At 38.4% G+C, this 288,358-nt stretch overlaps 3 protein-coding genes and 1 long non-coding RNA gene across 4 annotated transcripts; 2 read left to right on the plus strand and 2 right to left on the minus strand.

Moving 5' to 3' along the window:
* Positions 1-1,271: 1,271 nt before the first annotated feature.
* Positions 1,272-14,728, minus strand: fkbp2 (FKBP prolyl isomerase 2). Its single transcript, XM_028802387.2, has 6 exons — positions 14,601-14,728; positions 12,708-12,868; positions 10,492-10,604; positions 7,495-7,541; positions 3,722-3,757; positions 1,272-1,659 (listed from the first exon to the last, which is right to left on the minus strand). Exons 2-6 carry the CDS (start codon positions 12,861-12,863, stop codon positions 1,598-1,600), a joined length of 414 nt encoding a protein of 137 aa, XP_028658220.2. The 5' UTR covers positions 12,864-12,868; positions 14,601-14,728; the 3' UTR covers positions 1,272-1,597.
* A 6,853-nt stretch (positions 14,729-21,581) lies between these two features.
* On the plus strand, positions 21,582-116,386 carry LOC114652164 (breast cancer metastasis-suppressor 1 homolog). Its single transcript, XM_028802398.2, has 11 exons — positions 21,582-21,691; positions 33,149-33,303; positions 37,111-37,201; positions 37,406-37,533; positions 50,107-50,186; positions 50,959-51,055; positions 54,275-54,367; positions 57,171-57,235; positions 80,695-80,734; positions 113,608-113,734; positions 115,089-116,386. The coding sequence occupies exons 2-11, from the start codon at positions 33,156-33,158 to the stop codon at positions 115,204-115,206; spliced, it is 987 nt and encodes a 328-aa protein (XP_028658231.2). The 5' UTR covers positions 21,582-21,691; positions 33,149-33,155; the 3' UTR covers positions 115,207-116,386.
* A 3,201-nt stretch (positions 116,387-119,587) lies between these two features.
* Positions 119,588-124,745, plus strand: LOC114652179 (uncharacterized). The gene is made up of 2 exons (XR_003716308.2): positions 119,588-121,970; positions 122,074-124,745. It is a non-coding gene; the product is annotated as an uncharacterized LOC114652179 (long non-coding RNA).
* A 60,052-nt stretch (positions 124,746-184,797) lies between these two features.
* On the minus strand, positions 184,798-268,231 carry LOC114645830 (tigger transposable element-derived protein 1-like). Its single transcript, XM_028793730.2, has 6 exons — positions 266,707-268,231; positions 197,950-198,023; positions 188,496-188,552; positions 187,141-187,278; positions 185,305-185,370; positions 184,798-184,806 (listed from the first exon to the last, which is right to left on the minus strand). Exons 1-6 carry the CDS (start codon positions 268,229-268,231, stop codon positions 184,798-184,800), a joined length of 1,869 nt encoding a protein of 622 aa, XP_028649563.2.
* Positions 268,232-288,358: the final 20,127 nt, after the last annotated feature.

Raw genomic sequence — 288,358 nt, forward strand, 5'->3', positions numbered from 1 at the left:
TAGACCAGAGATCCTCAATTACAGTCCTGGAGGTTCAGAGTGGCTGCAGGTTTTCACATCAGCCAATTTCTAAATTAGAACCCATTTATTTAATACTAAAGCAATATGTTTCTTGGGCTTAAGTTTAGGTATTTTGCCTGTTACAATTCAGAACCCTTATTTGATTCTTAGTTTTTAGCAGCTGCATTTATGTATTAACTGTTATCGGTTTTCTTAACCAGACATTAGTTAATAATGAAATGCCAATAATTAATCAATAAACCAGCAGCTCTCCAGCTAACATGCTTCCTTTTAAACCTATGCATACGCACCATGAAGTACCTCTACTAAAAAAAAAAATTAAAAAAAAAAAATGGTGGAAACAAAACACACAGATAATGTTCTTGGAGAAGGAAACAGTTCAATTAAAATTTCTCTTGGATGAATGAAAGCACTAAGCCAAACAGTTTTTTTTTTACCTCCTCTATGCTCGATCAGCTGGCTTGCTGCTGCTGCTGCTTGTGCCGTGCTGCGTGATCTGCATGTTGCGCAACGCTTCGAACATTTAAAAGTCTGTACAGCAACTGTCCTCCTTGTCTCACGGGATGTTAAAGTGTCTCCGAGAAAATTACATCTCGACCCGAGAGAGAGATATATAAAAAACAACAGCTTAGATCAACTTGTGTAAACACTTCAAGCATGTCACCTCTTAATCTCTACTCGCTTAAAAGTGAAAAGGTTCAGCACCTCCAGACTTATCTTATAGCTCATATCTTGCGGTTCCTGCACCAGCCTTGAACATTTTGATGTCTGTAGGTCAATAAACAATATACAGAATTGTTTGAATGTGCAGCATTACTGTCAAAACTAAAGGGAAAAAACACATCACTTGTTTGGGCAGGCAGATATTGAAACAGAAGAAGTCTTCTTTATGGTCACATCAAATTTAGAAAACCGAAAGCCCACTCTATTGAACAAGTAGTTTTAAAAGAAACAGTGTTATATAAAATTAACGACCATGTTATATTTTTCAAAGCATTTCTTAAAAATACATTTGTGATAACATCATTCAACATATTGAAAGAAGCAAAAAATTGTTGGCTAAACATCAGACTGTATCTTCAAGCTATGAACACCTTCTACTAAATGGCAAAATAAATGCTGCCTAGACATGTAGCAAAAAAAAAAAAAAAAGCAATTGAAAAACAGCTGATTTTGCCATCCAGTGGCCAATCAGGGTACAACATAAAAAAAATGAAAATTGACACTGAAAAGAAATACAGCTCACCATGTTTTTATCCCAAATTTTTTTAATAAAACAAAAAAGTTTGGGCGTAATTACATTGTTAAAAATGTTTTTTTTTCCCCACCATGATCAACAAGTGGCAACATTTAATCTTTTTCACATTATATTTGTGTATAAGTGCATTAATGCTATAAATATGCACATACAAAACTTCCATGTCCGTTGAAACATACGCCACATTACTAAATCATGGTGATAAATCAGCTCAGAATCAGCTGTGCCCCAGTTTTCCAACCCCAAATTCATTGTACAACATGGAGCCCACATTGCAGCCAAAATTACCATTCCAGTGACACGCAAAACAGCAAAACTCTAAAGTTCCGATCGACGTTCAATCTTCAACAGTTCAACTTCAAAAATCAGAGTTGCACCACCTTCAAGGAAAGAAATGACAAACTTGTAACAGTGTTGGTCTTTTAAAAACAATACAATAAGAAATACAATATCAATCATTCATCCTATACTAAAAATACATTGACTTAAGAGAATGGATGTGTATATCAACAAACCTTTACTTCAGTGCTTATATAATGGAGTAGCCACTTCTCAAGCACAAAAAAACTAGAATCTAGCAACTTCCCAATATGACCTCAGAGCAATTCCAAATTTGTAAGTACACTGATTCAATGAGTTGCTGAAAGTGCGACATATGCATGCAGACTCCTGCTAGCTCCAGTGTGTTCCACAATTTTTGCAGCTAGCTCATTTTAATCTCATCACACAGATTCTCAACAAGACTAAGACCTGGATTCAATTCACTTTCAAGTACTTGAAAACATTCCAAGATTCTCCTGGAGTGTTGTAATATTAAATATTATTCTGCTGAACAGAAGCAATTATAGGATGAAGGCCCATAACTGTTATAAATGGATGCACTTGATCATAGGTTCATTGGGTCAATATTGGATCAACGGTGATGTTGTTATTCTGTGTTTTTCAGACATTGTTATATTGAAATCAAAAGACCCAACTCAGAAGATGCACCCATAATATTATGTTATACACCAATAACAAGGGTGGACTCAAACTGGGTCATCTGCTGACATATGCGTTCTGTGACAATGACTGGACATTCTTTAAATGTTTTGTTCTATACCACTTTTGTACTCGCAGGTTAATTGACTGACTATCACTCTGTATTAGTCAATTCAGAACCTTTGGGCCACCTATTTCAATACACTTTCCAACTATATGACAAGAACAGACTAGATCTTTTGGAGTAGTATGATTGATCTATTGTCAATACACATTTGACACTATCACAGATGAAAAAGACAACAAGGTTGCTGTAGAAAGTATACAAATGCGGGGGTGTTTTGCATTCAAAGTAAATACATTTACTATTTGACTGGTTCCCATGAATTGAATGCACATACTGTATATCTGGTGGATAGTACACTAGCTGCTATAAACAGCATAATCACTGACTGAGTAGTCAATTATACAAGTACTGGTAGGCGAACTGTACATTAAAAGTGGTCACATGATATAATTAGCACAATTTTTGAGGATTCATGGAATTTTATATTTATTTAACATGACTCAGACATTCACTATAGCTATAGTATTTACTGCCCAAATCATTAATGAATACCTCAGAAAAAACAGAATTAAGTGAGATGGCCATTTCTTCATTAGTAGGATATGTTATACACACCATCTCTGCATACTTAATAAAAACACTAGAAATACTCGGACCTATGTTCTTCAAAGAAGAACCTATCATAAAACACAGCACCCCGGATAACTCCTCTGAGGTTACTGTGATGTTCTTTGCTGCAAGAACATTGTGTATAACGATCTGTTTTTATTGGAGTGCATGACTTGTGTTTAAGATGCTTGTGTCTTGTGGTTGGCCTCTCGTTTTGGTATGCCTTTGTTTTGCCATGGGAGAGTACGACTTTTGGTTATCAGTCAGCCCGTGCAATGCACTCGGTTGTCAGTGATGCAAGCAGGTATAGCGGTTGTTGAAGTGCAAATAATCAACTCGCCTCTGCAACACGTGTCACTTAAAGTGTATGTGCAGCCATCGTCTTCCCATCACCTAGGCCACATGCCTGCACCACTGCCGTTGTTTCCCATTAGGCACACCATGCTTGTGCCTGCCATGAGAAGGACCCCGCAAGACCAATTCATGGGTTGCGTTATGCATATTACAGCCTAACCTCTTCATTCAGACCAAGACAAAGCTGCAAGGCTCAGTGGTTCGCAAGTTTCTGCATAAGAGACAGACAACTCTTATATATTTATATAGGCAATATTGAATTAGAAAAAAAAAAATTGCACTTGTGTAACTTGGTCATGACTAAATTGGAAGCACACATCTTTCATCAAGGACTGGTATTTAGCATTTGTAGTTATTTATACTTAAATTCAGTTCGTCCCATTTCACTTCAAAAGCAGAGAACAATAAATCACAAAATACAAGTACCTTACCTGGGATTTTTGGGGGAGCTCCTCGATCTCCGTATCCTAAGGAGAAATTAAATGAACAATAACAATGTTATGACTGCCGATTACATTTTAATCACTGCCATATCCACCTATATAAAAATTCACTAAGGTCCAAAACAAAAAAGTACTTGACAATGTAAAGACAAAAAAAACAGAACAAACATAGGTAATTAGAAAATAGTGTCATGTCATCCCCTTTAAACAGATAAAACAATTGGTCTACGGTAATCAGTCTGTTCAATTTGGGCTGCCTAGGCAGCAAATGAACCTTATAAAAATAGTAAAAATGGCCATGCTTATTTTACAAAATAAGCTAGGTACATTTCATTGATTTTGTTGTGAAGTGCACCAAATACAAAGCAGCAGGCATAGATAAAACTGTACTAGAAATTGTAAATAAGCCAAATATTGTTGGTTTGACTCGGAGCTGGAGATGGCACCCTTGGATTACTACAATAGGGTAATGGTAAGTGGGAATGGTCGGTTTACAAATGGACCACACTCTTCATCACCAATGGAAAAGTCTATGCCAGGTACTAGAGAAGAGATCATTGCCAATAATCAAATATAAAATTTAGCAGAAGTTGGGTAGAGAGCACATCGCCATGTAAATGCAGACTAGCTCTGTCCAGACACTGATATTTATGAGGCTGTGGTGTGGTTTGCTAATCATGTCTACAAATGATGAGGACAAAAAAAAAAAAAAAAAACTGATGTCTATGCAACTCCTTGTATTTTGTTTAATTTAATGACAGAATACTTGGCTTCATGGTATTCCATTTGATTTATATATTTGAGGGGCATGTGTTGTGTGTCTGTTTTCTAGCATCAGGTTAAATCCGATTATTTCAGGTGCTGGCATCTACAAAGAGAGCCTCATCTCTTCTTGATAATTTTGACTGACAGAACAGCATGGCACAGCATGAATATGGCAGTATTTTGAATCAGTTATAGGTGCAGTACCTCAATAATTCGGGGGGGGGGGGGGAACAAAAACAAAAAACACACCACACACACATACAAACAGATCACCTACTATTTTTTGATTTTATCAATTTTAGAAAAAACATACAACATTCCATACAAATAAATCAATTTCAACAAACATAAGATCTAAAACAAATCAATGCTGAGTCCACCTAAGAATTTACCATGAGAAGTAACTGGGCACAATGCATTGGAGGTAGACTTAAGGCGCTTTTGAGAGAGTGTCTCCCTCGGCCTGGCTGACAAGCACCTGAACATTTCTCAAGAGAAGTTAAGGTATTTTATTTATTTATTTATTTTTATATATAAAGACTGGGGATTCAGGGTTCAGTAACATAACAATGAACAACCTGCCCTCAAAGTGTTAACTTTACATTTATTCCATCTTGGGAGTGGTATTAAGAAATCAGTGCTTCATACAGCTTAGGACGATTGAAAGATGTCCATTATATGTCACAGCTACAATTTACTTACTGTGGTGGATTATCCACTCATCACTATCAGAAACTGAAGGGATAATGCATTTGAATCAAGAGTCAAACAACAAAATGTGCCATGGGTGTCCTAAACTTGCAGTTTCCTATTATCATTTATTTGGATAACTGTGGCTAAAAGATTTTGTTACACATCTTTGTTAATCAACTATACCTTCCTGACTTTAACTGAACAAGAAATTCTTTCATAGGGTATTTTGTCTCTTTTCATACTGCAATTAACAATACACAACTGTCTATGATTTTACCTCTTTAAGATCTTCCTCTCTTAACATAAGTTTGTAATACATATTAAAGAGTTGTGCAAAGTATTAAAAGTTCACATTGTCAATATAAAATACAACCAGGGGTGAAGGGGTCAGCAGGTCAATGGACAAACGGTTGTGCATTACAAATAATTACCTGCTCTACTCATGTACTGTTCACAGCATCTACACATTGCGGAGGTTTTGGTTATATTTTCCTTGGAGTCCAATAAAAAAATAAACCACACATATTTTGTCCTTTCTTATCATGCATGCAAATAACATGCCACACAAAAAAAAAATTAAAAAAACCCCATTATGTTAGTGACAAGATGCATTAACATGAGGATCAGTCCACCCACAGTATGAGCTGGTACTACATAATGTAACTGATCAGCTTCAGAGCACCTCAACACCAAAAATATACCTGCGATCTTCCCATTCAAACTTTGTTGTGCAATGTGCCAATCAGACTGCCTCTTCTCAGTCGCAAGACACAACTGTTGCTTGAAGCGAAGTGAAGTCCTTTTGTTGGTAAAAGTGCTTATATTATTAAAAAAAAATCCAAAAATCCAACATCTGTCTGTCTACTTTTCACGAGGGAATTATTTAGATCTGTTTTTTTTTCTATAATTTGCTTGAACATTCCAGCTGATTTTGCGACTTCTTTCATCGTGCTAAGAATCATACTTCGCTTGCGGAGCCAACTTATTTGGCGAATACAAGATTGGAAGTGGGCCGTGGTACAACAAATGGTGCTGTAGCCAACGCCTGCTCAGAACTAACTGTGGTCATCACTGCTCTTGTGAAAAGAATGGAGATAAATGCAATCAACTCAGAGTGGGACAGGCAAGTTCGTTGTACCACGTGAACATCACGGACAGAATAAAACTGAATAATAAAAAAACAAGCACTAACTTTTACAAGTAGCAAAAGTTTACACCGGGTATTACACACTCAAAACTCAAATTTTATTATATTATAGTACTAATAATAGCAGCAGCTCAATACACGGAGCACTGAAACTCAGTACCTTTGGGTTATAAGGCAGCAGTTCATACCTCTGCACCATTCAAGAATACACATCAACATCCTGTCAGTTGACATTTGAGCTTGGATTTTTAACTCATTGACAGCAACATTTAAATCGAATGATTTTTTTTTTCCCCTTTGGTTGTATTCTTGAATAAAAGTGCATGTGTTTATTTGATATTTGGACTAAAGTCTTCACACATTATACACTTCATGTCATTATTAGTATAACATTGAAAAAGTTTTTGCTTTAGGTATGTGTTCAGCAATTCTTGCCTTGCATGTGTTCCAAATAATGATATACTGTATTAATTACCCTATACAACTCCAGACACCTCACAAGCAGATAAGAGCCTTGAGTTGGGAGAACTTTTTGCTCGAGTTGAGCTCTGTAAAGGGGGTTTGGTTTGGGTTGGGAGATGGGACAGGCAGGCTACTTGCTACTTGTGCTAATCGACACATTTACAAAACAAAAGATGCTGATGGAAAGGTGCAAAGGAATTTAAGGTGGGCCAGGATTACGAGTTTTTTCGTAGGCTTCAGGGATTCTAGTGTTAATCAAAACAAGGTCAAGAAAACAAATTAATCCCTTTACATAAATAACATGCAGAAATATTTAGGAGATTTCTTTGTACAAACATTGGTGAATGCTTCTAGATGGATACACATAGAGGTAGAAAATATGCAGGTCTAAACGGTGAAAAAAGAATAATCAATTTAACAACAAAACTGGTACTCTGATTAGAAAATTGCTCTCAGTGGAAACTTAAGAGAGTTGGTTAAAATGTGTTTTTCAGTTTAAAACATATAAAATTAATCAGGTGTATGGTCACCATCAAATACTACAAATAAAAATGTTAAACTTTCTACTGTATAATGCAAGCAATGCATTTGGGGGGAGGGGAAAAAAAACACCACATACACACAAACACTGCAGTGAGTGGTGCTGGACTATGTACCACAGGGAATAGTTTTTACTAAAGTGAATGTCACTTACCAAGTTCAGAAGGAATGACCAATTTTCTCTTCTCTCCTTCACACATCCTAGAACATAAGCATTCAACATGCCATTGATTATGGAAAAGTTATTGTTAGGAGTTATCCATTTTGATAACTGTTTTGAAAATGTAGCATTTTCATTTCACATACTAGTAATCACCAGGAAAACTCAAAATATATACAAATTTTTATACTATGACAAGCATTACTAGCAACTGAATCAAGTTCTTACAAAACGAACAACACAACATCATATGACATTTCTAGCCAAGCCAACTTACCTAACTAAAACAGACTCAGCTATTATGTTTAAAATTGTTTTAAGCATTTAATAAACCTTACATCTTTAAACTTCTTGTAACCTGGTAAAAGTGAAAAATGTTAAAAGATTTTTAGCAAATTTCCACAAGTTACTAAATAAGTGAAGTCAAAGCAAATTTGTACAAGATTATTAGATTGAAATAGTTGGTTCCACCAGTAAGCTTTTTCTAACTTTACAATAAGTGCAGCAGCTACTAGCAACTAGATATTATACTATATATGCTCTGTAACTACATTTTTGCTCTAATTCTGTATTACTGAAGATTTGTCATGATGGGACTAAAAGCTAAATATGCTAAACTTACACCACACTATAAATTTTTAATTTATTCTTTAAGGACCGCTCATTTTTCAAAATAGCGGATTGCCTCTTTTACATAGGACTACCTTAGGATACCAAAGTTTGCATGTAAATATGTAAAAGCATATTATAACTTTACAAAACACAGTTTCTTTCCACAGTCATGTTAAATTGTACTTTAGAACTGATAAGTCATCAACCTACCATTTATTTAAAATTGGATTTAAATTAAAAAGCTCAAAACCACAAAACATGAGGATTTGAATCAAAGTCATCAAAATGTGTAAAAATTCCAAACAGCAGTTTAATGCGAGATTTTTTTAATTCACTGTTAAACTAAATTATTGTACTGCAATAAAAGACAAATACTTTCTGAGTCCCTCCCAAATCCCAAACACATGCATGTTAGTTTGCTGGATATGCTAACCTGGCCCATTAGGAGTTTGTAAGATTATATAACCAACTGTACTTTGCAATAGGCTGGCACATTATTGGTCACTATCTTTTGCTCAAAGCAGCCAAGGTTGGTTTCAGTCCCCAAAACCGTATGTTGGAAAAAGGTAATTTGGAAGAAGAAATAAATGAGTATTGTCCACATGTAAGGTAAACCAAAACACACACATACACAGTGAAGAAAGTATGCAGTAATGGAGTACATGCCAAGTAGATACACCAAGTAATCAACAAAATAAACGTCAGATTTTTTTAACTGCCCAAGTTCAAACATTTAAATTAAAAAATTACTTTAAAACTTAAATATAATGGTGTCTTTTACAATAATACACACAGAGGAAAATAAATATTGTTCTTAATTTTACATACTATAACAACATGTGCCATGCTTGCAAAGTAATGCTAACATGATAAAACCCTTTGGCTGAAATTGTATTCATTTGAATCTAAATCAAGTGTTCCAGTATTTCAAAACATAGAAAAAAAATCCACGACTTCAAGAGTATACAACACATTTGAAACAAAGCATTAGTAGGCAGATTTTTTTAATGACAAAGGGAAAGTTTGACTTGATAAATTGTAGAGGTCAACTCCAAATATGTTTTTTTTTTAGCATCAAAGCCTGAGAAACTGGTTCAAGAACAGTTTTTTTATCCCCAAATGATAGGGGTCATAACAGCAGTCTTTCAAAAATATTTTTTACATTTATATTTTGCATCGATATTGAAAAACAACAAAATGTGAATGAAAATTCAACTGTGCTGAAAACATTTGGCCAAGTCATACACCATCTCTCTTATCAGTGGTAGTTCCTTCTTTGAGCCTACACAAGATAAGAAAGACTATCTGTCCTTGACTCTGAATTGGATCAAAGTGGATCAGGGAAAAGAAGAAGGAACAGCTTTTATTTATTTATTTTTTAAATACCAAAGTACTATGATGGTGAACTGATTAACACTGTTGCTTCATAAATGCTAAGAATTTAAATTCTTGACATTTCTAAGTGCACGATAGATGGCAATGCCGTGATCTGAAGCTGTCACATTAAAATTGTTTCACACTCCCCTCCTTTTTTCTCCCCTTCATTTATCACATACTAGCTGGGTATTCTGTTCTTCACAGGAGCTTCATATTAAGAAAAAACATATGCATTTTTTCTATTTCTGATTTACAAAACATATTTAATTAATGTGTGTGTGTTTTTTTTTTTTTTGTAGAGGCTAAAAAGAGGACATAAAATATGTAACATGACCAAGAAATTAAAATACCCTTAATAAAAGTAAGATGTTGTGTTTGATTATTTGGACTTGAAACATGATCAACATAATACATGAGACAAATCAATTGACAAAGTAACTTCAATCTATTACTTTGTGGGAATTGAGTAATTGAGTAATTGAGGGAAGGACACTCATGACTAAAAAAAAATGTTCTTTTCAGTCAATTGTAAACTACAACTTACAAGAAAGTTTTGAAATAAATACCAGAGTAACCCCTGGGTAAAACAGCTACTTAGTAAAAAACTGAACTAGTAAAGGACAATGTTAGTAAACATATTTGATGTATTCACTGACTGAAATAAAAGGTTTTGTTTTTAAAATGTGAAGTTAAAAAAAAAAAACAAAACTTTGCAATATTTCATTTTTGATATAGCTCTCTGTAGGCATTGTCTTTGTTTTAGTCATACTGTATTGTGTTCAAACCCTATTTAAGGAGAAGTTTGTATTCATTTGAATTAGCCGGGAAACATTAGCACAGCTTCATATACTATTGTCTATTATGTAGTCTATGAAAAGGATGTGGCCCACATTATAGAAGAATATGTATACCAAGATTATAATCGTACTACATAAATTAAAAAAGTAAAATAGGGAGTTAAACTGGAAGTCAAGATAAACTGTGTACTTCTTTTAATCTTACCCCAGTAATCCTTGGTCCCAACCCTTGATCACCTGTCCTGTTCCAAGAGTGAATGTAAAAGGCTGATTGCGTGGAATGCTGCTATCAAATTCAGTTCCATCTTCCAACTTTCCCTAAAATTGAGCAACATCCTTTGATTATCACAAAATAAGATAATTCAAAATTACACATATTTGCATTAGTAACTTGGCAAACACAATTTTTAAGAGCAAGGTCATTTTTTGATATATGAGCTAAATCTGACACTTGTCAGAGTCTGTACCTTAAACTGGTGTTTGGATTAAAAGGAAAAAAAAAATGTTCCATCCAAAACATTTAGCAAAATAATCATAAATGCATGCTAATTCACATTCAATTCATATACTGTTTGTTAATACTGTAATAGTGTCAAAAGTACATTTCTAAGAAATGCTTAAAAATTATTCTTATTTTCACAATCTACACAATCCCTGCTTTTCAGTTTGATAGCAATGTCATTAACTCGCTCTTCATATTAGCTTTTTCTGCTGAGCTGAAAAAAAATTCAGCTTACTCAGATTTAATTTTTTCTTTGCACAACTTTTTTTAGTTTTTATCCTGCAGATTTGCTTGGTCTGTATAACTCCTTCATGATACTTCTACTATTAATCATTTTGTTTCCAGTTTTGTAACTTTTACACCATGACTATCTTGGATTGCCTTATATAAAGCTCATCTTTAAAAATTATATTATTATTATTATTATTAAACTTATATTGCACTTTTCTCACTACTCAAAGTGTTCTCCATGCCGGGAGGACCCGGGAAGTGAACCCACAATCTCCTTACAGCAAAGCAGCAGCGCTACCACTGCACAACCTCCATTTAAATTTGGAGGAATAAGCTTATCTAAATATTTATGCTACAGTTTAACTAACATCAATAACCAAAAATACATACACTAATGCAGTTACTTTACCCTAGCTATGAGTTTATAAGCAGTATTATCCTCAGGACCAAAAGTAGAAGGAAGTAATCAGTCTTAGTTGTTGTCTGGTTCTATCATCTCAAAGGCTGAAAGTGACGCTTTACTATGTTCATTGGCCACAAGGGGTGACAGTATGATTTGTATTACATTGTCTAGGTTTCTTGAATCTCATCGTACCTTGCAGTTTTTGCTGCAGTTACATTCTTTTAGATTTCACCCAGTGGTCCTCTCTTGTTAGCTTAAAATACGTCTTAATTAATTCATTCTCGTTTCCATCAATGAGATGAATACCTTGTATTCAGTCCCTCTTTTATACAGTCCCTCTTGCTTGTGAACCATTCTCTCCTTTAGTGAGGTTAGAAAAAAAGGCAGTACCCACTCCCAAATACATTACAGGTTGTCTTCACCTGGTAAAGTTCAAGGTTGATTTTCCTTGGGGAGGGAAAAAAAAAAAAAAAAAAAAAAGTTGGCCTGCTTCAGACATCAGAAGCTGAAACCAAGCTTACTTCATTCAGGGAAGGCACAGGGCTAGTGCGGTCACTAGATTATTACAAAGGAATGATTGGTCATTTTGCCATTGGTGTCTTGGGTGCACAAAAGTCCAACACTAAGTTGGGAACTGATGCAAAAGTCGGCACAGGGGAGTAATGTTTATTCTTCTAGCTGTACAAGTGATGAAACAACATAAGACTAGTTGCCCAAGCATCAGGGATCTACTAGCATTGCCTTATCAGATATAAAAGGGAGAAGCCCAGTCTAGCAGTTCCATTAACCAAAAAAAAAAAAATCATCCTTTAATTTTCTAAGGGATTTCATGTTGGCTGAGATGAGTGTTTGATGTTAAGTGTGCAGTCAAAGATTGCAACTCAGATTGGAGAGCAGCGGGGAAAGGCTCATGTGCTATGCCAAAGACAACGAAAAGAATGTCACTTTTGTCATACCCTGTATACTTTTTAAGCTTAATATTGTAAGTGCCTTGTGATGGAGCATGCTGTTAATGGCACTATATAAAGCAGAGACTAGTGGATTGACTGGATTAATGGATACAACTATATAAATACAACAGAACCATTAGTCAGAAAAGAAAAGAAACTCTGAAAGCTATTTAATATTATAATACAAGCAGTGTTGCATGTCTCAACTCAACCCATATTATCAAACAATAAAGAATAACTTTCTGAAGACCTGGTATTAACATAATCAAGGAACCCCATTAAAGAAGACTACATTTTACATACCGATAGATTAAACTCGAAAGAGTGACATATACCGTATAGTGCATGTGCAAGACATCTCCTTTGCGTGATTTTATCTGGCAGTTATCCACCCGCTTTTTGACTCCAATCTGCAATTTCTTTTTGCCTTCACTGCAGCTGCAGACTGAGATGGCCAACAGAAGTAAAGCAGCTGTAAAACTGATTTTCATGATAACTGAAAGAAAAATTAACAATGTATGACATCAACAAACAGGCCACAAGTTTATAATGTTTTACATTCTTTTAATTATTATCAAACAATCTACTTACTAAGTATTCAAAATTCAGGTTAAAAAAAGCCACAGATAAGCTTAAATGGTATAGCAAATTGGGATGAGATTATGTGGCACTAACCCATGTGTATTGTTTCTAAAGAAAATGTGGCTTTGTTGATATATTCTAGCATATACATATATTAAAAATCAATTTAAAAAAATAAAAATTCATTAATAGTAGTATTCAGACTCCAGCTTTTTGACTCCTGCTCTAACGAATCTGAACTGGAAAAAACAGACTACAGAAGGCATAATGCGACTTAGTGTAGCTTAATTTAACCAGAGCTTTACTTTTTGGAAGTACTGCACAATTTTTTTGATTTACTAGTATACTTGTAATTTCTAATTAATTTTTTTAATACAGTGTCCCCTTTCAAATTGCATGATATTTACTTAAAATTAAAAAAAAAAAAAAAAACTGGGGGAATTTAATTAAAGGCATAACGAACTTTCATTTAAGACACTGGTTAGAATGAAAACCAGTAGCAAAACTACTGCCTGGACCACAACAGCGAGACACAGTATAAAATTAGCAGTTGTTGCACATTGGAGAAGATATATTTTTCCCACATTGCAGACTACCATGCTATAACTACTACACAGCTTCTTTAAATTCATTAACACTTCAAATATAACTGCGGAGAAATAATGCAAGCACTTTTGTAGCGTGAAAGAGTACAAACCAGAAAGCTAGAGTTCCTCTTTATTAATCACCACATAGAGCATAATCATACAGTACGGTTACACTTAGCCTACTGCTTGTACTTCTTTAATACGGAAATGTCTATGAGCCTATAGAGAGATTGTGGACAGTTATTTCAAATGCACAAACTGTGCACTTCATTTTAACCTAATTCGGAGGTATCAAATTTTAAGGTCTATGTATAAATTTTGAATTTTTTGGTTAAGTATTGCATGTGGTTTTCATGAGTTTTTCATGGCATTTTGTGGGTCTTGCCTTGGACTTCTACCCTGCGCCTGATAGTGCTGAAATGGGCTGTGTGGAATACGAGACATTCGAATGAATTAGCTGGATTGAATAGTGTAAGTATTTATCCATAGTTCATTTTAAACATGACGATATAAGCAGCGCGTACAATACAGTTCCGCTTTTTTTCCCCCATGGGATTCATAAAGTTTTTCACATTTGATGTACTCTAACGCTATATGTTGTCGTTTTTTTCTCTGTCTATGGCCGGGTCTAGGCATTTGAACAAATACTTAGGACACGTCACGATTTGTGCCGAAGCGGCCAAGGACTCTCCTGTTTCGAACGACAAAATCCGTTTCATGCGTATAGCATTTCTGAGTAAAATATGCAAATTACAAACATTACACGTGCACGTTCCAAGGTATATTCGATACTGTATTTCTAAAGCAGTATATTCACAGAAATCCTGTAATAACAAGGCATCGCTCCGAAAAGCTGTCTTGACTAATACCAGGCAGGATTACAGATGAACTTGGCTAATATTTCCAATGACTACAGAATGAATTTGCAAACTCCCCTCAAAAATAGTACACTAGAAGTAAGCGACACCAAGCATCAAAATCTTCAGCGAAAAACAAACGTTATATATCTGTACAGTATTAACTGCTACTCAAATTGTTTACAAAAAAAAAAAACATTACCTTTATGCTTTTGGCTTCACAAATCCGACTCCCATAAACTTGACAGCCGTTACTACTACTGCTACTACTCTCTTCCTCTTCTTTTGGAAATCGAGACAGGAAGTATTTTTCTGACAGTTGAAGCAAATACATCCGGGTTGAATCGTTGCCACTCATAGCCAATCATTGAAAGAGTTGGATTTGGAAGTTTAGCGCTCTTGCTTAAACGAGTTTGATGGAGTATTTGATTATCGAATACATTTGCCAATATTGATAATAAGCGGTGGTTTAGATTGTTACATTATAATCTAATAAATAAATTTTCATTTGTTTGTACATAAATATCATCTCTGTTACTAACACGTCTGTGAATTAGCATAAAGTAACGCCCCCTGTGAAGAGTCGATTGTGTGTTGCGTGCTTCCAGGTAACAGCAGGCAACATAAAACAGGACAATCTTGTTGCCATCCTTTACCATTATCTTTAGCTAATAGTTGTACAAAAACAGTTGTTCATTTTTATATAATGTAGTGCCTTCACTAGTCATGCATTAATAGCTTTGCAAGTACTTAATAATAATTAAGTAGCGACTTAAAGTTCAGTACAAGTTCAACATCAATATTAACATCAGTATTCCTCCGGAAGGACAAAGAGGAGTTGGTGACACGGTTAACATTCAGTGTAAGTTATTTACTACCAAAATTGTTTTGAGTTGGAGACAGAACATTAAAAGACACATGCAAATAAGAACTTCACCATACTGTGTACAAGTGACAGTACTGATCTTATAACCCTAACCCTATATAAACGATTAACTTCAATCATGAAATTTGATTAATTTAGGAGGAAATAGAGCTATTGTTAATATAGAGAGACAAAACCAAGGCCATGAATGAAATGTAAAACAAAGTGAATGCCAGAGAGTGGGAGATATTAAAGTGATCATGTTTATTATATGATGTGAATCAAACTTCAACAGTGATTAAAAGGGTTACATAGAAGTTATATACAAGTCTGTAAAGAGGAAATACCTGGACTGATCATTCTGTTTGAGTAACAGCATATTTTGAGTGTTGTGGAAAGCAATGTTTGGCCAGCTATTCACCACTTGCATAAAGAAATTGTAATCTAAGTGCATTATTACACTGGGCTTTAGCTACACTAATGCAAGTGCCTTACAACTGAAAGAAAAACACACTATTATTATTAGGCTGACATCCTTCCTGAAGGCAATTTAAAAAATTTAAGAGATGCTATTGGTTATTTTTTTCCAATTGGAGCAGGTGAATTATTTTGCTAATGATTACACAGTATCAGTAGCAGGATTTGAACCCACTACCTTAGGATATGAAGTCCAGAGCTTAAAGCAGTACACCACACTGGTGCCAATATGCAATATTAAACATGTGCTAAGTAATCAAGTGGACTATACATAAAGCACCATGTTTCATTTGCATAAAGAAAAGATAAACTGAGGGTTTTACAAAAGGAGGATAACATGCCAAATATTAGCCAGCTTTTCAATTTTCAGTACATCATATCAGAGAAAAGAGCCACAGTTAAAGAACACTAAAAACAAAAAAAAAAGGTTGGATTTATTTAACTGCATTGTGGACATTGATTCCACATGAATTGTTAGCATTTATGTTGTCCTATACTTCTGTATTGTATCAACACATACACTAATTAGCCACAAAATTTGAACCATCTGCCTAATAATGTGTAGGGCACCTTTGTGCTGCCAAAAGAGCTCTGATCCATCAAATAATGGATTCTGCAAGATCTCAGAATTTGTCCCGTGGTATCTGGCACCAAGACATTAGCAGCAGCTCCTTTATGTCCTATAAGTTGTAAGGTGATGCCTCCATGAAGTAGACTTGTTTTTCCACCATATCCCATAGATGCTCAGTTGGCTTGAGGTTTGGGGAATTTGGAGGCCAAGTCCAGACCTTGAACCCTTTGTCATGTTCCTCAAACCATTCTTGAACAATTTTTGCAGTGTGGCAGAGCACATTATCCTGCTGAAAGGGGCCACTGCCATCAGGGTATGCCACTACCGTGAAGGGGTGTATATGGTCTGCAGTAGTCTTTATGTAGGTGGTACATGACAATGTAACACTCACATGAATGCCAGGATTCAAGGTCTCCCAGCAGAATATTTCTCAGAGCATCGGAATGCCTTTGCTGGCTAGCCTTATTCTAATAGTGTTGCCATCCCGTGACCTGTTGTCATCTCTTCCCCAGGTAAAGGATGTTCACTGCCATCCATATGATCTAAAAAAATGTTTTTTATCAGACCAGCCTACCTTGTTCAATGATTCAGATATTTTGGCGGTGGACAGGGTCAGCATGAGCACTCTGACCTGTCTATTGCTATACAGCCCATTACATAGCAAGCTACAATGCACTGTGTTTTTTGACACCTTTTACTCATGGCAAGCAAATTTTTTTTCAATAATTTGTGCTGCACTAGCTCTTCGGTGGAATTGGAGCAGATGAGCTTGCCTTCACTCCCCACACACATCAGTGTGACTTGGGCAACCATGTCACTGTTGCTAGTTGACTGGATGTCCTAACTTGGACCACTTTTGGTAGGTACTAAACACTGCATCTCAGAAATACCCAACAAGACCTGCCATTTTGGAGAAGCTCTGACCCAGTCATGTAGCCATCACAATTTAGCCCTTATCAAAGTCACTCAGTTTCTTACGCTTGCCCATTCTTCCTGCTTCCAACATCCTATATTGTGTAATCTGATTATCCTTTATTTGCATAAAGATCCACCTCTTTTGCTGCATTGTGGTTCAAGGCATCCTGACATTTTTATACAGTAGAAAAAGAGTTAAAACACTTTAGTAAATTCTTTTCATTCCAAATGCCATGGGTTTTCAGTGGTTTTGGAAGCTAATTTACTATGCTTTTTTGATGCACTGGCAAATTTGTTGCACACCCTATGTCAGAAAAGCATATTTTTCTTTGCTTCCTATACAACAGAGTCATTAATTTTAAAATTACACAAAAAGTAAAATCACCTGAAAAAAAAGAGCAAATTATTTAATATGGTTGTACTTGCACTAGTTTAATTACAGGGTAATTCAAATAATCTTCTATATAATAAAACATTAATTTCTGTGTGTGTGTGTGTGTGTTTGTGTGTGTGTGTGTCCAGTCTCTCTTAGCAATCTGATTGGTCCGTTTGGCTTTGGTGATGTGGTTGAAAGAGGAAATGTAAGTGTGAGCCATTCAAGGAGACGTTAAAGCATAGGTGGTATGTCGATATCAGATATAGTAAATCTTGCAGCGACAGGCATGCTAAGAGTCTCCTTCAAAGACAGGACGAATAAAAGTGGACAGGAAGTGAGGAAGGTGTATCAAAATGACAGAGTTTGAGAAGCAGGCTTTATGGGAATTGCGCTCAATAGTGGGAGTGCCAGTCAAGAGAGGTGCAGATACCAAGGAAAGTTGCTGATACTCCACGTAGGGCAAGAGGTATAAAATAGTTTTTAATTTATTCTATTACCTGTCTTTGACAGGTCATGTGGCTAGCCATATAGAAAATGATAACAACAAGATCTACTTTCATATAATTACATGCTTAGGCTATCAAAATATGTCAATTTTGATCAATGAAAGCCATAAACACTATATAACACTATAACACAGTATGTTTGCATTTATTTCTGTCAACAGTTGTACTTTATTTTGGCATAAAGTCGTCTATATATGTAAATCAACACTATTTGAATGGAAATGCGTGGCATATTTGAAATAAATTCATTCAATGATTTACTTTTTTGAGTGTGGTTAAGGTATTTCAGCTATGTTTTCTTAAGGACACGAAAAAGTTACTTGTGTAGGGTACTGTACATTGTATGACACGTTTGCCAATTTACTGCAAACACCCCACCATAAATCAGTTTCCACAGTCATACAAAACAAACAAACAAATTAGCCACCCATCCTATATCGATATTGGGTCACAAGAGAACCAAGCCTATCCAGGCATTATTGGGCACATGGTAAAAATAAACTTTGGACAGGTCACCATTTTATTACAGTGTACACTCACCCATTCCAGGCCAACTTAGAGCTGCTAAATATTCTTGCATCCACATCTTTGTGAAGAAACTAGAGTAACCAAAAGAAACCTACACAACCATGGGTAGAACATGTAAATTTTATATTGATAGTGACTGGGCCAGGATTCAGTCATAGTCTCATGCAAACGCAAGGTAGCAATTCTAAACACTGCTCCAACTTAAAAAAGGAAGAATTACTAAAATCTCTCAGTAAATAAAACAAAGAAGACATTGTCACATGTGAGTGCATGAGAGAAAGCATAAGGGCTTTTGTGATAATAATTAGCTGCCGGACCAGGGGTCAATGCTGTGTACTACTGCCTTCTCTTCTCCTTCCTCTGCAGAACAGAAGATTGACAGCCACTCCATCTCTGACTTCAGTTCCATGTCTGTTCACCTGGATCCTCCCCTTCCTGTCACGTAAACTCATAACCTGGTGTTGGAGGAGAGCAGGCGTCCCAGCTGAGTAGGAGGACAGTTTCTTACCTGGATGGGTGGACAGAACAGAAGGACAGACAGCTTGTCTAGCTGGACAAGGAAATTAATTTGTGCTCAGCCGGACAAATATGTGGCTTAGATCAATGGAAGCTGGGACTTGAAAGTACTTCCATCCCCATACAGCTAGGTTGCAGTGGTCCTTGTGTGGCAGCCAAGTCACAACATCCATAGGGGTGCTTGGGATTTGGGAATTGGAAGTGCAATCTTGCTGGTAGAGGGCCCTGTTGTAGGAGGACCTCCCTACTTTTTATATGGCCCAAAAGTACATTCTGGAAAAAATGGTGTCGCACCAGAAGCATTCCCAGGTTCAGCTTGAAATGAAGCCTGATGCCTCACATCAGAACTGGGAGACAGTAGGCAACATTCACAGGAGGATGAAAAGAGGAAGAACTTGGTTGATTTGTTTTGTATTGTGGTTTGGGGCTCAGTGACGCCCCTTGGTGGTTACACCGGAGATCGGCCATCTTGTTTTAGTTCAATTGAGAACTCCAGTCTGAAAAGACTACTCTACATTTATTGCACATTTTCTTTGTTTATTTTTCATCTGATTATACCAGGTCACCAAGATGGTGCCTCAATTCTTTGTTTGTGTCCTATTTTACAACATATAGTTTGTAGAGTGTTTGTGGCCATCTGAACAATAACAAATAAAACAAATAAAATAATTATATTTAAAGAGCATATATACACACACATATATACTGTTTTTATATATACATACTGTATACTGTATATAGTGGTCATGCAAGGAATGACACAAGATACAGAATGACACGAAAATACAGAGCTAGGATGTCTGGAGAAAAGTTCTGTTCCAGGCTGATGATCTCATTCAAATGAGATGCCACCTTCTGGGAATGCCTCAAGTATGCAGCCCTCCAACATGAAGGGGCGGAGTCAGTTGCCATCACTGGACTCATGCTCTGTGCTGAGGGTACAGAAAGAGACAATACTGTTAATGACAGTGCCCCCTATCATCCCGGGGTGGTATTGCTTATCAAGTATGAGCCAGGAAGGTGATCCTCAGATATGAATATGTGACAATACTGTATATGCACTATATTATAATGGTACTGACGAGTTGCATCAGCCGGGGATGACTAACCCATAGCATGAGTTGGCATTCCACCATATAAACGAGCAGCTTCACAGTTAGTGACAGGAGCACCTATAAAAATGGTAAGCCTTCCAAAGTTCCAAATGTATTTCAATGAGTGCAACAATGACAAGCAGTACATTTGTGGATAGGGAGCCACTTAAAAGAGCCATGTGAAGAACAGGGAATCCATTCTAGCTCTCGGTATAATATATACAGTATACAGTTATCTATACGTACTTTCACATATTTATTAACATAAGAGCTAACACAAAATGTAAACTGCAATATCAGCAAGGGGAATAATATGTGCTAAAAAATTAAACGATTCAATAAATAAAACTGTACTGTCAATGACTACATCAGATGCTGCTCCAGTACTGGGCAGAACCAGACTTACTTGTTTGAGGAATGGATTCAACAAGGTGCTGGAAACAGTTGTTAGGGATTCTGGTCCTTGCTGACTTAACAGCATCATGTAGATAAATTGCCCACTGAGTGTACTCGTACGAGCGCTGAGAATACGTATCACTCATATATCTCGGTAAATAAAACAAGGAAAATACATTTACAACGAAAGATGAAATATTTTTGGGGAATAATATTTTGTTAAAAAAAGGACTAAATATTTTAATAAAAGACGCGCATTTGTGAATAATCGTGTAATTGGATAGAAAAATAATCCGTATATACTGGTAAATGAGGAAATGATTTGTGAAAATAAAACAATGAAATCAACCAGAAAAGAAAATAAGTACATACAATGCCTACATAAATATAGTTTGTTCCCAAATAAAAAAAGTTTGATCGCTTTTTTAAGTTCCAAAATCTGTCTGCCTTTCCGTACTTTTTTAAATACTCTTTTGAGTAATGGTATTGATGCGTTTGTATGAAAAACTAACGTGTGATTAATAGATGAATGATTTCAAAGCTAAATAATGCACAGTCAGTCGCGTCCTATACAAATGTACACTTGCAAATCAAAATTGTATTCCTTCAGAATGAATGAGCCGATTTATTTGAGTGAAGTTCAACTATTAGATTTCGAATGCAGATAAGCTTAACAGTGTAACATCAGTCCACACTTGTTGAATCACTATAACTCTTTTGCTCAAGGCGCTCGGAAATAAAATAATCGCTGTTTGAGTACTTTCGCTTCAGTCTCCGCTAATTGGCTGAAAATAAGTAGACTCTTTCTGGATTGGCGAAACGAAACTGCCTTCTGTCAGTCGCCATTGGCAAATTGTCCCAAAGCCCGGGTTCGTTCTGACGTTTATCATTTTGATTGGTGGGGACGAAGATCTTTATATATTTAATTATTTATTTTTTTGTTCTGAAGTTTCTTACTTAAAAGAGGAAGTACTATAGCACCATATAATATTACTGTACATGTATTTTTAATAAACCTCTGCATAATCCGTGGTGTTGGTTCAGTCAAGGTAAGGCTGCTTTTGCTACTTTTTCGTAGGCTTATCGAAATCGCGAGTCCAGTTTAATATTCATGAATGAGCGTGCATAATCTTTTCCTTACAGCTGCGTAATGTATCTACAGTATTTGAGTTGCTGTCTCTTTCTACGCGAAGTACAGTTCATTTGACATCATGATTGCGTTTCGGTTGGTTAATGAAAATTCTCACTCCGCCTTTGTACAAGAATTGCGTTTTTGGTGCCAGCCGGATTGCATACCAGTGGCGAGTACTGTGCATTAAACTGTAGTAGCTACGTTATCTTTCGTTTGACAGATTATAAAGGTTTTACTATAGAAGTGGAATCAACACCGAGAAACTGCACCATCACTATCTCACTTAAGTCGCTCATATTCAAGGGTTGTGGTGTTTGCGCCAAAGAATCAGTGTTTTACACGAATTTGTTAATTTAAGTTCAGATAAAGTTTAAGCCTATTTTAACGCAACGCCGTGTACCAGAATGGCAGATATAAATTGGGTTTCGTGTAATCAACTGCAGAGCAATTTTCTGTAGTGTATTTGGATCAAATGGATACTTGATATAATACTTAAAAAAGAACAAGTGTGCTGCTGGTTGAGGCCTGGGCCAATCTCTCTAATGTGCGCGTGTGTGTGTATGTGTGTGTGTGTGTGTCCAGCCTTTAAGTTATCACCTGTTAGCCGTCAGATCTGGAAGATCAGTACTTAATTTTATATACAGTAAAAATCTTTTCTAAGGAGGTGCAGATACTATATGTTGTGAAATATTACATATACCTTTGCAATCGGACCAGTGTAAGTGTGCCAGCAGTGGGATTTGCATCTCTAGACCTTAGCATGTAGGCCATATTACCTGCTACACTGGTGTGAGTGTGCATGTACAGCAGGGATTGAAATGTTGCCAGACCTCGCAGAAGGCAGCCTTCATCTAATCTGCTTATTCTGTGAACTGATTAATGGCAGTCAGGATGCTTACTGAGCAAGGGCAGCGAAATGTGAATCTTTAAAAAAATGACAAAATTAAACACAATAAAGTATGCTGGAAAAAGTACACACATTATTCTTTTTTTCTTTTTCCTCAGATATTCAATTCTCATTTTATTTATCTGGGGTGGCGTAGTAGTGCAGTGGTTAGTACAGCTTGCTCAGCCTCCAGGGATTGACTTCTAAGGCGTTTCTGAGACATTTGTATAACATAAACACACACACACACACACACCCCATCCATATCGGTTTTTACTTCAGGCACTCTAGGTGTTCTCATGCATCTCCAAGCTGTGCTGGTTTGGTAAATTACTGATACAAAAATGGCAGTGTCGCCTATAATGGACAAGCTTTCTGCGAGTCTGCTGGGTTGTATCTGATTGTTATGGTATGGTTCTAGTCCCTCTCAACTCCAAAATGAAATTAGGCAGGATTATACAATGGAAAAACAGATGGACATTCATTCTGACAAGTGAGTGTTCCAACTAGAAGCACTTTGAGGTCAAGAAGTGTGGCTGGTGACAAAAACATTGAGAAGTTTGATTTCCATCTCCATCTTTCTGTGTAAGCCCAAGCAAGTCACTTAACCTGTACTCTAGTTGTTTAGAAGAAGTATATAAGCAGTTGTACTATATTGTAAACTGACCTGGGTAAAATCATTGGCAGTTTATCCAATAAATATAAGTGACCACTCAAAAAAAGCCCCCAGATAAGGCAGCTCAAATTGCAACTGTTTCCAGCAGGTGCGTGTCCAGCTGTGTTAAACTCCAGCCATGGCTCCCTTAAGGTAAAAATTTCTTCCATTTCGCACTTTAACTTACTTCTGTTATGTTAAGAAGAGAAAAGAAAATTTATTTCCAGGTGATACTTCTTCCCTTCATCAGATCTATTTGCACTGTTTATTACTGTAGTTTATTATTCCACCATTTATTAAAAAACATGGGGGAAACAGATAAATCAGCCTGAATATGTGTTTTCGTATTACTGGTACAGTAAACATAGGATTTACTTGTACTAAAGCTATGGGTGATCATTTAGCTGACCCTCCTTTGCTTGTACATCAGGAAACTCACATTATACATCCCCAGACTACTGCAGATCCCCTAATGCTTTAAGTTGAAACACAGGGTGAAGCAGTACAAACAGTATACAAATGTTTAAGCCATGCACGGCATACTACTAACATGTGAGTTCACATACAGTAAATATTTGTTGTTAGATTAGTCAGTCCCCAGAGTACTACTGTTTACCATACTACTTGGTAACTTATTTCTGTGATTCTCTGTGTGAAGAAAAACTTTCTATCTGTGTCCCTGTTTTCTTACTCACTTCAGAGGAACAACTGTTATCCACTATACTAATTCCCTTCATAATTGTGAACATGTCTGTCATGTCAAATTTTAATCGCAGTTTGCTGAAACTGATAAGATTTAGGTCCTTCAATCTTTCCTCTTTGTTCTTCTCTAGACTTTGTCTAGTGTTTCTATGATTTTTTCTATTATTGTAATAAGACGCGTAAGCTGCACAGTGTTTCAGAAGAGACTTAAAAATCCCTTCTATAGTTTAAGCATAACTTCCATTGGCTTGTATTGTACACATCATGCAATTTAGCTTAACATCCTATTAGCCTTTTTAATCACTCCTGTACACTTCCTGGGTGTAAACAGTGAAGAGTTCTTCTCATAAAGATCATGAGGCGTACTTTCAAGTTTCAGTTCCCCCCATTGTGTATTCTAATCTAATATTTATATTTACCATGTAATACTTATATATTTACATTCAATTTTACCTGCCACACGTCTGCCCATGTCTGTATTCTGTTTAGGTCCATCTTTAATGATTTCGCTGATACAATGTCGTCTGCCATTCCACCTAGTTTAGTATTATCTGCAAATGTAATCAGCTTGTTATTGAATGAAAAATGTACCAGGAGATGAAAAGCAGGCAAACATCATGTTACAAAATCAGTAGTCAGAAGCAGAGGTTGAGAACCAGGAGTGATCAGAAGCAATCACTAATCTAAATGAAATTTGAAGCATGCAGGCCATCTTGAATAAACAGGGACAAGGTGCATATGATTTCTCTGTCATGTTACAAGCAACAAGCATAGCACCCACAGTCAAGATGGCTGGCTAAATAAATGGACTGCTCATTGACTGTCTCCTTATTTAAACATTTGCCCCAGTTTGTCTTCTTAAGACTTTGCCCAATCTGGTAGAAATTCATCAAGCTAAAGTCAAAACTAATAGTTGTGTTATATTGCTAGTGGTTCAGTCACTTCTAAACTTTGAAATCCTTCCTGATTATTACATAAAAATAAAATAAATCTAGACAGGCTTCTCCTTTCATTAGTGCTTTTGCACACTGATTTAAGAAACAGTCACGGTTTAAGTGTTTTTTCTGCTCAGCTGTTTGTAAGGTTATCAAGTTACTAGTTAATATTTGGGAAAATAAGATTCCCCATTGCTGTTATTGCTATAATATCATAATTATCTGTAGTTACATATAACTCTAAATCATTAATTTTTATTCTGGTTACTTCCAGCATTAATGAAAAGAGTTTTTAATTTTTATTAAATATTTATTTTTATTAAATGCTACAGTCCATAAGATAATTAAATAAGATGAAATAATTAAATAAGTTTAGATTAGCTAAACATTTTTAATCCCATGGGGAATTTTGGATGCTTAAAGCAGCAGAAGTATAAAAAACAAAGATACAGACTCACAGGGCAAATAATACAATCAATATAATTATTTAGTCTGTTACATCGGGAGGAAACATTGAATTGCCTGCCGGAGCAGGCAGAAATTATCCCCAAGAGGCGTTTATTAATACACCATGGTGGAGTGAGCCTGTGGAAAAAAGTACTCCAAGAGAGCGCCTCCTGAAGGGGATGTAGGGAATTTTTCATTATGGCATCTATTTTTACCACCATTCTCTTTTCTACAACAGTTTCCAGTGTATCTAGAGCAGTGATTCTTCGTCTTTTTTGAAGAAGAATCTGATGAAAGCTATGGACCCTCTTCCCCAGAAATATTCACATAAACACAGCTTTGCATGCAATGAATGTAATGTACTTTATTTATCAAGATTTGATTTTCTCATATATATGTGACATACACAAAGTATTATTAAACTTTAAAGTAAACAATCCTTTTTTATGCAAAAAGTAATGGTCACTCATTATAATTATGAATTGCAATCCTCTTGTGCAAATTAAAACAGATCTACTACTACTATGTTTTCTACTACCATTACTACTACTACTACTACTACTATTACTACTACATTTACTCTAAATCAACTGTACTGTGCTGTATAGTGAATATAAATGTTAATTTTTATCTGACTCTCACAGACCCCCTGAAACCCATCCAAGGACCCCATAGGGGTTAACGGACATCTGGTTAAGAGCTCCTGATCTAGAGTTAGCCCTGAGATGGAGCAGACTTTCTTGATAAGTTTGTTCTGGCATTGTGTGTCATTTGAACTCAAGTTGTTTCTGCTGGAGACCACAGCATAGAACAGTACACTGACTATTAAAGACTGGTAGAACATTTCCATCAGCTTGCCACATACATCAAAAGACCTGAGTCTTCTCAGGAAGTACAGTCTGCTCTGGCCCTTGTTGTATTGTCTGATGTCTAGTTTGCTGTTTATGTGATCCATCAGTTACTTATAGCTGTGAACTGTGACTGATCCCAGGGGCTCTTTGGCATGCTGGAATTTCACCACCAACCTTTTTGCCCTGCTGATGTGGAGCTACAGGTGGTTCTTCCTGCAGCACAAGATTAACTCCTCTATAAGAGTCCTGTACTCCAACTTGTCTGCATTATTAATGCAGCCTATGATGGAGGAGTCATCTAAGAATTTCTGTAGATGGCAAATTCTGGTGTTATACTGGAAGTTCATCCTGTAGGTAGTAAACCGGAAAGCAAATGGGTTCCTTGTGGTGCTCCAATTATTTCTGACACAAAGTCCCTGAGCCTCACAAACTGTAGGCCATTCGTACACTCGATGCCCCCATTCTCTAGATTAAACAGTCCTTAACTAATACACTCATATGCCTCACCAATATGCTGGTGTCATTCCGGTTTAAATTTAACCTCTCACAGCATTATACATTCTCTCTTTTCCAAAAGACATCCCCATGTCTCATAAGCTGTATCCTACACAAAGGTTTAGATGCAAATTAAGCATTCTAATCTCCTCAGGCTTGCCTGGACTGGTGTTTGTAAAGGTAGATCACCTAGTCAGTTCTGCCCCTCATCTTTGCATCTTAGTTTTTAAATATGTCCTTCAGAACTGGCAGCCTGCCTTTATTTACATCATTTGTCCCAAATTGGACATTGATAAATGGATCCACCAATCACTCTGGCCAGGAGCTTATCCAACTGTCCTGAAAGACATCACACCATACAAGACTGTTTATCTAGACCAAATCTGAATCTCATTTCCACCTAATAAATGAATTCCCCATTACCACTAATGACCCCTCTCTGGATATTAATTTTGAGGAATCCTGTTAGGGGTTCTCATACATGCCTGCCACCTCAGAGTTATTGCAGTTGCTGTCCATGTCCACAAGGTCTTGAACACCACCAAGTCTCCAACCATAACACACATGTATTTGCCTTTCTTGTCCTGAGTCTTCTCCTAAGACACTGAATATAGGTACAGAACACTAACACCTATTTAAAACTATAATATGAAATGGTAATTTTCTAATAGACATGCCATATATATGCACAAAGAGACTAAATAATTATTAAATAAAAAATGTGTTTCTTCCTAGGATGCTGCTGTTTCCTCCTGATAATAGTTGACAAAACAATTTTGATTAACTGCCCTTTGGGTGGGGGTTGAATGCCGAGTTTCATGAATTGCCTTCAGAAAATGCTATTGTATGTTTTATGTTACTTTTATTTGACCAGGCTGTGTTTTATGATTACGCTTTGCTTCTTAGATGCATATATCTTCAGTTGACAATGGAGTACATTTTCATCAAGTACTGGAAGCTTAAGTTTCTTCCTGCATCCTTGAACCTTAGAAGCTCTTGAGAGAGCTAATCTAATCACTTATTACAGTGTATATTTACAGTTTTAATTATAAACACATGATCTATAAGGAATGAAATGGATCACATTGATTTGCATTGTAAAAACAGACATAAATTATTGTACAGCTTATCATTTAAAATGTTTCTTCCTCAGCCTCATGTAATAGTATGTCAGAATGATGCAAAAATATTGATTTGCCTTTGCTACAAAAAGCAGAATTTGTACTTCTTCATAAAAGCATGCAACAATAAATAAAAGATAAAAAAAGAATGCATAAGGAAAATAATGATACCATACAGCACACTGACAAATATTTACAACAAAAAAATATAATTATATACAATAATAAATAAAATGCATAATTATTGAGTAGTCATTTACTGTTGACATGGATGTCATCAGAGTGCATTATACATACTGTGCACACATGAAATTAAATTTTAACTTGAATTTATTTGAACAACCACATCAAAAAATTTGCTTTGATCACACTTAGATACAGGGTCAGTAATGACAAGTGGATCTTCAAAAATATGTGTACTTTTTACTACAATACTCAATAGTTTTAAGAAAAGATAAACTATATACAAGATTTTTAAAAATCTTAATATGTAGTTGAATGGTTTTCTAATGTAATGTGATGTAAACACAGTCAATACTTTTATCATATCAAAACTGTAACATTATCTGTGTGTCTCAGAAGCTGAAGTTCTTTGCAAATGGCTGCATTGCTTATGTAGAAGAACTGAGGTGACATGTTATTTGTTTGTATGTTAAGAGCACTTGATGGTCAATTGGCATGAAACTTTAAGGTTTTTCCTTTATGTAATACCAATGCACAAGTTTTTTATTTGTCAGGATTTTTAAATTCCTATTCCTTTTTTGACACTAAGACTCTAGCATCTCTGTTCATCCATCACCGAACCTGATTTATCCACTTCGGTGTCATGTGCTCAGGCACAATGAAGCAAGCAGCTTTAGATGGGACAAAATCCATAACAGAACACCCATGCTACTCACTCTTGTAACAGAAAACATAAGTGGGATTCCCAGAAATCATTTAGCAAAATCCAGCTCATGCACGTTTTTACTTTTTTTGCAGAGCCAGTTGTGAATATAGAAGGGAAAGAAAAGTACCCAGATTAAAAAATGATTGAGAATGCATACTCCACACCAGACCAAGTATAAGATTCAAATCAAGTAGACTGGATCTGTGAAACTGCAGAGCATCTGCTGCATTCTTACATTTTTAAAAATTGCTTCACTAAATTCAGGATAGGTTTATGCCTTATACCTGATGCTGGTGGGATAGCCTGTGGTCTCTGAACTGGATTATACATTAATCATTAAGCAAAGAATGAATGGACGCATTAAATTCTTACATTTTGAATTGTTTATGGTGCATGTTCAGTCTAATATTTTTCACTAGTAGTGCTTTGGAAACAATGTGCTCCATCATTGATAAGATTGGGCTGGTATGTAATAGGGTTTTAATTCTGATAACATCAGTACTCATCTGTAATCCGCTTTTCTTTTTGATTGGCAGAGCCTGTCTCCATACTAACATAAAAGCTGTCATGAGTGCAATGAAATACTTAATGTAAACTGAAAGCAAAAGGATATTACATCCATGTAGACATAGTAAACATGTTTGTAGGATAGATTCTTAATTGCAGGAAACTTTTTGATTTTCTCTGTGTTAATGTAAAAGGAATGGGGTACATTTTTAGGCTTGAAGATGTAATTTGCTCATGCAAGCATACATTCTTTCATGATTTTTTGCCATAAACTACACTGAATTTATGGTGCATGAAAGATAATATATAGTGCCTTTTACAATGAAATTAAAGCTGAAGTTGCTCCCAGTTGCTACTTAGAAAAATAAACTGATGAAGCTCCTGAATGCAGGAAAAGGCAGTTTTAAATTGTCATACTGCCTACAAACAAAAGTGAATGTAAAAAGGCTAGTCTGCAAATGAACAGTGGTTACTAAGTAAAAGCAGTCCTGGAATTAACCAATGTCTAACCTGCACTTAGCATTAGTTCCCTTACAGTAGATTCTGCTCTGATATTCATGGATTGGTGCCCTGCACTTTGGCAATGAAGATGTTTTAAATGAAACTTTGAGAAAAGTCACAGGGGATATTCCTTTTAAAAACAAAATTTGATGCATGTAATTTTAATAACAGTGCCTAAACTAGACTGATACAGAAGCTATATGGAAAATACATAAACAGTAATTAAATTATTGCCATAATAACACCAAGAACACTGATAGGAACAGGGTGGCAGGTTAGCAGCTACTGTTTCACAGATCCAGTGTCCTTAGTTGAATTCTGCAACTATTTGCTATTTGCATGTTCTTGCTGAGTGTTCTTGGGTTTTCCTTTTGGTTCCTCCCATTTTCCTCTCATATCCCTAAAGATGTGCATGTGATTAGCTGGCAACTATTAACTGGCCTTGTGTATATGAGAGTGAGCAGACTGCTTTTGCGTTTGTGTGAAAAGAACCTGTAATGGACCAGTGCCCCATGTGGGACTGCCTCCTGCTTTTTGGTCAAAGTTGCCAGCTTAGGCTCTGTCTACCACAACCCACTGTTTGATATTGCAAGGGTTGAAAGTGTTATATATGTTATGATATGGCCATGAATAAAACAACAGGACATGTATGTCATCAGAATGTTCAGCCATACTCAGTGTGAAAATACAACTTTTTCTTTTAGATATTATCTATTTTCCAGTTTCACATTTCTGTTACATTTGTTTTTTATTTTATTTTTTTCTGTTCCAATTGCTGTTTTCTCAGGTCTTTTTTCTCTTCTGATATTCTCAAATTCACTCTCTCCTCATTATTTTGGGTCTCTATGGGTTATTGTCTTCATTGTGTTTAAAATGCTGGGTATTTATATGCCATCCCCACTTCACTTAGCATGTTGCATTCCTGTTTCATCAAATGTTTTTTCCCCTATTTGTATGAATAAAGTCTAAGCGAAGAAAGGTGTCATTGTAATTCTTTGCAGCACCATCTTAGCTTGTTTTTCTTTTATTCTACCGACTCACAAAAGCTTTAATTTCCTTAAAAACTATATTTGCATACCAGACTTATTAAAGAAATTTGATTAGTCAAGGCTCAGATTCTTAGATTCTTATATCTCCAAAAAATAATGTGATAGCATATCTACTTGTCCATCTTCCTCTCTTCTGTTAATTCAAATTTCATTTCAGTTGTCCTGCTCATAAAGTTCTTAGATGGGATTCTTCCATTCAAGAAAATCTGACACTGTTAATCCAGTGCATGTGTTTGGAGTAATTGGAACAAGGCAAGAATGATTCCTGCATGAGGCAATAGTTATATGTAGGGCATACTCATGAATATATCCACTCTTACACTGAGCAAATCTGATTTCCTAATAATAATAATAACCTAACAATGTAAATTTCAGATTGTAAATACAAAAACATCAGGATTAATTTCTATATTATATTACATTAACCCCATTTACAATATTGTATCTCTCATTTAATCAGTAGAACAAAATGGTATTCTCCAGAAAAGAGTAGCGAGTTACATCTCTGTTTTGAAAAAAGTCCTTATTTGATCAAGTTAATAAATAAGTCTTTTAACTCTTGAAAACAGAAAATAATGCAAAGGACTGAATCTTGGTTTACAAAGTTAAAGTTAACAAATTTAATTCAGCTTCAGAGTACTTTATGTACTTCAGCTATATGTACTCTATTTACTTTTATGTAAATAGTTTAATATAGGCCCAGAACATTGGTTTGAGCATATTCATGTTTGATGGAAAACATGAAGTATTTTATTACACACTGACTGGTGGGAGAGTGGAACAAATTGCACAATACAACAATTAAAGAACCATTGTGTGTTATATTATAGATTACTGCTTGGTTCTCCCTTTAATTTATAAATTGGCCAGCAAGAAGCATCAGGTAGTGGTTCATTGACGTTCTTAGAGTGAATGTAATTGTAAACACTGATATTTATGGTTCTGGATTATTTTGCTTCTGTTCTTGGGTTTTAATTATTAGATTGTGTATTGGGACTAGTTTGCTGTGAATTGCCTTTGAAGGGAAACTCATACTGCCATATTTCTCTATTTTTCTGCTTTTTTCATTCTTTGTGAGATTTTCAGAATAAATCTGTACATTTATAAAGATAACCTTGAGGCCTTCTCCTTCCTAGCCAAAGGTTTTAAACTTTGAAACTTTGAAAGCCAGTTTCTCATTTTGGACGTGAGTAGACCAAAGCCTCCCCTATGAAGTTAGGAGATCAGATTACCTGTGGCGAGGCCTATTCTAGATAGATAGATAGATAGATAGATAGATGGATGGATGGATGGATGGATGGATGGATGGATGGATGGATGGATGGATAGATAGATAGATAGATAGATAGATAGATAGATAGATAGATAGATAGATAGATAGATAGATAGATAGATAGATAGATAGATAGATAGATAGATAGATAGATAGATAGGCATTCTGGAAAGCCCCAATCTGCCTTTGTTACAACTGAAGTGCACTCTGTGTCATAAAAGTGTGTTTTAAGATTCAATTGAAATAAATCATTGTTCAAATAATAAATGTAACCCTAGCTTGGCTGCTCAAATCTTACTACATGTTTTTATTAGTTTTCAATGAGACATTTACAAGTTCAACTATAGCTGCAAAAATTTAGACTAATATGTATTTATAGACATTCTTGCATATCTCACAGAGTATTGTGAAATGACTTAATTAATGCTATTACTGTGCACTGTGGCTATGTACCACAACACATTTGAAAACAGCACAAAGAAATTCATTGTGGACTGAGACCACTGTCTAAAGCAACATTTTTCAACCTTTTTGTAAGTATTTGCGACCCGAGTTTTCATAACAGTTTTAATCGCGCCCCCCTAATGTTTTTTTGAAATGAGCCCACTAATACCAACTTGTTATTTTTTAATTAACGATATATCATAGATGCATATTTTATTATACCTACTTAACTTTTATCAACATTTATCTAACTCTATATTTATTGTTCTTGTATCAGAATGTAGTTTAAGTTAATTTGTTTTGGTTTCAATAGATGTATTTTTCATATTTTAGTTTCTTGTTTTCTTTTTTTCACATCTTTGCACCCCACCCCCCTTTTTATTACTTCACGCCCCCTAGGGGGGCCCGCCCCACAGTTTTAGAACCATTGGTCTAAAGTAACACATACCAAGTACAGTAAATGAATTGTGTGAAGTAAATATTCATACACCATCTAGTGATAAAAGTAAAGATTTCTGGAGGAGAATCCGAGAAAAGACTACAGTAGCAACATAAATATGGTATGCTGTATATGTTCTACAATAAGATGTATAGTTCAGTTTGTGTTTGTCTTATCTAGAGGATTCATGCCAGTGCAACCTGTCCCTACAGACGGAGAAGAGATGGAGGCAGAAGGTGATTCAGCCATTGATGCAAATGAAGAGGAAGAGGATGAAACTGGGGAAGACCCAAGCGACAGTGGATCTGAAACAGAACCTGGTGAAGAGAGTTCAGGTTAGAATTTTTTGGATTTTTTTTATCACAATTTGTTCCATGTGTTTTTACCTTTAAAAGTATTTCTTTTGTTTTGATTTTTTTAAGATAGTACTACAAAAAAGATTGTTAATCACCTTATTTTTCAGCCTGTCAATTTCTGTGTGCCCAGTTTATCGTTCATATTCTTTTCTGATGCCAGCAATGTTTGTTTGGTTCAACACAACTCATAACTATTGGTCACTGTTCATTTTAAATGTTAATTTTTGAAGGGTGTGATTAATGAAGCTTCTCTCCCCTACACATATTTGTGATGTGTGGAGTGTGCTCTTATCACTTGGTCTGTGTAGTTAGTATTCTTTTGTAAAATCAATTTTTAAGCTGAACACTTGACTAAGATAGTTATAAACTCTGTTGCAGTGCTAGTGCGAAAGTGCTTTAAGTTTCCATCGGTTTATCCAATTTTATTTAACATAATATTTTTCAATGGGAATGTGTTTTATAAGTCACTAAAGCTGTAATTGTTATAGGTTGGCTTGCCTCAACTTAATGCCTAAAGCAATTTCTTTCAGCGTAGACAGAGAGAAGAAAATGCTGTATTGATACTAGGTGTTGAATGGTGCAACAGTGATATTAGGCATCTTAATGAATGCAATTCTTCTTTTTTGTTGAAAATTTTATCCACCTTAAATTTAACTGGCATCTTCTTAGTAAACTTGTATTCAGTCTGGGACTTCAGGAGCAAACAGTTACCCCTTTTCTTTCACTTACAGTATGCAATAGAATCTTATTAAATGCCCTTCCTGTTATGAGCCTCTTGTGCTATACAGTAATTAAATAATATAGAATAAATAAAAGTATAAACATAAAATATAAGGTTGAAACATAAATAGAGGAACTTCTAACGATGCTCATTATACAAAAGTATACATACTTTATACAGTATATACAATGCAAGCTCATATTGTGTATTTATGTATATCATGAAACTGCAGATTCATGTTTGTGTTGTTGATTGTAATTTTACCAAACTAGTATCTGATTTTACAGCTTCTCTCCTGTGTTCTAGACTAAACAGGTAAAAATATTATAGTTACAAATAAATTGATTCTGTCTGCTTTTACAATTGTAATATGCACTGTGGAGTTTATGATAATGCTCTTTAACTTTCTAAATCTCTGAAATGCAAAGAGAATGTATTTTTTAAATCTACATAGAATTCTGATTATCTTTTGTTGTACATTGTAAGCTTTCAGCTAGGCCTGCAGTAGTCTTAGTATAGTAAAAAAAGTCTTTTCAGTGATGATAATTATCTAGTTGCGTTGGTATCTGAGTAGAGAATACAAATGAAATGAAGGAGATAATATCACAACAGGAGCCTGTCATAATGTTGTTTGCAGATTCAAGACCGAAATTGCTGCCAACAATTTCTCTCCTGGAAAAATTCTAGCATGAATGCACCGCTCTTTGTGCAAAATTTAAACATATTTTTTTTCATCCATCCATTATCCAACCCGCTATATCCTAACTACAGGGTCACGGGTATCTGCTGGAGCCAATCCCAGGCAAAACACAGGGTGCAAGGCAGGAAACAAACCCCGGGCAGGGCGCCAGCCCACTGCAGGGCACACACATACACACATCCACACACCAAGCACAGACTAGGGACAATTTAGGATCGCCAATGCACCTAACCTGCATGTCTTTGGACTGTGGTAGGAAACCGGAGCAACCGGAGGAAACCCATGCAGACACGGGGAGAACATGCAAACTCCACGCAGGGAGGAGCCAGGAAGCAAACCCAGGTCTCCTCACTGCGAGGCAGCATCGCTACCACTGTATTTTTTTTCATTACAGAACAAATAAATATAATTTTTAGCGAACACTGTCTCAGAAAATCACAGCAAAATGCTTTCTTGTAATTTCTTTGAAATATCCACTTTGATTTTACAAGTAATATAAAGACTTCCTTAAAACTGAGTGCAGCCTGAGAAACAGTCATAGAATGTTTTTGCTTGCATCTGAATGATTTGGGGTCACTGTCTTTTCTTGAGCTAATTAATTTGTTGTTTTGTACAGTCTTAGATTTCACACTTAGTTTTTATCTCTACACTTTAGATTTCAAAGAACAGCCGTAATTGTGCTGTACAGTGGTGCCTCTGGTCACGACCGTAATTCGTTCCAAAACTCTGGACGCGACCCAATTTGGTCGCGACCCGAATGTAATTTCCCCATAAGATTGTATGTAAATAAAATTAATCCGTTCCAGACTGTACGAACTGTATGTAAATATATATTTTTTAAGCACAAAAATAGTTATTTATACCATTTAATGCACAGTGTAATAGTAAACTAAATGTAAAAACATTGAATAACACTGAGAAAACCTTGAACAGCAGAGAAAACTAACATTGTAAGAGTTTACTGCTCACTGTAAACACTTTTTTTTATGAGATTTAAGCACAGGGAAAAAAAAAATTAAATGCCACTTATCTTGCAAAACGTTTCAAACCATCCTCTACTGGCTTTAAATTCCTCACCTTCGCCACTCGAAGAAGGATTTTTTTTCAGCAAATTGCCATGAATCTTCCTGGCTTTCTTGCATATGATCGCCTCGCTTACGCTATCCCCTGCAAGTTGCTTCTCGTTCAACCACACTAGCAACAGTTTTTCCACCTCTTCCAGCACTTGAGGCCTCTGCTTGGTTAACATTGTAACTCCTTTTGCAACATCAGCTGCTTTGTTAGGCCCTGTATACGCAAACAAAAGAAAATGGGAAATGGAGAATGGGAAATCACTGGCGCATACGAACGCGCGTAGGGAAACTGGCCACCAGTGTTTTTGTTCACCACCAGAGCATGTGGTCATGAACAGATGCAAAATTTTTTGATCGTAACCCGATTTGTACATGTTCAGAGACGTTCGTGACCAGAGGTTCTACTGTACTGTCAAGTTATCTTTCTAGATCCATTGGTCATGAAGGTCTTGACAAAGAACTGAAAGATCCCGATTCTATAGTCTATAGAATTTTTTATTCTATATCCCGGGCTATAATGAAAATATAAATCCTTGTGCCTTGTGAAATTCTTCACATGCCAACAGTGGTACGCATACCACAGGTTGAGAACTACTTTTCTTGAGGCCCTGTCTTCAACACCATTCAAAACTATGTGAATATCCACCTGTACTCTTTAGCTTTTTAATTCCTGTCCCTTTATCTCACAGTTTTTAGCCCCCACAATTAAATGTGATTTTACTCTCACTGCTTCACTGTAAATATTTCCTTGACCTTCTACTTTTGAAAATTGAACTGGAAAATGCAATGTTCTTCACTATATAGTATGACATTGGTAATTTAATCTAGAAAGAAATATGTTACTGTATAGCTATACTGTAGACTTTCTGTATGTATTAAGTCTGCTAGGTACACATCCAAAATAGTCTATAGTTACTAACAGTAATTCTGCTCCATGCATGCTAATTTTTAATATTGTATTATTCAATTTTTAAAATTTTATAGTTCACTGTAATTTTGCTACATAAAATGTCTTGTGACTGGGCATGATGTTGATTAGATTAGATTAGATAAACTTTATTAATCAAATGGGGAAATTTATATTGATTTATAGGAAATTACTATTGACTGAAACATACAATATATTTTTGATTTTCGAAATACAATGTTTATTGCTTTGTTTCATATTCAAAATGGAATGCTTATTAGAGTGTGTATTGCTTTCTTTCTGTTTAATTAAAATAACAACTTCAGAATTATTTAAATGAGAAATTACCAGTGTTATTGGTTAACATGTGATTTTGTGAATACAGAAATGGATGATGAAGACTGTGAAAGACGAAGGTTGGAGTGCCTTGATGAGATGTCTGACTTGGAAAAGCATTTCTTGGATTTAAAAGACAAGTAACTCTTCTTTCATACATTTACAGTATGCTGAGGATTTCAGTAATTTTATGTCCATGCTATTTAGTTTCTGTGGAATTGTTGGAATAATTAAAGTTAGGGTGTGTTTTTGAAGTGAAATCTGAATCTCATGGTTGTATGACAGTTATAATTATATTCCCAAATGGAGCAACAATTTTTAAATTTGTTTTTATGTTCTTAAAGACTGTTCAAGGAAAAACTAAACCAAGTCAGAACCAAGCTGGAAGAGGTGATTGCAGAAAAAGCAATTGAATACATTGAACCCTTGGCTGCACTGCAGAAAAACATGAAGATTCGGACAGAGGTTGCTGGTAATCAGTTGCTACTTTTTGTCTACTGTACATACTGTACATGATACAACTTTGAACTTTAAAGTGTAATTCATTGTCTAAAGTTTATTTCTTTGCAATATCGGTAAATAGCCCCATGTTGCTGTTTTTTTTTCCAACAGCTTTTTGTTTTTCTAGTTTGAAGCGTGTGATTTCCATAAATAGTTTTAAGTAATTTTCCAAATTGATTAATTGAATTATTTTTCCATCTCACTTATTCTAATTTGGGATTAGTGGTGGGACTCCTTTTTGCTCTCTGCGGGAGTAGCTCTGCTCTTCCCCGGAAGAGTCGAAACCTTTGGAGAGCCAATAGAGTCAGGTCTGTTGGGGATCGGAACTGGTGTGGTGCTGAGGTGTCGCCCGGGTCCCAATTTGAAGCGGCCCATACGGGTGGGCACATGGAACGTCTTGTCTCTCCGGCAAGATGATCATCTTACTCTGCTGTCGGAGGAGCTGCATAAACTACGCATTTCAGTGGCGGCACTCTCTGAAGTGCGCAGACCGGGGACTGGCCAGATCTCTGTTGGTGGATACACCTTTTATTGGTCTGGTCGGTCTGATGGCTGTCATACTCAGGGAGTAGCTGTTGCTGTAGCGGATTGGCTTCTTCCGATGGTGTCTGATGTCACTCCTTTCAACAAGCGTATTATGAGACTCCGATTACCGCACTCCCTGGGTGCCTTGTCTGTTGTCTCAGTGTATGCTCTGACTGTGGTGAGTGATGTCTCGGCGAGGGAGACATTTTATTCACAGCTTTGCTCGGTGGTTGATGGGTGCCCATGAGGAGATACTCCTCTGTTCATGGGAGACTTCAATGCAGTCACTGGCACTGACAGGGCTGGCTATGAGGATTGTCTCGGTCCCCATGGGTCTGGTGACCGTGGTGAAGTTGGCTCCATGTTCCTTGACTTTGGAAAAGGTCAGGGGCAGCAAATCGCTGGATCCTGGTTTCAGTGCCCTGAACCGCACCGATGGACTTGGTACTCCAATATTGGCGGTGCAGTGAAGGAGATCGATCACATCCTTGTGGGCAGACGCTGAAGGCTCTTGCAAAACTGCAGGGTTTACAGAAGTGCCCAGTTTGTGAATTCTGACCACAGACTTGTTGTTGCTACTCTTAGGATCCAGCTTAGATCCAGTAGGTTACCACCTACTATGAAAATGAGCCTGGACTTGGAGTTTGCACGCAGTTTGTGTGAGGAACTTTCAGATTTGGGTATAACTGCTGATCCTAATGTGATGTGGGAGACCTTCCGTGACAAGACCCTGAAGGTTGCTGAGGGTTGTGTTGGTGTTACCAGTGTTCCCAGAAGGAAGTGTTTCATCTTGCAGGGCACCCTGGATATCATCGAGAGGAGTCACAGCTCACGACTCAATGGCAACTCTGGTCTGTACCGGGAACTGAGAAGGACGGCTGCAAAGGCTCTGAGGGCAGATAAAGAGGCGTTTGTTAGAGGAATCTGTGAGCAAGTGACACACCATCTGTGGTCCTGCATACAGAGGAATCGAAGCATTACGCACATCTGAATCTGTTCCTTGGAGAGTCACAGTCAGGGCAGCTGATGGAACGGTCCTTATGGATGACACTGCAGTTGTGACCCGCTGGGCTGGCTACTTTGAGCAGTTGTTCAGAGTTGATCCTCCAGCTAGGACGTTGGATATGTCTGGGTCCACAGTTCTTGAGGCTTATCCTCCAATTAGCTGTGAACCACCCAATCTCACTGAGATTGCACAGGTGGTAAACCAGCTGTGGGGGGGAAAGGTTGCAGGGATCTGTGGTATCTGGGGTGAACTTCTCCAGGCTGGTGGTAAGGCTGTCTTCCTGGCATTGCAAGCAATTTTTGCTTCCATTTGGGAGACTGGCATCATCCCAACTGACTGAAAAACGGGACTTGTCGTCCCTATCTCGAAAGGGAAGCGTGATTGCCTGGATTGCAGCAACTACAGGGGGATAACATTGCTCTCTGTGCCGGGTAAGGTCCTTGCTAGGGTCGTCCTCAATAGGATCCGTGGTCACTTGCGCACCTACCAGCGACCGGAACAGTCTGGTTTTACGCCTAAGAAGTCTACCATCGACCGCATCCTGGCACAGAGGTTTCTCATGGAGTGCAAACACGAATATTGGCAGAGTTTTTTTGCAGCCTTTGTCGATTTTCGCAAAGCATTCGACTCAGTTGATCGTGCTGCCCTGTGGGACATCCTGTACACTGGTACTGTGAGTGCTGTGCAAAGTGGAGGCAGGACCTCTGCGTTTTTCCCAGTTGATTCTGGGGTTAGTCAGGGGTGTGTTCTTGCTCAATGCTTGTATGGACTGGGTGTTGGGCAAGATCGTGGGGTCCAGCGGCTGTGGGGCATCTGTTGGTGAAGAAAGATTCACGGATCTTGACTTTGCTGACGATTCTGTGATCTTTGCGGAGGCAATGGAGGCTCTGATCGGGGCTCTCGAGAGACTGAGTGAGAAGTCTGAGTGTCTGGGCTTGCAAGTGTCCTGGATAAAAACAAAGATCCAGGCCTTTAATGACCTCTTGGGCACAGTCATGAGCAGTGTGTCTGTTCGCGGAGAGAGCGTTGACCTTGTTGAGAGGTTTACTTACCTTGGCAGTGACATTCATGTCTCTGGTGACTCTTCCTATGAAGTCAGTAGACGGATTGGGAGAGCATGGGGGTCATGAGGTCACTGGAAAGGGGTGTATGGAGCTCCCGATATCTATGCAAAAGGACGAAGGTCCAAGTCCTTAGAGTCCTGGTGCTTCCTGTCTTGCTGCATGGTTGCGAGACAAGGGGTCGCCCATGTAACACCTGGCTGCGGCAGATAGAGGGTCATTCCTGGAGGGTGGGACTGGACCGCGTGTCTGCCTGGGGGGCTGCAAACTGGGATCCCGAGTTGTTTCGTCATGTAGTGGGTGCAGCAACACACTGTACCGGTGCATGCTCCCCAACTTGACTTGACTTGGTGGCACGGAAAAGCTTCAATCCAGTCTCAATTAATGTTTGGCATGAGGCTGGAACAAACAGTGAAAAATAGATAATCTGTGGCAGGGCACTCATAGGGCGGCACGGTGGCGCAGTGGGTAGTGCTGCTGCCTCGCAGTTGGGAGACCTGGGTTCGCTTCCCGGGTCCTCCCTGCTTGGAGTTTGCATGTTCTCCCGTGTCTGCGTGGGTTTCCTCCGGGCACTCCGGTTTCCTCCCACAGTCCAAAGACATGCAGGTTAGGTGGATTGGTGATTCTAAATTGGCCCTAGTGTGTGCTTGGTGTGTGGCTGTGTTTGTGTGTGTCCTGCGGTGGGTTGGCACCCTGCCCGGGATTGGTTCCTGCCTTGTGCCCTGTGTTGGCTGGGATTTGCTCCAGCAGACCCCCGTGACCCTGTGTTCGGATTCAGCGGGTTGGAAAATGGATGGATGGATGGATGGATGGAGGGCACTCATATTTGTGTACTGCCAATCACCTGCATTGGGGCAATGAAGATTAGACAATCAGCACAATTTGCATTCAGTGGAAATTTAAGTACAGCACTGCAGCTTGGTCAGAGCCCATCCCAAAAGTATTTGGTGCAATATGTGGATGTGGTATAATTCTATCAAAGGGAAAGTTACTTCCTGGAGCAAAAAAAATGCAAATATTTTGAATAATAGATCATATACATACACAACAGTTCAGCACAGCACAGTAATAATTCATTGTTAATTTAATTTTAATTTATCATTTTAAATAAATCTCCTTAACATCAGCTGAGAAAAAGTATGAATTGGCTTCAGAATTTTCTGTGCCTGTATTAGACATGACGTGATCTAATTTTCAATATCTTATATTAGATAAAGAGAATTTGATTAAACACACAGAAGATACTTTAAAACTAAAAAAGAAATGTTAAAATGTACCTTTAAGCCAATATGTAGTCAGTAATCAGTAAGTGGAGTATGCATTTGGATAAAATTAATGCTGATACAGAAGATGCCACAAGTTGCTAAACCTAAAGGTTTACATGCTACCTTCAACAAAACTTTTAATAACTGATATGTTTATTAAGACCATTAAAGTCCCCTTTTTTATTTGTTTATCAGAACATAGAAGAAGATCTGTAATATGTTTAGTTAAACTATTATAGGAAAACTGTAAAGGATTCACCAATGTGTTCTTGCCATTGTAACCCAGTTAGATTTTTGGTCCATTTTCAGATTTGTGACTAAGTATACTATTGTACTGCACTTTTTCAGATCTGATACTAGCACACCACAATATCAACGACTGCCTTTTAAGTTATTCGATTTAAAGTACAAGTTTAAGCCTCATTTCTACATGTGATTTTAATAGGCAGAATATCAAAGTGAACCTGAGGCTAGAAGAATATCCTATTGTGGGACTTTCATCCCTGATGTTTGTAGATAATGACATGCAATTGTTTCTATCTGACTGAATTCTCTAGCTTGAACTGGACTGGTTTGCAGGCAGGTTTGTCATGGCTAGGATGACATTTGCCAAGGCCTTGGTTCTCCCTCTGTCTGTTTCTCTTATTCACTGTCTCTGTAGAAAAAGAGTCACTTGTTTTGAGTAGGTGAAAGGACTGCAACAGCATTTAGTACTCAATTCTAAACACACTGGTGTGTTATTCATGACCCAAAGATTGATGTTTTAGAAGCAGAATTTTGTTAACATACAGTGTTGCTAAAGAAGAAGAAAAATTCTGTCTTAGTGGCAGTGGACAGTGCTTTAATAGTCTGTCCCAACTGTCCTCAACTATGGTCAAGGGCTGGGAGTGCTGACTGGAATAATGAGACCACTGGAGAATGTTACATTATAGAGTTCCCCATACATGATAAATTTTGGAGCTTAAAGCTCTATTACAATTTCTGATAAGAGATGTCACTGCTGCAGACATTAACTTCATTTATCACTTTTGTTTAACTGCCATGAGAGAGAGAGTGTGACATTTTAGGAAAGATCCTTAATTGCCTTATGTTTCACAGTGGGGTGGTGGCATCCAGTGATATTAGAAGCAGCAAAAAAGAAACACTCTGCTTTTTTATGTCATTTCAATTATTGGAAATTACAAAGCAAGCAACTGCACTAGTCATCTAAAGCTGCACTGTGATATAACTTATATATCCAGGCAATTGACCCTGACTCTGCTGTACTGAATTCTATATTTAGTGTAATAGTATTTTCTTACATTTGGTTTTCTGTTTGATTTAGTGTCCAGTATACATTTGTTTTAATAAACACTTTGAATCATATTACTTTGAAATTTATTATAACTTATTAACCTAGGAACTAGTTTCTCTCAGTAACTCTAAGAATGAAGCCAGAGGCCAGTAGTCTTCTAGCAGTCAGGTTACTTTTTTCTCTTGAAATTGTGCTGTAGACTAATTTTGTCTGAATTCTGTGACCTGCAGTCACAGGTTTTAAACTTTTATTTCCATATTTCTCAGATGTTATTTTTTCCTAAGCTGGTGTATCCTCCCCATCTATATCTCCTTTGTTTCTACACTTTAGTTTCTTACATCTGGTAAGATTTTAATGGGCTTTCTAACAAAGTAGATCTGATATTAAATGGTGATAAGATGCAGTGGCATTTTAGCAATAGAATTAACATCTTACACACATTTAGAGTCATTTATTATTAAGTCAATTCATATGCAAATGTTTTTCTGAATGGCTGACTGAACATGACATTATCAACATAGCACAATTTAAACCTTGGTCTCAAAGCTAAACAGTTTCTTCATGTAAATGCTGATAATTATCAGCATTAAGCCCTCCGGTTTCAGTTAATTCACTCTATTTCCCTTCTTGGTGGTAGATTTTTAAATAAGCAAAGTGTTTTGTTACTTTTGGCCTGACAGTGCAATTTTTAATTAACAAGTAAAGTCTTTTAATTTTCACACAGTTTTTTGCTTTTCAATAGTGGCAAAAACGAACAATTCACTAACATTCCATCTGTCAGATTATGGAAAAAGGTCTATGTTCCTTCTGAAAGCAATCAAACTCTTTTGATATTTTTTTATTATTTTTTAAAGTGATAAAATAAATTAAATATTCAACTCAAAGACATTTTTGTGAAAATTGTTTGTAATTAGAGAAGGGACTGATTAGTAGCTATGGGAGACATTAGGTTGCAGTCTGCTTATTGAATTATAATGTTCGCTTATCTTTTGTACATGAGCTAATTCTTAATCTAACTAGTCACTTCAAGTAAAAATGCATTTTCTTTGTGAGTGCTATCTCCTACACTTAGAAAAGTAGGGATTTGTTTGAATAAACAAGAATTTAATAGATGAATGTAACATTTATAGAACTTGCCTAAATGCTTGTCTCCTTACACTAAATCATTTTACAATATTGCCATTGTGCTGTCAGGACAAATAAAAAATCTGTTTTGTTGAGTTAAATCTAACTTGTTCCCCTGAACTTGTCTGGTTGTTGTCCTTCAAGCTCAGCATTATTGTATTAACATTATTCAACTTGTATCAATATATATTTTAGAATAACTTGGTCTGTAGACTAATGGAGGTGTTTCTTATTTCCTCAATAAAAATATCTGACCTGTTAGAGACAATATCATTATCCACTATGCCCCACAAAATAATATGACACCCCAAAAGCGCACTGCAAGCTTAGTGAACTGTTCAAAAGTATAATTGGTATTATGCAGTGGAATTAATCAGGCACGCCAAGAGTGGAAAGCTTGTTGGTGAGCTTAGCTGGTATCACAGTATTAAAAGCCCTGCTATAATCAATAAACAGCAATCCAGCGCAGCAGTCCTTGTTATCTAGGTGAATAAGAACAGTATGCAATGTTGTGCTAACTGCGTCCTCTGTTGACCTGTTTGGTCTATTTGCAAACTTTAGGGGGTCCATTGTGTGAGGTATGAATGTCTGAATGTGGCTCATAATGATTCTCTCGAAGCATTTCATCACTGTAGGTGTCAATGCAATGGGCCGGTTGTCATTCAGACAGCTAGCTTTACCCTTTTTTGGCAGTGGAATAAGGGTCGGTTGTTTTGTAGCAGGTGGAGATTGTGGTTTGTATAAGGGAGAGGTTAAATATGTTCACTAGAACATCAGCAAGGGTGGAAACCCAAGTTTTGAGTGCATGTCCAGCAATGTTATCTGGGCTGGCTGCCTTCCGGGGGTTTATCCTCCTCAGAGATTTTTCCACATATTGTGAACAAGGGTGATGAGGCCTCACTAGCTCCCTCTTTGCCAACTGACTTAGTGTTGTGGGACTCGAAGCTGGCATAGAATTCGTTGAACTCATCCAGAGAGAAATGGCTGTCAGTGGTTAGCTCTGTACTTCTGTCTCTGTAGTCTGTGATGTTTCCCAATCCCTGCTACATACTGTACTCCTGAGTATCAGCAGTAGTGTTGGGACTTTCCAGTTTAAGTCTGTATTTTGTTCTGGCTTCTCTAGTAGCTCTGTGCAGATCATATCTGGATTTTTTTGTATTCAATGGCATTGCCTGAGGCATATACCTTGGAGCGAGCATGAAGCGTGGAGCAGACCTTTGAATTAATCCAGTTAATTGTTTGAATATGACCAGATGTGTTTGAAAAGCACAGTAACATCAGTGCAAATGGTTATGTAACTGGAACTTACTAAACTATATTCCTCCAAGTTAAGAGTGTTGTCCTCATTCATAGCAGTTGTCTTAAGAACATTCCACTGAGTACACTGAAAGCAGTCCTGAAACTCCTCCTGCTCAGTTTTCCTTACAGTAAGAATTAGGGTTAGGCTTAGGCTTAGGTTAGGGTTATTGGAGGAAGACAGTCTGCGAAGACAGAGGCACTGGCACACTCCTCCCAAAAAAAATATTTAAATTAAAATACATACCACCCTACTGTTAAAACCACCCCCAATATCAATAAATAAATGTTCCCCATTAAAATTATCCCTATATTTAAACAATATGTCTTAAAAGGTAAGTATAAAGGTCTAAAAACAGTTTGTATACAATATTTAAAATACCCACCCCTTAAAATTAACCTAATCATACACCTATATATTCTTTTAAAAAAAAAAAAACTTAAAAATGTTTTTAAAAATAGGAATAAGTAAAAGGGATGAATCATTATTTGAAACCAGTATTTCTATAATATCTATTTTCTAAAATAAATAATAATGAAACCAGTCCAAATATATGTACACATCCCTACAGGGTATAGTTTTGACATGAGGGACTGAATTTATTAACATTAGGGTTAAAATCAAAGCTAAAATAGAAAAAATTTAACATTAGGGCTACTAATGTGAATGTTAAGGTTTGGAATCATTTTAACATTAGAGCCCCTGTCACCTAGGGTTAAGATAAGGTTTGGGGTAGGGGTAGACCATCTAAACTAAAATCAAAGTGTATATTAAGATTAGGGCCTCTAATCTAAATTTTAAGATTAGGCATAAACAATAAAACTATTAAGATTAGAGCTCAAAACACTAAAATTAAGTTTAGAAGCGGAGTAGGGTAGAACATGTGACAGTGACATAAAAACAACATTTTAAGATTAAGGCTAAAAAAATAACATTTTTTAGATTTTGCATTAAAATACAAGATTTAACATTACAGCCCAGGGGCCTCATGCATATTGCCACGCGTAGAATTCACACAACAACATGGCATACGGACAAAACCGGAAATGTCCATACACACAAAAAATCCAGATGCATAAATCTGTGTACATCAACTTCCACGTTCTTCTGCTACACAAATCCCGGTCAGCGTGAAAAGTAATGCACGTGCACGCACCTGCCACCATTCCCCAACTCCTCCCAGAATTACACCTCTTTGAATATGCAAATCAATATAAATAGCCCCTTAAGGTCAGCATTCTGTGAAAATGGCAAAAGCATGGGGGAAATAGAAGAATTTCAGTGAATACCAAGTGGAGGCAAAAAAAAGTACTATTTGTTGGTTTAAGCAGTGATATAAACAATAAAAGGAAGTTAATCGAGTAACAGAGTGGCGGAGAAACTCGAAAGTTCAGAAAGTCGCAAAGTGTCCAAAATAAATAAGAAGTGGTCAGATATCAAAGTCACCATGAAAAGGTGAGTCGTAGCATGTATTAGACATGGGAACACGGTGGCACAGTGATAGCGGTGAACTGGCACCCCATCCAGAGATTATTCCTGCCTCCCGCAAGATGCTAACTGTGCCGTGTGCTACCTTCGATGAAATAATTTATTGCAGCATTACTGTCTCTCAAATGTACTAGCCTCCAATTCCAAGAAACCAATCGCCACACAATCAGCTCCATAATAGAAGCCAAGCCATCTGTAAGCTTAGAATGCCAATTCTTCAAAAAGTTTATGAAACACTGAAATATCTTCGTAGTACATGTTTAATTATTCCATCCATCTATCCATCCAGGGTCACGCCAATCCCAGAAAGCATACAGTGCGAGGCAGGAACAATCCCTGAACGGTGCGCCAGCTCATCGCTAGTGCTGTGCCACCGTGCCCTCACATGTTTAATTATTAACAATATACATTATTTTATAATTTTAGTTTAAAACTTATCTGTATAATGTAATAAACATGCTTTACTGTATTTCATCTTAAAAATGTTTTAAAAAGAGCTCCAAGAAGATAGCGCTTGGAAATCTAAATCGACTTAGAAGCCAGTCATGTAAATACACACTTTATAAAGTGACTCAGGTTGTGCAATATTATTACTGTAGTGCAAGTTTACAGTGAGATGATTGTACTTATAAGTACAAACAGATCTACCAGGAGCAACTGATGGACTGATTGAGTGCGTTTAGAGCACTTACAATGAAAGTGTTTCTGAACCACGAGGTCCCTACAGGAAAGGCTCTGAAGCGTTTGCCGTATGGGAAAAGTTCAAATAGATTGCGCACATGGCTGAGACAGCATGTGCAAGATGCTGCATACCAATAATCCGATCAGCTGCTATACAGCTGTGATTCCACACTCAGATACAGTGGGCTAAATACTCAGTGGTGCACTGGGAATAACAAAACTAAAGCAGTGATGGTATTTAGAATAGTTTGGCCATTTGGTGCACCATTATACTGTATGGTTACAAGTTGATTACAATGAGATGCCTTAAACTAATAAACGATATGTGGTTAATTTCAGTGCATTTGATAAATCCGTGTCATGGATGTGAATCTAAAAAGTAAATGGAACCACACAGAAACAGTAGCACTGCTTTGACGCTGGGTGCCACTAGTATGCAAAACCGAGCGGAGAACTTGCGTACGCCAAGGATTTAGCTAGCGTGAAAATGTGCGTGGCTTTACGCCAAGTTTAGTTTTTATACATTGCGATGTGAACGTGGAAACAGGCATATGCAACATTTTTGTGCGTACGCACCACTTATACATGAGGCCCCAGGTCATTGAAGGATTAGGGTTAGGTTTAGGCTTAGGCTTAGGCTTAGGGTTAGAGGAACTGTCTATATGCCAGATAGAGGAATACAGAAATATGACCAGACTGTCCAATTTGAGGGCAAGGTACAGCCTTATATGCCCCTTCACATTAGTATACGCGAGATCTGTTATGTTTTTCTCCTGTTTAGTCACGTGTTGTTGGTATGCTGGCATCACAGTCGGTAAATTACAGTGGTTAAAGTCGCTAGCCACTATAAACTCTGCATTGAGGTGCTTGTTTTCTTCTGCATTTATAAACTTTTGCAAATCCAAAAAAACAATAACTACATTATATGAATAAACTATAAAAATAGTCATTAAATATTAAACTATAGACCCTTTTTCAATACGTTCGTTTTTCTAGTTAAATTCATGCAGCCTTTCCTGGAAAAACTCATTAAAATGTAGCATTAAAATGGTCATTATAATGTAAATTGTGTTACTGTTTGATATTGTAAGCAATTTTAAGATGCATTTTCTTACTCCAAATGCCATAGAAAGTGCCTGAGAAGGTTTTGAAATGCTTTTTAACAGTGCATTTTTGTACTATAACCACAAGATGGCAGGAGAAGCATTATTATACTTACTGACCATGATTTTATTTGGTATTATTTTCATTCCTTTATCAATTAGTCCCAAAATGAAAATGATTATTCATTTTTAAAAATGAATAAATACATAAAATTGTGAGTTAGAAATGGCTTTTTTGGTTTAAGCTAGTGTGATATATCGCTGTTTTATGTACATCCTTATAAGCTCAAGTTTGGAAAAGGATTGAAAAATCAGGTGTGTTAATTGCAGTAATTGTGTGCTAATTTAACTGAATAGGAACCCTTATACTCATACAAGATAAATTTTCTCAAATTTGAGAAAACCATACAGTACCTTTAATGTATTATTTGTCTATTATACCTAACAAAAACATGAGCAAAAAGGTATGTGTTGCAATTCAAGACTTAGCTCTGAGGCAAAATCCAAATTTAGCACAGATACAAGACCTTTATTTTATTGTTTAATTTTCTTGAATGGTTGTCTGTAACTACAAAAGCTAATGCAGTGATAGTTAATAAAATGGACAAATAAAAGAAGAGGCAGAATCCAGTTAGGTATGTTACCTAAGTCCGTCACAGTGCATGTGCACCATTCAGTTAGCTTTTACCTTTTATGTAGAGGTAAACCACAGAAAACTGAATATTAGGGAGGATGTACTATATATGATGGATGCTTTAGTAGTCAGACTAATAATGATAGCACTAATGCCTTGCATTTCTAAGTAGGGATTTCAAAAGTATAGATATTTCAGTACTAATTCAAAACCAAAGTTCTGAAAACTTAATAGTACCTCAATTTTTTACAGTATCAGAGTGCAGAGAAAGTTGACACTATAGTCATGCGTGACTACAAGTAGACAAATTACTTTGAAAATACATGATAAAAGTATGAGTAAAAACGTATATAAAATGGCTCACTGTGGGATGAAACAGCACCGCATCAACACATGTCAACAGAAAAACAGAAGTCTTGTTTGGAAATGTATGAATTGAATGAATTGTTTTTGAATAGGAGAATCTCTGTTCTCTGATGTAATGAGCACTTCTACAGATGTCCACTAGTCCAAGATGTATGTAAATGATTAACATGATAAAACAAGTAGGTAGTCATGCATTTTGGTTATTGCTGGTTTCCAGTTCCAGGAACTTAAGCCTGAATCTTGCCCTGGTCGTCCTCTGTGTAGATTTGCAAGTCACCTAATTATGTATAGGTTTTCACTGAATTATGATGTCTTGTGATAGCCAAGTGTCTGTCCCTGGGTTAAGTCTTGCTGTATATAAAATTATGCTGAGAATTCAGTTGCTGTGATACTGATGATTAAAAAAAGTATGTCTTATTGTAATTTTGTTTTTTATCTGATTAAGTGAGTTATTGATTTATTTCTAACTTGTTGGTGGTTTTATCTTTTAACATAAATGAAGTAATAATGTACTTTTAAATGTCCTTTAAAGTAGTTTTATTTATTGATATGGTAACAAACTTAGATTACTACTAAACAATTCTTCATATTTACTGTACAATTACTGTATTAAAGTGGTTTAAGATATCTGATCTGCATATGTGCATACATACTTTTTATTTTTGTTTAATACAGAGGATTTGTCTTTTTCAATTGCAGGAGTCTACAGGAAGCTGTGTTTAGAAGTGATTAAAAATAAATATGAGTGTGAAATGCAAGGTGCAATGCAGCACTTGAAGGTGAAGAATTCTAAGTGAACTAACAGTCCAATTTCAGCAATCAGACTTTTTAGATTAGTTTTACTTTTTTAAAAATTTTAAATAATTTTCATGACTAAAATGTGTGGAATTTATTAATTGTTCAGCTAACAAGACTTATGTGATCTACACAGCATACAAATACTGCTTCTTACCTTCTTTGCCTTCTGTATAATAAGATAACATTTCAGAGAGACTGTCTCATTTCAAACAATTAACAATGTTTGACTTGAAGTTTGGTAATTTCAGACTGGAAAATACAGATTACATGATATCTGATACTCTGAGCACCTCTCTCTCCCTATTCTAATGGTATAATATTATAAGTGTCTGTGTCATATATGTACCATTCATTCAGTTAAGAAATGACAATTCTGTGAAAATGTGCATGTTGTTTACTTGAGTAAACTGTAAAGTCCCCAGTTTTGGTTAGAATTATATAAGGTCAGGTATTTTATTTTTCCCAAAGCAAGAGTAAAAAGCCTTAAAATGAACTTAGAACAACATGTTACAAAAGATGGATAAAGTTTCCCAAATAAAAATCTACCGGTAATTTCTTCCATAATAAGATCATTTGGGTTTAGTCTAGAGTACATGTATAGCATCTGTACTAGTAAATCCTGATTTCATTTGACACAGCTGTTAAATATTTCAATCAAGAAAATATCTAGAACATGAATAATAGCTAAAGTGTGTCTTTTCTGAAGTTCATTTATTTATTTTTTTTTTTTTTTAAATTTATTTTGGGTGGAAGAGTGAGAAGATACTGTTATATGACAACATGCATAATGAACTTTTGGAAAAGATCCAGAGACTGGAGGAAGCTCGACAAAGTATTGACCTCACTTCAGGTCAGTAAGCTGCAGTACGCAGCAGAATGCTTAAATTCAACACCTTTGTAAGTGAAACATGTTATTTATAAGCAACAGCTGCATTGGGATGTCTGTCCATTGCTCTTCAAAATTGTTGTCTTGTGGAGGGTTAGACTCAATGGAAACTCAAAAGTAAATACTGAATGTTATTTACATAATATCTCCCAGTTGAGCTAAATTGAATTTAGTTCCATTTATTTTTGTATAGTAAACTCCCTTTACAGACCCGGAGCACTCGCTACATTTACAAATTTACAAGGTAATATAATGAAAATAAAGCACAAAGTATCTTGCCAGTTACACATATACACACATTAAGAATCATAAAAAATGCAATGGAGGGCAAAGTTTTTAAATATGAAATTTCATTAAATAAAACAAAACATTAGAGAACTTCTGGGCGGCACGGTGGCGCAGTGGGTAGCGCTGCCGCCTCGCAGTTAGGAGACCCGGGTTCGCTTCCCCGGTCCTCCCTGCGTGGAGTTTGCCTGTTCTCCCTGTGTCTGCGTGGGTTTCCTCTGGGCGCTCCAGTTTCCTCCCACAGTCCAAAGACATGCAGTTTAGGTGCATTGGCGATTCTAAATTTGCCCTAGTGTGTGCTTGGTGTGTTTGTGTGTGTCCTGCGGTGGGTTGGCACCCTGCCCGGGATTGGTTCCTGCCTTGTGCCCTGTGTTGGCTGGGATTGGCTCCAGCAGACCCCCGTGACCCTGTGTTTGGATTCAGCGGGTTGGAAAATGGATGGATGGATAGAGAACTTCTTTGGGCCTTTCTTAATAGCTTCTGAACCCTGATTATTAACATTGTTAGCTGCCCACTTGCCAAACAATGCAAAGTCACATCCTTCAGTAATCTACCATCTCTCTCTCTCTCTGTGGCTCTGAGACTAGGGATTTGTGCCAGCAATCGGAAGGTTGCCGGTTTGAATCCTGCAAATGCCAGAAGTGACTCTACTTCGTTGGGCCCTTGAGCAAGGCCCTTAACTTACAATTGCTTTGTCCTGTGTATGACGTGAATCTGCATTCAGCCCTGCAAGCAGTTCCTCCAACTTACAGGGAAAACCTGGGGGTTGGTGGCAGGATTGGCACTCCAGCCACCGTAATAATTTTCCCACTATTCTAATGTGGTACTGAGGTGTCACCCTCTGTACTTGGGTCCCAGTCCAGGTGGTTTGTCGGCTGGTGGGTGTGGCAAAGTGCTATCAGCACATGCTCCCAATCTCTTTCTCTCTCTCTCTCTTACTCTGTTCATGTCTCTATCCTCACCTCTTTCTGCCAGATGAGTACTTGTCCACAGTCCTCTCGCATGGGAACGGTGGAATAGCTTCTAGCCCCATCCTGATATCATTTACAGTTGAACCATAATACCACCTTCAGAGATTAGGGACAGGGATTTAGGGATTGGGATCAGAGTCAGAGTCAGCTCCAAGAAAAACAAAAGACTAACAGGTCACACCACCCTCTGATACTCCCTCTCGGTAGTGCAGCCAAGTCTTTCAAAGCTTTTAAAGGACTGGATCTCTTATGGTAGTATTTATGAACCACTGGGGCACAACCCAAAAATAGCTGCTGCTGGAGGGTTGCAAGTTGCTATTGTTTATAATGGTAGTGGTTTGCGAGTGGGTCTTGACGAATCACATCTCAGATTTCATCAACTAGTAGGAGAACCTGGCCCTGATGATCATACTTGATTCACCAATAGGAGTTGCAGAGGGGGGATCCCAACCCCCATTGTTGAGTCCCAAAGACAATTACATGGGAAAAAGTGGGTTGCAACACCAGAAAAGATGAGAAACACTTTCTTAGGGAACTTATTGAAGGTACATCATGACTCCAATTGTTCTAGCGTGGGACTGTATGGCCTCTAGCAGCTAGAGATGTTGGCAGCTTTGCTATTTTCCCACACTTGTTGGTGCTACCTCCTATATCACTTCCAGGGCACCTAACAGAACTGCAGAATATACTGCATACTGACAGTGTCCTTTCTCATGGCATGAAATTTGACAATATATGTCTATAGGCTATTGCCTTTTTGTCCCTTAATGTCAAGGCATTTGTTGGCACTGCCTTTATTCTTTTGTACACCTTCCTGCCTGCAATTACAGGTTCCAATGAGGTCAACTTGTACAACAGACATCTATAGATTATTTTAATATAAGTTCTTAAAGTTACTTAACAATAATAAATAAGTGAAAATGAACTTAGTATTTTAATGTGGTTCCAGCAAACAAATGAGAAGAGAAAATCTACATTTTTATCATGGCAGATGTCATATGATCTGTGGCCACTGGCCCACATTCCAAGATGTATTAAAATGCCGCATTTGCTGATGATTATGACCAAAAATAAAATAAAGCTCTTGAACTGAGTATGCAACTAGCAATGACACATCTATCATAAGGCACTGTTTCCAGATCAGTAATTGAGTACCTCCACTAGCAGGTATAGCTTCATTGTTACTGATAGGTCTACAGGGTATGATCAAAAGAGTGAACTTTGTGTACAGTGCCACAAAATGACAACCTTTTCATAGATACATTTCAGCTTCTTTACCAAATGGTTGCTTGTGTATCAGCCACCAAAGAATCATGCATCATTTAGAAGAACTTTGTCACTGTGCCATTGGCTCACAATTTGCAAGAATGTTAACAGATGACAAAACAGGAACAATATTAACATCCACTGTATATCCCCTGCATTAGTAATTGCTTCTGATTAACAATTATCTGGCAAAACATGACATGACTATATACTTGCATATTCTCGTTACACTCGTGATTTTGTACCACATATATGAATAGTACTTTATTCCATTTTGCTTGATTTTCCTTACTTGTTTCAAAGAACTTCATCAATCTTTCATTTTTTGGGTGGAGGTGGAAGATTGTAAAATTGTAGATTGTAAAAGAATACAAATTCCATGATTATTGTTCTTCTGTTTGCTTGTCTATTATCTTCCTTTTAAAACATTATATTCATGATCTGACAGTTTGTTTTCTATCGCCAGTTGTCATTAGAGTTTGAATGCACAGTAAGGTATACATTAACCTAAGAAATTTTGATATTATAATGAGTGATATTTTAAGTACTGGACAGATAAGTTACACAGTTAATTTCAACTCTATGATATGGTTTTAAAGATCTCATAAACTGAGCTTCTTTTTAAGCAATAAGTGAAAAATTATTTTTTTTTATTTTAAAGAATGGTGGATTGATGAGTTTCAATCAAAGAGGAATAAAAGGAAGTGGGACCCCACAAAGCCAGAGAAGAAGAAGAAACCAACTCTAGTGACTGGTATCCTTTTGTTTTCCCAGATAACTGTTTAAAAAATAAATTAAATTGAGGAATCTTTGTATTCAATGTATGACTGACATTTTGGGATTACTGTTGCATGCCAAAATAAACAAGACATTTCAGATGTTCATTGTAATACAAGCTGTTGCTGTATTTTGCAGGAGCACACTTTCTCTGAAAAGTAAGTTCTTATGATGTAGTCTAATGCTAGCACACGCCCACACACACCTGAAAACAGGCAGCAGGGACGGAACACATGAACAATATAGAATAAAAACAGCACTTAGCTTTCAAAACTTGAAACATACATGAAACTTCAGAAGTAAAAGAGTATATCATCATCCTCACTGTATGAAACAAGAGTCTGTGGTACAACAGGAATTCTGACAAACGTCTTGTCTGTCACTGAGTTTTTTGGTTTTTAAGCTTTGTACAGGTGATTAGACTAGGAGAAAGATCTCGGATGCTAAACACTGTAGCAAACAGCAGCAGCAGAATGCTGCACCTGTTCTTTTTATTAACTTATGGAAATATTGTTTACATTTGCCCAATAACTCAATATACACTTCTTCTCGTATTGTGTCTCATGTTATCAATACAAAATAAAATATTTCTATATTGATGTATAAAGTTATATCTATGTGTAAACATACTTTATACTATATAAACATACAAAAAATCAGATATATGTCTACATAACCATTTAAAGCAAAAATTAAAGTGACATCCTATTCATTACATTTCCTCCACATTATAACTGTATAGAATACAAAAACACTATTTCCTATTTAGCTAAAAAGCTGAAATTTGGCAGGATTGTATATCTAGGGCAGTAGATATCCACTAAGAAAATACTTTTTGATATATCAATATTTAGGGTTACAAAAAACACAATTTAAAAACTAAATACCCCAAAATTTTAAAAAATGCCATTATAGATTTTATTGAAATTTAGTGATGCTGTAAAAAAAACAAAATTAGCCGATGTGTTTTTTTTATTTGTTGATATTTACTATTAATAATGCAGTAGTGAGAACAACATTCTAATCTAATGCATAACTGCGCCGATAGAGATCTTTCAGAGAAATGGGGTGTGTTGGTTTATCCAAATGAATCCCACCTGCATAAACAAAGTTAAGCAAGGTTTGGTGAAGCTGAAAGAAAACGCATTTAGCAAGTGTTTTGTGGACATTGTGGCTCTAAGCATAGTCAATTTCACACAACTGATCCAGTAAGAACGATATTTAGTATATATTTAGTATATATTACCCCCACCTCCTTCTGCAAATAAGCTGAACCCCTTAGACAGTACACTGCTCCAGACAAGTTCATCAGTGTTCACAAAGTTTACATAATGGCAATAACAAAAGGTTAAAGGTAGCAACTGCTGTGTTTTTTTTTTCCTCAGCCACTATGGATTAACAATTTAATTGTCTTGCTGGATTGTAGCGTTTACCTTAGAGTTGTGTTTCTCAACGTTTGTAGCCATAGGACCCAGTTTTATCTTTTTAAATTCATTGATGACCCACAGGCAGCATTTGAAGAGAGGGGGAGTTTCCCCCTTCGTGAGTTGATCATGATTAGAAAAGCTTTAAGGCAGCTTGGTGTCCATTTTTTATCAATGCATAGCTTTGTGGTTTTAAGAAAGCCAACACTGTTGTCTACTTGCACATTGTCAATAAGTTAGCAATAATAATCAACAATCAGCATTAAGTGCTTTTTGAAGTAAGAAAAAGAAATAAAAAAATGCAAATTAACCTATGCAGACAAGCACTGATTTAACAGAATGAATGTTTTTTTCTATAGCTGACAGAGATGCTATTTTTCAGAATGTGAAAAGAAGAGCAAGGATGGTGATTTTGAGAGAGTATAGACATTTAGTAACTTTTGTTTTTGGTTGATATATATTTATTCAAATCCACTGTATACTGAGACAGCACTAAGTTTAGGATTTGAGGCTGATACAGAGTTGAGATTTTTAGTAGTTTTTAGCTTTGAATGAATCAGTTTCTATCACGTTTGTAACATTACTGAATATGGTGTTCTGCTGCAATCTTTTCATGCCAACACCACCAAGGTCTGTATGTATCATGTTCAACAGTAGGCAGCCTAAGTGAACTTATAAAATTAGCCCCTTGTACAAAAAAATACAAATATTGTACAGAGAAAAGTAATTAATTACATATGATAACTAATATGTAACTAATAAATTGGCACTATAACTGAGTACCATTAAATTGATTATTCTTAAGCAAAGAGGAAGAAGCCACCTAAGTAATACACATAAAACTACAAAATGATTTTGGGACATCACGAAAGCTAGAAATACAATTGTGCAAATACTGTTACAGTATTATATTCCCAGTTAAAAAGAAATTATGGGAATAATTTCTTCAATTATACAATAAAGTCTATTAGTCTACTTAGTTGCCATTTCATATATAATTAGATAATTTCACAAAATCAGCTTTTTAGGGGCTGTTGTCAGTGAAGAACAAGTTCACGTATTTGATAGTGTTTACCAAGAATCCCCCTGTGGGTTTTGTTCTGAATCAATATTCTTCTGCAAACCACTAATTTTAGAACACAAAATTGTGAGGCTGAAAAATAAGCTTATTTTATTGATCACAAATTCAGAAAATTAGTGGTTAACTGGATCACAGTCTTCATACAATAGTAAATTTCAGAACTTAAATTCTTTTCATTGTTCAACATTAATATTACATACACCTGTGCAACCTGCTTGCTTGGTGGTGCATGCTGTGTACTTTAAAGCCCTTCAGGTTTCTTAACTATGATGTAGGACCATATATTGTCTACATGCTGAGAGATATTGATATATTGGAAGACTGGACTGCAATAAAGAAAGTAAGTCACTGAAAGTAAATATTCATGTTATGTGTACCATAAGCAATGTTGCTTTGCTTTCCAGAATTTTATTTGTTAAATTCATTGATTTGTGAAAAAGGTATATCATTGGTGTGTGTATTTTTTAGTTAATAACTGCAATAAAACAATATAGGTCAGCAAATTGTCATGGTGCTTAGCACTGCTGCCTCATCAATATAGCATCATGAGTTTGAATTTTGCATCCACTTGTCTGTGAAGAGTTTTCTTGTTCTTCCCATATCTGAATGAGACTTCTGTGTGTTAGGTTAATTCTAAATAGACCCTGTGTGAGTGTGGGTCTGTTAATGGTTGCCGAGGGACTGGCACTCTGTCCATGGCTGGTTCCTGCCTTTCACCTGATTCTGCTAGTATAGGCTTCAGGCCTAACTGATTGTTAATAAGTATTGTACATAAAATAGGTTTGAACACTTTATGTTCTTAAAAGGTTCATATGAGCACTAAGTGTTTGATAGTAGGTTTAGTTTTTAATTTTTTCCAATTATTTCTAGGAGGTGTGATTAAATGTAATTGAAAAGTTGTATTGTAGATTATTTCATGCTAACTTTGATGCCTCATTTTTCATTATTATAGGTTCTTTATTTAAAATTTTAAAAAGGATAGACCTATAAAATATTTACTTTATCGCCTCATTTAACTTAATACAAATGTAAGGGGGCAAACATTTAGAATTATTTACAAACTAGCAAAATACCCGCGCTTCGCAGCGGAGAAGTACTGTGTTAAAGAGGTTATGTAAACATATATATACATAAACATACTGTATATACATAAATATATACATATACACATCCACATATATATACATATATCAACATATATATACACATACATATATATATATATATATATATATACACACACATGCAGACACATATACATATATATACATATACATATTTGTATATCTACATATATATACACATATATACATATATACATATACATATTTGTATATCTACATATATATAAACATATATACATATATATACATATTTGTATATCTACATACATACACATATATCTATCTATATATATATATATATATATATATATATATATATATATATATATATATATATATATATATATATATACACACATATATATATACACATACATATATATATATATATATATATATATATATATATATATATATATATAGCTGATTAGCCAGTGGATTCGCTCAGTGAGTGCAAGAGAAAAAAATAAAATGTATGTATAAAATAAGTTAAATTGCCAAATTTATTTTTCCACAAATAAAGAGCACTTACAATAACATAGAAATCAATATAAACAACATTAACATCATTATCATTTGAGAATATGAAGTAATATATAAGAAGCACATTGCATATAAATATAAATTATTAAACATTAAAATGTTCTTCTATAAAACAGTACCATGGCTATTAGTTTGTCTGTCCAGGATTTTAAATGAGCTGTAGCTCGCAAACCGTTTCACCTATTGACTTGAAATTTGGTACACAGATACTACGTCACATCTACTATTCGCTTTCCCACACATATGAACACATATATATATATATATATATATACACACATACATATACAGACACATACACATATATACATATACATACATAGTGCGTTGCAACACGGGCTGTGATTGTTACATGGGAGGGAGACGACAAATCACAGCTTCCCGCTTTGTAATCGGGCTTGTGATTGCTGCTTTGACGGATGTCCAGATCCCACAGTATTTCCCCTTAGGAGAGGCGTTAGGCAAGTGTAATTGAATAGCGGTGGTGCAAGTTATTACTCTTTTTATGTTTATTTTATTTTATTGTAGAATCAACTCACAGCTGCGCGCACCAGTGCGTGCGTGGCGGATGCGTACGGCTGACGTTTTCATTGTCTACCACCTTCGCTAATCATTTTTGAGGCTGATTGAAGACTTAAGTGCCAGCTTAACTGAAAAATTAAAGAAAACATACTAAGTTTTAAAAGAAATCAGTTTTAACGGGAAAAGATGCCGACGAAAGAAGAGAAGCAGCGGGACGCTAGGGTCAAGAGCTGCTCATTAAGCAGCAAGCGCATCAACCTCTGAGCAAACGAATGGTAAACGTACAGAGAAAGAGGATAAATACTATGAATGGTCATGTCAAGTGTATTCACTCCACGTTATCGTGGAGTGCGGTTACTGGTATTTTGATAAAAGAATCTGAATAACGTATAAGAATCGTATAAATTATTAAACAGTAAAACATTAACATTTAAGAAGTAAAGATACATTGAGTACTACTGTAGTGCTTTCGGGTATAGTACATTTTTTGTTTGCCCATTACATGCATAAATGTATAAATTTTTTGGTGTACCTACCCAAGAACACGCGACATGACCCGGCAGTTAAAAATTTATCGCTCCAGCAATTTTAACTCTGTTACAAAGTCATCTAATATGGTATTTCAAAAGGCAGCGGGAGCGTTTCTATAAACTCAATTTAAACTTACTGTTTACACCATGCTTTGAAGATGCATAGTATGCGACACGTGTTTCGCCGTAATTGTGTGCTCATCAGGAGTACAGAGTTACTGCACTCCCTTACGGGAATCGATCCTCGGACGTAGAGGCGAAGCCCCTAACGTTGTGCCACGGCGTGAGGTTCGTTCATTTGACAGCATGTAGATCGGGGTAATTACATTGCAGGCATTCGTAGTCTGATTCACAATCTGATTGTATGGGTGGTTACCTACCAGGTAACGCTTGTGGTTGGTGAGCAAGTCGGCTAACTTCTGCCACGGTGCCCTCTTTCAGTTGCGAGAAGCAGATCATACAATGGTTGAAATAGTTTAATATATATAGCAAAATCACCGCGCTTCGCAGGGGCGAATATGGTATTGCAAACGGCAGCGTTTCTATAAACTTATAAAGTTACGGTTTATACCGTGCCTTGTTTCATATTCTTTTCCTACCTTATCAATTGTGTAATGTGTTTTTTGAACAGGTTTGATTAATGCAAGTGATCACTCCTGCTGCGTTCAGTCACTTCACGTGAGCCACTCTCTTGTGTGATGTTGCGATGTCCACGGGTTTATTTAATGTTAGCTAAGACCCGGCAGTTAAAAGTTTCTCGCTACAGCAATTTTAACTCTGTTACAAAGTGATGCAAACTGTCGTTTATACCTCGTGTCTTCTCATTAAACTTTTATCTCGCGAATATGTTATTGCAATCCGCAGCGGGAGCGTTTCTATAAACTTAATTTAAACTTACGTTTTACACCGTGCTTTGTTTCCCTTATGAACATGCTTGTATGCTTAACTCGCTCCGTTCTCAATTGTTTAATTAATTTTTTGCTCTTCGCTGTTTGCGGCTGTTCCTCCATTTCCCCCTACTTCGTTCTTTTATCTCGCGAATATGTTATTGCAATCCTTAACGGGAGCGTTTTAATAAACTGATTGAAAATAGTTTTGCATTTACCTTTTTAGTAAAAGGTGAGCTTTTAAGCCTGAGAAATCACCCCGTAAATGCACACGTTTAATTGGACATGTGTTAAAAGGTATGGTTACACAGTATTAAAAGACAGTGAACAACGTCAGTTACCTTTCTTCCCGCGTTTGATAAAAGGTGAGGTTTTAAGCCTGAGAAATCACCCCGTAAATGCACACGTTTAATTGCACATGTGTTAATATGTATGCTTACACAGTATTAAAAGACAGTCAAAAATTAACGTCATTTACCTTCGTTCCCGCGTGTGACTCGTGCTGTAAATGTCTTCCTTGTTTTTAGTTCACGTGATTACGTAGGAGGCGTGATGACGCGATACGTGACTCCGCCTCCTCCATTACAGTGTATGGACAAAAAATATGTTCCAGTTATGACCATTACGCTTTGAATTTCGAAATGAAACCTGCCTAACTTTTGTAAGTAAGCTGTAAGGAATGAGCCTGCCAAATTTCAGCCTTCCACCTACACGGGAAGTTGGAGAATTAGTGATGAGTGAGTCAGTGAGTCAGTCAGTCAGTCAGTGAGGGCTTTGCCTTTTATTATTATAGATACACCCTAAAACTTGTGTCCATATCTAACATTCATTAATTGTAATATATGAAAATTAAAATGAAGAGCATACCATTTTGGACTTTTTTTAAACAATGCATGCTCTAACATTAATACTTGCCTTAAATAAAGTGTAACTTACAACAAATCATACATAAATTAAAGTAGATATTTGCTATATATTTTTAAAGATATGTATCACTTTACCTGCAGAATTACAAGTTTCATTTTTTGTGTTTATATAAAATGGTGAGAACAAATTATGATGCCTATACATAATTGAAAGCAGGAATCATGAACAGGAAACTGATAATCTTAGAGTCCTTCCTTATTTTTAGCATTACAGTTTAAAAGACTGTGCTGTATCATTAAACCTTGGTGAATTATTTTTATGCTGACTGTCTTTGTTTTGAGAGGCACTATTTTGTCTAAAGTGTGCTTTACATATGAATTATGTTTATTTATAAGCTGATCTATACCAGTCTTATCACTATGGTTTGCATCTATACTAATAAAAGGCAAAGCCCTCACTGACTTACTCATCACTAATTCTCCAACTTCCCGTGTAGGTAGAAGGCTGAAGTTTGGCAGGCTCATTCCTTACAGCTTACTTACAAAAGTTAAGCAGGTTTCATTTTAAAATTCTAAGCATAACGGTCATAACGGTCGACAACGTCCGTCATGTTAAACTTTTTTATTTATGGCCCCATCTTCACGAAATTTGGTAGGCGGCTTCCCTGCGCTAACCGAAACCGATGTACGTACTTATTTTGGTGGTATGACGCCACTGTCGGCCGCCATATTGAACGTTCCAACGGTCTTTGTTAGTTATGGGCCCATCTACAAGAAATTTGGTACGCGGGTTCCCAACGCTAACTGAATCCTACTTACATACATATATACGTCCATAGCCTGCAGCTCGGTTGCCGTGTGAGGCGGCGTTGGGTCCCCCATCCTCACGCCTCCCACGTAATTGTCTGCCTGCCTATATAAGGCCATCCGTCGCTCCAGTCTCTTCATTCCCTTCCTTGCTTTGCCACGGTATTCACGTCTCCCTGCTGATAACTGCAGCCTTTTTATTTAATCCACGGCTTCTCCGCTGTTTTATAGTTCATTTATTACGATTATAGTTATTGTGTAGTATTTTAGACTTAGTTTACATTGTTCAGTTACCCATTTCCTTTATCGTTCCAACCGTACCCCCATTAACATGTCTATCGAGGTGATCGGGTTCCCCATCCCCACGCCTCCCACGTAGTTGGCTGCTTGCCTATATAAGGCCGTCCGTCACTCCGGTCTCTTCATTCCCTTCCTTGCTTCGCCACGGTATTCACGTCTCCATGCTGATAACTGCAGCCTTTTTATTTAATCCACGGCTTCTCTGCTGTTTTATTGTTCGTTTATTACGATTATAGTTATTGTGTAGGTATTTTAGACTTAGTTTACATTGCTCAGGTACCCATTTCCTTTATCGTTCCAACCGTACCCTCATTAACATGTCTATCGAGGTGATCACCATTAATCAAACAACTGTCACTTACCGAGAGATGGTGACTGCCTTTTCCATTCTCTGTGTTACATATTGCACGGCCATATCAGGCTCACTCTTGATATCCAGAGGAACATTTTGTCTTATGTATTGAATGACTGGGACAGGTTCAAGGTGTGGACTGATGACGGTACAGGAGATAATTATACTACACAGGAGCACTATAAGAGTGAAATGCTTAAGCCCTTAACCTATGGTTCTGCATGTGAGTTGATGGCTGCCGCTGAATCGTTCGGTTGTCGCTTTCAAGTGTACCGAATTGGCCAAATATTTTACACCTTTGGACAACCGCCAATGCCTCTTAAACATCTTAGATTCACAGGTGACGATTTGAGTAGTGGACACTTTGATTTTTATGAATGTTTAAACTCTCAGAAGCTGGATGCAAAGTTATCGATGAAACCCATTTCAATTCAAACGCCTCCAATTTCCAGTAAGGCTGTGCTTCGCAATGACAATTAATAAGTCTCAGGGACAGACCCTACAAAAGGTTGGCATTGATTTGGGGCAAGATTGCTTTTCACATGGCCAAATATACGTTGCATGCTCAAGAGTAAGCTCAGTGCACAGCTTGGTCATATTACAACCGGAGGGCCGAACTGACAACATGCTATACAAAGAGATCCTTAACAAATAATTATTGGTATATTTTCCCTCAGTTTAAAAAGGTTTACTTTTCTTCTTAATAAAAATTTTAAAAAAGCGCGAGTATTTTGCTAGTTAGTCATAATATTAATAATCTTGATATGCATTTTATGTGCTTGGCTTCTAAAAAACATGAGCATACTGTCTTAGTTACATAAAAAATGTTCTAATGAAAATGGGTAACTCAGCTCAGCATACCCTGTTGTTTTACATTTAACTAATATTTCCAAACTATTGGGTAGGAATTTGGAGACTTCTAACTTGGCACTTTCAGTTACACAATTTAAAGAGAAAACAACTTTGTACGTGAAATTTACCATTGAAAAGTTACCATTTTTGCACACATATTCAGGTTAAAAAATTATTTAACAATATCGGCTGTCATTTTTTGGTCTTCCTTTGTTTGTAATTTTAAACAGTTTTGCCATGTCTCCTCTTACTCTCTGTTATTTAAGATGACATTATTTAAGTCCTTTAGTCTTCCTTCATAACTTATGCCCTGCCATCTTAGAACTGGTCAAGTAGCTCTTCCATTGTAATACACCTATACTGAATATCTGTTTGTCTATCATGTAACTTATAATTGCTTCCATTATTTTGTTGACAGTGCACACTAGAAGAGGTGATTTATAGTTTTCAGAGTCAATCTAGTGATTTTTTTAAAATAAAGTATATTAAAACATTTGTCAGCTTCCCTTGGTATGCCCTGATTTCTGAAAAAACATGGTAAGAGTATACATTTATAATGACTAGCTTCTTTGAACTGTCTTGGTTAAATGAGCAATTTTATGTGCATTTGCCTTTTTAATCCAAGTAGCAATGTGCTCTTATCAGTATTCATGTTGTTAGTTAAACTCACAGTTCAGAGTTGCAGGGAGCAAGAGTCTATATCCTTGCTACATGAGGCACAAGGCAGGAATCATCTCCACTTACTGTATGATGCTGATATATTACAATCACAACAGCAGTTATACAGTTTTTTTTTATATTACCCAGTGCTACTTGTATGTTGCTGACCTCCTGATGAAAACATAAGAAAAATACAAATTTCTTCTCATTGGTGTTATAGCTTGATTTGGGAATTATATTTGCTTATGCCTTGATTCTAAATGAGTGTTTTCAATGCTATCTCATTTTTGTGTAACATTTATTCTGCAGCAGCATTTTATTATTTGAAAGTTCTGTTGGAATTCCTTGGGAGTTTTTAGCTGGTATTAATAGGTCTCTCAAATGCTGCTGCGATACAGGACAGTAGCAACACAAATAGTCTTTATAGATTCAAAGCTGTTTGCTGCTGTTTGCTGTTCTCTGGTGTTGTGGGCAAATATGGCATAGGCATATTAAAGATCCATGAATTCAGTCTTAGTCACTTTTGTCTTATCCTTAAGGCAGTGTAGGTTTCCTTAAAATGGTATACTATCACGATGCAGCAGGTAGAGTGGCTGGAGATTAGGACCAGAATAATGTAGGGATATTTGGTAAAAAAAAGGTCATTGTGGTAACACATTTCTGTTTGTTACCTGTTCACTTGTTTCAGTGGTGAACAACGGTGAAGAGGTCAGTTTCTTGGTCATGTTGCAGTTTCAGGATAATGATAAATGTGGTGGCTTAAACTAAACAGAAGAATACAAGCATGGTTACTCTTTTGTAGTGAAGTTTGAAAAATTGAGTTTTTTTTAGTTTACTAACTAAGAATATTTAAATTGTGTGTTTTATTTTAGACTAGACAAAGAGCCCATTTCGACAACGTAAGATGAAACGGGCACGAGTTTGTGTCAGCAGTGTATGAAGAACAAATTATAAGTAACGAAGAAGTTGTTTTGTAATGATTGTAGTCCGCTTGTACTGTTAGTTGATGAATTTTCCAGGCCTATAGTATAATATTGAATGATGAATGTTCCAGTACAATATGGAATAGTAATAAGTATAAGCACCACAAACCTGATATAGGTGTATTGAATGAATGCGTAATTGAATCAGAATGCGTAATTAGGCCTCGAGCTGTAGTCGAATTTGCCTTTCAGGCCTCTAGAGCTTTAATCGAAGTCGCCTTTCTCTTTGAATTTTTGCGGCCGTAAATCCGCGCCTGCCGCGATGTTGGGGTTGGATGTCGGTCTCGTAAGGTTTTTCGGGCAGCTGCACAGAAGGCGACTGCGCATTTGGCTTCGGACGTGCACAGAAGGCGACTGCACATTCGGCTTCGGACAGACGTGAATGAGTGAGTGAGGAGGCAGGCGAATTATGTATTAAGATAAGATATAGCCTTTAAGGGAATATACCGTGTGACCAAATCTATAGCTATACTGCAGGGCTTATGAGGGAAAGCTAGCATTGCTTTTAATTGTGTGTTGTTTAACCAATAGCTGAAGACAAGTATTTGAGAGGCTAGTGAGAAAGGTAAAACTTTCTGAAGACAGTTGGAGCCGAGTATGAAAAATTTAGAAACGGGATCCATTAAATCTGTTTATCTTTTGAACCATCATCTAAATAAATTGAAGGAAATAAAAATGTATTTTAACACGGCATTGAATTCTTCAATGCAAATAGACATGCTGAAGATAGAACTCTGGGAGAAATACACATATGTACAGCAAATTTTATAAAGAACTGTTTCTGTTATGTTTAAGCTCAGATAAGCTAACCAGTGTGTATATGCCTGTAAGGAAATGTGAAATGAGGGCTTTTGGGTACATTGTTGTTTACCTTGTACCTCATAATTAGCTTAAAGTGACAGAAGAGCAAGACCAAGGGTAAATTCTCAAGCATCAAATTTTTGGCTAATGTTAGTTACTAAAATGGCCATCAAGCCACTGTATAAATCAGAGCAACTATTGGTGTGGCACAGATATATTTTCAACTCCAAAAAGAGATGGACAGACAACATGCCTGTTTTCAAAATGAAGCAATAGCACAGGTTTTTATTATGAGAATACTGTGCGTGCTATGAAAAACAAGTCACAAAGATAAACTGAAAACAACATGCTGTCTAAGGACAAAATATACAGTGCCAGCTACAAAAGGAAAATACAATTGCACCATGCCTTCTTCTTGATGGTGCATCTTTTTAAGGAATGCTAGGAAGAATGGCCTCTTTAAATTACATGGATATCGCTGTCCTTGTAATACTGAGGTAAAGCTTGCTGTTCTGGACACTGATTTGAATCATTCAGGTTGTATCTTTTCTTTGACGTTTGACTTCTAGTATTTAATGCCTGGTTTCTCTGCAAATAAAGTAAAGTAATGATTAAATTAAAGTTTGAATATTTCCTCACTGTGATTAGTAATTTGTTTAGCTCTTTCAAAGACCTTGTTGGACTTTTTCTTCTATGTTGGTTCAAATGCAAGGGTGTTAACAATGAAGTAGCCATCTTCTAACCTCAGCCTCAATTGCTCTGTTTGATTTCTGTGACCCTTGTAAAGGTGTTTTTGCTTGCTTTGTTTTGAAGGTAAGGTAACCAGCCTTGGCCATATTGCTTGGTTTGATTTGTGTGCTTGAGATATGAGTGATGAGATGATGTCAAGGGTGTACATGTAAATCAAGGCTAATAATTTAGGTATTTCAAGTATTAACTTGTCCACCAGTATAAAAAGAAGGTTAGAGTTTAAAGTGCCTTTCCTGTACACATAACACATCTTTTCTTAACTGGCATCAAAATAATTATCAATCTGCATGATATTTACAGAACAAGAGAGTCTTTAAACATACACCTAGTAAAACATTTTGTTTCAGGTTTAGCTGGTGTCAGTGTACTACTGGATGCCCAATTACAGATGGCCAAAGTCCGTTAGTAATGCCAGAGTGACATCTTGTGCCCCTCCACATACGGTATCTCCAATAGCAATAATAATAACAGTCCTGTGCATAACATATCCTAACCCCCCTAAGGTGATCAGATGCATAGAGTTTGATAGGATGTCCCTGAGGTCACAATTGAGCACCTGCTTTTCTGTGTTCGCTGATTTTATCTTTTACATTATATTTTGGAATACCCTGATGGCTTTGTCTGGCTGGACTTTCTTGGATATCTGAGAAGTTAATATCTTGTGCAGCCTGACACGATATGCATTATAACACACATTTTTGATGTTGTTATTAGTCAGCTATTTAAGGGAATTATAAGACTTTTACAGTTTATTTATAAAAGAGGAAACACAATTGCTTGAATGATTTGCTTTGCCCTGGACCAGGTTTTGGTTATGTGATAATCAGCCTTATTTAACTTAAGTCTCTTTTTAGTATGTTTGTATTCTCTTGGTTAAGTTTGATGTTTCTTTTATTTTTCTATTTTTTGTTTTATTTATATACATTTTTAAACATTTATTTCCATGTGTCTTTATTTTGAATACAAGGCTTTCTCTCAGGGCCTGCCTGCTGGCTTTGTTTTGAGTGAAAGGTTTTATCCTTTCCTACAATTTTTTGCATCCATATTATCAAAGTACTTTTCTTGTTGATGTAATTACAATTGCAATTAAAATTACAATATGGAAGAAAGATTTGTGAAAGTAAATATAAATTTATTTTGTTAAACGAGCCACATTAGCACTATTCCACACCTGCTTGTCTTCATGTCATGATGTACGGCTGCTTACATTACCAACAATAAATCATTTCTTTGCTCTAGTTTCAGAATATTTTTTTTTCATGGTGCAGCCACTTGAGTGTATATTAAACTCATATTTTGATTAAAGTAATTTAAGCAAAATTTTTGGCATCTGCCTAAGAACAGTATGATTTATACCTTTCGTGGATCATTTAATCAGTAAAGTAACTGTACAAGATAAATGGCATAAAATCAATTGCTGGCAAAGCACACATGCAGCCTAAAAGCATAAATTTTGGCTTTACGTGAAGCTATTTAGGGAGTATGTAAACTCAAGAAAGAAAACATTCTGGTCAAATTTAGTCATCACTGTTAAATCCTGATCAAGTGGTTATTTTTCTGTAATCATATGCATATTTAGCTTAATTAATAAGTTCAATATTTTTAACATAAAAGTTATTTCTTCAAAATCAGGGTATATGGTAGTTTGCCGCATGAAATAAGTTTCTAAGGTGAAGCATATTTTAAAAATTTTAAAAAACAACTACTTTGCTCCTGTGTTCTATAATCTTATGTATAACTGAGTCCCATTATAAAAAACCTTAAAACTTACTAAATATATCCGTTTTTCAATCCAAAAATGTTACTGACTTTTGATCCTCATCCATAGGGTACATTGTTTTGTTGTTATGTTGTTTAAAGAAGGTTAAAAAACAAAAAGAAAACCATTGTTGAGAGATTCAGACATTTTAAAAGGAGACCCAGCTGTGTGCTTCACAATCCTAACTACCTCGCTAGTCCCCTGCACTACCCTTTCAGCCCCTAAGTTGTGGATTCACCTGAGAAAGTCATCACCCAGCGCCGTTTTTGGCAATACTGAATTTTGATGACCCAGATGTGAATTGCTGATTGTGTTCTGTGGACAAATCGACAATAATAACTGAAAATGGCGCACTTAATTGTTTATACTCTTTCACCATTTGACAGCTTTTTTTTTTGCAAAGATACTGCCTGCTGCATCTGGATTGATAATGCGCTTGTGTGCTTCAGTGATAGAGCGTATGCATGTAGCATGCAATCAGGTGACAGGAATTAAACAGACATTATAGCTATTCATTCATCCACCTTCCTAACCCACATATCCAGGGCAGGGTTGTGTGGCATCTGGAGCCCCAGTTTCTACAGTCTGCTTCAGTGCAAGACAGCAAAAGTGCTGTCCAGTATTAATATTATTATAATTATTAATTGCAGTCCTCAATATCTTCCATTCATTAATCTATTCTAATATTTTTCTTCAGTACAGATGCAATAATAATCCATCCATCCATCCATCTTCTTAACACACTTATCCAGAGCAGGGTTCCGGAACAGACGGAGCATGTGCTAACAAGCATCAAGAACAAGGCAGGAATGACACCTGGATACAGACACACTAGGGCCACTTTAGCAAATCTAGTTCACCTAAGCTTAATCAGGTTGAAGTTTAGTAAGTTGAATACAGATCTTTTAACATAGAGTGGTAGTGCAGAGCTGTCACTCCAGCCTGACAGCACCTGGTTCTATAATAAATCTGTATGTTCTCCCTTTTCATTTACAGAGTGATTGGTATCAGTGAGTGTCAGTGAATTTACTCACTGTAAAAAAATTGTGCTCAGGTCTTTTATTTCCATATCCTCAAAAATTGTGACTCATAATACGTTAAAATATTCAAAAATTGGTTTGTTACACTTCAATCTGCTGTATCACACTTCCTTTTTCATTTTCCGAGTTTTTTTATTGTGTGTACACAAGATATGCTACAGAAAAGGTGACTTTGCTCTTTCAAAAATCTAAATTTCTGCACTTTAATCAGTTCAGTTCAGATTTATTGTTAAGTGTACAAAGTTCAATGTGTGCTTTTCACTACGCTGTCACTCAGCATGTTTCTGGCTTTGTAGGCTGTGTAAAATATAAATGTAAATGGCTGGGGGAATGGCGGGTTCGTGATGGGTTGTGATAGCTCCAGTCACAATGCAAGCAACAAAACAAAAACAAAACAAGCAAGAAGTGTATCCTTGAGAAAATATTACCAAGAATCTGTAATAAAATAATTATTTCTAGTTTCCTTTTGTAATTATAAGGATGCCTAATAAACACAGAAGGCAATTTTTTAAATTTCATTGATTTTATTGAAATCACACAAAATTCCATACAAATAGATCAATTTTTACAAAAATAGGATCGAAAACAAATCAACACCCACCCCTGAGAAAGAGAGCATGGCCAGCAGAGTAAAACTTAAAGCTAGTAAAAATAAGTAGATAGATGAATTAATAAGTGAATAAAGATAAATATGGTGAAGAAAAAGAAAAGGGGAGAGAATCTGCTTCCTCATTGCTTTAAAAGCTTATTCTAAAATGTTATTGATTAGATCCTGCCAGGTTTTGAAAAAGTTCTGCACAGATCTGTTAAGTGAGAATTTGATTTTTTCAAATTTCAAATAGTATATTACATCAGTTACCCACTGACTTAAAAGAGGAGAGTTAGGATTCTTCCAGTTGAGCAAGATAAGTCTATGTACCAATAGTGTAGCCCATCTGGGAGTAAACCAAACACAGCTCTGAATGGGTTAGGAGGGATTGTGACACCAAGGCTGTCTGATAGGCATTTAAAAATTGTGGTCCAGAATGATGTTAATTTGGTGCAGGCCCAAAACATGTGACCCAGTGAGTCTGGAACTTGATTACAGCATTCTCAGGTTGGATCATGCCCTGGAAACATTTTGGACAATTTTAAACGAGGCAGATGTGCTCAATATATAATTTTGAGTTAAATAATTGTATGCTTTGCACATGGAGCTCGAGTGAATTCTCTGCATTGCTACCTTCCATCCTTTTCTGAGATATTGAGTGAGAGATCCTTTTCCCACTATCCTCTTGGATCTTTGAAAGGGAGGGAAGAAGGCACCCTATTTATAGCCCTTTTTTAAAATGCATGGACAGACAAGGTGTAGCAAAATTCAAAATACATTAAGAAAATAAATTGTGCTTGGTTGCCTTTTTTGTACCTTTCTGTTTAATACAGTTACCCTGTTTGTCTCAAAAGGGCTGCATACTTTACCTAGTTCTACTGTATAAATAGCAATGCATCATTTCTCTTCAATGTGCTTTCTCTTTATTTATCTCTTGTTGTTGGTTTGCTCTGCAGCATGATGTATTCTTACCTATTCTTACCTGTCTGTTATACTCCATTTATATAACAGGAATTATCCATTGTGTAGTATTATTAAGGTATGGTATGTAGTAAACCACAAGGTTGGTAGTTTAGTACACATCGCTGACAGACTCTCGACTTTGAACAAGAAATGTAACTCACAAGTACTCAAGTCAATTCAAGTTGAAGAGCATGCACTGGTACAATGCGTTGCCACACCCACCACACAATGAAACAGCTCGGTATCCCGGTTGGCAACCCCCCTAGGCAGACACGTGGCCCAGTCCCACCCTTCTATCTGCCGCAGCCAGGTGTTACGTGGGTGACCCCTTGGCCTGATCCAGCCCCTCGGATCCCCAACAATGAGGATCGTACGAGCTGGATCATCCTCGGGGAATCGTGCCACATGCCCGTAGTGCTGTAGCTGATGCTCCCTCACAATGCAGGTAATGTGCCTCATTCGGGACTCCGTGAGCAACTGCTTATTCGACACAAAGTCAAACCAACGATACCCAAGGATTTTCCAGAGAGACACAGTACCAAAATAGTCCAGTCTTCATCTCAGGTCACTGGATAACGTCCATATCTTGCAACCATATAGCAAGACAAGAAGCACCAGGACTCTAAAGATTTGGACCTTTGTCCTTTTACATAGATATCAGGAGCGCCACACGCCCCTTTCCAGTGACCTTATGACCCCCCATGCTCTCCCAGTCCGTCTACTGACTTCATAGGAAGAGTCACCAGAGACATGAATAAGTAATCCTCTCGACAAGGTTGACAGTCTCACCGCAGACAGACACACTGCTGATGGCTGTACCAAAGAGATCATTAAAGGCCTGGATCTTGGTTTTTATCCAGGACACTTGCAAGCCTAGACACTCAGACTCCTCGTTCAAATGCCCCACAGCTGCTGGACCCCACGACCTTGCCCTACACCCAGTCCATTCAAGCATTGAACGGAGTAGGAGCAAGAACACACCCCTGATGAACCCCAGAATCAACTGGGAAAAACACAGAGGTTCTGCCCCCACTCTGCACAGCACTCACAGTACCAGTGTACAGGCTGCTCATGATATCCAGCAACCTCGAGGGGATCTCACAAACCCTCAGTATGTCCCATAGGGCAGCTCGATCAACTCAGTTAAACGCTTTACGAAAAATGACAAAGGCTGCAAAGAAACTCTGCCGATATTCGTGTTTGCACTCCATGAGAACCCTCAGTGCCAGGATGCGGTCGATGGTAGATTTCTTAGGTGTAAAACCAGACTGTTCCGGTCGCTGGTAGGTGAGCAAGTGATCATGGATGCTATTGAGGACGATCCTAGCAAGGACCTTATCCGGCACCGAGAGCAGTGTTTTACCCCCCTGTAGTTGCCACAATCCTGGCGATCACCCTTCCTTTTCTAGATAGGGACAACAAGTCCCGTTTTCCAGTCAGTTGGGATGATGCCAGTCTCCCAAGTTGAAGCAAAGATTGCTTACAAAGCCAGGAGGACAGTCTTACCTCCAGCCTGGAGACGTTCACACCGGATACCACAGATCCCTACAGCCTTGTCTCCCTTCAGCTGGTTCACCACCTGTGCAATCTCAGTGAGATTGGGTGGTTCACAGCTAATTGGAGGATCAGCCTCAAGAATCGTGGACCCAGACATATCCAACGTCCTAGCCGGAGGATCAGCTTTGAACAGCTGCTCAAAGTAGCCAGTCCAGCCGGTCACAACTACAGTGTCATCGGTAAGGACCGTTCTATCAGCCGCCCTGACTGCGACTATCCGAGGAACAGATCTGGATGTGCGTAATGTTTTGATTCCTCTGTATGCAGGACGTGGGTCGCTAGACCACAGATGGTGTGTCACTTGCTCACAGCTTCCTCTAACAAACACCTCTTTATCTTCCCTCAGAGCCCTCGCAGCCGTCCTTCTTAGATTCCGGTACAGACCAGAGTTGCCATTGAGCTGTGCACTGCCACTCCTCTCGATGATATCCAGGGTGCCCTGCGAGATGTAACCCCAACACAACCCTCGGCAACCTTCAGGGTCTTGTCATGGAAGGTCTCCCACATCACATTAGGATCAGCAGTCGCACCCAAATCCGCAAGTTCCTTACACAAACTGCATGCAAACTCATTAGAAACAGCCTGGTCTTGGAGTCTGGCCAAGTCCAGGCTCATTTTCCTAGTAGGTGGTAACCTAATGGACCTAAGCTGGATCTGTGCACCTCAGAGAGTGCCACCACTGAAATGCGGAATTTATGCAGCTCCTCCGACAGCAGAGGAAGATGATTATCATGCCAGAGAGACAAGATGTTCCAAGCGCCTACCCAGATGGGCCACCTCAAATTGGGACCCGAGTGCTGCCGTGCAGCAGGCGACGCCTCAGCACCATACCAGTTCTAATGCCCAACAGACCTGACCCCATTGGCTTTCCAACGGTTTCTACTCTTCCGGGGATGGGGCTCCTGAGGGCTTTCCCCCATCCCCTTCATGATGCGAGCAGCCTTCCTATGGGCGGCTGCAGCAGAGCCACTCCCACGGAGCGCAAAAAGGAGTCCTTTCTGTCATCTCGGAGCTGTGTGAAGTTTTTTTTATGCCAATCCTGCCACCAACCCCCATGATTTCCCTCCAAGTTGGAGGACCGCTTGCAGGGCTGGATGCAGTTTAACGTCATACCCAGGACTCGAATACTCCAAAAAATATGTGTTGTGGTGGAACTGGGCACCAGTAAGTCTCAAATCCCAAACATAAAAACACACAGAGTCCAGGTTCAATTAAAGGGTGTTTATTAACCATAATACCTCGTTGACATAAGCACAGGTTCTCTCTCTCTCTCCAGAATACCTCAGAATTCCTCTCACTACCGCACTACCCTCCTCTAGTCGAGTGTTGCTTTCTGTCCTGCCAGCTCTGACTTGCCTGGATAAGGGAGTGTAGGCCCTTTTATTGCGGACCCGGGAGTACTTCCACTGCCAGGGCTACTGCCTGTTGGAATTACTTCCTGGTCATATGGAAGTCCAACATAATGGGGAGTGCATCTCCCTGCAACACCCTCTTGTGGCACCCACGGACCCCAGCAGGGCTGTTCTGCTGGACTACATCTCCCAGCATGACCTACTGGTTCCTTACTGAGTACCGATATCTTGGGCTGCTGCCATTGAGCACCCTTGGGGAATAAAGAGTCCCCAGCGACATCTCCTTCCAGGGGGCTGTCCGTCCATCCCCTCTGGCCATCACTTCCAGGTGTGGAACCTTTCTCTCCCCTGGCCAGAATGCTTGCCTTCCTGCTTTTAGCCTGCTGTCTGGGCAAGGAACCATCCCTTCTTCTGGTCGGGATGCCCGTCCAACCCATGTGGTATTTACAGTGTATAATTCCATCATTGTGATCTGCAAAAGACCAAAGTGTGAGCTATTTAATTTATCTTAGTGTAGCTGTATAGGGTGGTCCAGATCTAACTATGCAACTTTTAATGCAAGGTAATGCAATAATTGCATAATTAGATCTGGACCACCCTGTATTTGTTGAGGGTTTCAGAATAGTTTAAAACAGTTCAAAATGCAGCTACCAGAAAGGCATTCCAGCAGCTAGTAAAACTTGTATAAAAAACTCAGTCCCAGTGTCCTCATTTTAAAAGTGTTATTGAAATTTAAAGCAAACTGTTCATCCAAAAAATAAAGTTAATAATTATACACACAAAAGATGAAGACATTTCTTGTCTGTGATGTTCTGTTTAAGGCTTAAGTGTTTTAAGTTATATTACTTAAAGTTTCTTTATGTTGTCCTACTCAGTAGGACCATACGAGAACAGTAACATTAACGTAATGCAACGGTTAGAAAACTATATGCCCTTAGTGCTTATCTGTTTAACAGTTTGTGTTTCTTTCTGACTGTCTAACTACAATCTGGTATACTTCTGTTGAATAAATACAGAAATATAGCAGAGGATTTAGAACTTTCTATTTAATTATTAGCTTATTAAACAGAATATTCCATTATCTATGTTAAGGGTACATTCTTTTCAAATTAAGCAAAACTTTACGAAAATTTACTATCAATATTAACTTAAAATTTTTTGATTTTACACTTAGCTAATAATAATAATAATAATAAAACATTGTATTTATATAGAGCCTTTCTCATGCCCAAAGTGCTAAACTACTACATCTCTGATACTAGCTATGTTATAGGAATCATTCAGGAGTTTTTTTCCCAGGAATCCTGTTAAATAGAAGTTAGTTTTTTTTTTAATTTCCTGCATTGTCAACTAAGCCTTTGTCATCTGAGCCTGGAAATTTTATTTTATAGCACAGCTTACTTAATATTTAATAATTGAGATTAACTTCTGTTTTACTATTTGTTAACCTTGATGTGTCTGTTTATATATACTATGTTATATATATTAGTGGTTTTACACATCAAATTTTGCAAAGTCCAAACATTTATCATCTCTAAAGTTTCCATTTTGAGTTTCTGACCTACAAAAAAAGAATAAGAATGAATGTGTGCATATATAGTATGTGATATATATATATATTATATGTAATATATATTATACATAACAGTCATACACAGCTATATACACCGAGCTGTGTCCACCGAGTGATGCTTCAACTCCCCAACACCCCATACAGACAGGCTTGGACACAAGTATAAAATAAACAAGAGGATTTATTGTGGGAAACTTCACTGGTAAGCATTCCCCTCCACAGCCACAGTACAAAGCACAGTATGCAGCACTCAGCACTACTTTGTCTTCTGTTCTCTGTCTCTGTCTCTCACTGTCTCCTCCACTCCTCCACGCCAGCTTTGTCCTCCTTCCACATGAAGTAGACCTCCCCAGACCTGCAGCACCCCCTACTGGCATCCATGGAACCCAACAGGGCTGAACCAACAAACGCCAAGTCCCATGATGCCCTGTGGAAATCCATGGCACTGCTGGAGCCTAGGGGGGACTGCCATCTAGTGTTTTATTGAGACATTGCCCTATGCATGCTCTCTCCCTCGTCCTTCCTGATGGTGTCCCAGCCATGCCAGGTTTCTGGCCATCCCTCACACTATATATATTGTAAGATAAGCACAGGACAAGTAAGGTGTTTTGGGACACCTTGCGGCCAATCCTGTATAACTAATCAATTGAAAACAAGCGTGTGGGAAAACTCAAAACGAGTCGTTCTGAAAGTTGAATCAGGTAGAATGATCAAAATGGTGGCTCTTCTGTATACCTGGTACTCTGGGAGGAAGAGGTGGGTCCTGGTGGTCAGACCCTGGAAGTGATATCATGAATGGAATGGTGTCAGTTCCTTTGTGGAGAGAATTGTTATTAGACAATGCCACCACATGTCTCGGTGGAAGATTACAATCACTCAAGCCCTTAAGCTGTTCCACATGCACACACATGTGACAATACATATAAACCATATATACTACACATTCCTGAAAAGTATAAGCAAATTCTAATATTCTTGTTCATCACAAAATTGCATAATTACATTTTTGACTAACATTAAGTTTATTAAATAAATTATATCTGTATTTTTATGCCTCACATATCATCTGATTTTGTAGTATTACCAGCTTAATAAAAGCTTCTTGCAGTTTTTGTTATTTAACATTTGTGCAATTTCATTTTTTCCATGTATAAGGGGGATGGTGTAGATCTTAGAATTATAGTAAATCAGGCACCTGCACCTTAATTACTCTCTTTTCAGTTCTGTATTTAATAATCTGATGTGACATGACTGGAATCTATGAGTGAAATTGCTTCTTGGCTTATTTTATTTCAAAAGCTTTTATTAGAATTTCAAATAAATGACTAGAAAATTGCTTTTTCAATCTGAAATTCGCAGGAAGGACAGTAGAATAAGAATATAGAAAAGAAAAGAAAAAAACAAAACATTAGACACATGTAAATCAAAGAAATGACTGATTTTCCAGTTACAGTTGCTGTATTCTAAAATGAAATCTTATTTGAATCTTAAGCCAGGTTTATTATCTTCACTTATCAGTTCCATATGTTCTGACTTCCCCCTTTCTATGATATTCAGCATTTACAAATCTATCTCAGTCATTACTAGAATGTACATATTCCATGTCTGGTGGCCGCATATTTGCTGCTTGCTCTTCGGTCAACAAAGTATCTAATTTCCTTCATAATATATAATGTTGTGCTTGGGAAAAGAAATGAAACATTTCAGCACTTAAATGCTAGAGTGACATATTATGGTAATGCGCAGAACACTTCAAGCACAATTTTCAATCATTTCAAAATAAAACATGAAATACTAACACACAATGGGAAAGTGTAAGTAAAACTTTATTTGTTTATACTTTACTTTTTTCTTATTTGATGTTTCAACATAAAACAAATAGGCAATCTGAATACTGTAAAAAAATACCTGATATATTCGATGTCTCCAGACAAGCTGACCACTCAGTGTGGTTCTACATTAAGTTTAGTTATGGAGAGAACTACAGTCATTTTTTTTTCAAAGATTCAATTTATGGCTATTGAAAAGTAATTGAAAAAAACTTCTGTTTTATTTCCAGTTAAGATTTTAATTGCAGTTAAACTCTTAATAAATGGCTGATTAATGTCTTTATAACAAGTCAGTTTTATATGTGTGTTTTATTTCTGCAAATTTTCATTGAGCCTGCTGTGTGAAGATTGATAAATATCAGTACATGCATCAATGGTGTGCCTCCATACACAGGAGTGCCTGTATTATATTTTGGTGATGCTTCTAGACAGATTTTGTAAAGTATGCAAATTGTAATATACCAGCTCAGATGTAAATGATAAAAATAGAGCTGCTCATTCAAAGGAAGGTTAGGTTTATCCCCTGTCTCTTCTCATGAAAACTGTAAAACCATTTAAGAATTCTTCAGGCATAAACAGAGATACCAACAGAAATCAGAAAATGTCTTGAGCACTGATTGTATTTAATGCATTCATCAAAAACAAAACTCAGAATATGGGGTAAGTATAGTAGAAATATACAATTAAATGTATTATAGTAAATGTAACTTATACATTTTTGTAATCAAAATGTGGATCTTAATGCTGCAATAAAATAAAATAATTTAAGGTACTGAAATAGGTTTGGAACAGTGTGATGGCCTAGTGGTTAAGACTTCTGCCTAACAAAATTCAATTATCTGGTATCAGTATAATTGAGGTCTTGGGTTTGTGCTACTTCTTGTGCTATAACCAAGATCTTGTGCTACAACCGAAATAGGCACTAACTTTCTGTGAGACTTAATTGTAAAGAGTATCCTGAAAATTAATGTATGAATATATGCATTAAACATATATCTGTTGGGTTGTTTAAAAAAATCTTCTTGCATTCATAGCTTTTTTGTGCTTCTCTATCCCAGTCTGTGTAAAACATGGTCGGCAGACTAGAAATCAGTGAGAAAAACTGAATGTGATCAGAAAACTAGTAATCAGTCTCACCCTATGTGTTACAATTCCCATTCTATCAAGACACTATATAAAAGCGGTCGGGATTGTCCTTCCGTCCCGTGAGTGCAAAATGTAGCGGTATTCTGCTTATCACAGACTTACTACTTGCGGCTTGTGGTACGAAGCGACGCGATGTGAGCGGAGTTCTGGTGCTCCCATCGTTCCCTTGCTTTTGTGTGCGTTCTAGGAGATTAGGTAGGCTATTTTTAGATTTGTATACAAAGACATTTTGTCCTGCCTTACTTCTTCTAACTTGGTCACTTCATTAGCAGTCATTCATTGACTTTTGCGACACGATGAAAGGCAAAGCCCTCACTGACTCACTCATCACTAATTCTCCAACTTCACGTGTTAGGCAGAAGGCTGAAATTTGGCACGTTCATTCCTTACAGCTTACTTACAAAAGTTAAGCAGATTTCATTTCAAAATTCTACGCGTAACGGTCAAAACTGAATCCTACTTACGTACATACTGTATATACGTCCATAGCCTGCAGCTCGGTCACCGTGTGAGGCGGGGTTACGTCCTGCGTCCCCCAGCCTCCCACGTATTTGGCTGCCTGCCTATATTGCATCCCCCATCCCCACGCCTCCCATGTAGTTGGCTGCGTGCCTATTTTACACGTTTGGAGAACCGCCAATGCCTCTTAAACATCTTAGATTCACAGGTGACGGTTTGAGTAGTGGACACTTTGATGTTTATGAATGTTTCAACTCTCAAAAGCTGGATGCGAAGTTATCGATGAAACCGGTTGTATGCTTACAACGCTTGACAGATGCCGAATGTCACTTCAACACAACAAGTCCTGCAAATACTAACGTAATTGAAACAAACCATGAAACTCAAACCGATTATGACAGCAGCAATCCAAGGTGTGAGACAGTAAAAAGGAGGCATGTCAGACGTCGTGGTACATTTTCTGATGCAGCTAGGTGGAAACAACTTCGTGACGCTGCCGCCAAACACTCGCAGAAAAATCCACAAGTTAATAGACACGCTGTCGCTAAACACTAGCAGGCAGATCCACAAGTTCATAGACACACTGTCGCTAAATACTTGCAGGCAAATCCACAAGTTAATAGAGACACTGCCGCTAAATATTCGCACACAAATCCACAAGTTAATAGAGCTTCTGTTTCTAGGTACGATCCCAATAATAAAAAGCGGCTCATACAAAAACAACAGGTTTGGCTCAAAAAACTCGATTGTGGATTTGTGTACAGCCACTGAAACTTTGTAATGGCACGAGACTTCAGGTCATGTGTCTGCAAAAGAACCTAATTGAGGCAACTATTTTTACTGGCAGTGGCTCAGGGGACAGCTTTTTATTCCTTGCATCCCCGTTATACCCTCTGATCTCCCATTTCAATTCAAACGCCTCCAATTTCCAGTAAGGCTCTGCTTTGCAATGACAATTAAGTCTCAGGGACAAACCCTACAAAAGGTTGGCATTGATTTGAGGCAAGATTGCTTTTCACATGGCCAACTGTACGTTGCATGCTCAAGAGTAAGCTCAGTGCACAGCTTGGTCATATTACAACCGGAGGGCCGAACTGACAACGTGGTATACAAAGAGATCCTTAACAAATAATTATTTGTATATTTTCCCTCAGTTTAAAAATGTTTACTTTTCTTCTTAATAACAATTTTAAGGCAGTATTTCGCCACTGAGAAGCACGGGTATTTTGCTAGTATAACAAAAGAGTGGATAATGATTAAAAATACAAAATAATGTGATAATGTCTTTACATAAATATCAAGATTATTCACCCTATTATAATCTCAGATATGATAACAGAGGTTCTACTACATTTCCAACTAATCAGAAGAATCATTCAGTGTTGATTTAAGCATTAGCATATCTTAAAAGTGTAACTCCAGATTTTGAATTCTACCATCTTTAGAATTATCCAATATCATCTTAGTTTAGTGGAAAATAGAAAACCCACTTTATAGCTCATTCAGATTGTTGACAGATAATGTACTAATAAAAGCTTTTCTTACTTTTTTGCAGGCCAAAGCAGCTGTACCTCCTGTCAAAAAAAAAATGGAAGGTAAGCTTTTAAACTTTCATAGATTTGAACTATAAGTTGTGCCTAATTTAATATTGTCTTAGCACTGTTGTTGAACAGAAAATGTAAGTGATATTTATGCATTCATGCAGTAATCAAAATTACTTTACAGTAGAGTGTTAAAATTTATGTTACTCTTCTTAGTGAAAATTTGTTTCAGGTGGTTCAAACAAATTTTCTTAATATTTGTTCTTTGACTGATAGCATTAAATAATACCATTTACACAAAAACAAGTGTATAGAATTTTACATTCTTGTCATAGTTCTTTAAAAAATTGTATATACTGTCATCACCTTGTAGGAGGTGCTAACATCCTGTTCGTGTAGTACCAATTTTCACTTAGGCCAGCGGCACATTATATAACTTCAAGTGTCAGTCTTAATGACGGGATTTACTGGATCTCATTGGCCTTGAGGATATCAGATTACACAACTAGGAATCACAGGGGATGACAGATTATACTACTACATCAAGACTTCACAATGTACTACGTGACTGTACTGGTGGAGCTCAGATATTTTCCAGGTATGGTGAGTTCAGACATAGTATTTGCCTATGTACAATGTGACAAACACAAGACATTGGAGAGACAAGCTTTTCTATTTTTGCAGACTAAAACATATTCTTTTCTTTCCTTGTGTATCATTGTAATTCCAGCTGACTGGTCACTGTTTATCAACTCTCATCCACTTCTATGACTTGACTTTTTGATTTTGTCGGCGTGAGTTTAAAACTTGTCTGGCTGAGTTGCTGGAGAAATCAAACTACATATCTGGCAGTCATTTGAACGCATTGCAACTGCTCCATGACTCACTAATATTGTAAATGTGAAGCCTTCATGTAATGCTATGGGAATTTTACACTATGAACTCAGATAAGCCTTTAATTCTAAATGCTCCATGAGCCACTAATGAAATTACACAGTTTCCTTGAATCCAGGTGGTTCATCATGTGGTGGGTGCAGTGACGCGCTATCAGTGCATGTTCCTAACCAACCTTGACACCTGCAATATGTATAGAACCAGTGCTGATGGAAATGTTTTCAAGTGAGACTATTGTGACATCATGATGACTTCTTAGTTTTAATCTGCAGTATCAGGTAGACAGCAAGACTGAAAACCATTGCAGTTTTCACTCTTGAGAGCAATAATACCTTAACTGTAAGTGCAGGCTCTTACTGAACATGGACTGAACACAGTATTCATTGTGACTTAGAAACTTATAATGTGTAAAAGTGAGTATCAGTTTGTATAATGTGTAGAAGTGAGTATCAGTTTGAGAAGCTTGAGAAATCAAACATCCAGTGCAGCATTAAACAATGCTGTAAAATTTAAATGTGAGTATAAAAATTGGGAGTGGTCTCCCCTAGACTTTCTCGTATACTCAGATATGGGGATGGATATTTGAGGAGTAAACCGCAAGATAATGATTATATTTTTATATTACTAGGGGGCTCTGCACCCTGCTGGCTTCGCTCGCCCACCCACCCCCGGGTTTGGTTTACCGGATATACAATTTAAAGAGATTGTTATTTTCATAGGAATTGTTACATATGCATTATTTCCACTTTTACTTTAAAACTTTTGTTAAAACAATATTTGGAATTAACTTTTCTTCAAGATCGCATTGAATTTTGATTCCGTGTTTGTACTTACATCGTGACAATGCAACGTATATCTGCCTGTGAGTGAATATCGTTTCTTTCTCTCTAATAAATAAAATGATTTTCTCGAATGTTTGTCCGTGCTCTTTCTTCTTCGCTTTGTCGTTGACGTGTCATCTGCTGTAGAACGTATAAAGTTATTGTCCTGATAAAATTTCTAAGATCTGAGAGCGCAGGAAGTGTGTCTGACAAAAGCATTCACACGACTGAGGTTAGATGACAGTGGTCTTGTTTGAAAATAGTTGTAAGTAGGGTGTGACTTGAAAGAATCTCATGTTAAAAGTCTCCGTATCAAGGGACTTCATACCGCAACAACGTTTTTGGAATCTTTTAAATCTCGCTGGCAAAAACGAATTAGACGATCTACAAGTCTCTGACTTAAAGTTTAAATCTGAGCAATATATTCGATCTCTTTTCGCTGTTCCGTTATTTCACCGAATAATAATTTCCGTTTGTTTGCGCTAATATGATCTTTCCTATCCTTTTTTTGAAACTTTGGAATTTTCGTACTTCCATTATCTCTAACCTGCTGTGCATGTGTACCACACCAACATTTTTTAATTCTTTACGACGTTCTACTTTGTCATCTACTCTTTGTCCTTTATTTCCGGCCCTGGGCGTGGTTAAATCTCTTTCTTGTGGGATGTATAATGCTGCTCACGTTGTGGAGGGGTGGGGGGCTGAACACACGCTAAGGAGATGCGGTCGGATAGGCTGCTGTCTTGCTACTGCTGCTGGTGAGCTGTGTATTCTGCTTGTCGCACTGTGCGTCGATCATTAAAAAGCCTGTGCAGCAGCTGTCCTTTTGTCTCACTGCCTTGTCTCGCATGACGTCAAAGTGTCTTCCGAGAAGATCACATCTCGTCTCCCTCCAAAGATTTTTTTTTATAATAGAGAGATGTACATTAAAACACCATCAGCAACAAATCAAATCAAATTAATAATATATTGAACAATTATTGTAAAAGTAAAGTTGAATAAATCGGACTCTGCAGCTGCATGAATAAAAGGTAAAGTACCACCTTTAACGGAAATAGCTAAAAGTTGATAGAAATGTACATTTTGTATCTAATACTTATATGCAAAATTTGGTTGACCTAAGTGAAAGTGTACTCAGGTTATTGTGTTTACATACACACACTGTAATAAGGCGCTACATATGCGCCCGACCCGACACAGACTAACAATGGAGGCACGTTAAAATAAACCAAAATAATTTATTTTCCTTCTTCAGCTGGGGGCCCATCTTCCCTGTGTCTGTCAGCCACAACACAGTCCCACAAAACCTCAAGTCACAAGCACAAATAAACTCTTCAAGTCCTCCACTCCTCCTTGGCAGCTTTGTCTCCCTCCTCCCGACACTGGCTCCTGGAGTGGTGGCTGGTGGCTCCTTTTATAGCTCAGAAGTGCTTCAGGTGCTTGACCACTTGCTTCCGATTGTACCTCCAGGTGTGGCTGAACTACGGCCCAGATGGTGTGACAATGCAGGTTCTGCTCCATGCTCCCATCTTCTGTTCGGGAGCCCTTGAACCCAACACCGTCGATAGTTATAACCAAGATGAGCTAGACAGTGAGGCAATAACAATGGAGCAAGGGGATAATGTATAAAAGTGCAAAGTGCTTTATTCAACAAAACGAAAACAAAGTGCAACAGTGCAGTGTCCAAAGTTCAATAAATAATCCATAAAAGAAATGTGGAGGTTTAAAATAATTACAAAAACAATCCTTTAAAAATCAAGGTTAAAATAATGCTGGAAGCAGTCCTTTAAAACAATTAAAAGCCCCAGTGCTTCTTTTATACTAGCGTCCCACCTGCTTCTCTCGTTAGGGCCCTGCAGCAGGTGAGACGCTCTCTCTGCAGCTGACCTTTCTCTCAATCACTCTGGTCTGGAGGCCTCCCGATCCTAGCTTCGGTCTCGCTCTCATCCCAGACCGGGACTTAGCTTCTCTCCAACAGCCAGTACTCCCACGCTGGAGATTATAAGCCTAAGTCTTTCCCGACTCCCGCTGTCTTCCACGGCGAGTCACTGTCCTCACTAGTCACTACCGCTCTTCTACAAATGCTCAGCGGGAGCGACTATAATCAACTGCCCTAGGTGTTAGCTAAACACCACGCTAGGGCGCACAGTCCAGCTGCACTTGAGCATGCTCTTGCTCATTTGTTTGCCTTTGCGCTCTCTCTCTCTCTCTCATCGGCTTTCTCCTCCCTTCCTTCCAGCAACCTCCGTCTCTCTTTCCATTCATCTTTCTTTTTTTTATCCCCTAGCCTACTCGCGCTTCTATATATGCCGAGACATAGCATAGCTGCAGCACATTAGCAGCCCCAGGAACAATCACGGATGTGGGCAGTCTCTCACCTGTGCACTTAGGTGAGAAACACCCACACCACAGATCGTCCTGAGACCCGCTTTAGCTACAACTACCACGCCCCCTCGCTAAGCCGCAAGCGCGGTGATTATTTAAAAACTGGCCTTTGCTGAGAGAGCTGTGGACCCACAACAACACAGACTGGCCCCGGAACCCCTGCAGCGCCTCATGGTGGCCACCCCGGATTCCAACAGGGCTGTGGAGAACTCCATCTCCCATGGAGCCCTGCGGGTATCTGAGGCACCATAGTCACCCAGGGGGGATGCCACCAAGTGGTCTGGGGAAGGTACTGTGCAGCCCATGCTTGCTCCCTTGGAAAATATATAGAAGGGATGTCCTGGCCGGGCATGGGCACCCGCTGTCCATCACAACACATACAGACAAACACACAGACATAATTCCAAAAATGACATTTTCTGACTCAGGGAAGTCTAAAATGTCGAGAATTATCGAAATCTCAAAATGGAATTTTTGGAGGATTCCAATACTTTCCCTATACTTCGTATACGAGAAAGTGAGGGATGTCTAAAACGTCAAGATTCTTCAAAATCTCAACATCAAATCTTTGGACGATTACAATACTTTCCCTATACTTCGTATACGAGAAAGTAAAAAGCAGAAAGCATCATACCCAGTAGCTTTCCAGTTTCCAAAAATCTTACATATGGGTATACAGTAATCCCTCCTCCATCGCGGGGGTTGCGTTCCAGAGCCACCCGCGAAATAAGAAAATCCGCGAAGTAGAAACCATATGTTTATATGGTTATTTTTATATTGTCATGCTTGGGTCACAGATTTGCGCAGAAACACAGGAGGTTGTAGAGAGACAGGAACGTTATTCAAACACTGCAAACAAACATTTGTCTCTTTTTCAAAAGTTTAAACTGTGCTCCATGACAAGACAGAGATGACAGTTCAGTCTCACAATTAAAAGAATGCAAACATATCTTCCTTTTCAAAGGAGTGCACGTCAGGAGAGAGAGAACAAAGCAAGCAGTCAAAAAAAAATCAATAGGGCTTTTTGCCTTTTAAGTATGCGAAGCACCGCCGGTACAAAGCTGTTGAAGGCGGCAGCTCACACCCCCTCCGTCAGGAGCAGGGAGAGAGAGAGAGCCACAGAAAAACAGTCAAAAATCAATACGTGCCCTTTGAGCTTTTAAGTATGCGAAGCACCATGCAGCATGTCCTTCAGGAAGCAGCTGCACACAGCCCCCCTGCTCACACCCCCCTACGTCAGCGCAAGAGAGAGAGAGAGAAAGTAAGCCGGGTAGCTTCTCAGCCATCTGCCAATAGCGTCCCTTGTATGAAATCAACTGGGCAAACCAACTGAGGAAGCATGTACCAGAAATTAAAAGACCCATTGTCCGCAGAAACCCGCGAAGCAGCGAAAAATCCGCGATATATATTTAAATATGCTTACATATAAAATCCGCGATGGAGTGAAGCCGCGAAAGGCAAAGCGCGATATAGCGAGGGATCACTGTAAATGCATATTTCTATTTGTTAAATTTGATGTTGTCAGTTTACAAGAAGAGTCTTTACCTTTTGTGCTTGTAATGAAAAAAAAAAACATTTGGAACCAGGCCATCAGTCTGATTCTGACTCTGTTGGCAGAAGAGTAGCAAAACCTGCTTATATAATCTACCCTAGGTTGAGAACACATTTTATTTGAATGCCACCCCATTTCATTAATGAGTGTGCAGTTCTTTCTTTAGCGAGTTGAATTAATTATATTCTAGCTGATTTTAGTGTTTATGATATTTATTATTATTTACAAAACAGAAAAAATTCTTTTCACATGCAAGGCTTTTCCTATTGTAGGATAAGGTGATGATGCTTGTTTATTTGTGCTTAGAATAATAGTCTATATGTCCACAATATGGTCTTGCTCTAATTTTTATATTTATTTCTTAATATACATTACTTTTTACAATGTAAAAATCTTTCCAGGTTTAGATTATAATTTTCAGAATATAGAATCAGACATTTACTTGGCATGGGGTAGGGTACAAGCCAGCTTCAGCACAAACAAAATGGCATATGAGGAATTATAAGCAGATATATTTGTCACCTCCCTGTACTTGTGAAAATGGCTTCCAAAAATAGGTGCAATGTTACTTACTGGTGTTGAATGATTAGTCTGTTTAACTCTTATGATGACCTCTGTTACTAAAACAAAGAAAACTGTAAAACAAACTAAAAGAGGTAGCACATTTATTATGAAATAAATAATGGCTGATCTTGTTCAGAGTGGGTGTTAGAATACAGAGTATGAATTTATAACACCAAAGTTAACCCCTTATGCCCTATTACATAGTGTAGGAAGCCAGCCCCTGGACACAGACAGACAGACACCAGAATGTCCAAAATACACACATTTTATTATCAAATAGCACCACAATGCCTGAGTCACCAACAGACTCATCTCTTTCTCTCTCTCTCTTTCTTTCTTTGTCTTTGTCGCCTCTACTCCCCTCCTCACAAGTTCCGTCTCCTTCCTCCCAACTTCGGCTTGTCTACTGGAGGGAGGTGGCCCCTTTCATAATAATCGGGATGGGCTCTAGGTGCTCTGTCCAATGGCACTTCCTGGTGTGGCGGAAGTGTCAGATGAGCACCCAGAAGCACTCTGGGTGCCCCTAGGATTTCTTCCGGCAGCACTTCCTGGTGTGGCGGAAGTGCTGCCATCCAGGGTTTCATGACCGTCTGGGCGCCCCCTGGCGGTGGCCACATCCTCCCACAGGGATGAGCTTCCCAGCTCTGTTCCGGTTGTCCCCAAGCAGACCAGGGTGGCTGCCCTCTCGTGGACCATCCAGGTGTCCCGGCTGGGTAGGGTCCCCAGCCGTCAGCCACAAATGACAATTATACAACGGCTATTATTTAGCTTATGTAGTAAAGGAACAGCATCTGAGGTAGAGCAGTTCTGAAGAATAGTGAGCATAATACTAAAAGAAAGTCTTTATATGAATAAAACTTTTTGTTTCATAACAATATCAACTGAAAACACAAAAAAAGCAGGCATTTTAGGAATTTCTTTTGAAAAAATGGATTTTACAGTACACAACAAAGACATTTTATGCTAAGCATCACTGGAATCAATCAGCTATCATTGTACCAAGTTTAGATTTTAAATACCATAGCACTGCAAATTATATGTTTGGCACAAGGCATCCCATTTAGGAAACATTTAGTCTTTTACAACTAAACAGTCTCTCGAAACATTTATTAAAGTTCCAGTTATATTTTTATTTTTTAGAAAAAGTACATATAATTATGTACTCATCCAAACCTTTACTTTCCAAATTATTTTTCTTGCCAGTCCTTGAAACAATTTCTGCTTACCCTGGATGCAATAGATTAGGGTTTTAGTGCTGCAGTTCACCCATTTTCTCCTGCCTTCTGTTGCACCTACACCACAAAGGTTTAGTGTTAGTTTTTTTTTGCATTTGTAATAAACTAAGTAAATACACACATTTTCATACCAGCTTCTTCCAGTTCTTGGTCTTGGGTGAAAACAATGTCTTTCCTGGACACAGTGCTGGAAATAGCCTTGTAAAGGGCACAAACATACAGCTAAACCATTCACACTGGGGCCAATATGGAGTGTCCAATCAAACTAAACTTCACATTTCTGGCATGCCAATCGAAAACTGCCATGCTCCAAAAAATGGAGTGGTACAATTACATTTGATTGACTGGGGAAAAATGGGGAGTCCACAAGTGAAACTGTGAGCACTAGTGGCGTTGTGTGGTAGAAGTACATTCAATCAAAGAGCAGTACCTGTCAAAGTTCGCATTTAGTGATTCAGTGACATTCGATTGAAGGAAGGAGCGGACCCACTTGAAACTGTGAGAACCATGGTCCAATACAAGCACATTCTAGAAAAGAGCAGTACCCTCTGAAATTTTGTGCAACACGCATCCACAACATTTAAATAGGTGTGGTGGGTGAGCAGGTATGTTGCCGACAGTCTTAAGGTGAAAATGGAAGAGCACTGCTCAGAAAACTAACATAGGGAGAATAAGCAGTACACAGCCTCTATGTATAGTAATTGATCACATGAGGCTGGAACTGTAAAACTACACACTGCAATACTTCAAAGTTCTGCTAAAAGCAGTACTTACAAATCAAGCATAGTGTAATGGCCAATAGTTAGTAAGGTTATGTTAAATTAATAGAAGTATTTTCTTACTTATGTTAAAATGTTTGCCTGACTGGTCAGTATTTCTTCTGAAATAGAAATAGGTGGGAGGTGAGGAAAATTGGTCAGGTTCCTTTTAGGAAAGTTTCTGATTTGAAAGTAGTGGAAAAATTGTGTTGATAGGAAGTTAAATTAGAAGCGTAATTGTTCATAAGATGCAAAGACATTATCTATATACAATTCTCTTAAGTAATCCTGGACATTTTCCTAACATTAAATACTGTGTAGGTTTGAGGGGATATCATGAAGAGGTGCAACAGATAAACGCTTCTCTGTCTTAAAGTGCTTCTGCATTCATTCCATATTCTGAGTGATTAATGGACAATTGGATTATTAGTTTATTGACAATAATTTGTATTTACTGGGGCACAAAGCAGGGCATAAAAAGAAGTATAGAAAGATTTTATTTTTATTGTACACCAGGCTTGTGTATATTCATCAATTTGTGTCAATTTCCAGGTCATTATAGCTTGTATATTTGCCACCCAGTAATAAAATTGAAAGTTAGGTAGTGCCATGCCACCTTCTGCCTATTAGGTTGTTACAGAGTCACCCTTTGGATGCGTGTATGTTTTGAATTCCAAATAAATAAAGTTATAATTGAGTCTAATTTCTTAAAGAATGCTTTTATACATGTTTCTAATAATAGTGTAACTAACTAAAATGTTTTATAAAATTCCACTAGTTAGCCATCAGAACTTGTTGCTTTCCCATTTTCGAGTGAGTTTATAGCATCCAGTAATTCTGAGAGTATCAGCTGTTTGTCCAGTTCCTCTGCAGTAAGAGTATTTAGCTGTGGTAATTGTAATGCATCAAGAAACTCTTTAGATTGTGTTTTATTTTCTTTAAACTGAGTAGAATATAAGGACTTATAGTACTCTCTGAACATGTGGGTTATATTTTTATGGTCAATGATTTTATCACTGTCTGTGTTGGTAATTTCTGTTATTCCATTGCTAACTTCCTGCTTGTGGATTTGTTGAGCTAAGATCTTAGCCTTCTGTCTGCATTCATAGTAATGATATAACAATTTAAAGATGAGCTGTTCTATTTCTTTTGTTCCCAAGAGTTTAAATTTGGATTGTAAGTCCTGTCTTTTACTATAGAGTGCTTCATGTGGATTCTTGATCTATTCTGGTAATTTTGCTGATTAACTAATGCCTTCTTGGCTTCCAATTTATTTTTATGGAAAGATATGAAATAATCTGTCCTCTTAAAAAAGCTGTCAGAGTTTCCCAGAGTATTCCTGCAGAAACCCCTGAGGATACATTTGTCTCTATAAAATAATTAATTTGCTTAGATATGAATTCTGTACAGTTCTGATCAGCTAAAGACAGGGGGTTAAAACGCCAGCTATGACATAGGTGTGTAGGGCATAGAATTTTAAGCTCCGTTATCAGAGGGGCATGGTCAGAGATAATAATAGAATCATACTAGCAAACTCTCATCTGCATTAGGTGTGTAGATATTTATCAAAACTGGCAATGTCTGGTTTCTTCTTGCTAGCATCATTAGCAGCTAGACATTCAAACTTTTTTTTTTAAATGGCACCCTTTGGTACTGTAATCAGTATTATTGGACTGCTCTGGGGGTTCTGGTTGGGCATCCCCCTCAGTGTCTGGAGCATGTGCCACTTGAGTTACATAAAATATGCACCTCATCTCTCTCTGCCTCCATGTGTTTTTTTGTCAGTCACCCTCTTTTCTTTTTGTTATATCTGGCAAATGTTTTACCTAAAAAGTTCAAGGAAATGAAGGTTACATTTATAGATAAGAGTTGTTGGATGTATACATTTACAATCACAAAATTCAAAGACATTTAAATGCAACTTTTTTAAAAAAAAAAAGATTATGGTGTGCAGGTGTTCATTGGGTAAAATCTCTGAATTTATGAAACCCAATGAAAAATGGTCAAATAGCATAAACAAGAGGCATTTTGCCAATGGGCAAGCCAAAAATTAATCTTCAATTTGATCAATGTGCTCAGCAAATTGAAACCATATATCGAGAAACATGGAAATAATCAACAGAGTCAAATTTGATTGACATTTATGCTGTCCTAGATATGCCCACAATGCCTACAGTCTGAAGTAACTCTTCCCAAGTTCGGCTCCGTTGCAAGAATATGCAACTATTGAAAAAATCAAGTGACATAAATGTGCAGTCTAATTGGATGTTCAGCGGCCCTCCAGTATCGTGATTTTTGGGCCGAGTACAGAAGAAATATGTGTGGTTTGCTGCTTTTTTATAAAAAACTAGCAAAATACCCGCGCTTCGCAGCGGAGAAGTAATGTGTTAAAGAGGTTATGAAAAAAAAAGGAAACATTTTAAAAATAACGTAACATGATTGTCAATGTAATTGTGTTGTCATTGTTATGAGTGTTGCTGTCTTTTATATATATAATATGCACACACACACACATAAACATATATATACATAAACATATATATATACATATCTACATATACACATATCTACATATACATACGTATATACACATCCACATAAACATATATATACATATACAAATTTACATATCTACATATATATATATATAGACATAGATATATACATACATACATTCACATATATATATATATATATATATATATATTAGTGAAGAAAGAAAAAAAAAATTAAACAGCCAAATCGGGCTATGCATATGAACTTAAAAGGTTTAAATAAAACAGAAATATATATTTTATTTTTACTTGGTTAACTTGTGGAGGGTGTATCCTGTAGCAAAGCCCTAACTGTTTTCGTGAAAGCCCGTTTCAGTCAATAAGTCTTATGTGTGTGTTTATGTATGTGTGTATATATATGTAGATATGTGTATATGTAGATATGTATATATATGTATATGTATATAAATGTTTATGTGTGTGTGTATATTATATATATAATATATATATATATATATAAAAGACAGCAACACTTATAACAATGACAACACAATTACATTGACAATCATGTTACGTTATTTTTAAAATGTTTCCTTTTTTTTTCATAACCTCTTTAACACACTACTTCTCTGCTGCGAAGCGCGGGTATTTTGCTAGTATATATATATATATATATATATATATATATATATATATATATATATATACATACATATACACACATACATGCAGTTTCAATAACATAGAAATCAATATAAATATTAACATCATTATCATATGAGAATATGAAGTAATATATAAGAAGCACATTTTATATAAATATAAATTATGAAACAGTAAAATCTTCTTCTGTAATTTGCTACCGTGGCAATTTGTGTGTGTGTCCAGGATTGTAAATCACCTGTAGCTCGCAAACCGTTTCACGTATTGACTTGAAATCTGGTACACATATAGTACGTCACGTCTACTATCCGCTTTATGGGTGATGATCATATTACTCTTTTTATGTTTATTTTATTTTATTGTAGAATCAACTCCTATCTGCGCACACCAGGGCGGCCGTGGGCGGATGCGTATGGTGTATTCACTCCATGTTATCGTGCATTGCGCTGTCACTGGTATTTTGATAAAAGAATTTGAACAACATATAAGAAGCGTATAAATTATTAAACAGTAAAACATTAACATTTAAGAAGTAAAGTTAGATTAAGTACTACTGCAGTGCCCTCGGGTATACCTCATTTTTTGTTTGTCCATTACATGCTTAAATGTATACATTTTTTGGTGTACCTACCCGAGAACATGCGACATATAACCGAGCGTGGGAGAAGCATGGATTTTAAACACGCGTTGAGTTCATCTGCTGGTCTCCCTCGTGGAATAACTGGTAATGTTTGAATAAAATCTACAGCGAGTAAAACGACATTACCTCCTATTTTTTTTTTTACGATCTCTGAGATGTTGCTTTTTTCGGTTCAAGGCTTCATAAGCTCTTTTATGTTGTATGGTGTACTTATCCGAAACCATCATCTTTGAATGCTGCAAGACTTTCGCCTTGTATGTAGATCGGGGTAATTACATTCATTGCATTCCTAGTCTGAATCACAATCTGATTGTATGGGTGGTTACCTGGCACTGTAGGGTTGCCACCCGTCCTTTAAAATACGGAATCGTGCCGCATTTGAGAATGAAATTGCGCGTCCCGTTTTGAATCAATAGTGGACGGGATTTGTCCCGTATTTTTTTTATCATTTTTTTTAAAGCAGCGTCTCATGCAAATCATCCCACACGCATTTTATGAAGATGCCTCCTTTCCTACTTTTGATTGGGTAATACTTGATGTCATCGTTAGTTTGATTGGTCTTTGTAACTGTCCAGTGAGGAGCGCGTGTCTTTTAAATAGAGTGTGGAAAGTGTTGGCACTGAGATGTGGCGTCAGCACCAGAGTTGAAGCCCCTAATGTTGCGGTCAGCAAGTCGGCTAACATCCGCCATGTGCCGTCTTTCAGTTGCGAGAAGCAGATCATAGAATGGTTGAAACTGTTGCCCCTAACGTTGCGCCACGGCGTGTGGTTCGTTTATACCTCGTGTCTTCTCATTAAACTTTTATCTGGCGAATATGTTATTGCAATCCGCAGGGAGAGCGTTTCTATAAACTTAATTTAAAGTTACGTTTTACACCGTGCTTTGTTTCCCTTATGAACATGCTTGAATGCTTCACTCGCTCCGTTCTCAATTGTTTAATTAATTTTTTGCTCTTCGCTGTTTGCGGCTGTTCCTCCATTTCCCCCTACTTCGTTCTTTTATCTCGCGAATATGTTATTGCAATCCTTAACGGGAGCGTTTCATTAAACTGATTGAAAATAGTTTAGCATTTACCTTTTTAGTAAAAGGCGAGCTTTTAAGCCTGAGAAATCACCCCGTAAATGCACACGTTTAATTGCACATGTGTTAATGTGTATGGTTACACAGTATTAAAAGACAGTGAACAACGTCAGTTACCTTTGTTCCCGCGTTTGATAAAAGGCGAGCTTTTAAGCCTGAGAAATCACCCCGTAAATGCACACGTTTAATTGCACATGTGTTAATATGTATGCTTACACAGTATTAAAAGACAGTCAAAAATTAACGTCATTTACCTTCGTTCCCGCGTTTGACTCGTGCTGTAAATCTCTTCCTTGTTTTTAGTTCACGTCATTACGTAGGAGGCGTGATGACGCGATACGTGACTCCGCCTCCTCCATTACAGTGTATGGACAAAAAATATGTTCCAGTTATGACCATTACGCGTATAATTTCGAAATGAAACCTGCCTAACTTTTGTAAGTAAGCTGTAAGGAATGAGCCTGCCAAATTTCAGCCTTCCACCTACACGGGAAGTTGTAGAATTAGTGATGAGTGAGTCAGTCAGTCAGTGAGTGAGTCAGTCAGTCAGTCAGTCAGTCAGTGAGGGCTTTGCCTTTTATTATTATAGATTACTTTGTTATAATGAATTTTGCAGATAAAATGGACTTCACTGTAATGAGTTTTTGAATATTGGCAGTATGACTGGTAAGGCGAGAGAGATAGCAGATTTGATGGAGAGAAGGAAGGTTGATATATTGTGCGTGCAAGAGACTAAATGGAAGGGGAGTAAGGCCAGGTGGATTGGAGGTGGATTCAAATTGTTCTATCATGGTGTGGATGGGAGGAGAAATGGGGTAGGAGTTATTCTGAAGGAATAGTATGTCAAGAGTGTTTTGGAGGTGAAAAGAGTGTCAGGCAGAGTAATGATTATGAAGCTGGAAATTGGAGGTGTAATGATGAATGTTGTTAGTGCATATGCACCGCAAGTTGGGTGTGCAATGGGTGAGAAAGAAGATTTTTGGAGTGAGTTGGATGAAGTCATGAACAGTGTACCCAAGGGACAGAAAGTGGTGATTGGAGCGGATTTCAGTGGGCATGTTGGTGAAGGGAACAGAGGAGACGAGGAGGTGATGGGTAGGTATGGTGTCAAGGAGAGGAATGAAGAAGGTCAGAGGATAGTGGATTTTGCCAAAAGGATGGACATGGCTGTGGTGAATATGTATTTTAAGAAGAGGGAGGAACATAGGGTTACGTGCAAGAGTGGAGGAAGATGCACACAGGTAGATTACATCCTATGCAGAAGAGTTGATCTGAAGGAGATTGAAGACTGCAAAGTGCTGGCAGGGGAAAGTGTAGTTAAGCAGCATAGGATGGTGGTCTGTATGATGACATTGCAGATCAAGAAGAAGAAGAGAGTGAGGGCAGAGCCAAGGATCAAATGGTGGAAGTTGAAAAAGGAAGACTGCAAGGTTGACTTTAGGGAGGAGGTGAGACAGGCACTGGGTGGCAGTGAAGAGTTACCAGACAGCTGGGAAACTACAGCAGATGTAGTAAGGGTGACAGCAAGAAGGGTGCTTGGCGTGACATCTGGAAAGAGGAAGGAAGAAAAGGAAACCTGGTGATGGAATGAGGAAATACAGGAGAGTATACAGAGGAAGAGGATAGCAAAGAAGTGAGATAGTCAGAGAGATGCAGAAAGTAGACAAGAGTACAAGGAGATAAAGCGCAAGGTGAAGAGAGAGGTGGCGAAGCTTAAAGAAAAGGCGTATGATGAGTTGTATGAGAGGTTGGACACTAAGAAGGGTGAAAAGGACCTGTACCGATTGGCTAGACAAAGGGAGCGAGCTGGAAAAGATGTGCAGCAGGTTATGGTGATAAAGGATAAAGATGGAAACGTACTCAAAAGTGAGGAGAGTGTGCTGCGCAGATGGAAAGAGTACTTTGAGAGGCTGATAAATGAAGAGAACGAGAGAGAGAAGACGTTGGATGATGTGGAGATAATGAATCAGGAAGTGCAACGGATTAGCAAGGAGGAAGTAAGGACAGCCATGAAGAGGATGAAAAATGGAAAGGCCGTTGGTCCAGATGACATACCTATGGAAGCATGGAGGTGTTTAGGAGAGATGGCAGTGGAGTTTTTAACCAGATTGTTTAATGGAATCTTGGAAAGTGAGAGGATGCCTGAGGAGTGGAGAAGAAGTGTAATGGTGCCGATATTTAAGAATAAGGGGGATGTGCAGGACTGCAGTAACTACAGGGGAATAAAATTGATGAGCCACAGCATGAAGTTATGGGAAAGAGTAGTGGAAGCTAGGTTAAGAAGCGAGGACATGATTAGTGAACAGCAGTATGGTTTCATGCCAAGAAAGAGCACCACAGATGCAATGTTTGCTCAGAGGATGTTGATGGAGAAGTTTAGAGAAGGCCAGAAGGAGTTGCATTGCGTCTTTGTGGACCTGGAGAAAGCATATGACAGGGTGCCTCGAGAGGAGCTGTGGTATTGTATGAGGAAGTCGGGAGTGGCAGAGAAGTACGTAAGAGTTGTATAGGATATGTACGAGGAAAGTGTGACAGTGGTGAGGTCTGCGGTAGGAGTGACGGATGCATTCAAGTTGGAGGTGGGATTACATCAGGAATCGGCTCTGAGCCCTTTCTTATTTGCAGTGGTGATGGACAGGTTGACAGATGAGATTAGACAGGAGTCCCCGTGGACTATGATGTTTGCTGATGACATTGTGATCTGTAGCGATAGTAGGGAGCAGGTTGAGGAGACCGTGGAGAAGTGGAGATATGCTCTAGAGAGGAAAGGTGTGAAGATCAGTAGAAACAAGACAGAATACATGTGTGTAAATAAGAGGGAGGTCAGTGGAATGGTGAGGATGCAGGGAGTAGAGATGGTGAAGGTAGATGAGTTTAAATACTTGGGATCAACAGTACAGAGTAATGGGGATTTTGGAAGAGAGGTGAAAAAGAGAGTGCAGGCAGGGTGGAATGGGTGGAGAAGAATGTCAGGAGTAATTTGTGACAGACGGGTATCAGCAAGAGTGAAAGGGAAGGTCTACAGGATGGTAGTGAGACCAGCTATGTTATATGGGTTGGAGACGGTTGCACTGACCAGAAAGCAGGAGACAGAGCTGGAGGTAGCAGAGTTAAAGATGCTAAGATTCTCACTGGGTGTGACGAGGATGGATAGGATTTGAAATGAATACATTAGAGGGTCAGCTCAAATTGGACGGTTGGGAGACAAAGTCAGAGAGGCGAGATTGCGTTGGTTTGGACATGTGCAGAGGAGAGATCCTGGGTATATTGGGAGAAGGATGCTAAGGATAGAGCTGCCAGGGAAGAGGAAAAGAGGAAGGTCTAAGCGAAGGTTTATGGATGTGGTGAGAGAGGACTTGCAGGTGATGGGTGTAACAGAACAAGATGCAGAGGACAGAAAGATATGGAAGAAGATGATCCGCTGTGGCAACCCCTAACGGGAGCAGCCAAAAGAAGACGAAGAAGAAGTTGCATAGGAAATTGGACAGGGCCAAAAAAAAGAAATTGTTCCAATGGAATGTGTGTGTGTGTGTATATACTGTATATACTGTATATATTTATATATATACTGTATATATATATATGGTGCTATTATTTAATTTTGTATTGTCATAACATTTTAATTTAATTTTTGGTAATTTGAATCCTTTAAGTATACAGACATTCATTTTTCTTCCTTCGTTTTAATCCGCAGTGTCTTATATTAAAATATAAGTAAAACTAATTTTCAGTTTTTTCTTATATAAATGTATACTGTGGTTTTGATTATTCTTAAACACTTAAGCATGAGTTTTCTGTTTTTTTATTTTTATAATGTAAATAACCATTAATATAAGTGCTCTGCAAGTTCCATAACAGAAAACACTGGGCTAGATAATTGCAGGTGCCAACAGTTCCTAACTCTCTACTCAGAATGAGCACGGTACCATTGAGGCCTGGCAAGAGGTTGCAGAATCTTTTTAGCCATAAGGTGGTAGTGATGGGTTTTTGCTATAGAGCAGATCCAGACCCTGGACCTTTTTAATGCAGCCTGCATCATTAATATTCAAAACATGTTACAGTAAATGTTTTGCAAAAATCACATTTAGTATGCATTTCATATAAAGATTCTATCTGTAATTGACATTTTCACTTGGCATTGAAATGCCTCTCTAGTGGGTTGTCGCGTTTATGCATACAGCAGCACGCCACAGCCACTAACCTGTAGTTAGGATAAAAATGGGCTGCTTATAATGCCCCAACAAACAAAACTGTAATGAAAGGGAGATGTCATACTACCATAAATAATGTACTGTTTTAACAAGATGCAAAAGATGTGACTGTCTCATAAAGAAAATGCTAGCTTGATTTTGCAAATAGTGCTGCATTCACTTTTGAAAGCTACACAGGAGTCAATGTTGGCTTCCAGTTCTTCCACTGCTTGACTGGCTGCTGTTACCACCCTACAATATTCTTTTTTCTTTTCCTATTCTTGATTATTAATATGTGGATAGCTAATGCATTTGTATTGCTACTTGTGTTAAATGTAATCGCAGACTGTTTCTGACCAACTGTGAATGTGGTCTGTGCTCCATCACCAGTGCACTTACAGTATATCTATTTTCTAACAAGGTTAGTTGCTCATTGATTGTGAACAACGCCAGTGTAAACAGATTAACTTTACTTTAGCAACAAATTCTCACCTGTGTCCGGACTGTCACTCTCTCTCTACTTTATGTGATGACAAAGGCAACCTTTAGAGGTGGTCTTCCAAATTCCAACATGCATTGTACTATGGTTCATGCATGTCCTCTATAGCTGAACGTCCTTCTTTCTGTATTTTCTCCAGATGCAAGTTCATAGTTTTATCTTTGTTTTACTATTGTGTCTTTTTAGTATCCTTTATCTTCTCTTACACCCTTATTTCTTTGTTGTCTTGATGCTGATTTTGGATACATACTCGTACAATACATAGACTTTTCTTTCCATTTCATCTTTTATTATTTAAGCAATGGGGACTGCCATTAAGAGTGCCTGTTTTATATTATTGCTATTATTACTATTTTATCTTAGTATTAATATGAACAATTTGTGAAAACTATGCAAAACACCCCCCCCAATAATATAATGTAGATGTCATGTGGGTCCTCTTAAATAAATATATTATTATTTACATTTAAAAGCTGGCATTGTTTGTAAAATGGAACTACCATCAGTCAATTTACCTTCCAATTATGTTGTATTGTTATATTTATATATTATTTGTATTTACACATTTTGGAAAAAAATATATATACTCAGTTGCTAAAATACTAAGTCAAATTTTATTCCTTTACCTAATATCTGTATTAAACTGTTAATTTTCCTTGACATCATTTTTTTAAAAAGGGGGAATGGTATGGGGCAGGAGTTCATTTATAGTTTTGCCTAGGACAACAAAAGTGCTAGAGCTTGCCCTGGAGCTGCTTTCATTTTTTCCACTCACTGCTGATTTCATTTGCACGGCCAATGGTATCTTTCCTATCCCCCTGCAATGTCCAAGAAAAACAAGGCTGATAAAGAGAGATGTCAGTTTTAAGACAGACAAGGGGGTTTTGCCCCCTGCTCGCTTCGCTCGCCAACCCCCGAGCGGGCGCTACACACTAACCACTTTGTGGCTCTGCCTCACGCGTCTGGGGATACGGATGTACAATTTCAACAGATTGTTATTTTCATGGGAATTGTTACATATGTATAATAGAACTAACTATTTTACATTACAGCGAGTAATTGACCATATTAAAAAATAGTAAAACATAATAATTTGAAAGTTAATTACCATATATACTCACGTATAAGTCGGGTCTTCGAACTCGAAAAATCGATCATAAAATCAGACCCCGACTTATGTGCCCATTCAAAAATAAGACACTTAAATTTATTTTTTTTTTACATCTTCTTGCTTCCTCCAATCTCGCATCAGTTTCTCAGGCATATCGAAGTTTGTTGCTGCAGCACAGTTACCAATTTCTTTCACCACTTCATCGAATTTAAAACCAGCTTCATATTTTCTTCTGATCGAACGCTCCATCATAGATAAGGGATGCTCTTGTGATAAAGGTGTATGAGGGTGTGAGATACAAAAAACACAAATCAGTGCAAACGTTGCTTCAGCATAGTTCAGGTATTACTGTGTGGTTACGTAGGCACAATAGAGAGAGAGAGGTTAGGAGAATGCGCTGATACAGCTCATTGCCACACCCACATAGAAAAAAAGGCTGTGTGCTCCATGGTTACTGTCTCAGGTGGGCGTTAGCATATCATAATCTCTTGGACTAATAGCGTGAGTTTTCCACATTCGACTTATACAACCGACATTATAAAATACTAGAAATTATATGATAAAATGAACTCCCGACTTATCCGCGGGAGAACTTATCCGTGAGAATATACGGTATGTTTCATGTTGCATTATTCGTTACATTATACAATTCCATTCTGTTTGGATCTGAAATTAACACACAAATACTTTTTAAGCTTACACTTTTACTGTAAATCTTCAGTAAAAACTATTTTTTGAATTCAATTTTTGTCAATATCACATTGAATTTTGATTCTATGTTTGGATTTACATCGTGACAACGCAACATATAACTGCCCATGAGTGAATTTCGTTTCTTTCTCTCTAATAAATAAACCGACTTTTTTGAATGTTTGTCTCTGTGATTTGTTAATTGTCTTCGCAAAAGCTATTCTAAACGGAAACTGTTAACATTTTAATATGAATGGCATATCAAGATCAAGTGTCTAATGTTATCCGTGGGAGATGTACTACATTACATTTTTTGGATGCATCCTTTTTTCAACAGTAATTCGGGCAGTGGAAGACCGTACGGTGTAAGCTATTCTAATGGGAAACTGTTAACTTTTTAATACAAATGGCATATCAAGATCTCAACAGTAATTCAGGAGGAAGGAAGAAAAGGAAACCTGGTGATGGAATGAGGAAATACAGGAGAGTATACAGAGGAAGAGGATAGCAAAGAAGTGAGATAGTCAGAGAGATGCAGAAAGTAGACAAGAGTACAAGAAGATAAAGCGCAAGGTGAAGAGAGAGGTGGCGAAGCTTAAAGAAAAGGCGTATGATGAGTTGTATGAGAGGTTGGACACTAAGAAGGGTGAAAAGGACCTGTACCGATTGGCTAGACAAAGGGAGCGAGCGGGGAAAGATGTGCAGCAGGTTATGGTGATAAAGGCCCGGGAGGACCCGGGAAGCAAATCCGGGTCGCCTAACTGTGAGGCAGCAGCGCTACCCACTGCGCCACTGTGCCGCCCTGGTCAAATCCACACAAAGTTTTATAAATGAGATCCCTGGTCCTTTATAGGGTTAAAGAAGGATACAGGGACACCAGGGATTGACAGTTTGATTTCTAGCCCGGTATTTATGTCACCAAATAAAGAGCTGCATCTGACTTCTGAAGTGAATGCAAGGTTTTGTAAAAGTGGCAACAGTAAGAATTCTGAAGACAAAAGCAGGATTGTTTTCTGGTGTTTCCAGATGAGTTTAGGATGAAGGCTTATTGGTGGAAGGAAGAGATCAGGGTTATGAGAGACACAGATGTATGTTGAGAAGGTAATGTGTTTATAGTGTTAATTTAGTATTGGAAAGTGGATGAGTGACAACAACAACAACAACATTTATTTATATAGCACATTTTCATACAAAAAGTAGCTCAAAGTGCTTTACATAATGAAGAAAATAAAAGACAAATAAATTAAAATAAGACAACATTAGTTAACATAGAAAGGAGTAAGGTCCGATGGCCAGGGTGGACAGAAAAAACAAAAAAAACTCCAAAAGGCTGGAGAAAAAAATAAAATCTGTAGGGGTTCCAGGCCATGAGACCGCCCAGTCCCCTCTGTGACTGCACATGGTGGACAATGGATCAAAATTATTATGACCAATGTGTCAGATAAAATTCACCTTGTTTTTCTTTTTGTTTTACTTTTACTTCTTCCTTTGTGTGACCCCTACCTTTTTTGTTTAAAAAATAAACCACCATTTTTATACCTGTGGGCTCTCCTCATTTAACATAAGGAGAGAGCCCTTGGCCTATTACAGTGTGGTATAGGTCTGTAGATACTCGTTTGTGCACATTAAATGGTCAGAGTGTGTTCAGTTACATTTTCTTAATGAATGCAATTTATGCTTTAATTATATTGTTTTTAGCTTAAGCGGGTTTGGAGAATGAATTAATGTGTACAGTAAATGTGCAAGTTCTCTAACTTTGTAAAATGGAAAATACTGTACAGTATGTTATATAAGAGCAAAATAGAATAATTAAAATATGATGAGAAAGAGGGTGCTGTGCCCTATTGTACCTTCATGTTCTGTCAGCCTAAAGTACTTCCCTATTTTTTGATTTATATCAATTTATCCCTTTATCTACTGTAAATGCAAATATACAATTACAGAACAATACCATAAAGCATCAAAGCTGATTCACCTTCTCTGAGTTTCAATTCTTTTGCCTAGCCTTAAATAGCCACAGTAGTAATTGTGGTTTTCAGTTACCTTTTTATTTCCAGTTCTGAGATTTTATTTTTTTAAAGAATGGCATTAGTACTTTTTAAAACCTTGACATTTATTCTAGGGGATGAACAGCTGTGCTTGCCCATGTAACAACAAATATCACAGATTTTTCCTATAAAATACTTTTCATAAACAACTGAAGTGTCAACTGATTTTTTTCTTTTGGGTAGAGCGCTTGTCACTGAACCTGTGAAAAGAATTACCATGATACATGCCATAAAGCAGTGATTATAATGCTTCTGGATTCTATTTACTCTTCCAAAGTAAATTTCTAATGTACTGATTTTAGTTTCATTTTAAACATACAGTACTTTTTTGCCTCTTTGAATTAACAATGAAAAAGGTCTGTGATTTATTGGACTATAATAAGGGGTCTTACTTCAGTAAGTGTTTTTAAAATAGGGGGCAATCTATGTTGGTGAGATTGGTATATAGGGAAATGGTGGGGTTAGATTGGCAAATTTAGGTTAAATAATAAAAAAGCTGCCTCTGTTGACAAGATTCAGATTAAGCTGTCACATAATGTGGTAATATAGGGATAAAGATGCAGAAGTGAGACAAATAAGCGTGTTGGTTTATTATAGATGATTATATGTGATTATGTGGGTAAAACATGAATACAATTCAAGCATGCTTGTTTGTGCAATCAGATATAGTAGTCTCAAAGCTCATTTGAAATATGTTATTATCCTTGAACTGACAATTTGCTTTCAATTTTGCCTTAAAAGCTACTCCATAGGGTCAGGTTTAAAGTAATAATTTTCTTTTTAGTTTAAATAATAAAAGTTTTATATTAAATGTTGTAACAAAAATGGCTGTCCATCCATCCATTTTATTTAAATGGTTATTCTGATTCCTTGTATAGATAGATAGATAGATAGATAGATAGATAGATAGATAGATAGATAGATAGATAGATAGATAGATAGATACTTTATTAATCCCAATGGGAAATTCACATTCTTCAGCAGCAGCATACTGATACAATAAATAATATTAAATTAAAGAATGATAATAATACAGGTGAAAAAAAAAAAAACAGACAATAACTATGTATAATGTTAAATATTAACGTTTACCCCCCCGGTGGAATTAAAGAGTCGCATAGTTTGGGGGAGGAACGATCTCCTCAATCTGTCTGTGGAGCAGGACAGTGACAGCAGTCTGTCGCTGAAGCTGCTCTTCTGTCTGGAGATGACATTATTTAGTGGATGCAGTGGATTCTCCATAATTGATAGGAGCCTGCTGAGCGCCCTTCGCTCTGCCACAGATGTTAAACTGTCCAGCTCCATGCCAACAATAGAGCCTGCGTAACACTAATTGATAACATTTCTTGGCAACATTGGTTTCATGTCAGGAAGCAATATTAGATACATTACCGTTTCGCTCCCACATGCATACCAAGCCAATATAGAGTTTGTCAGTTGTACTAACATGCACTTTGACAATGACCAGAGAAATATTTGTTCCCATCGCTTGGTGCTATAAAGCAGCAACACTAAATACTGCGCCAACAGGACTCTGTATACTAAATCAAGCAGCATATACAAAGTTACTAAAAGCATGAACATCTAAAAACAAATGCAATGTTTAATCTTTCATAGCTGCCAATATGGGAATTGTATATCTTTTAACTAAATACGCAGAAAAAAACATAACAAAGACTTTGGGGGACCTACTGTAGCTGGGAAGCCCCTTTTAATCTGCAAAGTTGTAAGGTATCAATTTTGAAGAATGTTATATGTAGGTAGCCTTCTGGTTTGTCATCTTATACAATAAGCTTTAGGCTGACTTAAGCATCTTGTGGTCAACTGACAATTAACTTCTTGTTGATGTCATTTTTATTGTCAATGGCTTGGAATAGGAAGAGTTTGGAATGGAGGTGATGTCACTGCTTATCAAGTGGGACAGAAACATTAGTGATTGGACGGTACAGCTCCCTTTTCACCCTCCAATGTTCTTTTAAACTGGTCTCCATTAGACTCTCACCAGGCCTGTAAGTTTGAAATACTGAAAAATATGACTTTTACTATCGTCTTAAATATGCTGGATTGGCCAAGGATTTGTTTTGTGATTTTCCAGAGGTGTTTTTTTCTACAAACTTGAAAATTGTTTTGTTTTTTTATACTCTGTCTGCTCTCATCTTAATCTTGCTCTACTGCTTGTTTCTTTTTTTGTCATCCATCCCTTTCTTTAACTATACCGCATTTTACTTTTAAATTCCTGTAGTAGCAGAATCTGTACTTTCCTTAAAGAAATAAACTTTTCATTAAAATAAACAGTATGGTATCAGTTGTTGCATAGCCCCAGCTTTACAGGGTTTTCCTGGTTTAAAAGCTCCCTTAAAGGTCAGCATACTGCATGAATGAAAAATGTAATTTTAATAAAGAAATAAGTATTAGCTGTTAATTTTTTCCTTTGATGTTTATTTCCTATCATGAAGAGTATTCATTTCAAATTTGCTAGCCATAAGTGGAATTGAAAATATTGTACATTTTAGATGTTTCATGTCTACAGTTTTTAGTAAACATTTAGTAAACATTAGTTTAACATCTGGCGCCGCCGAGAGTGGCAGCCTTTTCAGCAGCTCCGTGTATGACTGTATGTGTATGTGTACTTTTCTACTTTTATTTTTCTATTTTTATTTATTGATCACTCCTTTATTGTGAATTTCCCATTGGGATTAATAAAGTATCTATCTATCTATCTATCTATCTATCTATCTATCTATCTATCTATCTATCTATCTATCTATCTATCTATCTAAACCAAATTTATTTTGAGGCAGATATTACTAATTTGTCCATCTGCTGTCATCATCAGCAATTGTATTTTGTTGGCCTTTCATTATGGCCTTTGTTGCAATGGGTTTTCCTGCTCAGTGACTCCAAAACTGCTTTTGGATTCCCAATAAAAATTTTTCCATGTAACAATTTTACTTGCTCATCGAGTTTCACCCCAAATTAAATTATATATGAACTTGGCTTTAACATTTCTTCCTAGTAGTTCATGCTCAGAGCTGTCAGAGTCAGTTAGTTATATACAGTATGTTATAGACTATCATTTTCAAATTCTTATTTATTTTTTAATTTATCACCTGTAGCAAGTACATTTGCAATAGTTTAAGTGTATTGGCGAAGCTAAATTGGGTCTAATATTTTTTTTTTGTTCTTTATTTCGCCTTATACAATTTCTTGTATTAGGAATTTGTTAGTTTTCGCATACCCCTTGGGGTCAGAGCGCAGGGCCAGCCATTGTACAGCACCTCTGGAGCAATTGAAGGTTAAGGGCCATGCTCAAGGGTCCAGCAGAGTAGGATCTCTTTTGGCAGTGGCGGGGATTTGAACCGGCAACCTTCGGGATACCAGCACAGATCCTTAGCCTCAGAGCCACCACTCATTTGTGTGTGTTCTCTCCGTAATAGAGTGGCACCCTGTCCAGGGATTGTTCCTGTCTTGTGATCGATGCTGGCTGGGATAGGTTCCAGTTTCTCTGTGACCCTGTTCTGGATAAGTGGGTTTAGAAAATGGATGGGTGGATTAAAAAATTACATGAAGTCAGATAACATTTTTGAGATGAAAATTGGATGTTTACCAAATGCGCTAGAGTAAATATTATTTTCTGGCTTTGATGCAGTTTCCAAAATCTTTGTATTCATGTTTGTTTACATTCTCAGGAATAACAGTCCTTAGACTTTTACTGCTTTAAAGAAAGTTGGCTTTTGCAGTAGTGAGTATTTGGCAGTGTGCCATAATGAACTACCTTTAAATACTTTTTAGACAATCTGATTCTTGTTAAATGTAACAAAGCAGGATTATTCATCTTGCTAATTTAAAGACTGATTACGCAGGTCTTATCTCGATTGCTAATGTGGAATGCTGTTTACAGACCAATTCCCTTTTGTGAATATTTTAAATGGTTCATTTATTCTGGCTGCCTATTGGCGACCTAGCCACTGCACACAGCTGTTAAATTGGTAAAACTGCCGTCTAATTCCTTAGAAATTTGTTACATTTTGTAAAGTTTCAAGATTTTGTTTTTACTAATGGTCTTTGTTGAGTTGTCACATATTAATGTGTTTTCTGGGATGGATTCACACACTTTGGGTTCTCTTTTGTGTATTGTATTTACCCCGTTTTTTGACAACCATTGCATGCCTAACCTACTTAGGTGGCTCTCTCTGAATTGCCTTTCTCAAGATTCAGTTTTTTTTCCCTAAAAAGGTTTTTTTGGGTGGAGTTTTTTGTTGTCTTCTTAGGGAGTCAAGGCTGGGGGGGTTATCAGAAAATACGGCCTGTTAAAGCCCGTTGCGGCATTCCTTGTTTGAGTTTGGACTATGCAAGAAATAAATTGTTGTTGTTAACTGTTGTGTTTGGAACAAAGTGATGTAAAGTTGCTTGTATGTTTACTAGACATGACAATTGACTGAAGCAAAGAAGTTTGAGCCCCTTTTAGATCATATTATAAATGGAGTCATTTACATTATCAACATAACAACTAGTGAGTTGCAGTCATGCATGTGATTGTGATAGCAGTGTTATATGGTGTAAAAATAGGTGGTAGGTAATTTCAAAACAGCTCTGAAATATTTTTTGTCTGTGTTGTGTTTTGAGGCAATCTGAAAAGGTCTAAAAAGTACACTTGCACAATTTGGGTAGGTTTTTTTTAAGATACTGAAAAAAATACATCAAAGGTTTTAAAATATAATAACCCCTAAACTATAAAACAAAATGGTTATCTTTTTATAAAATATGAACAAAATCTCAAATTTGTTTATAATTGAAAAGTTTTACAATTGAATTTTCAAAAATGAATGTCTCCAGTCAGCTTCAATTTATTCCCACCTCAAGTCTGCAGGCTTTTTTCCTCACACAGCACTTTCAGTAACAGACTATTTTTATTGGTTGATACTCCCCAGTATTTACTGATTTCTGAAAAGTACAGAGTAGCGACTACAGTCCCCTAGTTGTTTGGTTTTTCTCATTGTGCGAATTATCCAGTAATAAATGAGGAGTCCCGATGGCTGAATATTGAAATCTACTCTAGTACTATAGAATACACAATACAATGGATATGGAGAATCTTATCAGTTAGCTTAGCTCATTTGAAAAAAATGTTTTGTAGGTTATTTTTTAAACTGAATTTTTAGATGAGCCTTTTAAGTAAGACATGCTGACGTTAAGAATAGTGTTTTTCTTAAGTTTGGTGCTCACGGTATCAGGTCAAGGTTTTGATCTCAATGATGCATTTGATGAACCACTTAAAACAACACCTAAACCTCCTGCTAAAATTCCAGATACACCTCCAAAGAATCCGAGTAAGTTTGACGTGGAAGATGCTTTTGGAGCAGGAGGAGTTGACCCCAGGCCAACTGTAAAACCTCAAATAAAGAATCCTGGAAGTTCAGGTGGAAACTTTGGGGATTCAGACTTACATGATGTTGCGGGAGATGATGGATATCAACCAGATAAGGGAAAAGGAGGTCCGCGTGTTGGTCCTGCACAGGATGATGAGCAGTATGAGGAAGGAGGAGCTCAAGAAGGTGGCAAGGTGGCTGGGATAGTGAGTGCAGTGGCAATGGCTTTAGTGGGAGCAGCCTCCAGCTACTTTGTTTTAAGCAGAGCTTCTTCTTCTCTTAAGCAAAGTGGTGATGTTGAAAGTGCTAATAAAGGCCAAAGAGAAACTAATTCAGCTTTCCAGGGGCCTCATGTATAAACGGTGTGTACGCACAGAAATCTTGCGTACGAACGTTTCCACGCTCAAATCGCGATGTATAAAACCTAAACTTGGCATTTCCACAGTACCTCATACTCTGGCGTACGCAAATTCTCCGCTCGGTTTTGCAGACTGGCGGCACCCAGCGTCAAAGCAGTGCTACTGTTCCTGTGTGGTTACCCTTTCTTTCTTAGACCCACATTCTTGACGCGGCTTTATAAATACACTGAAATTAACTGCATATTGTTTATTAGTGTAATGCATCTGATTGTAACTAACCTGTAGCAATATAATGGTCCAGGGAATAGCCATAGTATTCCAAATACCATAACTGCTTTAGTGTTGTTAATCTCACTGCATCTTCTTCTTTCAGCTGCTCCTGTTAAGGGTTGCCACAGAGGATCATCTTTTTCCATATTACTCTCACTGCACCACTCGGAGTATTTATATCACTGTATCTGAGTGGGGAATCACAGCAGCAGCTGATCGGAAAGAGAATTATCAGTATACAGTTTCAAGCACGCTGCCTCAGCCACGGCAAAATGGTTCAAAGCCTTTCCTGTAAGGAACTCGTGGTTCAGAAGCAGTTTCATCCCAAGAACTATAAACGCACTCAATCAAGTGCTCCTTGTAGAACTGTTTGTACTTATAAGTACAATTACCCCACTGTAAACTTGCACTACAGTTATAAAATTGCACAACCTGCGCCACTTTATAAAGCGTGTATGATGACGATATCATTTTTAAGATGAAATGCAACAAAATATGTTGATTATAGTATACAGATAAAACTTTAACTTCATTTAAATAATCTGTATCGTTAATAATTAAACATGTGAGGACACGGTGCCGCAGCACTACCTAGTTCACGGATAGCTCCTGCCTTGCGCTGTATTCTTGCTGGTGCTGACGCAACACTGGAAGGATAGACGGATAGAATAATTAAAAATGTACTACGAAGATATTTCAATGTTCCTTAAGCGTTTTGAAGAATCGGCGTTCTAAGCTTACAGATGGCTTAACGTCTATTACAGAACTGATTGTGTGGCGATTGGGTATTTGGAGAAAGAAAAGTAAGGACAGGAATTGGAGGTTAGTACGTTTGAAAGAGACAGTACTTCTGTAATAAATTATTTCATCGAAGGTCATGCATGGTGCAGCAAGCCTCTTGCGTGAGATATGAACAATCACTGCACCACCGTGTTCCCATGTTTAATAACATGCTTACATTCCTATCATCATGAAAAAGATATCACGTATACATCTCAGTATTTTAATTATTCAGAGAGCTGTAATATCACGAATGTAATGGATTCTGTATCTTGTCGGAGAAAGAGAAAGTACGGAAGCACGTAGTGATTCACACACATAGAGCACATAGAAGATCAAACACAGAACAAAGCATTTAACGTGCTACTTTAGTTACAATGGGATTTGAGAAACTAGTAAAATAAACTATTTTAAGATGGAGTTTATGATGTTCTACTTTAATGACAAAATAAACTACGTGATTAAAGTGGAAATTTGGAGATTAAAGTTGACATTTCGTGCTTTTTTCCCACCGTGTGCCTATTTTTTTTCTCTGTACCCTAATAAGCTTTCATATGACACTCAGACGGTGGGCTACGAGTCGCCTTTTCACGCCGACTTTGATATGTGACAACTTTTTTATTTCAGGCACTGTGCGACTTTGTGAACTTGAGCTTTCGAGTTTCTCCGACACTCTATGTCACTCGATTAACTTCATTACTTTTCACGCTGATCAAGATTTATGTAGCGGAAGAACGTGGAAGTTTGCGTACGCACAGATTCCTGCATCTGGATTTTTCTGTGCGTACGCACATTCCCGCTTTTGTGCTTATGCCATGTTATAGTGTGAGTTCTACGCACGCCGTTATACATGAGGCCCCAGGTCTTCAGCAGCCTGCTTGAGCCCAATACAGCTTAATTCCCTGGAGTAACTTGGAGAAGAATGACAACTTTTCTGCTTGCACACCAACCTTAAAGATGGAAAAAAGAAAAACAACCATGTAGATCATCTGGAACAATATGTTTCTATTTTTCAGCATTTAAAATTTTATAATAGATTGCCTACATTGTCGGTCTTAGTTGGATGCTCTGACATAGTATGTTTTTTTTTTGTAATCATATTGAAATGTCTGTTCTCTACTGATGTTACTCAGTATGTCCTACGTCTCATGCTAATTTTATGATCACACATGTAACTTGTGTCACTACTATTCCAAACAAAATAATGTTAATGAATGCTTGCTATAGATTAACAAATTATTAATTTACCTGAAATGTTTGTGTATCTTGAAATGTAGTATCTAGGATATGTTTTTGCTGTTCCTTTCATTGTCTACATCACTATTGTTCTGGGTAGGAATATGGAGTTCCGAAGATGGGACTCGGCTTTAAGATACTGAATACAGAGCAGTTTTTATTTAATTCATTTTTTCTTTTTTAAATTTGGTCAGGGGTTACGATTTATAACCATTACAGTGTCTGCTTGCACAACAGCCCTTCAGCTGTCTGTGGCATCTTCCTTATTTGCTCCAAGTATCCAGAACTGCCTACTTTACACTTCTTCTAATCCTGCCATCATGCTGTACCCTTCTATTACATTTATCATTCTGTTGAACCCCATCTAGTCTTCCTTTTGGTCAGCACAAGACATTATTTCACACTGATTTATACATTTGCACATTTAGTAAGAAATGTGTTGATATCAAGCAGTTTACTCCTCACAAAAAAGTGTAGAATAGTATTTATTACTAATGTCCTTTAAGCCATCTGAAATTGGCACTGCAGCTACAATTTCTGCCAAGGAACCGATAAATCTAAAGCTGACTTCACTCCCAATGCCTCATCCAAGATTTATTAGTAAGATTTTCTAAAGACTTTTATTTGAAGTTTTTGCACATATTGAAGGTGGTGCGAATAGATGTCATTTCACTGAGCAGACTGACACTAACTTATGCTGACATTGCTTCACTTTATGCAGTACATTTCAGAAACATAATAATAATACATTTTATTTGTATAGCACCTTTGCCATGTTCAAGGTGCATAGTTTTCTGACATTTAGAACTTTTTTTCAATAAAGTAAAACTCCAAAATAATTACATTAATGACAGTGTTGGATGTCCTTTGATGATATTTGTAATGTCAACCCAAAACTTAAATATATTTTGACAGCAGAAGGAAACTTTCATGTCTCTTTGCTTTAACTCTGACTGACCTACATGACCATAAGAAAGCAGCATTTTGTTTTTTGATAGAGAGAGGAAAATAATACCACAGTAAAATTGTGTGTTCTGTGATAACGAAAACATTTTTTTTATTTATGTTGACTTTTAAACTTAGCCCTCATACAGAGTATTTAAGAAATAAATGTTATGTGTATCTTAAACAGAGAAATTGCATCATACACGGATACATAGTCTGCAAACAAAAGCCACGCTAGTATCACACAAAAAGCTCGTTTTATGACACCTACAGACTTAGACACTGTCTCTCTGAACTTAAGTCCTCTTGGTAGCCCTATATAGTAGCCCAACAGTGGGCTTGTTTATTAAACAATATACAGCAGCACTGCACTATTAATGCCTAATGATACCAATTATTTCACTTTGCTATTTTTACATGTGACAGGAAATGCCTCTGAAACTGGGAACAAGACATGGCTGGCTTGCATTGTTCCCAGCCTCAACCCTATTGGTATCATAATATCAGCAATTGCCATTACACTCTGCATTATCCTTAAGATGATGCCTAATATATAGGCAAGCACTACAGCCTGCATTCCGATTTATTCATTTCCTAAGAAAGTCTATGTCCTCTTTCTAGAGCCCTCCTGATTTAAAGGATGGGCTCTCCTTTCTTGCTGGTGGGCTGCAGCCACACATTCATCTCACTCCTCCAGCCTGAGAAGCACAAACAGACTGCTGCCTATCCAGTCCTGCTGGTGAGGAGCTGTCTGTAATCTAATGCAATATTTTATTGCAAACTTAGTAATGAGCACTGAATAATTTATAATTCTATAACATGTGTTTTTAAGGGATCCCCTCAAGTTGATTTTCATGCTTCAGGAGGTTCATAGGGTTTATTATGGTGTCCCTCCCCATATTTTGCACCTTGATATTTCTGTAACATTACCTTATATTACATTATAGCTTCTCATATGATTAGCAGTTCAGATTGTTTCTCCAAGTTATTTTCTTGCATACCTTTCATTCTTCCACCTGAAAGAAGTTGATGGGATCTTGATTTCAGCTTAGCAAGCATTCAGCTGTGGCAGTTAATCATTCAATTACAAGTAATCAGCAACTAATGAATTAGGCACATGAGAGCATTGGGAGTGATGTTTTATCTGTTAACACTTACCATTTGTCAGGCTCAGAAGTGAAAACATGGTGATTGTTACGTCCAGTTCTTCACATTTTGAGCACAGTCATATCATACCTTGTAGTGTGCAAGACATTTTTTCTGTTTATATCTTGTTCATTGTTGATCATTTAATGTAGTGGCAATTGAAGTTAATGCAAATATTATTTTCTGTACAGCCTTAATAAAATCTGTATTGGTTCTCAACAGCTTAGAACCTAGTTACACATCAGATTTTGCAAGGCTTAGGCTTCTGTCTTTAAGGCAGGGAACAGTTTTCCCATGCAATAGCATCTTTCACACATTCTCTATATCTTAAATTTTTGTCAAGGTAAAGTTTGAAAGCTTTTTTCTTGTTCAAGAAAATGATTTGCCATTGTTTGCTTCTTTGAACACCACAAGGACACAAATGAGTAATGATTTCTGGTGTAAATCATCATATACAATAGTGTGCATTGTTCCATCCCCTATTATTTAAGATTGGAATAATTCTTACTGGAGATACCATGAACCTAATTTTTGACTAACATGCAATTAATTGCCTCACCAAGCCAATACATTGTATAAACTATAAACATTTTTTGCATGTGTAGATTCATAAGTGACTAAAGACATTCTCTTACTTGTTCACTTTTTTTTAAGATAAATATCAGTACCTCCACTAAATCATGAATTATCTTCCCTGTCCTCTATCCTGTTCCTCATGTACTGTAACCTTGTAATCAGCTCCAATTTTTTTAATAAGTCGTGCATTTGGCCCATTTTTTTAGTACATAATTTGAGATACTTTTTAGGACACTTTTTCTGAAATGGCAGGCACAATTTGCACAAATCAAGAAAAAAATTACATTAATATCTTTATTCACCCCTATATTTTCAAACAGCTAAATCCATTTCAGGTCAGACAGGTACAAAACAGTATCCTGAGTTCGATAACAGGGAGCCCACTAACATATGGACAAGGCAATGACTTAAGTAACCCAGAGAATATTACTTTCAACTTTGTGAAAAAGCTGGAGTCACCAGCTAAAATGTCCCAGACCTTTGGTGAAGGACATGCACTTCTTACCTTTCACCTTGCGCCTAAATGATTCAATCAAAGAAATCTACTACATGGGTGCCTTTAAATGATATGTACATAGTACATACAGTCTATTGAAACTTCACCATGCCTTGTTTTCTAGCTATAGTGAAGCAAGAAAGAATACAGTACTCTGCAAAATGTGAAGATGGAAAACTTTACTATGAAGGGGAGTGCTACAGCAAAGGGCAGTCAATTCTTCTGGAAGTCAAAGATACAGCACCATTTGAGTAAGTAACGTGTCTTTACTGATCACGTAGGTGTTATAGCTGTTTAAACCAAGCTGAAAACTATCATTTCCCATGATATTTAAATTATCACCAAAGTTTGTCCTTTTTTTTAGCAAAACATAAATTATTCTAGATGGTTTTATTCTCAGTGTTTATTTGGTACTTTTCATCTCCCATGAAACAACACTACAGACCACTAGGTGGTACTGTGGGTGTAAATTTTCAGTTGACCTAGAAAAATAAATCTCTGAAAATTGAATTGTTTGAAGCGAAAGGCCTATGGTTAAACATTAGAATCTGAATGATATTGATATTATTCATTCAGAAAAAAGAACATGGCGCAGAGTCTTCGATAATACAAGTTTCTTTTCCTGTAATATTTACAAGCTCTTTAGCAATCAGGGCTGCAAGGTAAATCCTTCAGTCATTCTTCATCAAGTCTATGATCTCTGTGGTCATGTAAAGCAGTCTTTCATTGTAAAGTGATGATTTGTTTCAGGTACTATGTTTTGTATCAGTCCACATTTCATATTCAAATTCATCATCTTTGCCATATCCTGTTTTATTATCAGCATTAACCTCTTCAAAAATCACTTGAATTCCATTAGTGTGCACAGTGGTCATTAAGGTTGAAAAGCCTTGGCATCATTATTACTCTTTAATTAGATTATTTGCCAATTTTAGTATAGTTCATTTAAAAGGCATAGGTTGAAGTTTAACAAATGTAACCCTACAGCAACTGGAGGCTTTTTTTCTAGCTCAGCTTAGTAATTGACTGGTACCATCCATCCATTTAATATCTTGGGACCACTGATGACTTCGAATTCACCTCCTGGCATGAAATCTGAGGAGAAGCTAATTAAGGTCAATTAAATTTTATAATCAAAACACTACATTATTTGTAAAATATTAAATTAATGAGCGTTTGTTAGAAGTAAAAAGAGCAAGATACAATTATACACATGTAAGAATTCTAACCCCGATATAAGCACATAACTTCCAGCAGATGAATTTCCCAGTATTACTTTACTTGTGAATGAGCCAGTAAATGTAATCATCTTGGATGCTAACTTTTCACATGTGTAGTTGTATATTTATATAATTATGTAGTTGTATATTTAAAAAATAAAAAGAATTAGTGTTTTTTTTTCTTCTTATGTTTAAGTGTTACTCTCTGTTTTATGTGGCAGTTGCAAAATTCAACTTTTTTGCTATTTTCAGATCTATATATCTAATTTTTAGTCACAGAGAGTCACACAGTACCCCAGTAGTGATCACCTCTGGATGGGATTCCAGTCCATCATACTTCTGAAAATCAGATGTGAAAATGACAAAGGTGTTATTTTCTTTTCAGAGCTGTGATAACTGCGGTGAGCACAGGAGAGGTGTGGCTGCGTAGGACAGATGGCAGTAAAACCAAAATTTACGTGTCTCAACTGCAAAAAGGGAAGTATGCCATCGGAAAGGCTTGAACCACCTGACTGATAAAGATGTTGCTGTTGAGATGCAGTAAAAGCAGTGAATTGCAATAATGTTTGCAGGAGGATTCATAAAGAAACCACAATGCAGACGTTGCCGGAATTATAATAAAGCTCCAAAGGCACTTGCACAATAAGCATACTGAAATATTGGGTTATGTTTGGAAAATGAAGACTTGGCTTTACTAATATAAGCTTGAATGCTGAATTCTAGATTAAAAGAAAGTGAGAGGTAAAATGTTAGCTTCACTGCCTGAGACTTATCTGTTTTAGGCTATTTATTTTCACCCAGTTCTTATTTCCAAATGTAACTGCATTTTGTTTTTAAAATCATCACTGTTAACATTTCTTTTATCCACTGTTCACCTCCTCTAAGAGGAGTGAGTGTATGCAATCCAAATTTTCTTTTGCTTAATTTTGGTGTTCTCTGCCTGTGCCATCAAGCTGTGCAACATAAGGTATGCAAATGACCAGAACTGCACAAGAAACAGTTTGATTTGATTTCCAAATATAGATTAATGATTGAGTTAGCAGAAAAGTAAATAACCCAAATAATGCTTTAGATATTTAATTAGAAACATGTGTCTCAAGGACAGGAACAGACACTGCAGAATATTAAAAAAGACATTTGCGTTTTCATTACATCTTATGCAATGTAAAGTGGCAGAGTTGGAGGGGGTATGGGGATTCTTGGCTTTGTTTTCCCTGATGAAGATCTTAACAAAGTGGAACATACTGTTTTTATTGAAGCATTCAATGAATGCTCTTTTTTCCTGAATTAACTTTTGTTCATATGATGGCCTAAAATATTGAGTGTAATGTTTGCTGTAGTCTTTACAATGTCAACATAATTGACATGCCAAACCAAATGTTGCAAATATTATTTGGTGTAAGGGCATGTCCGGGATAGGAGGAGTTGAAAATATCTGCACTGTGTTTATATGTATGCGAAATGGCATCACCATTGATTCAGAGATAGTTTTTACAGTTTAATATAGTGAACTCACCATTAACATTTGGTTGTTCTCTACTTGTTAAGTCATTGCGTCAAGAGACAAACTGATTCCCTTAGCCCTGACCATGACTGGTTCTCAGTTCAGTCAAGGGTTCTGTTAATGGTCTCACATAATCGAAGGACACAAGAAAAATAAAAGGCAAGACTACTAGAAAAAAACCCAGAAAACTCTTTGGCAAAATCAAAGTATCAATTAAATGATATATATTTAATTTTTATATGACACTGTGGCACCAAAACACTAATCTATGTGGGCTTGTATTAATGTGGATAAAAATGTTGAGAAAATGTTGCCAAACAAGTAGAAAATACTGTGGGCATTTTCTAAGTTTGTTAAAAACTTATAAACTAATGGGCAATAGTTGTTTTTTTTTTTATTTAATATGTTCAGATAGTTTTCACCTGCCAGCCAGTCCTCCCCTGGATAAGCAGGGTTGACAAGAGAGATGGATGGATGAATGAGTACTCTTCCTCTTTCTGCTGCTCCCATTAGAGGTTGCCACAGCAGATGATCTTGTTCCATATCTTTCTGTCCTCTGCCTCTTGCAATGGTGGTAAATAAATACTGACTGGAAATTATATTTTATATATTACATAAAGTGAGAAGTCAAGCAAAATGGCACCTTTTATTGGCTAACTAAAAAGATTATAACATACAAGCTTTCGAGGCAACTCAGGCCCCTTCTTCAGGCAAGATGTAATACAGAAACTGGAGTTCCCTGTGTATATGTACACACTAGAACAAATAACAACATTGGAAAATCTTTAAGTGAGACATCTTAAATGTAAAAAATTAATAGACCACCTCTTCAGGCTAAGATTCATTTAACACTAGAATTACCAGAGTCTACGAAAAAACTCGTAGATCCGGCCCACCTTAAAACTGTTCTCACCTGTCTTTTGTCTTCTAAATGTGCCGATTAAGAGGAGCAGCGAGCAGCCGGCTATTCCATCCCCCCACTGTCGCAGAACGTTCACTAAGTTTTCCCAGCTCATGCCTTGTTTGACTATCTGGGAGTGACTGAACTGCTGGAGTTTTAGAATGGAAATAATAGATTGCTATTTGGAATACATGCATTTCATGCATGTTCCGTTTCTACAGTAATCTGTGTAAACACATTGCTAAAACAGAAACTTTTTCATATTTTAGTAATAAATGTTACAAAATGTAGGCATAAACTATAGAATCTGTGAAGTCTGAAGTCCAAACATCAAATAAACACTTTCACAAAAGGTTCAAGGATGATACAACAGCTTCCGTGGCTTAACACTACGATTTGTTGACTTGGAGCACAGCTGCCCTACCGTGCTACAGAGACGTGAGTTCGATTCCCAGCTTTGAAGAAAGTGTTTTTTTTTTCCTCAAACGGACATTGAATTTATAAATTGGTATGCACTGTAAATCGTTAACTTTAAAATGTCAATCGCGGTTATTTCTGTTGATTAATTCCTGCTTTTTTGCTTAGAGTCAGAACAGGAGCTTTTCAGCTTATTCAGCTTCTGATCTGACTCAAACAGCACCAGTATAACTTCACACCCAACCTGACGCTGTTCGTTTTCAAATAATATTGCATTACTTCGACGATGTTTTCTGATTGGTACTATTCGCGTCATAAAATGATTTCTTCAAAACGTCACATATATTTGTCTCTTTCTTTTTTTAAAATGTGCGTTGTAGCACTCAGCAACTGGCCACCTGCATGTTCTTGTGCACACTGAATAAGACAGCGCTATATGCAATGATCAGATTCAAATGTTAACAGTTATATAGCACAAAATGGAAATTAGCAGTTCTTAGCATTCCACCACGCAAGCTGTCATATCAACCGCCTACTGTAACTTGCTTTCTTTTTTCTTCGGTTATAGTCTTGAATAAAAGTGCACTTGTTTTGTTATACTTTTACATCAACATATGTTCCTGTGTTTGAGCTACATGGGCATGCTCAAAAAATACACGTATAATGCCACGAAAAGTGCATGCAGACACTTCAGTTCGCAAGCATTGGTACGACAATGCAGTCACAAGTACACTGCAGAGCTTTAGCGCGTCTTTATGTGAAAACAGCATCAGATGGGGAGTGTCTGATGATTGTATATAGCGCTGAAGTTACTGCTCTTTACTATGCTTTCCTCTGCATGTCCTGGAGTACAAAAGAAACAGCATACAGCAACACATGGGGACTGGCAATATTGGGGGGAAAAAACACGCGGTCGTATGTATCGTGATACACTGCAGAACTATAGCGCGTCTTTATGTGAAAACAGCAGTGTCAGGTGGGGGGCGGTAGGGAAGGATCCTGAACGCGACTGAGACAATGAAAAGTGAATTAAAAAAAAAAATAAAGCTAACCTTTACAAATATCATAAATTACACCAGCTGTTACAGACTGAAATCAAATGTATCTTTTTATTCTAAAATAGTGAAAATAAGAACACTTCTCAAAAAGGACTTGTGTAGGATCGAATGCATGACCTTCTGATTCCCAGTCAGCGACTGATACTGTTGCGCCACGGAAGCAGTGATAGCTAATGCGTGTCAATGTCGCACACTAAGGCGGCTTTTTTTGGCCGTGGCTTTTTTATTGTACTTTTTGTGAAAGTGTTTCTTTGATATTTGGACTTCAGGCTTCATACATTATATAGTTTATGCCTACATTTTGTCATTTGCTACTAGAATATATAAAACGTTTCTGTTTTAACAATGTGTTTACACAGATTACTGTAGAAATGCAACACATATGAAATGCGTGTGTTCCAAATAACAATCTATTATTTCTACTCTAAAACTCCACTTCACTCCCAGATAATCAATCAAGGCATGAGCTGGGAAAAGCTTGTTTACGTTCTAAGTCGTTGGGGGGATGGAATAGCCGGCTGCTGGCAGCTTGTCTTTTATCAGTACATTTAGATGACAAAAGACGCTGGCGGAGAGGTGAGAACGGTTTTAAGAAGCGATTTAAGGTGGGCCGGATCTACGAGTTTTTTCGTAGGCTCTGGTAATTCTAGTGTTAACAAGAGAGAAGAACAATGTATGGTCAAGATCTTTGGATAAGATAACTGCCCAACAAAGTCTTTTAAAGTTTCTTTGTTGTGGATCTGTAGTCAGGTTGTCTGTGTCAGTCTGAGAGATGCAAACAATTCTCATACCTGGTCATAAAACTCTTGTCTCTATTCAAACCATGTTGTAATGTATTACATTTTAGCATGAGTTTGACTTCCTATTCTTTTCTCTCTTGCTTCTTCTCTGTTGTTAAATGAATCTTAGCCTGAAGAGGTCTATTACTTTTTTACATTTAAGATGTCTCACTTAAAGATTTACCAATGTTGTTACTTGTCCTAGTGTGTATATAAACACAGGGAACTCCAGTGTCAATTTATTTATATAGCACATTTAAAACAACATAGTAATGCTGTGGCCAAAGTGCTTTACAATAATAGAATAAAAGAAAAACAAAACAAATTAACATAAAACATAAATAGAAATAAAATATATGAACATAAAATAAAATACATAATAAATAGAAGTAATGTTATATACATAAAAAATAGAAGTAATGTTATATAATCACAAAGAGGAAACCATCAGTATTACTGAAGGTCATGGAATGCAAGTGAATAGAAATGAGTCTTTAGTCTTGTTTTGAACAGTTCAATTGTAGACGACTCCTTTATGTGATGAGGTAAAGCGTTCCTCAGGCGAGGCACAGCAGCTGCAAAAGCCCTGTCCCCCTTAGTTTTACACTTGGTACGAGGGACAAAAAGAGACAGCTGACCAGAAGATCTAAACACTCTAGATGGCTGATGTAAAACACAAAGTTCAGATAAATAGGCAGAAGCAAGCCCATGTAAAGATTTAAAAACTAGCAGCAAGATTTTAAAATCAATTCGAAAACTGACAGGCAGCCAGTGTAAAGAAGCTAATATTGGAGAAACAGAGTCATACTTTCTTGCCCCAACCAGAAAGCGAGCGACAGCATTTTGGACCAACTATAACCTGTGTATCAGGGATTTATTAATCCCAGAATACAGCGAGTTGTAGTAATCAAAGCGAGAAAAAATAAATGTATGAGTAGCTATCTCAAGATCCCTAGAAGATAAAAAAGGCTTTATCTTACCTAATAGACGAAGTTGGAAAAAGCAACTCTTGACTACAGAATTTACTTGTTTCTCAAAAGAGAGGTTACTATCAAAGGTAACACCAAGATTGCGGACTTGAGGTTTGGAAAAGACAGAGAAAGAGCCGAGAAGTCCAAGACCAATTTGGGCTGATGGACCCACTATAAGCACCTCCGTTTTATTTTGATTTAGATCAAGAAAATTATTAGCCATCCAGGATCTTAGTTCAGACAGACAGTTGTAGAGTTGATTTGTTGTAGAGTTGCAGACAGGAATATAAATCTGAGTATCATCAGCATAGCAGTGAAAAGAAATGTTAAATTTCCTAAAAATAGCTCCAATAAGGTGAAGGTATATGGAGAATAAAATAGGACCCAAAATGGATCCCTGAGGAACACCATATTTAAGAGGAGCAGTAGAAGAAGAAGATGAATTAAAAGTCACTGAAAGTGTCTACCAGTTAAATATGACCTGAACCAGTTAAGAGCAGCCCCTTTAAGCCCAACAAGGTGTTCAAGCTGCAATAGCAATATCCATCCATCCATTATCCAACCCGCTGAATCCAAACACAGGGTCACAGGGGTCCGCTGGAGCCAATCCCAGCCAACACAGGGCACTGTTGGGATAAACTGAAACATAAAAACAAAGTTAAAACATAGACTAGAGAGACGAGCAGACAGCCAGCCACACCAGTCGGCGCCATCTTTAGAAAATTCCAGTTTCCGTATTACATCTTGCCTGCAGAAGGGGTCTGAGTTGCCTCGAAAGCTTGCATATTGTAATCTACTTAGCCAATAAAGGTGTCATTTTGCTTGACTTCTCACTACATTCATAATGGCTAACATGGTACAACACCCTAGTACTGTATTACATAAACAAATTCTTAACTTTACATGTCGTATACTTTCACAGTACAGAATATTCTTATCATTTAAAAATATTAAAACATAACAAATATTCATTCATCAGTTTGCTGAACCTACTTTTTCCAGTCCAAGGTGTGAGGCCACATTAAGAAGTAATTACTTGTGTATGAGATTTGTAATTTTTATATGCTATATAATTTTCATATCATTTGAACTGCTGAAATGTGGAGTGGTTTGCAGTGATGGCATACTCTGCTGTTACAAGACAACTTACTTTTTCTCATTTTCGCAAAACCATTAGGTTACCATGGTAACTCGGTGCCATATTTGGAGTCGGTGATGTGCAGTTCAGTATCCTCATGATAACATGTTTTCATCATGAGGTCTAAACTGAACACTGGACAATTTCTGAACAATACGTAATGGCAAATTAAACTTTTGCTGATATTCTTAAAAGGAATGCCAGCTAAACCTTTTCACAGGTTTGCAAAACATTTCAAGTTATTTTTTTCTTTTTTCTAATTTTTATTGCTTTTATGAATTACAGTGAGTAAATTACAAGTCAGTCAGACATACAATGCTATTTCTTATTCTAATCAAATCTGACCTCTGCTCCCCTGCCATTCTTCTGGAGAGAAAGAAATCAGAAGATTTAATATGAAGTAATCACTTGAAGATATTGAGGCATCCTAAAGGTTAGCAGAGGTTCAGTATTCTTAATTAATTAAAGACAGCTTATATGTCTGTCAAATTCCAAAGCAGTCTTAATAAGTTCCACATGAAGTTTATTTAGGAGTAATAAATGCACAACCATTTTCAGCCTGAGAACAAGAAATAAAACAGTAAATGACTGTTAGCGAAAAGCGAGTTATCAGTGGACAAAACACATGAAAGTATGACTGTACTACACAAGCAAAGGGAAACTATTGAACATTCTTTCACACACTCCACAGAATACTGTTTTATAACATTGGGTTAATTCTCCTTTCACCATCTACTCTACTGGTGGCTCTGAGGCTAGGGATCTGCCCTGGCAATCGGAAGGTTGCCGGTTCGAATCCCGTAAATGCCAAAAGGGACTCTGCTCTGTTGGGCCCTTAAGCAAGGCCCTTAACCTGCAATTGCTAAGCGCTTTGAGTAGTGAGAAAAGCGCTATATAAATGCAAAAAAAAAAAAAATATTATTTTATTTAACGCCAAGCTCGAAAACATTTTTCTATGCTTTACACCTTACTTATATGTCTTATAGCTATTTTAACTATTGTTAAAACTCACCACCTGCATTACATTTGAGTTGTTGCTTTTTAAAAGCACAGCCTAGAAGTATAGTATGGTGCTGAAGGGATCCACACAGCCATTGCAGCAAACAGGGACTGAGAGAGAAGAGGCCTCAACACAGTGCATGTGAGCTGTAAAGCAATGATGTATCAAGTGAAAGATGGGGAGCATTTAGTAAGGAGCATAATAATAAAAAGGCTTATTATGCAAAGCTACAAATAAACAGCTTCATTCTGAACAGTGAAAGGGCTAAAAAGTGATTACAATGTATTCCTAACTATTGTTACCACAAATCTGAATAATCTTATGGTACAGTTTCTGAATGAGGTGGTGGTTTGTTGGTGACAGGCTTCATACTAAAGTTATTTTACATCACAAATGCTAGGAATATGTAGCAATTGAAATGCAGTTTCTGCTGAGTGCATATCTTTTCACACTGTCAATGCCTGCTAGAAAAAAAAGTGTCAGCAGTTCCCCTATCATCCTAAAGTACAACATTCTAAAATCTGTTCAGTCAATACAAATGATTTTTTAATACTGATCCAATAAAATTGGAGTTTTAAACTACAGAGGGTTAATGCAATTTTTAAGAAAGTGACCTAATCTTCAGGACTAATAAAGCAATACCAGTGCATGCTTTATTATGTTGAGTTGTTTTGCCATTGTGAAAAAAGGATTATTAGACAATGAGCTAAAACAATGAAAGCTGGACTTGCAGGTAATATTTATCCCCAAAGTACAAAGACAAATATTTTTTTTTGTTTGTTTCTTACAATGAACAAGAAAAGAAACAGCACTTTCCTACAAAGTGGTTATAATACAAGAAATTCGTATTAGACTTCAAATTACAAACAATAACTGAGTAAGCATTAACTAGTAAGCACTCTCAGTGGTCCTTGAAGGAACAGTGGTGCATCATTTTTTAAAAGTTGAGTTAGCCCTACTAATATTAATTATTTACAAATGTTGTGGTGAGCTTCATACATTATTAATTGAAATTCATTCCGTACTGCAAGATTTAGATTACATTGCATGTATTTAGTACCTGCTACTCCTGATCTGTGACTGCCTACCTGCAGTCTTTTTTTAATTTATTCTCGCCCAAAACTACATGGCTATCCATGTGAATCTTGCAGAGGAAACCACACTGAACTAGGGGCCAATCCAATCTTCTCTCAGGACTCACAGCAAGGATGCTGCATGTGCATACATTTTTACATAGTCTTCAGGTGCAAGTATAATTTTTTTTACATGGTTTTTATCTTAAGCCTGAGACTATAACGTAAGTTAGATTGAAATAGAAAGTTCACCTGTTTTGAAAAAGTATAAAACTGTCTGGACATGAAAAATTAATGTTCACAAGTCTCTAGTCATATCTCATCAATTTGGGAGGCACTGAAACTATCAGTATTTAAGGGTTTGCATTTTACTAACCAATCTGCTGTGCCACTATGTTTTCAGAAACTCTTTTCACATTGCCAGTTTAACGTCATCATACTAAACAATCCAAAATGTCAGTTATTATTATAAAACAACTGAATGGTAGTTTTAAATTTCAAATAATTTTATTATACTTTTCAGAGTTACAAATAAGAGGACATTTTAGACTCGGAAGTCACAAGCTACCAATCTATGCGCTGCTGTAGTAGTACAGACTTCATTTGCGTCTTCATTTCTATTATAATTGCTTTCAAATCTAACTCCATTCACGCTACACTTTGTGATAGTCAGCCAACCTCGTTTAAACTGTAGACAATGTGGGGGTTTTAATTAAATCATCCACTTTTCTACTTAAATATACACTGCTTTCTCTATAATGTATAAATCAAATTGAAGCCCAGGTCAAGGTAGACATTTTCACACACCAGATAAAAAGTGAGTTTCAAATTACGTTGAAGAAAGCTTGGACACTCTCATTCTCATAAAAAATGCATAGAATTGTTTCTTAGAGAATTAGCCCGCATATCTGTTTTTAAGGTTTTACAAAATTTTCTCAACATTTATTTCTAAAATGATAGAAGTGCATGCCCACATAGTACTTTAAGAAGAAAGTTGCATTATATAGCTACTGGACCCAGTGCTGCTGTTATTTAAGCTGGTGAAAATGAAAACTGCAACATCATGAAGGCATTATCTGGACTCTACTACATTTGTATAAAATAAATAATGATATACACAGGTTTTGTTGCAAAGATGTCTATATGAAATACTTTACAGTTGTCTTTAGTTAAATTGCATGGTTAAACTTGGATCAATGAAGGTCTGGATGCTTTTCTGTCAGATCCTTTGCCTGTTCAGTGTGCCTGGTGAGCTGAGCCAAAGTTGTGTCAGGGCATAAAGCAGAATTGAGGTATCTAATATGTCTTTGATACTGTTCAGTTTGCGAGACCTGGGCTGCCACTCCCTGGATGAGATGTTTTTAAGAACTTCATGAGTAGTGCCTGCAGATTGTTGTCAACCATTATTGTACTGGATAGGGAGGACAGAAGGATTCATCAAGCTGCATGTACTGCTAAGCCTTCACTGTCCCTTCAATAATAATCAACTGGGATCTACTGGTACGTACTGTACTATAGCTCTTCACACCAAAATGCCAGACATTGGTAATGTAATGTAATGTAAGCCTATCTCAGAAAGAGATGTACGTCCAGGCATTCTCTAAACTCATTGTCCCCTATAACTCTACCAGAAGGTATTCATCACTGGAGACAAATTAGCACCACAGTGATACCCAAAGAGGCCTTTCTTAACACTAGACAAGTCTTGTTGAGGTGTCAGAGAGAGACTTTACATTGAAACTTGAATGTGCACACTGATTATGACTGTTCTGTTTTGTGACACTTAAATTTAGTCTAGAAACGATTTGTTCAGTTGTTGGCCTATCATTTCTATCCTGTGTGAGTAGATGGTCTTAGTCATCATCCTAGATTGTTCTGACCCAGTGTTTTGGGCAAGTAGCTCCTCAGTTTGCAACTTTTACCATACATGATGTACAATGTAAGAGTTCTATCAATTCAGCTCTGCAATATCTTGGATAGACATGACCCCTCATGAATGCCAGTGATTCAACTGCTATCAAAGATTGACAGATCTTGAACTAGTTACTTTTGTTTGCGGTTTGCATAGAACTTTTGGTATCTGAAGTTATTTTTTCATAATCATGGTATACATTGATTTGAAAAGGGATATTGTGCTATTAAGTTAAGCACTTTTTATAAATAAAAGAAAATACTATACTTGTTCTTGTGGTTAAAAATGGGGTGTAAGGGGCACCAGTCTAAATATAAAAGCAAAAGCCTTACAAATTACCAAATGTGTCCATTTTCAAATCAAGCATATTCCTGAGTACTTTATTAAACTTAAAACAGGACAAACTGGTGCTGGCCTTTTAAGCATTTACTAAAATGTGCATAATTCATGCCAGATTCAGACAGTGGATAAAATGCCTTCATACTGCTGCAAATTTTTGTTTTACTTAGGAAACTAAAAGAAATATGAACACTTCGGAAGTTTTGAGAATTTCCCTGTGTAGTTTTTATGAGTTACTTTGTTTCCTTCAGTAACCATTATTAAAATATAAGCTTAAAATTGTCCTCTCTTATATGAAGAGCTTTCCACTTCATATGAACCATGTACTTAATTAACAAACACTTAATTAAACAATTTGAGAACACTTTTGTGGTGAGTCTCCAGACTTGCTATGCAAAAACACTATAACATTTTTCCTTTTTCTTAATAGAATTGCACTAAGCCTAGAAAAGAACATTTTCAGGTCATGCTTGTTTTTTTGTTTTTTTTTTACATTAATGGTAATAAAAAATGATTTTTAAGCAATAAATATGTTTTTTTGGAAGTAAGTTTAATGTAATAAAATATGGTGCTTTGTCTAATTATTTAAGCATATATTTATCAGCAAATAGATCAAACACTTGTCCTTTGTCCCAGTGTTGTGGCTTTCTGTATTTGTTCATACATGTTTTTATTTATTTTGTCGATGTGATATATATATTAATCAGGGTATTATTTAAGCTTATTTTCAATTTGCTATGCATTTCAGTTTGCAGTGAATGGTGGCAATGCTTTTCCAGATTTTTCAATTAAACCTTTCTTTTTTCACTATGCCGTGTCATGAGAACTCATTAGATTGTCTTGTCTGATTCCTGTTTGCAATGAAGTAATGTCTCATAGTTGCTGTTAGGGTGACGAGACATTAGCTATAAATCTTGTTTTACCTTTTCATTTCATTGACAACAAAATTAATGGACAATCTTTACAAATAAGTGTCCATGCTGAGGATACCATGGACATTAAGAAGGTATAAATTGATGATAAAATGGTAAACCATACCCTGAAATTTTTGACTTTGAAAAGACATTAGAATTAAATTCCTAGCTTGAGTGTCTAAATCTTGTCATCAAACATCAAAATGAACCCCTGAACCATTGCATTCTTCATCAACAGCAGATTTTCATACCTTATATGCACTGTGGAAACTGATGCCAAATATTGGTTAGCACCAACTCAACTCAATTGATTCCTAAAACCCCCTGATAAAAAAAAAGAAATTTTAAAATTGATAATGGGATAGAATGAGTACAGCTCATAAAATCCACACATACAACAATCGCAAGATTCTAAAGCAAGACTTCCCAAAGTGGTTGATATCGACCCCCTGGGGTCGATTTGAACTTTCTAGGGGTCGATAGTTTCAATAAAAAAATTTGGGGGTCGATGACAGAAAAAATAGACCCCCTTACTACTGCTTATTTGTTTGTGTTTGTTACTTCAAAATATCTATGATTCCAATAGGTACCTAATTAAGAAGTAAAATAATTAAAAAAAAACACTTTTCTGATAAAAACACATTACATACCAAACTTGCGAGCGAAAAGGTAAAATGTTTCATTAAAAGAGTCGCACGTAAGAATGCATGAAAATACATTTAGCACAAACATGTCTGAGCATTGTCTTATCGAATGTATCAAAGCAAGTGCGGACATGAAAAAACGTTGCAAGTCACTTCATTTTTATAGTTAATATAGTGATTTCAATACAGTATTTGTACTTATTTTGAATTTACATATTTATTTCATAAATGTCAAAAATGTAAAAAAACTCTGCTCGTATTTTTTTTCTTTAATCTTCGTTAGTGCAGGTTTCGATATTAAATGTTGCACACGATAATGCCATATTCATTAGTCATTTTATCTTTATCAATCATTAATTATAAGTGATTAAAATGAAAAGTTTGAAATCTAGTGAAATATTTAATATTGAGTACTGTACAAATTTATTAATTTGAGTAAGTAAAGTAAATGACCAGGGGGTCGACGGTTTTAAAAGTTTTTGGTAAAGGGGTCTGCGGCTGAAAAAAGTTTGGGAACTCTTGTTCTAAAGCATCAAATATAATGTAGTAGTGGTAGGATTCATTAGTTATCTTTAGAGATAGCCCACAAGTCAGCCTAGTGAGGCCGTAATTGTTGGTCTTAATACTTTAATAGTTGGTCTTTTTGTGAGGAGAGTTACCAAGGAGTGTGTATAATATGATCCACAGATTTGACTAGAAATTACAAATAGTTGGTTTAACAATTATTAACTGGCCACCATCTCAAAATTCTAGCATGAGAAAGAACTAGCATTCTCTAACATGCTAGCAGGCATGGTCTTTTCCAAATATGCTAATATTTTCAGTTTTGTGGCAGTGAAGAACTGCAGTGTCATTTCAAATAAATGATGAACAGGTCACCCATATTAACAATAATTGTGGCTTAAAGAAAAGAGGCTTGTTCTGTGATATGCAGTCAGCCTCAAATTCCTATTGCCACTAGACAACATTACCTCTTGACATCTTCTTGGGAGCATTTTGCTCGCAATTGCGGGTTATGTATGCAAGACTTGAGTCCACCATTTCAACGTGTTCCAGACCCCTGGTAAACATAATTGACTCCCTTCTCATGATACCTGCAGAGGATACCATTCTCTAACTCTACCACAATACACATTCGTCCAATATTCCCCTTCCTGTTGCCAGTCCAGTTAGAAAGACAGCCAGCTGTTCAGCATACAACGTAATTTTTCCAATTGACAATTGCCCAGGCAATGTTATTTTGGTTTTCAAGTTTGAGAAGGTGTTTTTTTATTTTATTTTAGCAGAGTCACTTCAGATATTCTTGGCCTTGTTTAATAATTCAGGAATATGGTTAGTGATTAAAAAAAAAGGTGAAAATTAGTTTAGAACAAACAAGCTTACAGTTATATATATATATATATATACAGTAATCCCTCCTCCATCGCGGGGGTTGCATTCCAGAGCCACCCGCGAAATAGGAAAATCCGCGAAGTAGAAACCATATGTTTATATGGTTATTTTTAGAATGTCATGCTTGGGTCACAGATTTGCGCAGAAACACAGGAGGTTGTAGAGAGACAGGAACGTTATTCAAACACTGCAAACAAACATTTGTCTCTTTTTCAAAAGTTTAAACTGTGCTCCATGACAAGACAGAGATGACAGTTCTGTCTCACAATTAAAAGAATGCAAACATATCTTCCTTTTCAAAGGAGTGCAAAGCAAGCAGTCAAAAAAAAAAATCAATAGGGCTTTTTGGCTTTTAAGTATGCGAAGCACCGCCGGTACAAAGCTGTTGAAGGCGGCAGCTCACACCCCCTCTGTCAGGAGCAGGAAGAGACAGAGAGAGAGCCACAGAAAAACAAAGTCAAAAATCAATACGTGCCCTTTGAGCTTTTAAGTATGCGAAGCACTGTGCAGCATGTCCTTCAGGAAGCAGCTGCACACAGCCCCCCTGCTCACACCCCCCTACGTCAGCGCAAGAGAGAGAGAGAGAGAAAGTAAGTTGGGTAGCTTCTCAGCCATCTGCCAATAGCGTCCCTTGTATGAAATCAACTGGGCAAACCAACTGAGGAAGCATGTGCCAGAAATTAAAAGACCCATTGTCCGCAGAAACCCGCGAAGCAGCGAAAAATCCGCAATATATATTTAAATATGCTTACATATAAAATCCGCGATGGAGTGAAGCCGCGAAAGGCGAAGCGCGATATAGCGAGGGATCACTATATATATATATATATATATATATATATATATATATATATATATATATATTGGTTTGGCTTTTTTGCCTATAATTATGATTAACATTGCTAGAAGAACCTTAAGAACTTTAGAAGAGAGTGACTTCTTGAAGAAGGATAAGCTTGTTTTATGAAGACTGGATTCTCAGGTGACATCAGCAATGGACTGTCAAGAAAGGACCTCATCATCAAAGGATGACTATGCTTGGGAGTGCATATTACTTTGCTGAAGTATTACTTTGAGGTGAAATAGATAAGCAGCTCTGACATTTTAGTGAATTTCCCATTGGGATTAATAAAGTATCTATCTATCTATCTATCTATCTAATTAATTTAATCTCTTACTTTAACAGGCAGTTCCAACGAGTGTAGACCCCTGAGACCTCTAGAGAAAGTTATCATGGTCAAATTGCATTGCAGTCTTACACATTATGTTACCAAGAGCACAACCAGCAGACTACCAAAGAAATCCAAAAAAAAAACCAAAACAGTACAGCCAATGAGAATGAAGACAACCATCACTTTGTCCAACCACAAAAGATGAGTGAAAGTTTTACATACACCAAACTGATTTATAGGCCTGAACGGTTGGTTCCACTTGAACATGGGCAGTGAATCTCTCAAGTGTTGCACAACACACAATTCAGTCCCTCCACCTTCACTCCTCCTCAGGCTTTGTCCTCTTCCTCACGACTCTTGCCCCCGAATGGTGGGGGCTGGCCCCTTTTTATAAGGCACCCGAAGGACCCCAGGTGCCTAACAAGCTTCTTCTGGCCACACTTCCTGGTGTGGCAGAAGTGTGGCCAAATAAGGCCCTGGAAAGATCCATATGCCTCCTGGCAATGGCCACGTGTTCCAACAGGGTTGAGGCCCTGTGGCCCTGCTGTAAACCAGGGGGGCTGCCCTTTGCCAGCCCAGAAGAGAAACTGTCCTGAAAACAGTCCTTCCACACTCTGGGTGTCCTGGCTGGGTAAGGATACAATATATATATATATAATATATTATTTATAATGATTATGATAAGTCATTTTTTCAAAGAAGTTTCTCCAGTGTATAGGCCTACATGAGACTGTTTTGTTTTTTTTTTCAATATAAAGGTTTCATCTCACCTGCTTTAACGCTTCAGTACAAAGATTATGTCTTGCTTTGTGAAATATTAAATCGGCTCTTACAAGACTGGTAGGTTTTTAGCTGGAATACGTGCTTATTATTGTTAATGAAGTGAGGTATACAGTTAATTCATTAAAATGCTTTTTCAAAAACAGTTATTATGTGGTGAAATATCCTGACTAAAATCCACAAATGTATTTTTTTTATATTTAAGTCATGTGTCATTTTTCTGTTTGTTGTAAATGTCATCTGAGATTGTTCTTTTGCAGGGATGCAAGAGTGAGATGGTTTACTTACAGCTTATTGTATGCTAAAACTTAAAACAAATGTCACAGCAACCGAATGCAATTTGAATAGTGACTATTGTTAGGGACAGTTTTTAGCTGCCTTTGGTAGTGTACTCCTCTCACTAACCCAGCTACAGCTTTTAGTATGTCCTTCTGTCTTCATTCTTATTGGTTGTAGTGTGCAGAGACCACCCAAAATATTAAGCTGTAGCTTAAAAACAGAGTTTAATATTTATGTAACTAGATGAAAAAAATAAATGCTTTAATTATTTTGATCTCGGCATCTTCTTCCTCTTTGAGATACTATGCTCCACACTGTAATGAATTAAGATGAATGCCACTCCATGAGAAGGCAGGTCTCTGCTTCAGTCCACATGCACAGATACGTACAGCCATAAGTAGCTGACAAAAATTCTAGTCATTCTAACAGTGTTCCTAACACATATAGTCAAACGAGTGAAAGACTGATATGTTTGTACATGGTTGTTTTGGCTAACCAACTAGCAACAGAGCATACATGAAAGTTAAATTCATATGCATATCAGGTAGTTAGGAGGCAAGATCTTTCACATTCTGGAGTTTTGGAACAATAAGTTAGATAAAACGGAGATGAAAAGCCAACATTAAAAAAAATATATAGTATACAGGGGGTCCTCGGGTTACAACACAGTTCCATTTCTACAATAGTTATGTAACCTGAATTTTGATGTAAGTCGAAACACACCCCTAGCCTAAGTAACTTACCTATGCAAACACATTTGCAAAATCATAATCTAGAACATAAACACACAACTAAGCCACAGAAAAAGGAAAAGGACATAAATATACTGCACACTGTACTGTAGTAACAAAAAAATGAGTGTAAAAAAAAATCCTTACCTTTATTCCTTCTCACGTCTCAGTTTTTTTAAGTTTTTATGGGAGTGAGCGTTATAAACTCGAAACGTCGTATGTCGAGACATTGTAACCCCAGGACCTCCGTACTGTATATTTTATCCATCCATCCATCCATTTTCCAACCCGCTGAATCCAAACACAGGGTCACGGGGGTCTGCAGGAACCAATCCTGGGCAGGGTGCCAACCCACCACAGACTGTATATTTTAATTTTATTAAATTTTTATTTTATTTAATTATTTATTTAATTTTATTTCTATCAAAAAATGTAATGAAAAAATTATTTTTATTTTGTTCTTGTTTTAGTTGACTAATACAATGCTGTGAAAAAATATTTGCCTCCTTCCTGATATCCTCTTATTTTTGTATATTGTCACAAAAAATAATGTTAGATAAAGTAAACCAGGGTAATACATGTAACACCATTTCTAAAGTACTACTTAATATATTTTAAAAATAAAGTTACCCAACACCTGTATAGCCTGTGTGAAAATGTTGCCTCCTTAGTTCTCACTCAAACAACTGACCAAAGTTATGTGATGATTAGACTCAATAACTAAACACAGCCTGATGAATTGGTAACAAACCTCACCATAAATTGAGCCTTAGCATGAAAGTGAAGAGATCATCAAAAGGTTTCTAGGAGAATACCATGCCTTGATCAAAAAAAAAATCCAGTAGAAATGAAAAAATTTTTTTTTGAAACTTAACAATCAGGAAAGAATCACAATGCCATTTCTAAAGTTCCTGGACTCCATCACACTACAGTGAGAGCCATTGTCTCCAAATGGAGAACATTTGGAACTGTGGTGATTCTTCTCTGGAATGGCTTGCCCTCCAAAATTACCAAGGGAACAACAGTGATTCATTCAAAAACGCACAAATAACCCCTGAACAACATCTGAAGAAGTACAGGCCTCGATAGATAGATAGATAGATAGATAGATAGATAGATAGATAGATAGATAGATAGATAGATAGATAGATAGATAGATAGATAGATAGATAGATAGATAGATAGATAGATACTTTATTATTATTATTAGATACTTTATTAGATACTTTATTAATCCCAAGGGGAAATTCACAAGTAGCCTCAGATAAGGTCATTGCTCATGACTCCACAAGAAGAATGAGACTGGGGGAAAATGGGACTCGTGACAGTAGTAGTCCAAGAGTAGTATCAGTGCTCGCCTCGCATTTGAAAGGAAACATCTGTATGATCCCCAAGCCTATTAGAATTATTTTCTTTGGACAGATGAGTCAAAAGTAGAACTCTTTGGATTACACAGATCCCACAATGTCTGGCATGAAAGCTAACGCAGTGTTTTGACACTTCACCAAAAATGGCCAGAAGGACTTGGAAGTTTTGCATGCCAACCACATCAGCCAATCTCAGGGATTCACCTCCTAATAGGATATGAGGGGTCAAAGTTGCTCCTTTTCACAAAACCTTGAAAAATGGGGATTGGTAATATAGGTGTGTGGAGTGTTGTTTTATGCAATTTTGAGGTTGTTAATTACGAATATCACAATTTCTTTGATATTTTACTCTTGGTTCTAGCCCTCTAAGAAGGTTAAAAATGACACATTTCAAACATAAGCATGTGGGATATCATTTTAATACTACTTTAAGGTCAGTAATTATGAATATGATGTTAATGTTGATTTTTGATCCTTTACTAGGGATCTAGACCTGTATGGACCTCTAGGTAAAAAATGACACATTTCAATTACAATTGAAAATATTTAAACTAAGCATTTAAATTGATGCACACATTTTAATATTTCAGATATTTCATGTAACTATTCTTGTTTATTTTGTACTTCTCTATCATGAAGTAAGTCATTACACTTATTATGAAGACCCAGAATTAGGGTGACTTATGCTAATTCATACATTTTTTTAATTATTTTTTTTAAAACACAATTACAATTGAAAATATTTAGACTAAGCATTTAAATTGATGCGGCACAGTGGCGCAGTGGGTAGCGCTGCTGCCTTGCAGTTGGGAGACCTGGGGACCTGAGTTCGCTTCCCGGGTCCTCCCACAGTCCAAAGACATGCAGGTTAGGTGGATTGGTGATTCTAAATTGGCCCTAGTGTGTGCTTGGTGTGTTTGTGTGTGTCCTGTGGTGGGTTGGCACCCTGCCCGGGATTGGTTCCTGCCTTTTGCCCTGTGTTGGCTGGGATTGGCTCCAGCAGACCCCCGTGACCCTGTGTTCAGATTCAGCGGGTTGGATAATGGATGGATGGATGGATTTAAATTGATGCACACATTTTAATATTTCAGATATTTCATGTAACTATTCTTGTTTATTTTGTACTTCTCTGTCATGAAGTAAATCATTACACTTATTATGAACACCCAGAATTAGGGTGACTTATGCTAATTCATAAATTTTTTTAAATTATTTTTTTTAAAACACACTAATGTTCAATTCTGTCAGAGAATTTTTGGTACTGTACCTTAATAATAAGCCTTTTGGTTTCTTCTGGGTTCAAAATACTATTCAAACTTGAAATTGAGCATCAGAAAATTAATGTAATAATTACAAAAAATTATCAATATTGAATTACTGTATTTGGAAAATATATTGTAGTAACATGTTTTACCAGATGTTTTACCAAAGACTCAGTGATCATGGCAATGAGGATGTTTTTTTCTGTTTCAGTCACCACATCTGTAGCTACATCAATCATTTTGGGAGATACAGAAGCAATGTCAAGAGTAAGTGCTTTTGGCCTTCATTAAGGGGCTTTGGCTAATTGATTTTTTTCTTCTTCTAAAGAATGATGCTTCATCAGTCAGATCATTTCAGACGCAGTTAACTTCTTTGTCATGGCACACATGACCTGTTCTGCTGGCATGCGGTGGCCTTTGCCCTTTTCACTGACATTATATTTGTGTTGCAAATGGTGCTTTATTGCTGAATATGTTATTTTCTATAGTTAAATGTTAAATAACCTGCAATTATACAATCATGTCTTTCTGTTTAGTGAGGGTGTTTTGTGAGAGAGATTTGGGAGCCATAATGCGTTTAATGCTCCAATATTAATTGCTAAAGAAATGCTTATCTAATTTAAAATAACATCTGAGTTATTGATAGTGGTAATCATCACAGTTCACGTGTAGAAACTGCAAAAAATCTATTAAAAAAAGTAAATATTTTGAAGAATTTTAAATTGAACATAATGTATGTAAATGTACCATACCCAATTATAAACATCTGCATAAATCCAACAGGGTCCTACTTGTAATATAATGGTCTTGAAGGAACCTGATTAAGATTTTCATAATTGCAAAGGGAATATTGCCGGTGCCAGCTACTTCTTTAAAATGAGCATAGCATGCAACTTGAAGCTTAATAGCATACTTTATAGGCAAATGGTCTGTTTTTTTGCATTTGCAGACAGAAATCTGCAGGTATAGTAGTGCAATGTAGTTCACTGGGGTCCTTTAAAGCTTCACAGGACTAAAAGAGCAGGAGCAGTAGGCTTAGTAACCCAGTTCTTATTTTCCTATATGTCTCTGCTCGATTAATACACTAATGCCAAGTGTCACCTCTCTTTTTGAACGTGAGATGCATGCTTTGCTTGGCTCATCACTTGTCAATTGTACTTTTTGTAGCCCATTGTTCTTTTTTCTCCTGGTATTCAGTGCAACCAGACCCCTTATCATTAAAATAATATTAAAAAATAATTGGATGTGACTGTCACCTGTCAGTGCTTTGACACTGCAAAGACCATGAGAAAGAAAATGTCTAAACACTGCATGTATATCAACTGACAGTTGAAAATGAAAAACAAATACTTTCAGCGTGTAGATAGTTTGTTTAAAGGTTAGTCTGAATGCCAGCTTTCACTTCCCATTAATTGGTTACAAGAGACGCTGTCTGCTAAAGCCGCTGGGAGCATCTCCTGCAGTGCTGGGCAGTTTCATGAAGTTTTTCTTCACACATCCTACTCCCACAATGAATTTAACAAGATGTACAGATCTGAGATCCCATGCTCCACTTCTTCTTTTCATATGATCTCAGGCACCTGATCTAATGCATTCTGTACATTACATACTTCTCATCATGCTAGATCATTGACTTGATTTCTTGTCTTATTTTTTTATGTTGATTTTGCTGAGCCTCTGGTAGTAGACTTGATTTTGTTTTTCATTCTGGTATCAGATAAAGTAATGTCAAGAAGTATTTGGATAATTTAAGATCAACATGTTTGATTCTTGGCCTCCAATTCAATATTCACCCACTGTTCCAAGGAAAGCCTTGTGCCTTTTGTACGTGTGGAATCATGACCAACCTTTATCTACCATTGCGGGCACCAGTGGAACAACTTTAAAGGTCTCGGTTAAAATGCCTGCTGCTGTTTGCCCCAAATGCTCATATTCTACAGTATAGCGTCCCTGTTCTTGTCCTTAGGCTTTTGCGATCCACATTTGTTGTTAATGTTGGGTTGTTGTTGTTGAAAAACTTCATATTCAAACTCGAAACTCCTTCCGAGTTTTTTTATGCTTATGTCTCAGCTATTGAATTATACCATTAGAATTTATTTGACCTTGTAACATTGTTTTAATTATAGTGCTTTTAAAAAGTATTCACCCCCTTTGAAGTTTTCACTTTTTATTGTTTAGATTAAATCACAATGGATTCAATTTGACTTTTTTGACATTGATCAGCAGAAGAAAGAACTCTTGAATGTCTCTGCAAATAAACTAAATTAACAATACAAAATAACTGATCACTTACTGTAAGTCTTCACTATCTCATTTTAGTAGATGTGGCTGACTGTGGAGGACCAGAGCCAGAAGCTAATGGGGGATCAATGCTTATTTCCCTCAGGGAAGTCACTTAGGTAGTTAAGCAGTTCCACAGTGGCAAGGGCCTGTTGGGGGAAGAGATCCTCCCAGAAATGCTAAAGGCTTTGGACATTGTTGCATTGCATCATGGGTTACATGCCTTTTCAATGAGCAGTGCCCTTGAAATGCAGACCAAGGTTGTGGTCCCCCTTCTAGTGGGACTAGAGGGTGTGCTCCAGTTATCAGGGAATCATACTACTCACCTTACCTGGGAAAGCTTATGCCATGGTAATGGAAAGGAGACTTTGCCCAGTCATGGAAGCTCAGATCCAAGAGGTGCAATGGGGATTCTGTCCATGCTGTTCAACAATGGACCAACTCTTTACCCTTATAAGGATCCTGGAGGGGGCATGGATGTGTGCCCACTTGGTCTACATGTGTTCTGTGGACTTAGGGAAGCCGTCTGACTGTTTTCTTCAAGGGATTCTGTGGGGGTGCTGGGAGAGTATATTCCGGAGCCCTTAATTAGGGCTATTTGGTCCGTAGGGATAACTGTGTCCTTACACTTGGTAAAATGTCTGCATGGTTCTCAGTGGGTGTGGGACTGTGCTTTGTTTCCTGTCCTGTTTATGATTTTTATGGATAGAATATCAAGGCACAGCTGGAGATGAGAGGGTGTCCAGTTCAGTGGCCTTAGAATTGCAAGTGTTCACTTCTTTGGCTCTTCGTAACACTTAGAAAGTATTAGAAAGTGTGGTAGAATGTGACCTACTAGCAGAACTTCACTGTGGAGTGGTCTGTGGTGGCTTAACTGAGACACATTTCTCTTGATATATTACATATTTAGTATAAGACATTAACAGGTAATTTTACCATCATGTCAATATGCCACACTGCACTGAGATGAATAACTGATCTACTGATTTTTTATAAGTATTATTATAAAAGACCCAACGAAGCCTTTGATAACATCTTGTTATATAAGAGTAAATGAGTAATAAATGCATTTTTGCAGTACCTAACCTAAAGTGATACCGAATTGCATTACTGCTTTTTGCTGATAGTGTGCTTCTGCTGGCTTCATTGGACTGTGAACTCCAGCACACATTAGGACTGATTGTGAATGAGTGTGAAGTGTTGAGGATGAGGATCAACACCTCCCAATCAGAGACCATAGTCCTCAGTATGAAAAAGGTGGTTTGTCCTCTCTGAGCAGGAGGCGAGTTACTGCTACAGGTGAAGGAGGTTAAGGATTTTGGAGTGAGGGGAAAAGAGATGATGAGACCAACAAATGGAAGGCAAACACAGGTATATGGTCACTATACTGATCAACAGCTGTAAAGAAGAAGCTGAGCCAGAAGGCAAAGCACTCGATTTACCAGTCGATCTACGTCCCTAACCTCACCTATGGTTATCAGCTTTGGTTAATGACCAAAAGGACAAGATTGCAGGTACAAGCAGCCAAAATGAGCTTTCTCCACAGTATGTCTAGGCTCTCCCTTAGAGATGGAGAGGGAAACACAGACATCTGGGAATGGCTCAGAGTAGAACCAACGACCCTCCATATTGAGATTAGCCAACTGATAGTCCTGGATGCCTCCTGCAGAAGGGTTTACAGCCAAAACCAGCTGGGAGGAAAGCCATGAGAAGACCCTGAGCCAGCCGGGATGATTATATCTTCCAGATGGCATGAGAATGCCTTGAGATTCCATAGTAGGAGTTAAGTGTGGCTGAGGAAAAGGAATGTCTGGACCTCACTGCTTAGACTGTAGCACCTGTGCTCTGGTCTCAGATAAGCAGTGGGAAATGACGTGACATGAAATTAAATGCTATTGACCCTAAGTTTGCCATGTATAAGTGAGAGAGGTGAATTCTGTATGTGTGTGTGTGATATTGACCTGTCATTAAAAAAAAGAAAATTATTTGTATAACTTAACATTTTTGCCGAAAGCACATTCATGCATTTATTAATATTTTCTGACCACTTACTACAATGCAGAGCTGCAAAGAGGTAGAAGAGTGCTGCGTGCAAGGCAGTAACCAACTCTGAGCAGGACACCAGTCTATCAAAGCAGACTGCACCAGTTTAAAGCACTGATTCACCATCTTTGGGATATGGAAGGAAAGTGGAGCACCTGAAGACATGGGGAGAACATGCATACAATACTCAGATAGGCAGCAGATGTGCATTGAGGATCTGCATGGGTACCTTGTAGCGGTCAGGGGCCGCTAAGATTCACACCGTCAAAGATGACGGTGATTTATTTATTTTAATAGAAGAGATCCCAGGAACGTCCCCAGCCTTGGATCGACCCACACACACTCACAACAGAGACAATAAAGCACACTGGGAAAGGCAAACAATTACAAATATAATGACCCAAAATAATTAATGAAAACCGTAATACCACCCCTGACCCCTTCGGCGATATTACATTTAACATATAAACACAAACACCACACAGCAAAGTCCATATAAATCAAACCGGATGAAGATGAAAAGTGACCAAGTTAAGTCCAGCGATCTGTATGTTGAAAGGGAGAAGTCCTACCGGTAGTTACTGATGATGAGGATGAAATCAGGTGGTTGATTCAGGAGCGCTCCACTCTTCCGGAAAACCAATGAATTCAACACAGTTCTCAGTGCACAGGTAGATAGACGATCCAGACCCCAACAAACGAATACAGTCCAGGACACAAAGATTAGAGTTCCAATAACAGCAGGCAGAAACGACAGATAACCGCAACACACACCTCACCAAACAAAACAAACTTTTTCTCCCCCTCCTTTTGCCCTCTGCCCTCCTTTTAACTACCTGTGGCCACCTTTGACCCCAGCAGCCCCAGCAAGGACTGCTGGAAGATGCAGTTCTTATAAAGTAGCACTGCTACAACCTCAATGATTGAGGTGAGATTTCATCAGAGTTGTATTACTTTTGTTATTTGAAACTTTTTGACTGTTGTGGCAGACAGCCAGGTCCCATGCCCGGCAGGGACGCCCCTGCTGCATCTGTCCAAGGGAGCAACCATGGGCAGCTCAATACCTCCCCCGGGACGCTTGGTGGCAGCTTCTCTGGCGGACAGTGATCCTCCAACTTGTCGCATGGCTCCATGGGAGATGGAGTCCTCCACAGCCTGGTTGGGGGCTCGGATGGCCGCTAGGGGGAGCTGCATGGAGTCAGCAGCCCAGCTGGAAGAATCTTCCAGAAGTGCAATTAGGTCCAGGTGGTCAAGCACCTGGAACGCTTCCGGGTGGGATATTAAAGGGCCAGCCACCACTAATCAGGAGCGAGAGTCGGGAGGATGAGGACTAAGCCTGAGGAGGAGTGGTGGTAAAGGAGAGAGGATTGTTGGTGTTTGTTGAGTGCTTAATGGACTGTGTATTGCCTGTGGGACACGGGGAAGACGTGCGCCCACGGGTGAAGATAAATAAAACTTGTCTTTGTTTTATACGTGCCTCTGTGTCCATCTGTGTCGGGTCAGGCGCCTATATAGCATCTTGTTACACTGTTTATTTGCACTGGTCATAAAATAAAAATGTGATCAAAAAAAGGCCAACTCATCTGCATAGTAAATTATGAGACTGCAGTGTCCACGCAATCAGTGGAGCATGAGCAAACGCTGTCACATCACATCTTAAGAAATGGGTCACAAGCCTGAAAAATGAGGTTATGTAAATGGTCAAAAATCCAACACTCCAGGATCTGTGTTCATGAAATTATTAACAGGAACTATAGCCTTCAGTATTCTGTATTTTTCTGCCAGGGGCAAACTGACCAGATGTGCCAAGGAGGCCGGAAAAGTCAAACCATTGGTCTGCAACACATGTTTTTGTGCAAAGTGTGGGTGGCTATGCAAACACCTAGATAAGCAGGCAAGACAGAAGCCATGGCAAGCAGGTAAAGAGATGTATTTTATTTAAAGTGCATAATCAATAGGCAATTTCAAAAGACAAGCAAAAGATCAAAAACCGGCAGGTAGAAGACATAGAGCCCAAAGAATAGGTGAAATGTCATGTACAGATATTCAGACAAAAACAGGTAAAAGTACCTAACTGGGCACAAAATAAAAAGTGAGTCACATCTGAACATGAAACCACAACCTGATCACTGTTGCACAGCAAAAGGGACTAATAGAGGTTATGGGTGGTATGAGCCCCAGCCACAATCTGACAATATGAACATTAAATAAAGACAGGCCAGTCACCAGATTAGATATACACAATTATACCCTTAACAGATCTAAACACTTGATTCTCCCAAACTGATATTTAAGTATTTTTATTGCTGATCTGACAGCTTTATCCAAAGTGCCATACAACATCTGAGAGATACAGTTGGTTATAATTTGTTTGTTTTTCCAGTTGGAATGCAGGCAGGTGAAATGACTTCCTCATGGCCACACAAAATAAGTAGCAGGATTTGAGCCCGCAACTTTAGGGTTTGAAGTCCAAAGCCATAACTGCTACACCACACTGTAACCTTCTAAATTATACTGCTGTTACCTTGTCCAAGGTTGACTTCTGTTTGGCACCTAATACAGTTGGCCATTGCAACTCTGAATTGGATTAATCAGGTCTGAAAATGGATGGAGGGATGTGTACTGTCATTAAATTTATATATATGTTCTCCGTGTCAGTCCGGGCCAGCTCCACAGTCCTTTGCTGCTTCCTGGAGCCTCTTCAACCTGAAACCGTCGATAGTCATGAACTGAGGTGAGCCTGGCAAATGAGGACATACACTTACAGCAAGGGGTAGGTGTAAAAGTGCTTTTATTAAAATTACTAACAATCAGTGTTTAAGGAGTGCTGTGAATCTTTTCATAAATAAAATAATAATCCGTAAAAAAAAACACAGTGCCCACAAGGACGTTAAAAATGCAATAAATAATTCCATAAAAATCAGGTTTAAAAATCATGGCAGGAAACTGTTCTTTAAAAACGCAAAAACCCTGGTGCAATCTTTTAAAAGCCGACGAGCCTCACTTCTCCAACTCCTGCTGCCACTTTTTAGCTTTACACGTGAGCCTACTTGAACAATGTGTCACTCCAGCAACCTAAAGACGCTAAGCTGGAGTGACCCTCTTCGGCTCCTTGGAACACCTGCCATACGCTCCACCTCAGGACTCTTTACCTGGCTGCCTGTCTCCCCTCTTTGCTGGCTTTTCACAATCTTGCTGTCTCTGTCATTCCTTCCTTCTTTCCATCCCCTTAAACTTCATTCTCTTTCTGTCTCGTCTTTTTATATCTTTCTCTCTGCCGTACAGGCTCCTTTATTCAGTCTAATCGGGTGGAGATGTGACCTGCCACCCACTCCAAGGTGTGAATGAGGCACCCAAGTGATCCGCTCATATTTGCACGAGTGCGCGATCAGCCAAACACTGCAGTCAACCCCAGAGCAACACCATCATTCTCCCACCTGCAGCCGTTCTGAACCTGCATGCTCTTGGGACTCGATTATTAATTTGCAAACATATTATATGCCACAAACCACTTATCATATACTCATCCCCATCTTTTAAATTCAGCCAGGTTCATGCTGTAAGAGCCATTTGCTAGTTACTTAAGTTATATAAACGTTTTACTAAATATTAGTGCATAATTTATGGGAGGTTCCTATAACCCCCGTAAGTTGAATTAAATTGGAATATTCTAACTATTTCTAGCTTATTTGACTAAACATTATTCTCAGTTAGTGATCAGCCTTGCCATGTGTAAGGCGTAGAGGGCACGTGGTTTTAAACCGTGCCTTGCATGCCTTTTGAGCCTTGCGTGCCTTGTATGCGTGTTTTGTGTGGCAAGTAACATGAAAGACAAAGCACTTAACTGTATGTGCTGTGCCGTACATTTAAAGCATACAGAAGAAGAAGCAAAGAATTTTTAAGTATAGAAACAACTAAACTTTTACAAGAAAAGCTAAGTTTAGAGAAGATACATCCATCCATCCATTTTCCAACCCGCTGAATCCGAACACAGGGTCACGGGGGTCTGCTGGAGCCAATCCCAGCCAACACAGGGCACAAGGCAGGAACCAATCCCGGGCAGGGTGCCAACCCACCGCAGAGAAGATACATTTTTTCTCATTTTTTTGTCTTTTATTGTACATGTGTAAAATCTTTTTTCTTTATTCTTGTGTGGATTGTTTGCTTTGAATTTTCACTAAATATTTTAAAACAAACTTTTGGACTGAAAGATTTCTTTTGGCATGCATTTTACCTGTGCTTGAACTCGCCTTACACTCCTGCGTCTATATACAGTATGCCATCACAAGAATCTTCACTTATAATGGATAACTTGAAATGCAATGGGTGAAAGACAGGATAGGGGCTAAAAGGGCACTGAAAATTTTAAGGATCTGTCAAGAACAAAACAAAACATAAAATAGTGAAATTTAGGGGACACTTTCCATATGACAGTGTATGCCGTACCACTGCAGGAGGTGCTCTAGAAGATTCTTTAAGCATGTCAGACAATGAGAGGGAAGGCATGAAGGACTGGATAAAGTTCAAGGAGATTTTTCCAAGTCCACACATGGCAGAAGAGGTATTTAATGATGGACAGGAGAATTCAGGTTTAACACACAGCTTCATTTTTGATATACTTTGTTAATCCTTTGATTATCTTTTCTCATGACCTTTGGGGGTCAGTGCACAAGGTCAGCCATTATATAGTGCTCATGGAGCAATTGTCAGGTTAACAGCTTTGCTCAAGGGCCCAATGGAGTAAGATCCCTTCTGGCATTTAACAGAATTTGAACCAACAACCTTTCTGATACCAACACAGATCCTTTTTTGCAAGAAGAGAAGAAGAGAAACGTGACCAGATAGATAAGATAGAATGTAGAACTTTCCTGGGTAGTGAACCCTGAACTAAAACCAATAAATCAATTAAAAATAGAAGAATCATACTTACTTGTACTCAGTGGCACTGACTAACCTTTGCTCACTTGTACATCTCTGGCATCTCTAAGGCAGCATCTTACACTACACTGGTATAAATTTCAAGCTAGGTCACCTCTGATGTACTGTGCTCAACATTACATTGTGTGTTTCCTAGTTACCATCTTGGTGTTTACCTCTTTCTTCACAAGTTCACATTGGTATCTACTCCAAAAATCTGAAGCCTGCTGTATTCTGTGTGGAGTTTTCATGTGTGTTTAGGCTTTGACCTGGAGCTCCGGTTTTCTTGCCCTTGTACCTGGTTTGACAATCTGTGAGTGAGAGTCTCCTGTCGGCCCTAGTTCCTGCCTTGTTCTTTCCCCGTGACACTAAATAAAGAAAAAGCCTGCAACCAAAAATTGATTTTAACATTCCTTCCCCACTCCACATCCTGAGATTTAAAAAAAAGAAGTTACAAAATCTAAGAGATTTTGTCCTTTATTGAAAGTCTTTGTGGAGAAGAAATATAGATGGGCTCCGCTTTAAAAATATGTGACTAATAGAACAAAAATTGAATATGCCAATCATCTACCTAAATTCAATTGTAAATTAATTTATGTGAATTCCATTAGGAATTCTTCCATTTTTATGCTTTATTTGCTTTGCAATGGTAAATTCTTTTAAAACTAGTAAAGCACTGCACTTTTTTTATAAAAATGGCCAATATAATTGTTACTGTTGTGCTTTGTCTTGGTAGAGTGATATATTACTCTACTTTCCCCTTTTGTATTATTAATATGTAGCCTTTGTCAGAATGCCTCAAATCTCCCAGACTTACCACTGCTCCTAAGGTATTGTACCATATAACTTCTCGCTACCTCCCCTTCTACATGTATCACCTCAAGCAATTAGATGTAGTAAAAGACAAGCAGGAGTTAAGTTACAGTTTAAACAATGCATCATTGATGATATTCATAAATAATAACAATATGCAAAGTACATTTGAATACTGGCAACCATACAACCTGATAAATGGTGATGTGCAGTTTCAGGTGGCACATAGACTTGTTAGTTACTTAAAATGTCTCTAGTTAAGGCATCGTTTTGTGGTCAGCTTTCTTCAGAACAGGCCACATGCCTGTCTCAATATGGCTGCCGAGCTGTGCTCTTCATTGTGTTGTCCTTTTCAGTTCATGGTGTGTGATGGTCTTTCATTAGTTGGTAAGAGCGAGAGAGGGTGAGGTAAAGCAAGCAAATTTACAAGTTTTCTGTCCAACGCCTACAGCCAATAGGGCGTTGTGGTACTTAAAGGCTTCTGAAACAAGCCAGTTCCAAAAAGCCATACTTCAGACCAATGAGGGGATAGGATAGAACACCTTCACACCTGCCCTCCAAACCATATGTTAAGGTAAAGCTTAGCAGTTAGGCAGCCTGGCTTTCCTGTGGGGGTTGACTGAGAGACTAAAGCAGAGAAATATTAGCCAGACCTGTTTCAGGCACTTCCCCCAACCCTGTCGTAAAATTCACATGCCTGACTTAGTCCTTGGGGTTAGTAAACATGAATGCTTCTCACTAATGTAACACTAGTATTACATTGATTTATCTAAGTTACAAATAAAAGACATACAAAATATTTATCAACTTGTATGCAAAATTTCACATCACAACATGTTAGAAGAATGAAGAAGTGATAGGCTGTGTGAATTACCAAAAGTGTACATGTTGACACCCTTAACAAAATGTGGTAACATTTTTAAAAGTAGAGCCAAGCTTATGACAAATGCTTATAATAATATACAAGGAATGTACCTCAGAATCCCCTGCGGTTCTGCTACATTTTGACATTGACAACACCATTGACAAAGTCAGTGGAGCAGTTATGTGATGCTTCATATACATTTGGGTTAAGTCCTAATGTACCCAGGTTGATTAAATTCTTAAATTCTCAACCTTAATGCCTCACTTCACACAAAAAATGCAGACTCTGACATCTTTCAACCATTATGTGGTATCCAAAATGCCTGTTGCTTTATATAACCAACCAGACTCATCGCTTCCATTTACATTCAACATAATGAATTACTTTCTCAAGATCCATAGGTTTAAAATGAACATGAGCAAAAAAGGAGCCAAGGATGTGTACACCTTAAGTATAGGTCAGCTTCCATTTTTGCAGAGCCTCACCAGCCTCTTGCACTCTTGTTCAGATTTCATTCTGTCCTAACTGCAGATTCTAAGCAAGAAAGACATTGATTAACTTGGTATTTTATTTTCATCCAGTGGAAAGATACCTTTTCAAAGGTGCATATCTACATCAAATGAAAATATAAGACTATTTGGAAATTCTTTATGGCCATAAATTTGCAGAATGCAGAGGCTTGCAGAATGGCGTCTGTGCACATCAAGATTTAGAAAGTGGAAGTGCCACATTCAACAAAAATAATCAAATGTCATCAGCAAATAACTCTAAACGGGGTCAGTCTTATTCATGTTTTTATCAGCCTCTTTGCTCACTGTATATTTTACAGGATTACAAAAATCTAGAGAATAATCAGAACAGTTCAATTGATAACTGACGGCCAAAAAAAGATCCTGCTAGGCAGGAAAGTAGAAAGTTTCAGATTAGTAAATCTGTCATGTTTGCACTGCTGTAGACCCCCACCCCACCCCCCTTACCTAGCGTCTGTGATGTCTGCACCGTGTCCGACATTAAACAGTCAGGAAAGCAGCATTACAAGAGAGGTAGAGCTGTGATTGCCTGCAACAAGGAGATGAAGAGAAATGGAAAACATGTCTAGAAGCCATGGCACGGTGCCAGCCACTTCAGCGGAGAGCGCTTTATTTTATTAAATGCGCTGTAACAAATGGAATCAGGTCCCTGTGTTCAGTTATTGTTTGATTTATTTATATATTTTTCCGTGTAGTGGACCGACATTTCAAGTTGTTCATGGCTCTTTCTTCAGGGACTATTTGTCTGAAAAGCAAAATAATGAATGAAGTGTTTCTCAAGGGGACTCTAATACAGGTGAAATTAATGCTTTCTCTGTGCCTCACTACAGATATTTCTTGATCATGTCTTGGATTTTCCATATCGACCCTTTTGTATTCAATAGATATCAAATAAGCCTTTCATTTTATTATTTCAAAATCTGTCATTCAAGACTCTCCAGTTTTAAAACAGACTTACATTCCAGTTAATGTAGCTCAGTGATAAAAATGCAATTGTGGTCAATAGTGTGCTCCATGCATTCATCCATCCATCTGTTCACAGATTTGCTTATCCAATTCATAGTTGTGGGAATTATTATTATTATGGAAGTTTTGGTGATAACCAACCCCTGGATGGGGTGCCAGTGTGTAACAGGGCACACTCACCTCCCAGTCCTACTATGCCAAACTAGACTTGCCAATAAATGTAACACATACATCTTTGGGACGTGGTGGAATAACAAGAGAACATGAAGATAATGTGGACACCAGCTGACAGGGCCAGGGGTTGAATGAGCAGGAGCACTAATGAGTACACCGCATTGCAATCAATTTTTATTTTATATAACAGTCTATAGTGACAGCTGTTTGAATATAGTGACAACTGTTTGAACCCAAGTCAAACTACAAAGCAATATTGGAGAATGGTAAAGTCCTGGACCAATCATCTATTTTCTATAAGAAGGCTGCAAAGGAACAGGAGCTAATCCCAGCTGCATTAAGTGCAAGGTAAGAAACTATTAGTAGATGTAACAACAGCCCAATTGCAGTGCACAGTCATGGTCACAATATTCATAACGTAACATGGATGCCCTCTCTTGTATCTATGACCTTTTGGTTCAGGCCTCCCAACCCGATGGGTTTGGGCTGAGTTGGGGATCATGTCACATACGTGCTCTTAGGAGGCAGTCAACAAACCCTGAGGTGTGTGAAACATCGAGTTGAAGGGTTAATTTATGGCATTAACGCCTCTCTCTCTTTTTCATCAGACCAAAAGAACACAATCTATTTTACTCACCACCTCCACTTCTGTAATTCCAAGATGGCCGCCCAACGTCACTTCCACAAAACATCACTTCTGGTTCACTGATGATGTCGTCACTTCCTACTCCCGAAGATGACATCACTTCCAGTCACCCTTTGATGACTTCACTTCCGCCACTGCCATAACAATGACACTTCCGGTCTCCAGATGATGACGTCACTTCCATCATTTCCTTCATCCATTTTGTTCTGTATAAAAATGCCATTTTTCTGTTGCCATTTGTCAATTACTTTCTTGAAGTATTTTGATCATTTTTCAAAAGTTTTCTTTTTCTTTGTCCACTGGACAATATACGGGGTCATTCCCCAACTCTTTTTTGTGGTGAAGAGTCAATTAATTCACAACACAAGTTAATTTTGTTTTCGCAGATACTGTATTTTTGAAATGTAAGAGATAACAAATTATCCAGAAAACATGCACACCATACAGTTGGAAGAACCTGCAAACTGCAAAACCTACAAAAACTATGACTGGGCCAGGAATTAAGCCCTGGCTTCTTGAACTGTTAGGCTGCAGTGAAAGCACTGCCTCCTAATGTTACTGTAACACATATTTATAAATCTAATACTTTCAGACTCACTTACTCCAAATCAGAAATACAAGGGGATCCCAGCCCTGGAAGTGCCAATTTGGAATCAGTAGTTAATGTAACATGCAAGTCTTTAGGGGGGAGAATGCATAAACTCCACACTGATAATGGACCGAAAATGGTACCCACTGTGCCACCGCTCTGTCCAATACCCATACTGTATGTACTGTTAAATAAATAAGATGAGATATTATGAAAGGTTGGGGTATCTAAAGGTGATCCCCATATAATTTAAATAATTCCCAAAAGGAAACACAAAGTAAATATGGAGGCAGCTTCTTCAGACTCAAGTCTGTCATCGACTGGCCCCAAGATGGTGGAGGAGCCAGTTTTCAGGTCCAGAGGGAGAAAGAGGTGTGTTCAGGGGGTTGGGAAATGGAAGTGACATCATTAATGTTAAGTCTGTCAATCTTCCATTCTGCAGAGGTAAGATGAGATAGAACATTAGAACACTCTAGACGAGCACAGGCCATTCAGCCCAACAAAGCTCGCCAGTACTATCGACTTATTTCTTCCAACAAAACATCAAGTCGAGTTTTGAAAGACCCTAACGTCTTACTGTCTACCACACTACTTGGTAGCTTATTCCAAGTTTCTATCGTTCTTTGTGTAAAGAAAAACTTCCTAATGTTTGTGCGAAATTTACCCTTAATAAGTTTCCAACTGTATCCCCATGTTCTTGATGAACTCATTTTAAAATAACAGTCTCGATCCACTGCACTAATTCCCTTCATAATTTTAAACACTTCAATCATGTCACCTCTTAATCTTCTTTTGCTTAAACTGTAAAGGCTCAGCTCTTTTAATCTTTCCTCATAATTCAAGATAAGGGGTTAATAGATGGTGCCATCCCGTGGCTTGGAATGGAATTACTTTTTGACGATGCACTGAAGTTGTCTCTCAAGCACATGTATGTAACATTTGGTTTATAGATTTAAAGGGTCAGCCTTGTCACATGTACAAAATACAGCAACATTCTTACTTGTATAAGCTAATCAACATGCAAAACAATGCCATTGCCATGCCATACCATTTACAAGCCCATTTAATCTAATTCAGGTTCACGTTGATCCAGAGTCTATTCTAGCAACACTGGGTGCAAAGCAGGAAACAGCCTTGAACATATTGCCAGTCCATCACAGCCAACATATACTATATATAATACATACAATTTGCTTTATTATATATTCATTTGTAGATGGCACGTTTGTTAGAGCTACTACTGCTCAGACACATAATAATGTGAACACTGTTTTGGGTGTATTTTGCATGTCTGAATAATTTCTGCTCTGGGTAGTGTAGTTTTATTTCTAAAGGTCTAAGTTATGTATCAGGTTAACTGATGACTCCAAGTTGGCTTTGTGTAGATGTGCACCCCATGATACACTGCTGGGGTCTGTGGCTGTCATTCACCAACCATCATTCAGAAATATATTGAAGTGATAATAGACGTTTGGATTCTTTTTTGCCTGTGCATCTCTGTTGAATGTGTGGAGAATGTAAATTACTGTTACATTATGACCTATTTGTATTTGTATATAAAAATATATATTCTTTAATGTATTGTGGTAAAGTGAGAATAAAATAACTTGCTCATTTTGTGCTAACAGTTCAAAAATTCACATGCATGACAATTGTTTTCTTTAAGTAATTATAGACTAATTTGAGATTAATGGACTTTTGCGTATATGTAAACTCCTAGGCAAAAAGACGTGACATAAGAGGAGAGTGAAAGGAGGACTGCGTAGCCACCACTGGTCCACATGTAGACAGACGTGCAAAGTGTTCTGTGTATTTCCTGGATGTATTTTCAAAGTAGGAAGGATAAATTTTTGTCCAAATAGTGGGTTCAAATAACATAGCATAATTACTGATATTGCAGAAGGATTTGACAAAAATTAGAGATGAGACTCCATGAATGAGAACATTTCCAATAAGATATACATTGATCAGGCACAATGTTAAAACCACTCACAGGTAAATTGAATGATGTTGATTATCTTGATGCAATGGTGCTTGACAAGGGGTAGAATATACAACCCCAATTCCAATGAAGTTGGGACGTTGTGTAAAATGTAAGTATTTTCCCATTGAAAATGTGTGGCGCATTATGAAGCACAAAATACGACAACTGAGACCCCGGACTGTTGAGCAACTGAAGTTGTACATCAAGCAAGAATGGGAAAGAATTCCACCTACACAGCTTCAACAATTAGTGTCCTCAGTTCCCAAACGCTTATTGAGTGTTGTTAAAAGGAAAGGTGATATAACACAGTGGTAAACATGCCCCTGTCCCAGCTTTTTTGGAACGTGTTGCAGGCGTCAAATTCAAAATGAATGAAGATTTGCAAAACAGCAATAAAGTTTATCAGTTTGAACATTCGATATCTTGTCTTTGTAGTGCATTCAATTGAATATAGGTTGAAAAGGATTTGCAAATCATTGTATTCTGTTTTTATTTATGGTTTTACACAACGTCCCAACTTCATTGGAATTGGGGTTGTATTAGGTAAGAGAACAATCAGTTCTTGAAAGTGATGTAGGCAATTCTAATGATGTGAGTAACTTTGACTTGGGCCAAATTATGATGGCTAGATAAGTGGGTCAGAGTATCTCCAAAATGGCAGGGGTGTTCCCGGTATGCAGTTGTTAATACCTACTAAATGTGGTCGAAAAAAGGGTCATGGGCATCCAAGGCTTATTGATGCACATGAGGAGTGAAGGCTAGCCCATCTGGTCTCATCCCACAGAAGAGCTATTTTAGCACAAATTGCTGTCCAAGAAAGAAAGGTGTCGGAACAAACAGGTGAGTCTGTGTAGTCACAGACTAGTCATACAGGCCAATCAAAAGCACCTACAGCGGGCATGTGAGCATCATAATTGGACCATGGAGAAACGGAAGAAGGTGGTCTGGTGAGTGTGTGTCATTTTCCTGGGGAAGAAAGTTGCAGGATTTACAATGGGAAGAAGGCAAGCCAATGATGTTGGGGCAATGTTCTGCTGGATAACCTTGGGTCCTGGTATTCATGTGGATATGACTTTGAAACGCACCACCTACATAAAGTTTGTTGCAGACCACATTCCATTTTCAGCAGGATAATGTGCTCTGCCAATCTGCAAAACAAATGTTTAGTAATGGTTTGAGGAACATGAGAAAGAGTTCTCAATCAGATCTTAATTCAAATGAACTTCTGTGAGATGTGCTAGAAAAACAAGTCAGGTCCATGGAGACCCCACCTCAACACTTACATGTCTTAAAGGATCTGCTGCTACCATCTTGCTGCCAGATACCACAGGAAATCTTCAGAGATCTTGTGGAATCCATGCCTGTTATGACTGATCGATGTACAATTTAATTGAATGGCATTGCCATTTAGCTAAGCTTTTAGTAGCACTCAAAGCCTGCTAAGACAGCAGAATTAAGAGAGATGCACAAAGCCATTTGGAACTTCCCCCAGTCTGCATTCCTGAATAAATGGCTTAACTGCAGCTTGTACCAAATTTATTTCAGCACAGCACTTCATCTGATAATAAAGGTGTACATCAGAGTTGAGCTGACACCTCTGCCGAAGATACTTCAGATGAAAATGGAAATTTATCTTTGGCTTGTGGCTGCAAACCAAATCTGCCTGGATGTGATGGAGAGAATAATGTTCCTATGAGTAAGCACTGGTTCTGGAAGTGACCCTGTTCCAATCACCAGAGGTCACACCTTTCTTCAAAAATTAGTTGCACTCATCTATTCTCTTCTTTTTAAAAGCTGATCAGCAGCTGAATGAATAAAAGGCACATTTATTTCTCTGAAACCTAAAAGCTGACAACTTGCTCTCTTTAGGGAGAAGCTGAAAGCTGACAATCTGTTCACTTTGGGGTGAGAAGCCACCCATTCTCTGAGATGAAAAAAACTCACAAACTTTCTTTGGTTTGAAACCTGGTGTCCAAAGATCCTTGGAGCTGGAAGCCCTGAACTACTGTAACTGTAAGAGCCGCTCTGCCAAGCCAAGCTCTGTGCCTCTGGGTCTCTGTTCAAGTGATGTTACCAGCCCAGGACACTACAGCATAGTAAATCCCACTGGCCATCACAGAGTTGTAGAAGATGTGAAGGATGTCACTTCCCACATCAAAGGAACACAGTCTCCTAATGAAAAAGAGCCTGCTATGCCCTTTCTTATGTGGTTCCTCAGTGTTATGAGACCAGTCCAAGCTGTCATTATTGTGGATCCCCAAGTATTTGTAAGAGTGTACAACCAATTCCCTGGCATTGATTGGGCCAGAGGCTCTTTGGTGTGGCTTCGGTTTCTTGGTTTTGATGATGTAGATGCGGACAATTCTCTTTACATCAAAAAAAGTTCTCCTCTTGACTCCTATACTCTGTTTCACCCCCTTTGTCATTCATCTGAAAATTTCTGAAGTGACATGACCTGCTGTTATATTTATAGTCCGAGGTGTGCAAAGTGAAGAGAAAAGGAGACAGGACTGTTCTTTGTGGTGCTCCAATGTTGCTCATATTCATATCAGAAACACGGTCCTTGACTCTCACAAACTGCAGTCTGCCTGACAAATAGTCCATTATCCAGGACACCATAGGCTCATCCACCTGCATATCTCTGAGTTTACCCCTTAACAGGGCTGGCTGGATGTTACTGAAGGCATTGGAGAAATCAAAAAACATAATCCTCACAATGCCTCCAGCTTTGTCCAGGTGAGAATAAGCCTTGTGGAGCAGATAGACAATTGCATCCTGCACTCCAATCTTTGTCCAATAGGCAAACTGCAGTAGGTCCAAGTTGTCTACCACAAGAGGACTCATATAGTCCAGAACCAGCCTCTCAAAGATCTTCATGATGTAAGACATAAGTGCCACTGGCCTGTAGTCATTAGGTGAAGAGACGCTTGCCTTCTTTGGAAAAAGAATAATGTAGGATGTTTCCACAACAGCAGCATTTTCTGGAGTCTTATTGACAGACTGAACAGGTGACAGAGGACACCATGAAGATGGTCAGCACAGACCTTAAGAACTTGAGGTTTTCTATTTTGATTTATCCACAAAGTCGGATGACCAGGAAGTGCATGGTGTCTACATTTTTTCCAATTGTGGTGATAACAGTGTGTACCACTGAGTGTAATTACATAGCAATGGCATAACAATTAATCCTGAAAATGCCAGTGACCAGGAAACAAAGATGACCTCCTAAGAAGGTTAAAATATGATGTGTAATCCAAAAACTGAGAACTTCAACCCCAAAAACCTCCAAGAATTGAGTAAGTTATTTGCAATTGAACTTAAATCATAACAGTGAGAATGTTTGGAAGCCTACAGGGTGTGTCTTGAAAATGAGAGGAAATTAAATTATCCATAAATGCTAATAATAGCAATGCTTGCCCTAACAGATCAAAGATGAAGGCTACAGAACATAAGAAAGATTTACACTATGCATGGATTTACGAACACTTGACTAAAGTTTGCTAAATTTTCACGTTCTTCCACATGCAATGACATTTCTCCCTACCTCTAACCATGTCCTTTCCTGATCTTTGTCTTCTATTCTCACCTAATTTGTACTCTGACCCTTCAGCCATGTCAGTACCCTCCAGTCTCTAGCTTCACATTATTGAATCACCACTGCTGACCCTCATCTTTTTGTGAGTGATAGTACAAGTCCTTGGTGATCATTACAGTAAGCTTGAGCACTCGATTAAATGAAAAGAGAGCAAAATTTAAGGTGGTGGTTTATCGGTCATGCCATAAGCTACAATATATCTTACAACTTCAGCCTGCAGTATTTGTGAAAAGAAACGTTTGTATAAAGTAATGTAAAAAGACACAAATACCTCAGTTTTACTCCAGACATAGGCCAGTGCTTCTACTAGTTCATCACATTGTTCAAAGTGACTTCCCAAAGGCTTGTGTTGAGCATAACAAAATGTCAATTAGGCCTCTTTCGTCTCCTAATCAATAAGTTATTTACCCAGTGGAAATAATGTATTTGCCTGCTGGTACTTCACTCCATCACAAGTGTACAAATCTACTTCTAGTCTCATGTATGATGTAGTATTCCCTCTGCTAGGTGAACTGCCGAGGATTTTTAGAAGTGCGCTAGCCTTCTAATTATGTGTGTTCATGCACCTTTGAGCCAAGAGAAATAGCACAAACAAGCCAGTTGCGCAGATGCTTCTAGATGTGAAATGTCCCGCTTATTTCCAGTGTGTCACATGCTGCCACACCATTTTGTAAAGTGAGCGGCTGTCCCAGTAGATATGCTGTAAATGCCAAATTTACATGAATGATTCAGAGTGTTAATGATGACAACTTGGCACACAGCAAGCTGTTATTTTCGCTTAATGAATCTATATTGTATATCAAAATAAACACCTGAAGGCAACATTTGTTAGTTTATGTAGGAAAAGAAAAATATGATCCATCCATCCATCCTTCTTCAAGCCTGCTTATCCAGTTCAGAGTTGGGGAGGGGGGGTTTGGGGGGTTAGATACCCAAACCCAACAGAACAAAGCATGAGGAAGGAACAACCAACCTAGTCTATGGCAGAACACACTTGAATACCATCACACTCACTCATATAGGACCAGTTTAGATGTTCTATGGCAGGAAACACTTATACACCCTCACATTGACACATGCAGGAACAGTTTAGTAGTTTTAATTAGCCTAATTTACATATCTTCTGGATGTAGAATGGGGATCAGTGAAAAACACACTCAGACATGAGGATAACATGCAAACTCTCCACAGACAAAGGCTAATCCAAAGACTTAAACCCAGGTCTTCCAGAGCTGTGAAGGAGCAATGGATTACCATGTGTCATGAGATCTAGTCTTTCAATTAATCTTATTCACCTTTTAGCATCAGAATAGCAGGGTATAAACACATTTTGAGTGTATTATGTTCAGAGCATCATGGGGGCTATGGCAGCATTGAGCACAAATGAAAGTGCCAACCATTACAGAGCACAATCAAGCACACTCAGTCATTCAGGGGCACTTTAGAAGCACCAGTCAACCTAGCAACCATGTCTTTGGGATGTGGGTGGAAAGCTAAAGTACCTAATTGATTACACAATTAGGCAAATAATTAAAAGATTGGTTTTGATTGCTAGCATAATTGCATTACCACTTAATTGCTTAAATATGTAATTGGTTTATTAGCTGATAATAAAACACAAATAAAACAGGCTTGCCAAGACGTTTACAGAGGAATATAAATTTGATTTTGAAGGGTTACATTGGTACACGTTTTTATTTACATTTTTCAATCTCTGCAAGATCTCACAAGGCTATATGAAAGAAAGAAAGAAATTACACTCGCATTTCTCACGTCTTTTGTTTTACATCCTTTTTCCTGTATAACAATTACCTCAATCCCCATATCTAACTTTAGATAATAAAACGTGTCTTTAAACTGCTGCAAAAAGAAAGAAAGACAAGTGAAATTGTAACTGTTGTATTTAACAGAACAGTTAATCATAAAATTGATGACAGTCTCAAAAAATATTACAGTAACTTTAGTCAAACTGAAATTAGAAGCCCTGTGCCCCATTTTAGACTGGTTCATGTCTTGCCCTCTGTGCCCCCAGGCTAGGCATTAAATCCCAATGAACTTAAACTGGATAAGTGGATTAATTTGCAAAACAGTAAGACTGGGCAGCAAAGTTTTTCAAACATTTTGCTTCCTGAAAAATTGTTGGTGATTATGATATCCAGCTACAAGCTGAACACATAATTTAGATTTATGTGTAATTTTAGATTTACTGTATCACTTAGTATTTTTATTGAATTTAATGTGTTTAATCACTTAACAATGTCTACCAATAGTCGGCCACCCTGATAAGTCTAATGTTTCCATTGTTGCAAACCTTTCACCATGCTTATCAGCGTCTGCACCAGGATTCTTCAGTGACGTGTTGCACTTCATGGTTTTGTTTGCTTGAAACATGTTGTCAACCAGCTAGCCACAGTTTGATACTCTGTATTTGCCAAGAAAATTCTCAACAATATCCTTGAATGACATCCTTGAATGCCTTACATGAGACTCTATCCACCCTACTGGCAGATGTTGAAACTGCTTGTCATTGGTGACGGATCTGATTTGCGAATTACCTTCCTTAAGTCTTTGAGGGCGGGTGTCAACTTACATCGACACATAGGGTTGAGAAAGATGTTGACATTGATTAACATCCGACGGGTAAAGGGGGTTAATCAGCTGTAAACGTTGGCAAAACCCCATGTTAGGTTATAGTTCAGCTCTATTTGCTAGCACCATGCTGCTTGGATTAAATGTCACAATGCTGCCTCTGTTTCAGGCATTTGTTGCTGCATACTGTGACTGCTGTCACCACCGACTACTTGGCTGCTATTGGCTGAGCGAAGAGGGCAGATTGAAGGTGGCCACTGACAGTTGAGCAAAGATGGCTGATCAAAGACGGCTTCACATGGCTGCAAGCTCCTAGTAGAGGCTCATTGAACATAAAACACAGGGACATTTGTCATAAATAAATATTTTATGTTGATTTATGGGTGAAATCATTGCTTTGTGTACTGTTCAGAAAACTAAGTTTTTTGGGGGAAAAAAAATCAGCCTTTGGCCAAAACAGAAAAAAAAAAAAAACAATTTGCCCTGAAAGAGTTAATCTTGGCATCAGTTATTCATGAAAATATTTGTCTCAAATATCGAAATTCCTCACCTTTCTTTTTTATCAGTGCGAATTTTATATGAAGAACAGGCAAAAACATCTTTGCTGCGTCAACGAGTGGTTTATGTGCCACATCTTTTTGTCCTGAAACCAAATGCTCACAGAACAGCCATGTCTTTTTAATGAAATGAGACTCTTTAGCGTGGTTGTCCCATTTGCAAATGAAACAATGATAAATCTGAGCTCCATTCCTAGTAGCTTTTAGATGTTCACTGATGTTCTAGTTGTAGTTATTGTACTGTATAACTATACTTATAATGTGAAAGAAGATCACAAAAATAGTTAAGTGCAATAACAAGGTACAGTACTTAATAGGAAAAACTTAAGGTGATTTTTGTGATCAACAGGGCAAAATCCATACAATACACCCAAAAGGAAGCAAAATCTTTGCTCCCCAGTGCAGTTTTTAAAACAGTGCATCTATGCAGCTTGATTTTAGTTACAAAATAGAAGGTTCATAAACGAAACCTATAAAAATTGAGATACCAAATAAAGGAGGAAAGAAACAAGCCTATTCAGATAAGTAGGCTGGTGCCAAATGGCACAGTAGATGGGAGGGGAGCATGTCCAGTGTCCACACTCCAGCTCCTGTTATGTCTGGGCCAACTGTTTGGCTCTCTAGTGCTACCCTTGCTACTGCACTGTAGACCCATTCTTAAAATTCCTCACAGATAATTTATGTGTGCCTGTGAGACATGGCAGGGGTAGAATATACAAATCCGAGTGAAGAGAATAGAAATTTTATATTGTTAAATTATTAATTAAATCATACCAATGTATTATTCTATGGGGAGGAGAGCCGTGCTGAATAACAGGCACAAAAGTAAGATGGAAGCAAAGAGAAATGAGCACAGGAAGAGAATGGGATCAACAGCGCTGTGCTAAATCGAAATCCCTCTTAAATCAACTAGGGCTAATTACCAATTAGTAGGACTTGTGTTAATACCCAGCTACCGGCACGGAGAGAAGATGAGAAAGTCATTAATTACTTGTAGTGTTAATTTAAAATGAAACAATGCTTTTTGTTTTATTTATTTAGTTTGTTAGCGTATTTATTATTTTGTTCTTTTCTTTGTAACTGCCAGTCCAGTAATGGATATACCAGAGCTGGGGTTAGTCTCCAATCTCCCTGAAGCTAGGGCTTCGGAAACTGTTTGATTTATATTCAGATAGAGAAATGCTACTTAGACCCTGCAGCCTGTTTTTCAATAAAGAACAAGGTAAGGGTAGGCATTTTATATTGAATGGAAGCCTTGCTTTCATCTAGTTGTGACAGCTAAAGTGAGGGGTTCTGTTACGACTTCTTAACCTACTGGTTTAATACTTTAGTGTGAGGCAAGTTCCAGGGCATGATTTTGTAGACTCACCATTATTGTACAAAGAAGTAATCTTTTTTAATATGAAGAGAAAAAAAATATAAAAAGGATCCTCTTTGGCCTTTTATATTGATATAAGTTTTCTCCAAATACATGCTAAGCATGGAAATTTCACCTAAAGCCGGTAGTTCTTAACTTGGGAGTCAGTTTTCTCGTACGTTTGGCACATCCTAAGTTAATTCATGTAGCTCCTGAATTCTTTAGTGTTCCTTACCTCTGCTTCCCACACAGTTCAGGACAAACAATCACATAAAAGACAGTTGTAACAATTGTTATGTGTGGGCAGTGTCATTGGCGGGTTTACATTCTCCATCATTGCAGAAGGAGAAAAACTGAACAGGTATTAGGAATCCAGGTATTACCTGACAAGGAGCACCTGACTGAGACGGCCAATAGAATCTAACAGGGGAGGGACTGACCATACAAAAAGGGTGAAGGTGCAGTGGCAAAGGAGGAGGCAATTAAAAAGTCAAGTAACAGCGCTAGAGGGAGACTGCAAATTTGCAGGGGACACTGCGACCACTACAGGAAGAATCAGATGAACCTCCAGGTTCATGCATGGACAGCAGATAAACCTAAAGGATTTTTCCCTTCATGTTTTACATGGGAGAGGGCCTGACAAGCCTGTATACGGAAGTTCCCTGTATTGAGGTAAGGCTTGGCGTAACCCTTGCAATATTGAACATTAAGATATAAAAAGAAGTGCAATCCTATGGATGGATATTCAATGAACTTTCTTTTCCATTCACTTAATCTTTTACAACAGTTATTGTTTGGGTATTTCTGTTTTTCAGTGGAGTTTCATGTTTTGTGTGCTGCAGAGTGGGTTTTGTATTAAAAACGACTTATTTACGATAATAATTTTATTACGGTTAGCATGTTGTATCTGCTCTGTACTTGTTGTGAGATTAGTACAAAAGTAGTGTTGGTCACTTCCTCTCCAGATTTAGTTATTTTTTCTCTTTAGTTCCCCCATGACCCTGTGTTAGGATATAGCGGATTGGAAAGTGACTGACTGTCCGACTTTTCTTTAGTTGCCACTCTAGGGATAGGCAGCACATTTTATAATTGTGTCATCGTGAGGGATGGAAAGTTTCCCAAGGAGTGGTACACAGTTTTATCCCAAAAGAGATGCATGCTCTTGGTGAATGTGTTATTTTAGAATTGCAGCCAAATTACAACAAATACAGGGTGGTCCAGATCTAATTATGCAGATCCAGATCATCTGGAAGACTTTGATTTATACGGGGACGTTTCCAGTTCGGCGCGAAGACGATTCTTCATGTCATCAGTTCACGCACTTCTCGAAGGTCTGGGATTTTTCAGGTGATTTTCTATGTAATAAACTTAATAAGTTATAGCGTAATGAAAACTGCATAATTAGATCTGGACCACCCTGTATATCCCTCCCAAGTAGCCATAGCAGAGATAGATAAGGAAAAAAAAAATGGTACAAATGAATGGATATATTTAACTCCCAGACATACAAACAACACTAAAGGAAGCATGTAGAACAGTGCAATTGTCCTAAAACTCTTTAGTGGGGTCTTCATGTATTGCATTTCCACCTTCAGGGGAGTCGGCAGTATTTTCCTACATACAAACAGGAGGCAATGTCTTCAGCCTGTCCATTTAGGTAGGCTTAGTTCCAGAAAAGCTGAGACATTTTGTATGGATGCATGACATTCCTTGGTTACAAAAGTGCATTTTTTGTGGACTGACTACTATATACAGTATGTAATAGGCCCTCATCTACCAGTTTAGCACATTCATTGGCCATCTATATATGATTACTAATATTGCACCTGTTATGCTCAGTAACCATCTTAGCTCCTGCTTTTGCAATGCTCATACTGTTATAGCTGACATGTTCTTCTGCTTGTGGTTTCACTTAGCAAGTTTTATTTATGTATTGAAGTACAGTATTTGATGTGCATTGCAGTTGGTAAGGCATGGAGGGCAAACAATTTTCAAACCATAACATCTCCCGTAACTTATCGTGTTGACCATTTTGAATGTGCCACACACACACACACACATATATATATATATATAAGTTTAACAAGAAAAAGCTAAGTTTGTTGGAAAACATTTTATGCTTTTTGCCTTTTATCCTGCATGTGTAATAACTTTTTTCCCTATTTTGTGTGAACTGTTTTGCTTTCAATTTTCACTAAACCTTTTTTAAAATTAACTTTATTCAACTGAGAAACTCCTTTTGTTACATGTTTGACTCATGCTGGATCCTACCTGGCCAACTCAGTAGCTGCTCGATTTTGGAAAACTGGAAAATACGCAGGTACGGGGTCACTGGCTTTAAACAATTTAAAAACACCTGTAAATATCCCAAATACACAAACATGTCCTTCAAGGGAGAGGATAAATCATAAAATCTCTGGCTTGAAAAGAGAAGGCAAAACAATATTCCTAAAGTATTTTTTTTCAAGATAATCAAAAATGAAGAAAAAACACAGCAAAAAGGCAAAAGAAGCCAAAAAAAAGAATATGAGTAAAATTGGGATGAACACTGTAAAACAAAATGATGTGGTGGGGTATAAAAACATAATGATAAAAATTTGTAACATGAATCCAGAGACAATCATCTGCAAAACTGAATATACAGTAAGAATCCCTGATATAAAAAGTACCTAAAACAAAAATGTATTTGAAGCATAACAAAAATGAATTTAATTTAATTATTTAATTTAATGTAAGTTAAGACATGCAGGTTAGGTGGATTGGCGATTCTAAATTGGCCCTAGTGTGTGCTTGGTGTTTGTGTGTGTCCTGCGGTGGGTTGGCACCCTGCCCGGGATTGGTTCCTGCCTTGTGCCCTGTGTTGGCTGGGATTGGCTCCAGCAGACCCCCGTGACCCTGTGTTCGGATTCAGCGGGTTTGACAATGGATGGATGGATGGATAATTTCATCTGTATTGTTAAACAGAACAGGAATGGAAGACTTTTCCAGTAAGTCTCCTGCATATATATCCTCTGCAAACCTGTCCTATAAAGAAACAGTACCACGTCACATGGACAAATAGGGTTTTATGATAAAAAAGGCTAAGAATTTCTGACCTTAAAGAATAATTTGTGTGTTTAGATGAACTCTGTATTCTAAAAATTACTCCATTGATTTTTTCTTTATTCAGGGAATGCTTTTATTTTTCTGCATCACTGGGCCAAGGGCATGATTGTTCATATGTGCCTAATGGGACTGAAGACAGGGCAAAACAGGAGCGGTTGTTGTCAGCTTCATCCACAGCTCCAAATTTTCTAACCCATAAGTAGATCCATGACCCACGGCTTACTCCATGTAACTCTGTCACTCCCCCTTCCCAAAGCCTTTGAAGGGCACCAATAATAGCCGACTGACATCACAGATAACAGGAAGCTGTAGGGTGGGGTGTATGATCATTCAAGTTTTACTTTTGGCAATGCTGGTAGTTATTTAAAACAACCAACATGATGCCCCTCCCCAGAGGGATGGCAAGTTACATGTAGACTGAGAATGGGGTCTCTGTTTCATTTTCCAGCAAGGAGGCCAAATATATGAAGAGGTCTGACTTTCATCGGTGAAAGTGAACATTTTAACACTTTCATTTTTTCTGTTGTGGTCCAAACATGGTCATAGACTTGCTTTCACAAATAACTTTGACACTCTTGTTACTATAAACAAGATAATGCAATTTATTTATAGCATAAGAATTAAATAAGATGAATATATGGAAGTATATACGTGTGAATAGGAGACAGTTTAAAGGCTTGAATAATTGCTACTGTACTCTAAATCTTTCTCCACCTTCCCACTGCAGACCAACAGAACAACCCACCTGTTTCCATTCCAGCAAACTCCAGCCTCCAAATGACATCATTTCCACTTCTGATCCCTTTGAACCCGTCTCTTCCTGTCAGCCTGCTTTATAAATACCATGTTTTAACTCAGTACCTCAGTTCTGTTTTGGGCTAATGTCTGTGAAGACCTCTTTCAACTTAAAAATCAACTCAACTCACTTTTTTCAAGTATACGAAGTGGCTACCCCAAACCTTTTTCTTTTCAGTACTACTTATTTTGCAATATATAAAGACAATATATATATATATATTTACTAGCCAATATAGCTGAAATGCCCAGAATTGCCCAGGAGGAAAATAAAGTGCTTTTTTTTATTGTTTCAGAAAATTATAATTAAAAAAAAACACAACTTTAAAAATAAAAATAAATTAACAAACAACGAAGACTCACTAATGTGCTTGTCTTGCGGTCTTGTTTGTATGTTATCATCCAGTTGACGCTTGGAACCAGCCAACTCTGTTTAATTTCAAAAGCAACAGGTGCATGATGGTGCTCAAACATAAAAAATGCTGGCAGTCACCTCCAGCTCATCCTCTGGTGGTCATTCCGAGTGTCAACTGGATGATAACATGCATACAAGACCGCAAGATCATCCCCCATCCTACCCAGAAAGGGGTAGGTTAGGGTTGATTTCACCCTACAGTATTTTTAGTGGACCAATGAGAAATATGTGTACCAAGTTTCATGAAAATTGCTACGGCCGTTTGGAAGTGATGCTGGAACATACATACACAAACACATACATACATTGACTTATATATATATATATATATATATATATATATATATATATATATATATATATATAGATTAATATACAATAACAACGCAAAACATAAAATTACAAAAGCTTAGTTGAAGTTATCTCTCGCACAGACAAAGACACATAACTTATGAATTGTTGTCTTTCAATTCATGTGTTCAAGACGGAGAAAATACTTTAGCTAGTTATTAAGCTTTTTGTGTTTGCACTGTTGTACTGTTACTCACAGCCTCCTTCTGCACTGGCTTATCACACCCACACCCACACTAATAGAGTTCTCTTGTGTGTGTGAGTACATGTGTGTGTGATGTGCTGTTCTGTGCTTTCTTACTGAATTTAGATTGAGAAACTCATAATAGCTAGAACGTATCTATCCGTTATTACCTTTCAGTTACAGTGACCCCAGTACCATAACAGATTAGCTGGCTTTGTCCCCTCTATTACAATTAAAAGTTCTCGGAATCAAAGTAGTTGTACTTATGGTTTGACGTAAATGATGCTTTGTTTCTTTTCTAGATGACTTTCTCCAGACACGTGGAAGAATCTTCAGAGCACTCTTTTTCTTTATTTTAGGAGCTCATCACCTTGTTCACCTTGATGGCATCTTCTGGTTGCAAGCAATACAGCAGCTTCTCTTTGAGGTTTTTACACACTCAGTGTCTTGAGTGTATAGCAAAATTACACCTGCAGGGTCGGCTGGTGATCAGTCATTCCCTGTCATTAGAAGGCAAGCACATTCCTCTCCTCGGGCACATGCTATCTTAGCAAAGTTTGAATGAATGGCACCCCTGGTTCAACTCCTTCTACAAACAGTATTTCATTTTTTCAGTGCAGCCCTTTTACCCTTTTGGAATAGAAGGGATCTCTCCAACGTTTGCTTTGGCTGCCCCCTAAACGGAATGGGGTCTCTGCTATGCAGCAGAAGGTACAGTCAATTCAAGCAGTGAGCTGACAAATGGAAGTATTCAGCTGAGGACTTAAAAAGGTTTTTAAAGAAAGGAATGGAGGTCTTGCCTTTGGCTTCTTGGAGGCACAAAAGCCCATCCTTTAAGGATGTCCATTGGTGCAAAGTTCTGTCCCTCAGGGTTATCATTTTTTGAGTTATGGGCCATTGTCTGTATGTGGGTATGCAGCTCATACTGCTGTGAGCTATTTCTGTTTTACTTTGTGATCGATCATCTTATCAGATAAGATGTGGAGTCTGCATTCTTCATATGGCCCTCATCGGGCAAACTGAGACTTTTCAACTGGCATTAAGAGTGTCTGACCATGGCCTTTAAGCTAGGACCTGTGTTCTAGTCATAACAGAATAATGGATAATGTCAGTCTGTCCTACAAAGTCTTGTGGTAAAGCTGCTTTATGCTTTGACTAAGACAAGTGCTTTCCTAATGTACCAGTAACCACAGAACATCATTAAATTGATTTTGGGAATAAAATTGGAGACTGTGTATTGTCTAGGAGAAACTGTAGTAATTTGGAACAGTTGAGTACATTTATTTATGAGGATTAAACAAGAATCAAGGCTATACCCAGAGGTTTAGATATCGTTGGATGGCTAGTGCTCAAAGTCTAAACCACTCTGCTGTGGTTTCTTTTTTACTGTTGATATTTAGAGAGTCAGCACTCATAAGAGTACTGCCTGTTGCTTATGGATATGCTAAATAGCCAGTGCATTTTGTAGCCATCTTGTCATTGTGTACAGATACCAAAGGGATCCTGCCTGATTCCAGTTAAAAGGGTTATTTTATGCTTTACAATCCAAGATTAAATTGTGTATCCACATACAGTATGCAGTAATATACATATGCAAATGTATGTATTCTATTCTATTTCTGGTATCCCCGCCTCTTGGGGGACCACCCACAAAATACTAATCGCTGGAGACTTTAACCATGTGACGCTGGACAAAACATTACCTGCATTCTCCCAGTATGTGCACTGTAACACCCGGGGAAATAAGACTATTGATTTACTGTATGCAAACGTTAAAGATGCATACAGCGCCACCCCGCTGCCTGCGCTTGGGAAAGCAGATCATAACCTGGTTCTGCTTCAGCCTCACTATAAACCAAAAGTGAGAGTCCTACCTGTAACCACACGATCATTCAGGAAGTGGACTCCGGAGGCTGAGAATACTCTGAGAGAATGTTTTGGAACTACAGACTGGGATATCCTGCAGGGATCTCATAGTGAGAACATTGAAGAAGTTGTTGACTGCACTACTGACTACATCAACTTCTGTATGGACATTGTAGTTCCAGTAAGAACAGTACGCTGCTATGCTAACAACAAGCCATGGATTACAAGTGACATCAAGGGCCTTTTGAATCAGAAGAAAAGGGCTTTTAAAGACGGTGATCAGCATGAGCTCAAGCGCGTGCAGAAGGAACTCCGAGTCCAACTCAGGGCGGCGAAGGAGCAGTACAGGAGAAAGCTGGAGCAGAAGTTGCAGAATAACAGCATGAAGGAAGTGTGGGATGGGATGAAGATCATCACTGGCTGCAGCTCGAAGCAGGGTACCACCATTGAGAGAGACGTGAAGAGAGCAAACCAAATGAACAACTTTTTTAACAGGTTTGACCACCCTAACCCACTCTCACTCTCACCTCGGAGTACTGCACCCTCCACACATCCTTCTGCTGATACCAGCATAGGAAAGACATCCCCACCCATAATTACAACAGTGCAAGTGAGCAGAGAGCTGAGGAGACTTCATGCCAGCAAAGCAGCGGGTCCAGATGGAGTATCGCCACGACTGCTGAAGGTCTGTGCATCGGAGCTGGGGGGTCCTCTACAGCGCATCTTCAACCTGAGCCTGGAACAGGGGAGAGTCCCGAGGCTTTGGAAAACATCTTGTATCACCCCAGTCCCAAAGGTATCACGTCCTAGTGAGCTGAATGACTTTCGGCCTGTTGCTCTGACATCACATGTGATGAAGACCATGGAGAGGCTGCTGCTTCACCACCTTAGGCCACAGGTTCAACACGCCCTTGACCCTCTGCAGTTTGCATATCAGGAGAAGGTGGGAGCGGAAGATGCCATCATCTATATGCTACACCGATCCCTCTCTCACTTGGACAGAGGCAGTGGTGCTGTAAGAATTATGTTTCTAGACTTCTCTAGCGCCTTCAACACAATCCAACCTCTGCTCCTTAGGGACAAGCTGACAGAGATGGGAGTAGATTCATACCTAGTGGCATGGATCGTGGACTATCTTAAAGACAGACCTCAGTATGTGCGTCTTGGGAACTGCACGTCTGACATTGTGGTCAGCAACACAGGAGCACCACAAGGGACTGTACTTTCTCCGGTCCTGTTCAGCCTATATACATCGGACTTCCAATACAACTCGGAGTCCTGCCATGTGCAAAAGTTCGCTGATGACACTGCTATCGTGGGCTGTATCAGGAATGGGCTGGAGGAGGAGTATAGGGACCTAATCAATGACTTTGTTAAATGGTCCGACTCAAACCACCTACACCTGAACACCAGCAAAACCAAGGAGCTGGTGGTGGATTTTAGGAGGCCCAGACCCCTCATAGACCCAGTGATCATCAAAGGTGACTGTGTGCAGATGGTGCAGACCTATAAATATCTGGGAGTACAGCTGGATGATAAATTAGACTGGACTGCCAATACTGATGCGCTGTGCAAGAAAGGACAAAGCCGGTTATACTTCCTTAGAAGGCTGGCTTCCTTCAACATCTGCAATAAGATGCTGCAGATGTTCTATCAAACAGTTGTGGCGAGTGCCCTCTTCTACGCAGTGGTGTGCTGGGGAGGCAGCATTAAGAGGAAAGACGCCTCACGCCTGGACAAACTGGTGAGGAAGGCAGGCTCTATTGTTGGCATGGAGCTGGACAGTTTAACATCTGTGGCAGAGCGAAGGGCGCTCAGCAGGCTCCTATCAATTATGGAGAATCCACTGCATCCACTAAATAATGTCATCTCCAGACAGAAGAGCAGCTTCAGTGACAGACTGCTGTCACTGTCCTGCTCCACAGACAGATTGAGGAGATCGTTCCTCCCCCAAACTATGCGACTCTTTAATTCCACCAGGGGGGGGGGGGGGGGGGGGGTAAACGTTAATATTTAACATTATACATAGTTATTGTCTGTTTTTTTCACCTGTATTATTATCATTCTTTAATTTAATATTATTTATTGTATCAGTATGCTGCTGCTGAAGAATGTGAATTTCCCATTGGGATTAATAAAGTATCTATCTATCTATCTATCTATCTATCTATCTATCTATCTATCTATCTATCTATCTATCTATCTATCTATCTATCTATCTATCTATCTATCTTTCTATCTATCTATCTTCATGGATCATAATAAAGTACATAATTATCATACATTAAAGAATCAAGAATGAACAAAAGAGACATAAAACATGAATTTCACTGTAGCCAGGGGAAGAATCCTGGCTAAAATATAACAGTGTGTGGGGCACCAGTACACAAATGAGAGAACAGAAATTTGAGGGGAAGAATGTAGTGTTGCCCCAGGGTGGTAAGGAGCATTTGCCACAACAGAGATCAGAGACATGTGATCTTTAACTAAGGAAAAGAGTAAGGCCACAAAGTGTTAGAAGACATTCTGAGTGACGGGAGGCAGCATATGATCAAATAATGAGATATATTAGCAACAGTATTCAGATGGAGAAGTAATGCATTTTTAAACATTCTCATTTATTTATGATAAATAAGAATGATAGTGAATAAGAATGGCAACATGTTGCGTGTTGGACACTGTGTGGATTGACAACAAGCAATTTATGAACCCCCAGCCTGGCTGAAGGCATCACACTGTTCTGATCTGGAAAGATTTGGACCATATTACAGCACGGAGATTGACTAGGAAACCATTGTGTTTAAAGCAGAAATTAAGGTTAAGGAATGCAGGAACATCAGAGGGCAATAGGGGGAGTTCTAGCCTGGTTTCCATGGAGGAAAGAGACAACATTCATACTGCATTTTCACTCAGCAGCTCTAATTAAATTTCCCATGATACACTACAAAACATGTTGAAAGGATGTTGTCAAATATACATAATTTGTGAGGTGTAAAGAATAAAACAAGGCACAAAAAAGTATTTTGGGGCACCTTGAAGGCCAACTCCATATATTTTAAGACGCAAAGGACATCAAAAACACATGTGTCAAGCTGAAATGATTGAGTTATTCCTAGTTTCCTATTTGGACTGTCCAAGATGGCACCATTGCCGGTTTGGAGGCATTCTTTGAGGAAGAGGTGGGTCCAGGTGGGCTGATCCCAGAAGTGACATCATAAGTGTAATTGTGTCAATCTTTATTTCTGCAAAGGGGAGAGGAGAAGAAAGAAAATTATTGTATAGAGCCACCTCATGTCCCAGAGGAGAATCATAATCACATAAGCCCTTAAGCTGTGCCTGAAGTACATGCATGTGACAGAGGTTAGAACTACCATGTGTAAATGGAACAAGACTGAATATATGACTTTACATTTGGACTTCCAAGTCAAGAATCTTCAAGCTGGATTTTCAACACTGCATAACACCCTTGATATGAGCCAAGGTTTCAGCATAATGACAGAAACATGCTATTTGTTGTCAAAGTGTTCAAAAATATAGCAACATTTATGAGCAAAGGGGCATAATTATAAACAGGCTAATAAGGAATTGCAGCATATCTACATTATTACTTGACAAATACCTTTATGCAAGGTGACTTGCAACATTTAAGAGTTACATTTGGTTACATTTCCTTTTCATTTTTCCAGTTGGAGCACAGGGAGGCAAACTGACTCAGAGTTTAGAGTCCAAAGCCTTAACCACTATGCCACACTGTCCCCCGCCCTACACACAGAAAAACAAGTTAGAAATGAATGCATAGCGTTACAGTCAGGTGTGTTCAAGGACTTAATTAGCTGTTTTGAAAGTTGGAGCATTTTTCATTTTTTTAGTTTGTTCAGAGCCAGTTATCACATTTTCATTTATTAAGTATTTTTGTAATAGTGAGTCATGTTCGAAAATAACAGTAATAATACAATGCAATTAAATGTGTTAGTAGACTTCATTAAAAGCATATTTTTAACAGCACTTCACAATATCATGTAGCTACCCCATATAGACTTGTGGTGACTGAATAGCTTTCACAGAGAGCAGATACCAATTCAAGTGATTTCAATAGATGTCCTATTGTCTGTTGTTGGTTGTGGATCATTATAGTTCAAATTTCTTAAAAATAATAGTTTTGAAAGACGTACCTAAAGAGAAAGAATCTGTTGAAGTCTTAAGGTAAAACTGTTGGCTGCTTTGGCCCATGACAGAGAGCAGGTCTAGGGCTTTGCTGATTAATTTAGTGTCGGAGAAACACTGCATCATATATTTACATGTACTTTGCTTCATTATTTTTGTTTTATGAATATTATCAATAATACATTATTAGAATTTGTAACTTAACTCCTGCTTGTCCTTTTAATCTATGTAATTGCTTGAGATTATAGATGTAGAAGGGAAGGTATGGAGAAATACCTGATAAACAGTGGTAAGTCTATGGAATCCGAGGCATTCTGATAAAGTCTACACAATAACGAGTACAAAAGGAGAAAGCAGAGTAATATAGGACTCGACCAAGACAAAACAGAGTGTTACAAGGAGCTAAATGTTAGTTTTATTTGGGTAGTTTCATAGCCTCAATTCAATCAAAATGTGACCACCTCTCCACAGAATGTCAGAAGCCCAAAGAATTTTCCCTGGCATCATCCCTGCAGCAAATACATGATTAAACAAAGACATATATATACAAATAACTGTTGTCAGTCTCTAAGTCTCTAAGCCTATGATCTCAGAGTTATGAAGAGTAAGAAATTAAATGACACTGCTAAGCAGTTTGAACCTCCCACCCTAACAGACATTATGGCAGCTCCTGTGAAGCTACAAGGAGTGAAAGTTAATGCTTAATAGGAAAATGGGAACTGGAAATGACCACATTAACAGCTCTCTGTTGTTCAAAGTTACTGAAGTCCACTCTGGTATTCCTCGCACTGAAATATCCAACACCATCTCTGCCTCAATGGAATGCACTTCTAAATTTGATAGGAAACTGCCAATACTCTGACACCAGTTATATTTCTGTGTATATAATGCCTTGTTTTTTTGTTTTTGTTTCATGTAGTTATCTTGTTTTAACTATATAAATGTCTACAGTATTGTTGGATTGTGACTAGAAGTGCTATATATGAGACAAACATTAAACTGCTCTGAACAACTGTAATGGACTGCTGCCCTGTCCAGGGCTGGACCCTGTCTTACTCTTGCTGCTCATGAGATGAACCATTAAATGTTGTCACACACGTGCGATTAGGAGGCAAAGAACCTAAAGGTGAGTAAACTATCGCGAGATATGAGTTGGTCACGTGGTACTTACCTGGATCTCTTCTTTCCACAGAAAGCCAGAAGAAAAATAATTGCATCTATTTCCGGGTATAAAAATTGGGCGCAACAATGTCACTTCCGGTCATCCTCAATGACATCACTTCCGGCTCATCTCGATGACGTTACTTCCGGTTTCTGCTCCAAATGCCAACCATTTCCTGTTCCCATAATCCTTTTTGTATAAATCCACCATTTTCACAAAGTAAAGACTGTCAAATGTTCTTGTAATTTAAAAGACTTTGATCTCTTTTTTCATATACTGTCTTAGGGCAATATACGGGGACAGTCCCCAAACCTTTTTCTTGGTTCCAGCGTTGCTTTTTCAAGGGTTAAAAGCCCACAATGGATATATGGTATATCAACGTTAGAGGGACGATAGATGGATGAAAGAACCGAATAATTAAGACATCTCTGTTACTTTTCACTTTTTTTATAGATCTCTAGTGTGCTCACGGGAATATTTCTGAAAGACATTTCTAATGATAGTGCCTGCACTATAAAGTCTTTTCAGACTTACTTGAGCTACACTTACAGTTAACTTATGAAAACATCCTCAATATTTAGTTTCTTTTGACTCAATTGTCTTTGCTTTGTTAAAAAAGACTAAAGGTATTATGGGCTCTGGGTGGCAAAGTGGCTCACTGCTTTTCACATGTTCCTCTTAGATTGAATACTTAGCTAGTCATGTCCTCTGGTCAATGTGGATTTTCTGTCGGTTTCTATCACAAACCCAGTGAAGTTAATTTATTCTTTTGATCAGTGAGTGTGTGGGTATACCATGCAGAGACCGGAGTGTTGTCCAAAATGGGTTCCTGCATAGACTCAAATGCTGACAGGTCAAGATCAGGTCCCCATAACCCTGTAATGGATAAAGCAAGTATAAAAAATGGATGGCTGGATGGGACTGACTGTCACATTTTATTCATTTGAAGACAAATCTCAGAATGCATCTTCTATATCTATTGTTGCCATGCTTGTGTTTTTGTTGTTGTTTTTCTCATTACAAACGTGGATGTAGAAACCATCTAAAGTTGTGCTGACCTCTGCTAAAGAGTGGAACACTCCAACCTGGCACAGCTTCATTGTGTGAAAAAGTTCCAAGTCACCCCAATGATTAAAACTCTTAAGATCAGGTCTTTCCGCATTGCTCTATAAAGCTAGTTTACTCTGCATGTCACTTATCTTTCTGTGGACATGGCCCCTAATCCCAAAAAAAAACATTCAAAGTTCTTCACTAAGCACTTACTGCTTTTCCGCTCTTCAGGTTACCATCATGGTTGATTTTCAGTTGACAAATCCAAACAACTGCTTTTATTATTAGATGTAAATCCCAGGGAGCACACTACACTGATATTTACAGTAACATCTGCTACAAGCACTTTATAGTTTTATATACTGTATACAGTCTGCTAGGATTGTATGCCACAACAAGCACCAAAGGAGAATGAGGGAATCATGTTCTCTTTATTAGTGTCTCTCAGCAGCTGAGACCTTCTGTTTAGCTAGTTAACTGTGACACCATCTCAGCAAATCGCCTGGAGGCAATCAATACTGGACTGTGTCCAGTGCAGCGAGGCTCCCATTTTACACACAGCCTGTTTATATTATCATATTCAAAGCTGAGCTTTTCCTGAAAGTCAGCATGGTGGCACTGTGGTTAATGCTTCTGACTAAAAGCAACATTTGGACCCGATCACTGTGTTCTGTAGGTTTTGTACCTTTTTCACACGGCCTTTTCTCCAGCAGTTACATTTCCTTCTGCCTCCCAAAGACGTTGCTTACGTGTACAGTATGTCATGTAATGGACTGCTGCTCGATTCGTTTAAGTTTTGTTGTGATGATAACCAATTGGGTGAAAGTACCTCTAGATCAGATGAAATAGTAGACTCATGCAAGTGGTGACTCATTGCAGACCATCTGCAGTATTAAATGAGAATCCTATCCATCTTTCTTCTACACCTGATTGATAAGGGCAGACCTATATTAATGATATTAAAAGTAATGCCTGTTTGAAAAGCAAAAAAATCGATCACTATTTATTGATGTATTGAGATATATGAGCTCTGTTAACCGTAGTATTAAAACTGAAATGTGTAAGCGTTGACACTGGCAATCATTAAGAATGGAATGTGTAATATGAGTGGCTCTTTGAGAAATATAAGTCTTCACTGTCTACACGGGTGCTGCTGAACACCCTTGAAATTTTAGACTTGGTTGGAAAAAACCTGCTGAAGAAATGCTAACAAAATGAAGGATAAGTCTGTCCCAAAGGCATAATTGATTCCATGTTAATAAATACTAATACCTCTAAAGCAGTACCAGCAGTACCATCAGAATCACTTAAAACGACTGCAATTAACTCACATTTGCCCATCCATCTATCTACTGTCTCTGATGCCATCTCTTGTTATGGTTATGGGAATTTTATGCATAATAATACCTTTAGTTAAGAAACACTATATAACAAACAGTAATACATCTGCATAATGTCTCATTGTGACTATGGCTGCTGAGTCAGTTTTTTTTTCTTGTTAGTCATTCTTGTTGGTGCTCAGACCATTATATTTATGTGTTTATTTATTTAAAGAATTTCTGTATAAAGCCAAATTTGTCCCCTGGGAACAAATAAAGATCTATCTATCTATCTATTCATTTTGAGTGCACTTAATCCAGTTTAAGGCCCTTTGACCAGAACTTATCCCAACAGCATCAGACACAAGACAGAATCCAGCCTTGGATTGGGTGCCAATTCACTGACTGAGTAAAATACATTTTATGGAAAGAATGAATATAAAAACAATATGAGGTGCTATTTAAGACATCAGTTGTTTTTAAAGTACATACAATCTTCAATGAAAAATGTATCTCTATATACTGAAATGCATACACTACTGTATAATGAGAAAAAGTTAAAGGTTCTTCCCACAGTGAAAAGAAAAGAAGGTAAAAGACTCAACATTTTGGCTGAATAGCCTTCATCGGGTCAGGCTGTGAAGGTTATACTGCTGAAACACTGTGTCTTTTACTTTTCTTCCATTTCAGCATGGAAAGAACCTTTATCTTTTTTATTCCTTTGTAGGTGCACACTGACATAGCCTTATACTAACTCCACAATAATGAGATGTTGTTTCACACACAGTGTACATAAACACATACATTTAATACTAAGCTTTTAGGGTCTTGACTGTAACCAAGTTGTGTTTTGATTAAAAAGGCCTTCATTTTCCACGTATTCAAAATAAATAAGAGATGAAAACTTGAGAATTTGAGACTTTGAGTGTGATGTACTGCTAGGCTTTTCAGTGCACCAGTTAAGTGCACGAAAATGTGAGCCAACACATTATTCCTCCTGCCGCTTTATTGCAGTCTTTTCCTGGAATACTTAGTAGATGTATTGTCTACTTATAGACAGTAATGTACACACATGCATATGGTTAGAAATGCTTCATTCCCACAATTCCTTTTTAACAGATTAATTCTATGAAAGTAGTTGAATCAGTTTATTTCAATTCAGTTCTCCAAAATGATAAATGCAGTCCTAAACTCACGTTCATTTTTACAGTTAAATACTGCCTAAATTCAAAATGCAGCGGCTGCATATTGTTGAGTGTATATTGTGGTATACAGCATGCCGCATGCAGTAGAGCACAATTTATATTTCTTGAAAGATTCCCAAGATCTTCTTCTGAGTTGTTCTTGCTGACATAATTTTGAATGGACTATCAGAGCAATTGTAGCCTAATTTGTCAGAAAAACTGAGTTTTTTACTGACAGCATCAATAAACAGATTTTTAAAACCTTGTGTTGTGTCTGTGGCAAGTACTTCTGGGTCATACAGAAGCCCAATATAGCAGGGAGCAGCTCTCCCTGCAGCGCCCCCTTACAACACCCCCAGACTCCAGCAGGGCTGTGCTACCGGACAACAACTCCCAGCATTCCCTGCTGGTTGCTGAATGGGCACCGATATGGAGGGTTGCTGCCATCTATCACCTGGGGGAATAAATATCCCTCTACGACAGTCCTTCCCTGTCCTCTTCTTTTATCCCGGCCAGGGAAGGTACTGGAATCATGTCTGGCTGGGATGTCCATCCATCCCTTAGGGCAGCCTTGTCTGGGTGCAACCTCATTCTTCCCTTGTTTGGGATCTTCCTGACTTCCTGCCAGGATGCATTTCCATGCTGTGTGTCTCCTATAGCATATAATACAAACTCATGATAGGAAGGGGCACGGTTGCTAACCATGCCTTCTCTTTTTGTCTCCACAGTGCTAAGGGCAACTGAACTTCGCCCCAGTGTCCCAGAGGCCCCACCCGTGTAGACTGGGATGCTATAAAACTGAGATGCATCCATGAGGCCGTCTGTCTTCAGGGGGAAGCCTCTGCACCAAGCTTACTTGGCTAAGATGGCATTTATGAAGCATAATTTCTGTTGCACCACTGAGCGCTTATTTGTGTTCAGTTTTTTGGAGAATTGCACTAAACATGGTGGCACCACAGCTTTTCTTTGAGACTCCAGTCATCCTTCCGTTTATCACAACAGTTTAAGGAATGAATTATGTCTTAAACAGACACCTCATACAGTGAATGCATTTAGCTATACAGAGTCTACACATTGAGGTGTACCATGTATGTATTTTGGTGTATGAGTTTAAATATTTACTTTATGTGTTTCATTTTAGATTGTGTACACTATAAAGAATGAATTATGCCCTAAATGACACCCCATAAAAATGCCTATACTTCAGAAATTCTAAATTTGCCAATCAAAAGTTTACATTTAGGTAATAACATGAGACTCTAAGATCCAAAACTTTGCCCTAGAATTTTCAACAACTAGATGGTGAATCACAGTACAATACTTCACACTAAGAACAGAATATTATAAAAAAATGTTGACTCAACTTATTCGATGTCTCTAAAACAACTGTCACATTCATGTATAGTTGAGATAAGCCTTAAGGGCTTTGCCTTTACCTGTAATTTTCAAAGCCTGTAGGATTTGAATTTGCTGTTTTTTCACAGACTCCTGTTACCCAGTATTCCAAAAACAGCAGCAGTACTTAACATAAGGGCAACATGCCCCCTGAATAGTCATCATGAGGACATCTTTGATGGAGTAAATCTATTATGTATTATACTAAATGAATTATTGAGTTTGACATCCCGTAGAGAATGACTGACCCTTCCGATTGCTGCTTGTAAACTGAATCAATTACTAAAGATATACAGTTACAGAAAAGCAGTGTAAAGATATTTGTAAATGGTAACGTCTGTCCTTCTTGACCTACCAACCTGTTTACTGTGTCTACCTCCCTCATATGAAGTGTGGTGCTTGCTTGTCTGGGAATACAATACAATAATGACACAACACAACCTTATGTTGCTTTGTATGTAATTTGGTTGCTTAGTAAAGCATCTGTATGGTGGTATATAAAATAATGACTGAATCATATTGTTAAAAGAAGAATGGTTATGCCTTTTATAATAAGTCGGCCAACAGCTAGAGGTCAAAAGAGATTTTAAAAGTCATAGTACAGGTATATAAGTTGAGTTTTGCGGATCACTTTTTCTGATTATATCTGCTAATCATACAAAAACCAGCATGTCATTTTAATGCTTTATGTTTTATGTGGGTTCCCAGCATTTGCAATAGACAGGCACCCCTTCCCGGGTTGTTTCCTGCTTTTTCATGTGCTCCTGGTTATAAACTCTGTCCCCAGGGATCCTGAATTTGATTTAACAGGTTTGACCATTGTAAAATGATGCAAAAAGTTTGGGGCAGCCACCCTGTATACTTGAGAACTGGCTGTAAAAAAGGCAAAGTCTTTATAGACTTTAGTCCAAAACAGAACTGGCGGTGGTTTTAAAGCCTGACAGAGGAAATGATGTCATCTGGGCAGGAACCGGAAGTGATGTAATTAGATACAGAACTGAAAGTGATGTTATCAGCCATGGAAACGGAAGTGGCGTCATTGGGCCCAGCTGGAATTTCCTGTGGTTGGTCTACAGTTGGTCTACCTCTGGTCTGGCATGGAATTACCCTCTTCTGAGCCCTTTAGCTGCCTCACATGTGCACGTGTGTGACACAAGGCCTAGACCCATCATTGATGTTTAGCGTTGGCATGCAGAGAGCCCCACCGATGAACGAGTGAAAACTTGCAAGGATATAGGTCTAAGAACCATCCATTTTGTGAATGCATGTTCTTTCAGTACACATTCCAAGGCAGCTGGAGAGACACTCCATTCTATAATACACACTCAACAGGTGTGGTCAAAACAAAGGTAAGCAGCCGTGAATTATTAATTAAAGCAGCAAGTGCATTACTTGGGGTTGATGCAATGTCTCTTGGACCAGCCATATGCAGACCCTGCTCTGAAAAAGCTTCCTGAAATACTTAATGAACCTAGCCATTCACTGCAGTAGAAGTTTGGTTTTAGCCATCTGACAAGCAATCTTGCAATACAGAAAATAAACAATTTGGTACAAGAGAACTGTTTAATGACTAAGATACAGTTGCTGAAAAAGAACTGTAGCATGTCTAAGGGTTCATTTAAAACATTTTGGGTTTTTTTTATATTTTTTGTTATTTAATTATAAATTATAAATATAAGCATAATGATGTCAGCGGTGTGCTGAGATTTTCCAGGTACATTTTGTGGTAAAGGAGAGTGGCAGCGTTTGGCACATTGATGGGCACATGCAAGTAAGAATTTCACTGCAACAATAATGACCCTTGTGACCAGGCTGACAGAACAGGACAGTCACATTGTAAGTTTGGACCCCAGTCAGGTGAGCCTGTTTAATAAACAATAGCTTCTCAGAGCTGCAGATGGAAAAGGAGACTTAGTTAGCGTGAGCACTCCCTCATGTCCTAGAGTGGTACTGCTTACCTCAGCAGAGCCAGAAACCTATAATAAATTTTAACTTCACCTTGATACCCCACATTCACATAAAAGGGGTCTAGGTAGAACCTGAAACATCCTGCAACTGAGAGAAGAAACTTCATGGTAGAAAATGCAAACTCAACACAGAAGTGGCTTGAAAGTGGGCTCCTAGTTCTGTGCTGTGCTTCCAGACCTTCTCTATCAGTTGGAACATGTACCGTAAACTCTCGTTTACGTTCTCCCGCGGATAAGTCGGGGATTGATTTTACCGTATAATTTCTGGTATTTTATAGTGTCGGTCATGTAAGTCAAATGCGGAAAACTCACGATGTTGGTCCAAGAGATTATGATATGCTAATGCCCACCTGAGAGAGTAATCACGACGCACACTGCCTTTTTTGTTCTATGTATTGTGCCTACATGACCAAACGGTAATACCCAAACTATTCCAAAGTGACGTTTGCACTGTTTTGTGTTTTTTGTATCTCACACCCTCATACACTTTTATCATAAGAGCATCCCTTATCTGTTTTGGAGCGTTCAATCAGAAGAAAATATGAAGCTGGTTTTAGATTAAAAGTCATTGAAGTGGCGAAAGAAATTGGTAACTGCGCTGCTGCAACAAAATCCGATGTGTCTGAGAAACTGGTGTGAGACTGGAGGAAGCAAGAAGATGTAAAAAAAAAAAAAATTAAGTGTTATATTTTTGAATGGGTGTATAAGTTGTGGTCTGATTTTATGATTGATTTTATGGGTTTCAAGACCCAACTTATAAGTGAGTATTTACGGTAGCTATCCTCTAAGGCAGAGTTTCTGAAATGTTTTTTTTCTCTCAGGACCCAAGCTTGCTCTTCTTAGTGTTTTTGAGAACTAGAATCTCTCCCAACAGTCATCCTCTGGTCCCCTTGGGGAATCGCTGCCACAGGTCATAGCTGAGCAATATTGATTGCTTAAACTGCTACCCATCACGGCACACTTCGTAAACTGTATGCAATCCTTTCCCATTGAATACAATGGTGAATCACGACTCTCCACAACCCAAAATTAGGCAACCTACAACCTCAAATGGGTCATGACCCATAGTTTAAGAAACTATGCTCTAAGGCATTAAAAAAAGTCATAGTTCATATCTTGTATTCATATGTATTTCAGTTTTCCTGTCTTGTGCTACTGACATTCATTACTGTGCAAATTTGCTGTAGTTCACATGCAGTGCATTTCTTTGTGAGATTAACTCCTCTATGGAATGGTTTATACTGTAACTCTCTGTGAATAGAATCTGGAGGACATACTGGGTCAGCTTAGCTACTAGCTAAACAAACAGGTTTGATCGACTGAATGGTTTCCTCTCTTTGCCAGATTTCTTATGTTCTTATGAAAGGAGTTGTGTACAGTATTAAACCGTTCATATACAGTACATTTATAGGTATAAACAGACTGACTGCTTGTCAGGTTGGTGTAGTGTTCAGCACTTTACAGCTTCAGTACTAATGGGTCAAATCCTGACTGGCTCATTACCTGTATGCAGTTTACATGTTCTGTCTTTGTGAGGCTGTGAAAGGGTACTCTGATTACCTCATAACCAAAATATTTGAAAGTTAAGTTCATTCTGGCCTCAAAACGAGAGACAGTGTGCCCTGAATTGAACTGGCTTCCTGTCTAAAGTCTGTTGCTGCTTTTTGCTCCGTGTCACATCTGACTCTTTATCCCTGTGTTTCTGCAATGGCAGTAACAGGTTCCGAAAAATACAGAGGACGGATGATTGACCGATCATCGGGCCAGATAATATTTTCTCTAAATGAGTGTCTTAGCTATCTAATTGACAGTCAGCAGCCAATGTTTAATTCATTATAATTTTAAATTCAAGAATCCACTTAGACGCACAATATGATTATTTCTCTTCTGTCTGAGAGGAGCAGACAATGGTGTCTTACATAGACAGGAGATATTGATTGGGTGTACGGTTTTCTATCTTTATCTAGAGCTACTGATCAACTATAAATTATACATTTACTTAAGTCAGGAGTTTTCTTCCTTTAAGTTAAGCCGTACATGATTATGCAACATATATTTGTACATGATAAAAAATGTATGAAAAATATCCTTCCAATGAGACCATTTGGGCATTTTACAGTAAAATGTAGCCCTCAAACACTTTTACGCAGGTTAATGATTTTAGGAAGATATTGAATAAGCATAATTTGATGCCTAAAACTATTTATTTAAAGGACCTAAATATAGATGCTGCAGCATTAAGCCAGCTTCAGGGAATTTGAATTCCTCACTCATTTTACAGCTGAGTAGTAATACAAGATCACAAGTACACATATTAACATTTGGTAACAAGCGGAAATGAATGAAATGTAAGAAATCAGATATATAATAATGTGTATTCAAGGTGGTGGAGACTGACTCCCAGTCTGGTCCCTGACTATATGGAAGTCTTCACATCTTTCCTATGTCTTTGAAGGTTTTTCTCTATGTCCCATGACATACTGGTCTTCAATTTAGAAGTCACTTGTAACTGCTGCTAACAGCATAGGTTTAGACCTTCTGAAGGCCTGGGCTGTGTAACTAGATGGACGGATGGGTGCTGTGTAATGTTATTGCAATTACAGGCAGAGTGAGGTGCTGGTTAAGGCTTTGGACTTCCAAACCTGAGGCCGTGGGTTCAAATCCTGCTGCTAATACTGTGTAACCTTGAGCAAATCAATTCACCTGCTTGTGCTTCAATTGGAAATGCCAAACAAATGAATGCAATTGTATCTCAAATGCTGTAAGTCACCTTGGTAAAGACATCAGCCAAATAATTGTAAATGTGTAACTAAAAGTAGGAAGGAAAATCATCCTATTCATGAGAAATTAAACAGACTAATAAATAAAAAAAAAAACCTTGGCAAAACACTATCTCACATGCTTTGGACATGTTGTCAGGAGGGATCACTCCCTAGAAGAAGACATCATGCTTGGCAAAGCAGAAGAACAACGAGAGAGAGGAAGATCCCCTACGAGATGGACTGATACAGTGGTTGCAACAATGGGGTCTAAGCTGTCAGAAATTGTGAAGATGGCACAGGATCAAGCAGTTTTTCACTCTGTTGTCCATAGGGTCACTATAGTCAGAATCGACTTGATGGCACCCAACTACAACAATGCAAAAAAAGTCTAAGAAAATAAAACGTCTAATTAATGAAACATGTACTTATTCATCTTGAATCAATCTGTCTACATTACACACTTTATACAATATAAAAACACATAAACCTGTTCATTAAAATTTTGAAATGCACATTTTCCCATAACTTGTTTATCACATAAAGCTTGGTTGAGCACTGGAGTATTCATTATAGTTATTATCACTCTTTTATATATAAATTTACTAGGGCTGTGCTCATGAAGCACAAAATTAAAGCTGCTTTGTGTCTCTTTAATGAAAGAATGATGGGAGTGTTAGGACTTACCTAATACTGCATATCCAGTCATGGTCAATGAAACAAGAATATTTACTGCAAAATAAATATAATTTAAGAAAAATGTCAGCTGCTATACAACATTTACTTCAGGGCTTTGTGCTGTAGGAATACAGAAACCAAAAACCTGCACAAATAAGAAAGAACACCAAAATGTGTCTGTTTAGAAATGAGATATATGAGGATTCCATAAAACGGGTGTTTGATTGAAATGCACTGAGTTTGTTTTATAACCCTTATGAATGCTCAATGAATGCCACTTATTGTAGAAAACAAGCAAATATTGAAAAAAAATGTTTAATTAAAACAATCAGTGATGACTGTGGCCAAAAAAGTCTTCAGACATAATAAAGCCTTGCTTTCTCTTGGAAGACTGCCCACCATTGTGATCATTCCATTTACATTTGAGCAGTTTATATAATTTGCTTTTTCTCTCACAGTCCATCCAAGTCACGTTAAGTGGCCAATAAATGTGTGTAAAATGAAACCTGAAGACCGGGACTAACTTCACAGGTACTCAAGGTGCTTGGAGTAACTCCATAATGACGCAATGATGGTGGGTGGAATGGCAACACAATCCAGGTATATCAGTGCTACCCACCGAGCCACAACACTGCCCATTTTCAAAGATCATTCTGTTTAAAATGTTAAATAAACCACTTTTGTTGTTGTTACTGACTTGTCTGTCATTTGTACTCTTTTTAGCCTATAAGAAAAAAAAAATAGAAAAGAGAAGAAAGCTTCGCCACTTTTCAAAAAAGCTTACAGTTTTCTCTTTTCAGTTCAAAGCCAGCATGCACTCTATAATTCTTTGCAGATTGTGTAGCCAACTAAATCCAACCACAGCAGATTCAATTTTACTGTCCCCTACAATCACTCAAGGAGTTTTACTGCTCAGTGATTACCAAATGTCTATGGACCACTGATCTATAATATTGGATGGGAACACTGAAATGGATGGATGGAGACACATACACTGAATACAGTCCAGCCAAAGAATGTTTATTAAATAGTATTTACTGGCAGCACCCTACACCGAACAGGTAAGTCTTGCTTTATCTTCCTGGCATGGGCCATGGGCAATGCCTTGCAAAACAACAGATACGAACTGAAGACAATATGTGGCTAGCCTTGCACTGTTCTCCCTCAACCTGAGCACTGCTAGTATCAGGAGTTGCCATCATCGTGCCCTACCCTGCCATAAAGGAGACTGCCACTTGAGTATTTTGCCCCATTATCCAAGAGAAAACCTTGAATCTTGCCTGTAAAGAGCTGTCTTCCAGCCATTACAATATTTTACTGCCAGACAGAAGCAGAAGACTATACATTGTCACAGGAGGTTGGGGGTGGTACTCAGCCGGGATGCCTAGGAGGACCAGAGGAGGGCTTACGCCTCCTCCAGACCACGTGGGGGCGACCACCCTGGTGGCTTTGGGGACCATGGGAACAGAGCTTAGAAGCTCAACCCTATAGGGGCCCATGGTCACCGCCAGGGGGCGCCCCAATGCCTATGGAGCCCTGGCCTTCAGCACTTCCACAACACCCGGAAGTGCTGGGGGGAAGAAGACCAGGGACACCCGGAGTGCTTCCGGGTGCGCAGCCGGTACTTCCACCACACTGGGGAGTGCCAGCGGAGGCTAATCGGGAGGCACCTGGAGCACATCCGGGTGTGTATAAAAGGGGCCGCCTCCCTCCATTTGATGGCTGGAGTTGGGTGGAAGAGGACAGAGCTCGGAGGAAAGGAGTGGAGGCGGACCAGAGAAAAAGAGAAGAGGCATTGTGAGGCCTGGACTTTGGGGTGATTGGTGCTGCGGCACTGGGTTGTGTGTGTGTTTCATTTGTAAATATTGTGTAAATAAACGTGTTGAGGTGCTTAAACGATGTCTACCTGTCTGTGTCCGGGCTGTTCCCTACAACATATAAAACAAAACAGTGTCGGTCTAGGAGATGAAAGAAAGTCCACAAAGAAAGTGTGGGGCAAATGCTGTTGCATATGATTAAATTCCAATACTATTTACTAAAATGAGGCTGTAACATTGCTGACCTTCACATCCTTCAGCACCTAACTGATTTCACCAAAAACCCTCTTTATTTTGGAGTGGTTCATTTTAATGGCCTGTGTTTATGGAAGTGGCAAACCACACCTACATTTTTTATGGCCTCTTGTACATGCAGCCCATTCGATTTTGTTTAAGAGATCCTTACATAAAAAACTGTCTTTTAGATTTAAACCTCTTCTTAGACTTGCTTGCTTATGGTGATCCATCAACAATGTGATGACGACATTAAGCCTGTGCAAAGGTTTCTTTATTTGGTGGTGAAAAGGGTGTACAAGTCTCAGCCACACCACTTGGCTCACAAAGGATGGCCCCAATGGCGCAAAATTGAGACAACTTGGGTACCAGGACAGCCACAGTACTCATGATGGATCCCTGGTGCAGTGAGGTCTTCTTATTTGTAGGTAATTTACAAGGCCAGCACTGTCAGAAAGAGACACGTTTCAGCCTTTGTGAGTTGATTACAGTCTACATGGTTGCTTACAGGTTTCTAGCAATGGTGTAAATTGGATTGCACTGGTAGCACAGATGTACTATTTACAAAACTGGGAGAGATATCTAAGAAAGTATAGTAGATTGAAGTGGTATGGACATGCGATGAGGAGAGACAGACAATATGTGTGCAAACGAGTGATAGGAATGGAAGTACACTGGAAGAGAAAGAGAGGGAGGACAAAGCAGACATGGATGGATAAAGTAAAGGAAAATTTGAAGAAAAAGGGCCTGACTGGGGAGGAGGTTCAGGACCGAGCTGTATGGAGAAGGGTGATCAAGCATATTGACCACACACAGAAGAAGAAGAAGAAGGATTGCACTGGTCGTGTAGATTTGGGATAAACTGGGATGCCTCCAGCAGACCACTGCAACCTAATGTATTGAGGATGGAAGTCCTCCTGGCCTCTGGATTCTACTTGTTCATCTCCTGACACCTTCCAGCTTAGCAAGAGGTCATGCTGTCGTCCAGTTTGGATGCCTGTCTGTCCTCCAAGACACATACAAAGAAGACATGTTTAGAAGTACCATTGCACTGTTTGCTGCTGTAAGTCTATTTGGAAACAACTGAGAAACTGGAATATGCAACAATCATCTGTTCAGTGCTCCAGTTTAGCGATAATGAACTGGTGACCTGTTCAAGTCTGAGTGTGACTAGTGCATAGTGAGCCAAACACTGAACTGGATTATGCTGCTATGAAAAACAGGTGAATTATGTTTCAGCTACAGAGATGTTTTTATTGTTCACATAAATGGTTAATTACTTAGTTTTAATTAAGAACTTCCTAAAACAATTTTGAAAAATCTGTGTATCATTTAATATTAAAACTCTTTCTACTCTGATCTTTTTAAGTGAGGACTGGTATTTTTTATTAATATCAATTTGCCTTCTATTTTGTGACTACCTATTCACATAATAGTAATGTGGACTAGTGCCTTTGTGTTGTTTAGTATGACGGTATGTTTTTTTATCAATCCAAAAAATTATACACACCTACACACACACACACACACACACACACACACACATATACAAATTAGGTGCTGTAATGTCAGTAACATTTATTATATGACGATGTAATTTAGGCATACAGTCAAATTTATGCTAATGTCTACAGTTGTTCCATAAAGAGGATCATTGTCGGCACTGTGCTGCATATTAAAATTGTGAGTAACTAATTTTGCCAATGTAGCAGTACACTTCATTTTCCTTTCAATGGTTCATTGAGAATCTGAAATGATATGAAATAGTCTTAGCTAAAAAACAACTGCTTTATTTACAAGCTAATTAATTATAAGCAAACAGTGGCTTCACTCTCACTGGAACAAAATGGCACAAATAACTATCACCATGAAATGGATATTCATGAGATTTCTGATCTTTGCATTTGTAATTGCCAGCTGAGCAGCATAATATAGACAGAATGAGTACAATATAGATAGTTTCAAACAATTTTTAGGCATGATTGAATTTGAGAAAGCAGCAGTGTTGGGAAACTTTTGCCATGTGGATAGAGGCAGACACTGTAATCTCCTAATTTCTTTATCACGTACAATTAGATTAGTGTGAGATTGTTTAGTAAATTTAAGAAATGTCAAAGATTCTGAGAAACAATTTAAAAAATAGAGATAAATCAAAAGAATATGTCAATATAGTCAAGGTCAGGGTTTGATTAATATTTTGGCCAGTGTCCCAGCAAGACGGTGACTTTTATGGGTCAAAGAAATAATGGATTAGTGAATGATGGACACTGCTGGACTCATAGTAGAGTGTTGCTCAACTTCCAGAACAGTAAATGGCAGCAACAGGGTGATACTATATGTTTTATTAATGCTCCTGAAGAAGATTCTGATCCTTTTAGACAAAGAGGGCTAATGAGAGTTCAGCAAAACACAGAAATGTTTGTGAATTTCAGTGAACTTGGCACAATGCATTGAAGTCAGTGGGGAAGGCGAAACTGAGATAGTTTTGAGTGAAGTATAATGGTCAATGGCCTCTTAAGTAACACTGATGGCTAGGGAAGTGTCTTCCAACTATGCTGGACTGATTTTTGTGGCCACAAATGTGACCAGAAAGGCAGCAGTGCAAACCACTGCATTACTGCGTCTCTGCAGGTGAGCGGCTCTCTATAGCAAAGGTTCTCAAATTGTGAATGGAGCTTCTCAACCTAAGAGGGTACAGTGAGAAACAGAGAGATAAAACAGTTTAACACTGGAAGTGTCACTTCTGAGGTCATTTGGCAATTTTTAATTATTTCATTAATGTGTATGTCATGCTCTTGTCCTTCCTTCATTTTTCCTAATTTGCTACAGTTCAAATGCACATGTTGTTGCACCTCTATTCAGAAAAAGTTATTGTTCATAGTTTTCTTTGTTTTGTTTACATGGAATACCCCATATTTTCACCACAAGCAATGCCATCAAGCATTGGCATTCAGGTGTGAATTTCTGTTTCTTTCCTCCAGCTTGCACTTGCCTGCATTTGTATATCCTTCTTACCTCAAAAAATCCTCTCCTGCTGCTGTTATTGATATTAATGCACACCGCTAAACTGAATTGCTGTCTGTCCTCAGTAGACAACTATGAAATAATCAAAATAATCAATCACAGAATGTTTCACTGGATGTGAAGAAGAAAAAAAATGAAAATTGTTGGAGCTTCAGTTATTTCAGTTAAATAAAAAAACAACTATAAACTTACTTGACATTGCAATGTTTTTTCACACACGATGTACACATCTAACATGAATCTGATGTTGGAAAGGGAGAACATGCAAAGTGGCACACAATGGACAGCGTGACTGAGCCACAGAAAATGCAGCAATGCACAGCAGCACACTCACTCACTTTTCATAAAAATGACAGACCCAACAATGCATGCAAGTATAAATGCTATGCTTTCTGTGCGAAAGTGGAAAGTTGTACTTGACTATAAATGAGGCACCTTTTTAGAAGAAAAAAACGATTTTTGCACAACTATGCTGAAAAAAGTGGTGCATGTATTAAATTACACACACATACAATAACACATATTAAATCATATACATGAATTGATGCCAGATGTTTTCATACATTGTCATGTCTAATGTGTCTGAAAAAACATTACAAGTGATCTACATTCACTTACAGATCACTCCATGCACAATGTGCCATATCATGTGTTCTTCTTTTCCCATGTAACACTGATGGTGGCTGTTCACTTCGTATACTGACAGCTTTGCTGCAATATCAGACAGGCACACTTTGTGCAGAACAGCATCATGTATTTATAGGTAAGAAAAGACATACTCTGAGCAATGGATTCGTATTTTGTACTCTGGGAACTGCCCCGTCCAACATTGGCTGTTTTAGCACTGTGATGCTACTCAGGCCTCACAAGGCATCATGGGGTGCTGGAGGGAAAAAGTTTTCCTAAGCTAACCACACAGCAAATTTTCTGGGAATAATTTGGTTAACAAATTACCCAGTAAATTCTCTACGATAAGCACTTTACTAAATTTTGACAATCAACACTACTACTGAGAGAGCAGAAATAACTGGGGACATCTGGGACAGCTCCGTAAGTACTACTCCATGAGTTTTATAAGGCCAGATCCTTGTCCCGGAAATAATTTCCAGGCTGAAGAGGAAGTGCTTAAGGCATATAACACACTTGTTAGCCTTGTCTGGAGTACCAGACAAGTTATGGTTAAGTTATGGTTTCCAAATTAGAGAAAAAACAAAGAAGCATTACAGAAACTCCAGTGGAGAGCGACTAGGCTGACTCCAAGACTGCAAGGTAAGAGCTATGAGGACAGATTGGACAAGGCGAACTTTTTAGTTTAAGTAAACAGAGATTAAGAGGGGACTGTGAGGGGTCATGTCTTGAGGAATGAAAAAAATAATTATTAAAGATTGTTCAATCCTAATGTAAATAGTTATGAAATGGAAGGCACTTACCGATAGGGAAGACGAGGTGTTGTAGTAATGAGAAAGGGTGCTCCAGTGAGGCTTAGCATTAGTGTAGAAGAGCACCTTGGGATAGGTTAAGGTGTGAGTGATGCAAATGAACAAGTGTTTATTCAATAATGAGATAAGCTGTAAATGAGAAATCCCGGGTAAAAGGTTTAAACAAGGTATGAACACTTATCAGAGTGAGAGTATGAGAGAGGCATTGCCAGCTGTGGACAGTCGTGTGTGAGGGCACGGAAGTGAGAACTCTGTTTGGAATAAAGTTCCGGGAGGAGTGGTGGAGCTGTCACTGCAGAGATGTGGAGTGGCATTGAGGTAATTGGTTGTGGCAAACTTAGCACCATATAAAGTGGGGATGTAACAGTAAGTGATGATTGTGTTTTTTCTACCTTTGACAACAGGACATCGGAGTGAGTGAAGAGAAGCCCTTGAAAATTAGAAGAAGTGGCTGAGCTGGTGAGCAGCGTGCTCATTTAATTTTGTATTAAATCACATTTTCTTTTTGATTTAAAACTATGAAGAACGAATAAAAGACATTTGTTTTGCAAATACATTATTTCCTTTTTTTTAACTGTTGGTTTTGAATGTGTCATCTGGATAAAGAATTACTATTTTGCTTTCCACTGTATTTTTTTTTGTCTGTGTTTCATTCCCTTTCACCACTGGTATCGGTTCACAAATTATGAGATGCCCAGGGGTCAAGGTAGAGCTAGTGTCATTACAGGCATGAGGCGTCACAGTGACATGATTGAATTTTTTGAAATTATGAAGTAAATTGGTATGGTGGATCCTGGCAGTTACTTTGAAATAAATTCTTCAACAAGGACATGGGGACACAAATGAAAACTTGTTAAAGGCAGATTTCACACTAATGCTACAAAGTCTTTCTTCACATAGTGGACCATAGATGCATGGAATATGTGACTGAATAATGTAGTAAATAGTGAAATTTTCAAAGCTTGGCTTAATGTTATTTTTGAAAAATTAGTTGAAAGATTTGCAAGCCTCTGAAAAGAGGAAAGGAATTTTTAAGGAGTGTGGCACCTTATTATAACAATCTGTTACATTCCAATTTCTGAACCATTCCTCAATGAAATCTACCATATGTGTGATATTTTCTGCAGCATTTTGAGGAGATGATAATTTGGTGACTCTTGTGATACAGTATGATTAGTTATTTAGTGATCTGAGGTCATTATTATTTTTTGGCTGTTCTTTTCTTTTACCTTGATTGCCTCAATTTTCAGATTTCTTTTGTTTTACCAGTGGACATTTTGTGCCTAGCAATGCAATCTTGTTGTCATCATGTGGCACCAGGAAGTTGCACGTCTTGACCGCGTTACCTGGAAGGTATCTAAGAGCGTGGTGTGCTCCTCCTGGTATCCAAGATTCTGGATTTTCTAAAAAGATATTTCACAGTGTTAGAATTGGTTTACTTAAAGATTTAAGTAATGTACAAGACATTTTGCATGTTTATTTCGACTTTGATATTTAGTTGCATTTCTGTCTTGTTGGTTTTGCTTCATTGTGACTTCCCTGCATTTCTGACCCTTGGCTTTGTCTTTCTGACCACTTTATTCGCTGTTCCCATCTCTATGTCCTTTACAAATAACTTCATTCTGCCTTTGTGCTGTCTGAGGCAGAACGATACCCATGACCAATTTTCTAGAAAATTGGAAGGGATTCTGGAGATTACCACAGGCTCTGCTTCTCATCCGTCCATGCTGTGAGAGACGATTAAAGACATCCTCAGAGATAATTCAATTTTGTTTGCAATAAATGTGAAAAAAATGAAAATTTCTACTCTGAAGACTCAGATAACAGCTTTTGAATGAGCACAACCCTGTGAATCAAAGATATGAAGCAAAGCACAAATCTAAATGTGCTTTTGTTACAGAGACATGTATTTGCAATGCACTACGTATGTGTGCCTTTTCACTTTTCTAGTGCTATTCTATTTTTATTCTGATGTCATAAGCAGATATCACTCAGAGATATACCAGTGATTAAGCTGAGTGCATGGAAAGTAACATGCAGAATGTCTTGATTTTTACTCAAAACTGTTTTTCAAAGAATCACCCTCTTTTCCTCACGAGACTGGTGCTTTTCCCAGTTTCTTTCTAATCTCCCTGACCAATGGTGTGTTTGGCATGAAAATTGTGGTGGGAATACATGGACCTTGAAGAGACAGACATCAACAGGGGTGTTGAGCCATCCTGAGAAACTGTGCAAACGCTGTGTGTGTGTGGGGGGGGGGGGGGGGGGGGGGCACCTTACAATCACCTGTGATGATGAAATGAAGGTGGGTGTCTCAGTTGTCCATGAGACCAACTTCATCAAATCCTATCATGTGGAGCCTGAAAACAAAGAGGATTGATTTTGTTAGGTAAAATCCCCAGTGGGGGCTAGGTAGTCTTTTGGCCTTGGAACGCCTGCAGATTTTGCATTTTCTTCAGCCTAACTGGAGATTTTTTGTTTTTTCTGTCCTCCTAGCCACATGACCTTACCTTTTTCTTTGTTACTTATGCATTAATATTATTGCCTAATCTTACATTTTTTTCCATGTAACTTTCTCTTTGACATCTTGTAAGGCACTTTGACCTACATTGTTTGTATGAAAATGTGCTATATCAATAAATGAGTTGTTGTTGCGTGTGTGTGTGTGAGAGAGAGAGTATGTGAGTGAGTGAGCAACACAGATAGAGACAGAAGACCAAGTACATAAACAACAGCATTTACAAGACCCTCTCCTCTGCTTAAAGCCATTGGCCTGTGTATGTGGCCACTGTCAAGCCTCAAGAAGGATTCTGACTTGAATCAGCTCATGGACTTGGGGAAAGTGAGTGCAGATGGTGTTGCCTCTGACCATAAGTGATTAGTGTAATACAGAGTCGGTGCATGGGACACAGTAGAAAAAAGATCATTAGAGCAGAAGAAGCCATGGAAGATTGGAGCGACAGCAGCAGCACTGCTGGGTGGCCGAGGAAGGAGACCACCTCCAGTAAACCTTATATGAGGAGAAGAGGGAGAGAAAGTACATTTCACAATTTATTAAGTTACCAGCACCGACATAATGTCATACAGTACTACCACCAACATAAGGGTCCCAGGATGGAACTGAAAAGATCAGGCTGCACACCTGTACACATGAACAAAGGTATGCCAGAGACTGCAGGGTTCAAGGGCCTGCCCAAGCAACCTGAAAAAATGCTAATGACACAGGGCTAAAAAAATGATGATGAAAATGAATATGATTACCAATTTGAGTTTGCTAGAAACATTTTAACAAACATGGTTATTCTTATAGAATTTTTTCTCAACTGTGCCATTTGCTGGAAGATGGGGTACAGTGCTCTATTTGCTCTTAATGTAGAGACACCACTGTTCTTGACCAAGATCCTACTCAACTGGATGTCCCATTAACAATGTCTGTCTAGTATAAATGAAGTCAGAGACGTTGGTTTGACCATATATGACCCAAAGTACTTCTGCTGTTCTGGTAACAATTGTGAGAGCCTTCATTTCATATCCTTCAATCCTTCATTTCAAACAAATACTTGAGCCCCAATATTAATCTGACACAGATGCAGTAACACTGTCATTACAGCCAAAGAACGAAACAGGTTTATCCATTATTAAAACTGTAGATCATTATTGACAATGAATGTGAATGGTAAGCTACTTACCAAGATTCTTGCCCTTAGACTACAAAAAGTTATTCTGAAAAATATTCATCTACATCAAACTGGTTCAGCATAATAACACTTGGAAAAAAAATGCTTCATTATTTTTACATTACAGGAATTAACATCTATACACCTTTTTACTTATATATTTGCAAAGAACACCAACAGACGTATATATTTATATGCTTTATTTCTGCAACATTTTATAATTTTCTAATGTATCCTGCTTTTAAGAGCACTGGTGTTTTATGTAAACATTCTCACCAGAGAGTGGGGATGTGTTACCTGTTAATTAGCACATGCAAGTAAGAATTGTATTGAACTCTTTGACAATAACAACTCTATATTCTGTTGTTACTTATCCCATCAACACCATCAACACTCCTCTGTCCATTTGCAACAAGGATCCAACTGAAGGCTTGTCTTAACCTACAAGTTTCTTTATTGCTTTGCTCCTCAGTACTTCTAGTCTTTGATTTCTCCATTGCAATAGACAACATGGGTTGGCTGGCATTAAATTCTTTTTAATGGAAAGATGTGGGTGGTCAGGAATCCTGACCAGGTTGGCTAGTGGTACTTTTCTGTTATAATGGATGCATGGGAGGAGAAAGCTTCCCAGAGCTACAGTATGTGCTTCCACACTACACTGGGTGCTGACATCCCTCTGGTGTGCGTCCCATTTGGACATCCGCATGGCTGCATGGGAGTTGTAGTTTTGCTGGGCAGCCCTGTTGGGATCCTCAGGTGCCACTAAGGGGAACTGCTGAAGGCAGACTCTCCCATCACAGGAAGGTTCCGTCTGTCCCGGAAGTGCTTCCTGAATGCAACGTGATAGCACCAGATGTATTCCTGGGTCCGGGATAAAGGAAGCTGCTCTGCAAGTCAGAGTCGGGAGAGTAGTTAGATGAAGCTCACCTAAATGGAGTGGAGAAAGAGAGAGTCATGCTGTTGAAGCTGTAGAATATAGTAATTTATTTGTGACAATGAATCTATTTATTGGCTTCTGAAACTGTACCTGTGTGTCTGGGGTTTGGGATGCTGCACCACCGCCTGGTGGTTCACATCATACAGAATATTTTTGTTCTACCTTGGCTTGTGTTTCAAATGTTACATGAAATGGGTTGCTTTCTGCAAATACCCCTGCTTCCATAACCAGCTGTTCACTACTTCTGACTGCCATTTCATTTTATCAGGTTTGATGTTGGATGCTCTCCAGGCTGCATTTTGATAATCCCTATTATTGTTTCTTTTCCAACATACCTGGCTCTTTATCTTGATATTTACACTTACATAAACAACTTACCCTTTTTGTGCAGCACATTCTTTATATTTTTACACATTCCCTAAATTTTCCTCTATTTGCTGAGTGAATTTATAAGGCGGGCTTGTTTTGCTATTTTCATTATGTCCATATCTTTCATATTATGTTTTCAGCACTTCTCCTTATTAACTCAGATCAATGAATGTTTCTATAGTGTACAGATGGTCATATTCACTGATTCCATTCAATTTTGTTGTAAGCCAGTAATTAAGGTAATATATTCTTCAATTCTTATGTGATCATGTGTATATGTTATACACATGACTTTGATTATTTATACCTGTATGCATTACATTTGTAATTCAATTAATATGAAGGAGATCTATAATTATTTTATCTCCAGTGGCTTGCCTTGGCTCTAAAGAAGATAAGATTTCCCTAAACGCGTCAGTCAGTCTGGTTAAAACAGGTAGCCATCCAAGACAGGACATTACATTTCCAACTCTGGGAACTTACTATGTGTACTTTTGTGATTTATCATTTTGTATATTCACAAATATGTGATGACCTTTGCTTCGTCATAATTTGTAAAAGTATTTATTCATCAGATAGTTCTTGTAATAGATTAGTTGTATGGAATAATAACCTTCTCCTCAAATACTTTTTTACAATTATTAGATTATATATTATATTAGAGAGTGGTTACTCTTGTGTCAAGTCTCTCTTCTCTCATTTGACATGCTGAAACTGGATGATTCCTCTCTGTTCTCATTTCCAAGCTGTAGAATGAGCTTCCCATTACCATCCACCCTACTGATTTATAAAGCACCTTTATAAGCACCTCTTTATAAAACATCATGGGACTTTTAAGACTTTCTACAATAGAATATTCTTGGAGATTCCCAACAGCCAATTACACTCAACCAGGAAGACTTTGCCTTTCTATTTCTACAGTCTGTGGTCTCCTAGAACTTTAGTTTCTCTAAGTTATTATTAATCTTTCTATATTTTAGCAACGTTGCATTCTTGTTTGTTTTGCATTTTGCACAGAAATATAAGTACAGTATCACAATATTTTAAAATCTATTCTGTTACTCTTCTCGGTATGTGGATGTGGAACTTGGTGCCACTGCTCTACTGCCAGGCTGCTCTCCTGCATTAGAAAAATCATCTCAAATAAAGGAGCGTTGGAATCATCAGATGGAAAAATTCTTTCATCAGATTGAACGGCCAGCACAGACCACAACATAGAAAACCCAGGAGGGGGAGAGGCGGCCAGTCGGTTGAGGTCTCCAGGTCTGTGGATTTATTTTTGACATTCTCTTGTACAATTTTAATCTCCACTGTTGTCAAACTGGCCATAGTTTGTTAATTAATTAATGGATAGACATTGTTGGCTTCCATTTATGTTTAATCACTTCTAACTTGCTCTTTGTGTGTTTTAAAAATACAAATTAATATGTGCACCAGTTCTACATTTAGTAATTAGCATAATCTGTATTGGAATTTTAATACAATGTATTTTAGAACTGTTCACAATGCTATGTGCCTGCAATTAGTGAGGAGCACTGTACGAAAAATAAGTTGTATTGTATATAGTTTTATGTCTATCTATCTATCTATCTAGTGTAAAAGAGGCGCTATATTGCACCTGAGGCACGTGTAAAAATAAAACCTCACAGGCACAACACAGTCCCATAAAGCACAATCCACCAACACAAAACACTTCCTTCTGGCACCACCACTCCTCCCATCAAGCTTCATCCTCCTCCTCCCGACTCTGGCCCCTGAGTGGTGGTTGTTGGCCCCTTTCATAGCTCACCCGGAAGCATTCCAGGTGCTTGATCACCTGTTTCCGGTTGCACTTCCGGGTGGGGCTGAAGATTCATCCAGCCAGGCTCCGGCCCCATGCAGCACCCCCTGGCGGCCACCCCAGATCCCTAAAGGGCTGTGGAGAACTCCATCTCCCATCAATCCCTGCAGAAAGCTGAGGCACCGCTCCAACCCAGGGGTGCAGCCATCCAGCGTCCAGGGACAGGTATTGCACCATTCAGGGCTGCTCCCCCTGAATATACACTATCTATCTATCTATCTATCTATCTATCTATCATATAGTGAATCAGCTATCTATATATTATAGAGTGTCTTGTCTATTTATCTATAGTCAGACACAAGCACTATGGGAGAAGGAACACCCAGTTTGTGACTGCATTTCCTTTTTTACTCACACAAAGGAGGATGAATTGAAAGGGGAACAATAACATCACTTCTGCTTTGGACCTGGAAGCATCCCCTTCCACCCCACTCACTATATAAGGAATAGAGAAGCTGGAAGTTGGCATTCATTTCACAACTAGCAACTGATAGCGCCTCAGAAGTGACTTTCTAACATTTATTCATGGACCATGTCATCCCTGGTTCTTATTTCAGTTTTATTGGGTATAATTTATAATTGCTAGTAAACAGGGCATCTTTATGAAGCAAGATGGGAGTTTTTAAACTTTCTACTCTTCAATCCCTCATGTGTAGCTGCATTGACTCAATCAAATGTCCAGTAATGTGAGTGTTATTTGAATTTTAGTTTTCCATATGGCCTTTTCTGTGTTCTGCTTTAAATTTTTGTTACACCACTGCTTGTAAACTGTACATTTAATGAGTCTTTTTTGTACGCCACCTTACATTACCTAAATAAAAATGTCACTACTAATAATACTATTCCTTGAAGAAACACTGCCATCATCTATAATATGATCAATTACTCCCTATACAGTATATGTGGTCATGCTTACCTCTATATTCCAAAAACATATATTTGTCAAACTTGACATGATTTTTCATTCCCTATTCAGACTCTTAACCAGTTAGCCTCCATTTAACGCATCTCTGGGAGATGTTTTGTAGAATTACTAAATACAGCTTCAGTTGATAAAAGAATTGTCTGGGGTAAATGACAGCATGTCACTCTTGGAAAAAGTAACCAGCTTTGGAAATACCAGACCTTCTTTTAAGGAGCTTAGCAGGGAACAAATGTTATTGGTTTCTAACAAATGTTATGGGTGAATAGCTATTCTCAAGGCAATATAACCTTCACATGGAGTGGAGGCATTCTACAGCAAATCATATGCAAGTTAATAAAACCTACAAAGTGTTTTAAATTCTGTGCCTTCAGCTGCTACTAGCACTTTCAAACTATTTCAGACTTGTTCACAACATCACAGGAGATGGCAGACTAGGATTGGTATGACCTTTGTAGAAAAGGTCAAGGAAAAGCTATTACAAGAGTGCCCATGATAAAGTAAATGGCACTATTTCAATTAGTTTGTTCCCCACAACTATTTACAATGGGATGCCTGTCTTGCCCTTATCTCCGAATATAGAAACTGCACTTCACGTTTCCAAGACACCCAACTGGCATTATTTGCATATGTTTACTTAGCATTCACTTATCTGCTATATTTTTATTTACTACTGCAGTTTATTTTCAAAATGCAGAACAAAATTGCATTTTGAAAAACATAGCTAATGCAATAAAGCATGTTCTTTACTAAGAATGTGTCTGCATAATTTAATAGGACATTTCTGTCTTTATCTGATTCCGATAGATTGTAATTAAAACAGCATGGAAATAATATTTTAATAGAACAAAAACAATTATTTTTAATCATCTAGGAGTCTCTAAGTAGAAAGAAAAGTGAAAAAAATAAAAATGGAGACTTTCTGATATTTTTCTTCATTTTCCGAAAGCCCAAATGACATGAGACTAAATATCAGGGAGTTTCTCTGGTTGTTTAACGGCAGTGTCTGCCTTATTTATTCCCACTAGTGTGATGGATTTAATAAGAAAGGCAGTATGTTGTAAATGTAATGTGGTGCCCTTAGGGAAAGTTTTTGTAAAATCTTCGATCAATGGACTAGATGATTCTGTCTAACAATTCAGGTTTTACAAGAAATAAAAGCATACCATGGAGGAATGGATTCAATTCCAGCCCAAATTATGATGAATCTGGAATTTCTAAAGAACTAATTGCCTACGTTTGTTTTTGTTGGAAAGTTCTACATGCTTTACTGGGAGTCTTAAACTTAAAAATCTTCCCGTTTTGACATTAAGCAGCAGTCCTTCCACGTGATCACAGTAATGAAAATAACCTGCACTCTATGAACATAATAACACCACACATAATTATAAACTTATAAGTACCGCTTCACTGACACTCAGAGCGTAATAATGGAGAAAAACGTGTAAAGTGTAACAAAGCACTTTCTCTGATTAGGTTTTATTTATTTATATTTTTCAGCACAATCATCACAAGTTAATTGCAGTACTTCAAATAAAATAATGGTATGGATGCTTCTTCATTCTTTACATCCATTTCAAAGAAATGCATATTGGCCAAAAGTTTATAGTTTCTACTACTTGTCAGAAACAGACAATGTGCTATTAGTCATTAACTAAATGAATTTAACCTTGATGCGATAACTCTCCTGTTACAATCTAATGGTAAACCTTCATTGTAGAAGGACAGTCTGTAGTGACGCCTTGTAGAATACTCGTGCAGATGCTGGGCAACAAGTTAGACTCAACCGGGCAGATTTTGACTTTCCTTTTCTACGGTCTGAGGGCTCCCAGTGGTTTATATTATCTGAGATATTACTGATACTACTATATTTTAGCAGCATTATTAATATTATTAGCCTTAAGGATCTATCTAAACATCTATCTGTGGCTGTACTGTTCATAGTGTATACAGTGCTTTATCTATCTATCTATCTATCTATCTATCTATCTATCTATCTATCTATCTATCTATCTATCTATCTATCTATCTATCTATCGTATAGTGAATTAGCTATCCATCTATTATTGAGAGCCTTATCTATTTATCTATTGTCAGACACGAGTGCTATGAGAGTAGGAACACACAGTAGGTGACCATTTTTCCTTTTTTCCTCACAGATAAGGGGATGAATTCAAATGGGAGCGATGACATCACTTCTACTCCAGACCTACAAGCCACGCCCCTTCCTCCCCACTGACCGTACTGTATAAAGAACAGAGAAGCCAGAAGTCTGTGTTCATTTTTGAACCAGAAACTGATAGTGGCAGATCTCATTCCCTGGCATTGCATTTCTAGCAGCTATTCATGGACCACTTCGGTCCTGATTCTTATTTCAGTTTCTTTGTGTTTAATTTATAATCACCGGTAATCAGTTATAAAGTAGCCTTGATAGGCAGCTGTTTATTTGTTAGAATGCCAGAGGGCAACATTTGCTTTTGAATTTGTGCCGCTGAACATTGTTTTATTTGATGAATATAAATAAATGGGGAAAGCCGGGTTGGCGTCCCAACATTTACCACAATGATTAACACTCAATCTTCCTCACAAAGACACACACACACACACAGACCACAATGTACAGTAACTGGTTTTTAAAAGAATTTGTCTCCTTAGTACTTATGATTATCAAAGTGAACATCCTTCGATTTTGGTGTTAACCCTGAGCTCTCTTGGGCTTGGGATTCTATAAATACAATTAAGCCACAGTGTGCCATGTGATAGTCTGTTATGATCCAACACACAGTGAGTAACACTTGGAAAAGTATTTTACTAAAGTTTTGTAAAATAATATCATGCTTGCAAAAAATTATTAATATTTCTATGCCTTTTGCCATGCTATAGTAATTCACCAATATTCATTAGTGAGGCGTAGACTTTGACCAAAGCCCATAATGGCTTCTAAACAAGAAGTTGTAAAGCCAATTTTAGAACAAACTGAGTTAGCCTTCGTTCTAGGCAGTGTTTACCACTATAACTCTTATTGTGGGCTCCTCTGTCAGAGTTTGGATTGTACCTGTTCTGTATCCTGTTGTTCCACCTTCTGCGCCTTCAGCTTCTTGCCCCTCTTTGCCAGCCTGGCAAGTAATCCTGTATGCAGATATTGCAGGGCATTTGATTTGTTACATTCAATGACAGTTTTTTTTTTATTTAAGCATTTATACACTTGTAGAGCGCTCTGTGCTTGTCAGTGAAAAGTGTGTTAGAGTGCCTCTGAACTTTGTCTAAAGGCATGAGGTTAGGTTGTTTTGAACCTCCTCTATGTGGTTTGCTTCATAATGTACAGGTGTTCTATAAATATCTGGGTAACCTGTTGTGCCCCTTAGATTTGTAAATGGCTTTAGCTGCTTGAGATTCAGACTAAGGATTAGTAGGTATAAAAAGAATCCATATGGACCTTTTATAAATCATAAAATTGCATACATTCCATTACAATTCTGACATTGTGAATAAACACTGCTTTTAAAAAGAAAAGTTTCAGCAACAAGCCCCAAAATGTTTTAATTTCTTTGCTAAATGACCTATAACTGTTAATAAAAGTGACAAACATAATCATATTTTGTGTTTTTCTGCAAGTTTTGCAGGCTGGCAAAATCCATTTCTGTATGAGACAAAGATATCTGTTGCCTCATTTTTTGCTGATTGTATGATCCTGCTAATCTTTCTTACCACCTGCTGTTCCTAAGCTGTTAGAAGCTACTCACCAAAAAAATAAATAATTTTTTGCTTGGAACCGTCCCAAAATGCAGAGCCCTCAACAAAATATCTTTCATGCAGTATTTTTGTGCTTGACTGCGTGCTTTAAAGCCTGTACACCTCTGTGTGCTTCAATCAGTAAATCCATCAGTCATTTAAAGATGGTGCTAGAGACAGTAGTTTATCACACACAAGACGTTCTCTTAAACCCACTGCAGTGCATTCAAGATTCAACCACAACCTTGTTTCTGTTATATTGTAACCCACTTTACATTTTGTAGCTTTAGAGTATCACAAGCTACTGGTCTAAGGTGAGTTGAAATATAAGTAATCAACACAAACCTCAGCCTTAATGTCTGCAGTGCACCATCTATTGGAATTTATTTTGTAATGCATGTAGTAATAACATGCACTGCATTTGTCATTCCAACAGATGGCACATCACAAAGAAATGTAGTAATAAAGTGCATTACTACAAATGTTTGGAATGGCCATCAAATGTAACACATACAGTCAGGTCCATAACATTTGGACAGTGACACAATTTTGGCTCTGTACACCACTACAATGAATTTGAAATAAAGCAAACATTATGTGACTGAATTGTAGAAATTCACCTTTAATTTAAGGGGGGTTTACCAAAAATATTGTATGAGCTGTTTAGGAATGATAACCATTTTTCTGCATAACCCCCTTTTCCAGGGTCTCAAAAATATGTGGACATTTGATTGGCAAGCTGTTTGGTAGCACTTCTCTCATTATTTTATTAACTATTAAGCAGGTAAAAGGTCTGGAATTGAGTCCAAGTGTGGAATTTGCATTTGGAAGCTGCAATGTTAACTCACAATATGAAGTCCAAAGAGACTGTCCATGTAAGTAAAAACAATCTATTAGGCTGAGAAAACAAAACAGACCCTTTATAGAGATAGCAGAAACACAGGGAGTGGTCAAGTCAATCATAAAAACATTCTTAAAAAGAAACTCAGCAACAACAGAAGGTCTGCAAAAACACAGAAGACAACTGTGCTGGATGATTGCAGAATTCTGTCATTAGTGAAGAAGAAAACCCCCTTCAAAACATTTAGTCAAAGTCTACAATCAAGGGAAGACTTCATAGGAAGAACAGATTAGACTTTGCCAGAAAATATTTTTTTTAAAAGCCTGTCCAGCTCTGGAACAATTTTCTTTGGACAAAGGAAACTAAGATCAATATATACCAGAATGTTGGAAAGAGTATGGAGAAGAGAAGAAATGGCTCATGGTCTAATGAATACCATATCATCTTTGAAACATGATGAAGGCAGTTTTATGATTATGTTAGTTTGTCCATGATCATGCATGGCTTTGAATGGAAGTCAGTCACTAATGTTTATTGATGATATGAATTCAGGCAGAAGTAGCAGGATGAATTCTGAAGTGTACAGGACTATACTATCTGCTCAGATTCGGACAAATACTGGAAAACTAATACAACAACGCTTTACAGTACAGATGGACAATAAGCCGAAAACATACTATGACAGCAAAGCAAGTACTTTTCAAGGCAAAGAAGTGAAATATTCTTCAATGGCCAAGTCAATCAACTGATCTAAACCCAACTGGAAAATCATTTCACTTGCTGAAGACAAAATTGATGGCAGAAAGTCCAATAAACAAGAAGCAGCTGAAGATATCTGCAATAAAGGCCTCGTAAAGTATCTCTAGGGTGGAAGCACAGCACTTGGAGATGGTCATGGGTTCCCGACTTCTTCAGACTTCTTGACTGTAAAGGATTTTCAACCAAATATTGTATTTATGAGTCTGTTAGTTTGCCCAAATACTTTTGAGTCCCTGCAAATGTGGGGGCTATGCAGAAAAATGGCATAAAATACCTAAATTGCTCATATGATATTTTTGATAAACCCCTTAAATTAAAGCTGAAAGTCTACACTTCAATCACATAATGATTGCTTTGTTTCAAATCCATTGTGGTGGCATAGAGAGCCAAAATTATGAAAAAGTGTCACTGTCCAAATACTTATGGGCCTGATTGTATCTCTCCGTTATATGGCATTTGGTTTGAGATTCATAAAAGTAATGTTAATGTTTGAAATGTGTGAACTGTTGGAATGATGAGGCATAGCATCCGGGTGGACAAACAGACCAACCCACAAACACTTATCTTTATATTAACGTGGATACTTGATATGGATATAACACAGAGGGAGATGGATACATGTTAGTCAATAAGACATACTACTATGAAAACACACAGCTAAAGTGCCCACCCAGCACCACTCCATTACCCCATTCACAAGTGTTACAGTCTGGCTTGTTTACTCTAAACTTCAAAGAAATAATGTATAACTGGCAGCAAAAAAATCAATGGAAATGATAATTATAATAATGGTAATTTAATAAAGATATGTAGTCAATAAATATACAAGAAGTTAAACTTTAGTTGTGTTTATAGAAGAACTCGAAGATGCGGTGATGCCAAATGGCAGCTGTTCTGTGTAGGCAGATATAACACTTTCTAATGATTTTTTCAGATCACTGGATTCTTTGCTTCTGTTTTTATGATTTCTGATTCTGGATAACAGACTGATTTATGTTAGCTTTGGGTTGCCTTTAAATTTATATCCTTTCTGCCTATTTTTTGCTTTTTTCCTTGCCTTGCTATTTTTGTTAATATAAATTAGCTCTTCATTTAAAAATATTCTTTGTGGGCCTTTTTTTTAAGTCGGGGGTTTCTATGGTTTCCTTTCACTTGAAGGGCATTTTGGTATGTTAAATACATTTAAATTATATTTTTAAACTTTTAAAGCCTGAGCCACTTTTTGTACCTGAGCAAATGTTGTATAACATTTGCTATAGATGTCTGTTTTGACATCTTTATAAAGTTAAAAAGGAATGTGTTTTAATATATCTGGAATAATGCCAAGGTGACTCAGATATCAAAGTCTGTGAAAGGTTATCCTTGGTTTAAATACACAGAGACACTCCCTCTTTTCTTACAAGTTAATCTCTCTGTCTCAATCTCAGCCTCCATCCCCAAATATCTGGAGCTTCATGCATAACAGCATGCATAGAATTCATACTAAAACATGGCGTAAGGACAAAAACGGAAATGTGCATACACACAAAAAAAAAATCCAGATGCATAAATCTGTGCGTATGCCAACTTCCACGTTCTTCCGCTCCATAAATCCCGGTCAGAATTAAAAGTAATGCACATGCACGCCTGTCACCACTCTCAAACTCCTCCCAGAATTACGTCTCTTTGAATATGCAAATCAATATAAATAGCCCTTAAGCTCAGCGTTCTGTGAAAGGGCAATGGCAAAAGCACGGGGAAAAATAGAAGAATTTCAGCGAATACCAAGTGAATACCAAGTGAAGGCAAGGAAAAGTGTACTATTTGTTGGTTTAAACAGTGGTATAAACAACAAAAGGAAGTTGATCGAGTAACATACAGTGCCAGAGAAACTGGAAAACTCAAGTTCACAAAGTCGCACAGTGCCCGAAATAAAAAGTCAAAGTCGCCGTAAAAAGGCGAGTCATAGCCCACCGTCTGAGTGTCATATGAAAGCTTATTAGGGTACAGAGAAAAGAAAAAAGAATAGGCACACAGTGGGAAAAAAAGCTTGAAATGTCAACTTTAATCTCGAAATTTCCACTTTAATCACATAGTTTATTTTGTCATTAAAGTAGAACATCATAAACTTCATCTTTAAATCGTTTAATCTACTAATTTCTCAAATACCATTGTAACTAAAGCAGCACGTTAAATGGTTTGTTTTGTATGTGTTCTTCTATGTGCTCTATGTATGTGAATCACTACGTGCTTCTTAAGCGGGCTTTCTCTTCCTTCGACAGGGCACAGAATCCATTACATTCATAATATTACAGCTCTCTGAATAATTAAAATACTGAGATGTATACTTGATATCATTTTCATGATGATAGGAGTTAAAGCATGTTATTAAACATGGGAACATGGTGGTGCAGTGATAGTGACGAGCTGGCGCCCTGTCCATAGATTGTTCATGCCTCCCGTAAGATGCTTGCTGCGCCATGCGCGACCTTCAATGAAATAATTTATTGCAGCAGTACTGTCTCTTTTAAACGTACTAACCTCCAATTCCTGCCCTTCCTTTTCTTTCTCCAAGTAACCAATCGCCACACAATCAGCTCTGTAATAGACGTTAAGCCATCTGTAAGCTTAGAATGCCAATTCTTCAAAACTTTTAAGGAACATTGAAATATCTTCATAGTATGTTTAATTATTCTATCCATTTATCCTTCTAGTGTCGCACCAGCCCCAGCAAGAATATAGCGCGAGGCAGGAACAATCCCTGAACTAGCTAGCGCTGCATTACCGTGTCCTCACATGTTTAATTATTAACAATATAGATTATTTAAATGATGTTAACATTTTATCTGTATAATGTAATAAACATATTTTGCTGCATTTCACCTTAAAAATGATGTCTTCATCATATGTAAATCATTATAAAGTGACTCAGGTTGTGCAATATTATAACTGATGACAAGTTTACAGTGAGATAATTATACTAATAAGTACAAACAGTTCTACAAGGAGCACTTGATGGACTGATTGAGTGCGTTTATAGTTCTTGGGATTAAACTGTTTCTGAACCGCGAGGAAAGGCTCTGAAGCATTTGCCGTATGGGAGCAGTTCAATAGACAGCATGGCTGAGGCAGCATGTGCTTGATGCTGTATACCGATAATTCTCTTTCCTATCAGTTGCTGCTGTGATTCCCCACTCAGATACAGTGATATAAATACTCCGAGAGGTGCAGTGAGAGTAATATGTAAAAAGATGATCCGCTGTGGCAAACCCTAACGGGCGCAGCTGAAAGGAGAAGAAGAAGGTGCAATGAGAGTAACAATGCTAAAGCGGCTATGGTATTTGGAATAGTTTGGCCATTTCATGGACCAATATATTGTTACAATAAACAATATTTGGTTAATTTCAGTGTATATGAAAAAGTCGCGTCAGGGATGGGGATCTAAAAAAGAAAGGGAAACCACACTGGAACAAAAGCACTGCTTTGATGCTGGGTGCTGACAGTTTGCAAACTTGCATATGGCAAGAATTTAGCTGGCGTGAAAATGTGTGTGGCTTTACGCCAAGTTTAGGTTTTATACATTGCAATTTGAGCGTGGAAACAGGAGTACGCAACATTTTTGTGCGTAAGCACTGTTTATACATGAGGCCCCTGGACCCTTACTCCTCTTTATCCTGCTACTGATCTTTATCCCCAAATGTCTAGCAGGCTAGACCCAATGGTTCTCTTTCTTGAAATGGGTTTAAATACCCTTTCATAGCCACTTACAAGTTAAACCCTGATATTAAATTGAAACAGTCAAGCGTCAAATTCTAATTCATAATCCTTTTTTTCTTATCAATCTGAAGGTCCATATGGTACCCCTACAAGACATGTTACATAAGTAGAAAATGCTGATATTTATACACTTCTCAACCAGTATTGATTATCTAAGATTCACCCTTATCAGCATTATCCAGTACTCCATATCCAGACTTACAAACTGATATTTTTCCCAGAGTTCATTTACATCATATTACTCATCTCTTAAAGAAAGTCCAGTCCAATACTCAAGTCTCCCAATTTTATATGAGTTCCAAATTGACTTCACTTGTCTCAAACACCCACCCTAAGAAAACAGATACAGCAAGTTTTGAAGACGAATAAAATAGTACATTTTGCAGATATAAATATTGTAAACTCTGCTTTAAAGACACAGCGGGATATTTTAATACGGTTTTAAAAGATCTTTCCCAGAATCTAGAAACATTACTTTAGTACACTCTGGGATTAAAAAACAACTTTTTTGGGGAACTGCTTAGGTTTTGGTTAGCTCAGTTAGACTTTTCTGTGTGTATTTAAACATCATATTCTTGTAAATATTTTTAAAAATACATAAATAAAGTATTACCCAGAATTTTAAATTTGCTTAATTAATAGCTAGTTCCCAGATTTTATAAATGTTTATGTGGTACCTTTTATAGATTTATAAATCAGTATCCTTCCTTTTTACAGGGATGGGTCATTGAGATTAAACCTTATCAGATTTTAAAACAGTATTATAATTTTAAATTTACAGTGCCTTCTCCTCACCCCATCCCTTTTTTGAAATTATTCAAAATTTAACTGAAATGTTACAATTTATAGTGCTTTTCCTATACCCTATCCCTCATCTTAATTATTATAAAATATCAATCCAAATTGTAAGAGCCATTTCCTAGTTATATAAGATTCATAAATATTTTACAAAATGACAGTGCATAATTTATGGGAGGTTCCTATAACCCCATAAGTAGAACTGAATTGGTATATTCTAGCCATTTCTAACAGCTCTGACTAAACCTTATTCTCAGTTAGTGACCAGCCTTGTCATGTGTAAGGTGTAGAGGGCACATGGTTTTAAAATGTGCCTATGTGGCTATGGGCCTTTTGAGTGTGTGAAGTAACATGTAAGACAACACACTTATTTAAGTGCTGAGCTGTATGCTTAAGGTGTACAGAAGAAGAAATTAAGAACTTTTAAGTACAGAAATAACTAAAGTTTCTCAAGAAAAGCTAAGTTTAGAGAAGATACATTTTTCCTTTTTTTGGCTTTTATTCTACGTGTGTAACTACTCTTTTCTTTATTCTTGTGTGGATTATTTGCTTTTAATTTTTACTAAATATTTTTAAAACAATCTTTTGGACTGAGAGATTTCTTTCGGCACGTGTTTTTTACCCTTGCTTGCACTCACTTTATACTTCGGCAGCTACACAAATGTTAAAATTTGTATCACCCATTCCCTGATTTAAAACTCTTACCTAAGGATTTAAATAAAATTGTTCAGGATCCTTAGGTTAAAAGAAAGCAAAGACCACTTTTATTTTTATAAATAAATATTTATATAACCTTATCTTAACGATCCACTCAGGGCTTTTTACTAATTTTAGACCCTAAAGTTAAAAAGACCATTAAGGTTTTTGTTTATAGGAACATATATAGCGCCTTTTTGCCTTTTTAGATTTTCCTTATCCAAGGACATTTAAAAGAAATGTACCCTTAGACAATAGGTTTTACTAAGTTCATTTAACCTTTTTCCCCCTCCTTTCTTTTGGTTGCTATTGTTACAGCACAAGCATATTAATCTCTTTTAATTTTTTAATTTTTTCACAGTTTACAAGTATTTGCTTTAACAAAGGGAAATAGAATAAACAGAATCACTGAGCCTGTGCATTTTAATGGAACTCATTACCTCGAGAATATGGTTTCATTAAATTTCTCCTAACCTAACCTAAACTAATTTGAAGGTCAGGTGTGTCCCATGTCGGAGCTCTTTCTACTGGCTCCTGCTGTCTATGCAAACCTTGAAGTTTGCTCAGCCCTTAAAAAGCTGGATCTTCAGTTAGGCTCCCTAGTTCCTCCTTTCTTTAAACGGCCAAATTATTCCCATTACTTGAATAATTTGCATTTTATCAAGTTTTTTTTTGAGATACTGTATTATAAAGGAAATCACGGGAGAGTCTAGTTTCAGAAATGTTTTGATGTCACATAATTCTATTAATATTGATATTCCTAAAAAGCCAGCCAGTTAAAAATGTTTAAAATGTTGTGCAATTAATCTGCTATCACCCTGCCAGTCACTGTTCTCCACATGACCACTTTATATCTCTCTTTAACTCTGATTTTTACAGGACTTCATTGCTCTTTGCCACACTGGGGGCACTTACATCCTGGCAAGCTTTTAACAACTGGGCAAACTTTCATTTCACACATTGTAACAGTCTTATCTACCTAGAATAGATATGAGAGGGCAAACAATATTGAAAAATGATTGATTTATTAAGAAAATGAACACAAGTGGAGCAATGATTGACAAGAGAAGGCAAATTTCCAAATAATAAGAGGGAAAGAAACAATTTTGTATCCTCTATGGATGTACCTAAGCTGTTGCCCCTGTCTATCAATTGGATGGGTTGTCTCCTTGCTAACCAAAGAACCAGCAGATATTCCCCACTACACATAGACATTTTCCTTAAAGTGTATGTGTAATAAAAGCTACACAACCAAAATGTTCTTTTCTGTTTTTTGTCTAAATAAACTACTGTGTTTTTGCAGATGCACAATACATGCAATTTGCATAAAGAATACAGAGGATGGTGAAAGGCAGGTTGAGCACTACACAGTCGATAAAGTGGACATTAGACAAGTATTGCTCTCCGGTCAATTCTCTCTCTGTATACAGCATATATAGATCTGTGTGTCTACAGGGAAACAGCCTTGGAATAGAGTTCAGTACAGAACTGCCCAATATAAAATAAAGATAGCTAGCTATTTAGCTAGATAGATAGATAAACAATACCTTATTTGTCCCAAGTGGAAATTTAGTTTTCACAGAAGCTCAAGAAAAATAGAAATATTTAACAAACAACAACAAACCCCCTCAAACAAACACATATGATTTACAAAAGACTAAAAGAAAAAAACCAACAAACTTCTGACTTGGCTAATGATCAGACAGCAGTGACAGTGAGGTACTATAAATCCATATTTCCACCATTGATATGCAGGACCCCAGTAGCGTCTCTTGACACACTTCTGATGAATGATTCATTGGCTCAGTGATAGTGTGACAGAGAGAGGATGTTCAGCATTGTTTATAATGAGCTGCTTCATTCTGCAAAAGTCTGACTTACAGACAATTCTCTTTACCCCCTGTTCAATACACCACATTAGTGCAGAATCATGTTTGTAAGTTTCGCGGCCTGGTGTTATAATTATAGTTTGAGCTGTACAGAGTGAAGAGAAAAGGCGACAGGGCTGTTCCTTGTAGTACTCCAGTGTTGCTCACATCCATATTAGAGACACAGTCCTTGAGTCTCACAAACTGCAGTCTGCCTGACAGATAGTCCTTCTTCCAGGGCACCATAGGCTCACCCACCAGCATATCCCTGAGTTTACCCTGTAAACGGAATGGCTGGATGGTATTTAAGGTACTGGAGAAATCAAAAAACACAATTCTCACAGTGCTGCCAGCTTTGTATAGGTGAGAAAAAGCCTTTTGGAGCAGATAGATAATTGCATTGTCCACTCCCATCTTTGTCCGATAGGCAAACTGTAGTGGGTCCAAAATGTCCTTTACAAGAGGACTCATATGGAGTCCAGGACTAGCCTCTCAAAGGATTTCATGATGTGGGAAGTAAGAGCCACTGTTCTGTAGTGATTAGGTGAACAGTTGCCTGGCTTCTTTGGAGTAGGGGCAATTCAGGATGTTTTCCACAGTAGCAGCACTTTCTGGCACCTTAGTGACAAACTGAACTGGTGTCGGAGGACACCACAAAGATGGGCCAATTCCATTTGGCCCTGTGTGGCCCTTTTCAGCTGTTTCCTCACTTGGTCATCAGTTATTGACAGGCTATACAGCTGATCAGAAGTGGTAAGAGTAAGGAGCTGCTGATGGAGTAGAGATGGTGTTGAGGGGTACCTGCCGTTGGAAGAAGGTTGTATAATTAAAGATCAAAAATGAACTTTGACACTGTTCTGTAGGTCCTCGATAAATTCAGGGAATATGTCAGATTATATGAAAGTTAAACAGCACTTAATCAAGGCTGCCATTTTATCTGACCCATGGCTAAAATTAGAATAAGCTAATTTATTTCTAAAAGGGGCAATTTTGAAAAGAAAACCACAGGATAAGGAACACCTTGGAGACCATAGAAAATATGTGGGATTCTGTCTGCAAGAGTGTTTTACTGCACAACAGTTCGTTAATATTGACTTTCTTAAAAGGCCAGCCAATTAAATGGCATTAAAATGTTAGGTAATTAACCCCTTTAATTGGGTGATGGCCTTGAAAAAATTAAAAACAATTACACTGAAATCACGTTTCCAGTCCATGTTTTTCAGGACTGTCTTTTTCATTAAGGGCTATAGCATACATTTGAAACAGATTTCCCACCAGAGAAAAAAAATTGCTAGAGAATGCCGCAAGTTGGGAACTGGCAGATGGTCTCGCAGCCCGCTTGTCCAGCACTTTTTATTAGCCTACCTTCTAAGCAGGCACATCGTGCAGCTTTACTTTGCAGCAACTGGCGTGGCAGACAGCAAACATCCTTATGTGTGTGCAGATCACAGCTTTATTAGCTCTTGAATTATTCATACCTCTTACTGCAGATTTAGCTTATTTAGATTCTATTTTTACTTGAATGCTATTTTCCTCCATCTGCGTTTGTATGCGCTAATGAGAGACTAATGCCACTTTCAAATCAGACAAATGTTACTCAGCAAAGAAACAAGGTTTAGCCAAGCATTTGACATTTTCAGTTCTAAAGCTTATATACGTTGTATTGCAAGCCATTGAAAAATAAGACCCCGCTTACTTCCCTGGTCAGACGTCAGATCCAGAAGGTTTTTCTCATTTTCCTTTGCCATTAAGGGAACTTATTCCTTTCAATGCCTGCCTTGCTGGAACAGCCAAGTTAAATAGAATCCAGGTAACAAACTAAAGATAACATGATGCCATGTTGCATTAGTGACAGATAGGGTGACTTTTTGAGCACAGTTTTGCTACACTTCCTCCTGTGTCCAATATGAATATTCCTCCAGCGTTGCAGACGGTTGTCCTCTGGGATCTGCTCCCACAGTCCAGTGATTTTCAGCTAGTTTGCCTGTCGACTCTAAATTGTTCTGATGTGTGTTTTTTCTGTGTGAGGCACATGTCCTGTTTTGGCAACTGCCCTCTGACACAAAACTATAATGACTGCAAAGAAACTTCCATCATTAAATTATGTACTCCTCGGTGCAAAGAGCAAGAGCTGAAGGAAATGGCATTATATTGGAATTACTATATTGCTAGACTTACAGAATTGTTGGTTAATGAAAAATCTATAGAAATAATAATATCAGTAGCTGCACATCTTGTAAGACAGAAGAGGTTAGCACAGAGCTGGAAGGACGATCTACCGTATGTCATATCATTTTAAAAGGAAGGGTACTACCAGGACAGTTTGCCCTGTATATGTGGGGGATAACCCAGGATGACTAAAGGCAGAGCACCCAGTGCCAGAGAGAAGCAACCTGCAGGTAAGCATGTGATGGTCCCTCAGGACACTTGGTCTGCATAACTTGGTAATGTAACATTAGCACCAAGCTTCACAGCAGGATGCCAAGAAGAGGAACAGAATAGAAGAGCTCCATATCAGGTCATAAAGAGTGCCACTTTGCTGGGCATTCTCTAATGTCATACACATATTCTAAAGTTACAACCATAGTGAGATAAGATGGATGGTCTGGTGTTATGACAGCAGCTCCTAAAGGTTCCCAGTTACTCTGATATCTCATCACACTTGCTCATTGCCAGCTGAAATGAAGCAAAAGTTTAGCATTGCTTTGCTTTTATTTTTGAACAAATAACTAATAAACAGGCAGAAGCTCTAAAAATGTGAGTTTCGCTTGGATTTAAATGCAGAATCTCTAGAAATAACTGCAAGCTAGGAATAGAAGGCTGTAAACAGCTTGTGAATAAACCATTGCTGTAGTCAATCCTGCTTTGAAATAAAGGCATCAATTATTTTTTCTCTATCTTGCATAGTAGGTACCCACCTTAAAGGATAAATTTGCTATTTTTCAAGTCAGTTATATCTTCACAATAATGGCATATATTAATTTGCCACATAAAATTGTGAAGTGTTTTTTCTACATTTTAAAAAATATTCTGTCTGCACATGCAGCTTACAATAGGACTGAGTGGTACACGAGTCCATACATGATAGAAAATCCCCTAAAACTGACCAAATTCATCTTCTTTAATTCAGCAAAAGCTTTGATTTAAGAAAACCATGTCATATGTGTTTATGAGGCATTGTGATATATACTGGGATTTCAATAGCAACCAGTAAAAAACTACAGGTGGGATAAAATACCACCCAAGATTTTAAGTTTACAAGTCTGCTGCCTATACAGTGCTCTAACTTGGCATCCAAGAAATTTTGCCCAGATATTTTAGGTTGGTATATAATAGGTGGGCAATCCAGGCCATTTCCAAAAGTCATTCCAGGTTGTTGACCAGCAGTTAAGGCAGTGCAACCTACTCTAGACCACACTTCTTGTAAACAATGTTTAATAATGAATCTATGGAGAATGTTAAGTTCCAAAAAAAAAATTGTATTTTTGCTTTGGTTTGCATTCATGTTAGTTTGCTCTGTAAAATCTCAGACTGCTTAAAATTAAAATTGCCAGTGCCAAAATACAGCGAGAATGAGGAAACTCTATCATGGGTGACAGATACTAATTTTGTCTCAAATTGTTTTCTGCTGTGCCTTCTGGGAGGCATCTTACTTTTACTGATAATTTTACATAGTTTAGAATTCAGTTTTTCTATACTGTAAAACAGTTCAGGACGTACAGTTCATTATTAGTTTCTTCCAATGTACACCTTTTGTTCATCTGAACTGGTGATTCTGAGTGCTGAGGATCTGAATTTTGACTCTGTCTCACTACTGAAATTTGTCATAGTTATTTCAACAGTAACACAATTATAGTGGAGAATTAAGCCAGATCAGAGGTGAACAAACTCACACTTTTCAGAAAGATGATACAGTTTTTGGTTTGCCTCATGACTGCCAAAATTCTATCAAATTCCTCTAACACACCTAAGTGTCCCATTAAATTTGTCACCATTTTTGAATTATAAGTCCATCTATAAAGTCGTCAGGAAAAGTTAAACAGGATAAGCTTGAACTACCTTACATTCAGGATGGAATCCATTTTTACAGATTGGCTATACTGCAGATGTGTTTGGGGTTTAGGACGGCGAGTTTGTAATCTTGTCAAAGAGCAGCAGGAAGTGCTGATGTCTGAATGCTGCAGCCGTGAGATTCTAAAGCTCAAACTGAAGGAAATTTGCAAAGCTGCAGTCCAAAGGCCTATGTAACATTATGGACGCTGTTGACAGGGGCTACCATCTATTCTGTCCATGTCTATTCCCCCCTTAATGCTATTAGGGTCTAGGTAACTACAGAATTAATATTGATGTGACATTAAACTATAATCTCCTTAAAGAAATGTCATGCTAAGCAACAAGACACTGAGTTGTTGGTTTCAAAAGGAATCAGCAAGAGACTCTTAGCTCGCGGCACTAGAAGAAAAGTGGAATGTCTCAAGCCGGGTATCAAAAGCTTGCCCTGTGGGAAGAAAAGATCAGCAGCAGGTGTCTTGCTTGCTGCTTGGTCTCTTTTAAAGAGAACTGAACAGCATGATCCTGTCTTGTCAGAGGGTCTGTAGCAGTTGGCAGGGATGCATGGTATTAGCCTTTTCACATACACATTCCAGACTTTTTCTAATCTGTTTCTGTTTTAATGTCCATTGCCTTTTTGTTTCAGTAAAGCAGTGTACATTTTTGCACACATTTTGATTAGGTTATTAGTTAAATGATTAATGAATAAACATTTTTGGGGATTCAAGAGAACATCATGACCCTGAAATGTGTTTCTCCTGCTGCCAGAACTGTAATTATGTAACAGATGGCTTCAATTTTATCTCATCCTCTCCATACTTTAAATTAAGTGACCACTACTTCTAAATTCTATCTGCCTATTTTTCAAAAACAGATTTATAAACTACAGGATTGTATGGAGCTATAGCTGATTATGGTAGTATTGGGTACAAGGCAGAACTGATTGTTTATTGTAGGGTACTCTAAAACATACCCACATAGTGTCACCTTATACTCCTAAAATACTGGCTCTTTAATGGCATTTTACAGTTATTTACTGGGTTGTGTGGTTTGTTGTAGAATCATTGAATGGCTGAGTACCATTTCATTCTGAGAAGGGTTCTTTGTGCTTTGAAGAACTTCCCAATATGCAGAAAAAATCTGAAATCTTTAATGTATGGTATGCTACCTATGATACTAACAGACTAAGAAAACCTGGACATGGCCTGTGTTATTGTATGTAGCAAGAGTTCTTTGAACATCATGACCCATTGGTATTTCACAAAACTGTTACAATCTATTCATGGTTATTTACTACTACGAATCTAAATAAATAAATGATCTTTCTGGAACATTCCTGTGGATAGGTCTTTTGGGAACCAAAAATGGTTCCACTATAGCATCACTCTTAAGAGCCACTCTAGCACCTTTATTTTTAAGAGTGTAGAGTCACCAATTGACCTAACCTACCTGTGTTTGGAATGTGAAGAATACCTACACAAACATGGTGAATATGCAAAGTCTACACAGACAGTGGCATTGTTTGGCAGACATGGAGCAATTCATTTGACTAATAACTGTACCTACCATCAATTACTGTATATAAAGGATTGAAATTCATCGCCTGCTGTTGTGATGAAATGGGGCTAGTAGACTGTCAAAAAAGCAACATCATTGACTTTGCTTATTGTGTTCACCTTATCTGTGTTCAAAAAGAAACAGGAGTGAACACAGCACAGGAGCAAACCAAAAATCAACGTCCAATTCAAAAAAACCAAAACACCTGGGTGACCTGAATTGCAGACTAAAGATTTTTGAAGTTTTTCCAACCAAATAATATCAAAAGAGGAACTACCAACATCCTTATAACACAACTACTGCTTAGATCTCAAATGCTGTGCTGATTGCAGTCACATGACACATCTCCCGTGTTGCATAAAAAAATAAACATTGTATAAACAAACAAAAATGATTAGAAACCTCAACAAACTGGTTTTACATGTGTAGATGCCACATGGACTGGACGGGCATGGTTCTTCCTTCCGGGTCTGTTCCCTTTCTTTTCCCCAGCCGGGATGCTTATCTGTCCGTTAGGAGTCTCCTGTCTGGGCAAGGAACCATCCCTTCTCCTGGCCAGGACACAAAACTCTCATATAGAAACTACAGTGTACAGTATCTACAGTGTGCCTATGCTACTTAGTGTACCAAGAATGGGCTAGCATCCCATCCAGGACATGTACCCAAGACTACTATCAGTGGTGCCCACTCTGCAGTGGGTTCATGTAACAGATAGATGAGTGGTGTAATATGTGGGAGTCCAGAGCACTTTTATAGGGATCTGTGTAACAGTGTGGGAGGATATGACTGTAACACCAACACTCACCTGACTAGACACTCACTATCAGACATGAAGACTCTGAAGAACAGTGGTCACCCTACAAATGGTTCTGCCTCCAATGCCTCTCGCTTCCTGAAATACAATCAGTCATGGATGACCAGTGAGGAAGCCTTACTTGTTATTTAAAAATGACATTACCTTTCATATTTTTTTTTATTTCTTCAGCTTACCATCAACAGTTAATCAGGTCTTTCGCTCAGAACCCCACACCTTTCATGCATTATTGTTGATCATAATTTACAAAGGTTATAAATATTTATACTGCTGTGTTGAGCATTATTATTACCCACTTGTTAGATGAAGACGCCTTCAAGTGTCTGAAATCCACCTTTGTTTACTTCTCCCAGAGAGGCTGTTTTATGTTTCATGAAAAGAAGATAGAGACTACATCCTTTATATCATACTGTCTTTTCCCAGACTGGGAAATCTTTTGAAAATTGCCATTATTTCTACATTTCTTATGCTTATGATAAAGCTCTAGAACATTTAAACAAAGGTGAACATTGCTTTTCTGTCTAAACTGTGATGTCTCGATTCATTTTCTTAGTGTACATAAGCCTCCTGAACTTAAGAAAATTAAATTAGAAGTTAATGCAGGAAAACATTGTGGTTTTCTCTGGGTATCTGGTAAGTCACAGTTAATTGAAAATTCAGTATTTTAGCTGGTTTTGTCTTCTTCACTACTTTGTTCCAAAGTGAATCATGGTGATAACAGGCTGAGCAGGGAATGGCAGACTTCCTTGACAAAGGCAGCAATTTTAGAGCTTCTTGCGGAATTGCCAGGTGCTCCTAGGGCAGAGAGAGGGAGAGAGAGAGAGAGAGATAGTATAAAATCTCTCTAGTGTGTTCTTATTCTACCCCAGGACTTCTCCCATTGGGTTGTGTGATCAGTGCCTAAAGAACATTCTCATTGTATTTGCAAACCACCATAATGATGACCGATCCAGGGCAGCAGCAGGTCCACTGTAACCCCACTCACCATTCTGGACAGGAGCTACATGTCTTCTTGTTCCTATGACCTCCTCCTCTCAGCCACTGATCATACCTCATGACCATAATTTACATTAGAATGTTACATAGATTGACTTGCACATGTGCATGGGAGACAGCTTAAAGGCTTTGCTGATGTTAACTACCTGCCAGACCAGCAGATGGAGTTGTGTACTAATACCTCCTCTTCTCCTGCATTTGTAGAACAGAAGATTGACGGCCATTCTGGTTCTGACGTCACGTTCCTGCCACTTATAACCCGGAAATCAGCCATCTTGGCTCAGTTCCTTTTCAGAACTTTGGTCTGAAAAGGCTACTTCACATTTACAGTGTGTTTTCTTTATTTTCTCATTCAATTATATGGGGTCACCAAAGTGGTGCCCCAACTTTTAATCTTTGTATTTAAACCCAGCGTCACTACCACTCTCCTGCTGTGACTCCAAACAACTAGTGAGTCTCTTAATGCCCTTTGCCCTCACCTCCGATCATAACTTCAAGATACTTCAATGATTCCACTCCAAGCAGCTATTTCCCTTCTTTGTGATATAACAAGCCACTCTTTTCCAGGAAAATGCTTTGACTTAATATTTGGAGGTTCTCATTCTCATCCCAACTGTTTCAAATTGACCTGTGAACTGTTTCAGTGCACACCAGATAGCACAGTCAGCTGAGGCCAATAGCCTTTGCTAGAGTAGTGACCTTGGTATGGTGGACAGGCTTGCATGTTCAAGTCGTGTTGTTAAGCACGTTGTGGTGCTGTTAGGGCTAACCTTGAGCAATAAGTCAGAAATAAACAGCCAAACAAATAACAATTCACAAATCCACTGAAATAATGGTTGAGTCAAAAACAATTTACATCACTTGCAAAGTAAAGAACAGGGATTATGTTATATAATATATATATAATAAAATATAATATATCATATTGATCATTGTTTTTGCTGAACTCACTTAGAATGAATGTGTGTGTACCAATGTGTGTGTACCCTGCAATACAGCCATCCCATCCAGGGATGGTTCCTGCCTTTCTCACAGTGCTACTGGGGCAGGCTCTAAGTACTGTAGATGAGAAGAGAGATGGATGAATAGATGGATAACATAATATACAAAGTTATTTTGTAAAGTAAGACAACCCAAACCTCTTACACTCATATGTTTAAATGAAACAAAGCCTTAGTCAAGTGCCTTTATTTGTACACTCAGAATCTGTCCATACTTTGTTCCACCAGGATGCTAAGGCATCCATCTGTGCCCAGACTTTAGGCACTGACAAGGTGTAACAGTTGCAATGTGACAATATTCTGTACATCACTGTCAGTTGCAAATTGTTTACCAAGCTTGTGGTTTTTTAAAGGACCAAAATGACAAAAGTCGCTGGCCTGGTCTGTGTAGTGGTTTGTTTAGCACTGCCCATGCAAGTGTCATGGAGACTCATTAATGGTGTTAGCAGATGTTACTGTGTAGCGGGATGACTCCTCTAACAGTTAATGATAAATTTCAGGTGGAGCTGTGCCCAAAACATGACAACACCTGATGTATTAACAGCTATACCTGTTCACACAAGCCAGACAAAATCTGAGTTTAAAGAGACTGAACTGTAGAAATGTCAGGTAATTGAAAGGAACTACTTTGGGCATCTCTCTCCTAGGAGGTTTCATTTTGCCAACGTGCTGGCATCGTTTGTGCATTAGCGGCTAAGCAACTGTCTTTCTTCAGAGGTTTTGTTTTGCCGATGTGCTCACCTTGCTTCTGTATGAACTGCTAAGCAAATGATTCTTTCTTCGGAGGATTCATTTTGCCGACATGCTGGCCTCACTTGTGTATCCTTGGAGGTGGAGCCCTTACCCCTCTCGCTTCCTGGATGGACAGACACACACACTTCCATGCGTAGACGTTTATATACTGTATAAGATGTCACTGCAACCTTAATCAGGAAAAGTTTGTTTCAGAAAATGAGTTGACTTAATGTAATTGTGGTGCAGTAGGTAGTGCCACCACCTTCCAGATTCAGTGTTTTCGAGTCCATATCTAATACCCGGCTGTTGTTCATGTGGAGTTTGCCTGTTCCCTCCATGTCTTCATGGGGTTTTCTCTGACTACACCAGTTTTCCTACTACATGCCCAAAAGCCAACTGTTTAGATAAAATAGAGGTTCCACATTGAGCCAGTGTGAGTATAGGTGAGTGCCAAAGTGGGCAATCTAGTGGACTAGTACTCTGTCCAGGGCAGTTTCCTGCCTTGTGCCCCTTGCTTCTGGAATGGGCTCTGACACCCTTGTGAGCCCGAATTGGATTAAATGTTAAAATATAATAAGTAAAGCAATATAAATATACGGTGACATGGATGAATAATTCAAAACTACATTTATCTTCATACAAATGATCAATGCTTAGTGTCAGTAAATGGTTTATGCTAAAAAATAAAAAGCAGAGTAATTCATGTTTAGTAACTGAAACGATTCCATCTTTCTGCTTGACTGTCACATTATAATTATGACTGTTTCCTTCATGCCCAGCACATTTGTTGTCTTTGGTTTTGCCGATAGTGAAGATCAGTGCAGCTACACATCTGTCTGTACACTAATTATATATGCTGTTTGTGAAGTTATGAGATTGAAAGGAACCATGGTGTTTGGCAGCAGCAGCACTTTTCTCTCTCACTCTACTTTCTTTATTAATAAAAAAAAACCATAAAGGACATTTTCTGATGAAGCTGCCAGTGTAGCCAATTTATACAAATGCTTCAGTGTACAGTAAATAATTATAGGCTTCAATTACTGTAGATGCTTTCATTTTTTTAATTGATAATGAATTTCAGTTGTAATGCTTTATGTCTTGACACGCAATAAACTACAATAGTTTCATTGTCACCAAGGCAGACTGTGGGTTGGCTTGTCACGGGGCTAAATATAACCTAACATGGCAGGCCATTCTAATTCAGGAAGGGAGAAATTGCATGATCTGGCTTATCTTACTGCTTGATCTGAATGAAGAACATTTGTAACTGCTGCCTGGTATTTCTGAAGAAATATGAAATGGCAAATGGCTCTCTACCTGCTACCTGGTGCATGTTAACTCAAGCATTATCAGCTTCTGGCCATGTCACTATGAAGAAGAGTCAAGTAGCATGACCATGTTATGCCTGCCACTGGGCATTTCTGAAGAAGCTTTGAGTGGCATGAGCCAAGCTATCTGCTCTCTGACCTGTGTCAAGAAGAGCTGCACAGCTTAATCGTGTCTCACAGCTGCTGGGCAGGTTTGTATTAAGAAGACCTAGGAAGCAACAGCCTGTCAAGATGCTGCCAGGTGTGTCTAAGGAAAAGGCTAACCATTGTAATCATTGCTAGCTGTTGAATAGCACGAGTCAAGTGGAGCGTAATAGCAGGATCATGTCTTGTGGCACCTAGACATGGATTAAGAACAGTCAAGTGGAATGACCTTCTCTATCTTTTGTCAGCCATCTCTGCCGAAGACTTCATGTTGTATAAACAGTCTGTCGTATGCTCACCATGTCAAAACAGGAGTCTAGCAGCATGATCATAGTCAGTCATTCAATTGCCAGTGTCAAGATGAGGCAAAGAACAGGACAATGCCTAATGGAAGATTTATAGGTCTGAAGAAAAGTCAACTAGAATGATCCTGGTCATCCATGGCCTAATACAATAGGAGCCAAGTAACATAATCCTGTCTATCTTTTCCCAAGTATGCCAAAATTGTTCAAGTTGTGTGATGCTGTCTGCTGGCTAGTAGACATATGTGAAGAAGGGTCAAGTTGCATGATTCTAGCTAGCTGTTGCCAAAGTCAGGTTTGGTCAATCTGGTTCCAGTCATATCTGTAAAAGACTCCAGCATAAGTGATGCTGCCTAGGTGCTCCTGGATACCGTGCTGATAAAACATATATACTCTCTTGGAGGTTTTCCCATTTTATCGTTACACAACATTAAATTACCGTGCATTTAATATGGCTTTATTTACAATGATTAACATAAGACAACTCTGTATTGTCAAAGCAAAAACAAATCTCTGCAAAGTGATCTAAATTTATTATAAATATAAAACCAAAGTCAGGGGATGGATACAAGACAATGTGCAAGTCACTGAATATCCCTTGGATCAGCTAAATCAATCATTAAGAAATAGATAGAGTATGGGACAGATGTAAATCTGCCAGGAATAGACTGACAACAAAATCTGAGTGAGCATGCAAGAAGACTACTGAGGCAGGCCACCAAGAGAATTATGATAATTCTAAAGGAGTTAAAAAGTTGTAGAGACTGTGCATAAAACAGAGTGGTAGAAAAGAGTGGTAAAGAGAAAGCTGTTGTTTAAAAAATGAAGAGAGAGTTTGCCAGAAGCCACATGGGAGACTCTCAAATCAGCTAGAAGAAGGTTCTATAGTCTAATGAGGCCAATTTTGAGCTTTTTGGCCATTAGACAAAATGCCATGTTTGATGTAAGCTAAACATCACACATTATTAAATACACACCATTGCCACAGTGAAGCATGTTGGTGGCAGCATCATGATGTGATGATGTTTCTCCACAGCAAGACCTGGAAGGCTTGTAGAGGCTTGTGTAGGGGGAAATGAATGCAGCAAAATAAAGGGAAATCTTTGACGCAGTCTGTAAGAAACCTGTGCCTTGGCAGATGATTTCTTTTTTTAACAAAACAACAACCCCTAGCTTAAAGCAAAAGCTACTCAATGAATGGCTTAAAAACAACAAGGTTAATGTCTTGGAGTGTCTAAGTCAGAGTCCAGATCTCAATTTAATTCTGAATTTGTGGCTGGACTTGAAAAAGCCTGTTCACTCATGATCACCGTGCAACCTGGCAGAGCTCGACTTTTACAGAGAAGAAGAAAGAAAGCTTTCAGATGTGCAAAGGTGATAGAGGGAGACCTGCACAAATAGACAAAAGGCTGTCATGGGTGCCAAAGGTGTATCTACAAATTACTGACTTGAAGGGGTGAGTACTTACGAGATCGATTATTTTGTGTTTAATATTCATAATTCATTTAGAACACTTTGCAGAAATCTGTTTTCACTTTGACATTAAACAGTCTCAAATTAAATCCACTGCTATACATTGTTGTAAAATATTAAGATTAAAAACCTTCCAAGGAGGAGAAAACATTTTGTAGATATCACACATGTGTGTTAGAGTGTCACCTTCCAGGCTTGTCAGAGGTAAGCACTACCCCCAGAACACCAAGTGGTGCAATTGCTGACTGTCCAGTCTGTTTATCCACCCATGGCCCAGAGAAGACAGCCAATGAGGGCAACTGACTCCACCCCTTCTGATCTACAGTATGGCCTGTAAGTGTAGGAGGTGTGTCATTCTGGGTATGAGCAACCTGTCAGATGGACCTTCAGTCAATGGGGTGATCCAGTTTGCACTCCAACATTTCATTTGGACTTGTGCATTCCTCTCAGTTGATGACAAAACATTGAATGTCTGATATAGGACTCTGCTCAGTTGCTACCATGATCATGTCAAGTGCTACCTGAATGTAAATAAAGAAGTGTCAAATAACATGAGCGTTTCTAGTAGCTGAAAGAAATGTCTAAACTGGATTATCAAGATCATGTCTAGTGTCTTTAAAAAAATGTTTAAGTAGCACCAGTAACTGCTGATGGAAATTTAAGGCTCAAGTAGGATAATCATCTACTGTATACCTGTTGCCAAACCTGTCTGAAGAAGGGTTCAAGTAGCTTGACCTTGTCTGTCTGCTGCTTGACTTATTTAAATAAAAGTATGACAGCATGAGCTAAGCCTGTGTGAAGAAGAGTTAAATACCTCGGCATGCCCTGACCATGTCTACCTTGCCGTCTGGTTTGTGTGAGGAAGAGCATGATAATGTTTTGTGGCCTTTGAGTATGGTTGAAGAAAGTTAAGGTAGAATGACTATGTCTTGCAGCTGCTGTGCTTATTTGAAAAGCAGCCCAGAAAACCATGATCCAAGCTACCGCCTGCATAGCTTATATAAAGAAAATTCAAACAGCATAAATGTAACTAGGTCTGCATGAAAAAAAAGAGGCAAACAGCATAATTCACTCCAGCTGCTTCCGGGTAGGTAGGAAGAAGAGTCAAGCAGCATGATCTTGAGCAGTTTGCGTCAAGCAGGTCTGAGGATAATGAGCCTCGTACATTCATATTCTGTGAAAGAAAAATCGTGAGGCTGGGTGGAAGCATTAAGCAGCCTGAACCTAATTAATGATACGGCTGTTTTCAGGGAGACTTAGGCAGCATGGGATTGCCTAGCTGTGTGGTCTGTTTGAAGACAAGTACATTATTAATAATGATAGGTATTTAGCTGGTTAGCTCTGTTGCCTTTTCACATGCTAATGAGAGGAGAGGAAAAGGATTATGGACTATTTACAGGAAAGGTCAAAGGGCTACTTACATTTACCATTAAAGCAGTTAGAGCAAACCATGAAAGGAGCTATAAAAAAAGGTATTTGTTCAATTAATATACAGTAATGTGGTGCTGTGCTTTGTGAACAATGCTGGCCGAATGCTCCAAGTATTGGAGTTTTTATTATTATTATTTTTTTATCATTAAACATTATATGTATTGCACATTTCATATTTTCTGTGTTTTAAAAGGACAGATTCATTAATTTTCTTTTAATACCTGAAAAAAGGAGGTCAGGTGTCTTATTCAGGGTCACATATTGAGATAGAGGTCAGGATTGAACTAGCAACCCTGTGGTGTCGAGCCCAATTCTCATGTCATTGTAATTAATTTATAGCGCATATTCAGCCCAGGTATTTTCATGCTGCAGCAATAAAAATCAAGATTATGTTCAGGGTCCTCATTCCAATTGTTTCTGCTCTGCAAGAATGATGAAAGGGGAGAGTTTATGCATCAGTGTGAATCACTGACATCTGATCGTCTGCATATGAAATATCACCGCATTGCGACTATATGCTGTGTACTCGGCAGGTAAATATTACTCAGGTCCTGTGGACGAGGGATGGTAGTTGGTGTGAGCTTAATACCTTCATGTATGTTTAACGCGCAGGACCATTTCAGTGGGTTAAAACGTGAAATGGAGCATTAAAAGATTCCCCTTTAAGAAACATTTCAGTTTTGCAACCTTTTATCTGGCTGGGTGGACAGTGTTGAACTTACACACCTAATTTTGGAAAATGAAGACATAAAGACACTTTTTTTTAAGCGACTCACGAACTGACCCAATTGGAAGACAATTTAAGAATTATTACAGGCAAAAGGGAAGCAAAGGTGTCAGCTCCGATTAGAAGGCCTTTGTTATCAGTGAATTACTAGATTTAAAAACTAGGTTATCCATTAGCCGGAGGCTGAAAAACAAGACTCAGGATTGAATTTCTTCCTTTATGATTTTTTTTTTCCAACGCTCTGCCTGCCAGTGTATTAGAAAGACAGAGCTTTGTCAACATCTGAGAAGACTGTGCCACCCAGTGACAAAACTCATCCGAATGACTGATGCCTTTAGAGATGGGGGTCTTATAATTGAAATATTAGTTGTTTGAATCTGCATAAGTATCAGTGTTTGCTGAAAGGTAATACATACTAATTGAGTGAAGCCTTTAGATTCTTTGTTTAAAAAATGAAATGCACAAGTTTGTAGACACTGTAGGCATGTTAACACAGGTAGTGTTTACACAGTAAATAAGTCTAAAATACTCGGCTGTCATCCCCAGAAGTTAAAATTACCTTTTTATTAGAGTTGATCACATTCTTTTGAACCCATCCTGAAGAAAGAAGTCACTTCTGACAGGCTAGCATTTCATTAAAATGTTGTCTGTTTTGAGATCAGCAGCTTATTAATAAAACATTTCATCCATCCATCCATTTTCCAACCCGCTGAATCCAAACACAGGGTCAAAGGGGTCTGCTGGAGCCAATCCCAACCAACACAGGGCACAAGGCAGGAACCAATCCCGGGCAGGGTGCCAACCCACCGCAGGACACACACAAACACACCCACACACCAAGCACACACTAGGGCCAATTTAGAATCACCAATCCACCTAACCTGCCTGTCTTTGGACTATGGGAGGAAACCCACGCAGACACGGGGAGAACATGCAAACTCCATGCAGGGTGGACTCGGGAAGCGAACCCGGGTCTCCTAACTGCGAGGCAGCAGCGCTATCACTGCACCACCGTGCCACCCTAAAACATTTCAAGAATCTTTTAATAAAATCCATTTTGCCCCTTTGCTGTTCTATAGTGTGTGTGCGCCTCATATTTAAACTATTAGTACCTAGAATGTAGAGTAGAGCACTACCTTTACATATTCAGATCCAAACATCCACCCATTCTATGAACCCTTTGGTCCCAATGCAGTGTCATGGTGAGTCAGAGCCAAAAATGGGGGCAAAGCAAGAACCAAACATGGATGGGATATGAGTCCATAACAGAACTCACTTAATCCATACAAATCCAGTTAAGAATCTCCAGTCAGGTTAAGTTGCATGCAGAAGGAAACAAGCATACTGAATAGAAAAACAGATATAACGAGAACCAAATTGCAATGCCAAAGGGACAACTTCTGTGGGAATAGACGATATTAAAACCATTTATTTCCTCTAAATAACCGCATTTTGTTACATGCAGTCTCCTTTCTGTCTTGTAAGTCATCATCCATCACCAATCACAACTTTGAATCTTAAACAAAAGTTCCCTGTAGTTCAAGTGTAACTTTTAGAAAAGACTGCCAGCATCCACATTAGATGCAGAATATTCTTTATCATGCATTCATTACCTGTTGGCTCTGTTTTACATGTTTCACATAGTCATAACTTCTCAAATGATTCAAACACACTGACCTGATAGTCAGTATCAAATGATTCTTCCGTACTCTACACTAAATTAAGGAGTACATTTAAATAACAGACATTACCAATCATTACTTATTTACTGCAGATCAGTCATTCTTTTCATTTATCTCTACAAAAGTGTAACAAAAAGCAACTCAGCACACCACACTTCATGAATACATTGTAACAATATTTGACATTAAAACCTGTTAAGGCTCTGTGACCGCATTGCCCTACAGATAACTAAAATGCCGCTCTCTTTGACTATCATGGTGCTTTAGGTTTCTTGTGTTTTCATTCTGTTCACAAATGAGATGTGTATCTAATCTTAGTTACAATGTGTTACATCCCATAGCTATGTATTATAAATGTAGAATGGTATATATTATAGCTCTATAATATATATGCATCAATGGGTGTGCACTCCCTAACTTCAAGGACATCTACACCAAGCTACTGTATATCGGACCAGGGCAAAGAAAACCAGCCATCCCAACAACAGCCTCTTTTCTGTATTGGTAAATGATATGGCTGCCTAAAGTCAAATTCACAGAGACAAGGTGGAGCTTTTTTCCAGTGTCTATCTGCATCATGAATAAGGAAAGTGTCAGGAACTATTATGTCCTGTTGTTAACTCTTCTGTTATTTATTCAGTTATTGTTTATGATTTAGTATATATTTAAAATTCTATCATGTATTATTTTTATTTTCCTTTCATATTTTTCTTAAAGGCACTGTCATTGGAATCAAATGACTAAACATTTCACTACATATTGTAAGGAAACATATGACCCAGAAGTGTTTGCAGACCACGTGGCCAGAAGAGTAGAAGCACTTCCGGGTTGGCAAATATAAAAAGATGGGACCAGCCTCACAAAAACGAGCCAGAGTCAGGAGGTGGAGGACAAAGCTTGCAAGGAGGAGTGGAGGTGACAGAAGAAGAAGAAGAGACTGTGTGTCATATTGTTTATTGCTTGTGTACTATACTGTACTGTGCTGTGAAGGGGAGAGCAATAGAAAATGCTTCCCTGCTGAAGAATAAAACGTGTGCTGTGTTGAACTTCTGTCTCAGCCTGTCTGTGTCGGGGTTTGGGGAGCAGTACGCCCCTTGGTGGTCCACAATATATATATATTGTCACAGACGGCCAGGGTCTTTGTCCGGCTGGGACGCCTCTTCACTGTATGGACCGGGGAGCAAGCCTAGCCAGGACAGTACCTCCCCTGGAATGCTAGATGGCAGCCCCCCTGGGTTGCAGCGGTGCCTAGAACACCCTCAGGGCTTCATGGGAGTTGGAATTTGGTGCAGCCCTGTTGGGATTCGTGGGCACTGCCAGGGGGTGCTGTAGCTGCTGCTGAACCCTACAAAGCAGCTCTTTCGCCACACCTGGAAGTGTTGCCAGAATTAGGTCTTCAAGTACCTGGAGCACTTCCGGGGTGCATTATAAAAGGAGCCAGCAGCCACCACTCCGAGATCCAGAGTCAGTAGTGGAGTGGAGAAGAAAAAAGAAATATTGTGATTGTGATTGGGATAGTGCTTATTGGGATCTGTGTTGTGCCTGTGGGAATGGGGAAGGTGTTGCCGACAGGCAAAGAAAAAAGAAAAGAAAATATTTATTTGTTTTATCAGTGTGCCTTCTGCATCTGTCTGTGTTGGGTTGAGCGCTGGTATAATGACTTTTCTCACAATATATATATATATATATATATATATATATATATATATATATATATATATATATATATATATATATATATATATAAATAGGCAAAGGTCTGATCACAATCTTTTATTTGGGTGGTTACCTATAAGGTAATAGCACACACCTGCCATGTCCTCTCATTTGCGAAAAGTAACTGACAGACTGGCTGACAAACCACAAGCATTACCTGGTAAGTTACCACCCAAATATCAGATTATGATCAGACCTATGTATGTAATACTCTGTTAGTTTGTCAAAGAGAGGATGTGCAGCATTCTTCATAGTGACACTCAGTTTTGCTTTAATTCTCTCCTTTGCTACGACCTCCAGGGGGGTACAGAGTGTGTCCTGTAACTGAGTTTGCCCTTTTAATTAAACTGTTGACTCGGTGGGCCTCTCTTAAAGTGATGTTCCCAGCCCAGCACACCACAGTGTAGAAAACCACACTGGCCTACATAGAGTTATAGACGATGAGAAGAATGTCACTTCACACATTAAAGGAACTCAGCTTCCTAAGGGAAAAGAGTCTGCTCTGCCCTTTCTTATATAGTTCCTCTGTGTTCCGAGACCAGTCCAACCTGCCATTAATGTGGACCCCCAAGTACTAACAGCAATGCAACCTCTACATCCACTTCCTGAATAGTGACTGGGCATAGAGGTTCTTTGGAATAGTAGAAGTCAATAACCAATTCCTTGGTTTTGCTGTTAAGTTGCAGACAATTATTTTTGCACCAAGAAATAAAGTTCTCTGCCCTTCTCATCAATACACCCCATAAGTGAAGATTTCTTAGAAAAGTTTTGCAAGTGGCATGACCCGGTGTTATATTTGAAGTCTGAGGTGTTCAGTGTGAAGAGAAAACAAGAGAGAACTGTTCCTTGTGGTACTCCAGTGTTGCTCAAATTGATTTACTTATTTGTCTGTCAACTTTATGCAAGGTGACTTATAACATTGATGATACAATTGGTGACATTTCTTCTGCTTTTCCAATTGTTGCACAGGCATGTTAAGTGACCTGCTTATGGTCACACAGTTTCAGTAGGGGGATTTAAACCCACAACCTTGACCACTACACCACACTGCCATGCCTCATATCAGAAACACAGTCTGTGAGTCTGTGAGTCTCACAAGCTGTGGTCTGCCCAGCCTTGCATTCAGTGCTGTAGGGACAGGCTTTCAACCCCACAGTGTTGTATTTTACAGTGAAAAACAGGCACTTGTCCTTAAAAAACAAATAAAAAACTAACTGGAAGAGAGGGTATAAGGATAACAGGAGAGTCAAAATATAAAACAAGAGCTGTTAACAAAGTGAATGCTAATCTGGGTATCTAGGCAATATATGGTTGTAAAATTCAAAGTAGAAAAGTACAAAACAAAGGATCAAAAAATGGAGAGATAAAATATAAATTAAAGCATCAGAAAAGAAAGTCATTTTATTGTTATCCCAATACTAGGATAGCCTGAGTTCTATTCCACTGTGTTTTATAGCTCCACACTCGTTGACCACCTGACCTGAAGTTTCCACCACAATACCAAACAAAATGGTGTCATTGTTAAGAATGAATTAATTAAGATTTTCTCTGTAATACAATGGCCTAGGGCAGATTAAATGGTGGGAGAATGCAAAAAAATACCATATCCCCATAGACCAAAACAAACCACGACACACAAACCTATAAAGATCAAAACAGGTAAAGATAGTGGAGAGATAGATGCTCAAAGTTGACTTTAGTTCAATGAACTTTTACCCACCACACCACAGATACAAGTTCCCACAAAATGGCATGTTCTGTGAACAGTGATCTTTTCAAGGAGAACCTTCCTGGCACAAACCACTAAGGCAGCCATCCAAACGATTTATGACTGAAGAACAGAGCAATATCGTCTGCTTTGGTTTAATTATGGAACTTTACTTGCCCATGATCATTTCATACCTCATCTCTCAAATTAGTTAAAAAGGCCCATTCATGTCTCTTGAATTCTGTTTCCCTCTCTCATCTTAGCATTGTTTCAACACACTTTGGGAAACGATGCCTTATTCACATCAAAGGATTATTACATGTGCCTAAACCTTGGCAGAGCATACAGAGCGATCACTGAGTCTTCAATTAGCCTTTCAAATAATGCAGGGTTGCTGGTCTTATACATTATCTCCTTGTTTATTCTCGTTGGATCTCACTGTAACACATTGAAGGCCTAAAGCTAAACCTGCCATCCTCTTGCTGTGTCGTCTCTAATCACACAGATGTTTCAGAGATACTTTACTGGAATAGGAAGTGAGCAGAAGAACCATGTTGATTTTTTATCAGTTTTGTCCTCCCCTATATTTGCTAGCATTTCATATTTTTATGGTCTACCACAAACACCGCCATAATTCATAAAAAGTGTACTTTTTAAGATATAATTGTGTCCTGGAATAGAACAAGTTTATTAGAAGAAACCTAATGAATTATTGCTGAATTATAGGGGGTAGGGGCAGAAGTACAACTATTAATTAAATGGCCCCCTGTGTTTACAGATTAACATTGGACAACGGAAAGTCTGAAAGCATTGGAGCATAAACTGAAGTGCCATATGGCTCAGAGTGTTCTGTTCGGGAATCAAGGTATTTGTGGAAGGAAGTCTTTAATCAGGTTGTTCTGGGTTAGCTATAAATATAACTGAAAGCACACTGGATCGATGTGCTACAAGGCTATGTTTGAGATGGGAGACAATCTGTGTGTGGTTTAAAGTGCTCTGTGCCAAGGGTTTTACTACAGGTATTAACTAAATGGCTAGGCAATTCAAATTGGTATGAGACATGGGTGCATATCATTTGCTATTGAAGAGGCATGAAATTGATTAATCTGAAATAGCAGTCTAACAGGAAATGTGGAGAAGTGGTTAAGGCTTTGGACTTCAATCACTGACACTGAGGGTTCAAATTCTGCTACTGACATTATGTGACCACGAGCCAGTCACTTCACCAGCCTGTGCTTCAACTGGAAAAACAAAAGAAGTGTAACCAATTGTATCTTAAATGTTTTAAGTCTCCTTGGATAAAGGTGTTAGCCAAATAAGTAAATAAACAGGAGTGATACATGTATTAAACAATAGGGGCTGGTATAAATCATTTTATGGGTTTGAGCCTTTTCTTGACTCCAGAGCACCAGAACCTTTACCTTTACCAGTAATCAAGGTTATGGTAACACCATGGCAAGGATAAAAGATAGATGCAATAATCTTAAAAGAATGTTTTTAAGGTCATTTCCATACAGTATAATGTCCAGCATTCTAGAGAATACCACCAGTCTTCTCCGGCAAAGGTGTCCTATCACATACAGCTAAAGATCTAACCTCATGATGCTCTGAAAAACACCAAAGAATCCAGAGCTACATCTCTAGGACTCTATCAGCATGGTAAAAGTTCATGACTACTGGCAGGCATAGACTGAGCAAGTACTGTATAACTTTTATAATTGGGTGGGCTTAAAAAGTCCCTTCTCAGGTAGAAGAACATCTGGATGAACTTTAGCAACAATGTCTCTTGTTGAGGAATATGATTTTATTGTGATTTGAACTTAACTGTAAAAGGTTGAACCTTTCTAATTACATAAGGTTGTTGAAAAGTACCCCTCCTTTAACCGTCACCTTATCGTGGTGGAGGGGTTTGCGTGTCCCAATGATCCTAGGAGCTCTGTTGTCCGGGGCTTTATGCCCCTGGTAGGGCCACCCAAGGCAAACTGGTCCTAGGTGAGGGATGAGACAAAGAGCGGTTAAACAAACCTCCTATGAAGAAAAACAATTTTGGACGGAGTTTTCCCCTTGCCCGGACGCGGGTCACCGGGGCCCCACTCTGGAGCCAGGCCTGGAGGTGGGGCTCGATGGCGAGCGCCTGGTGGCCGGGCCTTGCACCCATGGGGCTCGGCCGGGCACAGCCCGAAGAGGCAACGTGGGTCCCCCTTCCCATGGGCTCACCACCTATGGGAGGGGGCCAAGGGAGGTCGGGTGGCAGTGTGAGTTGGGTGGTGGCCGAAGGCGGGGACCTTGGCGGTCCGATCCTCGGGCAACAGAAACTGGCTCTTGGGACGTGGAATGTCACCTCTCTGAAGGGGAAGGAGCCTGAGCTAGTGCGCGAAGTTGAGAGGTTCCGGCTAGATATAGTCGGGACTCACCTCGACGCACAGCTTGGACTCTGGAACCAATCTCCTTGAGAGGGGCTGGACTCTGTACCACTCTGGAGTTGCCCCCAGTGAGAGGCGCCGAGCAGGTGTGGGTATACTTATTGCCCCCCAACTTGAGCCTGTACATTGGGGTTTACCCCGGTGGACGAGAGGGTAGCCTCCCTTCTCGCCTTCGGGTGGGGGGACGGGTCCTAACTGTTGTTTGTGCGTATGCACCGAACAGCAGTTCGTGAGTACCCACCCTTTTTGGAGAGTCCCTGGAGGGGGTGCTAGAGGGCATACCCTTCTGGGGGACTCCCCTCGTTCTGCTGGGAGACTTCAATGCTCACGTGGGGCAATGACAGTGAGACCTGGAAGGGCGTGATTGGGGAGAATGGCCCCCGCTGAATCAGGAACCCGAGCGGTGTTTTTGTTATTGGACTTCTGTGCTCGTCACGGATTGTCCATAACGAACACCATGTTCAAGCATAGGGTGTTCATATGTGCACTTGGCACCAGGACACCCTAGGCCTCAGTTCGATGATCGACTTTGTGGTCGTGTCGTCGGACTTGCGGGCCACATGTCTTGGACACTCGGGTGAAGAGAGGGCGGAGCTGTCAACTGATCACCCACCTGGTGGTGAGTTTGGCTTCGATGGTGGGGAGGATGCCGGTCAGGCGTGGTAGGCCCAAACGTGTTGTGAGGGTCTGCTGGGAAAGTCTGGCAGAGCCCCCTGTCAGAAGTAGCTTCAACTCCCACCTCCGGCAGAACTTCGACCACATCCCGAGGGAGGTGGGGGACATTGAGTCGAATGGGCCATGTTCCGTGCCTCTATTGTTGATGCAGCTGACTGGAGCTGTGGCCGTAAGGTGGTCGGTGCCTGTCGTGGGCGGCAATCCCCGAACCCGCTGGTGGACACCGGCGGTGAACGGATGCCGTCAAGCTGAAGAAGGAGTCCTACAGGACCCTTTTGTCCTGTGGGACCCCGGAGGCAGCTGATAGGTACCGGCAGGCCAAGCGGAAGGCGGCTTTGGTGGTTGCTGAGGCAAAAACTCGGGCGGGGGAGGAGTTTGGGGAGGCCAGGAGAATGACTTTCGGACAGCTTCGAGGAGATTCTGGTCCACCATCCGGACGTCTCAGGAAGGGGAAGCAGTGCAGTGTCAACACTGTATATAGGTGGGGATGGTGCGCTGCTGACCTCGACTCGGGATGTTGTGGGTCGGTGGGGGGAATACTTCGAAGACCTCCTCAATCCCATTAACATGCCTTCCAATGAGGAAGCAGAGCCTGGGGACTCAGAGGTGGGCTCCCCCATCTCTGGGACTGAGGTCACCGAGGTGGTCAAAAAACTCCTTGGTGGTAGGGCCCCGGGGGTGGATGAGATACGCCCGGAGTTCCTCAAGGCTCTGGATGTTGTAGGACTGTCTTGGCTGACACGCCTCTGCAACATCGCATGGACATCAGGGACAGTGCCTCTGGATTGGCAGACCGGGTGGTGGTCCCCCTCTTTAAGAAGGGGGATCGGAGGGTGTGTTCCAACTACAGAGGGATCACACTCCTCAGCCTCCCTGGAAAAGTCTATTCAGGGGGTCCTGGAGAGGAGGGTCCGTCGGATAGTCGAGCCTCGGATTCAGGAGAACAGTGTGGTTTTCGTCCTGGTCGCGGAACAGTGGACCAGCTCTATACCCTTAGCATGGTCCTGGAGGGTGCATGGGAGTTGCCGAACCAGTCTACATGTGTTTTGTGGACTTAGAAAAGGCATTCGACCGTGTCCCTCGGGAATCCTGTGGGGGGTACTCCGAGAGTATGGGGTACCGGCCCCCCTGATAAGGGCTGTTCAGTCCTGTACGATCGGTGCCAGAGCTTGGTCCGCATTGCCGGCAGTAAGTCGAACCCGTTTCCAGTGAGAGTTGGACTCCGCCAGGGCTGCCCTTTGTCACCGATTCTGTTCATATCTTTTATGGACAGAATTTCTAGGCGCAGCCAGGGTGTTGAGGGGGTCCAGTTTGGTGGGCTCAGGATTGGGTCACTGCTTTTTGCAGATGATGTTGTCCTGTTTGCTTCATCAGGCCGTGATCTTCAGCTCTCTCTGGATCGGTTCGCAGCCGAGTGTGAAGCGGCTGGGATGAGAATCAGCACCTCCAAATCCGAGACCATGGTCCCTCAGCCGGAAAAGGGTGGAGTGCCCTCTCAGGGTTGGTAGCGAGATCCTGCCCCAAGTGGAGGAGTTCAAGTATCTCGGGGTCTTGTTCACGAGTGAGGGAAGAATGGAGCGTGAGATCGACAGGCGGATCGGTGCGGCATCCGCAGTAATGCGGGCGCTGCATCGATCTGTCGTGGTGAAAAAGGAGCTGAGCCGCAAGGCGAAGCTCTCAATTTACCAGTCGATCTATGTTCCTACCCTCACCTATGGTCATGAGCTATGGGTAGTGACCGAAAGAACGAGATCGCGAATACAAGCGGCTGAAATGAGTTTCCCTCCGCAGGGTGTCTGGGCTTTCCCTTAAAGATAGGGTGAGAAGCTCAGTCATCCGGGAGGGGCTCAGAGTAGAGCCGCTGCTCCTCCGCATCGAGAGGAGTCAGATGAGGTGGCTCGGGCATCTGATCAGGATGCCTCCTGGACGCCTCCCTGGTGAGGTGTTCCGGGCACGTCCAACCGGAAGGAGGCCCCGGGGAAGACCCAGGACACGCTGGAGGGACTATGTCTCTCGACTGGCCTGGGAACGCCTTGGGATTCTCCCGGAAGAGCTAGAAGAAGTGGCCGGGGAGAGGGAAGTCTGGGCATCTCTGCTCAAGCTGCTGCCCCCGCGACCCGACCTCGGATAAGCGGGAGACAATGGATGGATGGATGGATGGATGTTGAAAAGTATTTTCTAGAGCATAAGTTAAACATAATACTGTAAGTTCTTTCTTTTTTCTTAACTTTTTTATGTTGTTTTACTTAAACTGGGTGGTGAGTGGTGGCTGAGGCTAGGGATCAGTGCCAGCAATTGGAAGGTTGCCGGTTCAGATCCACCAGATGTGGCTCTAGTCTGTTGGGCCCTTGAGCAAGGCCCTTAACCTGCAATTGCTCCATCCTGGGTAATACATTAATCTGCAACAAGCCCCGCAAGAAGGTCCTCCAACTTGCAGGAAAACCTGGGGACTGATGGCAGGATTGGCACTCCAGTCACTGTTAAAAACCTCACTCTGTTCCAGGGTGGTGCTGAGGTGTCACCTGTTGACAGCTGCATTTGGGTCCTAGTCTAGGTGGTTTATGGTGTGGTGGGTGCAGCAACATGCTGTAAAATCATTTACTTAAATCGATGAATTCTCTAAAAGAAGGTAGTTAAAACCACATAAAAGATAAAATGTTTAAAAATTGGGGGTGGGGGTGGTTGCAGAACACCAATGAACAACAATGGATAGACACCTTTACATCGACTGACATGGTCTTTTAGGGGGACCCTGAACAGAGGGGGGCCAGAAGTTTAAATCTGAAAGATTTAAAAAGTCAGAAGCTTCAAGTAAGAGCAGGGAGAAGGAAGCATGTAGACCAGAAGATTCATGTTGTGAACCAAACACAAGAAATAGTCACACCAAACACTGTCAGAGTTAAAAATATCAAGGTTCTGCTGTGTGATTTTGCTACATTTTCGTTTGCTTTTGGCATATTAAGAATCCCAAATATGTAAAGAGTAAATAAAGTTCATACCTGATCCCCTTATATTGAACGGTCTGGTCACATGGAATTGAATATAGAAGGAGAGACATCCTTCAGTAAGGAAAGTGAAGTACAGTACCAGTCAATCCTGGGTGAAATAAGACTATACTCCTAGGTGTGAGAGCTGTGGGCTATGTTTCCTTTTCAGACAAGTGAGCCCGAGGATAACAGGACAAGAGTTGGGATGGATGTGTGGGTCTACATAACAAAGAATTTGGAAATGTAAATGAAAATAATCTGTATTTTAGAATAGGGTAACCCCAAAACTCTTCCAGGAAAGAACATCTCTGGACAGATAACACAAAAGTGGAGATGTTCAGTCATTCAAAAGGTTCATGACAAGAACATCATCCCTTCTATCCAAGCACGGTGGTGGAGGGGTCATGATTAATGTTGCAATAGGACCTGGAAGAATTTCATCACTGAGTCCACCTAGAAATTTTCTCTAAAGCATAATAGAGGAAAATGTGATGCCATCAAGCTTGCTTGACACTGCATCATGCAACAAAACAATATTTCTGGAAACACCAGTAGTGAGAAGGTGTCATTTTGCTTGACTTCTCACTATATTCATAATGGCTAACACAGTACAACACCCTAGTACTACTGGAAACACCAGCAAATTTACAATGGAATGGCTGTAAAAGTACACATGGAATTTAGAAAATAGGAGAGACATCCTTCAGTAAGGAAAGTGAAGTACAGTACCAGTCAATTCTGGGTGAAGTCAGACTATACTCCTTGGTGTAAGAGCTGGGGGCTATGTTTCCTTTTCAGACAGGTGAGCCCGAGGATAAGAGGACAAGAGTTGGGATGGATGTGTGGGTCTACATAACAAAGAATTTGGAAATGTAAATGAAAATAATCTGTGTTTTAGAATAGGGTAACCCCAAAACTCTTCCAGAAAAGAACATCTCTGGACAGATGACAACAAAGTGGAGATGTGCAGTCATTCAAAATGTTCATGAGAAAAACATTATCCCATCTATCAAGTACGGTGGTGGAGGCGTCATGATTAATGTTGCAATAGGACCTGGAAGAATTTCATCACTGAATCCACCAAGAAATTTTCTCTGAAGTATAATAGAGGAAAACGTGATGCCATCAAGCTTGCTTGAAACTGCATCATGCAACAAAACAATATTTCTGTAAACACCAGTAGTGAGAAGGTGTCATTTTGCTTGACTTCTCACTACATTCATTATGGCTAACACAGTACAACACCCTAGTACTACTGGAAACACCAGCAAATTTACAATGGAATGGCTGTAAAAGTAGACAGTCATGATTTTGGAATTGCGAAGTGAAACTTCAGTCATTGACATCATTTGGATGCTCTAGCAAGACCATGGCACAGCTGTGCTTAAATAAACACCTTCAAATATCAATGAACTGAAATAGCATTGTAAGGAGCAGGAGGTTAAAATCCTTTTAATATGATGGAGGAGACTGACAAACTCAACTTGAATTTGACCACTTCACATTTCTGCAGCTAAAGATGAATCTAATGGGTGTGCTTATATTTTCACACATGGATTTGCATGTTGATTTACTCATTTATTTATTTTTCACCTTATGTGTTGTTTGTCACCAGATGTTAGCTGCGTCTAATGTTAGAAATTGCTGAGGACGAAGACAATGATAGTTTTGTCGCAAAGCTTGAAACCAAATAACTTGCAAGTGAGTATACTTTCTTTTCCATATTAAAAACAAAATGAAACTGAATAGAGTGGCATTAGATTATTCAACTATTCTGCAGTCATTAGAGCAGTAAAGAGAGTCCCAGGACTCTGCCCCGGCCCCTCCTTTCAAAGGCCACTTTACAATAGCACTGCCCGTCAGGCTCTGCTGCTTGGCATCACTAATCATGCTGCAGTTACTCGATGGGAGAAGAGAGGCAAGGGAAATAAACCTGGGAGTCAGGCCATAAAAAGAAGAGTCAGAGCATCATTGCAGTGTGCTTTACTAAGCTTTGCAAAAGCCATTTAGTCCCGTGAATACATTATTTAGATTTTTGCCTGTTTAAGGATTTTTCTTTTTCCCTAATAATTAATATTTCTTGGTGGATTCCCTGTCCTTGAGACCTTTTTGCTTGTTTCATGGCTTGCTGTCTTTTTGGTTACAGAAATGGACTGACTCTTCTTATTATGCTTATTTCTCCCCACTGCTGGTATTGTTCCATTTCCACCTTAAGTTGACTGCTTGTGCTGAGCCAACAATTGCATCTGGAAGATTGGTCAGTTGACGAGAGCCTAACAGCCATAGCACAATGGGGGCATGACAGAAGGTGTTGACAAGAAGTCAGACAAACACAGAATAAAGGGCGCAAGGTGTTTCAGCTTTACAAGGAGAATTAAGATTTTTCTCTGTAATAGAATGGTCTAGGGCAGATTAAATTCACAAGGAGGAGCTATAGCTAAAAACAGGTGATTTGAACATTTCTCACTGTGCACATCTTTAAATGTCTCTCCATGTAATGGCAAAATTACAGGAAAGATACCTACCTTCAACAAGGGCCCATTCCAAGTTGAATATTATATCACTATGCATCGGAAAAGCTTTGGCATTCCACCAACTCCCAAATCACTAGGATTTGCCTCTGATATTTAGATAAAGGGCACACACCTGGACCTGATCTACTTTAAATGTATGACTGAGAGCACACTTGGATATCTGTTAGTGAAGAGTATGGCTCAGATGTGCCAGTTTTAAGCATATACAATTCAATACAATTTATTTTTGTATAGCCGAAAATCACACAAGAAGTGCCGCAATGGGCTTTATCAGGCCCTGCCTCTTGACAGCCCCCCAGCCTTGACTCTCTAATCAGACAAGGAAAAACTCCCAAAAAAACCCTTGTAGTGACAAAATGGAAGAAACCTTGGGAAAAGCAGTTCAAAAAGAGACTCCTTTCCATATACATAATCTAAAGATTTATTTATTAGTTTAACTGGCCTAGAACAAATGCCTAGCACTTGTTTTAAATTTTGTAATACGTGCCAGGATTGTTTCCTGCCTTGTGCCCTGTGTTGGCTGGGATTGGCTCCAGCAGACCCCCGTGACCCTGTGTTCAGATTCAGCGGGTTGGAAAATGGATGGATGGATGGAATACGTGCCATGGGCATAGAAGAGAGCACATACAGTTCAGAATGGCCTTAGTCAAATGGTTTCATTTACCCCATTTTTGGACGCACCCAGCCTACCTGGGAGGGGGTCTCTCTCCGAAATGCCCTTCCCAAGATTTCTTCCATATTATTATTATTTTTTTGGGGAATTTTCTTCTTCTTAGGGAGTCAAGGGTGGGGGACTGTCCAAAACAGGGCCTGTTAAATCCCACTGAATCATTCCTTGTGTGATTTTGAGGTATACACAAAATAAATTATTACTCAGGACACAAGATTATTAGTGAAGGGACAAATCTGTGCAAATCTAACTGACTGAACTGATCTGTTTCCTGCATGTGTATGTGTCCTGTATTGTCCTGGCACAAGGACATGACTCACAGGATACACAGCTCATTTTGTCCAAGGGTAACAGTATCACTAAGGTGACAGAGTGTAGATTTATCTTGGGACAAGGCATTAAATGAGAGTGAAGGGAATTTGGAACCAGACTGCAATTTGGGAACGAGCAGAATGAAACAAGGAGATCAAGACTTGCATTTAACAAAGGTGATTGAGATTACATGTCTGACTGATTGAAAGGAGCAGGTGAATAATTCTGCAGCCAGGGACTTTAGATTAATACAATATACAATATAGTCAGTTAATGAATGACTAGTACACATTTAGATCAGGGCTGGCAAATACAGGCAAGGATAATAACTTTTCTTAATATTGGAAAGCCCAAAAAAAAGAAATTAAAATAAAAGATGCAATTTAAAGCCAATGCCGCCAGAGCCAACAGAAGTGACTTGATTGATATTTCTAGGTAACACTTCCTAATCCTCCAGCACTGCCTTTACAAGGATTAGGAAGATAAATGAGCCTTGGCCCTATATGAGACACTCTTACAACCCACAGACTCCATGACTCGTTTTGCACAACGCCAGTTCGCCTCACAGAACAAAACGCCAAGGCTGAATGCTCTTGCATTGTTGCAAGCTGATGTGCAACCATTTTGAACTAAAAGGAAGCGATCTCAGGGAGAATGCAGTAGCAAGGGCTGTCCATTAGAGGTCACTGATGGACTTCAGCTCGCAGTTAAAGAATGATAGAGTGGCTAATAGGGTATTGGTCAATATTAACACTGAAGATGTGAGCACGTTTGATGAAATATAGTTTAAGAGAAAATGTTCATAACAAGTTTTCAAGGCTCCAGAGATCGTAATAAAGACAGTTTCAGAAGACTTCATTTGGGCAATACCTAAGGGGAGTTCAAAACCCTCCAAACTAACAAAGGTGAGCCTAAGATGTGGATAATGGAACAACAGGTCTTTATTTGAGTCCCTACGATTTCTGAAGTGATGTCTATTAACACATTTCTCAATATGCAATTAACACCAGTTAGACATTGCTGACTTCTTCCAGCTGAGTACAGTGGTTGCCTTGGAGACACATCCTCTTTGAAACAGCGGGCAACCTGAAGAATTATAGAACATTCATAAAATCTCATAGAATTTCACATTCATGCTCACTGTATAGCAGGGACCTCTATGAAAACATAGCTGTGCTTGCAAATGTTTAGTGAACTCGTGCCTGCTGTGTAGGCAACAGATCCTATTCATTCTTTATATTTTTCATCAGTAGAATGATTAGCTTTGTGCATTGAGTCAGTTGTATTACACGCCTAGACGTTTTATATTGTTATATTCTTTTCATAACAGAATCGAATTATTATTGTTAGTCATCTTGGATTAAATGATAAATAAGCACTTTGCAGGATTTTCTCTAAGGTACTAGAGAGATATAATAAATTGGATTAGAAACATGATTGCAAGTTCTCACAGGATTTATACTGAAATCTTAATCCAAATCTTTTTCCTGTGTAGCTTCCATGCTAAACATTTCCCTCAGTGTGATGGGAAATTCTTCAGCTTGTTTGTTGCCTATTGTTAGAATCACTTAATATCGTTACTAATAATGCCCACTCTGTATGTTGGTGCTTCTATAGAATTTGGGTGTGGCTAATGTTTATTTACCTCTACTTGATCTCATTCTTTGCAAGGTTCAGAAAAGTATTATGGGAAGATACACTGTAACCACAAGTGGGTGCCAGAGAGCCCCAAACCACAGACACAGTGAAGCACCACACATTGATAGCATAAAATAAAGGATTTTTATTCCCTTCCCAAGCACATCTCCAACTCTTCTTCCAATAATAAGCCACAAATACAATTTCAAATACAATAAACCAGTGAATCTTCCTCCTTCCGTTCTCCAGTTGAGTGTTGCCCACTTCCTCCTGACTCTGACTCAAAGAGCTATGAAAGAGGGCTCCATTTAAGGCAAACCCAGGAGAACTTCTGGTGACGTTACGTGGCTGGATGGATGCACTTCCGGGCTACAAGAAAGCCAGGGAGATCCTCCCTCTGTAGCGCTCTCTACTGCTCTCCAGGGAACCCCACAGGGCTGTACTTCCAGACTCCAACTCCCATGCAGCCCTGCAGTTACTTTTGGGAGCCTTTCCAACCTGGTACTGTGGATAGTCATGTACTAACATAAGCCAGGCAAATGATGATATAAACATGCAGCCAAAATTTTATTTAAAAACAGTTAAAACAAAGTGTTCAAAGAGTGCAGTGCTCCATCCATAATAAATAGTTAATAAATAATCTGTAAAAACTAGTGTCCATATGGAGATTAAAATCTATCAAATAAATATATCCCATAAAAACGAGGTTAAAATCCCAGAGACAGTTCTTTTAAAAAAACTCACAAGCCCAAATGCTTCCATCTAAAATTGACATCTTCTCCATTTACCCCAACTTGCAGACAGAGGAGAGGTCATCCCAACAGGTGTAGTCAACTGTCTATTTCTGGCTTGGGTCCCCATTGCCGGGCCCTTGGCAATCATGGGGTGTCGCACTGAGCCACATACATCTCCCGTTGCCAGTCCCTCTGCATCTGTGGGAACACCCCATATCGGGCCGCTCCCACTCCTGTCTCTCCTTCTCTATCATCTCCTTTGAACCTCCATTTTCTCTTTCTGTTCTTTTTCTTTTTCTTGGCCGTCTCTGCTGTGCAGGCTTCTTATATTACCTTGACTGGGCGCCAGTGTGACCCTCCGCCAACTCCAAGGTATGATTTAGGCACCTGACCAATCAGCTTGCATTGTGCGATCAGCCAGGCACCACAATTAACTCCAGAGTGGCACCGTCATCTGCACACCTGCACTTGCATGCTCTCGGGCACGATTATTTATTTAAAAGTTGTTCAATGCCATGGACCACTTATCACACACCTCCCCCAAAAAGGCCTTCAGTTGCACGGGAATACTCCATACTCCTCCACACCCAGTGCAACTGGCAGACCAGGTCCATGGCGTGCCTATACACTGCACTAAAACCAATAAAAGCACTACCAAGTTTACACATGGCAGTCTCAAGTGACAGGCCCATACTGTCAGCAAGAGATACAATACGTATGATAGTATGGAAAAGCAGGTGTGAAAATCTCCACCTGCGTCCTTGACCCAATACCAACAAGCTTTTTCTAAAAAGTATCTGATGTTCTAATTGATAGTGTGCTTCACAAAGTAAACTCATCATTAGATATGGAGGTCTTCCCAGACTGTCTTAAGAGTGCTGTTGTTAAACCCCTGCTCAAGAAAAATAATCTTGACTCCTCTATTTTTGACAAATTTAAGCCTATTTCTAACCTGTCTTTCGTAAGTAAAATTCTAGAAAAGGCAGTCATTACACTGCTAAATGATCACGTTAGTAAACATGCTATTTTTGATAAGTTTCAGTCAGGTTTTAGAACAAATCACACTACAGAAAGTGCACTGGATAAAGTAATAAATGACTTCTGGGTTAATGTCGACAGAGGCTGTTTATCTGTTCTCATCCTCTTAGACCTGAGTGCAGCATTTGATACCACTGATCACAATATTCTTATAAATCATCTTAGTCAGTGGATGGGTCTCTCTGGCAAATTCTCTAGAAAATTCTTTGTTAGTTGTGGTACTTATACTTTGAAGACACGTGACGTTCTATATGGTGTTCTACAAAGGTCTATTCTGGGTCCACTGCCCTCTTCGATCTACATGCTTCCATTAGGTCAGATTACCTTAAGGCATGACGTGAGCTACCACAGCTATGCTGATGACACACAACTATATTTATCGATAGCGCCTGATGACCCTGACTCTCTTGGTTCACTGACCTAATGTCTTACTTGTACTTCTAAGTGGATGAGTAGTAATTTTCTCAAATAAATAAGGAGAAAACAGAAATCATAGTTATTGGAACAAATGGATATAGTAAAGGTGTGTAGCGGTCAGGAGCCGCTAAGATTCACACCATCAAAGGTGACGGTGATTTATTTATTTTAATAGAGCAGATCCCAGGAACGTCCCCAGCCTTGGATCAACCCACACACACTCACAACAGAGATCAATAAAGCACACTGGGAAAGGCAAACAATTAAGTATATAATGAAATAAAATTAACTGAATGAAAACAATAAAACCACCCATGACCCTTTCGGCCGATATTACATTTAACATATATACACGAACACCACACCGCAAAGTCCATGAAAACCAAACCGGATGAAAATGAGAGGTGACGAAATTAAGTCCAGCGATCTGTAAGTTGAAAGGGTGAAGGAAAACACAGTCCTACCGGTAGATGCTGAAAGGATGAAGTCGAATGGATTGTTCAGGAGCGCTCCTTTTCTTCCGGGAAAGCCAATGAAATCCAAACGCAGTCCTCAGAACACAGGTGGACAGACGAACCAGACCCCAACAAACGAATACAGTCCAGGGGGGTATTTTTCGTACGTGGATTACTCGTTTAGCCGGATGTAATTGTTGACGATTTTGCCTGATCCTGGATCTGTCGGTTTTTTGAAACTCTTGCTGGATGTGTTGTCATAGCAACACATCCAAATCCTCAAACCTGGTTTGTTCTATGTAAACAAGGATTAGCTCACACACTTAATCAGTGTCCGTGCGTGGAATTCATTCAGTCATGACTTCACCGTTCATGAATGAGCGACCAATTGATATCGGTGCGCAAATTATAAGAAGAGAATTTCATATAGAGAGGGATTTGCGCGATCAGCAAGATCCTTTATTGTTCCCGGAGGAAATTCTTTTCGAAAGATACCGCTTTAGCCGAGGGGGAATATTGTACCTCAAAAATTTATTAGGGCCTTATATTCAAAGTCAATCTAGGCGAAGTCGGGCTCTCACAACCACACAGACAGTATGCATTGCTCTGAGGTTTTTTGCAAGCGGCACTTTTTTTATATACTGTAGGCGATGCAGAAAATCTATGTAAAAGTGCAGTTTGCCAGGCAATTCGTAAAGCCTGTTTGGCTCTGAAAAATTTCCTTCGGGTTTTCATTGTGTATCCTGGACACCTGCGTGTACAGACAAGAAAACAGCCGTTTCATGCCATTGCAGGTAGGTAATACACAGGCAAAAACACCCACAGTTCCATGAAGAATCTCACAATCAGCCTAACATTCTCATTACCTAAGATTTCCAAATGTGATTGGGGCACATGGGACTGATCAGAGTGGAGTTTGATTTGGAAAATGTACCTCTCCTCCTTATGAATAATCAGATGCAGTGTCTTCATCAAATATTTGACCTTCGTCAATATCTCGTTGGTCAGACACAGGTTCTAGGGATATGACATTCCCTGCAACTGACCCAACAAAAAAAGACAGCTATATGGAACATACATATGGCACACATTGAGGACAAATATATGCAATGACCATCCTTTACCTGAAATGAAGTGACCACTGCATCCTGACACTGGTTGTGAGGAGGAGCTTCTCCCTTCAATTCCCCTAGAAACAGGGCGATGGGCATTTTGCTGGAGAGCCAACTCTTCTGCAGGGGTTAGGTCTGGACCGCGTGGACCTCCAGCTGTTTTTTGCTTGTCTGCCTTCTTATTAGCTTTAAAATTAATGTTCTTTACATTATATATGATTCTTTATGTTCTTTAAATAGTTATATACCAATATTTACCAGTTAGAAGTATATTCTTGTACTTCACGTTAACCTGTTCCTGTGTTCTCCTTGTGCTCACGTTTGATCTGGAATTATGACATATTAAATAATAATTAATCTGACACATAAGAAATGAAACGCTGCTTTCAGTAAGTACAATGCACACGCATTTAATTTGTTGGCCACTTTTTGCCAGCTGTCTTTTCTGGTTTGGGCTGCTTTTGCAGTGTTACCCCTTGTGCATATTAAATCTTGAAATCCTTTGAGTAACTAACTAACTAACTAACTAACTAACTAACTAACTAACTAACTAACTAACTAACTAACACCCACACCCACACACACAGTTTGTGTGAAAAAAAATGCGCCCGTTCTTTCGTCATTTTGTTGCAGCCTATCAAAGACTCGCTGATCATGTTTTCTAGACTCAATATATATGGGCTTTTCAATCAGCGCGGGTGCGCACATTCATCTTGGATGATTAGATCCAGCTAAACTAATCTACTACGCGGCTGCGTTTAAAAAATTGACTTATCCCGGATGAGTTTCACTGGCATTAACTCATCTAAGATCAGGCATCTGATCTCGGATGATTTAAGCGACGTACGGAAAATACCCCCCAGGACACAATGATGAAATATGATTCAGTTAAACAGCAGGCAGAACGACAGAGAAATGCAACACACCACGTACAACAACAAAACAACTTTTTTTTTTCCTTTTGTCCTCTGCCCTCCTTTAAACCTCCTTTGACCACCTTTGACCCCAGCAGTCCCTGAAAGGACTGCCGGGAGATGCAGTTCTTATTTAGTAGCACTGCTACAGGTGTTAGAAATAAACTTGATCCATTAGGCTTAAAAGTCAAGACAGAGGTAAAGAATTTAGGGGTAATTATTGACTCTAACGTAAATTTTAAATAACATTAATCAGATTACCAGGACAGCATTTTTTCACTTAAGAAATATAACAATAGTTAGATTCCTTAGAACTTTGCTAGATGCTGAAAAGTTAGTTCACACTTTTGTTTTTAGTCAACTGGATTATTGTAATGCACTCCTTTCAGGACTATCTATGAAAGATATCAATCAGTTGCAATGAGTGCAGAATGCAGCTGCCAGAATCTTAACTAGGAAAAGAAAATCCAAACACATCTCTCCTGTTCTGATGTCACTACATTGGTTACCTGTGTCATTTAGAATTGACTTTAAAATACTGCTAATGGTTTACAAAGCCTTAAATAATATTGCTCTATCCTGTATCTCGGAATGCCTTTCACCTTACACTCAAAATCATAACCTTAGATCTTCGAATGAGTGTCTGCTTATAATTCCAAGGGCTAAACTTAAAAGAAGTGGTGAGGCGGCCTTCTGCTGCTATGGTGGAGCACTTTAAAAAACTGCTAAAAACCCATTATTTTATCATGGTTTTCTCATAGCTACATTTTAGTGTATCCCTGTTAAGCAACGTTTGCATTGAATTATCATTTATATCAAGGCTCCTCAATCTGTATTAACCCTTACTATTCTCTGCTGTTCTTTTTCTAGTTTTCTGTATTGGCGTTCTGTGCCACTACCACCTGATCAAGGCACCATGCAGTCCCTACATTAATGGATTGAAGGCAGCACCCCAGATGTCCACATGACCATTGACTTCAAATTCTTTCATGTGAAGACTGAAAGCCATAAGATAGATAGATAGATAGAGAGATAGATACTTTATTAATCCCAAGGGGAAATTCACATACTCCAGCAGCAGCATACTGATAAAAACAATTCCCCGGGTGGAATTGAAGAGTCGCATAGTGTCACTGGAGCAGGACGGTGACAGCAGTCTATCGCTGAAGCTGCTCTTCTGTCTGGAGATGACACTGTTTAGTGGATGCAGTGGATTCTCCATGATTGACAGGAGCCTGCTCAGTGCTTGTCGCTCTGCCACGGATGTCAAACTGTCCAGCTCCGTGCCTACAATAGAGCCTGCCTTCCTCATCATAAGGACTGATTTAGATCATTTATGTTAGATAGAAAGCCCACTTGGGGCTGGGCAGTCTCTTGGCCTTGGAACCTCTGTAAATATTTTTTTCTCCAGTCCTCTGGAGTTTTTTTTTGTCCTCCTGGCCATCTGATCTTACTTTATTCTTTGTTACTTGATATTGGTCAGTCTTATTTTTGCTTCATACAGTATAAACTTTTCTTTCTTCATCTTTTAAAGCATTTTGAGCTACACCATTTGTATGAAAATGTGATATATAAATAAATGTTGTTGTTGTTGGTTAGTGGAACTTATGCCCTGTGTACACACTGGTATTCATAGTAGCTTTCAAGCTGGTAGTGTAGTATCTTTTTATCTGTGGGACCCAACTCTAACCTGTGCCATCTTGGTGGAGTGGTTGGTCCTGACCCTAACTGAAAAACATATGAGGCAAAAATAAACAAAATGGGCATGTTAACAGTACAAGTAAGATTCAGGTCTAATACTAAAAGTACCAGAGAGCTGCCTGAATCATGGCTATCATGAACCCAGCATATGCAGGTTTAAAAAGAACAACATCCAAATAATAAAAAAGACTTTATGACCAGCACCCTCCGAACCCCACCTTATTAATCCACTCCCCTTTACACATTTGCTATATATATCCTGTATGTCTAATCATTTTTTGCAGGTTGTTGATAGCTAAGGAATAAAAAACTATATTAAGATACAAATATGTGATTCATTTTCTCCCTTTGTGTTTTTCTAGCTACAAACAAGCAAACTGGATCACAGATCTTCACTTCTATAAAATTAAATATAAAAGTAACAAGTGAGAGATAAGTGAGAGATGATCACAGGGAATACACAAAGAAAAATTAAAGAGAACAGGGCAAAACTTCTACTTTCATCCTCGGCCTTACTACAGGATTCAGCTATTGTCTATGTAGCGAGGTAGCTCACTCTCATGCCCATCTTTCTTTTCTCTCACTTTGTATAAAGTGCTACTCAGGTCTCTGAGTTGCAAAGACACCAAGGTCTGCTAAAAGGAGCTCTATCCTTGTATCCCTGCTTAAAATACGGGCCTTAATGACTTACGAAATGATTTACATGTCTGGTTCTGTTTTGCCACAGCATTACAGCAACCAAGAAGAACTGCACTGATAACAGGAAAGAAAGAAAAAAAGAGGTTGAAATGTTCTCTATAAACTGGCAAGGGTCTGAAGTCAAAAGATCAAAGAGACATTAACTAGCAAAGCCCAAAATACCAACCAAACAAGTAGAAAAATGAAAGAGAACAAAAGCTGTGATGTCTTAAAGCCATTTTTGTTCAGTAAATCCACAAATTTGGACATTAAGGTTACTGGGCCATTCTTCTTAAATAGGGGAGCAATGATGACATGAAACATCAGATATATTGTGATTGTGTGACAGTGGTTAAGATCTGGCAGCTTCTGCAAACTTTTGTGGGAATTCTAAAGTCTTTTATGAAACTCTGTGTATCATGATTACTCTGCCATCCAAAATAAAAAGGGTGAGGCCTCCAAAATAGCCCACAAAAAAAGTCTCACCCCAAGGTAAGCCTGTCCCCAGAAGGCTTAAGGCCTGACTAGGCCTCAAAAAGGAGGTCAGGCTTTCAAATTCATCCCAAAAACCTTGAAATTTGTCTATCCAGAGGGAGAACCATGTAAACTCCAGGTGCAGCAAAGACAAGTCCAAAAAATCTTTTAAAAAAGGATGTTTATTAATAAAAAAAAATACACAAAATGTTTTGATGAACTAAAAATAAAGCTGCCAAAGGCAATCCATGTAAACAAATCTGAAAATGTTGCCTTAATCCAGAAGGCAAAAGAAGCCAAAAACCAAAACAACTCATTAATCACACAGAGGAAAATACTTTCAATTTCGCCAAACCAGAGCTTAGAGTGGATTGTTACAAGCCATTATGGAATACCAGAAGCACTCCATTTTTCAATGGGTCATACCGCCATTTCCTGCTCTGCCTTCACACAACAACACACCCCGATTAATGTATGAGTATCAAATCAAAATTACAAGGGGGGCCTTCCCTTCTCTGATCTAATGAACATTTACTTATGTATTCTCCCTTCAGGCACTGCACCAGAGCACATTCTAAATTAACCTTATCTATGATGGACAGTTGACCCTTTCTCAAGAGGATGCACCCACAAAATACAAAGAACATATTCTCACACATAGAAACTATACAAACGAAAAAATAAAATTGGCATATAATACATGGGTAGACAAACAGTAAAAACATATGACAATATTATTAAAAAATTGAAAACAATGAATAATACTTAAAAAGAACACACAGAAGACAAAAATAAATTATTTAAACATGAGCCAGGTGAGGAACTCTGACTTGACCATAACACTATGCACTTATTTTGGGGGTTGTCTGCCCAGTTATTATTGTTATTACGTGAATGACACATGTAAAAGATGACTTACAAGGAAGTTAAATACATATAAGAATGAAGGTACCAGCATGAAAAGCAACAGAGAACAAGATAAAATGTGAGCACAAGGGAACTGGAACAACTACATAATTATACCTAAGGCTAGAAACACTACAAAAATCAGCATCCTAAACTTCGTTTCAGTGCAATAGCAACTACCCTGGGATAGGAAGTAAGCAGTTCCAAAATATTTTTTTAATATTTATTAAAAAGATCTGTTTTCAAAAAACACTTAACACTAGAATTCCTGACGCCTATGAAAAAACTTAATCCCGGTAATCCCGGCCCACTTTAAATCCCTTCGCACCTCTCCATCAGCATCTTTTGCTTTGAAAATGCGTCGATGAGCACCAAACAGCAAGTAGCCTGCTGTCTCATCCCTCCTCTTGACGGAGCTCAACTCAGGCAAAAAGTTCTCCCAACTCAAGCCAAAGCTCTTTATCTGCGTGTGAGTTTCCGGGAATTGTATAGGGTAAATAATACAGTATATCGTTATTTGGAATACATAGGCTTCAGGAATTCTAGTGTTAAATTCAATTTCAGGTGCAGCTCGAAAACCCAGAGGGAGAACTGCTTTGGAATGAACGGTGAAAAATTGTTCAGTCTTGACACATCTGGCAAGAGGAAGGATGGTGAACAGAGAAGCAGATGCAGATCAGAGAAAAGTGTATTGGGTCCGTGCAGCAACAGGAGGCCAATGGAGAGGCCAACGGAGAGTAGTTGGAGTGAAAAGATGAAGACAAAACACTAGTCGAGAAGGTGCATTCTGGAGGTGCCGGAGTGAACTGATTGTAGCTGAAGAAAGTCCTGCAATGAGAGAGTTGAAATAGTCTGGCCAAGTGAGAGAACCAGTGCCAGAATTAGGAGTTGCATGGCATAATTAGTGAGAAAAAGTTGATGAATCCACATTTAATATCTGTTTGTTGCTAGAAGGATTGTGGAAAACGTTTAAATAATTTATCATTATATTGTGACACCATTTTTTTATTATGGCTGCCACCATTAACTGCACTAATGTGTTGATGGTTATCCTGGCAATATTATCCAAAAGGATCCATGCATGCATTCCCTTCTTATCTGAGATTGGATAAGCTTCATGTAGTTTAACATTTTTTTATTTGTGTTAGTGTTTTTAGGGTTCAACAAAGGATCCTTTTTACTCTCAGTTTAATGAAATTGGCTCAGCATTGGACTACATCCGCCTCCCAGTTCCCTCTCATTAAAGTCCTTTTCTCTATGTTTTGAGTAAGACGAGCCAACAAAACACTGGTGGCAACACAGTGACCAGACACAGGACCAATAGCACTAAACACAATTGCATCCCAATGTCAACTAACAGTTGGTACCACTTGGTGGTATTTATGAGCTGGGCAAATGAGCAAGCCGCTCACTGAACAGACTAGAAACAAGTGCAAGAGGCCCTACAGAGACAATAACAATAATTTTTGATTAATTTTTTTGTGTTTATCACTACTTTGTAAGAATTATATTTCTGAAAAATGTACTATTGTAGCATTTTAATTTCCTTTCTATGATTATGTGTACAGAAATGCCATATGATCATATGTTGTTGATACTCTGTGTTCTGTGTCGTTTAAAAGGCTTCAGGTGAACCCCCTCTGTATATCTGTGGTCTCCGCTTTACTTCAGAATCAGTACAGAGATGGGAAAATCTTGGAAACTTCACAGCAACACAGCAAAGAGCACTCCCGCAGGAAGCCAGAGCTCAGGAGCTTCAGAATTCAAATGATGGTGTGTTCAGAATTATTTTTAGGCTGCAGCAGGGTAGGATCCCTAACACTAAGAAACCTCTGGCAAAATGAGTCCTCCCTGTGAGCACAATAAAAATGAGCCCCTCCGATATGAGTGAGCATCTTTATAAGGTTTTAGTTCTCATGAGTGGCTAGAGATCTAGACATTTCTGACACTGCAATTTAGTCTCCAGTTGTGCAGTTTAAGAGTTAAGCTTTTTAGTGTCTTCTATCCTACATGAAGACGAGAACTGCAGGGCCAAATTAGCTGAAGCTGCAACTCTTATAGCAGAAATCCAATTAGCAGAAGTTCTTAGCCATCTGACGAGGGTGTATGTTAGCCTGATTATCATCTTTGGGTGAAATGGAAAAGATTTTACTCTTTTGGTTAAACATATAGTACTATGTGCAACACCAGTGCTAGGGAAAAATCTGCTTGATGGTGTTATAAATTCCTCAGTAGAATAGTCGACATTTTAGTTAAAACTGTTTCATTGCAACTACCTTTACTTTCACTTTTAGTCCCAATAAACTGAAATTACAATGAATGGTCACTACTAAAATTTAGTATTACAAAACCAGTCCAATTTTATTTAATTAATTGATATTTCATTATACATCCTATTAATAACTTCACAAAAGCCACATTTGATGTAAAGTGATATCAAAATGACATTTTCTTGTCCTATTGTTTGTTGTTTTTTGTGGATGGTTTATGGCTAATTATGTTCATACTTCTTAAATAACTATCTAATAAAGATTTAAAATCTATGTGTAAGTATCCAATGTCAGAGTAATATTGAATCATTTTGATATGTGTAATGCATCGGTAAGGTTGTTTTAATTGTGACATAAATACTGAGTACATGTTTATTGACTCAGAGTGATGCTTATATACCTGTAGCTCCTTTCCTCTTCCATTCATTTATAGATAAGCGACTTCTTGATTTTCTTTTTCTTTTACTGTTATCTTACCTCAGCAGGAGAGGTGAGCTGCTATACTGGACGTTCTCTAAAAATGCTGCTGTGACTTGTACCAGGATCAGGCACAAGCCACTGTTACTTTCCCAGTATTTCACTAACTTATACTGGGGATCTGTTTGCTGTGTGGAATGACTATCAGATAAGATAAGTAAAGGAGAAAATGATAAAATATACAAGTTGAAATAACCTCTCTCAAGGTAAATTTGAAACAGTAAATCACACGCAATGCTTCTCTTTTTTATAGGTTTAAGATTTATGGTTTTGAAAAATTGCCATTGCTTTTCACGTTTTTTTTTTTCAGTTTTGAAATCTAAAGTTGAACTTTCTAGACATAATAAGAGCACCAAATTTCAACAAAACGAGTCCACTGGGAACTGAATTTTTTTACATGCACCTAAAAAAGGATGTTGTGTAATTACTGCTAAAGACTGTATTGAAATCTACAGACTACAGTTTTTATTCATGCTTGTAGTGTTTCAATGCAAAGCAGAGTTGGTTGGAACTGGACAAATGACCAGTGCAACTATTTTTTATAATGTGCAACTATGTTGTTGGGCATAATTAGGCAAAAATGTTCAAAAATCCTTTTGTCCAAAGGTGAGGGAGTGGGACGATTCAGTTGAGTGAGAATACCTTTTGCTACTTAATGGGGCAGGGCGTAAGTATTCAGACCCTTCACCTTTTTGCTATGTTGCAGCCTAGTGTTAAAATCATTTAGGCAATACTCAATACATGAGTATGACAAATTGAAAACAATATTTTAGGAATTTCTGCACATTTTTAAACATGAAAAACAGAATTTAAATGAGTAGTCAGATCTAAAAGTTGGTCAGTTAGTTAAGGTCAGGACAGGACACGTGTACGTCTCCTCCCAGCTCCTTCCGCCAGTTTAATAAGTGTCTCTCTCACCTGAGGGCACTGTAATTTTAATTGACCCCTGCTGCCTGGCTACACCGTGAAGGTTTTCAAAAATCAGAGAGCTACATGAAGAGAGTTCAAATGAGAACAGTTTAAAGCCATCAATGCATTTGGAATTCTGGAATCACCACATTCACAATTAGTCCACCTAATGCAAATCAAAGATGTGCATTTAAAACACAAGCATTTTATCTTTATATATAAACCACAGATACAGTTCTTCAATTTTAATACAAGTCTATGTGGTCTTGAATATACAGTATACTTATGTTTTCCAGAAAATGTTTGAATTTGTTCTTAAAGTAACAAACAAAATGTATTAAAATCAGTTTTACAGTTTAGACTTTTATCTGGAATTTCATGAGGTTTGAGACTACTTGTAAAGAACTAAACATGACACTTTGAAGTGAACATTTTCTTCAAATGTCTGAATATATGTTTTAGAGTAGAGGTGGAAATGTTGGCACAAGTAGCTACATTTGATATTACACAGCTTTTTAAATGTATTAACCATCTCCGTGGCACATGATTTATTTATGAACCTTTGATTGCATGGGAATGCAAGTATAAAATGGAATATAACATATCAGAAAATTGCTGTTCATCAATAGCTGTTCTTAATTTCATTCTGGAATAATGTAACTTTAACTAGGGTTATTTTTTTTTGAGGTATCATGGCAGTGACTGGTGAACTATGCATACACATTCATCTTCATCTAGGAGAAGTTTTTTAGTGGTAGATTGGACCTTTCAACATAAATATCTACTTAGCATTTACAAAGTCATTATAAAGAAAGAAAGCTGCTGGTAATAGTCTTTTGCACAAAGGCCAGTTATGACAGGGAAATGACTAACATACACTCAGTGGTCATTAAAGACAAACCCCAGAAATCAATAATATAACACCATGATGTTACATCAGTGGCTAGGTGGAGCTTGACATCATGGTTACCAGTGTTACAACAAAGACCAATGGTGTACAATGGGTACACGGGAGGTGGCATAATTTCAGACCTGGAAGACTGAGTAGATTTACAAAGAGGGAACAAGGCTTTCTTGTATCTCCTTTTAAATAATATAATTATGCCAAATTTTATTGGCTTGCTATACTTCATTTCCAAGGAAACAGAGGCTTTATTTTTCTTTAAGTTATGCAGTTGCAATCTCCAGACAAAGTTTGTAAGACAGTACACTATTTAACTATGAAAAGGCTGAAGAGATTCAGAAGAAGATTGTTAAAGTAATACTAAACTGGAAATTTTCTTTGCACTCTCTTCAGTTCTTATTTAAAAGGGGTGATTGTCATACCAAAGTGACTCCATGAACTAAAATTCAGAAGTAATTGCAAAATGTTTATTTTCCATTTTACAAAATGGCAGTTTATTTATACACTTATTATTACTGGTTAGCCTTCTGTGGTTATGCTAGGGCTTAATCAGTAGAATCTATACTAATAAAAGGCAAAGCCCTCACTGACTGACTGACTGACTGACTGACTGACTGACTGACTGACTGACTGACTCACTCACTCACTCACTCACTCACTCACTCATCACTAATTCTCCAACTTCCCGTGTAGGTAGAAGGCTGAAATTTGGCAGGCTCATTCCTTACAGCTTACTTACAAAAGTTAGGCAGGTTTCATTTGGAAATTCTCCGCGTAATGGTCATAACTGGAACCTGTTTTTTGTCCATATACTCTAATGGAGGAGGCAGAGTCACGTATCACGTCATCATGCCTCCTATGTAATCACGTAAACTGAAAACAAGGAAGAGATTTACAGCACGAGTCAAACGCGGGAACGAAGGTAAATGACGTTAATTGTTGAGTGTCTTTTAATACTGTGTAAGCATACATATTAACACATGTGCAATTAAACGTGTGCATTTACGGGGTGATTTCTCAGGCTTAAAAGCTCGCCTTTTATCAAACGCGGGAAGAAAGGTAAATGACGTTAATTGTTGAGTGTCTTTTAATACTGTGCAAGCATACATATTAACACATGTACAATGTTTTCATTCTGAAGGGCACAAACCACGTTGGATTTCAGCCGTTAAACAAGCAAAAATGTCGGTACACCAGATAAATAAGTGCAACATATTATCAGTTGTATTGTATGCTTACAATACATATAGAAATGTGTTAATCGTTAACTAATAGTATGGGATGGTGTTTTTCGACTCGCGCCTTGATTTAAACGATTGCATGTCTTGGTGGGTTTGCGTAGCTTATTGTCAATATCTTTATACCTCTTTTTAAGACTTATTGACTGAAACGGGCTTTCACGAAAAAAGTTAGGGCTTTGCTACAGGATACACCCTCCACAAGTTAAGGAAGTAAAAATAAAAGGTATTTTTTTATTTTATAACTTTTTTCATGAAATCTCCTTTCAGTCAATAAGCCTTAAAAACAGGTGTAAAGCTAAACTTGCAGCACCGCTATTCAATTACACTTGCCTAACGCCTCTCCTAAGGGGAAATACTGTGGGATCTGGGCATCCGTCAAAGCACCAATCACAGGCCCGATTAGAAAGCGGGAAGCTGTGATTTGTCGTCTCCCTCCCATGTAACAATCACAGCCCGTGTTACAACGCACTATGTATGTATGTGTATATATGTGTATGTGTGTGTGTATGTATGTGTGTATATGTATGTGTATATATTTGTTGATATGTGTGTGTATATATATATATATATATATATGTGTGGATGTGTATATGTATATATATATGTATATATATGTATATGTAGATATGTGTATATGTAGATATGTATATGTATATATATGTTTACATAACCTCTTTAACACACCACTTCTCCACTGCGAAGCGCGGGTATTTTGCTAGTAGTATAATAAACAGAAAGTGTAACAATAATAAAGCAATCATGCTTCCATGGTTTCCCACTCACTGACCCACCTGGTTTGACAAGGGACAAAAAGAATGATTGTTTCTCAGTCCAGAAGGCCATATGACGAGAAGTGTGGGACACGAGGGGAGCCTTTACCAGTCAGGACAATGAGGAAAGGGAAAAAAGGCAACAATGAAAAGGAAAAAAAGTTGTCCTATAGCCAAGTCCCTGTCCAGCCATTAGCCAGTTAGACTGCACTAGACCATGCTAGAATTGGACCTGAGCGAGTGATAGATCAGCACAGTAAAAAACTCTGTAAAAGATTATGAAAAGTAGATTTCCATGTAGCGGAGCAGGCAGTTCTGGGAGGATTAGAAGCCTCCAAAATATTCCATAATTAAGTATTCAGTGATGATCCAGTACTACAAATTCTCATTTCAAAGTGTCAGTTGATATGAAAGAGACACTTCTGAGCCATATTTTAGGAAAAAAACTGCTAAAATATTCTAAAATATCTTTTTAATATATTTTAAAATACAACAGCCATTGCCACAAATAGCCCTGCTGCCTTATCATTGTGAATTTCACAGCACATGTTCAGTATCTAAAATCATGCCAAACATAATGCAAGATAAAACATAAAAAAAACACTGAGTTTAAATAAAACCAGAAATGATGGAAACTTCTCAATAAGTTGCCTGGGTGGTTGTTGCATTTTTTGTCTGTCTGTTGTATGTAACTTGTGTTCAGGTGAAACTAATCTGAGGAATAATCTATCTACTATATAATAAAATGCTATTGTCTCCGTGTGTGTGTGAGTGTGTGTGTCTGGTGCCTCCAAGCAATCTGATTGGACAGTTTGGCTTTGGCGTCTCAGTGGTGACCTCAGTGATGGTCTTCTTGCTTCTTCCTGAAATCAATGATTAGTTGTTTAGTTTTTTTGGTGTTAAGTATCAAATTATACTCTGTGCACCAGTCTGTCAGTCTTCGTATTTCTTCCCTGTAGGCAAATTTGTCTCCATCAGTGATCAGCCCTTCTATTATTGTATTGTCTGCAAATTTAATGATAGCATTGGTGTTGTAGGCTGCTATGCAGTCATACATATACAGAGAGTAAAAGAAAGGACTCAACACCCAGCCTTGCGGTGCTCCTATGCTCCACAAAGAGCAGCTGTGCATATGTTCCTCGCAGTTCCAGGTGGAGTAGTACAGTGAGGAGGACAGCGGAAATGGTGTCATCTAATGACCTATTGGGTCTATATGCATATTGATGAAGGTCTAGAGTAGGTGGAAGAAAGCCTTGACGTACGTGAGAATCAGTCTTTCCAGACACTTCATGATTAATGGTGTTAATGCTACTGGTCTGTAATCATTGAGGCAGGTTAATGCAGTCTGCTTTGGAACTGGTACTATGGTAGATGTTTTCAGGCAGGTAGGGACAGTGCACTGTGATAAAGAGCGATTGAAGATATTTGTAAATACCTCCGCCAACTCTGCACCACAGTTTCTGAGAACCTGTCCTGAGACACCATCTGGGCCAGCCGCTTTCCATACATTGATACTCCAGAATGTGTGTATACATTAGCAGACCGTATAGTAACTACCTGACTGTTGGTATGTGGAGCAGGAATGGTGGTCGTGACAGTTCCTGGTCCCCCCTCCCCATGGCGTCCAAAGAAGTAGTTAAGTTGCTCTGCCAGTGAGGAATTGCTGCTACTGGCAGCTGGATTGGTATTATTGTTTTGCATAGTAATGTGATGTATACCTTGCCATGCCTGGCAGGGGTCCGAGTTGTCAAAATAATGCTCAATTTTCTTCTTGCAGGCTGATTTGGCACTTCTAATGCCTCTCTTCAGCTTTGACCTGGCAACACTGTAATGCTGTTTATCACCAGAGTGGAAAGTTTTATTATGAGCCTTTAGCAAGAGTCATACATCTCTTGTTATCCACGGCTTATTGCTGGGCAAAGCACAGATTTGTTTTGTTGTAGTGACATTGTGTATGCAGCTCTTTATATAAAACAGTACAGTAAAGGTGTATATATCAGTATTGTCATCTTCAAATAAGCTCTAGTCAGTACTACTGAAGAAGTCCTGGAGCTGCTCATAAGCTCCCTTTGGTCACACCTGTATATCTCTTACAGTTGATTTAAACATGTTTATAAGAGCTGTTAATATATGTTTATAAGAGTATACTGGAACAAAAAATAAAGAGATTTGGTCAGACTGGCCCAGATATGGGAGAGGTAATGCTTAAAGCCCATGTTTGTGGTTACTGTACACAGAGTCAAGTGTGTTTTTTCCTCTTGTGGGACATAGGACATGTTGATAAAATAAGGGGAGCACAGCCTTTATATTTGCCTGGTTAAAACCACCTGCTTTTACAAACACTCCATCTGGGCGGGTATTCTGTTGTTTGCTAAATGACAGTTTGCAGAAAGCCCAAGGCAATTGTAGTGTTAGCATTCAGAGGTATGGACACAGCAGTGACTATAATAACTATAAGTTCTCTTGGCAAATAAATGGAACAACATTTTATTGACACATATTCCAAGACCAGAGAGCAGTGAGTATAAATGATCTTAGCATTTGTACACCAGTTGTTGTTCATGTATACACACACGGTTACCCCCAGCTCTTACCAGAGTCTCTAGTCCTGTCGGCACAGTGTGCTATGCAACCCGCCAGATTAATAGCCTCATCCGGAATCATCAGGTTGAGCCATGTCTCTGTAATAATCATAATGCAGAAGTTGTGGATGTTCCTCTGCATGGAGGTGGTAAGTTCCAACTTCTCTATTTTATTTGGGAGCGATCTTGTGTTGGAGGAAAAGAGACATGGCAGCAGAGGTTCGCAAGTTAGGCACGTATGCCGGCCTGGCCCTCACACTTTTGATTCCTCATTCAAAACCTCCTCCGTCACCTTCCATCTGAAATTGTAATCCTCTGAGACGCAAGTGATCTGGCTTGCTCTGCCACAATATTGTGATCCGGGTGCTCCTTGTCAAAAACACAGCTGTTGAACATAGAGCCGAAGTGAACCTATTTGTGTTGGGTGCATTTGATGTTCACCTGTGTATATGTGACACGCACTAGTAAATAAACTAAGAAAATTAACAAAAAACTAATTAAAGAGTGTTGTTTTAAGGAGTGCTGAGCCACTGTGTGTGCATGCGCCGCTGCCATTGTTGAACAGGCTGGATGTATACATCCTTCAGAATTAAACATTGTATTGAGGGGACTCTTTATTAATTACACATTGCCTCTACAAGTAAGTGGCTGCTCAACTAGTAAGAGCATTAAATATGTAGACAACAGAGTTTAAAGTTAGTAGGTAGGTATCAAGGGATTATGTGTGTTTAGACAGAAGGAGATTTAAGAGGCTTGAATGTTGTGCGAAAGTGAGAACAAAATGCATAGTGTGAGTGTAGGAAAATCATGAACCTTCCTGGGTGTTAACAAAGCATCACATATTTATGGAAAACCACTCAAAAATCAGCCAATGGTGGTTCTGTGCTCAGAAACAGACACATCATAAGAAGGCCTAATGAACACTGACATTACTAGTGCATGGTAACAGATGAGTTATGGTCAGTCAGAAAACACATTTGGTGGGGTATTTATTCCACTTTTGTACATTGAAGTTCTTTAAATTCCCTGTTCTGTTAATAACCTGCCATGCACCAGATTTCTAAGTCTTGTTTTTTTGCCCCGCTCACCATTGGTTCATCCTGTTCATTACTATCAGTGTTCCAGGTTCAAGTAGGAGTACACCAGCTGCGGGTAACCTGGGGATCACATTCAGCATTATGGGTTCATCATAAATTATGATCTTGTTGTCATGAACTGGAGTCAGAACCAAAACGAGAATGGGGTCTGAGGCCTCCAAAAGGTCTCACTGACCAGGCCAGGCCTCCTTTGACCGTCAGCATGGCACTGCAAGACCTAAACACTAGCGTGGCAAACTGCTTGCATACTAAAACGAGTTTAGCTGCAGGTGGAAGTCCCATTTTACTTACAGTGGAAAGCAGTGTTGTTTTGCGGTGTAGCAGTCTATTAGCCTTTGAAAGCACCGTGAAGAAGCTGTGTGTTGTTATGATTCTGCCTTTGTCCAAAAATGGTTCCTGTCATTTTTCACACATTCTGCATGGGTGTCTTTGTTGTCAAAGCGCAAATGCCGTCTGATAGCGGCCACGGGACATTGTATCTTTGATTGACGGTACACGACTTTACAAGTTTCATAAATTTACACCAGCTGTTACAGACTGAAATCAAATGTATGTTTTTATTCTAAGATAGTAAGAATAAGAGCAGCTCACTGCTCAAAACGGACTCGTCCGGTCTCGAACCTGTGACGTTTTGATTATCAGTCAACAGTTGATACCGTTGCACTACCGAAGCCGTCATAGCAAATGTGTATCTTTTGTGAAAGTGTTTATTTGATCTTTGGACTTCAGGCTTCACATATTATATAGTTTATGCCAACATTTTGTCATTTACTACTAAAATATGAAAAATGTTTCTGTTTTAACAATGTGTTTACACAGATTATTGTAGAAACGGAACACACATCAAATGCATATGTTCCAAATAACAATCTATTCCACTCTAAAACTCCAGCACTTCACTCCCAGATAATCAATCAAGGCATGAGCTGGGAGAAATTTGTGCACGTTCTAAGTCGGTGGGGGGATGGAATAGCAGGCTGCTTGCTGCTTGTCTTAATCGGCACATTTACAGGACAAAAGATGCTGAGGGAGAGGTGCGAACAGATTTAAGGTGGGCCAGATCTACGAGTTTTTTCGTAGGCTCTGGTAATTCTAGTGTTAATTTGAACATACTTATTCCCATGAAAGCTACTTGTTTACTGCACCATCTGCATCCACTGTTACAGTTACACAATTAATTGCAAGAAATATGTTGTGTTACAGTCTATTGTTACTACTTGTAATGAAATTTTCTCATTTTAATTTCATAAGTTGGCTTGTTAACTATTTTGTATTTGCTATTAATCATACTATACAGTGATCCCTCGCTATATCGCGCTTTGCCTTTCGCAGCTTCACTCCATCGTGGATTTTATATGTAAGCATATTTAAATATATATCGCAGATTTTTTGCTGGTTCGCGGATTTCTGAGGACAATGGGTCTTTTAATTTCTGGTACATGCTTTCTCAGTTGGTTTGCCCAGTTGATTTCATACAAGAGACGCTATTGGCAGATGGCTGAGAAGCTACCCAACTTACTTTTCTCTGTCTCTCTTGCACTGACTTTCTCTGATCCTGACGTAGGGGGTGTGAGCAGGGGGGCTGTTCGCACACCTAGACGATACGGACGCTCGTCTAAAAATGCTGAAAGATTATCTTCACGTTGCTACCTTCTGTGTGCAGCTGCTTAGTGAAGCGACATGCTGCACGGTGCTTCACATACTTAAAAGCTCAAAGGGCACGTATTGATTTTTCACTCTTTGTTTTTATCTGTCTCTCTCTCTCTCTCTCTCTCCCTGCTCCTGACGGAGGGGGTGTGAGCTGCTGCCTTCAACAGCTTTGTGCCGCGGTGCTTCGCATACTTAAGCCAAACAGCCCTATTGATTTGTTTGCTTTGCTCCTTTGTTTCTGACAGCCTGTGCTCCTGACACGCACTCCTTTGAAGAGGAAGATATGTTTGCATTCTTTTAATTGTGAGACAGAACTGTCATCTCTGTCTTGTCATGGAGCACAGTTTAAACTTTTGAAAAAGAGGCAAATGTTTGTTTGCAGTGTTTGAATAACGTTCCTGTCTCTCTACAACCTCCTGTGTTTCTGCGCAAATCTGTGACCCAAGCATGACAATATAAAAATAACCATATAAACATATGGTTTCTACTTCGCGGATTTTCTTATTTCGCGGGTGGCTCTGGAACGCAACCCCCGCGATGGAGGAGGGATTACTGTATAAAGGAATATTCATTGATAAGCTAGGTTTACTGTACTCAAAATGTTTATCTGTCACATATTATTGTAAATTCTGCATGCTATTCAAGTTTCTTTAACAAACATCAAGCTAGACAAAGCTAGTTTTTTAGCAACAGCAATAACAGGGTTAAAAACATAAATGGGGAAACTGTGATTTTTCTTCTTTGTTCCCATTATGTTAATAGTTAATAGAATTTATTTGTAGGTGGTGATATTACAATTTAGTGAACTTTATGATGGTGTATTTATTCCTGTCATGATGTGGCCAAAACACTGGATTTTAATATAAACAAGGCCAGGAGACGGAATGAGGCAACAAAGTGATCAGAGTTCAAAGATACCAAAAGGAAGTCAAAAATATCAATCGATAAACAAACAAAAAAAATTTAAAAAATAGGCAGATGAACACTTAAGTGGTAGATGCATCAAAGAAAATTTCTGTCTTTCAAAACTCATTATGTTTGTCTTTATTGTTGTAATCAATGGACTTTTAGATTTATTTTATGTCAGTGAAAATGATGACTTCATTCACAGCATGTCATATGAGAAAGTATCCTGACCATTTCTAAACGCAGAAATCCATCTCATTTTCAAAGTCCTTCTCTGAAGTGGAATAAATGGATTTGATTAAGGATGGATGGGGTCATGTAGTGTTGTATACTCCACTATAATAAACTGCATTTATCATTTTCTCAAAACTCCAGCATACATTATTAGTATAACCCAGTGTTGAAGTCCCACAGATACACCCTCAGTGGAGTGCCTCCACATTCTGGATACATTATAGCAATATGTGAGTTAAAAAATTGAAATGCATCCTATGCTTTCTTAATCTGCATTCTGAGTGTTCTTTTGCCATCAGTTTGATTAACCAATGATTTGGTAGATGGCATTTTTAGGTATTTTAGCAAAAGAAAAAAAGGGTTCATTGCTTAGTACCATGAAGGGAATTACAAAACAAAGAATGCTTTCAGGAGCTATCTTTCATACTTAAGTCTGACATAAACAGGGAGTCACACGGCTCCAGTGGTATCAGTTGCTTAATCATGGCTTGACAATGATTTGTTTCTTGATCTTTCATCCTGCAACTGAATCCTAAAATTCTGTAACTTTCTTTGACACATACTGTAACAATAGAACCTCGCCAACAACACTGCTGAGTTTTCTTCAGACTAAGTTCCCTATCCAATGTGGAAAATCTCTTCTGTTTAGTGAAGATTATATGATATAAGAATATGAGCTGACAATAGAATTACTGCTACATTATAGTACATCTTACTTACAGTATATTTATATTATCTTAAGTGCCTTGAACTTTTGTTCAAATTAGTGTCCCTTAAAAATGCATCTCTGTAGTATGTCGTTTTCCAGAAGGCGTCTTACAAAAGAAAACTCCATGGGAATTCACATTTTGTCATATGACAGGCATGAGGACATGTTTGGTGTTTTGTTGTGGAATCACACCATGATCTATCCCTGGTTCAACATTTTGCACTGTGGTAACTGCTAGTGGTCAACACATGAATTCTAGATTACAAAGGCTGTCAGAAACAGTTCCCTATAGCATGGGTTAATGGAAGAAATCCCCTTGCTGTCTCCATCAGTGTTTTTTGTTTTGTAAATGCGTCGATCAGCACAAGCAGCAAGCACCCTTCTGTCCCATCCCCCGCCTTGATGGAGCTCAGCTCTCCCAGCTCAAGCCAAGGCTCCTTATCTGCATGTGAGGTGCCTGGAGTTGTATAGGGTAAATAATACAGTATATAGTTATTTAGAATACATGCATTTCATTTGTGTTCAGTGTCTACAAAGATCTAGGTAAGTGTAGGATGAAAGGAAATGTGAGGCAAGAAATGCTGAATACATACCTAAAGCAGAAACTTTTTCCATGTTATACTAATAATGACGTGAAGTGTATAATGTGTGAAGACATTAGTCCAATATCAAATAAACACGTGCGCTTTTATTCAAGAATGTAACCAAAGGAAAAAAAATCATTTGATTTACATGTTGCGGTCAATGAATTAAAAACCCAAGCTCAAATGTCAATTGAAAGGAAGTTGATACGCATTCTTGAATAATGTAGAGGTAAGAACTGCTGCCTTATAACCCAAAAGTACCGGGTTTGAGTCTCGGCGCTCCGAGTATTGAGCTGCTGCTATTACTATTACTACAATGTAATAAAAATGTACATTTGATTTGAGTCTGTAACATTCTGTGTAAATTTTGGCTACATGTAAAAGTAAGAGCTTGTTTTTTTTATTATTCAGTTTTATTCTGTCAGTGACGTTCACATGAGTCTTTGAGTTGATGCCGTTTATCCCCATTCTTTTCATAAGAGCAGAGATGGCCACCGTTCCTGCTATGACTGACACCAGCTCTGAACTATTTGTTGTACCAGCAATCAAAGATATGATGTTCTGTGACCGCTATCAGACTACCATATGCCATTTGTGCTTTGACAGCAAAGACACCCATCCAGAAAGTGTGAAAAACGACAGATTTGCTGCGGTTTCGGACATCTGGCAACTTTTTGTTGAGAACTGTGTTTTGAGTTACAACCCAAGGCAAAGACTTTCAGAGTCTGTGGTCATAAAGCTTATAGATCCGTTTCTGGGCAAAGGCAGAACCGTAACAACAGAGATGCAGAGACTGCATGTAAACAATATAAAGCAGAGCACTTTTTGGTGATGTCAGCTGTAATGCCTCTCTCATGCAACCCCCACTTTAATATGCAGCCCTGTCTTTGCACTCTACCCATTTACAGTGCAAATCCTGCCGAATATGCCAAGAGTTTTGCTATAGAGTCATTATACATGCCATTCCAGTTCACACATTTGCACTGTAGTTACTGCTCAGCCCCCAATTTACTGTGAGGCAACACCTCTACATTTGGATTATTTGATAGATGATGGGACAGCATTAAGTGGTGCTGTCATTTTTACACTTCCTGATGAAATTGTTACTAGGATTTCTCCAAGAGACTAGTAACAATAGCATAATACCAAGCACAGGCAATAAATAAAGCACTAATATTATATACAATAGTTGATGTCATGTATAAAAGTACACAAATGATTATAATTATGCTGTTAATGAATAAATGTTGTGTAGGTTTATGACCTGTAGGTAAAAACTGCCTTTGCATCAGTGCATTCTAAGTTGACTTCACCACTAGCTGCAATGCTTTGTGCTCCAGAGCGGAGCTGGTTCCGTACCAGAATGTAAAGCAGTCATTAGGAGGCACCCCTCATTGAAATTTTATAACCTGCTGAACATAGATGGAGATATTTCAGCTTCCCTCAGTTGTCTGAGTAATAAAGGTGTTACTGAGCCACTTTGATGATAGCTGAGATGTGTTGTGCCCAATTTTAGGTTATCAGTGATAGAAACTCCAAGAAGCTGAAATCTGATTATTTAGTCATCAATATGGTGTTCACATTTCTAGCTGGAGTGACGAGGCTGTGTTCTTGGAAACCAATTGTTATGAAAAACAGAAAATACAGCAGTTCCTGATGTATCTCTGCAAAGTGAGTCTTGACCTGATAGCATCTAGCTATCCAGTGACTGAGTATTGACTAAGAAAACTGAGTGTTTTCTCCTCACCTGGCCATCTCTTCTCCATCTTGTTTCCTGACTGTTTTTATTTAGTTATTCACAAGTGAGTCTTGTGAGTTCTGTTGGCTGTACATTGAATCCATAAAGTCTGAGCCAAATATATTTCTATGTGGAGTCTACACATTCTCCCTATGAATATTTATTCTCAAAGTACCGTAGTTTTCAAATTACATTCAAATATATCAGTTTTGGGCCTATGTTTTGGACCAGCTTCACTGCCCTGGAATGGGCTAAGCACATCAGAAAATGAAAGGATAGATGGACATATTTATGACAGGAGAAGACAAAGAGAATGAGATGTGGAGGCTTTCTTACAAAATAAAAATTGTCTGAAATATGACTGATGAAAAGAAACATTCAACTCAGGAATTGGCTCAGTATTTACTTCAATAAAAAAATCACTTGATGGGAGATGAAACTGACCCATTGACTTTTTTTAATCAAATTTAATAAGACCATTCACCAGGGCTGATACTGTCATCTATGACTGGGAATCATGAGATGCTTGTCAGTTTTTATTTCCCAAACCAAATAAAACCTACTTTTTGCACAGAATGTGTTTTCTTGTCCTTATTTTTCTCCAAAGATTTACTTTATTTAGGTTATTTTGACATCTTTAAACAAGTGTAGAAAACTCTTTGGAATATTCTTAACAAACTGAAAATAACCTATTTCATGGTGAATGTAGAAACAAGTAAAAAATATTATGCCTCGTCCAGTCACTAAGGAAACTGACCAGTTATGTAATTATATAGTATCAAGGAAAACTGAGTCATCAGATCTGAAACAATGAAGTAAGTAAAAAAAATCTCACAGGATGCTACACAGTTCCCTCTGAAGGGTTTCCTTAACAGCTTAAACATGGAAGAATCTGCTAAGGTTTGATGTTTGGTAAACAATAAAACATAAAAATGATAAATACATTGTTTTGTGGTAAAGATCTTTCTGAAACGGTATTGTTTCATTATTGATAATGGGTTTCACACATGTTTTATGTATTTTTAATTAGTTATGATTTAAATAGTTATATTTTGATATCTTCATGACATTCATGCAACCATTTTGATTCTTTAATTTTATTAAGGATTACTGCCATTTTATTGACATATGTAGCGTGTATAACATGCAATAATGTGTATCATCAGACATTCAGGTTTGTGGGCAAAATGTTTATGAAGGTTTAGGGAAAATACTTAGTATAATCCCAGATGTATGTCTTTATTACAACAAGCTTGAGGGAGTAAGCCAAATGCACTAATCAATATTTCAGTTTATACCAATTAAAACAGATAAATGATATATCCTTCTAGCGCACCTATGCCTTAATATTATCTAAATGTCCCAAAATAGTTAACATATTAGAAGTCTTTGGCACACATTTATCTTTAAAGGTAAGCTTCTTATTTATAAACTAGACATTAAGCCCGTTACAATAACGGGCGCTAGAACAGTAGTGCATAAACATTAGTAGGAACAGTCTATATTAAATGGCAAGGGACCTTGACCTCATTCTGTTTCTTGTCTTAATTTTTTTTGTCAAAAATATTTTTGCAAGAAGCCTAAAGTAAAATAATAATAAAAATAAAATAGAAACGTATATGACAATACAGTAAGTATAATTAATATTACATTTATCCTCTCCTCTGTGCCTGTTGATTGATGTGTTGTGTCTGTTTGAAGATCTCCTATTCTGCCTCTCTTTATTTTAGCTTGCTGTGGCGTCTCTCCAGCAAGTACTGTGCATTTCCCCAGCAAGTATTTTAATCTGTGCTGGCATGCAGCTGATTATTGTATGTGTGGCATCTCTCCAGCAACGGATTTTATGTGCGCGGCCACGAGTACCCAATCAGCACTCTCTCCAGCAATGATGTCCTTTATTAAAGAGTGCCCCGCGCATGCGCACTTCACCAGAAGACACACACACACGGACACATGGACGCACACAGGGATTTTATTAAAGAGGATTCTTGAAAAGTAAAATGTATTTAACTATATCATTCCTTTGGTAACTCTTCAAGAGACAATAATTACAGAATACTTTTTTACACAAGAAAGACACACCCAGAACATTCAGATTCATACAGAAATAATAAAATACACAAGGGTACACTTTTATGTTTTTCAGCTACAAAAACGTACTTGCAAATTCTCTAGTGTGCAATCCTTTGGTTCTTAGACTTCTGTTTTTGTTTTAACTTAGGTGCTTTGGTTTAGTTTGATCATTCATTTTCGCTTCTGGCTCGACTTTAGACTAATTGTTTCATCTTCTGGTCTTCCTCATACATCTAAAGTGTGACCCCTTCTTGCCAGTATATCTTTTTAAAATATACAGTGTTACAAAAACAAGCCAAGGGAGTGGCTTACTGGCTTTCAGCAGGTGAAAAAGACAGGGAAGGATGATGGTGTGACACAGTTTTTTTTTTCTATATACCAGATGAAGATATTTTAGATGACCTAAGGTGTCACTTCTGAAGAATAATTTCTCAGCTTCCACTTTTGCCCTTAATCCATTCCAAAAAGCTTTGTTAAAAATGTCTCCAATGGGCTAATCGATAGTGTACTTGATAAAGTTAACTTGTCATTAGATACTGGGGTCTTCCAAGATTCTTTAAAGACCGCAAAGGGTAAAGCATTCCTTTTGAAAAATAACTCTAGCTTCTCTGTAGTTGACAACTTCTGATCTATTTCTAACCTGCCTTATTTAAGTAAAATTCTATAAGAACAGTTTTTCATCAATTAATTAACTATCCAAATAAACATTTTATTCTTGATAAGTTTCAGACAGATTTTTGAACAGCTCATAGTACAGAAACTGCACTGGTTAAGTAGTACATGATTCGCAGGTTAATACAGACAGAGACTGCATGCTTGTTCTTGTTTTCTTACACTTGAGTGCAGCATTTGACACCATAGACCACAGCATTCTAATAAATTCCCTTAGACAAAGGGTTGTTCTCTTAGGCAGTGCCTTATATTAGTTTTAGTCTTATATATTAACAGGTAGAAAATTCTTTGTTCCTTGTGGTGATTATAGTTCTTGGAAGCCATGATATTGTATACAGTAATCCCTCCTCCATCGCGGGGGTTACGTTCCAGAGCAACCCGCGAAGTGAGAAAATCCGCGAAGTAGAAACCATATGTTTATATGGTTATTTTTATATATTTTAAGTCCTTATAAACTCTCCCACATGGTTTATAAATATTCCCCGTACAGTTATACAGCATAAACCCTTTATATTCTCTTAGTTATTAGGTAAGATTCGTTGAAATTATGTATGTAAACACAGTTTATATACTACAGTACTCACAAACATACGTATCGTATATCATTGAGGAGTTTTATTTAATACGTAACAGTTTTAAACATATTGTAATTGAGTAGGTGATATAAAAATACGTGAAAAATCTAACATGTAAATGCTGTACATAAAACCAAAATGCTATTTTAAAGAAACCGTAGAGCCTCTCCGATATCACATTTGTTGCAGCCAGGCCACCGGCAATAAATACCTACAATGCAAAAAAAAAAAAAATGCAATGCAAAAAATTGTATAAAATGTGTGCACAGTTACAATAAACGTACATACATGTACTGTACTAAGTACGTAGAAAAATAGTTTTGGGTACTCACCAACTTGTCAGATAACGATGCTATTTACTGGACTGTCACAGCTGTTGTAAAGGAGCCTCTTCACGCGACTGTGTAGCAGCGCCGTCGTCTTCTTCCACTGAAGGCGTACTAGGCAGTGTTTTACGTGTAAGGAACATCGTGATGGGCAGTTGCTGGCGCTGCCTTTTCATTTGTGTAAAGAGGTTCCTATACACTTCTGTGGCGCCGTCAAGAGCATTTTTAAATTGCAGAGAACGAATCATTTGCGGGTCCCATTCTTCAACGGATGTCTGCAGATCTTTTGCCATTCGTAGAATGGTCGCGAGACGCTCGAGAGTTAGGCCTGCGTCTTCCTCTGCCGGGTCGTCTTGATCTTCCTCCTCGCTCGCTGACTTGGTCATCTCGGCCAAATCTTCATCGCTGAGCAGCTCGGAGTGGGCATCGAGCAGCTCATTGATGTCATCACTGGTCATGTCGTTGAATCCCTCTCCTCCTAGCAGTTTTGCCAGCGTGACTGCCTTGTCAACCGCTGAGTCATGAATTTCTTCTGCAGAAAAGCCCTTCTTTTCGCACACAATCTCTGGCCACAATTTCTTCCAGCAGGCATTAACCGTGTCTTTCTTCATATCATTAAGGGCCTTCTGCACGTTCACCATACACGATGTGATCATGTACTTACGCCAGTACTCCTTCAGGGAAAAGTCATCGTCCGTGTCCATTGCCTCGACCATGTGTTGCAGGCTGTTCCTTGTGTACAATGCCTTAAAAGCCCGGATAACTCCTTGATCCATTGGCTGAATCAGTGATGTTGTATTTGGTGGCAAGAACTCAATTTTTACACCTCGGTAGGATAGATCCAAGGGATGACCTCCAGCATTGTCCAGAAGTAAAAGGACTTTGAAATCCAGCCCTTTATCTGCCAGATAGATCTTTACTTCTGGGATGAAACATTGGTGAAACCAATCCGATGTTAGGCGTTTCGTAATCCACGCCTTCGGGTTGTGCATCCAGTACACAGGCAGCAGGTTTTTATTCTTATTTTTCAGGGCTCGGGGGTTTTTGGACTTATAAATGAGCCCAGGCTTTATCATAAAGCCCGCAGCATTGGCGCACATGACCAGCGTGATGCGATCTTTGTGCGCCTTAAACCCCGGGGCTTTTGCCTCTTCCTTCGTGATAAAAGTACGAGACGGCATCCGCTTCCAAAATAGGGCCGTCTCATCCATATTAAACACGGTTTCAGGCTGATATCCGCCTTCCTCAATAATCGTCTTGAACGTGTCGGCGACAAATTTCTCGGCTGCGGCTTTGTCTGCAGAGGCAGCCTCTCCTTGCAGGTTAACACTGGCCAAGTTGAACCTTTTCTTAAATTTTTCAAACCAGCCCTTGCTGGCAGTAAATTCACGGCTCTCGCTGGGGGATTCAGCAGAAGTTCCAGGTCGAGGGTCGTCATCGTCATCGTCTGGAGCATCTCCAGCATCCGCCAACCTATCATAAAGTTGCTTGGCCTTTTGTCGGATGATATTGGTGTCCACGGGGATGTTTTTTTTCCGGCAGTCTTCGATCCAAATCCCTAACGCAGATTCCATCCGGATTACTGCCTTACTACGTCCACTTACCCTTCGTTTCGCCTCCTGGTTAAATGACACTGCAGCAGTAGATCGTATGTTCTTTTCCTCCTTCTTAATATAACGAACCGTGGACTCGTTGATACCGTAGTGGCGTCCTACAGCGGCGTAGCTTTTCCCTTCCTTCAGCATGTCTAACAAGTTCACCTTTTCAGCAATTGTTAGCATCTTCCGTTGGCGCTTCGGCACGGCCCCAGTAGCAGGAGAAGATCGCTTTGTAGACATAACGAAGAGCTTGACTACAGTACGCACAAAGCAAAACGATGATGCTGAATGAATGAGATGAGATGAGATGCCGGCTTTAAGTGAAATCGAATTCTGCGCTCCCTGTCGCGGAGCCAGTCAGCACCCAGGAGCTTAACCGCGTCCTCTGATTGGGTAGCTTCTTAGCCATCCGCCAATAGCGTCCCTTGTTTGAAGTCAAATGCGTCCCTTGTTTGAATTCAAATGGGCAAATCATGAGGAAGCGCACTTACTGTAGACCGCAGACATCCGCGAAGCAGTGAAAAATCCGCGATATACATTCACATATGCTTACATTTAAAATCCGCGATGGAGTGAAGCCGCGAAGGAGGAAGCGCGATATAGCGAGGGATCACTGTACTGTGTACCACAAAAAACTATGCTGGGCTTGCTATTTTCAATCTGCATGCTCCCATTAATCCAAACTATATTGAAAAACAAGGTGAACTACCACAGTTAAGCACATGACATGCAGCTTTACTTATCTCTAGCACCTAATGTCCCTGATGCTTTGTGCTCTCTGATTCAATGTATGTCTAGTATTTCTGACAGTGTGAGTAGTAATTTCTCCAAGCTAAATAAGGAAAAAACTGAAATTGTACTTGTTGTTGAAAATGGAATAATGAAAGTCTTAGACATTAACTTGATTTCTTAACATTATAAGTCAAAGTGGAAGTAAAGAATTTAGGTGTAATCATGAACTATGACCTAAACTTTAAATTGTATATTAACCATGTAGCGGTCTGGTGCTGCTAAGATTCACACCGTCGAGGAGATGGTGATTTATTTATTGTTTTAGTGGAGATTCCAGGGGCACACCCAGCCTTGGCCCGACCCTCACGCACTCACAAACAGAGACAAAAAGCCACCAGAAATAAAACAGCAAATAAAGAATGTATTACTAATAAAGGAAAACAACAATCCCACACCAGTTCTCCTTAAGGCGATGTACAATCAACATGAAAATAAACCACAACACTAACCACACACAGTAAAGTCCATGAAAAAAAGGCAACTGGTGTAATATAAAGATGAAGGTAAATAGTCCAGAGATCCATACATTGAATGGGAATGTAAAGATAGTCCTACCAGTAGTTCCTGAAATGGTGAAGATGGGTGGATGGTTCAGAAGCGCTCCTTTCTTCACGGGATGACCATAAATCCACATACAGTCCTCACATAACAGGCAGACAGTAGACAATCCAGACCCTGACCCAGAAATGATCCAGGACAAAAATGAAGAAGCACAGGTATCACAACGGAAGGCAGACAGACAGGAACTTTAGACATGAAACACAAAATACTTCTCACTTTTTTGGTAACACTAGCCCCTTTTTAAATGTCGCGCCAGCCTCTTTGTACCCAACAGTCCCTGCACCCTCATCAGATAACCAATCAGAGCCACTGCAGGGACTGCTGGGAGTTGAAGTTTCAAGCACAGCTACAACTTATTATAACACTTCTAGATACTGACAAATTAATTCACGCTTTGATTTTAGTCGACTTGATTATTGTAATGCACTCCTAACTGGGCTACCTAAGAAAGACATCAATCGGTTGCAGTTAGTCCAGCAGCAAGAATCTTGACTATATAAAAAAAAAATCTCAGCACATCTTACCAGTTTTAGCATCATTACGTTGCTTACCCATGTCCTTTAGAATTGACATTAAAATACTAATGGCATATAAAGCTTTAAATAATCTTGCTCCTTCCTATATTTTGGAGTCCCTGTCCCCCTACATTTCAACTTGTCCTCTTTAAAGCTTCTAATAGTAATCTTCATATTATTCCAAGCATAAATGTGGTGAGGCGGATGTTTGCTGTTATGCACCAAAAATGTGAAATACCTAATAAACTACACATGCATAGAATTATCACATTCTTCAATGAAATTGCAATTGTTATTAATCTTTACATTTCTCTGCTTTTTTTTTCATTTTTGCTGTGTTGGCAGTCTGGGCCTTCAGACCTTATCATCAGACTCATCGTTAGAGACTTGGAAATCTATTCTATATGTAAGCATTCTGATTTTATGTAAGCATGTACTGACTTATTCATATGTTAGTTATTCATCACTACTAGGGGGTTTGCCCCCTGTTCATTTATATGTTATTTATTCATCACTACTAGGGGGTTTGCCCCCTGCTCGCTTTGCTCGACAAACCCCCTCTTAAACGGTGATAAAATGGGAAACAAATGCAGTTTTTTTTTTACCTCCTCTTTGCTTGATCAGTTACTGGTTTGCTGCTGCTGCTGCCGTGCCGTGTGATCAGCATCTCGTTCAGCGCTTCGAACATTTAAAAGCCCGTACAGCAGCTGTCCTACTCTTTGGCTTTTATTTCCGGCCCTGTGCATGGTTAAATCTCTTGGCACAAAGTCTCGTCTTGCGGGATGCGAGTTCTTGATAGTTTTTAGATTATAATTTAAAAACGGAATAAGAATCTGAAAATTTTCCTTTACTTGTTATTTTTTCTTTGACATCTTGTAAAGCACTTTGATCCACATCAAAGTATGAAAATGTACTATATAAAAAATGTTGTTGTTGTTATAAACATACAGCTCCGCCCTTTCCTGTCCAGCCCCTATATATTCCAGTGTTCTTCTAGACAGCACCCTTCATTTTGGAACTTGATACTGACAAGAACAGACCTCCAAATCTGGCAGGCTGAGAAGCCAGCATTGTGAAGGCTATGGTGCTATGTCTTGCTGTCCCCTTATTTTTCTTTTAAGTTTTCTCTTCAGTTTAATTGGGATTCCACATACTTGCCCCAACACTCTGATATTCTCTGGTCTTTTGCTTTACAATAGTATATCTTGTCACGTACATTTGAATCAATTTATGAAGCACATTAATGGTTCTTTGTTTTTGTTCTAGTTAGCATCAGAGCACAAGAAAATATTTAAAGATCTGTAGAGAAAAATTAACATCAGTGTGAGAGAAGGTATGTCAGAAGTTAGTAGGACAGCATTCAAGTATAAAAATGGTAAGCCCAAACACTAAAACAAAAAAAAAGAGGTCAGTGTAACCAGGAAATGAAAGGATACATTGCAGGAACATTCATTGGACTAGTAGTGGTACACACAGAATTCAAATGAAAAATAACCACAGGAGAATTAATCATCAAAGTTTTAACCACTAAAACAAAGCTGAACGTTGTAAATGTATCTAGTGTCCATTCCTTACTAGTGATATCATTAGTTTTGGTTTTTGTGCAAAAACTTTTATATAGAGCACTGATTGCTGACATCTTCAATGTCATATATCACATGCTATTAACAATATAATTATCATGAAAAATCAAGCATCAAAATGGCAGTGATTGCTGCTCAAAACATAAAGTATGACACCGAAAAAATTGAAAATGTTGAAATTTAACCAACATTAATTAAATTTAATTAATAATAACAAAATGTTGCTTTCAGTTGCTAATCTTGTTACTGCAGTTTTCATTTGTTCAAGAACTGCCGCTCACTAAAAGTTGGTCACAGTTCAGTATCAGGGCACATCAAAATTCTTATTACCTTTTGGGATTTTTCTTGTCTACAAAAAAGCAAGCAAAAAACAAAACTACTACTGAATTCAAAACTAACATGTAAACCTCTCCTCTTTTCAAAATAACAATTGTTGATATAACAGGTTGAAGAAGACTTTGTTTAAAAGTGTGATAAACATGTTTCTTCACTCCATAATCTGTAATAGATATAATGTAATATATAGACTGTCATCCAAAATTCCACAGATCTGAAAAACACATAGAAAACCTAGCTGCAAAGGTCTGTGCATTTTAGAATCTAAATTAAACACAACAGTAAAAATGCAGACTACCACTTCTGTAGTCTGCTTTTTATCTGTATGTATTTATATTTTATTTGATATTTTTTAAATTCATTGTATTTATTTACATGTGAAACACACAAATCTGCATTCTATACATATAAAAGGCAAAACCCTCACTGACTCATCACTAATTCTCCCACTTTCCATATAGGTGGGAAGTTAAAATTTCACATGCTCATTCCTTGCAGTGTACTTACAAAAGTTAGGTATGTTTGATGTCCTATTTCAACACCCAGGGGTGAAAACGGGTGTTCCTCCTAAACTTTATACATAGATAGGGGAAACCCCTCCCCACTATTTCTGCGACTTCCAATATATGTAGGAAGGCCAAATTTCCCATGCTCATCCTTTACACTCTACTTATAAACGTTTAGTATGTTTAATTTCGTGACGTGCCCTGTAACGAGCTTTCAAAAATAACGTCTTCTTTTTGGAGGTTCTCAACATTATGCGGTAAGGAACTTTCGTAACTGACATCTCCATTTGGCGGTTTCATTCCTTTTTCCCATTAACACAGGATTCATTTCATGGTGGAGACGCACAAGGGCCACCCCCTGTCCCCCTTCCTTTTTCCACACGTGGTTGGCTCCATGCCTATATACATTAATGACATCCCACACTCATGTGCCTCCTCACTTGCTTCCTTACTTTCAGCTGTTCGTTGTGCTCACTGCTCCCTTCTTCTTTACTCCACCGCTTCAAGCCTGTTATTATTCGCCTTCCTTCACGTCTTCCTGCTGGTGACCTCTGCCTTTTCATTTACTCCACTGCTTCAAGCCTGTTATTGTTGGCTGGTGTTTTAAATCCATATACTGTATATAAAAGCCAAATACCACTGAGTCACTCATCATGAAATCTCCCGAACCATGAGGACTTGGGACTTGAAGTAGGTGACCCTTGGCCCTTTAATGAGAGAACTACTTGACAGATTTAGATCAGGTTTTTTTCTATAATTTGCTTGAACATTCCATTGATTTTGTGACTTTTTCATTGCACTAAGTATCATAGTTCACTTGCGGTACTGATTTATTAGTGCAAATCCGAGAGAGATTTATTGGGCTGCTAGGCCCTCCTCACTCACTAATGGATCTGCCTCGGGACATAACCCTAACTCTGCTTAGTTAGCGAACGAGAGAACTACTTAACGAATTTAGATCTTTTTTTTTTCTATAATTTGCTTGAACATTCTGGTTGATTTTGCGACTTCTCTCATTGCACTAATAATCATAGTTTGCTTGCAGGAGCAATATATTCGCTCTAATCCACAACAGAGGCTGTGGGCTGAACCGCGGGGAATGGCTAGTCATAAAATAAAATGCAAATAAAAACCAAGTTAAACATAAGGAGCTGTTGATACTTTTTATGTTTTCTAAATAGTTACTTCTTTCAAATAAAATAAAGACTTTTAGGAATGACCAAAACAATTAAGTAAAATTAAGTGAAAAGCACAAAAGCATTAAAAACAAGTTAATAAACTAGAGACAACAGTATTGCATTAGGGCTATAATAGTCTTAGGGTGATGAAGGAAAGGGTAAGTGTGGTGGTGTATTTCAAAAATAATATCCAAACCCATTAGATTACCATGTGTGAGATAATGTAAGAACTACTATGGACTGGGTCAGTAAGAAGATGTCTATATATTTAGTGCTTGACGTTTGTTACAGACCACCAAATTCTGATACTTCAGTCAATAACATGTATAATCAGATAAGAAACGTGCAGTAACCAAGATGTGATGATGATGGTAGATTTTAACTTTCCAGACACTGATTGAGGAGATCCTCTTGGAAATACAGAAGAAGTTATTTAATGTTATGGTGCAGCCAGAGTTTTACCACTGGCTTAAGTGTACTTTCTTTTTATTTAATGTTCATTAATTTTGTTTTTGTTTTCTTTTTTAGATTTTATTTACCCTCTTTCTGGACACATGGGTTAGGAAAATGGATGGATAGATAGATGTATTGATGAATATTTAGTTTATTCATAATTCTGGGTTTATGTCTGGTTGTAGTTTGCTGTATTTAGTCCTTTAAATTATGTTCCTTTATGTGGAGCCTGGGTGGGCAGGGCCACCTGATATAGCTGCTTCAGCATTGAGGTACCTCTGGTCTTTGGCTTTCAATTATAGTCTTGTTTTGCATTCCTGATTTCAAGGACTTCTAGCTAAAAAACTAATGTTTTTAGGGTTTCAGATTGGGTTTGTTCACTTTCAAGTTTACTTCTATACCAGGGGGGCATTTTCCGTATGTCGCTTAAATCATCCGAGATCAGGTGCCTCATCTGGATGAGTTAATGCCAGTGAAACTCATCCGGGATAAGTCGGTTTTTCAAACGCAACCGTTGTAGTAGATTAGTCTAGCTGGATCTAATCATCCGAGATGAATGTGCGCGCCCGCACTGATTGAAAAGCCCATATATATTGAGTCTAGAAAACATGATCAGCAAGTCTTTGATAGGCTGTAACAAAATGACGAAAGAACGGGCGCATTTTTTTTTCACACAAGCGGAGCAAGACCTTTCATTCGAAGGACATGAAGAATTTCAAGATTTAATATGCACAAGGGGTAACACTGCAAAAGCATTCCAAACCAGTAAAGACAGCTGGCAAAATGTGGCCGACAAATTAATTGCGTGTGCATTGTACTTACTGAAAGCAGTGTTTCATTTATTCAAACTGGTGAGAAAGGCAGGCTCTATTGTAGGCACGGAGCTGGACAGTTTGACATCTGTGGCAGAGCGACGGGCACTGAGCAGGCTCTGTCAATCATGGAGAATCCACTGCATCCACTAAACAGTGTCATCTCCAGACAGAGGAGAACCTTCAGTGACAGATTGCTGTCAATGTCCTGCTCCACTGACAGACCTGAGGAGATCGTTCCTCCCCCCACACTATGCGACTCTTCAATTCCTCCCTGGGGGGTAAACGTTAAAATTATACGAAGTTATTGTCTGTCTGTATACCTGCATTGTTATCAGCATTGTTATCACTCTTTAATATTGTTCTTTATCAGTATGCTGCTGCTGGAGTATGTGAATTTCCCCTTGGGATTAATAAAGTATCTATCTATATATCTATCTATTTCCTATGTGTCAGATTAATTATCTATACTAATAAAAGGCAAAGCCCTCACTGACTGACTGACTGACTCACTCACTGACTCACTCATCACTAATTCTCCAACTTCCCGTGTAGGTAGAAGGCTGAAATTTGGCAGGCTCATTCCTTACAGCTTACTTACAAAAGTTAGGCAGGTTTCATTTCGAAATTCAAAGCGTAATGGTCATAACTGGAACATATTTTTTGTCTATACACTGTAATGGAGGAGGCGGAGTCACGTATCGCGTCATCACGCCTCCTACGTAATCACGTGAACTAAAAACAAGGAAGACATTTACAGCACGAGTCACACGCGGGAACGAAGGTAAATGACGTTAATTTTTGACTGTCTTTTAATACTGTGTAAGCATACATATTAACACATGTGCAATTAAACGTGTGCATTTACGGGGTGATTTCTCAGGCTTAAAAGCTCGCCTTTTATCAAACGCGGGAAGAAAGGTAACTGACGTTGTTCACTGTCTTTTAATACTGTGTAACCATACATATTAACACATGTCCAATTAAACGTGTGCATTTACGGGTGATTTCTCAGGCTTAAAAGCTCGCCTTTTACTAAAAAGGTAAATGCAAAACTATTTTCAATCAGTTTATTGAAACGCTCCCGTTAAGGATTGCAATAACATATTCGCGAGATAAAAGAACGAAGTAGGGGGAAATGGAGGAACAGCCGCAAACAGCGAAGAGCAAAAAATTAATTAAAACAATTGAGAACGGAGCGAGTTAAGCATACAAGCATGTTCATAAGGGAAACAAAGCACGGTGTAAAACGTAAGTTTTAAATTAAGTTTATAGAAACGCTCCCGCTGCGGATTGCAATAACATATTCGCGAGATAAAAGTTTAATGAGAAGAAACGAGGTATAAACGAACCACACGCCGTGGCGCAACGTTAGGGGCAACAGTTTCAACCATTCTATGATCTGCTTCTCGCAACTGAAAGACGGCACATGGCGGATGTTAGCCGGCTTGCTGACCGCAACGTTAGGGGCTTCAACTATGGCGCTGACGCCACATCTCAGTGCCAACACTTTGCAGACTGTACTTAAAAGACACGCCCTCCTCACTGGACAGTTAAAAACACCAATCAAACTAACGATGACATCAAGTATTACCCAATCAAAAGTAGGAAAGGAGGCATCTTCATAAAATGCGTGTGGGATGATTTGCATGAGACGCTGCTTTAAAAAAAAAATGATTAAAAAAAATACGGGACAAATCCCGTCCAGTATTGATTCAAAACAGGGACGCGCAATTTCATTCTCAAACGCGGCACGATTCCGTATTTTAAAGGACGGGTGGCAACCCCTACAGTGCCAGGTAACCACCCATACAATCAGATTGTGATTCAGACTAGGAATGCAATGAATGTAATTACCCCGATCTACATACAAGGCGAAAGTCTTGCAACATTCAAAGATGATGGTTTGGGATAAGTACACCATGGAACATAAAACAGCTTATGAAGCCTTGATCCGAAAAAAGCAAGATCTCAGAGATCGTAAAAAAAAAAAAGGAGGTAATGTCGTTTTTACTCACTGTAGATTTTAGTCAAACATTACCAGTTATTCCACGAGGGAGACCAGCAGATGAACTCAACGCGTGTTTAAAATCCATGTTTCTCCCACGGTCGGTTATATGTCGCGTGTTCTCGGGTAGGTACACCAAAAAATGTATACATTTAAGCATGTAATGGGCAAAGAAAAAATTAGGTATACCCGAAGGCACTGCAGTAGTACTCAATGTAACTTTACTTCTTATATGTTAATATTTTACTGTTTAATAATTTATACGCTTCTTATATATTGTTCAAATTCTTTTATCAAAATACCAGTGACAGCGCAATGCACGATAACATGGAGTGAATACACCATACGCATCTGCCCACGGCCGCCCTGGTGTGCGCAGATAGGAGTTGATTCTAAAATAAAATAAGCGGATAGCGGACGTGACGTATTATATGTGTACCACATTTCAAGTCAATAGGTGAAACGGTTTGCAAGCTACAGGTGATTTAAAATCCTGGACAGACCAACGAAAAGCCACGGTAGCAAATTATAGAAGAAGATTTTACTGTTTAATAATTTATATTTATATGAAATGTGCTTCTTATATATTACTTCATATTCTCATATGATAATGATGTTAATGTTGTTTATATTGATTTCTATGTTATTGTAAGTGCATCTATGTGTGTATATGTATGTATGTATGTATGTATGTATGTGTATATATATATATATATATATATATATATATATATATATATATATATATATATATAATACACATATATTTTTTATATATATATTTTTTAATGTATATATAATATATCTGTATATGTGTGTGTATATGTGTATATGTATATATATATGACAGCAACACTCATAACAATGACAACACAATTACATTGACAATCATGTTACGTTATTTTTAAAATGTTTCCTTTACTTTTTCATAACCTCTTTAACACACTACTTCTCCGCTGCGAAGCGCGGGTATTTTGCTAGTTATTTAATATGTCATAATTCCAGATCAAACATGAGCACAAGGAGAACATGGGAACAGGTTAAAGTGAAGTACAAGAATGTACTTCAAACTGGTAAATACTGGTATATAACTATTTAAAGAATTGTTGACATAAAGAATCATATATAATGTAAAGAACATTAATTTTAAAGCTAATAAGAAGGCAGACAAGCAAAAAACAGGTGGAGGTCCACGTGGTCCAGACCTAACCCCTGCAGAAGAGTTGGCTCTCCAGCAAAATGCCCATCACCCTGTTTCTGAGGGCATTCCAGGGGGAAGCTCCTCCTCAGAACCAGTGGCAGGATGCAGTGGTCACTTCATTTCAGGTAAAAGATGGTCATTGCATATATTTGTCCTCAATGTGTGTCATAGGTATGTTCCATATAGCCCTCTTTTTTTGTTGGGTCAGTTGCAGGGAATGTCATATCCCTTGAACCTATGTCTGACCAACGAGATATTGACAAAGGTCAAATATTTGATGAAGACACTGTGTTTGATTATTCATCAGGATGAGAGGTACATTTTCCAAATAATGTTTGATCAAACTCCACTGTGATCAGTCCCATGTGCCCCAATCACATTTGGAAACCCTGGGTAATGAGAATGTTAGGCTGATTGAGATTCTTCATGGAACTGTGGGTGTTTTTGCCTGTGTATTACCTACCTGCAATGGCATGAAACGCCTCTTTTGTCTGCACACGCAGATGTCCAGGAAACACAATGAAAACCCGAAGGAAATATTTCAGAGCCAAACAGACTTTACAAATTGCCTGGCAAACTGCACATTTAGATAGATTTTCCGCATCGCCTACAGTATATAAAAAAAATGCCGCTTGCTAAAAACCTCAAAGCAATGCATACTGTCTATGTGTTTGTGAGAGCCTGATTTCGTCAAGTTTGACTTCGAATATAAGGTCCTAATAAATTTTTGAGGTACAATATTCCCCCTCGGCTAAAGTGGTATCTTTCGAAAAAGAATTTCCTCCGGGAGCAATACAGGATCTTGTCGATTGCGCAAAACCCTCTCTATATGAAATTCTCTTCTTATAATTTGCATACCTATATATTAATTGGTCGCTCATTCATGAACGGCGAAGTCATGACTAAATGAATTCCACGCACGGACACTGATTAAGTGTGTGAGCTAATCCTTGTTTACATAGAACAAACCTGCTCCGAGCAGGTTTGAGGATTAGGATGTGTTGCTATGACAACACTTTCAGCAAGAGTATTGAAAAACCGACAGATCCAGGATCATGCCAAATCGTCAACAATTACATCCAGCTAAACGAATAATCCACCTACGAAAAATACCCCCCATATCTTTTTGTTTCCTGTTTTTATTATTACTACTTCCATCCATCCATCCATCCTCTTCTGCTTATCTGAGGTTGGGTCGCGAGGGCAGCAGCTTGAGCAGAGATGCCCAGACTTCCCTCTCCCAGCCACTTCTTCTAGCTCTTCAGGGAGAATCCCGAGGCGTTCCCAGTCCAGCCGGGAGACATAGTCCCTCAACGTGTCCTGGGTCTTCCTCGGGGCCTCCTCCCAGTTGGACGTGCCTGGAACACCTCACCAGGGAGGCGTCCAGGAGGGCATCCTGATCAGATGCCCAAGCCACCTCATCTGACTCCTCTTGATGCGGAGGAGCAGCGGCTCTACTCTGAGCCCCTCCCGGATGACTGAGCCTTCTCACCCTATCTTTAAGGGAAAGCCCAGACACCCTGCAGAGGAAACTCATTTCAGCCGCTTGTATTTGCGATCTTGTTCTTTCGGTCACTACCCATAAGCTCATGACCATAGGTGAGGGTAGGAACATAGATCGACTGGTAAACTGAGAGCTTTGCCTTACGGCTCAGCTCCTTTTTCACCATGACAGACTGAGCCCGCATTACTGCAGATGCCGCACCTATCCGCCTGTCGACCTCACGCTTCATTCTTCCCTCACTCGTGAACAAGACCCCCGAGATACTTGAACTCCTCCACTTGGGGCAGGATCTCGCCTCCCACCCTGAGAGGGCACTCCACCCTTTTCTGGCTGAGGACCATGGTCTCGGATTTGGAGGTGCCAATTCCCATCCCAGCCGCTTCACACTCCGCTGCGAACCAATCCAGAGAGAGCTTAACATCACGGCCTGATGAAGCAAAACAGGACAACATCATCTGCAAAAAGCAGTGACACAATCCTGAGTCCACCAAACCGGACCCCCTCAACACTCTGGCTGCACCTAGAAATTCTATCCATAAAAGTTATGAACAGAATTGGTGACAAAGGGCAGCCCCTGGCGGAGTCCAACTCTCACTGGAAATGGGTTCAACTTACTGCCGGCAATGTGGACCAAGCTCTGACACTGGTTGTACAGGGACCTGAACAGCCCTTATCAGGTGGTCCGGTACCCCGTACTCCTGGAGCACTCCCCACAGGATTCCGCGAGGGACACAGTTGAACGCCTTTTCCAAGTCCACAAAATACATGTAGACTGGTTGGGCAAACTCCAATGCACCCTCCAGGACTCTGTTAAGGGTGTAGAGCTTGTCCACTGTTCCGTGACCAGGACGAAAACCACACTGTTCCTCCTGAATCCGAGGTTCGACTATCCGATGGACCCCCCTCTTCAGAACCCCCAAATAGACTTTTCCAGAGAGGCTTCTTAAAGAGGGGGACCACCACCCCAGTCTGCCAATCCAGAGGCACTGTCCCCAATGTCCATGCGATGTTGCAGAGATGTGTCAACCAAGACAGTCCAACAACATCCACAGCCTTGAGGAACTCCGGGCGTAACTCATCCCCCACCGCGGCCCTGCCACCAAGGAGTTTTTTTGACCACCTCGGTGACCTCAGTCCCAGAGATGGGGGAGCCCACCTCCGAGTCCCCCAGGCTCTGCTTCCTCATTGGAAGGCATGTTAGTGGGATTGAGGAGGTCTTCAAAGTACTCCCCCCACCGACCCACAACGTCCCGAGTCGAAGTCAGCAGCGCACCATCCCCACCATATACAGTGTTGACACTGCACTGCTTCCCCCTCCTGAGACGCGGGACGGTGGACCAGAATCTCCTCTAAGCTGTCCAAAAGTCGTTCTCCATGGCCTCCCCCAAACTCCTCCCATGCCCGAGTTTTTGCTTCAGCAACCGCCGAAGCCGCATTCCGCTTGGCCTGCCGGTACCTATTAGCTGCCTCCAGAGTCCCACAAGACAAAAAAAGGTCCGGTAGGACTCCTTCTTCAGCTTGACAGCATGCCTCACCGCCGGTGTCCACCAACGGGTTCGGGGATTGCCACCACGACAGGCACCGACCACTTTATGGCCACAGCTCCTGTCAGCTGCCTCAACAATAGAGGCACGGAACATGGCCCATTTGGACTCAATGTCCCCCACCTCCCTCGGGATGTGGTCGAGGGTTCTGCCAGAGGTGGGAGTTGAAGTTTCTTCTGACAGGGGACTCTGCCAGACGTTCCCAGCAGACCCTCACAACACATTTGGGCCTACCAGGCCTGACCGGCATCCTCCCCCCATCATCGAAGCCAACTCACCACCAGGTGGTGATCAGTTGACAGATCTGCCCCTCTCTTCACCTGAGTGTCCAAGACATGTGGCTGTAATTCCGATGACACGACCACAAAGTTGATCATCGAACTGAGGCCTAGGGTGTCCTGGTGCCAAGTGCACATATGAACACCCCTATGCTTGAACATGGTGTTCATTATGGACAATCCGTGACGAGCACAGAAGTCTAATAACAAAACACCACTCAGGTTCAGATTGGGGGGGCCCACGTGAGCATTGAAGTCTCCCAGCAGTACAAGGGAGTCCCCAGAAGGTATGCCCCTCTAGCACCCCCTCCAGGGACTCCAAAAAGGGTGGGTACTCCGAACTGCTGTTCGGTGCATACGCACATACAACAGTTAGGACCTGTCCTCCCACCCGAAGGCGGAGGGAGGCTACCCTCTCGTCACCGGGGTAAACCCCAATGTACAGGCTCCAAGTCGGGGGGGCAATAAGTTTGCCCACACCCGCTCAGCGCCTCTCACCGGGGACAACTCCAGAGTGGTAGAGAGTCCAGCCCCTCTCAAGGAGATTGGTTCAGAGTCCAAGCTGTGTGTCAAGGTGAGCCCGACTATATCTAGCCGGAACCTCTCAATCTCGCGCACTAGCTCAGGCTCCTTCCCCTTCAGAGAAGTGACATTCCACGTCCCAAGAGCCAGCTTCTGTAGCCGAGGATTGGACCGCCAAGGTCCCCGCCTTCGGCCACCACCCAACTCACACTGCACCTGACCTCCTTGGCCCCTCCCTTAGGTGGTGAGCCCATGGGAAGGGGGACCCACGTTGCCTCTTCGGGCTGTGCCCGGCTGAGCCCCATGGGTGCAAGCCCGGCCACCAGGCGCTCGCCATTGAGCCCCCACCTCCAGGCCTGGCTTCAGAGGGGGGCCCCGGTGACCCACGTCCGGGCGAGAGAAAACGCTGTCCAAATTTTTTATTCATCATAGAAGGTCTGCTGAACCGCACTTTGTCTCATTCCTCACCCAGGACCAGTTTGCCTTGGGTGGCCCTACCAGGGGCATAGAGCCCCGGACAACAGCGCTCCTAGGATCATTGGGATACGCAAACCCCTCCACCACGATAAGGTGGCGGTTCGAGGAGGGGATTATTACTACTTTTTCTTTTTTTTGTCAATTTTTTGAAATACGTAGAAAAGTAAATATCAAAAGAACTTTGTTTTGCTTTTGTGGATCAGTGGTTTTTGTAATTTTTCCTGTCTTCCCTTGTGCATATTTTGGCTTTACCTCACTATTGGGCCTGTGCATAATTGCAGTTCGAGTTTAGGGCTTAGCTGGGAGTACACTTTGAAACCTTTTACCTTTTTGAGATTTATGAGCAGTGTCACACACAAGTGCTTGGGAGACAACTTGAAGGCTCATATGAAGGTAATTACATTCCCAACCAGGAGCTGGCACTGTTGCCTAATGCCTTTTCTCTTCCTCCCTTTGTAAAAGCAGTGATTGACAGTTGTTTCTCCAATGATGTCCCTTCCAGTCCCTGATCACCTGAACCCGCCTCTTCCTGTCCTCCAGACTGAAAAACGGCTCTGCCGGCATTTTGAAGTCAGTTGAAGATAGACTCATGTCTGTAAAGCTTAGTGTTTTATTTTTCAATCTACTAATTGTAGGGGGGAATTACCATGGTGCCCCAACTCTTATCCGTTTCTTTTCTTGTCAAGAAGAATCAGAACACTAATATGGCTTACTGCAAATGATAATTTTCTTCTCAAACTTTGCTTCAATCCTAATGTAGAGTAACATCTTAATAGAGTTTGTCTTTTCAAATAATAAAGATGCAATAAAGAAATGGAGGTTACTGGATTTTAAGTAATAATTGTCATGTTTAAAAATGATGTGTGTACGTTTGGAAAGATTTTGATAATGAGGTCCAAATTATGTTCATACAAGATCTTTCTTTAAGAGAAAAACTGATTGATTATCATGACCATTACCAAAGGACAAATACATTAAAATCTTTGAAATGTTCACCAAGCATTTAAGAATATATATTCAAAATTGAGGTTGGAGGAAAAAAGTCACAACTGTAATCTTACCTATGCTAGTCTCTTATGAGGTCTTTCCCTTAACTGTTTAAAGTTTAAACGCTGCTTAACTCAGTTTCACAGGTTACATGTATAAAGTGTAAAGAATTTGATCTCCTGCCCCTGATAAGAGTTATCTCAGTATGGTTAAATTGGAAATTATTGTTGAAAACTAGCACACAAAAGTTAAGAGAATGGTGAAATAGAAAACTACAACAAGAAATGGTGTTAGTTTAGAGACATCCTGATCGAATTAAACAATAAATATATGCTAAAACAAAATAAAACACCTAATTAAAAAAGATGAAATTGATAAATAATGATATCATTGCAAACATAAAACTGAAAAGATCACATTAGAGGAGAATTTTAAAAAGTATAAGAGAAACTGACAAAAAAATTGCCATTGAAGTTAAAGCAAGCAGCAAAACATTTTTAGTACTACTCCAGTACAAAAATACAGAGAATTTTTAAAAGTTTCAAAGGAACAAGAAAATCTTTAAAATGAGAAGCAAATAGTAAATGAACTAAATTAACATTTTATCCAAGTATTTTGTAAAAGAATAAATAAATAAATAAATATAATGCCTCAGGCAAAAATAAAAACAAGCTGAGTTGAAGAAGTAAATGTATTATTTATTATTATTACTATTATTATTATTATTATTCAATGTGCTTCAGGATCTCATATATATATAAGGGTTATCTGTTTGTTGTGAAAAACTCACAGATGACTGGCCCTTGAACCTTGATTTTAGTCTTAATTGAGACTTAACAACATAGCATAACACAAACTAAGAAATAGAGAAGTGGGCTATCTTAGCCACTTAATTGGGCTTCAGATCCTTCTCATGCCATGTGACCAAGCTGAAATGAAAAGAAAAGCCATGTAGGCAGAAAAAGACATAGCGACCTTTGAAACTCCATGAAGCACAGTGCGCAGGCTGACTGATCATTTTCATTATAAACATAAGTCATTCATACATAACCAAAGAATTGGAGGTGTGGGTTTTCACTGCCATATTATTGTGTTTTGTGTCATTCACAAATTGAGTAGCAGTACGCGGCTTGTCTGTCAGAACAGAAGATAGTAGTGGCATCGGCTGTCAGTGAAAGACATTACAGTAACCTTGGCAGATTGAGCTGGGATGCTGTGTTAAACTCAAGAAAGACCGGGCCTGAACTTTGATCTTCATCTTAATTGAGATCTTATGATTTTACACACAACGCAACCCAAGAATTTGAGGAGCGGGCTACTTTGCCTACATAATTGGGCTTTGGGTTGTTCTCACAGCAAGTGGTGAGATGGCCACATATTCTAACTGGCAGGAAAAGAAAAGTTGCATGAGCATGGCAAATTGCTGAAAGGACAATCTTACTGGCAACCTCTGCTTAAGTGAAGCACAGCACACTGCATACAGTAGGTTGGGTGATTGCCATTAATTTCAAGTGTAACATAATGTCACACAAGGCCAAAGAATTAGAGGTGTGGGCTTCCTCCATCATATTATTGGGCTTTGGCTCTTCACAAAGTGAGTGGCAACACGTGGTATGCCCATCAAAAAAGAGTTGCAGTGAGATTAGCTGGCAGCGAAGAACATTGTAGCAATCTTGGCGGGAGACCTAAGGTGATATGTTTCACGAAAAATGCTTCTTTGAGGAAAAGAGGTTCAACTAGTTATAAATATTTTGGCAGTTACTTTAGATGGGAGAAATACCTGGGGCCTCATGCATAACGCTGTGCGTAAAATTCACACTAAAACATTGCCATGTTTTACAGACAAAAAGCAGAAATGTGCATACGCACAAAACAATACAGATGCATAAATCTGTGCATGCGCCAACTTCTGTTCTATAAATCCCGGTCAGTGTGAAAAGTAACGCACGTGCATGCTCCTTCTGTCCCGCCCCATCTCCTCCCAGAATTACGGCTCTTTGAACATGCAATCAATATATATAGCCCTTGGAACAGAACTGGAACAGAACATTTCTCTATATGCAGATGATATATATGGTTTTATATATATCAGACCCAGAAAACACTATGCCTGCAGTTTTAACACCACTAACAGAATTTCAAAAGATATCTGGTCTTAGAATTAATCTGAATAAAAGTATACTCTTTCCAGTGAATTCACAAGCATATAATATTAGATTGGACACCCTACCTTTTACCATAGCAGATCAGTTTAAATACCTAGGGGTAAATATCACAAGTAAACATAAAGCTCTTTATCAACAAACTTTTGCCGTCTGTATGGAAAAAATTAAGCAAGACTTGCATAGATGGTCAACCCTTCATCTCACTCTAGCCGGAAGAATTAACATTGTTAAGATGAATATCCTTCCTAAACTTCTTTTTTTTAAAATATTTTTATTTTATTAATTTTCATTGTAATCATTCCATACAAACAGATCAATTTATAACCCAACAAATTTGAAGACTAATCAAACCCCACCCCTGAGAAGGAGAGCTTAGCTAAAGGAAAATTGCTTAAGGCTTTTTAATAAGGCAACAATAAACAAAAGAAAGGGAGAAGTAAATATCTATGTAAATAAGAGATGGAGAAGGGAGTTAAATGCGATAAGTTATTTCTCTTATTCTAAAATAATATTGATTAAATCCTGCCATGTTTTGAAAAAATTTTGTACAGATCCTCTAACTGAAAATTTGATTTTTTCCAATTTCAAATAATATAAAACATCGGTTTCCCACTGACTTATAAGAGGAGAATTAGGATTCTTCCAATTTAACAAAATAAGTCTGCGTGCCAAAAGTGTAGTGAATGCAATCACAGTTTGCTTGACCTTCTCCAATTCAAGTCCATCTGGAAGAACACCAAACACAGCTGTTAATGGGTTAGGAGGGATTGTGACCCCAAGGCTGTCTGAGAGGCACTTAAAATTTTTTGTCCAAAATGATGTTAGTTTGGTGCAGGCCCAAAACATGTGACCCAGTGAGGCAGGAGCTTGGTTGCAGCGCTCGCAGGTTGGATCCTGCCCTGGAAACATTTTGGACAGTTTTAAGCGAGACAGATGGGCTCGATATATAATTTTTAGTTGAATAATTCTATGCTTTGCGCATATAGAACTCGAGTGAATTCTCTGCTTTGCTACCTTCCACTCCTTTTCTGATATATTGATTAAGAGATCTTCTTCCCAATGTCCTCTTGGATCTTTGAAAGGTAGGGACTCTATTAAGATTTTATATATTGCGGAAATAGTGTTTGTTTCCTCGAAATTGAGCAGTATTTTTTCCAGCATAGTGGAGGGTGCAAGGTGGGGGGAAATCGGGCAATTTCTGTTTAACAAAATTTCTAATTTGAAGATAGTAAAAGAAATGTGTAGCTGGGAGGTTGAATTTTGAACGTAATTGTTCAAAAGATGTAAATATGTTGTCTATATAAAGATCTCTGAGCATTTTAATCCCAAAACTTTTCCAGGTATTAAAAACTGGATATACTTGCGAAGGTTGAAAGAGGTGGTTCTCTTGCAGACGTGCCACTGATAAAAGATTTTCCATCTTAAAATGCTTTCTAATTTGGTTCCATATTCTGAGTGAGTAAAGCACAATTGGGTTATTCGTATATTTGCGATAACTTTCATTTATTGGAGAGCAGAGCAGGGAATATAAAGAAGTACTACAGGATTTTACTTCTATTGCGGACCAGGCCTGTGTATGTTCATTTATTTGTGTCCAGGTTTTTATGGCTTGTATGTTTGCTGCCCAGTAATAAAACTGAAAATTAGGTAAAGCCATGCCACCTTCTGCCTGAGGTCTTTGTAGGGTCGCTCTTCGGATACGTGGGTGCTTTGAGTTCCAAATGAATGAGGTTATTATTGAATCTAACTGTTTAAAAAACGATTTATTGATATATATTGGAATGTTTTGACATAAAAAGAGAAGTTCAGGAAGGATATTCATCTTAACAATGTTAATTCTTCCGGCTAGAGTGAGATGAAGGGTTGACCATCTATGCAAGTCTTGCTTAATTTTTTCCATACAGACGCCAAAATTTTGTTGATAAAGAGCTTTATGTTTACTTGTGATATTTACCCCTAGGTATTTAAACTGATCTGCTATGGTAAAAGGTAGGGTGTCTAATCTAATATTATATGCTTGTGAATTCACTGGAAAGAGTATATTTTTATTCAGATTAATTCTAAGACCAGATATCTTTTGAAATTCTGTTAGTGCTGTTAAAACAGCGGGGACAGTGTTTTCTGGGTCTGATATATATAAGACCATATCATCTGCATATAGAGAAATTTTCTGTTCCAGTCCTTCTCTGACAATCCCCTTTATTTGATAAGAATTTCGGCAGTGAACCGCCAGTGGTTCAATAGCGATTGCAAACAACAGTGGCGACAAGGGACATCCTTGTCTGGTACCACGTTCTAGTTTAAAGTAGTCTGAGCAAATGTTATTAATACAAACTGAAGCTTCTGGACTGGTATACAGTAGTTTGATCCAAGCACAAATATTCGGGCCAAACCCAAATTTCTCCAATGCAGTGAAAAGGCAATTCCATTCAATCATATCAAATGCTTTTTCTGCGTCTAATGATAGTAATATCTCTGGGGTGTTTGATTTTGCTGGTGAATATATAACATTAAACAAGCGTCGGAGATTTGAAGATAGGTGTCGGCCTTTAATAAATCCAGTTTGATCTTGTGATATTACCGAGGGCAGAACTTTCTCCATCCTTCTAGCTAGGATTTTTGAGAGTATCTTAACATCATTATTCAGGAGTGAAATTGGTCTGTATGATGCACATTGTAACAAGTCCTTATTTTGTTTAGGAAAAATGGTGATTAATGCTTGTCGAAATGTTTGAGGTAGTATTTGGTTGTCTCTAGCTTCTGTAAATGTTGCCAATAAGAGGGGAGCTAGCTGAGTGGAGAATTTCTTATAAAATTCTATGGGGTAACCATCAGGGCCTGATGATTTCCCGCTTTGTAGTGACTTTATAGCGTCTAGTAATTCTGTTAGCATTAGAGGTTTATCCAGTTCCTCAGCACTTAAAGCATCTATTTGTGGTATCTGT

The sequence above is a fragment of the Erpetoichthys calabaricus genome, chromosome 1, assembly GCF_900747795.2.
Source record: "Erpetoichthys calabaricus chromosome 1, fErpCal1.3, whole genome shotgun sequence".
Lineage (NCBI taxonomy): Eukaryota > Metazoa > Chordata > Cladistia > Polypteriformes > Polypteridae > Erpetoichthys > Erpetoichthys calabaricus.

Excerpts from the sequence above, each read along its gene's own strand:
- LOC114645830 (XM_028793730.2), bottom strand. The coding sequence starts at position 268,231 with ATGTCTACAAAGCGATCTTCTCCTGCTACTGGGGCCGTGCCGAAGCGC. Across the intron at positions 198,024-266,706 it reads CGCAGGCCTAACTCTCGAGC|GATTACTTGCCAGGCTGGCA; the intron begins GTCTCGCGACCA and ends ATCTGCATACAG. Across the intron at positions 188,553-197,949 it reads AACAACAGGATACAGAACAG|AAAATCCAGAATCTTGGATA; the intron begins GTACAATCCAAA and ends ATATCTTTTTAG.
- fkbp2 (XM_028802387.2), bottom strand. The coding sequence starts at position 12,863 with ATGAAAATCAGTTTTACAGCTGCTTTACTTCTGTTGGCCATCTCAGTC. Across the intron at positions 10,605-12,707 it reads TCTTGCACATGCACTATACG|GGAAAGTTGGAAGATGGAAC; the intron begins GTATATGTCACT and ends GCTCAATTTTAG. Across the intron at positions 1,660-3,721 it reads AGCTCCCCCAAAAATCCCAG|GTGGTGCAACTCTGATTTTT; the intron begins GTAAGGTACTTG and ends CTTTCCTTGAAG.
- LOC114652164 (XM_028802398.2), top strand. The coding sequence starts at position 33,156 with ATGCCAGTGCAACCTGTCCCTACAGACGGAGAAGAGATGGAGGCAGAA. Across the intron at positions 33,304-37,110 it reads ACCTGGTGAAGAGAGTTCAG|AAATGGATGATGAAGACTGT; the intron begins GTTAGAATTTTT and ends TTGTGAATACAG. Across the intron at positions 50,187-50,958 it reads GTGCAATGCAGCACTTGAAG|AGTGAGAAGATACTGTTATA; the intron begins GTGAAGAATTCT and ends TTTGGGTGGAAG.